At 46.9% G+C, this 285,929-nt stretch overlaps 4 protein-coding genes and 1 long non-coding RNA gene across 14 annotated transcripts; 2 read left to right on the forward strand and 3 right to left on the reverse strand.

Annotated features, from left to right (window-relative positions):
* Positions 1-3,739: 3,739 nt before the first annotated feature.
* TADA2A (transcriptional adaptor 2A) lies at positions 3,740-29,538 on the reverse strand. Of its 3 annotated transcripts, none has more exons than XM_071574803.1 (16): positions 29,344-29,538; positions 27,808-27,967; positions 26,415-26,521; positions 25,300-25,359; positions 24,596-24,687; positions 24,026-24,183; positions 22,545-22,633; positions 21,415-21,487; positions 14,867-14,930; positions 12,998-13,041; positions 12,373-12,483; positions 11,003-11,074; positions 10,245-10,377; positions 9,375-9,418; positions 7,035-7,108; positions 3,740-5,194 (listed from the first exon to the last, which is right to left on the reverse strand). In XM_071574803.1, exons 2-16 carry the CDS (start codon positions 27,830-27,832, stop codon positions 5,009-5,011), a joined length of 1,332 nt encoding a protein of 443 aa, XP_071430904.1. In that variant the 5' UTR covers positions 27,833-27,967; positions 29,344-29,538; the 3' UTR covers positions 3,740-5,008. The 3 variants fall into 3 exon arrangements, with proteins under 3 accessions (XP_071430904.1, XP_071430905.1, XP_071430906.1); XM_071574804.1 differs by having other exon boundaries at positions 29,002-29,350; XM_071574805.1 differs by lacking the exons at positions 26,415-26,521; positions 27,808-27,967; positions 29,344-29,538 and adding an exon at positions 25,873-25,915.
* Positions 29,539-31,746: 2,208 nt separating this feature from the next.
* Positions 31,747-156,364, forward strand: ACACA (acetyl-CoA carboxylase alpha). Of its 5 annotated transcripts, none has more exons than XM_071574734.1 (56): positions 31,747-31,768; positions 40,676-40,722; positions 41,836-42,088; positions 55,064-55,196; positions 55,800-55,938; positions 56,545-56,654; positions 57,086-57,167; positions 57,547-57,645; positions 58,371-58,477; positions 59,183-59,293; positions 59,500-59,709; positions 60,233-60,403; positions 62,103-62,264; positions 62,549-62,712; positions 63,494-63,644; positions 64,130-64,233; positions 64,761-64,842; positions 65,913-66,058; positions 66,712-66,862; positions 68,150-68,284; positions 68,656-68,802; positions 69,279-69,467; positions 70,042-70,142; positions 70,247-70,335; positions 72,023-72,147; positions 76,044-76,157; positions 77,653-77,766; positions 78,407-78,496; positions 78,935-79,053; positions 86,725-86,748; positions 89,436-89,579; positions 90,128-90,224; positions 91,486-91,593; positions 94,095-94,151; positions 94,456-94,500; positions 97,229-97,270; positions 97,909-98,124; positions 98,606-98,761; positions 100,686-100,889; positions 103,335-103,490; positions 104,330-104,476; positions 115,183-115,452; positions 115,903-116,000; positions 116,593-116,713; positions 117,158-117,268; positions 129,618-129,761; positions 130,428-130,548; positions 132,296-132,392; positions 134,359-134,455; positions 135,137-135,272; positions 141,150-141,327; positions 141,629-141,741; positions 149,791-149,945; positions 150,656-150,826; positions 153,561-153,697; positions 154,043-156,364. In XM_071574734.1, exons 3-56 carry the CDS (start codon positions 41,862-41,864, stop codon positions 154,167-154,169), a joined length of 7,044 nt encoding a protein of 2,347 aa, XP_071430835.1. In that variant the 5' UTR covers positions 31,747-31,768; positions 40,676-40,722; positions 41,836-41,861; the 3' UTR covers positions 154,170-156,364. The 5 variants fall into 5 exon arrangements, with proteins under 5 accessions (XP_071430835.1, XP_071430838.1, XP_071430837.1 ...); XM_071574737.1 differs by lacking the exon at positions 31,747-31,768 and adding an exon at positions 35,031-35,084; XM_071574736.1 differs by lacking the exon at positions 31,747-31,768 and adding an exon at positions 37,342-37,490.
* A 3,407-nt stretch (positions 156,365-159,771) lies between these two features.
* Positions 159,772-209,063, reverse strand: AATF (apoptosis antagonizing transcription factor). 2 transcript variants are annotated; one of them, XM_071574889.1, is made up of 12 exons: positions 208,965-209,063; positions 207,272-207,460; positions 206,199-206,633; positions 205,414-205,551; positions 190,221-190,335; positions 189,694-189,898; positions 188,525-188,689; positions 187,695-187,778; positions 177,726-177,793; positions 176,366-176,446; positions 173,189-173,260; positions 159,772-160,976 (listed from the first exon to the last, which is right to left on the reverse strand). In XM_071574889.1, exons 1-12 carry the CDS (start codon positions 209,047-209,049, stop codon positions 160,913-160,915), a joined length of 1,701 nt encoding a protein of 566 aa, XP_071430990.1. In that variant the 5' UTR covers positions 209,050-209,063; the 3' UTR covers positions 159,772-160,912. The 2 variants fall into 2 exon arrangements, with proteins under 2 accessions (XP_071430990.1, XP_071430991.1); XM_071574890.1 differs by lacking the exon at positions 159,772-160,976 and adding an exon at positions 172,349-172,393.
* Positions 209,064-214,983: 5,920 nt separating this feature from the next.
* Positions 214,984-223,768, reverse strand: LHX1 (LIM homeobox 1). Of its 3 annotated transcripts, none has more exons than XM_071574962.1 (6): positions 222,674-223,768; positions 221,072-221,298; positions 220,400-220,677; positions 219,519-219,684; positions 218,650-219,051; positions 214,984-215,070 (listed from the first exon to the last, which is right to left on the reverse strand). In XM_071574962.1, the coding sequence occupies exons 1-5, from the start codon at positions 222,841-222,843 to the stop codon at positions 218,672-218,674; spliced, it is 1,221 nt and encodes a 406-aa protein (XP_071431063.1). In that variant the 5' UTR covers positions 222,844-223,768; the 3' UTR covers positions 214,984-215,070; positions 218,650-218,671. The 3 variants fall into 3 exon arrangements, 2 of the variants coding, with proteins under 2 accessions (XP_071431063.1, XP_071431062.1); XR_011699532.1 differs by having other exon boundaries at positions 214,985-215,070; positions 218,143-219,051; XM_071574961.1 differs by lacking the exon at positions 214,984-215,070 and having other exon boundaries at positions 218,063-219,051.
* Positions 223,769-223,945: 177 nt separating this feature from the next.
* On the forward strand, positions 223,946-227,506 carry LOC139681548 (uncharacterized). Its single transcript, XR_011699535.1, has 2 exons — positions 223,946-224,051; positions 224,577-227,506. It is a non-coding gene; the product is annotated as an uncharacterized lncRNA (long non-coding RNA).
* The last annotated feature ends 58,423 nt before the right edge of the window (positions 227,507-285,929 follow it).

Genomic DNA, 285,929 nt, shown 5'->3' on the forward strand with positions numbered 1-285,929 from the left:
CTGAGGGGCTCCTGGGATATGGCTGGGAAGGTTTGTGACATTTCCAAAGCCATGGGGTGCTCTGATTCATGGGGCCAGTGGGTGAGGCGGGAAGCATTCTCGTAACCTGGGTGTGCTGCACTCAGCTGGGTTTGGCCGTGGGGAGCCACACACGTGCCAGAGGCTTAGTCACTGCTGGGGCAATCCTCATGCCCTGCCTGTGCATCCCAGGGTTCCTGCTTGCTCCTGGACACCTGGTCAGGCTGCCTGTGCCCCAAGGCCAATTTTCCCTCTGGTGGTCTGTGGGTGACCATGAGCTCAACAGGATCATGACTCCTGTGTGTTTGTTGCATTGAAGGGTCCCCTCATTGCACTGACCGGCCCCTTGATAGCAGGGGTGCAGGAATGATGTGTCGTGCAGGGACCCCATGGTGTGGGCTGGGTTTCAGCAGCTCCCTCAGTGAGACACTGGGCACAGTGGGGTGCCCGGGTGCTGTTTGGTCTTAGCAGGGTGGGGTGAGTTTCATCGGGCACTTGCCGCTGAGTCACGGGGCTGTGCAGCCGTGTGAGTGGAGCTGTGCCATGTGTGCCTCCGGCCTGGCCCACGGAGGATGCTCTGTGTCCTTCCCTGACCCCTCTCCCTGCACCCCGGGACAGACTCTGTGGCCAGACCAGGAAGCAAGGGTTGGTGAACTGACGTGGCCTGGCAGCTCAGCCTCCCCAGAAGCACTCGCTGCTCCTCCTGCCTCTCCCACCAAGGCTCCCTCCCGCCCCATCCCAGTCTGCACATCACTGCCTGCCTCCTGGGCAGCTGAGCTGGGGTCTCATCCCATCCCAGCTAACCCAGACATCCCCTGGAAGCCAAGCCTGGAGGGTGTTCTGGCAGTGCCTGCCCCTCTGGCACTGCACCCCCAGTGCCAGAGCTCCCATCCCCATCCCATTTCAGTGCTGGCGCCTGCAGATGCTGGTTCATAAAACATTGACTTTTCAGACAGGCTTTGCAAAAGAAATGAGATGCTGGTGATTTTACAGAGAGCTCAGGGGATCAAGGTGCATTTCCTGGAGCAAAGAATGATCTTTGCTTGGGGCTGTAGAGAACCTGCTATGGGGCAGAGACCCAAAATCCTGGACACCCGCGTGCTTCAAGCTGCTGCTTGACCCCACCTGTGTTCCTCATGCTTTTTCCTACTCTGTCTTACCTGTTGGGTTCCCATAGTCCTGACCCAGTGCTGCCATGGAGTGACAACACATGGCTGGGATGTGTGGGCTGGCTTGTGGTTCCCCTGTGGAAGCAGCAGCCAGATGGGGTGGGGACACAGTGGGATGGGGCTGCAGGCATTTGTGTGCATGAGGCTGCTGGTGGGTTCATGCCCTGACACTCCATCAGCTCCAGTCACAGGGAAAATGGTGGGAATGCATCCACTTTTCCCATGTCACTGTGTGTGCTTTCTCCATACTGTGTGTGCTGGTGTTTCCAGGAAGGTCACCGAGACTGTTTGTTGGAAGGGCAGAGATCACTGTGGGGCATTGCTGTGTGGTTTGGATTTTTCCCTTGTCACACCAGGATGGCAGCCCTGGGGTTTCTCACACTGTGTGTGAAAAGCTGCTGTTCCAGCGCGGTGTTTGTCTCCCAAGGAGCTGGTTTAGGTTTCACAGGCCCAACCTGATGGGAATTTGAGCAGGCACTAAAACTAGGGCTTCTTGTGCCTTTGTTATCGGTGTTATCTGCTCCGCTGGGCAGCCGTGGGGAGTGGGGGAGCCTGGTGGGAGCTCGGTGGGAGCCCCGTGCTGTGCTGGGGTGGCACGAGCCCCTGGGATCTGTTCCAGGCAGCCCCCACCTCCTGGGCTGAGTCACCAGCAGGTTGAGTGCATTTGCTGCTGGTGTGACGGCAGCTGAAAGTCCCAAAAAAACCCCAGCACTGATGCTTTAATGATAGGCGGATAACACAGCCCTGAAGAAGACTCATCCCGCACATACCTCATTAGTGGTGACTAAGCCCACGCTGGGCTGGAGCAGCCACAGCCTTCCCACATCACCCCAGCCCTGGTGTCACTAATCCTGCAGGTCCCGTGATCCCAAATTGCCCATCTCCCGCCTGTCCCCAGCCTTGTTCCATATTTAATCTTTCATGTTCACCTGAGTCTCTAATTAAGCTCAGCCATGAGCCCATGGTGTGTAGTGAGAGCTGGCGTTCCTGGAGTGCTGTGTGTGGGACCCACACAGCAGCCCACTAAAACACCCCCAGCTGAGGGTTTTCCCTTAGTTTTCCCTTTCTTTTTAATTCCTCCTCCCTGAACTAACATTAGGAAGATGTGTAACACTAACCCAAGGCAGGTCTGAATCACAGAATCATAGAATCCCGGAACGATTTGGGTTAGAAGGGACCTTAAAGCTCATCCAGTCCAATCCCCTGCCATGAGCAGGGACACCTCCCAGTAGACCAGGTGAGGTGACCTTTAGACAATAAGCAGCAAGGTTCTTAAAAAAGATATGTGTGGACTGGTTTGGGCTTTTTTCCTTTTTTTACAGTAACATCATGAATGGTGAGTTTGAGGCATCTGAAAGGAGCTTTTCCTGTGTTTCTTTTTATTGGCAGCAGCTGTCCAGGGATCTCATGTTGGGGTGAGGCAGAGCAGCATGGAAAGCCCAGGTGATGCTTCCAGAGGAGCCGCACAGTGTCAAGGGCTGGAGTAGCCACCATCCTCCCCAGACATCCCAGCTGGCTGCCTTGCCCTTAGAGTCCCCCAGTTAAACCCAACCTGGCCTGGCAGCGAACAGGGCTCTGATCTCCCAGGGGGCTGCACAGTCTGGAGAGGGGAAGAGACGGGCCTTGTAACTGGAACAGCATATCCATGGCAACCCCAACTTTTCATTAGTGTTAATTACTTACACAGTGTCAGCGCTGCGCATGGCGCTTCCCAGATAAAGACAGATCCCCCTTTCAAGCCTCTCTGAGTGACACCGAGGTGACAGCCAGCTCTGGGGAGGCTGGAGCTGGCTCTGGAATGCAGGGATGGAGACATTTTGTGAGGAGTCAGAGAGGAGCTGGGATTTAAAGGAAGGACTGGTGACGCAGCCAGGAGCTCAGGGCAGCTTTTCTTCTGAAAAACACCTCTCCAGAGTGCTGGGAAATGGCTCCAGTGTGGCCCCAGCCAGTGTTACAAGCAGATTTGTACCCCAAATCCTGCTGTTGGGGTGTCTCCAGTGGCTAATCGCTCAGCTATGGGATGGTTGTGGCTTGGTGGGATGTGTGTGGCCATGGCCATGGTGAGGGCAGGCAGCAGGTCACACTCACAGGCCTGCCTGGGTCTCTTTGGGGCACAGGGGCATCACTGAGTGGGTGGGGATGTGGCTGATCCCGGGATGGTGCCAGTGGGTCCTGGTGTATTTGGCTCCTCTACTGCTTTTGGTGCAACTCACGGCACAGGAGGCTGGGCAAAGGAAAGGCAGTTTGGCTGCTTAATGTTAAAAGACAAGTGGGAAAAACATTCCCAAGACTTTACAGCTCACTGTGTCCCTTTCTGTGGCATTCTCAGTTACACAGTCTCAATTTCTACAGACTTTAATCTTCAACATGTAGTTTATTACTGATGCTTTTCCTTAAATAGCATTATTTTCTAGCAAATGTAGTGGTCCCATTCCTACAGCCACTGTTGTGCATTTATCTCCCCTCTCCTGGCAGGAAGCTGATGGATATAGATCCAGGCAGCTGCGTGACCTTTACAGTCTCACTCAGAGTCCAGGGATGTGGATGTAAGATTGTTTCAAGTCATTCTGATTTTATTACAAACCAAAATACTTCACATTCAATGGCAGCTCAGGTCCGCAGGATAATTACTCTTGGGGAAAAAAACAACCCAAACCTAAACACCTTAAACAGGTATCGGTGTAATTGTAGTTCACTTAGGCTATTCCATGAGATCCCAAACTTGAGAGTCAACACCCACCTGCTTTGGCTGTCATGTTTCCTATGGGACATTATTCCAGCATTACACCTTAGCAGGAAGCTGTCTGACAATTTACTGTGCAATAAGCCAGACCAAGCTGCATCTGCAAAGAACCATCTTCATCATCCAATTATTGCCAAATCCAAATGTTCTGTACTGAAGTTGTACGTGGATCAGCTGGTGTGAGGGGGGGTTGTGTGTTTAGTAACTCCTTGTACCTCCTCCTTGCTTGTTGGTCAATGGGCATGTTGCTGATAATGCTGAAGGAGTAAAACCCCACAACAGGAGCTTCACGCTCTTCACTCATTAATTTTTGTGGAATAACATTGAGGTCCTGAGTGTCTTTTTATCTCTGACCCCAGAGGCTGCAGTGGCTGTAACTTCCAGCCTTCCCAAAAAGCTGAAGACTGAAACTGAGGGATTATGTGTAATTTGACAATCCCAAATGAGGGGCAAGCAGCTAAAGCTCATTGGTTTGTCCAGTGCCCTCCTGCTGGGATATGTGCTAATACCACATAAAAGTAACAACTGTTGAGGAGCCTCCCTGAGATGTCCTTTCCCATCCTTTATTCACAAGTTAAAAAGACTGGACCACTGCAAGGTCTATTTTTATACCTGGGGCACGTGCTGTCACTTTTAAAAGCTGCCACTGGTTTAGGAAGGAGCACAAGGAGGGAAGGGACTGCATCTCTATGCCTGTACTGCACAAAGTGTGACTGTCCTTATTCTTGTCACTGTCAGCATAAAAGTACCGTGATGCTCTCTGTAGTCACAGAGGTGTGAGGAATCAATGCCCATTCACGTTTCAGATTAGCTTATATGGCATGTGATCCTTTCCAGCCCTCCAGGCAGAGGAATTCTGACAACAGCAGAGTCAAAAGGAACCCAGACAAAGAAGTGTCAGCATTCATACAACTTAACAAAGCTCCCTACTTGTTTTTACAAAAAAAAAAAAAAGGCCCCGGAACGTTTTAAACAAAAGGAAATGTCCCTCATTCAACATTGGTAAAATGTTTCAGCGCTGTCAAAGTGACTTCAAAGCTTCTCCACATCTGCCTGCTCCAGCCAAAGCTGCCTGTCCTCAGGCCTTTGTGATGTATCCTTCTCTGATCAGGAAGTCATAGATTTTCCTGGTTTTGTTCACATCGATCTTGATGAGGGCTCGAGCCTGCGCCAGTCTCAGGCCTCCCTGTTTGTTGCACTCGTTCACTAAAGCAGCTTTATATTCCAAATAGGCTCCAGGGACCAACCTCACCATCTGACAGAGCTGCAAGACAAAAGGTGAAGTTAATAAACACCAACACTTGTCGTGCTCTTCCATTTCCAGATCCCTGCTGGGGGAGGAATATCAGGAGTGTTTTTCTGAAAACACTTGCACTGTGGTTTTTTGCATGAGGGAGGCACACGAGAATGGCACAAGGAGCTGTTTGGATCCACAGGTAGGGAGGGGAGGAGCTTGCTGGCTGCTGCATTCAAAAACATTCCTGACTGAAAAATAAAGGAGGAGGATGAAAGCAAGCCCTGGGCCGGCAGGAGCACAGCCATGAGTGTGTTCTGTGTGGGCGTTGCTTCTTCCAAACCCGGGGAAGCAGATGCTAGACTTGCAAGTAGCAATTGGGCCCATTGGCTGGGAGCCAGGGAGGGCATCTGGCTGCTAATCCCCTGCAGACTCAGGCTTTAATTCCTTCTACATAGGCAGCTCTGCTGGCCCCTCTGGAAGCCTGGGATGGAAGCTGTGCAGGGAGGGCATTCCGTGCATGGAAGTTTGGTAAGGAATTGCTTTCCACGGCCCCTGAGCTGTTTGGCTGCACAGCTCCTGTTTAGTTCCCAAATACCAGCTGCTGTCCTGCCCCCGATGGAGATCCCGCCTGTCTCCTCCTCTTAATAAGGAAATGCTTCATGCTCATCCCTCATTGATAGGAAATTGCACAATTCCTCAGACCTCAGACTTTCTGTCTCAGCTGACGAGGCAATCAGATTCCCCCCCCCACTAATGTCCTGTCACCATTATTTCTGTGCTGAATGGAGCCAGAAATGCCCGTTCCCTGTGGAATTGTGAGCAGATTCCCAGTGCTGTCAACTCCAGCCAAGGGAAAACACACACGGAGGGGAGAGGCTGAAATACAGCTGTGCCTCACGTGCACTGCAATCTGCCCTGGGCAATCTAAGGACAGATTAGGACTTGTATTAAAAATAATAGTAACCTTTTATTTCAATAGTTTCCCACTGAATTAGAGGACAGGCCTATGCTGGGCTGAAAAACTGTCATAAATGCACAGCAGGCCCCTTGCTGCATGTTGACCTCTCGTAGGGGCTGGAGCCCCATTTCTGTCAGCTCTGGTGATATCATCTGTACCTCTGACTGCTTCAGGTTAGTGCAAAAACTCTCTGTAAGGGACCGTGAGCTGCAATACCAGGCTGAGATAACAACCCAACCCATGGCTTACAGAAAGCCAGATCCCATTCCTTGCCACATGTGCCTATAAAAACCCTGATAAAGCAGAAATATGGAAAAACCACGAAAAGAACACTGTTATCACCTCCATGGTTCACATTAGTGAACACCCCACCACAACTGGTTGAGGTTTGACCCTGAGGCATCTATAAAAGAAACAGCTCTGCTATTCTTGGGTGTCCTGTGCAGGGCCAGGAGTTGGACTTGATGATCCTTGTGGGTCCCTTCCAGCTCAGGATGTTCTATGATCCTACAATATTCAGGTTCAGTGATCTGTTCAGTGAAGCCCTTGAGGAAATCCTCTGCCAGTTTTATAATCAGTGTTCATTAGGAAAAAAATAACCCTTCTGCTCAGCCCAGCCTCCAAATGCAGGAAGGGAGGATGTCACACTGGATATTTTAACAGCATCTAATAACACCCTGGTGCTCTGCACCTTTCTTTGCTAAATCAGCCAGTTTGCTGCAGCTCTGCTGGATGTGTGGTACAGGAAATTAAGAAGCCAACTGGAAAACCTGCATGATTTTTGTTAGCAGGGAAGAGTAGTCGGGGCCTGTAACTGAGGTGATATTCACAGACCCCCAGACATGGTGTGAGCAGCCCTGTGCTGGGAAGTCACAGTTTTACAGAGATGATCTTTCCATCTTTCCTCACCTCCTTCTCCTTCTCGTTGAGTTTCTCTGTCCCTGGCAGACCTGTGAGGTTCAGTGGTGGGGCGCTCCGTCTACCTGCAGGGGTGAGAAAGGAAACACTGAACAACTCAGAGCTGTTTGGTCGTGGCTGTTCCTGAGGTGTGTTATGGAGGCAGTTCAGTCCCTGACATAAACCCAGAGTGATCCAAGTGCTCACAGACAGGGTTATTTAGGGTTTAGCATAAAGCTGTGCTGATTGATAAAAGGTTTGATTTTGCAATGGACATAGTTAAGCTCTGTGAATGCTGCATGAGACTCTTGTGCTGTTGGATTTTGGGAGGAACTGCAAGACAGCAGCTTTTGCCAGACTGGCCCCGAGCGTGGCTCAGCTGGGCTGAGCCTCCTGACTAACCCAACTCCACCAGCACAGGGAGGGTGTGCCAGGGTGGGCAGGGCCAACCTCAGCTGTGAAACCAGGGCCTTGTAAGGATGCTGAGATTATTTATTGGTGTGATTACACAGCCAGTTTCTCTGGCATTACTGACAACTTCATGAGCCAGAGTTTTCTTTAAATGCCTTTAAATACAATGCGGGTGTTGTAAAGCAAATGCAGTTTGGAGGTTTATTTTTGTCTGTTATGATAAACAGTACTGAAAGAAATATTTATCACAAGGTCATCTGCTGTTTCTCACTTGCACTATTGTTTATAATTTCACTGGACCTTAACTGGCACAGTTTAAGCTTTCTCAAGGGCTGTCTACTTGCAGGTTTGGCTTCTTTTTCCTAATAGTATTTTTTGTAACTTCCAGAGCTCAGGACAAAGCTGGGATTATTTATTCTCTTTTTTTAAAAAGTCTCTTGCCCCTGTGCTGTGGGTTGTGTATTTAGCACTGTTACAGATAGGTCTCTATTCAAGGATTACTTCTCAGATTTAGCAAAGTGAGGAGACCTTGGGAAATGGGCAGCTCTGTTTTCCCAAGGACTGTGTTGGCAGCTGCTCCAGACCCTGCCCTGTCCAGGTCCTGCTTCTGGCACTGGGGAGTCTCTCTATCTCCTGGGCATCTGTAGGAACAGACGGGATCTGGCTGGGTGTGGGGAGTGATCAGGGAGAACTGAAGGACTGGAGAAGCTGGAGTGTGAGTCTGTGGGAGGTGTAGAGGAAGTTACTTCCCAGCACTGCTCCCTCTTCCTAAGGCCTGGAACGAGTGTGCTGTGATGAGACACAGCAGAATTTGGTTTTACTCTTTTATAAACCTAGAAAATAACACACACACACAAAAAAACCCCCCCTACATTAAAGAAACCATATTAAGGCTGCAAAGTCAAGAGCTCAAAACCTAGAAGTGAGGCATTCATTTGCCCTCTTGTATATTCAGTGTGATGCAGCCTTTAATTAGAGCCACGTGGCAGCTCTTCCGCAGCATCCCGCCGTTCCCCGGGCAGGATGTTTGCTTAATTAGCAGCTATATGGTATTTTGTTTGGGTTGTGCTCAACATGTGATGCTGCTTGTAAACACTGTGTGCTATCAGAGCTCCATAGGCAGCACAGTCCCTGTGCTCCCAGGCTCTTCCCCTTCATGGGACACTGGGTACCTGACAAAAAATGAAGTTCATTCCTCATTCCAGACCTTCAGCTGGGAGAGACTGTCCTCACTTCATGGACTCTGATACCCAAGCTATTTTCTCTCTAAAATATCAGATTTTAGCCATCACCAAATATGTTTAAAACACAGTGTGCAGTGTACTGACTCACTGCTTGGTATCCTGACCCAAATTTCCAACGCTCCTGGTAGAAATGAGGAAGAACATACAGACTCAGTGTCCACCTCTGAGAAGTTTGATTCAAGTGGTTTAACAGCATCCACATAAAAACTGGGCGTAGGGACAGAGCTAAAGCCAGTTTTCCCTGACAACATTTAACAAGCTTATAGTAAAACTTTATCTGTGTCTCATTCACTGCATGTCACCCTGTGACCTCAATGACTGGGATGGAAGTTTTTATGTTTACGAAGACTTGACTGGTCCCTGAATCTGCTCTTACTGGGTACTGAAAGAAGCTGGGGCTTTCTTAGTGGAAAAAGCCAGAATTTGTGCTTAAAGGATGTGACATTTCTTTTGTCTCCTACCTTGCTAAGGTATCTTTAGGACAGGGTTTGACTTGTCGTCAGAAAAATCTATTAATTCAGAAAACAAGTCCTACAGAATATGCAGTGGATTGAATTGCAGATTGATGTAATGGTGACTTGAGCAGGGCTTTACCATGAGGCTTGAGACTGACACTTTAGCACTTGAGAAAGAGAGTCAGAAAAAGCCTGTCAGAAAAATATTACTGGGTTTTTATCAGACATCATCTAACACTTACCTGTGGTTGAAGGAACTGGTACCGTGGGAGTCAGGCCAGAATCACTGGAAAGAAAGAAAAATTTCAAATTGTCCTTCATGTTTTTTTAAGAATAACTGCATACTTTGGCCCTGAAAGTGCTTCTTCCCAACTTCTACTAATAATACAATTCAACTTGCGTAACTCAAGCCCTGACCTGAAGTCAACAGGATTTCTAGATATTTAGTATTCCTCCACTAAAGACCATGTCTGAAACTTGTTCAAAAAACCCCAACAAATGAATGTGGAGGACACAATAATAGATTCAGTGGAGACTGACTGGGTAAATTCCCAACCATCTCCTGCACACAGGATGCATTTCCTTTACATTGCAGCTTGCTCCTTAAATCAAAGTGCTCGTGCAGGGTGACGACACATTAATAATGCTGCTACATCTAAAATAATTTGAAATATTCCAAGTGTCATCTGTGCCCTCATTAATATCCATAAAGACCTCATTTCCCTCCATGACTTCAAGAACAGTTTCTGAAACATAAAAGAGAGAAAACTGAGGGGTTTGAGCCATTATAGTCCCTTCCTTGCCTGCCCTCAACAAACACGACTGCTGTTACCTACTTTTTTGCCCTTCTGATTTTTGCAGCCTGTTCCTGCTGTAATAAATTGGGAATTAATTTGTTATTATCACACAGGCAAATGTGTTTGATGTTAATTAAATCACAGAATCCCAGACTGGTGTGGGTTGGGAGGGACCTTGAAGCTCATCTCGTTCCACCCTCTGCCATGGGCCGGGACACCTTCCACTAGACCAGGTTACTCCAAGCCCTGTCCAGCCTGGCCTGGCACACTCCCAGGGGTGGGGCAGACTCTTGGGGATGCTGTGGCAGTGCTCACATGTCTGCCTGGCGGCTGAGCCACTGCTGGCAGGCGCTGCTGTCCTGGATGTACTGCAGCACCTCCGAGAGCATCGTGCGCTTCAGCCGCTCCTCGTCCCGGCTCTTCTTCAGGTTGTCGTAGGTCCTGGCACCTGTGGCAAACACACACCATGTTCTCACCACCTGCCTCGGGCAAAATGTTCACACTGTTGTTTCCTGCTTTAGGAAATAAGTGGGAAGTCCTCTAGCTCTGGCTCAGACTCTGGTGTTCTCCCTCATGACAACTGCTTGGCATCAGAAGGGATTAGATCCCACCCTGCCCCCTCTTGTCCCCCCCTCCAATTAATTTCAGGCCAAAAACAAACGAAAAAGGCTTCCATGATCCAATTTCAGTATAAAACAGGCTGTTTCATTTCTGTGGAGGTCTTAGGCTTCTCTCCAGATATCACATGTGTTGACAGGCAGTGAAAGAATCCAGAGACAAAGCCCCGAGAACACTGTGCCATGACATATATATTTTTTCCTGAATCTTTTGCAGACTGGTGACTAGAGCAGAGCTGTGCCTGACAGTGGGATCTCCCAGCTGATGGCTCAAACCAGCTTTAAACCAGCCCAGCTGGACTGTGCATCATTGCTGAAGCCTTGTTCACTCAAACAGCCAGGCAAATGCCTTTCAGAAATAAGTGTCTTTTTATTCAACACATCCTGAATGTTGTAAAATCATCCTACCTCTCCTTGATGGATGGGATTGGGCTGAATAATGCATCAGGTACTTACTGCAGAAATTGGTGATTCCTGCTGCTCTGTATTCCTGGAGTCGCTTTATTTCCCTTCGCAGCTCAAATTCCACTGTTTGACCCCATGAGGAAGCAGGAGGGAAATCCAGAGAACAGAAGTGGGTCAGTGGGGTGGATTGGGAATGTGGCTATTTCTTATCTGCCTACACAGGTCAGCTATGAACACACAAACCACAGCAAAGGATCTCAAACTCACTGTGTCCCAATGCTCCTTGGTCACAGATTTATGTTTTCTAACATTTGTGTGCTCAGAAAAGTTATTTTCTCTTCATGCTTTGACAATCCCTTTGCCATACCCTGGACAAGACACATAATAATAATGTGGGATTTCTGGAAGGCATTTCAGTAAGTTTGAAACACTATTCCAGCCAAGCTCCTTATATATCTAATATTCTCTCAGAACTATGATTTTCATAACTGGACCTTCCAAAATATTTCACTGTAGACATCTCTTTTTCTGCAGTCTGTAAGATTAAATTATTAAACTTTTCTTTGCTCAGAGATATTTCCTGTCTGTAGCTTTTATCAGCTACCTTCCAGCATTGCTCAGTTTTTTCCAGGGAGCAAGTTTCCTTGGGAATTTGTTTCCTCCTGCTGTTCAGGAGATCTGTGTAGTGCCTGTACCTGGTTGTCAGGTTCACCTGAGGATTCGTTGTCACTACAACAACAACAAAACCAGGTTGCAGGAGCAGCACTCACATGTGGGACTCATGATTTTGCAGGTTCATGCTTTTGGTATTTCACACAGGGTGTCCTGAAAATACAGTCAACTGTGTAAAGGCTTTGTTCCTCCTAATGAGCAACAATTTTCCCAGTTTAAGTCACAGAATGAAGCAGGATGTGGTGACTCTTCTGTAATTTGCCTAAATGCAGGCTATGAGATGATTCAGGGATGGAACAATGCCTCTCCCTTAAGGTAAGGGACATAATGACCACTGCACTATGTAATTATGTGACATATAATAGTTTAACCTGTATCTTTCAAAGAATTCAGAGTTTTATGCCAGCTTCCAATCTCTCCATGCACACCTAATATAGGGATTTTTTTCTTCCTGTGATACAGAGTCCCAGTAAATAAACAGTGGTCTTTTGATAAAAAAATACTACCTTTAACACATGACCAGAATGCTCAGTCAACTGAGAACTCAAACAAAGAGCTCGGACACAGTTTAGTGGAAAAAACCACTTGCTGCTGATTTAATGTAAATCAAACCACAAATATCCTTGTTTTTCTGAGGTAGTTACAGGGGAGAGGAGGAGAAAAACAACCTTCTGCCCTCCAGGAGTGGGATATATTTAGGAAACAAGATGATGCAAGAACAGACATGCAAAAACCCTCCCACTACTCACGTGCGTGGCTCTCGATGAACTTGTCGTGCTCCACCGGCCCCAGGATCCGAGCGAAGCGTCGCATTGTCTCGTAAAGGTCCTGAACCTCCTTTGGGTATCGCCTCTCCAAAACTGGAGGGGAAAAAAGGGACACCAAAAAGGGACATGACTCACACTCTCAGGAGAAAATACATTTGTGGGACCCGAAGTCACTCCTGACCTCCCAACTGCCCAAAGCTCCAGATTCTTGGTCATTTTTGTGTCACAGCTACAAATTGCTGAGTAAGAAGCAGTAAAATTATACACCCCTTAAAATCCTAAAAGCCCAAAGGATGATATTTAAATGTTGTTTGGTCATTTTTTACTATACTGAGATGCATTTAAAGGGCCTGGATTTCACCTTCCCCCCTCTCGCTACTCAGCAGAGCCTGAAATGCTTCTGAAGAGCAATTTTGAGGCAATAACTAAAACACTGAGCTGGGAGTAGTTAGAGCCAGACGGCTGGAAACAGTTGGGGCAGGAAATCTGCTGGAATTTGGATCATCTGAATATGGTCCAGCATGAATAAACCACACTGCTGACCTGGATATGGTGAATGTGTGAAGTTTTGCCACTTTGAAGTGAAGCAGTTACACTTGATACTCACTCTGAAATTTTCTGAGGTTGATCAGGCCATGATCTCTTATAATTCTGTAAATGAGAGTAAATTGGTATTAATAAAAGCCATTAACTCCTGCACTGCCTCACAAATACAAAGACTTCAGAAGAAACTTTGATTTAGACCATCAGAGGGGTCTAAAACTAAACATGAATTAAGTTTCCATAACCCTTGAGCTGGCTGGAATGGAAACATGATGCAATGTGGCTTTAATCAGGGTAAAATTTGGATAGTGGTGTGCATTAGCCCTGATCACAAAGGGAGCTGCAATCACTCTAAGGGTTGGAAATTGCATCTTTAGGCACAGATTTCACATCTACAACATCTTATCCTTCCAAAACCAGATGTAAAGAATGTCTCATGACATGATTTTCAGCTTCAGAGAGAGACAAATGTCCCTCTGCCAGAGCAAGGGGAGAGCTGGACTGTAAATCGCATCACTGGGAGTGGAAGGAAGGACAGCTTGGATTTTAAAAAGAGCCAAATGATTTAGGTAACTCTGAGTTTGAACTGCTGCTGACAGGATCAGGGAAAGGAGCAGAGGGAAAGGCAGGTGCATGATAAATACATTTGTCCCCAGTTTCAGCAGTGCCATGTTCTCATTGCTGTGGTGACTTTGGCAAACAAGATACTACAGAGTTGGGCTGCCAAGGTCAGGCTGAGACTTGCTCTATAAAATCCATTACATTTCCTTGAGTATGTACCAAATCTTCCTGTGCCATGCAGAGACACCTTTCTGAGAGTGACCTCAGCACTTTTGTGTCATTTTCCAGATTTTGTCCCACCCTGCTGTAGAAACTTCACAAAACCTGACACTGAGTGATGTAACTGAGCCCCGTGGCATTTTCCTTTAGTTTGATGTGATTGATCATCATGGGAATTACACCACATAAACACTTTTTATTTCTGAATGATAAAGAACCAGGTCAATTCATATCCACTCTTCCCTGTCACTCAGCAGGACTTTGCTGTTTGATGAGGAGAAGGACTGGAGCAACCTTACTCCAAATCACTAATTCTTTCAGCAGGGAGTAATCCAGCAAGATATGATTTTAAATATTGAAAGAAGTACTTGAAATTTATAATAATATCTAATTTAATTAATAGATTTTAGTCATTCTAGTATGCTGTCAAATGAACTGAATAAATTATTCAGCCTCATGTCAGCAATAGAGTTATCTTCAGTGTGAAACACTAACTTAGAGACCACTAAGAATTAAAAATAATGATGCAAATATTTCTGTGGAGAAAGTGAGGGTCCAGCAATTAGTCACAGCCTGGCAGCTTCCCCCCCCCCCCCCGGGGTAGGAAATTAATGATGTGCAATCCATCAGCATTGCACAGGGAAGGAAAGAACAGAGATTTGCCTCTTTCTGTCTGGTTTCAGCTCTGGATCTGTGACAGGTTTCCCAGATTGTGTTTCAGTTTCCATTCTGCAAATGTGACCTCATAAGGTGTGTTAGAAGGTTGGTTACTTATGTAGAACTGGATTTTGGGATGAAGAGCACTGTGTATGACTTCCCTGCACTAAGAGGGACAGGAAAATAGAATTTTATAATTAATGACACATTTTAAGAGTTTAAGGAGAGTTCTGGGCTCTTGTCAGCCATGTGTGCAAATAAGTCTCAGGGTCTGTTGGTGTGTGTTTCTGGGCTGGCACCATTGATCTGAACCTGTGCAAGGAGAACCACACATCCAAGGGGAAGCCTGTCTCAAAGCTCAGGATCTTAGAAGGTCTTCCTGATGGGAATTGTCTGGAAGGATGCAATAGAAAATCAACTGTTCAGTATTAGCATGACACTGGGGACCAGAATGCATTATGAAGCAAAGGAACACCATTATTGCTTGAAAACTCACTTTTTCCTTCTCTGCCTTTCCTTTAACCTGGAATGATAGATATCTACAACTGCAATCTTCAGAGCTGCAAAATAAAAAGATTAAAGAATTCATAAGTAATCAATGTATGAGGCTGATTTTCAAGTCCTTATGTTTGTGGTAGGTTGAAATGGTCACTGCTTTGCTGTTTTAAAAATCCTTGTTTTTTAAAGCAATTCTACAGGGGCATCAACTCTAATTAGAGACTAACCTGCAGTACATGCTACCTGTGGAAGTTTTCTTTTGCTTATTCCTTCCAAATTCATTACTGTAAATACACTCATGTAACCATGAACCTGGGTAGATCCTGAAAACTCTTTTCCTTTTTGGACTGTTTTACTATCAGCATTTATTTGTTCCTTCATATATGCAACTGTTAAGTGTTTCTTCTGAAAAGAAAATTTATCAGATTTAAGGATCTGAGGTATAACCTTAGGGCAAAGAGTTCTTTGCACGGAACAAGAAACTCCAGAAAATAGACACAGTTCTGAACTGGGAAGATTCAAAGTAGCCTTTGCTACAGTTCTTAAAAACAACTAGAAGATTCCAGCTTATTAACTTCCAAACTTATCTGTCTGCCAGGAGAATAAAGAACAGTTCAGGACATTGTGGAGAAGCCCAGGAAAAAGCTGTGCTCATTAGAAATCATATCCTGTTCAAAATCAAACCCGACTGCAGGCTGGCTGATCCACTCACAAATCCTGCAGCTTCTTTTTCCTGTAACCATAAGGTTAATAAACTTTTTTTCCTGTAAATTTTTGAAAGATGACATAAAGAGACACCTATCACCTTCCCTCCCCTTGTTCTGTTAAATAACACACAAATTCTAGGTCATTTTAGCTGATTTTGTGGTGGCTTTTTTTTCCCTTTACATTAATCACTTCCCTGTGCTCTCAGAAGGAAGAGACTTAGGGCTGACAGGGGTTTAGAGGCTGTGAGACAACAACCAGCCCTTGGAGAAAGGGGAAGAGCATGTCCCCTTTCATCCCAGTACTGTGGGAACAGGGGTGGCCCAAGGGGGACAGAACCCAGAATCCAATTCTCTCTGTACTTACACAAAAAGAGCAAAACTGATAGTGGTGGTTTATTGATTGCACTCTCAAATAAATAATTAATAATGCAATTAAGAAGTGTGGTTATGTGTCTATTTTAAATATATATTTATGTGTAAGCACCAGGAAGCCTCCAGCCTCTGGGAAATTCATCTGTGCATCCCTCTGGGAAATCAAATTTCATAGAAATAGGGACAGCTGAAGCCCAAAGGCTGTGGGGACTCACTCAGAAGCCACAGTTTGGGGTGACATTTGCTGATCCCAAGGAGAAAAATCTTCAGTTTATACCAAACTATTTTATGTTACTCTCAGAGCAAAAGATTCCATATGAGATAGGAGGGGTGGTGCAATATTCCAACTTATTTTTGCAAATTTCTTGCACTTTCAAGCATTGTGGATTTTTGTACCACGGTATTTAAGTTTCCTAATTTAAGAACAAGAACAGATAGCAAATTCTCCTTCGTGCCTAAATGTGGGGACAAGAAATTGGGAATGCAGCAAGTTAAACATGAATGAAATCCATTAGGAAGGGTTGGAATTGGTGCCAATGTATTGAAAATATTTTTGTAGTTTTTAAACCCTCTGCAAGCTCAGCCAACTTGTTATTTTGTGGGGTTTGTGTGGGCAGAGCTTAATAAGTACATGCAGAAACTGCACTGGAGAACCTCTATAAATATCACAAGTAATTATGCACCTCTAACCATCATTTTGGTACTTTCACCTGAGTGCACAATATTCTAAAGAAATGATCAGCTGGGGAGGGGAAGGAACAAATGAAGGGAAAAAATGGAGCTTCTGCTCACAGAAAAATTAGTATTTGCTGCCACATGGCCTTTTGGAGGGGCTTTTGTTTTTAATAGACATATTCACACAGGACCAGGCGATTACCAAATCTGGAATGCATGAATAACTCTGACTACTACACTGTTACACACTGCATGGAAATGAGAAGGGAGATGCTGTAGGAATGAGAATGATTTGCCTGTGCAATTCCCCATGGATCCTGACAGGGAGGCAGTTGTTTGTCCTGGTAATGTGAGATAATCCAAGCTGACACCGTGTTCACAGTGTCCATGCTGGGCAGTGATAAGGCTCCTGATGCTCCGTGCAGCTCTGAAGGACCCAGGGACAGGCAGAAATTCAAGGCTCCTTTCTCCATTCCAAAAAAACCCCAAAATATTTTGGTTTTCTCCAGAGTGTGTCCAAAACAATTTCTTTGCTTTTCATTCCTCTTCAGCCTCATTTGGTCTGCAAAAAGCTTCATTGAACACTAATGATTAAGACCTTTGTTTCATTCGAGGGAACCTGCTTGGCTTGGGAGGCCCAAATAATGGGAAGAATGCAAACTAATCCCAGTAAACAGGCTGTGTGACCAGTGTGTGCCTGGGCTGGGAGAAATTTAATGGCTTCAATCCAAATTTCACCCTCCCTGGAGGAAAGCAGGACCCATGGCAAACAGTTATCTGCCTTTGGAGCATGTCAGGAACTTCCACAAAGGAATAAACATCATGTTCTGTCTCGAAGGGCACTGACGGCCTTGTAGCTTAAAATCAAATTTGCCTGCCAGTTGCAGCCTATTTCCACTCACTTCCAAACTTGTGGTTTCAGCAATTACTTTGCAGTGTTAGAAGTGAAAATCATTTACATGAGAAGGGGGAGAAAAAGCTGGGAAAAAAGATAAATTACCAACGTTCTAATTCTGCCTGATGAAAACTTGTAGTTCATGAAATATTCAAGCACTGTGGGCTGAATTAGGTTTGTAACTGGTTGGTGCTTTTGATCTGTCCATTATATTTTTGTGTAACTGCAATATGTATTTGCATTCCCTTACTGTACTGCCAGCATTGAATAAAAGAGAACAATTCCAGAATTTTATTGAAATAAGAGAGATTTCACACAATTTCTACATCTCACTAATATCAATAAGTGCCAAATGAAGCCTGTGACCTCCTGTGAGGTGGGAGGATCTGGTGAGGCAGCAGGTACAGCTTCTGTGTTCCTCATAAAAGCTGCCTGAGAGTCTTTCCACCTTGTATTAAATTGCATTTTTTGTGGGAATACCAAGAACTTGTTTAGAGTGACATAGGAAAATACAACAAAGAAAATATATGAGAGATGTATATATCATATAAAAGATATAATACATCAGAGAACAGAGATCAAGCAGCTCAGATCTAGAACTTCCAATAAAATAATTTTTAAAAAATGTTAAGAAAAGCAATGCAGAAGAAAAGGAACAAGGGGGAATTCCATTCCAATGGAAGCATCAAATATTCCTGTGTGATGTGCAACCTCGACACTGCAGAACTGATCTGTGACTTGTGAACCAAAGCAAAGAGAGGCCAAAGAAATTGTGCTGGCTGGTGTGTTCTCAGGGTCTGGGCTTGAGCAACTTTCAGAAAATGGAATACAAAAGTAGTTTTCAAAAATTAATCTTGAGCCCACTGAGGCTTAATGTATGGCAGGAAAACAAACAGGGGATTTTTCACAACCTGATCCTTGATCTCTGCTACAAACCATGTGGGTTTCTCTGGGTTATAACATGTGCTGACCCCTGTTTTACATCTTTATCTTTACACCCAGGTTGCCTCACAACCATCTCTGCCTGTCAGCTACAGAGCATAAAGGCTTCTTAAACCATTCCTGCCTTCAGAGCCACATGTTGAGCCATTTTCTGCAATTAGGTTGCAAAATATTCTGAGGCAAAGTCAGCAGCTGAGATCTTTAAAACTGCAGGACAGGGAGGATGTGGCTCTTTCCTTTTTTTTTGTATTAACTTCAGAGAAGGGAAAGATCTCATTCCAAATTTTTCAGAAAAGAATTCTATTTCTCCCCAAAATGCTTTATGTGAAAGAAAAACAGCTGGCTAGGCCCTGGGACTTCATTTTTCAGAGGCTTTCTCTCTCACATGGGCAGATCTGGGACAGCTGTGGGGAGGCAGATGCCAGACTTCCTGAGCTGAGAGATCCAAAATGCAGTTGGTCACAATCCATACCCTCTGCTGAACAGTTTCCACAGAGCAAATGCCTGACATCCCTTACTGAGCACTGAAGACTGCTGAAGGATGGACTAGAGAACATCCAATGAAATTACCAGGCAAAAGATTGGACAGACAGAGGGAAGTACTTTTTCACACATCACATAATTAAATTCTGAGCTCCTAATTCAATTGTGGAAGTCCCTGCTGCCAGATGAAGGGGGGCAGCAGTGCAGGCAGTTCTAGCAATGCTCAGCTGAGCTCCTGGAGAACAAGTCCTTGGTCTAAAGGGTCTGAACACAACCTGGGGCTCAAGGAGTCTCTGAATTAATCACGACAGGAATGCAGAGGGGACCACAAAGTTGCTGAGGGGACTGGAGCACCTCCCCTATAGAGACAGGCTGGGAGAGCTGGGGCTGTTTATCCTGGAGAAGAGAAGGTTGTGTGGAGACCTCACAACACCTTTCAGGATCTGAAGGGGCCTACAAGGAACGAGGAGAGGAACTGCAGTGATAAGACAAGGGGGAATTGAGTGCAAACTGAAAGATGGGAAATTTTGGTTAAATATATGGAAGAGATTGTTCCCTGTGAGGGTGGTGAGGTCCTGGCACAGGCTGCCCAGAGAAGCTGTGGCTGCCCCATCCCTGAAAGTGTCCAAAGCCAGAATGGACAGGGCTTGGAGCAACCTGGGATAGTGGAAGTGTCCCTGCCTATGGCAGGGGGTGCAACAAGGTGAGCTTCAAGGTCCTTTCCCACCCAAACCATTCCAGAATTCTATTATTCCATGTGGAAGATATGCCAGGAGAAGGATCTGCCTGTACTTCTCTTACATTCTCCTCCCTGTGCATCTCCCACAGGGCACTGAGGGGACACTGATTGGGACAGACCAAAGGGTTTGTTTGGCCCTGTGCAGCTTTAGGGTCTTCTGAAGGGATGAGGAATCTGATTCTTGCATTCACTGACAACTTTCACAGGAGAACAGTATGAGACACCTTAACCAGCTGAACTGTGCATGGGTGGGAGGCAGGGGTGAGGGAAATGGAAGACAGTGCTGGAAAACCTGCTGTAGTGAACATTGATCTATCAATTAATGAACAGAACTAGAAGATAATTTTGTTTTTTTTAGTTTACTGGGACCCACAATAGAACGTGGAAGCAAGAAAATGTATCCTTCAATAGTAATAAAAAGAAACAGTAGAGAGCTGGCATGATGAGTCCCTGACATGGCCTCAAGCCAGTCCCCCTTTCAATAAATGTTAAAAGGGAGCAGAGACTGACATACGATTCTCATAACCTTCCCTGAGCCAAGGGAGTTTGCATTCTTTAAAGCTCCTGCATACACTGCTAGATTTCAAACTGATTTTTTTAACATTGGCAAGACTGTCTGTACGTAACAGGATTTGTCTGTCTCCAAGGGATGCAGAGGCTTTAGCTTAGAACTGCCTGACACAGATGGGAGAATTCTGAGGCATAAACACAGGACTTTTAAACACTGTATGTACTTATAAATGTGGGGGAAAGCAGGACCTTTTCTTCTCTGTGGAGTAAAATGTCACTTTAATAATTCCTGTTATTTCATGTTATTAAAGCAGCTACATTCACAGAACTCAGAGCAGTAACTGGACTCATATCATCATCTTCACAATAAAAAGTTGTCACACAGACCTAATGCTACTCTAACTTCAGGGCATGTTTAACACATGAAAAATCACAAAGCTTAAAGCTTAAATGTGTTTCATATAGTCTTAAACTACACACCTTGCTGCCTGCATTAGTACCTGCTCTGAGATCACACAGATATTTTCTAAACCTTCTAAATACTAACTAATAATGTGACAGATCCTCCAAGAAATTAGATGTAGTAGGGAAAGGGGTATTGGCAACCCAGAAGAATCACAAGATTGTGCCTTGCTGTGATGCTCACAAACTTTATGCAGATGAACAGAGTATTTTTGAGTTGGGGAGAGAAAGTAATAACAAGGCATTGAAATTTTCTAGTTTCTAATAGGCCTGTGAGTCTGTTCAATCACACTCTGATGTACTGTTACTGTTACCTGTGTTCAAAAATTGTTACCTCAGATATTTTGTTCCTACTTAACCTTCTCTAGAGTTTATCCTGGACAGAACATAATCAGTGTCTTTCTGAAGGAGATGCCTCCTACTGATGGATACTTTCATTTCAGTCCTGTTGTACCTCACAGCTGGCTGTATTTCAGCAGTGAGGTGCATCATTCTATATACAAGTACCATTTGTACATTAGTTGGTTAAGAGCTTTTAAAGACATTTGAAAGTGAGGACCATAGAAATGCCAGTGTTTAAATCCCAGTGAGACTTAAAAAATACATTATAAAAACACAGATTAAAAAAATACATTAAAACCTCCATACATTAAAAATGTACATTCACTTTTAAAGTGTGTAGTGAAAGAAACACAATGAAAAGCTGTGTAGATACTCTGAAACATTTGTTTTCAGACAGGGGACAAAAATATGGGACTTACCATGCAAAATGTCTGAATCATCTTCTACAAAATCAATATCTCTCAAATCCCATTCAGCATAGTTGTCAAACTCCTGTTCAGAGGTGATTAACACATTGTCACTAACTAGCACTAAAATACTCATCTCAAGTTTCAGTACATGTGAAGGACTCAGAACAGAGATATTTACTCAAACACAGTGGTACAAGGTTTCATTCTTGAGCAACAAACATCACAGGGGAGCTTTGACTGGGGAATGAGTTACATGCACCCCCATGGCTGGAACTGGAGCAGGATGTTGTGACAGGACAAGGAGAATTAATCAGGCAATGTCCATGACCCCCATGTAATTGAAACCCACACACTGGGAGGGAAATTAGAATCATACAATCCCAGAATATCCTGAGTTGGAGGGGCTCCACAAGGATCATGGAGTCCAACTCCTGGCTCTGCACAGGACACCTCAACAATCCCACCCTGTCCCTGAGAGCACTGTCCAGGCACAGGGTGTGATTCCTGGGGTGGCCCTGTGGTTCACCAATCACCTTGGTGGTGATTTTGCTCAGATGTACAAACACAAGTCCCTTGTATGGCAGAATTCATTCCTGCATGGACAGGAGCAGGAACTGGGGCCTTGGGCCCTCAGCAAAAAGCACTGAAAACAGGGCAGGTCTTTCAAGTAATGTCAGGGGCAGGGTCTTGTGTGCTTCCCTGAGGGAGATGACAGTGCTGGAGCTGATCCCTTTGGCTGAGTATCTGATTCTCAGCATCCCTCTGCTTACAAAAGGGCATTCCTGGCTGGACATCTGGTGGCAGCAGCATGTCCTACAGCCTCACTGACTGTTCCCAGCTTTGCAGGCCACCAGCGCCACCTCTGGCAGCAAATCCTTAATTAATCCACAGATTTAATCACAGAATTGCAGAGTATCTCATGTTGGAAGGCACCCATAAGGATCACAGTCCAACTCCCTGCTCCTCGCAGGATAACCTTAAACTAAACCACAAGACTCAGAGCTTCACTCAGTCCTGTCCTCTCTCCTGATGTTTGTAAATGAAGAGTAAAGACCTACAAGCATGGGCAAACAGGTGTGTGTGTGCTGAGCTTGCACTCAGCAGCAGATTTAAAATAATGGGAGAAGAGTCAGCCTTACCTCAACAAAGTCAGCTCTGGCTGGCATGTACCCAGCCATATCCCTGGAGAGCAAGGAATCAAAAGTTGGCCGTGGGGGATCATCAGCAGCTGGAAAAAACAAAGGGTTTTAGTTGTTGTGTAGGGCTTGGGGTCTCTTTTTTGAAGATCTCTAAATAAATGTTTATTTTGCAGGAAAACTGGGAATAATTGGCTGAAGAAAAATACCTTGATTGGGCTTTTATTCAGAGTTATAGTCAGAAAAAGACTGAGTTCATCCAGAGAAAAATGCAGTAATTTGAGATCTTTGTAGCATTCCCAAAAGTCAAACACAAATTCAAGGTAATAAATAGGTAATAAAATGTAAACTTTGCATTTTGGAGCTGAGCATCCCCCCCATAAACCTCTGCAGATCCCTGGGGCTCAGTGTGCAGGTTCTTTTAGTTAATAGCAACAGGAGTGTTAAATCTGCCTTCTTCTGGGGGCCATTGACAGAGCTGCAATTAAAGCCAGAGAACTCCCAATTTTTACAGCACTTCCCAGCTGAGGAGCTCAGTGTTTTACAGACAATAATAGTCTGAGGCTCACAATACACTTGTGCAGGAGCTGAGCATTATATGCCCCATGCTACAGATAAAACAGGCTGAGGCACAGAGAATTTGTCTTGGCTCAGGTCACATAAAAAAATCAGTAACAGCCAGAGACAGAACCAAAATTGCCCAGTTCCCACTGTTTAGCTCTAACCACTTTACTGGGAAATTTAAACCTCCAGACACCCAGCAGTTGTGTCACCCAGAGATGCTGGGGAGCTTTAGAAAGGAACAGCTGCCAGACTGGGGGAATGCTGAAGATGTGAAATGCAAGGAAAACTGAGAATTTGTTAAATTGCTGAAATTTAGCGCAGAGTTTTTAACAGGCAGTTTTAAAGAGAGAGGTGTGAAATCAGCAGAGTTGAAAGGAGTGATTTTATCACAAATCACATCAGCAGTCAGGCCTGGGACACAGTGTCTATCTAATAGTGTACACATAATGACATACTCACAATCAGAGGAAATGTTTAAAGGCAGAAATCCTTTCTCAGTTACCTTTGCTATGCAGGGGTTGGGCAAAGAAAGTAACCACCAGCACGAGGGTGAGAATCACACTGGTATCTACCATGAGGTACATGTGGGAAGGAGCTTTGGGGTAGTTTGTCCTTTAAATGGATACAAACATCCCAGTTTCTGCTGTGGTGATTTCTGGGTGACCATGCCCTCTGGCTGTGCAGGAACTTTTGCTTTTGAGAACCCCATGTTTGTATCACACCCCTCTGTTCCCTGCCAAGGAATTAATCCAGTGTGAAGAGAACCCTCCTACTAATATTATCCAAGTCAGTTATGAGAACAAGACTGACAGCAAACAGCATGTGTGGTGCACGTCCTTCTCCAAAGCTGCTGGTTCCAGTTTTGGCAGTTTTTGCCCTTGCAGGGAAACTCCCTGAGTGTGCAGGGCAGGGATACTCACGGTGGAAAGGAATGGCTGTTTCAGTGTGCTGCACCTCCTCGGCCTGCTTCAGGTTCAGCAGGGTGGATGCAAACAGGGGGTTGTTGATGAAGTGTTTCATGTAGTGCTTCTCACACTCCTCCTTGGATTTGGTGCACATCTGGTTGGCTACATCCTGCCTGGAGTGGGGAGAGGGGGAAGATTCACATGAAGAACACAGAAATGTCCAGCTTCCTTTCTCCAGTGGGAAAAGATCATTTTGGACAAGAGAGTGATCATGTTGTGTGCAGAGAACTGCCCTGTCAGGATGAGTTCACATTTGCAGTACCAACACTGAGCCAATACATGTTTGATGCAGTGTCAGGGAGCACTTTTTGGGTGGCCACAAACAATGCAAATCATGAGACAACTACTCATGAGAACAGGATCTGGAACCCCAGCCTTCCACTTTAACCACTAAATTAGTGTCTCACCCACAATAAGTCACTGAACTTTCAATGTGCATTGGTGTATTCAACAGTGAGATCCAGGGAAATGAAAGGAAAAACTTCCTGTTATTCACTGAAATCGGCTGAGCCACTGAATTCTCACCAGTTCCCAAATCCACAGTCCATCACAGCTTCGAGGAGAGACATTTCCTCCTGAGCTGTCCAGTTGGGATCCAAGACAGGGAAATCGGATGTCTAGAGAAGAAAAAAGCAGAAAAAACTGCTGTGATCCTCTGTCATAATCCACCTCAGGAAGAGCAAAGAAGTTCTAAACCACAGAGCAAAACAGTAGATAAATCTGGTAGTTTTAAACTTTCACTGTGTCCCATGAAACCTGATGGAATAATTGCTGAATTACTTAGGGCACTGGGGTATCAACCACAGCAAATCCTGGCACTTGTTGCACCTCCCAGCTGCAATTCAACAATGTTATGTTATGAAACACAGCAAAAATTAGTGAAGACTTTAAGAATTAATAATTTTGAGGAACTAAAAAAACAAGAACAGAGAAACAGAAGCTGATTTGCATTGTTAAAGAACTGGAAGTCTAGTGAGGTGCATTGAGCTATCCAGGCTCGATAAAGAAATGCAGCTTTAAATGACTCCACTACTCCATTATCTTCCAGGAGAATATTTTAATTTGCAATCAAGGAAGATTTTGTTGGGTTTTTTTAATAGTTCTAAACCATTGAATCAAAGAATTGCATCACCTAACCTTTCAATGCAATATTAGTAAGCTAGAGTTTCACTCCTGGGAAGCTGTGAAAGCTCAGGACTGAGTAGGTATTACCCAGAAAGAATATTTACCATTATCTCATAGGTGTGATCACTTTGATGTTTCTTGTATTCAAATCCTCTGGTGAAACACTGCAGAACAAAAGATCAGCATTATGTTGGGTTCTTACTTCTGCCCTGAGAACATTTTCACTGGTCTCTTTTTGCCTTTAATGCTCTGACCACAGGGTATCCAAAATTTCCCACCTGATACATTCAATTTTTCTGATTTAATGTTAGAAATCCTGTCAAATGGTAGAATGATCTGGGTTAAAATTATGTTAATCTTTGTGTTTTGCCTGACTCTTGTCCTAAGACATAACTCCTGTGAATGCCAAATTTTTTGATACGTGTTTATGGCAAAGTCAAGCAGGTGAAAAAAAATTTGGTGTTACATTTTAAAGTTTATCATTTCAGGAAAAAGACACAGAGCATTTAATAAGTATTTAAAACACAGTTTCCCTTTAATATTGGTTCTCTGATTAAAAGCAACAGCATGGTTTGCAGCTATTTTTAACAGTTAATTTCTACTTTTTTTAAAATACAGGTAAATGAGCAAAAATACACCCAATACCCAAAATAGGGTTTTGTGTATTTTGTACATACCTGAGCACTAGACAGCTCTTTTCTAGAGGTTATTGCCAATTTTTAATCCTAATAATACAAAATTAATCAATTAATAACCAAAGTAGCAGTACTTTCTGTGGTTATCATATCACACATAACTTCAAAAGAACTGCATCTGGTCATGAACAAGTAATGCAAATATTGCAGATTTTCCTTTTCTGTTTGGGAGGGGAAAAATGTGTATGGACAGGGGAAGGGTGTTTCTGGATGGATTTTCTTCCCCGTGCCATAAAAAAATGACAGAAATGATCCTCCTCCAGACATGCAGCAGCATGTTGGGTTCCAGCCAGGCTGACTGCACATCTTTGGCTGCTGCTCAAAGATCTCCTTCACCTGCTCTTGCTTCAATTCTTCATCCTCCAAACTCCCTTTGTCGTTTCCCTGTCCCTGAGCAAATAAGTATGTTGATACAAGTTTACAGAGACCAGTTATTAATGTGTTTATGGAGAGCTTGGCACCAGGCAGGCCTTTGATGGCTTTCTCAGAGGAATGACTGCCTCTGCTTTCATGCTGGCACTCACCTGCAGGCACAGGAGGAAGGGAGGAGGCCCACACTCAGCACACTTCACATAGGGCTCCGAGAGGTAGGAGGAGCAGCCTCGGCACGGAGGTTTATCAAAAGGGTCATCTGGAGAACCAAAAGTAAACCTCATGTAACACAAGCCAGGCACTGGTTTGGCATTACCTAAATTCACTTGTGCTCAGCCCCTGGAGCTGTGGGCCCCTCCCAGCTCAGGGTATTGTAGGACTCCATGAATTTTAAGTGAATTCAACAGTGTATAATCCACTGCAGCCTTTTCCAGATATGTTAATATTCCTTGTTCGGTACGAGTTGCAACAGAGATGTTGGCACTGCATCTCTGCTAAACATGAAACACTGAGGGCTAAACCCAAACTTGTGCAACAGACCCAAAGGATAATCTTCTGTAGCAGCCTCCTGGTACAGCTCAGCAAAGCTGCACCAGCTGCCTGGTTGCATCCTGTGCTCATCCTCTGCATCCAACACCAGAGCTCAGACCTCATTTGCAGAGAATGCTGCACAGCAGCTGCACTCTCCATCCACCTGCCTTGAGTTGGACTTGCAGAGCACATTGCTGAGGCTGCAAAGGCATCAACAGGACTGTTGTAACCCATCCAAACCTCAGGCTCTGCTCAGGTTCTGAACAAGGAATGAAAGTTGTCTGCAAGTTTTTTCTTAGTTTGTTCACGGCAAAGTAGTCAAAATAAATAGTGTCAAGTTATAATGGCTTTGAACTGACAGAAAATAGGGTTAGATTTGATACTGGGAAAAAATTCTTTCCTGTGAGGGTGGGCAGCCCTGGCACATGTTGCCCAGAGAAGCTGTGGCTGCCCCATATCTGGAAGTGTCCAAGGCCAGGCTGGACAGGGCTTGGAGCAACCTGGGATAGTGGAAAGTGTCCCTGCCCATGGCAGGGGGTGAAACTGGATGAGCTTTAAGGTTCCACCCACCCCAAACCATTCCAGAATTCTATGATTATATGATTTTTCCAAGAAAATAGACCTGAACTAGCTCAACTACAAGAAGTAGGTAAAATAAAAGACGCAAATTCCCACTGAATCATTTGTGTCTTTGTGGTCTTGAGAATTTGGACAAAGAAATGATTCTGTGGACCAAATCCTGCTGGTTTCTGTCTCCTTCCCCCATGGCTGCTATGTCTTTAAACAATGGCAAACCCTTTCCATTTCATAGAATTGTTTAGGTTGACAAAGCCCGGAGACCACTGAGTCTAACCATTAACCCAGCACTGCTGTGTTCACCACTGAACCATATCCCTGAGTGCCACATTGAAAAATTTCAGGGATGGTGACCACGAAATCCCACAGCTCTGAGAAATCCTTGTACCTGCTTTTTGGTGACCAGATGTGGAAGCTTAATTATCTGCTGGAACTTACTGCTGAAGGAGGCCAGGCGCTCCATCCCTCCCCCTTGGTGCTGGTCCTGCTCCTCGGAGTAAAGCCTGTCTTGTCTAAACGTGTGAGCCTTGCCCCAACAAGTGTGTCCAAAAGGAATTCTCTCCCACAGCCCTCGCAGGTGGGGTCTTCCCAGAAGGTCCTGAACAGAAAGCAGAAGGGCTGTCACAGTCTCCAAACAGCATCTCAAGGGCTGAGGGCCTGTTTTCTGGGTATGAGAAGAAATCAAATGTGGAGAGATGGGATGTGGCATAAGGAGATGTGGAGTGACTGGGATACAATCCCAAACTGAGGACTCTGGTGGGAATGGATGTGCTGAACACAGCTATGAGCAGTGCAAGGAAGTGTTCTGCACCTCTCTGAAGCACTGGGAAGAGAAGGAGCAGATCAGGGATGGCAGGGACACAGCAGTGCAAACACCTGCCCTGCTCCTGCCAATACCATTTCCAGTGTTGGCAGTGGCAGCTTCCAGGAACAGGCCTGGAAGAGCAGGATCCACCAGCTCCTGCACAGTGAGGTCCTACACTCACTGCACTATCAGGGAATGAGCTGCTCTCTGTGTGGGATCTCTAACACATCTCACTTTTACAATGAATTGTTCAGGCTTCTCCTTATTGAAATTCTGTTTCTTTCCAGACTTTCTCACCTGTCATATCCCACTTCCACAGACCCCGCTCCCCAGTCCCCACTCATGCATATCCCACTCCCCTGATCCCACTCCCGGCTCTCCTATATCCCACTCCCCAATCCCCATATCCCAGTCCCCACTCTCCATACCTCATTTTCCCATATCCCACTGCCAACTCCCTCACATCCCACTCCCAAATCCCCACTCTCCATATTCCCATTCCCCCATATCCCACTCCCCCATCCCAATTCTCACATCCCTACTCCCCCTATCCCACTCCCCATATCCCACATTCCCATTCCATCCAGCCCTGGCTGCCCCTTCATCACCACCAGGGGGCGCCCCCGCCCCTCCCGGCCCCGCCCCCTGCGCGTTCTCGGCGCGGCCCGCGACGCTCCACGCGCAGCGCGCGCTCCCAGCGCCCCGCTCGCTGTGCCCTCGCCCCACCGGCTGCCCGGGCACGGCCCTCCCCGTTTCCCCCGCCCCGCACCGGCCGCGGCTCCCGCTCTTGGCCCCTCACGGGCCGCGCCGGGGCCGCCTCCTCTCACCTCGCTCGGGGCGGCGGGCCGGGCCCGCGCGCGCCCCGCCGTGCGCACGCGCCGGGGCCTGGCGGCGCGGGGGCGCCCCCTGGCGGGTCCCGAGCGCGCCGCAGGGCCCGCCCCGCCCCACGCGGGCTCCGAGGGCGCCGGGCCCGGCCCGGCGATACCGGCGGGTCCCTCTGCATCTCTGAGGGGGCCTCGGGGTCTCTGAGGGGCTGGGGGATCCCGCGTTAGCAGCCGAAGAGGCTGTGCCAGACGGGTGCCCCGTAGGGAAGGGCTGTCGCCACCCCCAAGGTCCCCCTCAGACGGCAGGCACACCCAGGAGGGACCCGCGCTCCGTCCCGCCAGTACCACTAAACCAGCTTTCCAGGGTTTTCTGACGATTATTCATCCTTTCAGCTTCATCCTTGCAGTTCCTGAGGTAGCAGAGGGAAATACTGGCTGATCTTCCTTGGGAAAGGGCTTTCCAGTGCCGGCCCTGATGATTCCCATTGCACCGTGGGCGACTTTCTAACCAGCCCCTCCAGGGCTTGTGGAGGGATTTGAGAAAGGTTTAACGAGTCTTGCATAAAGCCCCAAATCTCAGGAGCTATTTATCTAGTTTCTTTGTTTGAAATAGTCGTAATTGTTGTGTTAGCCTGCACAGCCCTCTTGGCACAGTGGCCCTCACACCTCATGGTGTCCCTTGTCACCTCCTTGTCGCCTTGTGCTATGCTGTGTTCCCGTGGGGACACTGCTCTGGCAGAGCCTGGGGCAATTGTAACAGCGATGGACAGTTAAAATGGGGTTTAACACTGATAGTAAGTGACTGACTGTATGTTTATGGTGCCCTGGTGCTGGCAATGTAACCGGTATTTTATGGATTTTATGGATCTCAAATACTTAGGCTTATACAAAGCTGAAAGGAGGGCAGGGTTAGATTAGGTATTAATTAGCCCAGGTTGCTCCAAGCCCTGTCCAACCTGATCTTGGACACTTCCAGGGATGGGCAGCCACAGCTTCTCTGGGCACCCTGTGCCAGGGTCTGCCCACCCTCACAGGGAAGAATTTCTTCCCAGTATCAAATCTAACTCTGCTCTCTGTCAGTTTGAAGACCTTTCCTCTTGTCCATCTATGCTGCTAGTTGGAGCTATTTAACAGCAAGAGTGAAATTACTGGAAATTATTTTCTTTTCCTTTTACCCAAGCCCCAAATGCATGTGAAAAATTACTGGAAAAAGGAATTTGTGAGAGGCAGAGTTTGGAATGCCATTTAACTATTTATTGCTTATTGCATCTAGGAGTTAAGACTCTGAGTGGTTAATGGAAGGAATCAGCATGTGGGTGTCTTCTCAGCAGCTGATTCCTGCTGTTCCCAGGAAGAGGTGAGGGAAAGGTGATGGATGTTTGCAGATAAAAAAGGTGCTCTGAGGCCTACAAGTTAATCACAGAGTCCTTGAGGGATTTCTCAAGGCTGTGGGGTGGAGAATCGGCTTTTTCTGTGTTAGACACATGGGGGCGATGGAAATCACCTTTTCCTCCAGAGCTTCGGGCTTTGAAATGCTGAATAACCACAGGTTTGTGTCCCCGAGCACAGAAGGATAAAATATTTCTGTTCAGGCACAAATAACTGCTGACATTTGAAGTGGCTGAGACTCCAGAGACTCCAGAAAACTTTTCCATAAGCACTGATATTATTTAAGTTAAGATGGTTAAGTTTAAATCGAGAGCAAATGGAGCCTTGAGGGCTTGTGTGTCAGTGTTTATTTTGTATGCCTGTTTAACTCAGATATTCATGGTGAGTAAGGATAGATTTTAGTATAAATATTTAATATTTAAAGTCTATCAGGTGGTATAAAACAGATTCTCTTTGCACTCTTCTGCAGGTTTTTTATTTCAGTGTGTTCAGCTGCTTTAGTTCAATGATTTTTTTATTTAGAATTGAAAAGCTAGGAGTAGAATTGAGAAAAAAACCCAAAAATAATATAGGAAAGGTGTGAAAAGATAAGGTAGTTTGGGAATCTCCAATAGCATGTCTGGTGTGAGGAACATTGGATCTACTCTGTGCCCAGGAGGCCTTCCTGATAAATTTACCCTCATGCACTTCACTTCAGTATCCCTTTTTTAAGCTGCATTTCAGTCCTCACTAATTTTTATGCAATTTGATCAAGGTGGAAATCCTTAGGACTGCAAAATTCAGCCTGTAAAAATACAAAAACATTGGAAGGAGAATCAGATTACAAATAATGACAAACAACTAAATGTTTATTTTTAATGTGTTTTCTCTGTACCATTACTGGATTTTCACCATCCCATCACAAGACTCACTTTCACTTCCTCATTTGTTCTGCAGCTTCTCTTCCTGGGCTGGGAATGCCAAGACTTTGCAGCCTTACAAGAGGATTTAAGGCACTTCCTGAAGCAGTGGGGACACTTGGGACCAGGAGCAGCCCATCCTATGGGTTGTGTTAGCAATGACAGCTCACTTGAAGACAATGAGGTGGTGTGTGAGTGATTATCCCTGAAAACAGGCAGATTGAGCATTGTGAAGATTAGCATTCCATTTCTAAGGTTTAAAAGCTGTAATATTTTATTTGAAACAGCTGAACTGTGATTTTGCTTTAAGAAGCAAACTCAGAGACCTTTCTCTCCTTTACTTGCCTGCCAGGGTACGAGTGGTGCCAGGCTGGATGTGTCACCGACCGCCCTCACCTGGGATGATCTGCCCTGTGTTTGCACTGGGAATGTTATCAGAGCCTGGGGAAGAGAGGTGGAACCTGAACTTGGCGTCATGAAAGGTAAAAACACTTTCCCTTTATTTATTTACTTGCATTGCTAAGGCTAAACTTCCTTATTTTGAGCAAATAGAATGGCACGTGTTCACAGTGCACGTGCTTGTCAGTCATGGAATGAGAGTAAATTACATCCTGTGTCCGGTTTCTGAGCATGATAGGAAAAGGACATGGATTTAACAACTCCTTCTCCAAAGCACAATGTGGTTATGATTCAAAATCCAATGAAACTATTGGAAAGTGTGTCTGAACTTTGTGAAGCAGTGTGTTCATATTAGAACACAACTTATGGGTGTGCAAATTTGAATCACAAGATCACTGAGGTTGGAAAAGACCTCTGGGATCATCCAGTCTAACCTGTGAGTGATCCTCACCTTGTCACCCAGACCAGGGCATTGAGTGCCACATCCAGTTGTTCCTTGGACACCTTCAGGGATGGGGACTCCACCACCATTCTGAGCAGCCCTTCCAATGTCTGAAGAAACTTGAAGATTGAACCCATTTTTACCTAATCCTTTGTAACAATTTCAGTCAAGAATTGAGGGAAATTTTGAACCCATTTCTGCCCCTTTGTAAGTCACAGCAAGACTCACCAGCTGTCCTATATATGGGATTTGATTCAGCATGGCCAACAGTCATTGCTTTGGTATTTCTCACCCTGCAATATATTCCAAATCATTTATGGTAATTGCTCTGAAATTGTAGGAGTGTCCCACCACCACCTCTTCACCATGAAGTGAGATTTTCTTGCTGGCTTCAGTGGGAAGATCAGGTGGGAAAGATAAAGCCCAAAGCTTTTACTTGCATGTGTAAAATTCAAACATGGAATATTTGGGGATCTATTCTCTACTGTATGCATAAATAACTGTCTGCCCTGTGATGTTCCAATGCCTGATCACCCCCTGAAGGAAGAACCTGTTCCTAATATCCAACCTAAACCTCTCCTGGCACAGCTCTAGCCATTCCCTTGGACCCTATCCCTGCTCACATAGAGCAGAGATTGGAGCTTCCCCTCAGGAGGAACCTGCAGACCCTGATGAGTTCTGCCTTCAGTCTCCTCTGCAGCTGAGCAAGTGCAGTGCCCTCAGTTGTTCCTCACATGCCTTCCCCTGATCCTTCACCATCTTCATAGCCCAAAAAAGCACCTTCCAAATCCATGCTGGATTTTTCAGGTTAGTGTATTTAACTTGCTCTTTCTCACGTGTTCATGTCTCTCTTTGCCCTTGAATGGGAGAGTTGCTGCAGGATTTTGTTGTGTGAAGCAATCCCTCGCCTTGCAGTGTTTGGACAGTGTTTGTACCTGGATGGATGCACTGGGCAGGGCAGACAGCCAGTGTGCAGGTGCAGGTTTTAGCACGCCTGGAGCTCTGGGAACATCAGCCAGGATGAACTCAGCACCTGTCGTAATCCACTGGTTTTGTAAGTTCTGTATGTGGTTATTATCAGTGATTTGGGACCAATCCCTCAGCAAGCCAAGCACTCCCCCTCACTTCTGCAGGAGGTGGGATTTAGGACTGGAGATGATTAACGACCTGTCTCTTTTGGCTCCTTCATAAAAATATTTAACCAGAGGAAGATTCTATATGTTAAAGACATGTTTTCACCTACAGAAATATAAATGTGTCCGTCCCCAAATTTTCTGGATTTGGTCTGGATGGATGGATGGATGGATGGATGGATGGATGGATGGATGGATGGATGGATGTAAGAACATGGTCTGTTCCCCCAGTAATTTTATTAGCTACAAAGCCCCAAATCAGATTTTCTGGCTGAGTAATTCCTGCCTGCAGCAGGCACATAACCCACCATGTGCTCCCAAGTCAGTGTAGTGTCCTGTTTGAGTACAATCTCACGCCCTCTAACCACTGCCTTGGTCTTGAAATACATCTTAAAAAGAAACTGCTTGGAGTTTGGAACTGGAGTGTGTGGCTGAGGAAACTCCCTGTTCTGTCATTGCTGCTGCTGCTGCTGCTGAGGTGTGTGTGAGCCTGAGCCTGTCTCAGAGACAGGACGGGCTCTGTCAGGAGTGTCCTCTCAAACCTGAAATCACCCTTTTTGTGAAGTGCAGAAATAACCCCCCCAAAATTAAAAATAATACAGGAAAACCCTCTTTCCCCATGAGAAGGAGCTGTGGCTGCCCCACCCCTCTAAGTGCCCTCAGTGATGGGCCCTGCCTGAAGACTGTTGGAAGAGCCCCTAAGAACTGTCTGTGCAGGCCCTTGGGCTTTTGTACCTCCCGGCACCACGGCCCCTGCAGCAGGATCAGCCTGCACAGGGGACCAGATCCAGCAGCACTGGGAATTTAACCCGTGTTACTTATTCCAATTAAATTTCAGCAACCCTGTAATGCTGCAAAGTTCAACTAAAACATAAAAGGTAAAAAAAAAAGGAAGGGTAGTTCTTTAAACCATTGTATGACTACGGCACAGGCAGCTAAAGGTCAAAAACAAGTAGGAAAGGCACTGGCAGCGCCTGGCCTGGCTTTGCCGTGTCCTTGCCACCTGTTATCAGCTCTGCCCTCCCGTCTGTGCCAAGCGAGGGGACAGGGCAGCGGCCACGTGGGGCTCTCGTGTGCAGGGACCTGGCCGGGCTGGGGTCTCCCAGCTCACAGACTCAGGATGGGTCAGGCTGGAAGGGACCACAGCGGGTCGTAGCACTTGGCACAGGATTGTGTCCAGATGGCTGTGGAATATCTCCAGGGAGGAGACTCCACACCCTTTCTGGTCTCTGTTCAGTGCTCGGTCACTGCACAGGGAAGTTCTTCCCCGTGTCCAGATGGAAACTCCTGTGCACCAGTCCCTGCCCGTGGCCTCTTGTCCCATCGCTGGGCGCTCCCAGAGCAGAGCCTGGTCCACCCTGTGACCCATCCACATGGATGGGGTCCCCTCTCAGCTGCCTCCTGTCGGGGCTGAGCAGGCCCAGCTCAGCCTTTGCTGTAGGAGATGCCCCATTCCCTGGATCGCGGGGGGCCCCGGCGTGTCCCGCGTTCCCGTCCCGCGTTCCCGTCCCGCGCAGGGAGCGCGCGGGGGGCGTGGCCGCCCCGCCCTTCGCTCAGGCCACGGGCATCGCCTCATTGGCCGCGCCTCCCGCGCGCCGCCCCATTGGTCACGCCCCCCGCCGCCTTCCGCCCCGCAGCCAATGGGAGCGCCACGGGGCGGGGCCGCAGAGGGGCGGGGCCGGAGGGGCCTGACCTGAGGTAACCCCGATCACACCACCGGGGGGCGGGCCGGGGGCGTGGCCTGCGTTGGGGGCGTGGCCAGGGGCGGGGCGGGGAGCGCCAGGCCGGGGGCCCGCGGCGCCTCCGCTGCACCGGCACCGTGAGGTGAGGGCGGGGCGGGCGTGGGGGGCGCGGGCGGGACGGGCCGGGAGCACCGCGGGCACCGCGACACCGGCGGGCGGCGCGGCGCGGGGGCTGGGGGACTTGGGCGGGGCCGGGCCCGCGCCGCGCCGCGGGAGATGGCCGGGCCATGCCGTGCCGGGCGGGCGGGACCTGGCCGGGCGCCGGGCCGGCGGGAGACGGCCGGGCCATGCCGTGCCAGGCCATGCCGTGCCTAGCCGGGCCGGCCGGTGGTGGGGGCGTGCCAGGCCAGGCCGTGCCGGGCAGAGCGGGCGGAAGATGGGGCACCGAGCCCCGCCGCCCCGGCGCCCCTCGGCCCGGTGCCGGTGCTGCTCCGCAGGTCCTGCCCGCCGGAGGAGCCGCCGGCCGGTTCTAACGCGGTTCCCCCACGTGCCCCGCGCTCCGGCCGAGTCAGGACGGGCCATGCCACTCCCAGTGCCACCCCCGGTGCCACCGGTCCCGTCGCTCGCGTGGCCGCCCCGGGCCCCTCGCACCGTGGGGATAACACGTGGGCGGTGGCGCTGCCCGGGGGGGCGAGCCCCGCAAGGAGCCCCGCACGGGGGGACCCGGAGCTGCCGGCCTGGGGCGCGGGGCATCCCTCCTCCACCTCATCTCTCTCCCAGCCCTGCGGGATTTCAGGATCCTGAAGTTTCAGGATCTCTGGGAAGAGTCTGGGGCTGGTTCTGCCTAGGGACCGAGAGCAGCTCCTGGGATGCTCAAGAGCAGTGAAGTTGTAAAAGCGGGTTTGCAGAGCAAGCCAAATGGTTCTCGCCTCCCCTTCCACGGCGTCTCTTAAATCTTCTCGAGAAAGTTTAAAATGAAAAATACCGTGTTAAAAAAAGTATCCAAAGTGTGAGTGGAGTCTGCTCTGCTTTAGCAGGCAGGAAATACTCAGCAAACTGGTTAAGTGATGCCAAATTCTCTCAAAGACTGTAGGATTTTGACAGTCTTAAGTGTTTTAGCAAACTAGGAGAACTGTAAATATAGGGGGTTATTTGGTCTCTGTGGAGGGTTAGGTTGGATATCAGGAAAAGGTTCTTCCCCAGGTGGTGGTGGGCACTGAACAGGCTCCCCAGGGCAGTAGGCACAGCCCCAAGGCTGCCAGAGCTCCAGGAGCATTTGGACAATGCTCTGAGGGATAGGGTGGGATTGTTGTGGTGTCCTGGGCAGGGCTAGGAGTTGGACTTGATTAGATATTAGGAAGAAATTCTTCCTGTGAGGGTGGTGAGGTCCTGGCACAGGTTGCCCAGAAAAGCTGTGGCTGCCCCATCCCTGGAAGTGTCCAAGGCCAGGTTGGACAGGGCTTGGAGCAACCTGGTCTAGTGGAAGGTGTCCCTGCCCATGGCAGAGGGTGGAATAGGATGATCTTTAAGATCCTTTCCCACCCAAAGCATTCCATGATTCTGTGATCCTTGTGGGTCCCTTCCAATGTTGTGGGTCCCAGAACGTTCCTCAGGATATTTTGTGATTCTGTGATTCTGTGATTTTTGGAATTGGCACAGCCTTATCTTACTGGAGGAGAGTGTATGTATATTGAGCTTTATGTATATAATGATACATGAAATGTGAAAACCAGCTACCTAGAACTTCTCACCTGTGGACAGAGATTCATGGAATCCTGGAATGTCCTGAGTTGGAAAGGACCCACAAGGATCATCAAGTCCAACTCCTGGCCCTGTACAGACACTCCAACAATCCCACCCTGCCCCTCAGAGCATTATCCCAACACTCCCTGAGCTCTGGCAGCCTTGGGGGCGTGACCTGGGGAGCCTGTTCAGTGTCGACTGCCCTCTGGGAAAAGAAGAGCCTTTTCCTGATACCCAACCCAAACCTCCCCTGGCACAGCTCCAGCTGTTCCCTGGGTCCTGTCCCTGCTCACACTGAGCAGAGACGGAGCTGCAGACCCTGATGAGCTCTGCCCTCAGTCTGCTCTTCAGCTGAGCAAACCCAGTGCCTTCAGTTGCTCCTCATATGGCCCTTCCAGACCCTTCACCATCCTTGTGTCCCTTCTTTGGATGCTCTCCAACAGCTTTGGATCCTTCTTGTACCGTGGTGCCCAAACTGCCCCAGTGGAGTGCAGTAAACATGGCATTTCATACATTGGAAGCAAAAGGGTTTTGGAGGGTGTTTAGTATGTGCTGAGGACGTTTTGGGACGGGAAGTGAAGCAATGCCCAATGATTAACCAGGAGGCACGGCTCAGGTGGAGCCGGCATTGAGCTGGATCCAGGCTGGGGCAGTCCCTGGGCACGTTAAAACGCGGCAGTGCCGGCCTGGCAGAGCCGGGCACGGAGCAGCGCCGTGGGCGTTCGGTGCTGGGGGCCCCTCTGGGTGCAGGAACCATCCCATCGCCCTCTCCCAACCTGGAAACTGCCCCCCAGCCCTGGTATAGGTGAGCACCTTGCTGATTCTTTTTGTGTGCAGGAGCAGCAACTGAGTAATGGACTCGTTACACAGGTTTCATCTGTTTTTAATTAGTTTTTACCTTTTTTGCTCTGTTGTTTGCTGTTACCTGTGTTTCTTCAGGTAGGGCCATGAGAGCACAAATCGATTTAATCATTTTGAAGTGATTTGTGTTGATCAGCAATGGCACAGATCCCTGGGCTTCAATCAGGAGACCTTTAAATACTACTAGTTTTATTCATTTCCTTTTTATATGACATACTAATATTTTAGAAATATTATTCTGATTCTTTGAAAGAACCTACAACTAAATTCCGCTGAATTATTGCTGTTCTTTTCAGTAGTGGATTTGTCATCAGAATGGGATGGTTTGGAAAAATAAGCTTTGATTTCCATTGTCCAAGTTTCATACCTGGGCATATTTTACAATGTTAAAAGTGACCCTAAAGTAAAACTATTATAGAACTTCTAAACTTACATTCTTATAAGTGCCTTTCACTGTCAAGCCAAAAATGTGACTAATGGTAGTAGCAGAGCTGTGGAGGAGTGAATGGGGGTTTGTTTCACCTCAGGCAAAACCAGTCACATCACATTTTCAGTTTGGATTGCAGAGTTTTCATTGCTTATGGTGTGAACACGATTTGGGTGTTACATGTCCCAGTACCTGCTGAGTTGGGATCTGTGGAGGTGCTGTGTGTCTTCAGAGCTCTGATGTGCTGATTTCCCCAGGAGGAGGGAGCCTGGAGAGGCTCAGGCTCTGTATAAATCCAGCTGTGATTAACCATGTTCCTGTACCTGAGCAGGCTCAGTGATGTTACCTGTCCTTGCATCCTCGCAGGATTGAGCTCTCATCTTCATCCTGCTGTAAATGACATTTTTTTTCCAGTCTCTCTGCAGAAGTTGCTGTGTTTGACAGGGTGTTGGCACCTGCAAAAGTGAGTGTAGAGGCTGTGCAGACCTGAGGATCCAGAGGATTTTTGGTTTTTAGGGTCTAGTCCAACATTATTAAGACAAACAGCACATGTGCAGTGGTTTGTGGCACACAAAATTATCTTGGTGCACAGCTGAATTCAAGGTGCTTCTTAGGAACTGTGGCAGTTGCATTTCAGAGAGCTAATACAATGTGCAGAGGTGTATAAATACATAATTTAACATACCCTTGTATTTGTACATACATTATATGCCTCTGTATTTGTATATATTAAATATTTCTCTGTATTTGTATATATAAAATATACATCTATATAAAATATAACTATATATGTGCAATATAACTATATTTGTGTGTATATATAAAATATACCCCTTTATTTGTATATATAAAATATACCTCTATAAATATAGAATATACCAGTGTCCAGTGCCCAGCCTTGCCACTTCCATTGGCAGCACTGAAATCCAAAAGTTCCAAGTGAGGAGATCTCTTACAAAGTCCATGTTTCATTTAACCCCAGACAATGCTGAAATGAATTTAAATATGAATAAGGACTCTCAGCTTGCTGAGAACAAGCTAAGCTTATCATTTCAGTGCTGATTGCAAAACCCAGTGGAACTCCTGGCTTTGGGACTGGGCTCCAAGGGGTTGGAAGTGCATTGGGAAATGAACCTGAGTGGGGTTTCATGGAGAACTGATCTCTTTGGAGCAGTTGGACAAACAAGGTGTGAGTCAAGTTGTTTGTGACAGTGGGATAGGGATGTGTGGCATTGGGTGGATGGTTTCTCATGGAATATTTGAGTGAAATGCCTCGCTGTTCCTGTTCCTTTGCTTCAAAAAAAAAAAGCCTTGAAATTTGCTTATTAATGTATTAGTTAATGAAATTAGAAAAGTTTTTTCTTCAATGAGATAGAGTTGGAGTTGGTTTGGCTGCATCCCAGACACCTCGGCGCTGGTGATTGTGCCAACAGTGAGTCTGTCTGGGTGAAAATCTTTAGGAGTGATCTGATGCCAGGATAAATATACACATAAATACTGTCTTCATGTTTATATGCACAAACATTTGATTGAAGTTTTGCATTATCTGAGCACCTCAGTTAAAGAAATGTCCTTGCATGGTTTAGTTTGCACATTACAGGTGGGTATGGAGACTTTCTGGTCATGCTTCCCCTTCTTCTCATCCCTGTCCTCAAAAAAGTTTTTTTCTAATGCTTTTAATGTCCATGTCAGATAGATATTTGTGGCTTTTCAGTTATAAAATGGTTAATGATGTCTCTGTCAAATGAAGTACCCGTGGCCACAGGGCAACGGGAGTTTGTGGGAGGAGTGATGTCAACACAGGATTTGATCTAAATAATTCAGTCAGGTACATTCATGGTAAAAGTGCATGAGCCAGTTGGATGAGTTTTTAATTCTCAGTTACTGATGGGAAGCAGGAGTGTGGTGCTTGGGGATTGCTCTGGCTGTAAGTGCTTGTCTGGGCTCTCATTAAAGCCACCATCACGTCCCATTTGTGTGATAACACGGGACAGGTTTTTGTGCCGCTCAAACCATCGTGTTCCTGTCAAGCTGATCATGCTGCATCCCTGTGCTTGGCGTAATGTCGCTGGAATTATTAGGACTAATGAGGTTTTCCCACCAGTTTAGGATGCCAGTGTGGTGTCAAAGTTAAGAGTATCAAACAGTCCATAGGGAAGTCCCTCTTGGGAGGTTGGGATTCATGCCCTCTGGTCTCCTCCTTGTCTGTATTGCTCTACCACAATTTGTTTCATGGATGAACTAGTGGGTTTTTAATGTAAAAAATGTGGTATGTCAGCAGTGTCTTCTAGCCCCCAGATTTCTAGTTATCACTGGGCTTTGCTCCTTGGGATTCAGTGAAATCAGAAATCAGACAGCAGACCACAAGTTGGCAGCGTAGTTTGACATGAGTTGGTAGCACTGGCACAACACGTTCCTTTTGGAAGCAAAGCTTGACTGACAGGTGGGATGGTCAAGTGTGTGCTGCCACCTCGGTCAGAAGTTTCCAGAAGGATGGACTGGCAGGAGGTGCCACAGCTGGACTTGGGCATTGCAGGCTCAGCACCTGAGTACTTTGTGCCTGGAGCAGAGGACCCATCTCTGCTGTACCTGTGGTTATTTCAGGGCAGTTTTGTGCTCAAAGATTCCTAGCCAGGAAAACACACACAGAATATGCTTCATAGTAATCCTGACACTTACTTCCTAATTCTTTTCTTTTCCAGTTCGTTTTGGAAGTGGATTACTGCTCAGATTGCAAGGATAACAAGAGGTTAGTGCATTTCTCATTTTCTAATGACGTGTTTCCAGCTCTGTGTAGTTGTCATATAAATGCATCAAACTCCAGCACAGCAAGGGATATCAAATCTTCATTCCCCATCCATCTTTATGCTGTGAGGGGCTCCTTTGTTTTCCACATCTGTCTTGGCTTTTTCTCAGTTGTAATTATTTTTTTAATTTTGAAGAAAATACTTTATTTCTCTGTTGGAACACTCAGACCTGTCCCTGGAAGTGTTCAAGGCCAGGTTGGACAGGGCTTGGAGTTCCCTGTGTTGAGATTCTTCCCTCTCTGTATAATGATTTTTTAATGGAAAATGGGGACCTGATCTTTCATATTTTCCTCTGACGGTTGTGAATCATGCCACTAAGTTTCAATATATTAAATATCTTTAATATATTCAATAATGGGCAGTGATGACCTGAGACCAAGAGGTTAAAGTCAGGGTGAAGTTGCAGACCCCTCTGGCTGCCAGATCAGCTCATATTCTTAAAGGAATCCTAAGAAACATGAGGTTTTCTGAAAAAACGTGAGACAATGTGTCTTGCCCCTGGCAAGGGATGGGAAAAGGGTGGTTATGGGCAATCAAATCCATCATTTGATTAATGTAATTAATGATATGTACAGTGCCACACACAGTCAGTCCCAGAGCTCAGATTCTGTTGAAAGACAAATTTTTAATCATGGGATGGTGGAGGCTGGAAGAGCCTCTGGAATCCAATCAGGTTTTACATGTCACCAGTAACTAACTGAAGAGTAACAGAAAAACAAAGCGTTTGGATTTCTAGTCATACATTTGTTGGTTTGGGATTTGGTGTGGGGTGTTTTTTGAGTTTTTTTTTTCCTCTAAGTGACTCCTGCAGCTTTGTTTAAGGTAGCAGGTTCTGCAGTGGTTCCAGTGACCAGCTCTGGAATCTCAGAGCCCTTGTGCAAACAGGAGTCACTGATCAGAGCAGAACTGTCCTTGATCCTGGACTCTCTGGGTTCAGCTCTGATGTTCCAATGTTGCATTTCCTGTGAGAATTGAACCAGAATTCCTCCTCTCTGTCCTTCAATGGCAGGAATTAAGCTCAGGTTTGGTTTTTTCCTTTCTTTTGTTGCTTGCAGTGCTGAGAGCCCAATTTGTGGGAGCCATGGATGAGTCTTCCCAAGCCAATAAATCCCTGGAGCTGAACGCTCACTCCCGCTTTATTATTGGCTCTGTGTCAGAGGATAACTCGGAAGATGAGACGAGCTCCTTGGTGAAACTTGACCTGCTGGAGGAGAAAGAGAGGTCTTTGTCACCTGTGTCTGTCTGCTCAGATTCCCTTTCAGACCTAGGACTTCCGAACACTCAGGATGGCCTGGCAAGCCATATGAGGTATGGATAAGTAGTTATCCAGTCTTTTTGCCATTCCAAAGGTAATCCAAAGATTCAGCTTTATATCCATATTTGGCTTTAGATGTTTTTGTTTTGCCAAGACATGCTACAGTGTTCTGTTTCTAAATGACCTCTTGTGTGTTTATCTGTACCAAAACTTTCAGTTTTCCATTGGTTTTAATGGAATATCTGTGCTTCAGTTCCTTAAGCACCTTCCAGACATTTCAGCTGTTGAGGGTTATGGACTTGCTTATACTGCCTGTTTTGTTCTGGCTTTCAGAAACTTGAAATGTGTTGACTGAGATGTGTAAAGTTTTCACTTGTGTCTTTTTGGGCCGTTGTTTGTTGAGACAAGGACAATATTTTGCTTATTTTGTCTTTGTGTGGAATTTGCTGCTTTGTATGTAGCCACAGAATTGGCAGTGCCCCTGGGTAGGATCAGTGACTCAATATTGGAATGTTTTTTGGTTTGAATAGAGAAGATTGTGATGGTCATAGACAAGCTTGGTCTCTTGCAACACGGTGATAAGCCAAGACTTAATGTGGTTGCTGCTGCCAGAGCTCAGGGAGGTGTTGGTCTCAGAGCTGCTCCACTCCTAAGCTCAAATGAGCTCAAATGAACTTTTGAGATTGTGGTGTTAATATTGCCTTGTCAAGAGGCCCCTTTGTTTTTAGGTGCTGCTGATTTGCGTTCCGCTAGTGGGATGTGCCTGTTGGATTTTTCCTGATATCTTTTCCTGAGATATCTTGTGCTGGTCACAGTTTCTTGGTGCCTGATCAGTCTTCCTTCACTCTTCCTGTCCCCTTCATTTGTTTCCCATGTTCCAGGAGTTTTGATGCCCAGAGTTGTTCACAGTCCTGGAGCTGAGATCGTTGCTGGGCATTGAGGAGGAGGAGCAGGAGTCCCTGAACAGTCACCACCTGAATATTGATAAAGTTATTTCACTGGGTGTAATCTTTGCAGCTGTCACTGCTAACCTGCAGCAGCTCATTGCAGTTTACTTTGCCACCTTGTCATGTTCCTGTAGAACTAGATTCTTGATTCCAAAGCATCTCCAGTCATTCCTAGTTTGATGGTAAGCTCCTAACTGATAAATTTAAAATAAAATGTTGGTGTTGGGATGGATCCTTCCCAAAGCTCAGATTCTTACCTCCCTCAGGTTTAACAGAGTTGCTCACCATCTCTGAATTCCCATTGCCCTGCAGTTGTTTCTTTGTCCTTGTTCTATTTATGAAAACATAATTTTGGATAGTGTTAAAAGACTTCCTAACATTCAAATTTATGGCAGGAGTTGGCAGTCCCCCTGTTTGCAAGCCTTTTTAGCATGCAAGAAAAGGAATTTTTACTTAGGATTTATTTGTCCTTGACATCTTCCAACTGGATATAATTTACAACCTTTTCTATCTGCTGGTTGGATGGTGATGGTTTGTTCTGGTGCCCTTCAGCCTGGAGTTCTCCCAGCAGATCCTCCCCATGATCAGAGCCAAATCTAGGAGAGCTTCCTCTTGCTTTGCTCTTTCTGCCTTTTGAAATGGTGCCATCCCATTCCAGGAACACACAGGACAGTCTGAATCCCAGTCCAGTTTTTACTGGACAGTCCCTTGCTAACTTTATTTTGTTACTTTTGAAGGAATGGTTGATTTCAGAAAGGCTTCTGGGTTTACCAACCAGTAGTAGATATTTATACAACCAGCTACTCTGTGTTCTTCTGCAGATTAAGAGATTTTATTCTCCTTTTTTTGGTGGTTTCCTTTCCACTTTTGGGAGAAGTTTCTGATATTAGCAGGCTCTTGAGGTTGGGGCAGAAGGAGGACAGTGGCCTCTTTTACAGGGTTGTCATGGTCCTACTGACAGATCTGTTCAGCCAACTGGCACTTACACAGCAGATACAAAACCTTAAAGCAAATTTACAGAGAATTACCTTTACAAAGCCTGCCAGCTGTGATGATTTGCCAGCACAAAAGGTAATTTTGAAGCAGGAAACTGTAACTATATATATTTTAGGAACAGAAGAAGTTGGATGAGCACCTAACCATGGATGTGGAAAGAAACAATAGCAGAGCAAGAAAATCAAGCAACTTCTAGGACACTGCCTGGCACCAGAGAGCCTTAGTGCAATAGGAGTGCAACCTTGAGCACCTCTGTTGTAATCTGCTTACTTTGGCAGTTGCTTTTGAGAGCACTTGACTTTGAGTTAAATTGGAGAGAAATGCCAATTCAAATAAAAAAAGTTACAGCATTATAAGCTGTTTTTCTAAGATAAACTCAGATGAGTTGAAATACTTTTCAGAATGGTTGTCCCTTTCATCAGAAGATTTCCAAACCATATTTACAGATGGAGAAACTGAGACAAAGACAACAGCAAAGACAAGTTCAACAACTTGCCTGGAGTCTCTCTGTGACAGTGAGTTCATGGAACACAGGTCGCTTTCAACTTCTTTTGGTGATCACAGAGGTACCAACCACACTTGGTAAAGTGATAGAGATGAAGTCATGGGGAGTTCTGTACAGTTTGACCAGTGGGTCACACAAGGTGCAGGTTCTTTTTGAAGAAGTTGCCAAAAATCTTTCCGTTTGCTGGTTATTTTCCCACAGAATAGAGATGGCTTGTGTTGGAGATGAGGGGCTTTGCTGCAGAGGAGTCCTTCTAAGAGACAAATCATGACCAAAATTCAGAATTTATGCGGCTGACAAAGGGTTTGTGAGGGCACCTGTCGTTCACAGGTGCTGTTGCTTCTCCCTTGCTCTTAGACCCCCTAAAAAGGGACACCACGTTGCCAGTTCATGGAGCACAGTTGTTTCAGTACCTGAGTTGTGCAGGTGTGCTGGTTTGGGCTGGAGTAGAGTTAATTTTCTTCCCAGTGGCTGATGTGGGGCTGTTCTTGGGATTTGTGATAATATTGGATGTGTTTGTTCTTGCTGAGCAGTGTGCACACAGAGCCAAGGCCTTTTCTGCTTTTTGTACTGGGGCACTGATGAGGAGCCTGGGGGGACATGGGGTGGTGGGAGGGGACATAGCCAGGACAGCTGACCCCAGCTGACCCAAGGCATATTCCAGACCATATGACATGCTCAGGATATAAAATGTGGGAAGAAGGAGGAAGGACGATACATTTGGAATGATGGTGTTCGTCTTCCCAAGGGTCTGATACACATGATGGGGCCCTGCTCTTCTGGAAGTGGTTGAACATCTGCCGACCCATGGGAAGCAGGGGATGAATTCCTCATTTGATCTGTTTGAGCATGGTCTTTGCTTTCCCTATTAAACTGTCTTTGCCTCAACTCAACGAGTTTTCCAGCTTTTACCCTTCTGATTCTCTTCCTGATCCTGCTTGTGGGGTGGGAATGAGCAGCTTTGAGGGCTTGGCTGTGGGGTTAAACCATGACAGCAGGAACTGGAATCCTTGATGAGAGCTGGAATCCTTGATGGGAGCTGGAATCCTTGCTGAGAGCCTCATCTGCTGGGGCTGGGATGTCTGATGGATGCATCCTGCCCCAGCCCTGGGTGTCTGTTCTCCACTGGAGAGAACATGCACGTGGACTGTGTGTGCCCTGCTGTCCCATCCATCACCTTCTTGATCTTGTTAAGTGTTTATGCTGTTGCTAAAGATGCTCTTGCTGGGACAGGTTGTACAATATGGGCTTTCATACCACGGGAGATCCATGAAGACCTTTGGTTGTGCCAGTTGGCCGCTGCTCTATAGGATTGGGAAAGCCACGCTCTGATAATGAACTTTAAATTGGTGTGTGGGACATCAGTGCTTACAAAAGGTGTGTGGGGAGAGTAACCACACAGGCTCGAGTGTTCTGATGCTTTTCCTCCTTGTAGTTGTGCTTTATTTAAAGAGTATCAGTAACAACAATCAGGTAAACACCCTCCTCACTCTGTAGTTCCAGCATCCAACATGGAAAACAAAGTGTCCTCGAAGAAAATACTCCACTTGTGTACAGTTTGCATCAACAAAATTTAGTCTTTGTTGAGTTTTGCACCTTTGAATAATAAAACCAAGCTTTTTTTTTTCTCTTATGTTGTCTTTTAAGATCAGAAGTTTCCATCAGCACTTCCAACCAGTCCAGCTGGGATACATTTTTCCTTGTATCAGAGTGAGCTGTTACACAGTTGCTACCCTGCTTTCTGAAGTTTTAGTGGTAGATTTAAGTAACTTCTCCATAAATACCAAGTCGAAAGTACTTTGGTCCTGTTTTGTTTAATAAATTTTTCTTGATTTTTGCTAAATAGCTTCCAAGATGGTGTCTTGTATCAAATTCTTGTTTAAAATAGAATAAAATCTGAATGTCTTCTGGTATTTGTACCTCAGGGCTCTGGTTTCATAAGCAATGACATGAGTGTACAGAGTCACCTGACAATCCACTTGTATCAGCTGAAAGCCACATTTTTGGATGTAGTTCAGCTGTTAACCCTGATATTAAGCCCACAAAGTTTAGCCCTTTGCACCCTTTTCACTGAGAGGTTTGGAGGTCTCAGTGAACAGTCTCAATAAATTATTGAGATGCTTAAGCAGAACTAATCATCTACTAAAGGAAATTTGGAAGAATGCCTCAATGTTAGCCTGGACAGTAGTAGCTGGTGTGCCCAGGCTGGCACTGGGACAGGCTGCCTGCTTAGGAACCAGCCCCAAAGTGACTGCACAGAGTCCTGAAGGTAAGAAAGGATCCTTTTGAGCTTGTTCTGAGTTGAAAAAAATTCCTTTCCAGCCCAGGGGCTTGTGGTTAGGAGGTTGCACTGTGGAGCATTGATCCTGTGAGATTGTTGGTGCTGCTGTGATTTTATCCCCAGCCCTGCAGGGAGGTACAATGTGCTGTGGTGTCTGCAGGGCTGTCGCTGCTGCCTCTGAGACTGGTCCAGTTTGGATTGGAAATCCAGGATTTCTCCTTTGCTGCACGGGTTCCTTCCCATTCCAGGCTGTGTGCCTGATCCTGGCTGTGGGTGCCTGCTGGAAACGATCCTCCTCTGGCTCTCTTTGTGCTGTCAGCTGGTGCTGCTGAGGGTTCTGTGTAGGGTGACTTGCATGGAATTGCATCCCATGGACCAGGAGCTGGTAATGGAGCTGCAATTGCATGCTGCTTGATGAGACCTTTTCCTTTGCATTCCATCAGTTGCTGTGGCCTCAGCAAATGGGGGACAGTGATGCTGCTGCACATTCCTGCAAGTTCCTGACACAGAGCTGTGGATCCTCAAGGAACCCCTGCCAACACCAAGGGTTTAGTTCCATCTTGTTCCTGCTATTGCCAGTGAGAGGAGTTGGGATTTGTGTTTTGAACATACCGTAGAATCATGGAATGGTTTGAGTTGTAATGGACCTTAAAGATTATCTCATTGCAACCCCCTGCCATGGGCAGGAACACCTTCCACTAGACCATGTTGCTCCAAGGCCTATCCAACACTTCCAGGGATGGGGCAGCCACGGCTTCTCTGGGCAACCTGTGCCAGGGCCTCCCCACCCTTACAGTGAATCTTCCTAATAATCTTGCTCTGCCTTCCTTCAGCTTAAGGCCATTAACTTCATCCACCTGGAGTGAAAAATTAATTTCCTTCTTTATCTATTGAAAGAGGAAACTTGTAAGGTGGTTTAGATTCCTGGGGCTGTGCCTGGTTGTACTAAGAACCAGTGAATTACAGCTCTTTTCTTCTCTGGAAGCTACTCTTCTTCCTGAACAAACACACTGTAAAGGTTTCTCCTCTGCATACCTGTCAGAAGTTGCATTCTTCTTATTTTGGTGTAAGGTATTTTACTCCCTTTGACCTTAGTTAACATCTCTGAATTCAGTCATTTCTTGGGAGATTTTGCAAAGATAACTTGACTGAGATACCACAGCGTGACAGTGTCTCCCACGTGCTTATTGGTACTTCTAATGGAAAGATAATGGATTTCACTTGGTCCCTATCAGAAATACTTTAGCTGCCACCCTGTATTTTGCTGAATTCCCTCACTTTTCCCCCAGATTGGGACACGTGGAATCCCCTCACAGCCTAGTGCTGGTGTCCTCAGTGACTGCAGGAAAAGCTTTCTATGAAAGTAGGAAGTATCATTAAAACTATTTTAGAAAGGGAAAGCAAATAATCTGCAGGCAAGGGACTAAGTCGGATCTCTTGACTCTGTGTAGCAGGAGCTGAAATGTGCTGTGCTGTGCTTTCCAGGCAGGAATCTCTTCCTTTAGGGAAATTTAATGTGAAACTCCCCCACCTACACCGTAATTCTGGTTTTAAAAGGTCCATTCTTGTGTTCCTGCAGATCAGATCTGTTCAACACTTGAACTTTGCCAAAGAGCACGGGGAGGGCTTCTTGCCAAGAACTCCGATGGCAGGACTATCTTGTACTGTTGTTGTTAACTTTTATGTTGGTGCCAGGGCTTGTCCTGGAGAGTGTTGGGCTGTTTCTTCTCCATGAACATGTGGAATTTTATACTTCATGAGGATGTAAAAGTAAAGCTCTCAGTATTTCAGAAACTGGAGTACAGGTATCAATTTGATTTAAACATGGCTATTTATTCAGATTTGTTTGGATTTACTGCATATTGTTTAGGGGTGAAAATTTGGTGCCACAGGTCTAAGTGGGAAGGACATGGTGAAGCAATGGGTTGTGAAAGATAAATTTGAAGAAAGAAGGAAGTGTGTAGGAGGCTGAGGCTGGTTGGGTGTGAGACTCCTGAAGCTCCGTGCAGGATACCTTGGAAGGAACAGTCAGAGGGAATGGGATGCATTGTAAAGCCTGGGGAGTGAGGTGGGTCTGATCATGGTGTATGAGACTGTGTGATCCAGAGGAGCTCGGGGAGCTTTAACTCATCAGGTGTCCTCCTGTAATAACAGCTGTGGTTGTTTTGAGACCTGCAAGGATCCAGTGATCAGGGATGTTCCTCCTGGGTATGATCCTGTTCCAAACACATCCTGCATGGCAGGTAAACTGCCAGGTGTGTGGTTTGGGAGAAAGGAATGTCTAACAAACAAGTGTTTCAGCACTTAAAACATTCACCCATTGCAGCTGTTGGCACTTGGTTATTTGGGAGGAATCCTGGTAGCTTATGCCCATTTGGGCTCTGTAAAAAATGTTTCCACTTTAAGCTAAAAACCTACCTGGATGGCTGCTGGAATTCTTTGGCATGGAATGGGAATTATTTACCAGGAAGTAGGGAGAGGGCTGGATTTGTTCTTTTTTTGCTGCATCATTTATTTAATTCTTGAAATCCTTAGGCTCAATCCCTTGACACAGCTGAGTCCAGTTTCTTTTTTTTTTAATCTTTAGGTTGAAGCCTTGGCTTTGGTAGTCTCTGCCTTCAAAACAACTGCTCTGTCTCTTTAAAATCATGGGCAAAACTGTCTCTGACAAAGTGCAGATTGCTGCCTCCAGTGCCTGTTACCTGAGGCACAGGGAACCATTTATTCCAGCTGTGGTATCCTGCATCCCTTGCTGGACAGCATTTCTGCTTACTCCTTCTCTCTGCCCTTCAGTGAAACAGGATGCAAGGGCAGAGCTAAAACTGGAGCAGATCTTAGGGAAGCTTCAGCTGCCTCAGTCTTATCACCCAGATCAAATACACGTTCACATCATATTTACAAAACATAAAGCCCAAATAGATGAGGAAAGCTGCCCTTTCCACACTCCTTCCAGGCCAGATCCAGAGGGAAATAATCCCAAATCCTTTCTCTGGGGGGTGTATGTGTGTGTGTGCTGCAGTCTGCTCGGGGCTGCCTTTCACACAAGGCAGCTCATGAATCCCTGCCTTTGGAATCGACGGCGACGTCACCCGTAGCCCTTGGCATGTGGCAGTGCTGGGATCAGTGCTGGCTCCCGGCTGCGATGTGCCTCAGGTATGTGTCTGGAAGGAATGCTCTTTCCTTGGAGGCTGGAACAGAGGAGCACGGCACAGGCTTTCCCTTTGTCTGCCAGCAGGCCCGGGCTTGGAGGAGTGGGTGGATTTCATGGGATATTTGGGTTTGAGTATTACGTGTCCGAAATGAGCTTTGGGGAGTGTGTGTGTGTTGGGTGGTAAGTCCTATATCAGTGACACATCCTTGTTGTGGAGCTTATTTTTGTAGGGATGCTGCAGCAAATCATGGCCATTGATTTCATAGCAGCAGATTTAGCTGGTAGAAGTGAATATTTTTAACCAATGCTGAAGCTGCTCCTCTAGATTTGCTCCTCCAGCAGTAATCGTGGTGGCCATTTCCTTCATAGCAGGGGATTCAGTTCGTAGAAGGTACAGGGAATATTTTTAACCAGTGCTACATGTAGGATTTGTTTCCTTGCAGCCACAATGGTCAGAAACTGGCCTGGGGGCTGTGGGTGTTTTTTTTTGGAGTAAAGCAAATATTTAGGAAACTGTTGTCACAAAATCTGAAAAATAAAATTTTATTTGACACAGTTATACTGTGTGTAGCTTTTTATCTCAAGATCAAAACCAGGAAATATAAAGGAACCACAGACTGTGCATGTATTTTGTTTTGAAAATGATGGAATATTCTATGAACTACATGAAATATGGAGTGGAGCCACTGGATGTTTGCTGGGCTTTACTGGTCTCACGCAGTGACAACCAGAAGAGAAAGTGACACAGATTTTATCTGAGTCTGTAAATTCAAGATTCCCTCTCCTTGTGATGGCTTGTCTGGAAGTGGTGAAGTGATGATTTGTGGCAACCTTTTGACAGGATGAGTCTGGAAAACCTGGGAGAGCAGGATTCCATGGCTGGAGCCAGATGTGCTGGGTGTGGGAGGCAGGACCCTGAGTTCCCTGTGGAAGGTGGGAGCAGGGATTGGTACCATCTGGGTGAGTGATGTGGCTTGAGGCTGCTCAGGATGAAGCCAGGGCTGGAAAATATTGCAGGAGAAATTGCTTTTTCTTATGTGGTTCTGTTTTAACATGAATTAAACGAGGAATTTCTGTTATGCCTCATAGTTGGGTAGTTCTTCACAGAGGAACAAATTCTGGCAGGTGAGAGGCACTGACTTACTGGGTAGATATATCATTTTGGGGTGTTTTGTTTGTTGAGCTCTGTTCTCTCCCTGAGATCTCTTGTCTCTGGTGAGATTTATTTGCAATATGAGGCTGCCCTCACTTCACAGTGTGTCACTGTCCCTGTGGCCCTCTGCATCCCTGGATGTGCCCAGAGCTCATGGCACTGCTGCTGCTCCTCACCCTGTCACCTGTCTTGGCCTCAGCCCACTGATGCTGCAGCCACCTCACCTTCAGGCCTCGAGGTTACATCCAGGTTGATGTGACACTTTGCCCCTGGATATTTGTTCCTTTTTTGAGTGATCCCCTGCTGGGTGGCTGCATTTTGCACAGGCTTTTGGGATGTGTGTGCACCAGATCAAAGCTGTGCTGTCTGGATATGGCCCTATACCAGGACAGACCCAAATGTTCTGAAAATTAAAAATTTCCAGCTGTTGTGCCTAGTTCCAGTCCAAGTTTGGTCATCAGGGTACTGCTGCAGTCACTGCCCTTGCTCATCCTGTCCCTACCCCGAAAATTTGCAATTTATATCTTGGCCTGTCCTTGATACTCCTGTGCAGGGCCAGGAGTTGAATTATGATGATCCTTGTGGTCTTCAAACTCAAGATATTCCATGATTCTGTAGTACTGAGTAAACATTCTTCCTTCTTCCGGTGATGTTATTGGACCCTGCCGTGCTGTAACACCTTGTTTGTGAGGATATTTATTCTTCCAGCACTTGGGATGATCTCATCTCCTTTTTATAGGTGGGAGACAGGCACAGAAAACATAAGTGATGTGTCCAGGGTCTCCCAGGTTCCAGCCTGGTGTCCGGAGTGATCTGTCATCTCGTGTCAGCCTCACCACTGTGTCTCTGTGCCTGTGACATTCCTGTCTGCAGCCCTGGAAACGCTTTCCCTGTCACCTCCTCACCCATTTTGAAAACCCAGACTGAATTCTCGGGGCAGGTTGGCCTTGCAGAACTCGCTGCTGAGGATGTGCTCACCTGCTCCTGGAGCAGAGTCTCTCTGGATGTTGACGGTGTGGGGAGCCATGCAGCCCCTGTTTTGGGAGCATGACCCCTGTTTTGGGAGTGTGACCCCCCTTTTAGGAGCATGACCCCTGTTCTGGGAGCGTGACCCAGGGCAGCTGCCCTGCCGTGTGTCAGTCCTGCAGGTGCCGCAGCAGGGCCGTGTGTTTAAACCTCATTACGTAACCTGTAGATCATTTTCTGTCTTTCCTGATCAGCTGCTTTCCTCCGAGTGACGACGACGGAGGCTGGTCCCCTCCGTGCCTGCTGCGTCACGGGAAGGGGCACACAGGGGTGGTGGCAGCAGGGGACAAAGGTTAAGGGATTGAGGCAATCGGGGAAGTGCCGCTGCTGGAAGGAGAAACCACGCGGGGGCAAGAGGCTCTTTGCAGCTTTTCCCTGCTGGGCTCAGAGCTGCAGAACTGGCAGAAATTAAATAGCTGCAGCTACATTAGACGAGTCATAAGCAAGCCCGAAATCTGTTAATTGCTGCACTGAGGCAGCATGGAGGATTCTGCAGAGCAGAGTCAGGAGATGAGGTACCACATGCTGCAGAGGTAAGAATTATAGATCTGGTTGTTTCCTCGGGGCTGGGCTCTGTCCTGGAGATGCATCCTGAGATTTTGGTGTTCATTTTGTCCTCTGAAAGCGTGCAGTGCCTGGAGCTCTCTGTGCATGCAGTCTGTAATAAAGATGCCAGAATGCATCTCAGCTGGGGAATCAGGGTTAGAAAAGTTTGAGATTCTGCACGAGTTCTAACCCCTGTAAGCTCTGAAGAGTAGGTGAACACTTTGAAAATTCCTCCATCACAAAATGCTGCAGCTGTGGCCGGGTGATTAATAGGGATGCCAGTCACTAACTCAGCATTTAGTCTGTTTTGTTTAGAGCTCAGTGTGTTTCTTCCTTGCTGCTCAGCTTCTTCCTCATCTTACCCAGAAAAAAAAAATCTCTTCTGTTTTGATTACAATGTACAGCCTGTGGTTATTAATAAGTAAACTTGGTGGGTTTGGTATGCTCACAAATTAAACTGGACTGTACTTCCTTACACATAAACAAGTGTTTGTGCACTGTTCTGGATGAGGAACCTCTGACTCTGTGGACATTTTACCTGTAACGGTGTCATTGTGTGTAGTAATTTCATGTTGTCAGGACAGTTCATATTGAAACATGTTCACAAATTTTGACTTCAAGATTTTTGCCTTTTTTTCTGTTTTTGTTGAGACTGCTCTCAATAACTCTGCAATGAATAAACCTGTCTCACCCCTTGGACTGTGCTCCTTCCTGGCCATGAAGATCCTGACCCCCTAAATACACAAATTTAGTAGAAATTCAACCTTAACTACACATTTCCTCCTTTTCTTTCCTGTTAACTCCTGTCCTGAGATTATTACAGGAGTGTGTGAACTTTTGCTCACAGGGACATGTTTTAAGTTCAGTGGCAATGTCTGGAAATGCAGCTTCCTGAAAGAAGGGAAAGTACAAGAGAATGAACCTCTACACACAGAGCTTGTCCTTTGCCTTTCTCTGGCTATCAGCTACCTGCGCTTCTTTGAGATAAGTTGCTGGACTGGGTGTAGTTGGTCTGACCTGATAAAGCCATTTATGTGTCCCAGAATGTCACTGGGAAACAGACATCTGTTTTTTTGCATGGTCTAAAATAATTCTTTTGTTACCTTCACTTCTCCCACTCTTGGCTTCGTGGATTGCTTCAAATTGTTGATAAAAGAAGACCCACAGGTGCTGTATGTGGCTTGGCTTCTCCTGGGGTTGGTTTTCCCTTCATGCCCTCCCTCAGCAATTCCAGTCTCTCTCTGCCACATTCCATCCCATTTCCCAGTGGAATTGCTCAATGGGAGCAGCCCTTCAGCAGCTGCTTAGGCCAGAGGTTGCTGTGGGCTCCCCATGGCTCCTGGGCACAGATGGTGCCACTGCCCACCCCTCCAGTGGCACCGACCCCTCGGGTGCTGTTGGGTTTTTCCAAAGCTCTGAGTTGGTTTATAAACACCTTCCCAAAATTCATTCCTACAGAAGTGTTCTGTGCTCCTGCCTGTGGCAGGGGTAAGATCTTCCTTGTGTTTGTGGAAAGGCAAATTGTTAGGAAAAGCAGAGTATATACAGTAAAAAGTAGGTAAATTATGGGGTGACCCAAGAGGTGAAGCTTCAGGGCCCGTAAAACAAAAAGTATCTCAGTGTTTCCCCATCATGCTGCTCTCTGGCAGCCACACAGTGTGAAGAGCAGGTCTTTGCTGTTCTGTTGAGTTTCCTCTCACAGTTTCAGCTTTGTCAACTTTACCAAATCAAAGCCAAAGGGTGATTTATCCCTGTTGTTGCTGTGGAAGTTGAAGCATAAGAACGGAAAGTGACTGTGCCATTCCCACACAAAGGCAACGGCAGAACACGGGGTTGGTCTTGGCAGACACAGAACTGGCTGTCTCTGTAGTAGAAGTAACGTGATTAATTTGTCCTCTGGCTGTCAGACCCTTTGAGGAAGATACTAAAGACTGGAGAGTGGAAAACTCTTGGAAAATGATGTCCATTGCCAGTCTGAGTCTCTTGTTTGCACCTGGAGATGTATTTGCTGTTCTTTGCAGGAGGATTTCCTGACGGAGGCTGATCTTTGTAGCTTGTTTTACCAAAGCCAGAAATCACTGTTGTTGTTTTCCATCTTCCTGGATGGATTGGAAGCAGTCTGGTGGAACTCTGGTGGTCTGCGTCGGGCAGCAATATACGATTTTTACCTATTTATATATTTGCATAGCTGGAATTTTTCCAGATAACCTGGATTTTTGAGAGGTATTTCTGAAAAGTAGTTAGGAAAGAGTCATCTGTGTAAAACTGAGGACCAGGCCATGGAGCTCTGGAGGCAAGGAGGGATTCTGCTTCTCTGCTTGGGGATTATGGTCAAGGGGAACTTGGCAAAATATTCACATATATTCTTCTGCTTGTGTACACCTGCACTGACCAGTTGTTTCTGTCTCCCACAATTTCTTCAGGCCCAGCATGTCTGGTTTGCACCTTGTCAAGCAGGGCCGGGACAGGAAGAAGGTTGATGTGCAGAGGGATTTCACCGTGGCTTCTCCAGCAGAATTTGTCACTCGTTTTGGAGGAAATAAAGTTATTGAAAAGGTGAATTACTGACCCTTTTTAGCATATTGCATTTTGTTACCCTCTCCTGAGCTATGAACTTCCCTGTCTCTAAGGCTGCAGGTATCAAATTATTAATATTCCTGAGCTTGGAAGTTGTGCTTCTGCCTGCAATCACTGTGTTTCCATTTTCTTTTATATGTGACAAATAAACATCTCATTGTTTTAGCTAAACGTGGGAGGAGAAAAAATATGAGTGAGCCAGAGCACTTCTGCTGATCCCAAAGGATTTATAGACAGATATAACAAAAGTAGACTGGAAAAACACTAAAAAATTTTTTTTAAAATACATCATTTAGTGGGTGAGATCTCTATCAGCTATGGGAAGTTTTAGCCCCTTGTTATACATATTCTCTGTGTTTCTTCTGCTCTTTAATCCAACCAAAGCATAGTACATTATAGTTATATGGAGGAGCAAGAGCTGATTTCTCGAATTAGCTGGTGGGCCATGAATTGGGTGCTGGCCAAGGAAACTGCACAGCCCAAAACTGGGTGAAGAGTCTGCAGAGAAAAAGCCGTTTTTATGATTGTTCAGTGTTTTGTGCTATTCAGACTCTGTTTCATCCCAGCTTCTAATACACTCAGGTGCTGATAGCAAATAATGGCATTGCAGCAGTGAAGTGCATGAGGTCCATCCGGCGCTGGTCCTACGAGATGTTCCGCAATGAACGGGCCATCAGATTTGTTGTCATGGTGACTCCTGAGGATCTGAAAGCAAATGCAGGTGAGTTGTAAACCCAGGGAAGGTGCACAGCCTTCTCCTGGCACTCACCTGCATGTCCACAGGGATGCAAGAAGTGAGATGTGTGTCCGCTGTGTCACAGGCAGGTCTGTCAGTAACAGGGATTTTTGGGAGGAGATAAGTACTTTCTACAGAGTCAGTCCTATCAGGGGGGCTCAGCCAGGAGAAAAGGAGGCTCAGGGGGGACCTTCTTGCTCTCTACAGCTCCCTGACAGGAGGGTGGAGCCAAGTGGGGGTCAGGACAAGAGGAAACAGCCTCAAACTGCACCAGGGGAGGTTCAGGTTCAACATCAGGAGGAATCTCTTCCTGGAAAGGGTAGTCAGGCATTGGAAGGGGCTTCCCAGGGAGATGGTGGAATCCCAATCCCTGGAGGTGTCCAAGAAATGACTAGGTGTGACATTCACTGCTCCAGACTGGGTGACAAGGTGGGGATCGGTCACAGGTTGGACTTGGTGATCTTGGAAGACTTTTCCAACCTGAGGGTTTCTGTGCTTCTGTCATACTTTCAGCCCTGTAGATTTAGGGAATTTTAGCTCAAGTACTGTTGTTAGATTTGCAACCTAAATGAGACCTACTTTGTGTTGCAGAGTATATTAAAATGGCAGATCACTACGTGCCCGTTCCAGGAGGACCCAACAACAACAACTATGCAAACGTGGAACTCATCCTTGATATTGCCAAGCGGATTCCGGTGCAGGTGAGAAATGTCAAAGTTACTTTCCAAAACAGCAATCTTCTCTCCTTCAGTGACAAGTTGTATCTGGTGAGCAAGGCAGGAAAAAGAAATTGAAATTACAAACCTGTATTAGCACCCAAAGGCAATGCATGTTGCAGTGCAGTAATCTCCCAGTATGAATATCTGCAGGAGATGGGAGGTTCCCTTTGGCCTTTCACTTCTCTGCACCCAGCTCCTCCTCAGCAGGTTGCTGCAGCCTGCTTGGGCTTGTCTAGAAGATACAAGACCAACTTTAAACGGAGCACACCGTGTGGTTCAGATGATTTGGCTTCTGAGTGTTCTGGGGCTGTTTTCAATGAGGAAAAGAAAGGCTTGTGCTTGCATGCTTCTTTTTCTGCCCACTTGCTTGTTTTCCTCCAACAAAGAGTGAATTATGTTGTTTTCTCCTGCAGGCTGTATGGGCTGGCTGGGGCCATGCATCTGAGAACCCTAAACTGCCAGAACTTTTGCACAAAAACGGGATTGCTTTCATGGGTGAGGAGATACACTGCTGATCTAATGTCTAGTCCTTATTTCAAGATGGGCAGGTTTAGTGGGACAGAAAATCCTGAGTGTAAAAGAGAGCCCTGAGGAGTGGTTGGGAAGTGCAAAATGGATAATCTGTTCTATATGGTAGTTCTTGTATGGAAGAAGGGGCAAAGTCTCCAATGCACCTTTGAATATTGAGATAAGAAATCAGAAAAGATTCCTGTTAAAACAGGTGATTTCAAAAGCTGAATGTTCCTGTTCTTATTTTAAAGATGGCTCAATTTTATGGGGAGAGTGGAGTTTTACCTAAGTTAGACTTCTGGACATTTCCCTAATGTTTCGCATTGCTCATGTCTCTCTCATGCATTGTCTTTGCTCTTTGCAGGTCCTCCAAGCCAAGCCATGTGGGCCTTAGGAGATAAAATTGCTTCTTCCATTGTGGCTCAGACTGCTGGTATTCCGACTCTTCCTTGGAGTGGCAGTGGTAAGAAGGAAGTTGCCCTGTGCTTATCAGGATTGTACTAATCTTTTTTTCCTTCAGCATGTCTATTTTTTAAGAATCTCTCTGCTCAGAAGTGTGTTCCAAGAGGTTTTCTATCTGTTCAGGGTTTCAAATTTGCCCTCCACACTATAGAGATGCCTTGGAATCAATTATATTAGTGATGGAATGAGCATGGATGGTGGCAGGAGAAATTGGGAGCGTGCAGAGGAGGACAGGTAGGAGGGATTTGCAGGAGAAGTGAGGAAACAGGGAAAAGGTTGTTTCTTGGAGTACAGCTGATGCTCATAGGCTCACCTGATACACCCAGGGCTTGGAGCAACCTGGTCTAGTGAAAGGTGTCCCTGCCCATGACAGAGGGTTGGAAAGAGACTGTCTTTAAAGTCACTTCCTACTCAAACCATTCCATGTGTAGTTTTGGAGCCCACAGCCCATATTCTGTTTCTATGGAAACTCTTTGCAGTTTCAAAACACTATAACAACCTGCTTCTCACAGGTAAATGCAGGACGATATAATGTGTTGGATGAAAAGATCTGCTCCCCAGAAATCAGGAATGTCTGTTTACATTCTGCATTCTCCCTTTTTTAAGTGCTTCCAGCCTAGTTCCTCATGGAGCTGTCACTGCTGCTTGTGTCACCCATGTCTGATGGGTGAGTTCTCACTGAGCCTGGCAGCACGAGGAGCCAAGAGGATGATGTTTGTGTTTCAGGTCTCCGAGTGGACTGGCAGGAAAATGATCTCCAGAAGCGTATCCTGAATGTTCCTCAGGAGCTCTATGAGAAAGGCTATGTGAAGGATGCGGACGATGGGCTGCGGGTGGGTATTTTGGAGGTGTTTGAGGTGTGTGCCTGCACACCTGGAGAGAGCTGGAGGTTGAATTTGCTTCTGTTGGGAGTACAAACTGGAAGTAGGCTGTAGCCTCAAAGCTGGGTCTTGGAAATTGGGAAGTGATCTTGCACATATCTTTGGGTCCAGCCTGCAGGATTAAGTGAGAATTAGCAGAAAGAGGCAAAATCTGGGACCAAGGTTGGCTTTCATTAAGGGCTATCTTCTAGTTCTTGTTTAATGCAGGAAGAAGATGTTTTTAGTAAAGATCCATGACCTCACACTTGATTTCATCTCAAGTTTCTCCTTGAGTAAGATTCCTAGAATAAGAAATGTTTCTGGCACAATACAGTATTTGGAGTTTTCCTTTGTGAAGAGGGGGGTGGAGTATGTGATGTTTTCATCTTACCCAGCTTACTAATTTTCTATATTATACAGAAGCTGTTCTGTTAGTTTGTAAATTTAGTGGCTTTGAAGCACTGACAAAGAATTTCGTGATCATATGAGAGACCAGAATTCTCTGTAGTCACAGAATCCCTGCTGTTTTTTCCAAGTACGGGCACCTTCTCAGACTGGAATATTTGGTTGCTAAACAGAGTTAGACATGGAAGCTTGGATGTGAATCAACAAGGAAATAATGATCTTTTCAACTTGATTCTGCTGCCTTTTTATACTTACCCCTGTCTTTCTGCCCAGGCTGCAGAGGAGGTTGGCTACCCTGTCATGATCAAGGCTTCTGAAGGAGGAGGAGGAAAAGGAATCAGGAAAGTTAACAATGCAGATGATTTCCCCAATCTGTTCAGACAGGTAACTTTTCCCATTGATTTGTGTTGCCTTGTTCTAAATGTTTAGATTAGGTGATTCTGAGACCACTTTATTGAAAAACTGAGATTTAGGTGGCCCAGGGGAAATAATGCAAATGTTCCTTGCTTCAGAAATGCCCTTGAGCTGGTTGTGACTGAGATGGGTGTTTACCAAAGAGGCTCTGCCTGTTTCTTGTGTCTCTGCTGTAGGTCCAGACTGAAGTCCCAGGCTCTCCCATCTTTGTGATGAGACTGGCCAAGCAGTCCCGGCACCTGGAGGTGCAGATCCTGGCAGACCAGTATGGCAATGCCATCTCCCTCTTCGGCCGGGACTGCTCCGTGCAGCGCAGGCACCAGAAGATCATTGAGGAAGCTCCTGCCTCTATCGCGACATCAACGGTGTTCGAGCACATGGAGCAGGTGAGAGCAGCTCTGCAGCTTCCCATCTCCCAGTCAGGCTCCAGGAACAGGCAGGACTTCTTATTTTTATTTTACATCACGAGACTTTCTGCATTGTTGGGTCTCTTAAAGGGACAGTGTGGAGCTGTGTGTCTTAAGCTGTTTAGTATTCACAGCAACTCACATTTCTATGCTGAACGTGTTCTGTGTCCTCACAAACAGCTGTAGAGCTCCCCTCAAAGATGTGTGCACCCCAAAAGTGGGAGAGAAGTGTGTTTGAAATGTGTTTTATATCACAAGCAAGCTGCAGGAGTTGTGTGAATTGTCTGGTGCTGAGTATTTGCTTCAGACTCTGCCTTCTGAAAATTGTTAATTAAATAAGTTGGAAATCAGAACTCCTGTGCCACAGGAGCAGGTCTTGGGCCTGTTACAAGCTTTGGGATGTTTCAGAATGCCAGCAAAAATCTAGAGTGGATGGGGAGGATGAATAGAGTAACTGAGCATGGGGCCTGGAAATTAAATCCTCTTTTTCCCCATGTGCTAGTGTGCTGTGAAGCTTGCCAAAATGGTGGGATACGTGAGTGCAGGCACCGTGGAATACCTGTACAGCCAGGATGGCAGCTTCTACTTCCTGGAGCTGAACCCCCGCCTGCAAGTGGAGCATCCCTGCACAGAGATGGTGGCTGATGTCAACCTGCCGGCAGCGCAGCTCCAGGTGAGCCAGGGGCCAAGTCCTGTGCTCCAGGTGAGCCAGGGGCCAGATCCTGTGCTCCAGGTGAGCCAGGGGCCAAGTCCTGTGCTCCAGGTGAGCCAAGGGCCAGATCCCATGCTCCAGGTGAGCCAGGGGCCAAGTCCTGTGCTCCAGGTGATCCAGGGGCCAGATCCTGTGCTCCAGGTGAGCCAGGGGCCAAGTCCTGTGCTCCAGGTGTGCCAAGGGCCTGGGTACTGTGCTCCAGGTGAGCCAAGGGCCTGGGCACTGTGCTCCAGGTGTGCCAAGGGCCAGGTCCTGTGCTCCAAGTGAGCCAGGGGCCAGGTCCTGCACTCCAGGTGTGCCAAGGGCTTGGGCACTGCACTCCAGGTGAGCCAGGGGGGCCCAGGTCCACTGCTCTTGGAGGCTTTCAGAAACGTTTTGTCTGTGGTACCCTGAAGAGAGGCTGGAGCATGAAAAACCTGTTCCACTGAAGGCTTAGTGAAACAGGGGAGGACTCTTGTCTGAGCCCGGCTGGGTTCTGGGTTGGGGCTGGATCACACACTGACATGGTACAGATCTCTAGATATTAGTGCTGATAGGAGAGAACACAAAGGGAATAGTACAGAGCTCTACAAGCCATATCCCATGGGCAGGTGGGCAATATATGACTCCCCCACATTTCCTCTTCAACAAAAATTCCCAATAATTCCAAGGCCCATTTTGGTACTTTCTCATCTGGAGCACAGCTTCTTTCAGTATCCCAAAATATTTATGCATCTCTCCTGTTGGAAAGCAAAGGCAGGTTATTTTCTAGTTATTTCTCCTGGTCATCTTTCAGGTAAAAGGAGTGTGAAGGGAAGCAAGAGAGGAATAAAACACTGAGGTGGGAAAACTGATTAAGGAAAGATGGTGGGTAAAAAAGCCTGTCTTGGCAAATTTTGGCCTTGTGTAGTTCCACTACAGGCTCTGAAACTCTTTTGTGAATGAGTTGGCTTGTGAGGCTGCAGTGCCAGTTCTGAGCAGAGCATTGCCCACTCCAGCTCCAAGGGGCAGCAGCCTCTGTACAGAGTTTCAGTGACAAAAGGAGGGAAAAAAAGAACAGACAATTGGATTTTTCATCTTTCAGCAAGTTCGACACTTGTTTAAAGTTCCTGAGAGTCACGAGGGGATCTTTCAGAGATCCTGTAGAAAGCAGTTGTTTGCTGTCCCATGTGCATCCCACTGAACTCCTGTGTGCTGCCAAGCTCCCTCCCTCTTCCCAGTCCTCTCCTTTTCCAGCAGCGAGTGAATGTCACAGTCCCCTCACACCACATTAGGGCTCTAGGTATTTTTCTGCATAATTTTTGAACTATATCTTTAAAAAACCCTAACTAATGAAAGGGACAAGTGGGACTTTGCTCCATAAGGATGCAGCCAGGAGCTGGTTCTGCAGGTTCTCTCCCAGTTTCCAGTTGCAAAATTCCAGTTCCTATAACCACTTAGGGCCCTTCTGTCTCACTGGGACCTCAGTGTATTTTTAACAGGCCTAATGCGTGCCCATCCTCAGCTGACCTGGCACTGTCAGCTCTTCCTGGAGTCTTTTAGTCAGTCAATGGAAAATACTGGCTGAAGGGCTTAAGGTGGATATTACACTGAGCTCAGTTGTCCTGGGAAATGGAAATGTTGAAGTCTGTGAGGAGAGAAGACTAGTGGTGGCTCCTTTTAATACATTTTTTCTCCTTAGATTGCCATGGGGATCCCCCTCCACAGGATCAAGGATATCAGAGTGATGTATGGTGTTTCTCCCTGGGGAGATACAACTATTGATTTTGAGAATTCAGCCCATGTCCCTAGTCCCCGTGGCCATGTCATTGCTGCACGGATCACCAGTGAGAATCCTGATGAGGTGAGGGCTTAAATTCTCTGGTTACTGATCACCATAGACTTTACACCTTGAGTCAATCCCTGCTGCTGCTCCTGAAGATTTTGGCAGCAAGTTTAAAAGATTCTTCTCTTGGCTGGTGGTTCTGCAGGCTCTGGTTAGACACACAGCCTGAGCTTATTTATGTGTATATCAACTTGAAGCACAAAGAGGTGTTCTGAGAGCCTTCAGAACTCTAATTACTTCCCTAATTCTGAATTATTTACTTTTTCCTTAGGATGTAGAGCAATGTCTGTCTGTCTTTACAGGGATTTAAGCCCAGCTCTGGTACAGTTCAGGAGCTGAATTTCCGCAGCAATAAGAATGTCTGGGGCTATTTCAGTGTTGCTGCTGCAGGAGGGCTCCATGAGTTTGCTGATTCTCAGTTTGGTCATTGCTTCTCCTGGGGAGAAAATCGTGAAGAAGCCATTTCGTAAGTAGTCAGAAGTGTGGTAGAGCCTTGGGAATTGCTTAGTTTTCTCTCTTTGATCCAAACTGCCATGGAGAAACAAGGCTCCTTACTTCTAGAAATTTTAAGAGAAGTTTCCCTGTCTTTACCTTGTTTGCCACATCATGGTCAGACTTCTCATCTTGTCTTGCTTTGCAATTCCACTATGGTGCACCTACATTTCTACACTTCTTCCTTAATTGTCTTTACTTTTTCCTGTTTGTTTCAACCCTGCCTTGCATATCTGCTACTGGGGTATGATACAGCTACCAGTGTGTGGTACAACCTCTTGAAAGTGTTCAGGTGAAAGCTTCTAACAGGAAAAACATTGCTAATTTGATATACCAATGCTTTAGGATTGTTTGTAAACCATTGAGTGTCCTGTGTGGTGTGGAATGTTGAAGCATCTGGTCATAGAACAGGCCTGTCTGACCTGTCCTCTGTGTTCTTCATCCTTCCCCCTGTTCCATTCTGGGTGGGATGGTTGTCTGTTTTGTACACCTCTGACATGTGGAGGGTGCCTGGGTGGTGATAGCAGGGGGAACTCCTGATCCCACTGAGCTGCTCTTGGTCACGCCAGCAGCAGGTTGAAGAAAACCATATTCTCTCATTCCCAAACATGTCCTACAGGGTCTTGCTCCAGGGCATGCGCTCTTCTGCTTTTCCAGCAGCTTTTCCCAGTAGCTAACAGGGAACTACCTGGAGTTGCCAGCTTGCATGTCACCATTAGTATGGGATAGATAAGAGGGTTTCCTTTCCCTTTCAGAAACATGGTGGTGGCTTTGAAGGAGCTGTCCATCCGAGGAGACTTCCGAACCACTGTGGAATACTTGATTAAACTGTTGGAAACAGAGAGCTTCCAGCAGAACCGCATCGACACGGGCTGGTTGGATCGGCTGATTGCTGAGAAAGTGCAGGTCCAGCTGCTTTCTTTGCAGGAATACAAATGGGAAAGAGGAGGGGAAGGGGTGCATGTGTGCTGATTCAAAAGGACAAGGAGTTAGGAGTGCTTAATGTCCACTTAAAGAATTTTCACTGGCCTTAATTTTTATATGTATCAAAACCCCAGGTGATCCCTGTTGGGAAAAGAGAGTCTTAAAACTGGCCAGAAAAAGCAGCTTAGTGCATGTGGGAATTAAGTGTTTTGTAGTCTGAGACAGATGATAGTAGAAATGTTGTTAGAGCCTCAAGATTTGATCCAGGAAGAAAAAGATGGAGTTTTAAGCAATTACAGAAGTAATTGCCTCTATGTAGAGTTTGCATGGCTGCAACAGCAACTTAATTTTAAAGAGATGTTGGCCATGAATCAAAAATAGAGCTGAGACTGGTGATTCTTGCTGGGTGTCCAGAATGTACTGAAGCTGAAGGAAGTGTGACTGTGTCCTGTCCCCTCTCTTTCCAGGCTGAGAGGCCCGACACCATGCTGGGAGTGGTGTGTGGAGCTCTGCACGTGGCTGACGTGAGCTTTCGAAACAGTGTCTCCAACTTCCTACACTCCCTGGAAAGGTAAAAATGCAAGTGCTCTGTAGTAATTAGTTTTGATTTACAAGTTTTCCTCAAGTCCAGCCCAGAAACACTCAGGGCTTGTTATTTGCTGACTGTTCACTGCCCCAGGAAGCGGTTTTTCCACTGGCCTGAGAAAGCTGGCAGGTGCCTGTTAATCTCCCCAAAACATGCCCTGCTGTTTGCACAGGTTGGTTTGGTTTCTGGCAGTTTTGGCAGAAGCTCCAAGAAATGGCACAGTAACATGGTGTTATTTCTGTATGTGCTGCTAGGGCAGCAATAGGGAATCTTAAATCACCCATGGGTGAATGGAAAAGAGAGGAAAGCCAGTCTGTGTAGCTGCAGGAAGAGGGGCTGACTTTGTCAAACTGATAAATGTCTTTCCTAAGAAGAGGCTCTATAAAAACCTACTCCTGTTTCTCTACTAGTGTTTCCCAATTCATTGCATGCATCTTTGAACCCATTTGGACCCCTGGTAGCCATTTGGTGGCTTGTGGAAGATCAGTGTTGTTTTGAACTTATCTTCCCAGGGGCCAAGTCCTGCCTGCTCATACCCTTCTAAACACTGTGGATGTGGAGCTCATCTATGAGGGAAAGAAGTACGTGCTGAAGGTATGATGCACAGTGTGGAAACCCACCCTTCTGCCAGAGCTGGATGTGTCTGTGTGTGCTGCTCTGGATTAGTCTTTGTAAAACATGTAATTATGGGAATTGCATCTGGATAGGGTTTATTTTCTGTACTTTAGTGGGTGAAGAAATCATTATAACCTCCTTTACAATAATACCCCATCCCGTCTTTCAATTGCAATATCTCTGTAAACATTTCAACTTCTAAGAGTAAAGAAATGTTCTGAGTAGGGTGAATTTACTTTGTTATAGGCAGAACTACCACAGGTTGACCAAAACTTTCAACTGATGTTTCTGAATATGTAGGTCTGCTCTGTGGGGTTTTTGACCCATCAGCATGACAGAATTTGTAGCAATTTCTCCCTTTACTGTTGCTTTTTCTTTGTTGCATGAAAACCTGATGTTGTGAAACCAGACATACAAAAGTTAGGAAATATTAGACTTAAAGTTGCCAGTGCAATCTTCATTAGCTTCCTTGGGAAAATCTGGGATGGTGAAGTTTTTATTGACATGATGATATGCTGTTTTTTGCAGCTGTGAGTGTTCTGCACCCCAGCACCTCCCTGGTTTTATCTTGGCACCTCTGCTTGATGAGAACTACAGGCATTGAGCAGCAGCTGAAGTTTCTTTAGGGCATTTACCCAGCTTCAAATAGGAGCTCTGGGGGAGCATTTATTGCTTTCCCTGTGGGACAATCTCTTTTATCCCACCAAATCCTCTCATCCATTATGCAGTTTTAGGACATGACTGTGACACGTATGTAGATCAGGGTGAAGAAGTGATCCATGATTGCACAATCAAACCTCTACAATCAGTGCTTAAGTGTGAAAGGATTAAATCAAGATTCATGGATAGCATTAGTTCTGGCATCTCTTGACTGCCAAATGCTTGGCTTTATGATCTCAATTTTTTTTACATGAAAAAAAGTATCTCTGTTCCGCTTCTTTAATTCCCACTATTGCAGTGCTTGGAAAACTCTGCATGTTGTGGCAACTAAGGCACTCTCAGTGCTGTATTTAGTTCCTGGGATATTTACCAGTCTTGTGGATCTGCAGGTGACCCGACAGTCTCCCAATTGCTACGTGGTGATCATGAACAGCTCCTGTGTGGAGGTGGATGTGCACAGACTGAGTGATGGGGGGCTGCTCCTCTCCTACGATGGCAGCAGCTACACCACCTACATGAAAGAAGAAGTGGACAGGTACATACTGTTGTTTAACATTTACATACAAGTCAAAGTTAGGTGTACCTGTAACTTTTTGCCTCCCAAAGATCAACTGTGAATGAACTTTTCTCCTAGGAAGAGGTTCCTGGATGTATTGTGCATGAATTTAATGGGAGAAGTTTCTTTCCCAGGAAGAGCAGATCTTGTCTACTGTTAGAAGGAAGATCTGAATGTTCACCAATGTGGGGGTCCCTATTCCTCTGCTGATTCTTTGAAAATGCCCTTTGGGATTATGAAAACCAAAAATCAGAACACAAAAATCTTTAAAATCCCTGAAACTCCACAGCTGCCTTAGAAAGAGAGACAAGATGTACTGTTTCAGTGCATTCCCTCAAAATTCCCTGCAAAGATCATAGCAGTAAGGCTGGTAAATCCCCAGGTCTGGAACATGAACCTTTACTCCCCCTGCTGGGTTCTGTTCTGGGAAAATTAACAAACTGGTCAGGCGGACAAAGAGTTTGGGTAATTTTCTGGGTTTGAAATATAGTAAAATCTCCCCCTCTCAGCTGGTTGAGGTTTTTCCTTTAGTTTTATTTTGAAGTAGAATGGGGAAAGAGAGAATGCATTTCCCTCTCCCCATGCCTTCCCCAAGGAATTCACTTGCAGGGATTTGTTCCATTCTTTCCTAGGTACCGCATCACTATTGGGAACAAGACCTGTGTGTTTGAGAAGGAGAATGATCCCTCCATCCTGCGCTCGCCTTCGGCAGGGAAGCTGATCCAGTATGTGGTGGAGGATGGGGGACACGTGTTTGCAGGCCAGTGCTTTGCAGAAATTGAGGTAAAAGAGTCTCAAAGAACTCACTTGGCTACCCAGGGAGTAGCTAGGAAGGAGGGATGTTGAATTCCTTGGACATGGGAGCTGAACATGTGGGATAATTTGTAGCATTTCCTTCCCAAATTTTGTCTGTGGTTTAGCCTGGACTAAAGCAGGAATCAGCAGTGAGAGTGATAGGGTGGGGAAGAAATTACTTAACAGCTGAAATATGAGCCTTAGTGGCTGCACACCAAGGGCTAAGCAAAATTTCTCAGCAGTGAGACCATGGTTATCATCTTGCTGTGCTTCCAAGGGAGGATGGGATCCATGTGTACCATTTTTTCCAGCTGTGGTGAAGAAAGCCTTCCACTTGTAATACAAACACAGACTTAGAAGCAGAGTTATAAGCCAGGGTTAAGTAAGAAACTAATACTTCTCTGATTATCTGATCTTTTATCAGGTTGATTGGATGAGTTAATGTGTCACTCCTCCCTTCTCCCTTGGAAGTTACTTAACTCTTACAGAGGAGGAGGATGAGCAATTTCTGGATCATAGTGAGGAAAGCACAAGGGGTTGTGTAGGAGTGCGTGGCTCAAAACAAATTTGAAGGAGGGGAAGGTGTGTGATGACGGAAGGGCAATTAAACCAGTTGGGGGCAATGTGTAGGAGAAAAATATCAAGACACTGATCCAGCTATTTGATGTAAGTGCTTTTACACTGCAACAGGGTCAGGGCTGAGAAGGAACCACCTACACAATCCCTGTGCTCCTGGTTGGGTAGAGCATAGGAAGGGTAAAGCCAAGCTGGCTCCCCATACTGAACCCTTCTGCTCCAAAGGCAGGAGCTTCCATGGTTGGTTTAAGGAAGCATTTCTGCCTGGGAAGAACTGTCTGAGAGCCCTAGAAAGTGATCCTGGTTCTCTATGCTCGAAGTGATAGTATTGCTGTAGCTTTGAGAGGTGTCTTTGGAGTGCAGCAGCTGCAGCAGTAAATTGTGTCTGCTTTGTTCATTGTGCTGAATGTGGGACTTTTCTGGGTCCCTGTTGGTTCAGGCAGTGTGGAACAGGTGACATTCCTAAGGATGACTTCCTGCTGCACTAATTTATGGCTAATTATTTCCTTCTTCCACTCACTTTAGTATCTGGATTTTGTTCCCAATGTGTGTGTGTGTAAGCCTTTGGGAAAGCCTGAATTCCAAAGGTGCTCAAGCAAGTCTATCTGTGGTGGTACACTGGCTGCTGGCTCCCAAAAGTAGAACCATTTTGGGGAGCATGGGAGCAGCTGAGTGTGTAACCTGTTTTCCTTGCTACAGGTAATGAAAATGGTGATGACGATAACAGCAGCGGAATCGGGCTGCATCCATTATGTCAAACGCCCAGGGGCAGTCCTGGATCCAGGCTGTGTGATTGCCAAGCTCCAGCTGGATGATCCCAGCAGGGTTCAGCAGGTGAGGAGTTGCAGAAAGCACAGATGTTGTTGGGTTTTTAATAGGGGAATGATGTTGAAAGTGGTAAGAGATGGTCCAGTGAACCAATTTCCCATTTGTGCATTGTACTGGAATTGTTACTTCACCATTTATTTGACTCAGATGAGGACTGGGACTCAGATTATTGTCTCTTCTCTCTGATTCAGGCTAATTCTACATTCCTGTTCTCTTCTTACCTCACTACTAAATGTGGGTGTGTGTCTCTGAACCAAGTGCATTTTCCACTCTGGGAATCCTTCGAGTTAAATCTGAGGCTCCAGTTGAGGGTACCTGGACATTGCCCCCCTGGCTGATGCCACAGAGGAGGGTCAGTGACACTGTTACTGTTCCAGGCTGAGCTGCACACGGGAACCCTGCCACAGATCCAGAGCACAGCACTCAGAGGGGAGAAACTCCATCGAATCTTCCATTATGTCCTGGATAACCTGGTCAATGTGATGAATGGATACTGCCTGCCAGAGCCCTTCTTCAGCAGCAAGGTACTGGGTGCTTCTTCTTGCAGAGCCAGAGCACAATATTCTTTCAGCTTAGGGCAGGGGTGGCCAATTTGCCTGTCACAGCCAGAGGACCCAGCGTCAGGGTAATGCTGCCCTGCTGCTGCCAGCTCAGTTGGGTTTGCTTAGACTTCCTTATAGTCAGTCTCACCAGAAAGGAAGATCTCACAGGGTCGGAACACACCTCATACATTCATGTCCTTCTGTCTTAGAGAGGTCTGGTCACAGCAGAATCACAGAATCATTTATGTTGTAAAAAATCTCTAAGACCATTGAGTCCAACCTGTGAGTGATCCCCACCTTGTCATCCAGAGCAGAGCACTGAGTGCTATGGCCAGTTGTTCCTTGAACACCTCCAGGGATGGTGACACTCAGATGGGAGAGTCCCCTTTCCTTTATTCCCTTCTTGCTGCTTATTTTCTTCTTCATGCTTGTCTTTACACTGCCTCGTCCCTCTGTAGGTGAAAGGCTGGGTGGAGCGATTGATGAAGACTCTCAGAGATCCATCTTTGCCTCTGCTGGAACTTCAGGACATCATGACCAGTGTTTCTGGACGGATCCCACCCAACGTAGAGAAGTCCATCAAGAAGGAGATGGCCCAATATGCCAGCAACATCACATCAGTCCTCTGCCAGTTTCCCAGCCAACAGGTGATCAACCACTCTTCTTTAGAGGGATAAAAACTGATTTATGTTGGGAACGATAGAAAGTTCCTTTAGATTACCTGGAGATTAATTCAGCCTGAAAGGTGTGTTTGAACTTGGGATCTTCATGATGAAAGATACTTGCCTGTGTCACTTGAGCTTAAAGGATTGTCGCCTCTGCCTGTGCTGAAGGGTATGTGTTCCCTGCTCAGTGTAGCTTTAAGCAGGCAGTTTAGAAACACTTTAATCTTATCAGTGGCCTTGTAGACATCTGTTTGTTTGCTTTTTGTCTGGTACTTGTGCCACAGTGCAGTTTGCATCTTAAAAAAGAATGATTGCAGCTAAGGGAGGCCTGACCAGCTAAGAAGATGTTGGATGATGATTTCTCCACCATATGATATTGTGCATTGATTTTTGTGTCATTGTCAGGTCATTAACTTCCTCAGCAGTTTAAGGCTTTGGCCTTTACTGAAGTCTTCTGGAGCTCTGGTGTGTCTGAAAGTTCTGAGCATCTTTGCTGACTGTTCAGCCAAATGATCCCATCCAGAGCTGGGACTGTCATATGGTTGCTCTCTTCCAGATTGCCAATATCCTGGATAGCCACGCTGCCACCCTGAACCGCAAGTCGGAGCGTGAGGTTTTCTTCATGAACACTCAGAGCATTGTGCAACTTGTGCAGAGGTGAGCCATTTCCAGGGGTGTCCTGCAACATGTGAGCTCCCCCCCAGCAGGAGAGGCAGGGCTGATGTGCTCAGTCAGGCTCACTCAATGCTGGGTTTCTGCAGGTACCGCAGTGGGATTCGGGGCCACATGAAAGCTGTGGTGATGGATCTGCTCCGTCAGTATCTGAAGGTGGAGACTCAGTTCCAGCACGGTGAGTCTCTGAGCACAACAAGGATTTAATTTCTGAAAGAGCCATACTTGGTCCCAGAAGGTCCACTTTGAGACAGTTTACTCCAACTTTATGGTGACAGTGAGCTGCATAGGCTTGTTTTCAAGGGTCTGCAGTCAGATCCTGGCTTTGGTAGAGGAGCTTCTGTCCTCTTTGAGTTTTCATGGTAAGAGTCTTCAACAAGCAAATGACAAACTCTGCCCCAGAGCTGTTCTGCTGTTTTTTCTCTGTTGGTTTATCCATTGTAATTTACATCCTGTGTCATCTTGTTCACAGTTTCCATGTCATGGTGTGATTCTGGTGGTCTCTTTTCAGTGTAGAAATGTTTCTCTTCCTTCTAACTTCAAACATAAAACTCTCATATGAGTTCATGATCCTCTAACTGAGGACTTTTGTATGACCTGGAGTAAGAAGATAGATTTGCTGAGTTATGAGCTATGTTGCCATTTATGTTCTGTTATTGAGCTCACTAAGGTTCAGCCACTCTGTGTGGTCTCTTCTTTTTCTAGATCAGAGCTGAAGCAGTTTTCCTTTCCAGACTCTGTCAGCACTGGCCCACCACTGGTGAATTCCCCTGCTTGGATATTCCACATGTAGAATCTTCATACTGAAAGCTTGATTTTAATTTCCTAATTTCTGAGCATTTGCAGGAAAAACTGGAATCAGAAAACCTATTTAAATTTACCACATAATTTAGTTCTGTCTTGCCTGTTTGTTAAGTTCTATAGTAAAAAAATGGAGTACAGTAAAAAAAAAAAGTCACTCAGTTATTTGCACCTGCTGTAAACTGCCAGGAAGCTGTTTGGGGTCCATGAGCACAAACCCCAGAGCTCAGTCTGAAGCTGAAAGATTAAATCAGTGCCTTGCACTGCTGTGTCCAGGCACAAGATGGCAATGAAGCCCTGGCTATTTCTGAGGCTCTGGCTCTTACAGGTTGTTCAGGTTCTACTATTCTTTTGTCCTGCCCCATTACCTGCACCAGCCTAATGGTACTGCAGGTTCATTTCCACTTCAATTTGTTGATAGTACAGAATGGTGCAAGGCTTTTTGCTGTTACTTTGTTCCAGTTGTCATTTGAATGAGAGTCTGAGCCCACTATTCCTCTCTGTATTGCTCACAAAGGAAGCATTTGGTGTTGGAGCTGTTTAATAAGAGTAGAATGTTTGAATTAAAGTTTGCAGTAAGTGATGGTGGGAATGGTTCTTTCCCAAAATTGATTGTGTGGACTATAGAATCATAGAATGATCTGGGATGGAAGGGCCCTTAAAGATCATCTCATTCCATCCCCCTGCCATGGGCAGGGACACCTCCCACTAGCCCAGGTTGCTCCAAGCCCCATCCAACCTGGCCTTGAACACTTCCAGGGATGGGGCAGCCACAGCTTCTCTGGGCACCCTGTGCCAGGGCCTGCCCACCCTCATAGGGAAAAATTTCTTCCTTATATCTAATTTAAATCTACTCTGTCAGTTTGAAGCCATTCCCCCAGGTCCTGTCACTCCAGGCCCTTGTAAACAATCTCCCTCCCTCTTTCTTGTTGGCTTCCCTCAGGTACCATGCAAAGGAGATTCTCAAAAAATATACATAAAAAAAATAAAGACACATTAGTAACTCGTATTCCTTGACGTAGAGGTGTGAAGACTGGTGAAAAAATGTGCATTTCTACTTGCAGGTCACTATGACAAGTGTGTCTTCACCCTTCGGGAGGAGAACAAAAGCGACATGAATGCGGTGTTGAACTACATCTTCTCACACGCCCAGGTCACCAAGAAGAACCTGCTGGTTACAATGCTCATTGTAAGTGTCTGTTGCTGCTTCTTATATGGGGAATGCTTGGAAAGGTACTGAATTGACAGCCCAAACCCACAAAAAACAAGTGATTTCTTTTTGTGGTAATAATTCTGTAGTAGCAACATTTTTGTGGTCTTTCATTGCTAAGGAAGGAAGGTGAGTGGTGGGTAGTGAATGGCATCAGCCAGCCTGTGTGGAGCCCTTGAGGGCTCTTCCTTGCTGAGCCATAGTTTGGTCTTACAGGTTTGGCAGTGATTCCTTCTCCCTGGGTATAGTCCCAGGAAGTCTTGTCTGGGATCCGCAGTGGTGTTTTTGAACTGGCTGTACTTGGGTTGCATGATGGAATCTGACAGGACTCAGTGTCACCCCAAAGCTGGTCACTCCAGATCAGGCCTTTCCCCTTGGGATGGTGTGTGGCTGTCCAGGGCCTCACAGAGGGAATGGAAATCTCCTGGGGTTTGAATTCCTCTTTGACAGACAGATTCCACCTCATAAACACAATGAATCCTCATGCCAGGACCCACCATCACCATCTCATGTTCTTTTGGCTTGTTATTCTAGAAAATCCTCAGTCCTCATTAACTTCATTCCCACTCTAATGGGTAAAACTCACGGTAAATTACATTCCCAGGAAAAATAATTAAAAAACAACAGAGTCCTGTCTCTTTTTCCTGTTTCCTATAATGTCTCAAAGAATCCTTGTCCCACATGATGCTTTGGAGCAGAATCAGAGCCCACCTTCCTCAAGGTGGGATGAATTTTGCTACAACACAATTTCTAACAGACTGGATTTGGGTATTCTGCTTTTGAAGAGACTGATTTCAATACTATCTCTCTTTTTCCCCCTCACACCTTTTCTTTCTTGCTTGCTTTATTTTACAAACATAATGTGTTCTGTTACTGCCGAAAATGTATCCAAAGTAGCCATCCACGAAATAACTCTGCAAAGCAAAAAAGTAACATAATTTTCCTAGACTGAGACTGGGTTTCTTAAATTCTCATTTGTAAGGTGGAAGGACCCTGGCATTCTTTCTTTCTGGCTCTCCTTTCCCCCCTTTTTTCCTCCCCTTTCCCTTTTTGGTGTGCAGTGTGATTGTAAGTAACGCTTGCCTTAAGAATCTCATTATTTGAACACGGAGCCATATTTCCTCTGAGAATTCTGGAGTAGCTTTGAGCCGGGGCTGTTCATTTCTCAAGTAATCATGCTGGTGTGATGGAGAGAGAAAATGGCAGCTGTTCTCAGCTCAGGCCTTCAATTTTCTTCAGAGTCCAGTCACTCAAGTGTGTAATTACACGGGGGTGCCGGCGAGGCGTTAGCCCTTGTCAAAGAGCTGGTTTGAGGCTTCGCTGCTGCCTTTGCCAATCAGAGCAGGCAAAGCCAGAGCAGCGCCAGCACCCGGCTTTATTTTGTTGTTGTCATCCTGATTATTTCTTGCTAAAATGGGACTGAAACTTTTGGTCTGGTTTGTCACCTCTGCACAGGCCATGTTGTAAAGGCAGAGCCTTGTTGGCCATCGGAGGGAGCAAGGGATGTGTGGGGAGATGGGCAGTGCAGTGAAACCTCAAAGAGCTTTCCTTTTCCCTTCTTGTCTGGTTTCTCTTCCCACCACTGTCAGTTATGTCTACTGAAGTCAAGGCCAACATCCCTGTTTGCTGGAATTTAAAACACCAGAGGTTTGGTGCACGTGGTGGAAGAACAGTTCTGGATGATCCAAGTGCTGCTGGTGACAAAGCCTTACCATGGGGTCTGTCCCGATGGGTGTCACAGGGACTCCTCCTCTGGAGTGGGAACAGGGACTCCAGGAGGGACAACGTGCCCTTGATCACCCACGGACCAGCTGGGTTTCCCTGAGTTTCAGTACATGCCATGAACCAAAAGACTGTTGTTCCTTGTCCTTCTGACTCTTCACATCTGAGGGACCCTGTGGCACGTTTGATGTCACCATGGCTGGGGTATTTTATGGGTGGCCAAGCTGTTTCTGTGGGGTGGGTTAAGTTTGTCCAAGGGCAACACCATGTCCAAGTACCTCAATGCCTCTGTGGCTGTTATTGATGTGTCCCAGGAATCCATTATTAACAAGCGGCTCCAAGGATGGTTTTAGTAATAGTGCTATGCTGCCATCATTCACCTTTTTTAGCCAGCAGGCGCTTAAGGCAGGGTGGGAACTACTTCATCCTTCATATATTTGTTGAAATATGGTGTGATTTGTTGTTGTATGTTCATTTTCTGTACTTAACTGGCTGCTCTATGCATGTCCCTGCCTTAGCAGGAAGGAATCGCTGGCAGGAGTCCCGTGTCCTATCGGATTTCTGTTACCTGGAGCAGCAACATTACAACACCCAGGAATTTGTGTTTCAAATCTGACAAAGGCAGGTCTTGAATTATTCACTCTGAATTCCCACAGTGTCCTGGAGTGAATAAATGTAGAGAACTTTCTTTGGGAGCAATCACTCTGACATTTGCTGCCCCAAGACTGGTTAGGAGGGGAGAGCAACCTAATCAGAGTTAGGAGCTTAGATTTTTTAATCAGAGAGAACTGAGTGTGTTCTGTCTCACTGAGAGATGTGTCATCGTTCCTAGAGATGCCCTTATGTTTCAGTGGGGTCAAAGAGAAAGGGATCAAGAGCAATGTGGGGGAAAAGCTCTTTAGCTTTGGAATCTCATGAGCTGTTCTTGTCAGTCAGTCTGGGACTTTTATTATTTGGGTTTGGTTTTTACTTTATTTTCCCTAGCAGGCTTATCAATCTAACCTGCTGTACAGAGGTTTCCTCTTATCCTCTCTATTTCTTGGATCTTCAAAGGGCCTTTTCTGGACTGTAGGTGTTCAAAATATCTTATAACTTTAAGGCACCAGCTCTTTCCCATGGCAAATCCCTGTTTCATCTCACATTTCCCTCCTATGATTAATTTACTAAGACAAGCTGTTAAGTGCTGCGTGGAAGGAACACATTAAAGGCTCCTAGAGGGTTTCCAACTTTGGGAGTGGGAGGAAAGAGGCTCACAAGAAGTGTTGAAGACTGTGGAATTATTCATGGAAATCAAAACTATTTTTGGAAGAAATACTGCTTGCATTTTTTTGAATGGAAGAATTGAGAAGAGTTTTGGAACAGCCTTAACACTGGAAGTTATGCCCTTCAGTTTTGTTGTTTAATCCAGCCAATTTAGACAGTAAAATTAGCTCGTGGACTTCCTCAGATCCAGGATTCCCTGGTTAGAAGAGAAATTATGGAGTCAGTCCTGTACCATGGCAGGAAATAGAGTATATTAATCATGGGCTTATTTAGCTTTGCTTAGCCTTGATAGAGAAATGACTGAATTTTTTTTTCTTGTTTTGCTGAAGCTACACAAAGCTTGTGTTTGGTTTGTGGAGTTGTGGAGATTTCTTGGGTTTGAGGTATTTTTTTAAATGGACCAGGAGATTCTCCTGGCTGTGAAAGTCTCATCACCCTGCGTAGTGAAGGTTTGCTGATCTTTGCATGTTACAGGAGGTGTTTGGCTACAATTAAATGCTCTGAATTTTGCATTGGTACTCAGGGGAACTTCTGGTACAAATTTGAAACTGGGTAGTGGGAAAAGGTTTTATTCAGTGTCCTTTGACAAGTCAACATTTCTCATGTGTTTGGATTCCAAAGCACGTGCTACAAATAGAAAAATGGGAGATGATGCCAGTCCTTCCTTTCATCTGTTGCTTTATTTGTATATGTAAAATTGTCGAAAGGCAAATACTTGTACCCTTGTCAGCAGAGAATTCTGGGATAATTGAGGTAGGGGCTCCTGGAACTGATGTGTTCCAGCACCTGAGTGTGTGTGTGTCTGTATTCCAGAGGCTTAAATTCCTTCGAGGGATGGTGTAAGATGGTTTCCCTCTGTTCTAAGCGTTTCCCATTCTGTTTATTCTCAGGACCAGCTCTGTGGCCGTGACCCCACCTTGACAGATGAGCTGATCAATATTCTGACCGAGCTGACCCAGCTCAGCAAGACGACCAATGCCAAGGTGGCCCTGCGGGCGCGGCAGGTAAGGAGTGTGTCCGGCCTGCCCAGCTGATCCCTGCTGGAGATCAGCGGCTCTGCAGCTGCTGGTCGGGTCAGTGTGTTCCTGCCTGGAGCTCACCCTTCTGTATCTCTTGGTGTTTATTTTGATTACTAGGCAAATGGGGAGAGTGGATACTGTGTGAAGTGTTTTGACAGTGAAGCTCATTAACGAGTGATTAACTGTGGTGACAGGCTAAGATTGCGGTGGATTCCCAATGACTCTTTAAGGTTAAGATATCTTCCTCTGTCCCTGCTCCTCCAAAACGTTTTGTCTGGTTCACAGAGGAGCAAATTGGGAGTAGCCCATTGTTTGTGTGACAGAGGATTTGGAAATACATGGTCACTGTGGCTCCTGATGGCTTTGTTATCTGCAGCCTGACCAGCACAGCTGCCTGGATTGTGCAGGAGCAGCCAGGACATGCTCTCCAGGTTCCTCAGCTGCCTTACAGTTGTGGATCTGTATGTGCAGAGAGAGCTAATTACCCAAGAACCAGATGTTCTTTGCAGCTGCTAAAGAATTATCACAAAAGATTACACTGGGGTTTTGGTTTCTTCCAGCTTTTGAGTTGCATTTTTTCAATTTTGTTTTAACCTGAAAATAAGTGGAAAAACTCTTGGTTCTCCCCATTCTAAGAGTCCAGTACAGAACTAATTTGAAACATGTAGCCACATGGATATTGTTGTGAGCTTCTTCTTTAACAGTTTGGTTTCCCTCTTCCTCTGTTGCAGGAAGGGGTGAGAGGGCACAGTGGTTTCATGATCATGCTGGCTCTGGAGTCTGATCACTCCTCTCATTCCACAGTCCCTATCTCCAGCTTAAAAGTCTTAAGCAGGAAAACTGACATTTTGGGGTTCTCTCCCTTTATTTCAGAGCTTGACTGTTGAAAATGAACAGGGTGTTTGAAGCTGCTCAGTGACCTTCTGTTTCCTTCAAGATTGTGTTTGTGTCCTTGAACTGTTCCATTATTGAACCTCTCCACAGCAACCGGGGATGGTGCTGCAGTCCTTGTGTTGCTCTTTCCCTTCATTTTCCCTGCAAGCTGCTTCCCTTTCCTGTCTCTGCATCCTTCATGTGGGGTATTTAATACCTGGCACTGGTGTCTATTGTCTCCCCTGCTCCAGAGCTGTGCATGGGCCTTCCCACAGCTGCTCCCTGCCAGCTCTGCTTCCCAATTAACAGCCGGCCAGGCAATCCCCAGGACTGCTCTGCACTGCTAAATCACATGCACTGATGGAACTTGATTGAAGCTGTTCCTTTCCTCCGTGGGGAATTGCCAATGATACAAACAGAGCAGATACACAAATGAGGCTGGGGAGGGAAGAGAGTCTGCAGCGTCACCCAGGTGCCACAGAATTCCCAGGAGGAAGCTGGTGTGTCCTCAGGAATGGAGCAGAGTGATTCTGCCTGGAGGTGACAGCCCCTCACAGGTCCAGCGTGGCTCCTATCACTGACAGTCCTTGTGTTTGTGGTTTTCCAGGTTCTCATTGCTTCCCACCTGCCCTCCTACGAGCTGCGTCACAACCAGGTCGAGTCCATCTTCCTCTCTGCTATCGACATGTACGGACACCAGTTCTGCATTGAGAACCTACAGGTACCTACCAGGCTCCTCTCCTTGTTCCACTGCTTTCTTCTTGCTGATCTTCACGTTTTTGTATTAAATATCACCTCCAGTCCCAAGGTGCTTGTGGCTTTAAATTGTATTGGTCTGGTTTCCAGCTTTCCTCTCTGTTTTGCTTTCGTTCCTCCACTGATACTGGAATTGCCTCATGGCAGTCTACACCCTCCTCACAGGGGACAGCAGAGCAGAGATGCTGATCTCCTCTCTGGTCACCAGGCATGAGGAAATGGAGGGAAGCTGGGCCAGGGGAAATTCAGATTGGACATTAAGAAGAGGTTCTTCACTCGAGAGGGTGATGGGGCACTGGAGCAGGCTCCCCAGGGATGTGGTCATGGCCCCAGAGCTCAAGATGCTTCTGGATCTCACTCCTCATTATGTGGTTTTAGTTTTGGTGGTCCTGTGAGACGCAGGGAGTTGGACTCAATGATCCCTATGAGTCCTTTCCAACTTTGGATATTCTATGATATAATAAAAAAAGTTCATAATCCTTGATGTACAACAGGAAAAGCTTAGAAGTCAGAACTAGTCAGGCTTGATTTTTTCCTTTTTTACCTGACCCCATTTGCAAGGGAATTCTCTCTTTTAAACCTCTGCCTAATGTGATCTCTTCCAGAAACTCATTTTATCTGAAACATCCATCTTTGACGTGCTCCCCAACTTTTTCTACCACAGTAACCAGGTGGTAAGAATGGCAGCTTTGGAGGTAAGTTTATTCCCATTGAAAAAAAAAGAGTATTTTTAATTTTTCTGTGGGTTTGGTTTGTTTTGAGCACTGTTACCCTGCAGGATCTGGAGAGCTGTAGGTTGTGTGGAACTGAGCATGCCTGGAGTCTGGCACTGAACAGCATTAATGTTCATAACTGCCTGAAATTTCAAATTCAAATTATCTGTGTGTGAAGAGGGTTAGGGTGTTGAAAGAAGAAGTAAAGTTGATGTCAGAGAATGGGATCATAATCCTGATGCTTCTGTCCTGCCAGACTGAAGCATAACTTCAAATTCTGATCAAACTCGAGTTCTATCTAGATACTCATTTGAAGGCATCTGTTTTATTTTTAATATGTTTGAAATCTCTGGTGTATTATTTGCCTTCTCCCTCTGCTTCCTTGGCGCAGTGAAGCTGATGCAGCTTCTCTCTCCCCAGGTGTATGTTCGGAGGGCCTATATTGCCTATGAGCTAAACAGCGTCCAGCACCGCCAGCTGAAGGACAACACCTGCGTGGTGGAGTTCCAGTTCATGCTGCCCACCTCCCACCCCAACAGGTCAGATCACATCTTCAGGTGCTTTTGGAGTTAGAGATTTAGGAGGGGCTCATCCTGCCTTGGCAAAGAAAATTTGCAGTAGAAAATGGCGGAAAGGGAGACCCCCATTGCCTCAAATATGCATAAATGATTTAAGATAAAACTTACATTATCTGGTTCCTTCTCCTGAGTTACTTAAAACTTCAGAAACTGGGGGTTGTCGTTTGGGCAGTTTGGATTCATTTAAATATGATACAGGTTTCATTTTATTCTGATTTTTAACTTCCACTTGGCTAGTAACTTATGTGTAGAATGTCAGTTCTGGCTGAATCCCAAGCCTTATGAAAGATACAATTCCAGACAGAATAATCAGTTACTCAGAACTTTAATACTGAACAGTCAAACAGTCTGTCCCCTTCCTACCAGCCCTTTCTAACTGTGTTGGCTCTACTGTCCCACCTGGCTTTGCTGGATAAGGTGATATCTTTTGCAGCACTTGCTTTTGAGGAGCAGACTGAGATGCATGTTTGATATAAAATGCTGGAGTGGGCATAGTTTGGTTTTCAGTCAGTATTTTGCATTTCTCATGACTGCAACTAAAAACATCAACTCTTGCTGCCCTGTCTAGACAAAGGTGGCATCTCTAGTGTATTTTAAAAAAGAAAACTAAACAAACTCAATTATCAGAACTTGCAGAATAATCAAATCATTGAATTATGGAGTGGTTTGGTTTGGAAGGCCCCTTAAGGGTCATTGTTCAGGGAACCTTCCACTAGACCAGGTTGCTACTTCAGCATCTGTTAGGTCAGTGAGTCCCTGTGTTTTTTGACTCAGGAGGGTGTTTTAGCTGATACTTTGTGTTTGACTTCCCTGGCCGCAGTGAGTCCCCGTGGCCGCCGGGTGCCACTGTTGGTCTGTGCTGCTCCAGCACCACTGCTCTTTCCCTCCTTTGTTTCCAAACATCTTTTTCCTGGTTTTATTTTTTTGAGGGGTCCAGTCTCACTTCATTGGGAATCCATCAGTACCTTTTATGAAATGGTTTTCAGAATCTGGTTTGCTGGAAATGAGTGACTGTCCCCAACCAGCCCTACCAGCCACTCCTAGTACAAATGGGACATGCATTTGGGCTCATCTGTTTCCTACATTTCTGGAATATTTGTAAATAATTACATATTATTTTTAGTACTCCTTTATAATACTCTCTCCCTCCCTCATTCTTTCTCCATTTCTTCTCTGATGGCCTCAGTTACCTTTGTTGCTTGGTAATTTTTGGCCTGCCTGTGCTGCCCACTGCTCTGTTCTGTGCACAAGCTTAATCAGGCAAGGTCAGCTCAGAGAGAACTGTTCCTGCTTCAGGAACAGCTCTTTGTCCTCAAATCTCCTCTCCCCTTACACTGAATGGACTGGGACAATGTTCTGAGCTCAGCTCTGCTCCTCACCCATCAGTAGCACTGATGGGTGACAAATGCATTGCAGTCCTTGTGCAAAGGGAAGAGGGTCCAGAGGCAGATTCACCACCCGCAGAGGCAAGTTCTGCTCCCTTGAGGTGCCTCCACCTGCCAGTGATGATTCTGACTCCTGGTGCTTGATGCAGCTTCTCACTTTCCCTCTGCTGTGGCTGTTGTGTGCCTGGGGTGAAGCACAGGGTGCACAAGGGCTGGGGGTGGCACAGGTGTGTGGATTTAAGGAGCTCTGAAGGCACCTCTGGTGTTAAACCCAGGACACAGAAATCTCAAAACTCTGACATTGTCCTGCTTAAGTCTTTTTTGTTGTTTTTGACCATGTTCTGTGTTTGTCTCGTGCTTTTCTGTATCTTCTGTAGCACAAACTTTTAGACTGAAAAGCTAAAAATTAATTCCAAGGGCAACCCCCAAAGCGAAAATATCCCCTAATGTCCCTTGAGGCTCTGCAGGGCTGGTGAACCAGGAGCAGATCCCAGAGAGCCCTTAAGAGAGCATTTACTTTTGGAGCTGGTGTTCTCTGATGCCACACATTTTTCCTCACTTTATCAGATATTTTTAAACCCTGGTCCCTTTTGTGTCAGATTTCTGTGAACCTTCGGGAGCCCAAATTTTTACTGAAACAGATATTCATAATAGCAAACTGATAATGGTTTAAATTCTAATTAAATTTATGAACTTATATTTAAATTCTTTTTTTATTGGTATTTAACCCAGCTGTGACTTTACTTAATTGTGACAAAAACAATGTCTGTGATGTGTGATCACAGCTTGGACTCAGACTTTGTGTTTTTGCCCATGGAACAATTTCCATCAGCTGCCCACAGGAAAGCTTTAAATGGAGGCAGAGAGGACAGAAAAAGTGTTAAATCTGCTGACAAAGTCACAGGAATGCAACCTGCTCCTGGTGGGGTTTGTGGGCAAAAATGTGTTTGGGGAATTATTTTTTGAAATTAGTAGAAAACATCTGATTGTAATAACCCATCCTGATCCTGATGGCAAGGGAAAGTCCTAGGGAGAAAAACAGCTTCTAATGGAAATCACAGAGGGCTTCACTGATCCAGGCAGCGTTCCTTCTGCCCAGCACAGGGCAGATGAGGAGTGCAGTGTCACCATCTGGCAGCAAATGCAGTTTGTGAGCCCTGTCCAAGCGGAGCTGCTGCAGAAATCCAATCAGGAGAAGGGGATCTCCGGGATGCCGATGGCTCCACGCTGCAAACAACTGCTGTGTGCAGAGCCCTTCCCTTGGCATAACCTGCCTCTTTGAGCCAGCCAGAGTCCTGGGGAGAAAAGATGTGAGGGAGGAATGAGCCCAGTTGGGAGCTGTTCTCTGCTTGCCTCTTGTTCTGCCTGCCCTGCTGAGATGGGAAACTAGTGGAATATTGACTGGTGTTGAGAGAGTTCAGCTGCCTTTGTGAGGGTGCCAGCCCAGGTGACAGACACTGAAAGGCCTTTCTGAGGTATTCAGCACATGAAACAGGCCTTGCCTAATCATAGCTTAAAATCTTCTGTTCAAAGAAACATTGTGTGTTGAGGAGAGGGAATTATAGTTCTTTTTCAACAAAAGTGTTTTTTTTTCTAATCCCCTCTCCTCTCTTGCTTTCCAACAGCCTTTCTTGTGTCTGAAGCTGTAAGGTTTAAATTAAACTGGGACATTGTCTGCTGTAGCCAGCTCTTGGAGCTGCTCTGCTCCCTCAGAGCATCCCATTTTCTCAAGCTCCCCCTGTTCCCCCTGCCAGGGTGGTCAGCTGCTCCCTTGATCTCTCCTTTCCCAATAATAGATGTACTGGAGGGTCAAGAGGAAAGAACTTGGAGGTGAATGTGTCCCCACAAAACAGATCCCTGTTTTCCTCTGAGATAGGTTGTTCCCTATGTCAGATACCAAGGCAGGTGCTGACAAGGTGACTTAGAAGTGCTGGAATATCTTGATTTTTGGGTATGGCAGCAATACCCCAGGGCTCTGCCTTCTGATATGTTGAGCCTCAAAGGAAACTAAAGTATAACCCAGCTTGTTTTGCTCCCTGATGCCATGGCCATGCCTTTCCAATCCATGTGGGCATTGCCCACACCTTCCCTTTGTCCCACATGCCACCCCCAGCTGGCACGCTTGGCCTTGCAATGTCCTGAGGGATCTCAGTCAGCATGTACCATTGGAAGGAAGAAGTAAGGAAGGTTTTAGCACTGCAGATAAAGACTTTAAGTTTTGATAATGGGCTTGCCTAGCTTTAAAGCAAGTTTACTTTGGAAACTTGATAAACAAGATGTCTTACACCAGCCCTCCTGGTTGCCTTTGGAGCTGAGAATACACACATTCAGCAAAAATGGATGTATAGGCAAATGCCTTGCTTAGACTTGTCTGGGTGGAATTCATTCTTGGGACTGCATCCCATTGTCCATGATGCTTACAAGAGTGGACTTCAAGCCTAGTCATTAGTTGCTTTGTATTTCATCATCATCATAGGCCTGGGCTGGAAGGGAACTTAAAGGCCATCTTGTTCCAACCCCCTGCCATGGGCAGGGACACCTTCCACTAGCCCAAGTTGCTCCAAGCCCCATCCAATGGTATTTCCATCAGTATAAATGTCTCAACTATCTTGTGCTTGGTTTTGCCCAGAATCTCTCTCTGTGCTTGTGGATGTTTGTTGACACCCTCCTTGGACTTGGATGTTGCTGATTTCAAGGCTTAAGAGTGGTACATGATCTCTCCTTTGCTGTCTCTTGATGTTTTATCATCTATGGGGTATTTTAGTTGTTCCTTTTTGTCAGCCTCTTCCTTAACTTACAGGGAGAAACCATTTGGAAGGCTGAAAGCCAGATTAAATATCCCTGTTCCCAAACAGTGCTTTTTTTAAGAACCCCAAATCTCTTACACTTAGAGCAGTGCATATGAGCTCTTTCCTACTATCATTTTACAATTATGTACTCATAATTGAATTTTTGACAAAATGGGAGCATTTTCTGTGGACTAGTTGCTACAACAGCCTCTTGCATCAGTCTTTGGATGCCAGGAGTGAACCAGCTGTGTTGCTGTGGGCTCTGACTGTACCCAGAGCCCCAGAGGGGTAACTTGTGGGGTGTCAGCTTGAGGTCCCCTCCTTGTTGTGAGAGACTCATTTGTATCGGGAGGGAGGAGGGGAAAATGATTCCAGGACACCTGTAAATCCCTGCAGCTTTGTGCTGAGGTTTGATGTTAATTAGGCAGCAGGCAGCAGTAATGTGCTGCTGTTCCCTGGGCTTGCCTGCTTCGGAAAGGGCAAAATCTTCCAGCAGAGCAAAGAACGGGCTGTGGAAGGGGCAGCAAACTGAATGGAACGATGATAATTTTATGCAAATTGGACTTCAGTAGCAGATTCAGCTTGGCTGAATCACAGAGGGAGCAGAAGAATAAGGAAAGAAAGAAGGAGAGGAAAAACCCAATCAAAATGTATGGTTTGAGGCATGTTTCACAGCCTTCTGGTTAGATTCTGCAACAGAAATGGAGAAACATAAGAGGAATGGCACTGGTCAGAGCCAGTGGAATTGCTCTTTCTCCTGTGGTACTGCTGTTAATAACTACAAGTGGGTTATTGAGCCAACCTGTGCTGATTCCGCTTTGCTGCCTCATTTCAGAAGCTCTGCCCTGCACTGGCACTGGCGCACAGCTGGAGCTCACCCGCGGTGCTTTGCATGCATGGCCATCCCTTGGGGTCAGAGCTCGTGTCTGAAACAAAAAACAGGAAAAAAGAGAAAAGGGGGGCAAGGAGAACCAAATTCAGATTTACTGGGAAGTGCAGGGAGGAGCAGGAATGGTGACAGTAGAGCTGGAACTGGTGTGGAGCAGATCCTTGGTGAGATCCCCAGTCAAGAAGTGCATTTTTGGAAGTTCAGGAGAGATGAGGAGCAGGGCTGGGGCTGGAGTGGTGAGCAGGTGAGTGAGCCTGGGGTCAGCTCCAGGGAGGTGGCTGAGGGGAGCAGGGCCAGCATTGCTGTGCCCATGTCACCCCCAGGGCTTGGTGCTGCTGGAGGGCTCTGACATGGCCCCAGCTGCACAGGCTGGCCCTGACACAGGACCCTGGAATGGTTTGGGTTGGGAGATACCTTAAAGACCATTTTGTTCCATCCCCTGCCATGGCAGGGACACCTTCCACTGCCCCAGGTTGCTCTGAGCCCCATCCAACCTGGTCTTGAACACTTCCAGGGATGGGGCAGCCACAGCTTCTCTGCCCAACCTGTGCCAGGGTCTCCCCACCCTCACAGGGAGGAATTTCTTCCTGATGTCTAACCTAAATTTCCCCTCTTTGAGCTTGACCCTATTCCCCCTTGTCCTGTCACTCCAGTTCCTGATGGAGAGTCCCTCTCCAGTTCCCCTGAAGCCCCTGGAAGGTGCTCTGAGGTCTCCACACAACCTTCTCTTCTCCAGGATGAACAGCTCCAGCTCTTCCAGCCTGTCTCCATATGGGAGATGCTCCAGTTCCCTCAGCAACTTTGTGGCCTCCCCTGGACTTGCTCCATCAGTTCCATGTCCTTCTTTAGCTGGTGTTAGGAAAACCCTCTATGCCTGTGATGACCTGTAGATACAAAGCCAGACCCACCGTGCACAGGTTGAAAACTGTCCTTGTATTTTCCCTGCCATCTCCAGCCACTTCATTTCCTGTTTTCCTCCATGCCATTCCTGCCACAGTCCCTTCAGCTCTGCACTGAGTGGCTGGAGGCAGTTCCTGGAGCATGACACCAGGGTGCCCTTTCTGAGGCTGAAATGAACATTTGTTATGCTGTTTTTTCTCTCTGTTTTTTGAAAGCATTCCAGGGACTGCTACACGAGCGTTCCTGCTGGGGGTAGGAACTGCCAGTCCTCTCCAGACTATTTTTCCAACTGAAGTAGATCACATGCAGCTTTCCCACTATTTGCCAAGCTCAAAAAATAGTCCCAGCCCCCTGAGGCCTTCTGGCCCATTCGGTCCTGACCGCAGGCTCTGCAGCACAATATCTCTCTCCACTGCCTCAAATTAAATACTTGTGGTTTTTACCATGAAAGATGTATTTTTAGGTAATTTTTTACTTTGTCCTGTATGGCTTAAGGAGATTATGGGATTTTTTTGCCTTAACCAGTAATTCACCCAGCATCCCACCTTGTAATGAATGTGACTCTGCTGTGACAAAACCGGTTTGGGACAGGACCAGAGGCAGACAAGATATTTAATACTGTGACCATGGGAATACACTGGTCATTAAATACTGAGACTTCATGCCCAGTAACTTGGGATCTTGCCTATGGTCTAGGATGTCACGAAAGTCAGTGGTTTGATCTCCTGCAGTGAAGAGGAGGGAGAATGGTCCAGTTACATGTTCCTCAAAGCTCTCCTTTCCATCCTGTCATGCTTGCTAATCTATTTGCACAATCCTCTTGTGTGCCTGGATTTTTCTTCATTTTAATCTTTACAATTTGCATGTCAGATCCCAGCAGTATTTCCATCTTGCATGGAGTAGTACCCCACCTCATGCTCTCTTGGCTGTACCTGGTGTGGGCTGGGCTGTTCTGCTGGTGTGAAAACATTCCCCTCACTCCTCTACCTTGTGTGCATCACTAAGCTGTGGTCAGCAGGCAAATACAGGGAGAGTTGGATTGATGCTATAAAAGGAATGGTAAAATTTTCTTGAAGTTCGCTCTTTTTAGCCTTAAGCTTGTTCTTTTTGGTATTGAATGCTGAAAATGCAAATTATTGCACGGTGATGTGTGCGTGTTTGCTTTATTCCTGCATTGTGGGAGCTGGTGCGTGGGCTACTGCTTAGCCTGGAGGTTTGGCAGTGAGGATTTGGCTGGTTTTCCTGAACCTGTTGCAATTTTCCTGTGTAAGATGGTAATTTTTTGCATCTCTGCTGTTTGCTGTTCTGTCAGGGAGTGCAAACTCCCTTCTGGTCTTGCTTGTGGAGCTGACTCAGTGTGTGCAAAGGGCTTGAAGTGGGGACGATAAAAGATGAGTAAGAACATGGGGTGCCTTGCAAATCCACTGTGTTTACCTGGGGTATTTTATTATTTGCATGTTTTTGCATGGTCTGGCTTGTGCCCATGGCAAGTGAAGTCGGGCAGTGGTGCCTCCTCAGGGCCCCTGATAGTGAATTCTCCCTGATAGCTGAGAAATTTGGGGTTAGTAATTTGTAAAGTTGTTGCTGGTCTGTGCATCAGCTTGATGATGGTTCTGTATTATGGCTTTCACTAACCAGTCTGTAACTAACTGTGGTTGTTTGATTACAGAGGGAACATCCCCACGCTAAACAGGTACGGTACTTGTCATCTTTTCAAATTTCAAAAGACAGACTAGAAAGAAGTAGCCTAATCCTGAATGTTTTAACATGTTTTGTTGTAGTGCCCTTCTCTTTACTTGGGAAACTCAACCATAACTCTTCTTTTTCCTTCCTTTCTCCTCTCCCTTTGTCTAAAACATGTTTTCAGCTTTTCTTTACCATTTGAAAAAAAAAATCTTTGCATGCTGCAATCTTTGAAATTAAATTTACTGGGTGACTCAGCTCATCTGCAGTATGGTGCACAACAAACTGCTGTTTTCAGGGGCTCTTGTTCCTGGATTCCCAGCTGTTGACCCTCTGGCAGGGTATCACAGTGACCCAGGCAGTTCCTCCCAGCCCAACCTGTTGCTACCCTGGTTTCTTGTCCATAGCTTAGAATTTGTTGAGGCTGTTTCACCTCCCTCACACCATAGATGAATCTACATCTCAAACAGCTGACAGCATGTTTTGTTGTGGTTTGGATGCTAATTTTTACTCCTGTGTCTCAGTTGAAAAGTATTTCTTGTTTTCAATAATACATGAAGAATGTCTGCTGTCTTTTTTGTTCAGTTCCCGTTCTGTGGTAGTTTTTGTATTAGTTGTAAGAAATGTACACCATGGCATGTCCTGAAAAATTTCTCTCTTTCAAAATGTGAATACCTATTATTTATTACTGCTTACAAGCCTATTTAGGGAAAAATAGTAAAAATGGGCTTGGAAAGCTCACTGCTCTTAATCAGAGATAAATTGAGGAAACACAGAGTGACTTAAAGCATGGAGAGCTATAAATCACACTGATGATACTTTAGGCTTCTTAACACTATCCTTGGGGCCATATCACAGTGGTTTTAGTAAGTGGAAAGAAGGAAATCTCAGTAAAGCTGGTAAGTAGCTGTGTCAGCAACGCTCAGGGAGGTCCTGGGTCCGTGTGCCTGGCCCTGCTTTTCCCACTGGGCACTGGCACCTCATCCAACACACCAGCTGAGCATCCTTTTGACTTCACAAGCTCTAAGTCACCATGTGCTGTGCTGAATCAGTTCCCTGTTTTTTTTTCCCCTCTGTTGCCTCCTGTTGTGGCAGCAGCTGGGGAGGACAGAAGTTATCCTGGTGAATGTGTTTCTCAGGCTCAGGGAGGGTGAGACGAGGGCATGTGGTGCCTGTGCCCCAGAGCTCTGCCCCGGCCAGCTCTGGGGTTGTCTCTCCTCAGAACAAGCTTGGAGGTCTCACCATGTGGCAGGGAGCTGTTGAAGTCTCTCAAAGAATTAAGATGAGTCTGTTGCAAAGCTCAGAAACTAGAAATAATTCCTGCTGAGAAGGCAAACCCCAGTTTTGGTCACTAGAGAAAGGGTGTCTAGTTAGTGGTGTGCTTTTTGCTCACTGTGTGAGAAACTTCCTCTGTTAGCCTTGACCTTTACATTATGGGTTTTTTAAACAACCCATGAAAATTACGGGATCATTTAGATTGGAAAAGACCTCCAAGATTGTCCAATCCAACCTTTGACCAATCCCCAGCTTATCAACCTGACCAAAGCACTGAGTGCCACGTCCAGTCATTTCTTGAACAGAAATAGTAATCTTGAAAATAATAATAATGGCCTAAATCTCAAAATAAAACAGTTTCACAACTGGTCTGTGCTGCAGCTGAACTGTGAGAACTCTGATTTTTAATTCATTCAGGGTCTTGCCCTCTGCCAGAAGGAATGCTGACCTTCAGAGATCAGTACTCCTGCTTGAAACAGAAGTGTCTTAGTGCCTTCCTTTGAGCTTGTGGAAATCTGTGCTGGTCCTCATTAAGTAAAGGACTGGTCCTCATTAAATAAGGGACTGGTCCTGTATGAGAGATGCTGTTCCACAGTGTATCTCAGGTATGAGCATGGCAGCAGTAACTGTGGAGCTTTGCTCATTCCCTGCTCGTTCCCTGCTCCTTGAGGTAAATATGTGACCAACTGCTTGTGTTCCTCACCTGCCAACCAAAAATTGAGTAAAATCAGTGATTAGAAGGAGTAGCAATTTTATTAAACTATGGATTAAATTAGCTGGAGGAGCACATTGATTTGGTCATTAGCTAAGGCAGGAGGCTCTGTCCTGGGCTTTGTTTAGGATAGGAATACAAATATAAGACTATGGAAAACCCCATTTTTCCCGATTCAGTGGAGGATTTTGGAGAGGTCACTGTACCACACTGCATTTGAGGAATGTAAATTATACTATGATCAGAAAAATCATGGAATCAATTAAATAATACAGCATGGTGTGCTTCAAGTTAATTTGTAAAAATTTACTAAATCTTTCAAATATCAAAGCTTAGAATTGTTGCTGTTTATCTCATAGTCCACCTGTAAAGCAAAACATACAGACAGCAGGGAAAATAAGTTCAGCTTTGCATAGTCAGAATTCATCTCAAGAAACTCCTTGAGAAATACCTGTTTTAAAAGGTTATAACATTATTTTCTAACTCTAAGTGTTCCTGTACATTGGGACAATATCCAGGTGAGGGCATTAGTGGCAGCAGAGGCACGGCAGGGACTCTGGAGGAGACAGGTCTGGTGTGCTGAGAAATCCAACAGTTATATTGGATAAACAGCCACACTGGTGGTCAAAGCACACACACAAATCTGCTTCCAGTGCTGCTCTTCCTTCCCTTGTCCCTGCTAACTGTGTTCTTGTTGGATTGCTGTTTAGAATGTCCTTCTCTTCCAACCTCAATCACTATGGGATGGTCCACGTTGCCAGTGTGAGTGATGTGCTGCTGGACAACTCCTTCACCCCCCCATGCCAACGGATGGGGGGCATGGTCTCCTTCCGCACCTTCGAGGATTTCGTCAGGTGTGTGGGGAAGGGTGAGGGTTGGTTGTGTGGCCACCTTCCTACCTGGGCCAGAATAGGACTGGACAGAGTCTTTGCTTTGTCTGGAGTCAGGTTTAAACTGGTCCTGAGCTTGTCTGCTGAGTTTCAGGAGTTTCCCGTTTGGATCCCTACATCTGTCTCCTTGAGCCAGCTGAGATTTCAGGCTGCTGTAGGAGCAGTTTGTCAGAAGGATCAGCATCCCTGACTGATTAGAGGCCATTTCCAGATGTGCTGCTTTCTTCTAACACTCCTGTTCACACAGATGTGTGTGGGGGGAGGTGTCTTTGTGCTTCCAACCTCCTGGGATAGGCAAACCCCCCAGCAGAACCCTCAGCCTGCGCCCACAAGGTGTCTGACAAATGTTGGATGATCCAGGCTGTACTTTGGTTTGGGGAATTTCCTCTTCATCTCTGAGTCCAGCCCTGCAAAGAGCTCTTTCTTATCTCTCTCCCTCAGCAGCAGGATTTTGGGGGTCAGTGCTGGATGCAGCAGTGTGTTGTGCCTAATCCTTCTCTGGTGCATTCCAGGATCTTTGATGAAGTGATGGGTTGTTTCTGCGACTCTCCCCCACAGAGCCCCACGTTCCCCGAAGCTGGCCATGCTTCCCTCTATGATGAGGACAAGGTATGGTGGTTTCTCCTCTGAAGGTTGCTCTGGGCAGGAACATGCAGGGACTGCAGGCTGGATGCTTTTCACCAGCTGGGAGCTTTCTGTATTTCTGTGTGTGATTTGTTTGCTTGTTCCACAGCAGGTGACTCAAAGTAGGTGGTCATTTTCCAACTCTGTCCAAAGACAACAGCTCAGTCTCTTACTCTCCATGTAAATTTAGTTTATAGCTTTTAGCATCAGCAGAATTACTGGATCCACAGCAGTGTAACTGAGAGTTTAGACCCACCATTAGGTGTGCAGACCTTCTCTGTGCACCAGGATGTTGAAATGCATCTTCAGCTGCCTTTGCCTTAAGTCTGACTTGCCCTGTTTTCTGTCTTACAACCTTCTCAGTCACATTACATCCTGATTCTTCCCTCTGTTCTCCCTCTTAGAACTGTTTTTAGGAGGAAGAGCTGAGTGGAACACCTTGGGTTTTGCAGTGATGTGGGGAACAGGTGCAGAGGAAGCAGGTGGTCTGTAATCTGTAGGGATAGAAGACCAGTTTCCCTCAGAGACAGAGCCGCTCCATGCTCTGTCCTGCCCCCCACAGTGGGAACACACTCTGTCCAGAAAGGGCTTGTTTTTCAGGTAATCCATTGATCCTGATGTGTTGTAAACACTGCAGCCTTGTTCCAGAATATTACTGTCCACCTTAATGTCCTCAGATCCAAGGACACCACGGTGATTTCCTGTTCATACTCCATTTTTCCCAGTTAACTACAGGATCCTAAATGCTAAATTTGTAATTTCTTGGAGCTCTAATGTAATTGATGCTTCCACATTATTTCATGTTGTTATAGGTATGAAAACTGACATTTTTTTGCCCCTACACTTTGAATTTGCTTAAGTTAATTACTTTTCTTGGTGCCAAAGTCCTCCAATGGCCTGTTGGTGCTGCATCTTGTAAAGAGATGCCCTGACCCTGTGTCCTGTCTGCAGCCAAATGAAGCTCACTGGGGTTACCCAGGTCAGAAGTGACCCTCAGATTTGCATTCTCCAGATTAATTTGCTGTTTGTGGACATTAGTTCTGACTTCTGTGAAGCTGCAGATTTATGAGGCTGCTGGGTCAAGGATTTCCCTCAGAGTTTTCCTTGTTTTACAATGTGCTCCACTGGGATCATTTTCCCCAGGGCACCTCTGCTGTAGAGCTGGATTTGGGGAGCCTCTTTTGAGAACTATCAGGTGTTACCAAGTTAACTCTTTGTTTTGGGGAATATTTCCTTTCCCTTGCAGACTGCCCGGGAGGAGCCCATCCACATCCTCAATGTTGCCATTAAAACAGACAGCGACGTCGATGACGACACTCTGGCTGCCATGTTCAGGGAGTTCACACAGAGCAAGGTGAGTTCTCTTGATTCTCTCTCTGGGTCTGTGTGACTGTGCAGGACATTCTGTCTGTTTTGGGAAAAGTCAGTATGTTCCATAAGTTTCGGGGGTTTTTGTTTGTTTTCAAAACAAACAGATGCAGCAGCAACATCCTTAATTTATGCCATGGAAAACCTTCCCACTTCTTTGACTGGCTGCACCTTTCTGAAGCCACCAGGGCATTGTTTCTCTTTCTGATTCATCAGGTCAGGACTTCTTCCCTTCAATTTTTGATAGATAAAAGACCCTAAAGGTTTTAAACACATCAGATCAGCCTTCAGAAACTATCTCCAGATGGTCTGGAAAACTGTGCTGTATCCCTTTTTGTGGGGGTAAAGTTGTTGTATGAGCAAGAGCCATGGAAAGTGACATTAAAATATTCTGTATTTCTATATCACAGTATTAATGTAATTGAAATTTATTGTCTTTGTCAGCATGCTGGAGCATCCAGTTATTATGATATTTCTTGTCCAAAGGGGAGTTGATTTGGCTTGTTTTGTTGCTCCTTCCTAAGTGTGGGATGCACTTTTGAGTCCCAAATGTTTGTGCTGGGTCAGTTGTGAGACAATCTGAGCTGGGGACAGTGTTCTTGTGTCCTCTCTGGTGTGTTCCTGCACCTGCTTTTCAGGTTAGTGTGAAGAACTCAACCAGCTTGTGGAGGAACTGGGATTCATTGTAACACCAGTGGTTATGGGAGCACTGAGGGAGCACTTTCAACTTCCCAGTGTGGGAGGTGGGAATATATCCTGCAGAAATGAGGGGTTCCAAAATGGGGTTGGCATCCATGTTGCTTCAGCAGCTTCCTGTCTCTTTAAGCAAAGAAAATAATCAAATCTAAGAATTAAAACTAGTTCTGCTTTTCATCTCCTTGATCATGCTCCAGGCGTTTTATGGGAGGGGATAAAAGGACAGAAATAAAATATCTAAAAAAATAAAAAAAAATCCAAAACCACATTAAACTATCAAATAGGTTGATCCAAATTGTCCAAATAATCTTCTAGTCCCAGCATGTTGTGTGTGGTTTTTTTAATAGAAATTAGGATCATATACTTGTAAATGACTTGTGGAGGAGATTGAGGCAGTCAGTGGAAATGGAGATTCTCCAGGTGCTGATGGCTAATCGCTCTGTAATAGCTGTGGCCTTGCTGTGAGACCCACATTATTACCATGTAATCAGAATCCTGTTGCTCTGCTGTTATTGTCTGCCACTTGTGGAATTTTAAAAGCAATAACAATTTTTGCTTTTTAAATCATGGCATTATTAAAGTTATTTTCTTCCTCTTGCCATGAATACAGTCACTGCTGCTCATTTCCAAAGGGCTTAACCTTAGTGAAACATCGCAGTCTGTGCCGAGAGGGTTAGTTTTGTTCCTGCTCGAGCTGAGTTCTTGTTTCTTTTTTGTGGTCTTTGCTTTTAAATTGGAAAAAGGAGGAGAAAGGAGAAAGTTTTAAAAAGAGCAGAATTACGAGATCTTAACACTTGAAAGGATCAGTGGTGTGGCAAATACTGACGGCAGCGCTCCTTTGAAATGGGGCTTAGTGGAGTTTGAGGAAGCAGCAACACAATGGATCTGTTTGGAAAGAATAAGTAACACCTGTCATTTATCAGCTTTGCAATATAGAACCGTGGAATCCCAGGGTGGTTTGGGTTGGAAGGGACCTTAAAGATCACCCAGTTCCACCCCCTGCTATGGGACACCTTCCACCAGCCCAGGTTGCTCCAAGCCCCATCCAGCCTGGCCTTGGACACTTCCAGGGATGGGGCAGCCACAGCTTCTGTGGGCAACCTGTGCCAGGGCCTGCCCACCCTCACAGGGAAGAGTTTCTTCCCAATATCCAGTCTAAACCTGCCCTCTGTCAGTTTAAACCCATTCCCCTTATTCTGTCCCTCTCTGCCCATATAAAAAGTCTCTCTCATTCCTTTTTATAACCCCCTGAAGGTACTGGAAGCCTGGCCCCCAAAGCCTTCTCTTCTCCCTGCTAAGAGCCTGGATCTGTCCTTTGGTCTGGGCTTCCTGTGCCTATGTCAAGTATGAACTACATGCTTCAGTGGGTTATTTCCTTTAAAACTCATTTTCCATCACTTTCCATGGTCTTGCCATGTCTACACTCTGCTCCCTTCAATAAGTTACCTTTGCAAAGAAACCCCAACTTACTCTGGCAAATGAACAAGGATATTTAATGCAAGACTTAGACAGGACTTTTCTGGATTCTTGGTTAGCCTGGCTCAGCTGGAATTCTGTACTGTTGTGGTTTAACTATTTTTCCTGCTCAGATCTAATGGATGTGGATATTTATGCTGCTGGAGGATTATTGTGGGAAATCCTTACTCTGGGAAGGCTGAGGTGGACCAGGAACTTACAGCACAGAAACAGGAGGATCTGTGGAGCTTTTCTAGTTCATGGAGGACTTTGACATGTTTTAGTCTGTTCTTTTTCTGCTAATCCAGTCACCTGATTCCATCCTTGTTTTTACAGAAATCAGTCCTGATTGATCACGGGATTCGGAGACTGACTTTCCTTGTAGCACAAAAGGTATTTTAATCTCTCTCATGATGCTCAGAACTCTTTGGTTTCTAGCTCATAATACCATTGACATCTGATGTGGTTTCTTCCCAAATTAAATGCTGTATCGACTGTGTTTTGTTCTTTCTCCACTGTTTTTGTCCTCTAAAATTTGAGATGGTTTCCATGAATTCGCTTAAGAAAATGAATTTACAATTGTAAACAATCTTGACACCTCTTGTATTCTTGGATTAATTAATTTTTGATTTTAATCCTAATTGCTAGCTGTCTTCTGCTTTTTTTTCTTCCTATGTTTGTGTGTTTCGTTTGTAAGGACTTCAGGAAACAGGTCAACTATGAGGTGGATCAGAGATTTCACGTAAGTAAAAAGGGCTCAGAGCACAGTGGTGTTCCTGCCGTGAGGCCAGGACACACGGAAGGGACTCTGGGCTTCTCAGTTGGATCTCAGCCAGGCATTTAATGCCAACATTAGTGTCAGAGTTAAGAGTTTAAGTACTTACTTTGACATCTGGCTGCAAATCCGGGTGTTGTCCCGTTGCATTCAGAGGGGCCATTCAGGTGCTGGAGTCTCTCTCGTTGCCTGGCTGAGCTCAGGGTGCCACACTAACAAAGATCCCCTGTGTTTCACTGTTGTTTTCTACTCTAAAATTCAAATATCAATGAAATCTTCCTGTTTCTTATGTAGTGTGGTGATTTATTTCAGCTTCTGGTTTTAACATACCTTAGAGGAGTAACTGAAGGGACTTGCTAAATTTCACAGAGTGCCCTGGTGAGGTGGAAAATGTTTGATGCTCTTGCTGCTGGAATTACTTCTTTCCCAGGGCCTGGGCATCAGTGAGGGCTGGTTCAAGGTGGCAATATAAGGCATTAACCAAATTTTTATCCCTCATGTGTCTACTTTGCAACTCTGGAAGATTTTAGGAGCCTTGAATAAATTCATCCTGTGCTCAACACACTTGGTTTAGGAACCTTCATGAAGGGAAAATGAGTTTGTAAGTCAGCAAATACAGTTTTTGAACCAATGTGGGTATCGCCACATGGGAATTGTTGCTCACAATACACGTAGAGATGCATCAAAGAATGACCTATGTAGGAAACTGGATTCTGTGGAGAGTTTTTAGGTCCTTAAGCAAGAAAATCCAGGCTTTAGATTTAAAAAAGTTGCAGAGAACTGAATGGATGTTTAGGGAATGAAAAATCAGAACCCTGTGGGATGGGTCAGAGTCAGAAATGAGACACAGAACAAAAGGAGTCATTCCCAAGTTTTCCTTGCCCTGCCATTAGCACAATGGAATGTAGGGCTGCTCCTGGTTCCTCAGCCTGGTGTGTCATCTGTCTGAAAAGTTTGTGGAGCACCTCTGGGATCTGCTGTGTCAGTCTTTATTACTGTCTCCTATTCTATCCCCTTTATTACTGGACCAACTATTAACTTAGCCAGGGCCTGGGCTTGGGTTTGTTTTTGTTTTAATTACAGTCTATATAATTAGTTCCCAGCATGTTGAGGTAATAGAGAGTTGCTCCAGCAAGCTTCCAATTTCCTCATCTCATTAGGTTTTTAACGTGATTATTAGTATAATAATCAACTATGATGATTTCTGTTGTAGCTTTTCACATTCTGCAGTTTGCAGGGTGTCTTGATTGGCTAATTTAGGCAAATTATTTTGATTGTCTTGATGATGGTTGGTTGATTAGAACACAGCAGGAGTATAATTCTTCTGACTAGGAAATGGAGCACTCTTTTGGATTTTGGTACCAGAGCACTGAGGATTTTTGTGTGTGTGCACATCTAATTATGATATTTGCCCACCACACTATACAGATGCCTTGGAAGCAATTACATTAGTGATGGAATGAGCATGGATGGTGGCAGGAGAAATTGGAGAGCATGCAGAGGAGGACAGGTAGTAGGGATTTGCAGGAGAAGTGAGGAAACATGGAAGAGGTTGTTTTTCAGAGTACAGCTGATACTCATAGGCCATGAGGATGTTGGGTGAGCCTGAATTTTCAGACAGGATTACTTGTGCCTGGCTTGGAAGACACAATCCAGGCAAACAGGCTGTTTTACTCATCTGAGAGTCATCATGTGAGGTTCTGGGAGCTGTTTTACATAGGGAGGGAAGGAAGATGACTGACTAGAATATTAATTTAAGCCTTAAAATCTGTGTTGCTCAGTTATGGCTTATATTATGTCCCTGAACTGCTTGTCCATCTTTCATTGGTAGTGGAATGTGAGCCAGAAATTCAGTGACTCCAGGTCAGATTCCTTCTTTTTTGGCTCAGTAAGACAGTTCTGGCAAGTTCTGTGTGTTCTCTCAGGTCACCTTTAGCATAGAGAGCTGGTGTGTTCATGCTGGTGCAAAGCATTGGCAGAAGTTCCTCCACCCAGTAAAACTGAAATTTCAGAGGAATGGATGCATTTGCTTGGATGGAACTGGAAGAACAGGTAGAAGGATGTTGTGTAGACTTTTTCTTCCTCTAAGACTTGTACAATATGCCACAAAATTGTCAAGCCCCTGCAGGGTTTTATCTGTGCAACAGAATAACAGAGAAACTGGATCAAACTGGGGGGATTTTTGTTGTGTTATTTAACACAGGAGGATAAAGTTATTTGGTTGCAACTTTTCCTTGGGAAGAAAGTATTTCCAGCAGTAATGGTATGAAGAGAGCTGGAGTATAAGACCATTGTCCTGTGTACATCTGTGTCCATAATGGAGTGTTAATATCTCTGTGTGGCTCCCAAACATTTCCACAGGAACCTTAACTGTAACAGAGCTAGAAAAATTGCCCACTGCTATCTGTACACTTCTGTGTGGTTGTCTGTTAATAATTGACAATAATAATCTAAAGCCAATCAAGTAGCCTTTGTTGCACTAGTGGAGACAGGTTTAAGCTACCTCTGCTGTCCTGAGGGTCTTCTTGAGGGTGACTTGATTTTTCACCACCTTTGTGATGTTGAAAAAGTAGCTGGTAACAACTTCTGTCACATCCTGTGCTGTGGTGCTGCCCCAGGTGTGGCCTCTGGGCACTCTGAGGGGATCAGTGCTGACTTTGGGAGGACTAACATCATTGCTTTTATTTTCAAACAGAGGGAGTTCCCAAAGTTCTTCACATTCCGTGCCCGAGATAAGGTAAGTTGTATATTAATACTTTTAACTAACTGTTGGATTTATCCTTCTTTCATGTAGCTGTTCGTTGGAAGCAGGACAGTCCTTAAAATCAGACAAACCTGCACTCTGTGAAAAAGAGGGTTTTGGGGGGGAGGGTGAGCTTATGAACTTGCTGTCTTCATAGAATTGTAGAGGCACAGAATGGTGTGGGTTGGGAGGGACCCTTAAGCTCATCCAGTTCCACCCTCTGCCATGGGCAGGGACACCTTCCACTGGACCAGGTGGCTTCAAGCCCCATCCAATCTGGTCTTGAACACTTCCAGGGATGGGGCAGCCACAGTTTCTCTGGGCAGCCTGTGCCAGGGCCTCATCACCCTCACAGAGAAGAATTTCTTCCTAATATCTAATCTAAACCCACCGTCTTTGAGTTTGACCCCATTCCCTCTTGTCCTGTCAGTCCATGCCCTTGTAAAAAGTAAAAAGTCAGTGCCAATGCCTGCTTGAGATGGGAAATTCTGGGTTGGGCTCATTTGAATTTTCAGATTTTTAATTAAGTATGAAATTTCTAAGGGGTGTTGTCTAGATCTTATCTTCATTGTTTTACCTTCTCCACCCACTCTCCTCTTTCCCACCCTTTTCTACCTGCACGATGCCTCCAGTTCGAGGAGGATCGGATTTACCGTCACCTGGAGCCGGCTCTGGCTTTCCAGCTGGAGCTGAACCGCATGCGGAACTTCGACCTCACTGCCATTCCCTGTGCCAACCACAAAATGCACCTGTACCTGGGAGCAGCCAAGGTGGAGGTGGGCACAGAGGTGACAGACTACAGGTTCTTCGTGAGGGCCATCATCAGGCACTCGGACCTGGTGACCAAGGTGAGTTTGTCACCTGTGCAAGGGCTCTTTCCAAGGCAGTGCATTAAACCCTGGGCTATTCTAGGAACCTGCAGGAGGCTTTAGATCTAGAACTGAACATGTTACATGTGTGGAGTGCTGTGGATGTGTGTCCTCCTTTTGTTGGTGGTCTCTCTGCAGAACCATCTCTTTGAAGTCTTGGTATTTCCTGTGTTTTGGGGAGATTTTTGGGAAACTTAAGTGGACAGTCAGAAATCCTTGGATTTTGAGGTGACAGTGGTTTGGCCTGTCTAGTGTTAATTTTACTGTAAGCTAAATGAGGGCACCAGTTAGCCAGGTGTGGAATCCAGGCACTGGGAGCACTGACCCTTTGATGGGGATAGATCTGCTTCAGGGTTGTGGACCCTGTTCTCCCCATCACATCCTTCTATGCTTTTCCAATCCTCTTATTTCTGGGGATTTGTGAGTAAAAAGTCAGTAATTTGTTGGCAATGTGTGGCAGGAAGCCTCCTTTGAGTACCTGCAAAACGAAGGTGAGCGCTTGCTGCTGGAAGCCATGGATGAGCTGGAGGTGGCATTTAACAACACCAACGTGCGCACGGACTGCAACCACATCTTCCTCAACTTCGTGCCCACCGTCATCATGGACCCATCAAAGGTGGGATCTCCTCCCTAGCTCTGAGCTGCTTGTTTTCCTTGGGCTTCACTTCCCAGAATGAAATGGTCTTTTGTTCATAGAATCACAGAATCCCAGACTGGTTTGGGTTGGAAGGGGCTTTAAAGCTCATCCAGTTGCGCCACTGCCATGGGCAGGGACACCTTCCACTAGACCAAGTGGCTTCAAGCCCCATTCAGCTTGGCCTTGAACACTTACCTCCAAAAGCAGAGAGAATACTTGTAATTTATCTAGTTAAGGCAAGCAATTAGTTTGTTTCACATTAGGAACCTGCTTGGTAGTGAGAAATCACAGAATCGCAGAATATACTGAGTTGGAAGGGACCCACAAGGACCATCGAGTTCAACCCATGGCCCTGCACAGACCATCCCCAACAGTCACAGAAAGAAACAGAACTTTGGGGGTTTTTTCCACTTATGAATAAATATTAAATATAAGACTTCAGAACTAGCTACTTATATTTCTAGTGGAGAAACACTGTCCTTCAAGCAGTGCAGCTCACCTCCCCTCTATCAGCTGAGGAACAGTTCTTAAAAATATGGTTTGTATTTGAAACTAAACTTGTTTCTTCACTGTGTATTTGAGATAAACAATTTTAATCAGGAACTAGCTCTAAGCACTCCTCTCTTTGTTACAAAAGTCCAGATTCCATCCAAATAAAACGTGAGAAATTTGGACCTTAAAAACAATCTGTAAATTCAACTACAGAAGTGCCTCATTTCCACTCTGATACAAAACCACAGAGATCAACATTTATAAAGAAATGAACATTAAGCTTTGGAGATGCATAAATGAAAATGTTTAGACATAAAGCATGTTTGTGGTTAGCAGAACCACCACAAAGAACAGCCCAAATAAACTGTAAAAGGTGAATTTCATTGGAAATCAACCTTCTGTTCATGGGTACCCAAAGATGAGAGTTGACCTTTCCTTAGGAGAACAACTGAAAGTTTAAAAAGATGAATTGGGTAACAAAAGAACTCTCTCTTGCTTGCTGACTTTTAAATCATGATTAAAAATTGGTGGCTTAAATCACTTTGGAATAAATCCATCCAAAATCCTTAGTACCCAGAAAGTTCAGAAGAAGCTGGGATATTCAGCTTTGGAAGTTGGGCTGCCCTCAGACACATTCCGTGACTTTTCCTTGAGCTGCTGTGGAAAAGAGAGGGTTTTTTTGAGGAACGTTAAAACCAGCCTATAAATTGGCTTCTTTTAATATGCGCTTTGCCCACAGTAGTATTTTATAAAGTTTAATGGAACAGCAAAGGGCTCAGCTCCGAGTGGTAATTGCTTTGTTGATTTAAAGCTCCGCGTGGCACGGGCGGTGAAACATGATTATTGTGCATACAAGTGCCACAGAGCTGTTGGCCAAGGATTTGGATTCCCTGGATTCCATAGTTCCCAGGTGTGAGGGAAGGCAGGGAACGGGAGGCACCTGTGCTGTGCTGGGTGTGATGTGGTGGTGGTGGTGGTGGGTTGGTGGTTGGACTTGATGATCTTCAAGGTTTTTTCCAACCATAAAAGATTATGTGGGCCATGGGGAAACAGGAGTGTGAATCCAGCACTGTCCCACCATGTCAGTGGTCCTCAGGTTGAGTTCCTGCCTGTCTTGAGGCTTAGGATGAGAAGGGACAGGCCACTAAGGTCCCCTAATATCCCTGGATATGTGCTGACGTGTGATGCTTCTGTCTCTCTTCATCACTCTGGGGTGCCCTTGGAGCAGCAGTGGGATGGAGGGGGCCCAGAGCAGTGGATGGATCCAGAAAGAATCCCAGAATCCCAGAATGATTTGGCTTGGAGAGGACCTTACAACCCATCTTGCTCCAGCCCCCATGGGCAGGAACACCTCCCAGCAATGAGGTTGATGAGTGTCTGGTGACGAAAATCCTTCTCCTGTGTTGTTTAGATCGAGGAGTCCGTGCGGTCCATGGTGATGCGCTACGGGAGCCGCCTCTGGAAGCTCCGTGTCCTCCAAGCCGAGCTGAAGATCAACATCCGTCTGACACCCACAGGGAAGGCCATTCCCATCCGGCTCTTCCTGACCAACGAATCGGGCTATTATCTGGACATCAGCCTGTACAAGGAGGTGACAGACTCCAGGACGGGACAGGTATGTCCATATGGCTTCAGGGTTGGATGAGCAGATTATCTGGGGGACACTTTGTACTTGAGGAAGCTCTTCTATGTTTTATGATGTTTTCAGGTAATCACAGAACCACAGGATATTTTGGGTTGGAAGGCACCTTAAACTGACCAGCCCCCTGCCATGGGCAGGAACACCTTGCACTAGGCCAGGTTGCTCCAAGCTCTATAATTTATTTTCAGATAATATAAAATTGTCATTCAAATTTACTAATTGAAGAAGAATATGATCTTGCAGTAGATATGAAAATGTAATCAATTAGGTGAAAGTCCAAGTTTTCTGGTTGTTTTGTGTGTGACCTCTGTCATTTGGGCAGCTGTTTTCCTCAAGAGTTTTCTTCAGAGTGCTCAAAAAAGTAATAGGAAAGGAATCACTGTTGGTGCTCATCCTGTAGATCGCAATAAAAAATATTATTAATTATACATTTCCCAGAGTAGATAGAGAAAATCTGTGAACTTGTCCTTTAAATTCTAAAGATATAGGGAATGACCTGGGTAGGATGATATAAAATTATGGAAGGTGCTTTTATATCATTTTTATGAAGCATAATGGGCTCTTTTGTAATGGTTGTGGCTGTTCTGGTATTTCTGTTTTTCATGGCACAGAATAGTGTGGTTAACTGAAATACCTACATATGCTAAAATCCATGGAGCATGGGATGCATGGGAAATATTTAAATAGAGAAATGTTTACATCTCCTTCTGTAATCATCTCTCTGCCAAGCAGGAGGAGCAGCAGAATAAATCACTTGGGCACTGTGAATGTGGAACACGAAGTGCTGAGTCACCTCTTCTCCCCCTTTTCTCCATTTAATTTTTCCAGCAAGCTGCTGGTCGAGGAGTCCATCCAGTGCTAAGATCCCAGGACAGATAATGTCAGTGTGTTCTGCCTCATTTCTGCCTTTGAGGGGAGATGAGGAAAGAAAAGAACATTTTAATAATTTCCAGCAGCTGAGCTTAACCCTTCAGTTGGGTCAGTTACTTGTGAAGGTCATGTTTCCTCCTGAACTCCGTCCCTGATGAGCTTTATTGTTTAAAGGCTGGGGAATGTGTTTGTGTGTGTTTGTGTGTATGGCTTTAGCAACTTTTCCAATATTAAATGTGATTTATTTTCCAGAATACTAAATAAGATTCTGGTAAAAAAGTATACTGAGTGGACTTAATCCAGTTAACTCTGAGCAGCTGGGAGGAAGATTTGTCTTGTAAAGCTTGAAGGTCTGAGTTTTTAGGAAACTTGGATAAATCTTCCCCCTCATGATGGAGTTTTATAGGTTCAGCTCAGTGGATTTTTAAAAAGAATTGTCTAAGTTCAAAATAACGCTTTCCCTTTAAAAAAATCAAATATTACTGATGTGCTGGGCACTTCCATGACTTCTGAAGGATGGGAAAATGGATTTTTGGTGAGAGAATTACCCTGATCTCTTGTTTCTCAGTAGTCATCAGTAGTGGTGCTCAGCATAGACTTCTCCAGTTCCCGCAGAACTGCTCTGGAGCTTCCCAGGGATTTAAGGAAAATTGGGCCCCAAGTGCACTAACAGATCCAAATATGTCCTTACAGAGTTACTGTCACAAACACTCATTACCCTGAACAAATAGTTCTCCCATTAAAGAAGTTACTTTCCCAGTTGATGTTTGTGGAGTTTGAAGAGAGCGTAAACTGCCATTTTTAATTAAAAACTATAATAGGCTTTACTGAATTTTATCCTTAGTAGAATTCTTCAGTTCATTCATGTTCAATTAGAAAAATCCTGTTAAAAACATCCTAATCATGTCCCTTCTGCCAGGACAAGCAGCATTTGGGCTGAGCTGTCCTGGTTCAGCTCTGCTCCTCCCATTTCTCTGTTGAAATACCTTCCCTTCCGAGTGGAATATATAGTGCCATGAAGCCTGGCAGTTGATAATTCATGTTGCTACTCTGGGAAAATCTTTTAAACTTACAATATCAAAACTTCAAGCCAGATGACATATGCAAGTCTTGACCCGGCTTCCTGGAGCAGCCGGCGGAGCCGCGGATACCGCGCTGTACCACTCCATAAATAACGGAGTTCTCCTCTCTGCTCCCAGCTATCACCATCCATCGGAGCAGACATGGTGTCAGGGGAAATACTGGGGAATGGGAAGCCATCTAAGTCACAGGTTTTTTCTGGGGGATGTGGCTCCGCTCGCTGTGCTCCGCCGGGATGCGGCAATAAGTCAGGGATGCCGGGATCTGCGCTGTAATGGTCCAGTGCTGTCTCCAAAGGGCAGTAATGCATGATGGAGCACAGTGTTCCAGGCTATGCCAGCAGTAACATCCTTGTAGAGAGCAGAAACAATCAGAGTGGGGGATCTGATGATTTTTGGTAAAATCTGAATCAGTTCAGTGTACGGAGCTGGTGGATTAAGCAGTAATTGCTTGTGTTTTGTCCTGCAGATCATGTTCCAGGCCTATGGGGATAAACAGGGACCACTCCATGGGATGCTGATCAACACCCCCTATGTGACCAAAGACCTGCTGCAGTCCAAGAGATTCCAGGCACAGACTTTAGGGACATCATATGTCTATGACATCCCTGAGATGTTTCGGCAGGTGAGTGTTCTTTAGGCTTTTCTAAACTTGGGTACCTGCACAGCACTTCTGTCAGTCACCACCCTGCTTGTCAGGGGAACAAGTGGCCTGAAGGGGCTTCCAGTGGCCCCCAGGGATTGTCAGCTAAGGCTTGAGTGTACGTTGAAAGAAATTAGGACTAGATACACTGCTGCTGGAGTTACATTAAGAAGTCAAACAGTAGAAGCTGAAACATAAATCATCTTCCCTTTCTTGTTGCTGTTTCCTTGTCTTTCCACCCCGTTATCTGCCCTTCCCAGAGGGTTAGACTATGCAGGGCTGGTAGTTCACGGAATCCTGGAATGATTTGGGTTGGAAGGGATCTTAAAGACCACCTTGTCCCACCCCCTGCCATGGGCAGGGATTGCTTTCCCTAGCCCAGGTTGCTCCAAGCCCTGTCCAACCTGGCCTTGAACACTTCTAGGGATGGGGTAGCCACAGCTTCCTTGGGCAACCTGTGCCAGGGCCTGCCCACCCTCACAGGAAATTTTTTTCCCCAATATCCCATCTAACCCTGCCTTCCTTTGTCTTAAGGCCCAGTTCCTGGGACAGGACAGATACAGCATTGAATGGTTAATGAGTTGTGGAATTTAGTGTGTGTCTGGTTTTCTGGGTTCCATTCTGAACCACATAACTGAAATTCTACTACTTTGGGTGAAACTGTTTCATGATTCAAATTCCAAAGTAAGCAATACCCACAGAAACCCCTCCGTCACTCTGGCAGGAGGGATATTTTGAGGTGTCCTGTTGGGAATATTGAGTTGTGGTTAAAAATACTTTCAGATGACATTCTTAAAAAGAATTTATCTTTTCATCTCTAGTCTTTGATTAAGCTCTGGAATTCCATGAATGAACATGCCTTCCTGCCAAAGGCGCCGCTGCCTTCGGACATCCTGACGTACACGGAGTTGGTGTTGGATGACCAGGGCCAGCTCGTGCACATGAACAGGCTGCCAGGAGGAAACGAGGCAAGTTGCACTTCCCTTCGTGCTCCTTCTCTTTCCATATCCCACAGCACATTGTGGTTTGGGCAGAGTTTGACAATTGTAATGGAAGTTTACCAGCCAGGCACAAAATCTATTCATTCAGCCTTTCACTGAAATCTCACTCTTGAAAATGAGATTTTTGTTTCATTAAAAATTAATACCTCCCATACAATGGGTATTTTAACCTCCGTAGTAAATGATGATTCCATTTCAAACCTGTGCCTATGCTGGTTTTCCTTCATAATTAAAAAATGCTCATTCAGCTATTCCAGGTAACTGGGGTTTAAGTAAAATACATTTTACAAGACTAAATAGAAATGTTTTCATTTGCTAAAAAAAAACGCAGAAAAAACAATATTATGCTTCCATTTTCATCTTCCCTACACAATTTGTGACAAGGTGTGTGCAACATTCCCCTCTAGAGCAGGATTTACTCAAGACTTACAAAGAGCTAATGCTGGGAATGATGGAGTTACTCCTTCAACTCAAACAGGAGGAGGCCGTGGTGTCCTGGTGGGATTTTGCTGGGATGCCTTTCCATTAGGAAGCCAAAGGTTGCAGCATTGGAATAACTGGAGAGTAAAGATAACTACTAGAAGATGTGCTTGGGTTTGTTTTTTTATTTTGTTTTTTTTTTTTAATGGGAACCAGTAAGTGAATGTTCTACAGTAATTTAAAATTTAACAATTCAAAGTGATGGTGTCATTTATTTTTTCTTGATGTCATTGAACAAGCATCAGCATTTTCCTAAATACAGAACTTAAGGTTTGCAAAAGCTCTGTTCAAAAACATAAAGTGTAGTGATGAGAGGAAACAGAGGTTTTCATCACCATTTCCTGCATGGATCTTGTCAGGGGAAGGTTTGGAATATGATGTTTGCAAATTGCACCTAATCAGCAAATGGTGACTGTGGGAGCACTGCGGTCCTATCTCTTGCTGGGCTATAGAAGAAGTGTTTTAACTGGTCTAATTAAACCTGGAATGAGCTATTCCCTGCATTCCTAGTGCAAGCTGAGGCTGCTGGGGAGGGTTATGCCATCATCTTTCTCTCTTTCCCCACTCTCATTCAGCATTTGAGTGGATGGTGGCTGGGGAAATAGCAAAGTCCCTCAGGGACGTCGCTCTGTTCTTGCTGAAATTACAAGCACAGAGCTGCCTGGGCATGAACATGTAGTGTTTACTCTGCCAGTATGAATACAAATAGTCTTATTATAAGAGATTCTGTACCCAAAGACCACCAAAAAAATTAGGAGATTTTTTTAACCCTTGCTGGACTTTGTTGGGCTCAATTTGTCAAGAAATTACATGGCTCTTGTGGTGTCTGTAGTGTTGGTGTCTAAATTATTGTAATCTGATGTAATCTATCAAATATCTTGGTGCCCAGAGGGACTGTAGAGGTTGTGAACTCCTTATCCCTGGAAGTGTTCAAGGCCAGGTTGGATGGGGTTTGGAGCAACCTGGTCTAGTGGAAGGTGTCCCTGCTCATGGCAGGGGGTGGAATGAGATGAGCTTTAAGATCCATTCCAACCCAAACCTTTCTGGGATTCTGTGAATGCAGATTCAGGCCCTGCCTCTGTGACTCTTATACCAAGGGGCTGAATCACTGGAAAGTGGGATAAACCAGGTGAAAACATGATGTTCCCTCCGTATTTTTCAGTCTGGCTGCAGGAAGTCACTTCTTGTGGAGGTGTATCATAGAACCGTAGAACAGAATCCCAGAATGGTTTGGGTTGGAAGGGACCAGGACCTGTTATCCCAGCTCTGCACAGCTGGATGAGCCACTGCAGGACCATGTGCAGCTGGAATGAGGTTGGAGGCTCCAGTATTGGATTCTGTTGGCAATACCCTGCACACAATAATACTCATTCCCGGGTGAGAGCAGACGATCTGAACAGCAGCCTGAAGGACAGATGACATTCCAGAGATCAGCAGCTGCCCAACAGGTTCACTCCTCCTGCTGCACTTGCTTTATCTGCCTGAGCTGACTTTAGGCTTTTTGTGGTTTAATTCCCTTCAGCTGAGAGAATAAATTTCCACAGATGTGGGCTGGAGTTTCTGTTCCCAAAGGTGATGGCTGTGGCGTGGAGGAGGAAGAGGCAGGTTGCTGGATAAATTCGGAACATAACGCTTTGCTTTGTTGAGGCTGTAAGTGGATCCATTCTGCTTTTTTTTGAGAATCACTCTGCATAACATCTGGGCAGAGAAACACAGTATCTTATCTGCCAGGAAGCAAAGATCCTTGGGGCAATCCATCTCTGTGGCAGTAGCTGGGATTATTGCTTAGGAAGAGGAGACATGTCACAAGGAGCAGGAGGAAATATTAATTGGTTCTGCACTTCTTCCATATGATACAGTGATGAACTGTTCTCAAAATATGGCACATTGCCTTGGCTCTCTAACCTTGGCTGAATTCAAGGAAGAGTTTTGTCCTCAGGTAGATGTATTTGCCTTGGAAAGGCCAGAAGCCTAAAAATTCTGTTAGAGATGGTGCCTAAAAAAATGAGTCCAGTGGAGTTGAGGTTTCCAAGCTTTGCAGTAGTTTGCTTGGTACCCTCAGTCAAAGATCCCACTGCTTCAGTTTGTTCCTGTCTTAGTCAGGTGGGGCTGCTTTGGGGTGTTATGAGCATAATTTAGACAAATATAATATTTAAGAGTACTTGGGTTTGTACTTGTGAATGTTATACTGTGTTATGCAGCATTGCCCCAGTTTGGGTTGGTAACCCTTGATGGCCAGTGCAGGGGATTCTGTGCCCCAGAGATCCAGAGGCAAGAGCTGTTCCAGATCAGATCCTGTGAGCTGACAACTGAAGTAGGAACTTCCCAAGTAAATGTGAGATTTTAGTTGTTATTTTTCCTTCTCCCAGCGCAAGTTGCCAATTTTCTGAATCCGGAGTCTGTGGAGAGATTGTCCATCACGTGTTTTTTAGTAAAGAGGAAATTTGTATTGAGAACTTCTGTCTGTGGTAAATGTAGCTGCTGTTGAGTGCATTTAGGTTCCTATTAACATTCTACTTGTTTTGGATCAGAGACTCAGACCCATCCATTTCCCCACTGCCAGTGGGAGCCCCACTGGGGTATCGTCTGCTCAGAGCCAGGACTTGGCTTTCCTGACAGCTACATTTCCTCTGGGTGAAAAGGGGTCAAAACACTCTTCCTTTTAAAGCATTCAGCCGAGCTGAGCGCCCTGAGTGTTTGAGCTGGCAGGGGAAATTGAGAAACCAACATAAAATCCAGGAGATTTGTGGTCAGTGTGTTCAGTGGTGTCAGCTGGAGCTACAATCCGTGCTTGGGCACAGGCAGAGCAGGAGCTCGAGGCTGAGATTCTCCCTGCAGAATCCTGGATGTTGCCTGGAGCCTTCTGCTCGTTCTGAGTCCTTCATGTCAAGCTTGTGAACTGGGTCCTCTCTCTAGTTACATCTTTTTTTGAGATGTGTGTCCTCTATTACCAATGTGACTGCTTTGACCATCCTGCTCACATTTGAGACTCCTCCAATGAGCTCCGAGTGCTCCCATAGGATTTCTGTAAGAAAGACTGAAAGTGCCACACTAAAAAGTTGAGAATGGTTTGTAAATAATTCCTAGAGCAGCAGGAACAGGAGGGAGCTGAAGACAACAGTGTTTTATCAGCAGAACCAGTCAATAGCTCCTGAGAAAGGGCTGAACAGACTCTGGGACAAATGGGGTGTAATTTATTGTACAATTCTGAGCAAATCAAGAACTAAGCACCAGAAGTGGATGCTCAATCTGACTCCAGTCTGACTCTCAAGATAGATATGGACTGTTGAAATGTCCAAAGTTTATACAGGTGGGAGGAAAAAAATCCACTTGTAGTTATTGGTGAATTTATGCATTTTACTCTAAAATGTCTTTAGGAAAAAAACCATGAATTTCATCCCACAGCTTGATACTTACCTGGGGTTATAACACAGACTATAGCATCATTTGTTAACACAAGACTTAACTTTTCTGCTAATTTAATTTTTTTATTAAGTGGAAGCCTTTTTTCACTAGTCTGTGGTGTTTCTGGCTGAGTGGGATAGAGGTGTTTGTGTGCTAATACTGGAGGAGTGGCTTTGGAAGAATGCAGCACCTTGCCCTGTTGGACAGTGTCCAGGGATGATGGGAGTCCTGCCTGTCACCTGAGCCTGTGATGGGGCTCTGTGGCTGTGCTAAAATGGAGAAATACCCAAAAGAGTCAGGAATTGGGTGAGCACAGAGCAGTGAGCAGGGCTGGAGCTCAGCAGTGAATCCAACACTGTTTAAACTGTGCTGTTGCCTCTCTGCTGGAGACATGACCTGGAAGTCGGTGACACCCTCTCCAAACCCCACTGAGGATGGCTTTGTTCCCAAGATTAGCATATTAGCTGAAATCTCAGTGTGAAAAGGTAATTCCCTCAGCCTGCTGGAGAACTCAATATATTCCTTGTCATCCTTGAGCCGGGCATTCGGATGCTTTTCTATAGCACTTTATGTATTTTGACTCCAATTTACCCTGATCCTCTGGCACCAGGAGTGCTCCAGCCGCTGATAAGACCTAACTAATCTCCAAGGACAAGGAGAAAGTGATGTAAGGAGTGCCTGCAGCAACACCCCACATTCCCCTTCATCCCTTCCCTGGTGTCCATGGAAAATGTGTCATTTTCCCCACTGGCACTAGATGTCACAGTTTTTCCTCCTCAGTAGGATCAGTAATCGGAGCTGTTTGCTGGAGCATTGGCTCCAGCACCTCTCCTGGGTAGATGGAAAGGTTTGGCCAGGTGAAATACAGGATGGCACAGGGCTCCTGGAATGTCATTCTGGCAGCTCCTTGGATTGCTGGGGGTGGAAAGGTGTCGCTAGTGACTTTTATACAAGCAAAGCTTAACTGTTGAACTGCATGTTCTGCCTTGTCACCCCGTGTTCCTGCTTTCTATGGCAGGGACAAGGAGCAACTAGAGCTGCAGATTTCTGGAAGGATTTTAAAATCTCCAAATCCAAGGCTTGCAAAAGCAGAGCTGGAAATGGTGGAGCAGAGTTTTATTCTGTATTTTGATATATATGTTTGAACACGTGTGTGTGGATCACATGGACACTGTAGTTAGGAAAGTTCTTGCCCACAGGAAAGCTCTTAATGAAGGTTGTTTGTTGCTTTCTGTAGTGTATCTTTACTCATCTGTAACTTCACCAGATGAAACTATTCCATATGAAGTTTCCAGGCCTTACAGCCTGCTTAGGGAGAAGTTATTTATTTTTTAGCTTGGAAAGCTTCATCCAAAAAGCTTTTGCTTTGGAGAAGAAGCCAGCAGTGCTGCTCACAGTGACTTTGTGTGCTTGCAGCAGGAATTTGGTGGAGAATTTGGTTTGGGTTCAACGTTGTGCCTTTTGCTGTCACTGTGAAGTTTCACACCTTCCAGCACAGGTGTGTGTGCAGTCACAACTGCTTTTACACCATCATGAATGGGTTTTTTTAAGCTTCCCTTTGGATGCTTCATGTGTCTATCATTTTCCCTGATCATGAGCTAGCCTTTTGTTGTTTTGTGTCCAGGTTTGTAATCCGAGGGCTCTTAGTGCAGGGAACCAAGGCAATGTGAATCCACATCTCCTTTAGCCCAGCAGTGCTGTGCAAAGAAATTCAGGAAAATTTCTTCATGGAAAGGGTTGCCAGGTATTGGAGTCCCCATCCCTGGAGCTGTCCAAGGAATGACTGGATGTGGCACTCAGTACTCTGATCTGGTTGACAGGGTGGAGATTGGTCACAGGCTGAACTCGATGATCTTGGAGTTTTTTTCCAACCTGAATGATCCTGTGATTCTGTGACACCTTTCACTGAGCACTTGGTCATGTCTCATCCTGGAGCTGTTCCCTCCTATCGCTCAGATCTGTGCCAACGTGCTTGGCTGCGCTGCCACGACCACGCTTGTATCGCTGAGGGACACCTTTTCCAGAGCCAAGAAGAGGATGAAGGAATCCTGGGTTTTGGCACTCCACCCTTGTCAAGGTGTGGAGTTGGAATGCCTCTGGCAAACCACGTGCATCCTGCCCTTTTCATGGGAGGTGGTTCATGCCCCAGATAAAAATTTGAAAGCTTTTGGTCATGGTTTAAGTGCAGAGAATCTCTTTTTCAGATCTGAACTTCCCAGTAACAGATTCAAATGATGAAATACCAAAAGTGCTGCATTTGCATCAGGTAAAATTCCTGGGAATGCCCTGGTTCCCTTTTGAAAATACACCTTGTCCATGGCTGTGCAGCCAAGTGATTCAGCATCCTGGGTAAGCCAAGGAATGCTGGTTTGGCTCCAGAACAGACAGAGGTTGTGAAGGGAGAATAAAGCCCATATTCCCTGATTTAGCAATGTTGGGATGTGTGTGTGCAGCAGGGAAAAGTGGGCTTTCATCAGTGTTCAGCTTCAGCATCTCCAGTGTTTGGGTGCTAAACCACCACTGCTGCTGCATTTCCTTTCTTCTTATGCCTTTGTATGATAAATACCAACTTACTCATTTTTTATATGTGTTTTTAACATGCAAAACTTTCCTTGCCATACAGATGCAACTGAATGGAACAAGACAAAATTATCAGCTGGGTTCTGAAAGTTCTGTTGTCTTACTGAAAAGTGTTGAGACCCACATTCAGGTTTTCAAATGTAAATTAATAAAATGAAGCCTGGCATAAAGTCCTGAGGCTCCGCACCATCCTGGTGTGAGAGAATAAACCTACACTGATCTCTTCTCTCTGGTGACTAATGACAGGACCTGAGGGAACAGCTGGAGTTGTGTCAGGGCAGGTTTAGATTGGATCTCAGGGAAAAGTTCTTCCCCCAGAGGGTGCTCAGGCACTGAACAGGCTCCCCAGGGCAGTGGACACAGCCTCAAGGCTGACAGAGCTCAAGGAGTGTTTGGACAATGCTCTCAGGAACAGGGTGGGATTGTTGGGGTATCTGTGCAGAGCCAGCAGTTGGACTGGGTGGTCCTTGTGGGTCCTTTCCACCTCAGGATATTCTGTGATTCTGTGATTCTGTGGTCCTGTCAGCTCTGCTTCTGCAGGAATTACAGACCCTTGTAGAAAGAGCCTGAAATGCTCCCTCTCCCAAACACCAGCACTGACTTCCCTCTCCCCAGAACCTGCTGTGCTTCCCAGATGGAGCCTGGGATCGGTTTCCTCCCCATTCCCCTCGGTGCCTGTTGTCAGCAGCTCTGGCTGCCACTGGCAGTCAATTTGGAACTGCATCAGCGTGTGTATTACTGTTCCCATCGATAGCGCAATTAATGTTGAAGTCAATTTTGGTGTTAATTTTAGGCCATGATTAGTGTTGACACTGTGTGTCAAACGAGCGGCGTTTACGAGCGCCGGGAAAAGCCGCCGTTCGTTATCGCGCCGCTTTTACTGTCTCTTAATGGTCACATTAAGGCCAAGATCTAGTGGGAGAAGGTGTGTATAAAATTATATACCTAAAACTTGGGTGTAATCTGTGTGTGCTGTGCAATTCCACGGGGCTGGGGCTATTCAGGGAGCAAATGACATGTGAGCACTGAATCCTAATCACAGTTCGGAACATCAGAAATAATGATCACTTCTGATCGGGGCTGGTGAATAATTCATCTGCTTTGATTTCCACGTGCTGCCCACTGATACTTTTCAAACCAAATGTGTTCCTACAGGAGAATAATGGTCCCACTTCTTATGGAAATACCGGGGCACAAATCATTTTGCCAACATAAAAACAGTTAAATAAGACGGGTCCTGCTTTTATTTTTTCCTCCCCCTCTCCTTCACTCCTGGGTATGCTGGGAATGGAGCCGTGGCAGGAGCAGCACTTCCAAACTGTGCTGCCTCTTAAAAGAGCCTGTTCCAAAGCCATTGCCACTCACCATCACCCACTATTGCTGCCAGTGCTTTCAGGTGATTAGCTCAGCCTGGCTAATTAACCTGGGAACTCTCCAGTTTTTGGCTTGCTGCCGTTAACTTAAAAATCTCATTATTCCTTTTTTTTTCTGAAATAGAAAGCCATCTTCCACTGCCCATAAATTTTGACTGAATCTACTTTGTTCATAGCAAAAACATCCTTAGTTGTGCAAATCCCTGTGATTTTTATTACTGGATGAATGGCACAACACAGAATGAACTGGGGAGGCAACAAGACACACGAGTTAATAGTGGTGGACTTTATTTTTTTTTTCTTAAACTGCATGTGGTTTCTCCTTATGTATTGGCTCTAAACTATTTTCAGGAGTTTGTGCCCTGGATGGATAGTTTTTTCTGTTTTACTGGTGACTATTGACCAAAGGGATTTTATTGATGTAGAGGACAAGATCTCAGGTTAGGGAACTATTCCAAGACTTCTGTTACAATTTGAATTTTCTAAACAAGAAATGCTTTTAATTTGCCTGTTTCCTATGTTGTCAAAATCATCAAGCTGCTGAAAGTGAGGAGAAACCTCTTGGTAGGTGAGACAGACTGTGGGACCAGCCCTAGGTATTTAGAGTTCCATCCCTGGTTCCTCAGCCCTGGAGTGAGAGTCACTCACCTGCCTCAGGTGGGAGCTGAGGCTGCCAGGACTGGCTGCCAGTTTGTTGTGGTTGTCGTGTGGTTTTCTGGCAGTTCTTTATGTGTTTCTATCTCCCAATTTATTGCAGTGAAGAGTATTTAGCAAAGCCAAACCCTAAGTATTTCTCCTGTTGCTCTGTCCCTCCTGGGACTGGAGCCTCCTGGGGTGGTCCTGGCTGATGGGATCAGTGTGGCTGTAAGGAGACAACCACTTAGGGAAAAAAATGCCAATTACTGTAAATTCTGTGCTATTTTGGCCAAAGTTTATGGTGTATTTTAAAGAGAATGTTACCCCATTTCCCTGTGGGTTTCTGTCAATGATTGAAGCTGGTTTTTGAAGTGGTATCAGAAAGATTTGGTAAGAGCCCATTAAAAGATTTTAGTTATGAAAAAAAAGCCTTTAAATGATGGTAAAGAACTGAACTGCAGTAGGTGCTTGGGCACAGATGGGCATCCCTTCATCCCTGATTTCTGATAGGCTAATCTTGGAGCCTTTAACTCTGGGTTTGCAGACTTTTTTAACCTGCTGTTTCTACTCACAAGCTGAGAGTGAGAACAGAGACAATACTCAGCCTCTGGCATTTCTTTTTCTGCAACAGTCAGGTCAAAAGAACAAAACTTCTTCTTTTTTTCTTCTTTTTTCACCATAAGTCTTCCATTGTCTGCCATGAAAGTCCAAGGGTGGAAGACCAAGGAACCCCTCTGGCCATGTTTGGGATCAGTTAGGCTTCTCTCCCAGCCTCTGGACTGGTTATCTGTGTGTCCCTTGGTCTCTGTGCCAGATCAACAGCTGCATCCACTTGTTTTACGGCATTACAACTTTTCCCTTTAATTTGGCAATTAATTCTGGTATTTTAGCAAAAATTAGGAATTTATGCTCCTGTTTTTGCATCTGGTGCAGAGTCTCTCTCTTCCAAACCCTGCTGTTGAATACTAAGGTGGAACTGTGAATATTCTGCAAATATTCAGAGGCAAACAAATGAATCCATTGTGATGTATCAGAGTAGCAGTGGAGGAGACCCAGACCAGGCAGAAGGTGAACTGAAACAGCCTCTCTCTTTAAGTTGCACTCTCAGCTCTGAGAAGGGGAAGTGGAAGGGAAAAATCTGCTGTAATATTTTTGGATTGCTGCCTGCTTTACTTCCAATGACCCTTTGATTAATTCCTCTGCCTCTTTATTTTTTTTAATGAGCCTATTATGGCATATCTTATTGCAGATGCTGATTGGATCTGGGCTGTGTATTGTGCCATTTTGATTTGGATTAAATGGCACAGATCTATCTGCTGCTTCTCCCCTCTCCCCCTCCCGCTTCGGTTCATCATGTTCAGAATTCCGAGTCTCGGCAATGAGAGTTTCAGCCCTCCTGATTGCAGAGGATGTGCAATCGGCTTGAGGAATGTGTACTCAGAGCTTATGATCCTTGGGCAAGCAGGGACTGGGTGATGCATGTGGCTTTCAAGGGACGCTGCTATTTCCATCTGTTAATGGCATTCCAGGCTGGCCAGCTCCCGGAGCAGCGGCACACGGCGGCTGAGGGATGGGGGATGCAGGGTACAGATGCTGCTGATCTCCAGGAGATGGGCCAGAAGAGATCATCTTGTGATTTTTAAAAGAAAAATACACAGCAGAAAGCGTTTTACTTACCCAGGCAAGCTTGGAAAGAAACTGCTGCAAAATTTGGGAAGGAAAGAGGAAAGAGCTGAAGAAATGAAAGGAAGGACAGGGGGAAAAATGAGATAATGGTGAAATAAAAAGATTATTAAACTGTTGGCAGTGTGATGAGGTTCTGGGATGGCACCTGGGAAGGCTAAGCAAGTGGTCAGGAACCTGTGCAGAAGCACATCCCTCCTCACCCTGTGAGGAAGCACATGGCTTCTGGCACAGGGAATACACACAGCTCCCTGCGAGAGGGTTGATGGCAGAATGTGTGTGGGGAGAAGGAGGGACAGTGTGTGTGTGGCGTGGGATGAGAGCAGTAGAGGATTTGCTTCAAGGAGTGTGGGAAGGATCCAGTCACAGCATGTCAGAGCTGATGTTACCTGAGTTCCCAAGGAAAATATGCCAAGTCCAAGAGACCATTTCTCCAATTGGACAGTTGGATCCCTTTCCGTCACATCTCAAAGACACACATTTATTTTTTTGTTCTTCTCTGTTCTTTGATTGCAGATTGGGATGGTGGCCTGGAAGATGACTCTGAAGACCCCAGAGTATCCAGAGGGACGGGATATCATTGTGGTTGGCAATGACATCACCTACAAAATAGGCTCTTTTGGGCCTCAGGAGGACGTGCTGTTCCAGAGGGCTTCAGAGCTCGCTCGGTCACAGGGCATCCCCCGGATCTACGTGGCTGCCAACAGCGGAGCCAGGATTGGTTTGGCTGAGGAGATTCGGCACATGTTCCATGTGGCTTGGGAAGACCCAGATAACCCCTACAAGGTAATGAGGCACAGGAATTCAGGGAAAACTCTGCAACAGCCCACAAAACAATCTTAATTTTACACCACCTCTTTTAACAGAGGTGAGGATAACATTTGCCAGGACTGTCAGGTCCAAAGTTCTCCATGGGATCTGGAACACTGGAAGTTGTGTGCCCTGCCTGTAGTAGGGGCGTGGAACAGGATGGCCTTTAAGGTCTCTTCCAACTCAAACAATTTTATGATATGATTTTAAGATCTTCCAGGCAGCAGAATGGCATCCAGAAGGAGTTAGTGCTAAATGTTGCAACATTCCTAGCTTCTCCTCCCCTCAGCTGCAGCTCCAATGTTAAGAGAGGATGTTCTTACTACTCTCTGGAATTAAATTATTCTTCTGTGAAAGTTTGTTTTCTGGAAGGACTTTTTGGGGAACAGGAAGGGAATGAGATGAATGAACTGTCTTTCCCTTCAGGGTTACAAATACTTGTACCTGACTCCTCAAGACTATAAGAAGGTCAGCGCACTGAACTCGGTTCACTGTGAACACGTGGAGGAAAATGGAGAGTCCAGGTAGGAAAGAAAAGCTTCCTGTTCATCCATGGGTCATGCATGGCATGTCCTTGTCCTCAGCTGGGACGTTCTTTGGGATCCAGGTGTGTGGAAAACCATAGCTATGTGTGGCCAGGGCATGGAACAGGAGTTGGAGGTTGTTCCATGATGCCTTGTTTGGGGCAGGACTTTGTTGTCCCCCACTGACCCCAGATCATGGCTAAGGCTTGGAAGAAGGAAGTAAAGAAAAGATAAAAGGTAAAAGCCTCCTGTAATCTCTTGTTCTCTTCTTTCTTGCCTTTGGCTGCATTCTCTTCCTTTCTTGCCCTTTTTCCTGTAATCAGCCTGTTCCTCATGTCCTGTGGGAGTTTCAGAACACTTTTCCCAGGCATTTCTCTCCCTTGGTATTCCCTCTTGCTCTGCTGCTTTGGCTGCTTGTGCAGGAGTATTCCATGGTGCTCAGGATGAGCCATGCACAGGTCCTGGCCAGGTTTTATGCATATTCCTCCTTGGAACCTTAATGATATTTAGTCACTTTTCATTTTCTTCGTAACAAACTGATTCAGCAAATCACTGGACCTTGTGACTCAAAGGCTGTCTGTGTCTCCCCCAGGTACAAGATAACGGATATTATTGGAAAGGAAGATGGACTTGGAGTAGAGAACCTCAGAGGATCTGGCATGATTGCTGGAGAATCATCTTTAGCCTATGAAAGTGTTGTCACCATCAGCCTGGTAATCCCTCACTGCTTTCTATTCTTCAAGTGTATTGTCTGTTTCAGCTAAAAATCCTGCAATGATATCCCAAAGATCCTTCTGGTATCAGCCTTCTGGTTGATGGAAATGGGCTCCTGAAGGCTTTGAGCAATGCTCCTGTCACCAGTACAGGCCTGGGTCCCTTTCAGATTCAGTTTAAAACACTTTAGTCACGTGGCTTTATGTTTGCTCAGTCTGAATGCTGCTTCTTCTCTTTTTTTTTTTATATGAAATACATGTATGTTCAGATCCTGTGTTTTCCAAAATAACAGATTCTGGAGTTTTGCAGTGAGAGCAGATCTTACAGCCTTGTTGCACAAACACACCTGATTTTATCTTAATGTTGGAGTCAATAGGTTGGGGCTGTGTGGAAAGACAGAAACCAATGGCATTGCTTTTTGTATTTGCTTTATTTTTTTTAAGGTTACATGTCGGGCAATCGGGATTGGGGCTTACATTGTCCGGTTGGGACAGAGGACCATCCAGGTGGAGAACTCTCACATCATCCTGACTGGCTGTGGAGCCCTCAACAAAGTAAGTCTTTGCATTTCAGTCTTCAGAGCTCTGTGAATGGAGCTGGGGTTTCTCATGGAATCTCAGGATGGTTTGGGTTGGAAGGGACTTTGAAGATCCAGTTCCACTCCCTGCCATGGGCAGGGACACCTTCCACTAGACCAGTCTGCTCCAAGTCTTGTCCAACTTCCAACCAGGCTTTGGGCACTTCCATGGATGGAGCAGCCACAGCTTCTCTGGGCAACAACTCTGGGTTTCAGTGAGTTCTTCTGGAGCCCCAAGGAGCTGCCACCACCCTGGATTGCCTTGGTCCCTTTTGCTTCTCCCTTCTTGGGCTCCTCCTGATCAAGCAGAACCAGCTCAGGGCTGGGAAACTTTCATACCTTTGCAGTTGTTGATTCTTTCCTTTCTGCTCACAGAGCAAATTCTCCTTCCATGTCCCTGTTTCTGTTGACAAGAACATCGTATTGCCAGACAGAGACGCAATTCCAGACATCCTGGCTGGAGATTGGCAGGGACCTGGGCAGAACTGCATATTTAAGGGCTGTGAGCAGGAGCCAGGTGAAGGGGAAGGAGAAGCTGCTTTTACCAGAGGTTTTATGCACAGATTGAATGACAGCAGTGGAGGAGCCCAGAGGTTGGGCAGTATCATCTTCCATACACTGAGTGCTGTGAGAGAGGCAACAGGGCTGTTCCCAATGTCTGGAAGTGCATGTTTCAAAATTTGGTGGGCCAGAATCACCTGAACTTCCAGCCATCCACAGCATTGTTAATTCTAGGGAGGACTGAAGCCTGAGGAGTGTGTGGATGGTGATTTTCCTGCTGGAAATCTTGGCTGTTGGGGCAGGAGGAATAATTGGGACTGTTATAAAGGAAACTTTACAGCTTTGCTACGAAAGTGGCTCTTTTTTCCACTCTGAAGGCAGATTTTCTTGCTTGCTGCCCCAAGCCCATTAATCCCACAGCCTCCAGCTCCTTGTCTGGTGCAGCCCTGGCTCCCAGCCCACTCTGCTCCCATCCCTCTCCCTGAGGGCTTTGTTTCCGTGGAGTTGGGACTGTATGGTGTGAGTGCCCTTCCCCATCGAGCAGCTTTGTTCTCAGGCACTCTCAGCACCTGGGGTGGTTGTGCTCCATGGCAAGCTGTGTTTCCAGGAGTGCCTGCCTGACAATGGGAGATAAAAGGAAAATAGGCTCTTGTTGAATTATTCCCCTGAATAAAGGGGGCTCTGCAGAAAATGAAGCATTGATCCTATCAACTCGAGGCTGCAGCACCCTCAGTTAGATCTCTTACACACATCACATGCACCTGCATCAATGGGAGGAAAAGAGGCATTTGAAGATCCAGCATTTAAAAAGAAATTGAGCCAGTTTAGTGCTTGCTGAAGTGCAGTAAGTTGCCTGGTTCCAGCTGTCACTTGCTGGGGATCGGGGCCCTGCAGAGTTCCCCAGATGGCAGGGCCAGGCTGTTCAGTCTCCTCCTCTTTTGAGGTTTAACTGCACTCCCTACCCATGGAGTCAGTGCTTGTTTTCATAGGACTCGATTAATCTCACTAAGTTTTAGGCACTTAAAAATTAAGAATATAGACTAAATTAAGCATCTGACATCTGTCAGCAGGCATAGGCAGAAGGAGGTGCTTTCTGGGGGTGATTTATCCCATTCCAAGAATTTCAGTGGGCTGAATAATCCCATGTGTCTTTTTTCCTCTCTGCTCTGTTGGAAAGACATGTATGTTTATGTTAGCCCTGAACCTCTAGCTGCCTAAAAGTGTAGGATCATCCTATCCAGTTTTCCCAGCAAGACCCAACAATGGTTACCTGTCCTTGAATAGTGAGAGCCTGGGAATCCTCAGTCATTCCTGGGTATGTTTGATGTATCTGCTGGTTGATGTGATCTTCATTTTTCAGTGCCTGCAGTTCTGGTCAGGGCTTCCTGAAGGGATTCAGCTGTAATTGTGTCCCAGAAGTGTGTCTGGAGTAGGGAACTGGTGTCCAGGGCTAACCTGAAATGTCCAAGCTCAGTCTGGCTGATGCTCAGGAGGGTGTGAAGCAGGTAGTGAATCCATTGGCAACCTCCTGCCATGAGGTCTGGATTGATTGCCAATGTACCCTCTGTCCTCTGTAAACTCTTGAACACTTGTCCCTTGGATTTAGGTGGCCAGTTTGAATTTTTGGGGGCCAGAGGTCAGGTCATGCCAGCCAGGGGCCAGTTAGGCCAAGTCTTCCCTTGTAAGAATGCAGAGGCTGGTTGAGTGTGACACATGATGTGTTCTTGTTTATTCCATAGGACTCCAGAAGGGCAAACCTATTGTGGTTGTTCTCTGTGTGAGTCTTGGTGCTGCTCATTCCCTTGAGTGCATGGGGAGAGCCTTGTGCAGCACAGTCAATGCTGACAGGGGCTTGAGGGGATATCAGGGCTGGAACAAAGAAAAGTAAATGGAAACTGCCTCCTTTAACTCTTCCCAGAGACAATTTTTGTATTGCTGATGTTTAAATCCTGTCTTTCTAGAGGATGCTGGACAAAGCTTGCACGTAGTCTTGTGGCTGCACACACATCTTCAAAATGTCTCCTCTCTGCCAGAGGAGAATGTGCAGCACAGAAGTGTTTCTGCTGCGATGGAGACAATTGGGCTTTCAGAGAGCAGGCAGGGTTTTCTGGGAAGTTGTTTAATTTTTTTTCCCTTTGAAATGCTGGGTTCTTTCTAATGTGCAAGGAGAGTAGAGGTGGACGGTGACAAACATTCTGTACCAGCACAGCCATTGGTGGTCTTGTTCATTATCATTATGTAAAACCAGCCTGAGGGTTTAGGTGTAGAGGGAAAGGTCCAGCTGCCACAGCCAGAGGGTGACCTATAACTTAGATGATGAGCTCAAGGTCAGTATAATTTTGAGCTGAGGCTAATGTTTGGTTCTAGGGGTGGACTCACATGCTGGCTGTTCCTCCACTGGTGTCACTGCTTTGTGAGTGGAGAGGGACATCCCAGGGAGACACCTGATACCAGGCAGGTTTGAGGATTCTCCAGCCCCATCGCCTGTCAGAGGTGACAAGAAATGGCAGGAGAGCTGTGCAGGGTTTCCTTCTGCTCCTGACTGAGCTGTCTTTGTTTGTACTCTGGACCGACAGCCACGGGAAGGACCTGGGAAAAGGTGTGATGCTCCATGGTGGGGACCATGCCCTGCATGAGGGGTTGTGTTTGAGCTGAACCCCTTTTGTCTCCCCACTGCATTTCAGCAGGGGGTGGAGGGGTGGAAATGACATTTCATTCCTCTCGGTGAGTGTGTGCGTGCCTGTGCCGAGCCCGCTGACCCCCCTGAAAATTGAAATAATGATAATGCGCGTCTCCTGACTGCATCAAAGTATCAGCACATCAAAAGCCAGGAGGCATGAAATGCAAATGATAAAGTGAAAGCAGATGGATTGTGCATGATCGCCTGATGCCCAATGAATTTTAAAAGATGCTGGTTCACATGGGGAGAGGGGCTGAAATAAACACGTTATCCCTGCAATTTTTTTTTTTTTTTGTTCTTGCTGCTCACTCCTGACAATATTTTTTCACACTTCAACGAGCAGCCACTCCATCTCCCTCCCTCCCTTCCCTCTCTTTCTCTCCCTCTCTCTCTGTCGCTGTCTACCTCACACACGTCTCGGGTCATGTCGCCGCAGCTCCGGTGGAAATAATAAGATATAAACCACGAGGTTGTTATTTGCATAGAAATAGCATGGAGCCCCAGGCAGCATGGGAGAAGGACACAGAGATCATTTGTCTAAAATTTTAATGAAAACTTTTGCTGAGGCAGAGATTTTTATTTTTTTTAAACTTCCCCTGCCTCCCTCTTCTTCCACCCCTGAACCTTCCTCTTCCTCCTCCCTCAACTCCCTTCCCTCGTCATAACCTGAGCATGGGGTGGTTTCATACATGGCGTGCTCTGCCCTGCACAAACACCTTCATTTCCATGGGTTTTCTTTTTAATAGAAGTAAGACTGAAGAGCCCAGTGCTCCCAGTTCTTGCCTTGCTTATGTGGTTCAACCTTCCATGGCTACATTCCATTTTAGTCCTCCCAAGGATGTTCCCGAGTCTGTTGCTGACCTATTTTTAATCAGTTTGCTCCTCCCTGTCTTTTGTCTTTAAAAGAAATCCCGTCTTTGAGCTGTTGTGTTAATGGAAACAAACAGTGGCTTTCAGTCAGGTTTTCCCTGCAGATATGTGTTCTAGGCTTTTCTTAAGGGAAGAGGTTTAGCAGAGATTTTCAGGAGTTGTTGGATACACAACAGTTTGTTGTGTAGATGTTCAGGCTGGAAGCTCAGACAGTTCATTCTGTGAGTGGTGATGAAGAGCTGTCCCACACACTGCACAACAGGATGTCTAAAATGGTCATTCCTTCTGGAGGTGATGGGAATTCTCAGCAGCAGCAGATTGTTCTTTTTCCTTTCCCTCCTGTTTAGCTTTATTTTCCCCCAAACCCTCCAGTCCTGACTTGCCTCAATGATGCATCAGGCCCTCAGCCTGTGCTGGCCCCATGGCTCCCACTGGTTTATCCAGAACATACAAGGATGATCTGGATAAATCCCACTTGGAGTCTGTGTCCATGCAGGGAAAGGGGCAGTGAAGATGAGGGGTCAGAAACCACCAAAATATGAAACATTCATAGCGTAGTTCATCACTTTGTGTTTCATTTCCCAGCCTGCAACCAACCACATGCCTGGTGGTGAGCTGACATTTTTGACCAGGTCAAAAGGACCTAAAAGTTCCCTGCTTGGTCATGAAACCTCAGTTTAGCTGCATTTGCAATGTGTTGTGAGCTCATCAGTTGGAAAGGACCTGCCAGCAGCGGTGTGCTGGCAGTTTGGGTAACCCCGTCCTCAGGATTTCTTCCTGAGGAAGTTTTTGCCTTTGGAATTATCTTAATTTAATGATGTGTCTGCTTGTATAAGCTGTTCTAGGCCTGGAATTGCTCAGGAGCCAGTTTTCCAGGGGAGCAATGCACTGTTTCTGGCACTGTGCATTGGGATTATTTTTGGAGGGAGGAAACATTCCTAAAGAGCACCTTTAAGAGGGTGTCAATGAGGTGAACTGGTCAGTGCAAACTCAATGACCTGCTAATATGTAAATATGTAAGAATCTTCTCACCCTGGTCCCAGCACTTGTCCAGTGACCTTTCCTGAGCACATCTTTCATGGCTGCAGACCCTGCTGGTGCGTGGTGGAGATATTGACATGATGGGTGCCATGCCATGTCAGGACAGCGTAGTGTAGGTGTCAATCACCTGAGGATGGACAGTCCCTGAGGACTTGTTGATACAACAGACCATAATTGCTGCAAGATGATTTTGACAATCTGCATTTAAACCCCAACAACCCCTTTGCACAAGGCCAGAAAAGAATATCTTTGTATTTTAAATTCAGTTCTGACTCTCAAAGCAGAGCTGGGATCAGCATGGCTGATTTGGGGAGATTTATCATAGAACCATAAAATCCCAGAAGGTTTGGGTTGAAAGGGACCTTAAAATTAATCTCTTCCCATGTCCTACCATAGGCAGGGACACCCTCCACTAGACCAGCTTGCTCCAAGGCCTGTCCAACCTGGCCTTGAACACTTCCAGGGATGGGGCAGCCACAGCTTCTCTGGGCAACCTGTGTCAGGACCTCACCACCCTCACAGGGAAGAACTTCTTTGCAATATCCCATCCAACCCTGCCCTCTGTCAGTGTGAAGCTGTTCCCCCTTGTCCTGGCACTCCAGGCCCTTGTAAATAGTCTCTCCCCATCTTTCTTGGGCTCCCTTCAGTTATGGGGAAACCACAATTAGATTACTCTGAAGCTTCTCTTCTCCAGGTTGACCTATTCCAATTCTCTCAGCCAAAATGCCAGTTTTCCCAGCCTGGATCAGTCTCAGTTCATCAATATTTGGCAATAGGAAGAGAGCAGAATTCATTTCTTTTCCTGCCAGTGAGAGGCTTTGGCTGCTTTGGGGTGTTCTGGTTGGTGGCACTCCTGGTGACACAAAGGTCCTTGCTCTGTGTAGAGCAATGGATGTGTGCAGGTGGATGTGAGCAGGATGGATGTGAGCAGGATGAATGCCTGGACTTCAGACAAACAACCACCAACCTCCATTTCTACCTTTTCTTTTTAATTGCCTTTCTTTAAGTGGTGATATTTGTGTATTGTTCCCATTAGAGACAATTTACGTTCCAGGCTTGGCATTATCAGTCCCTTGGTGTTTGCTTAGGGAAGAAAGTCTAATAGATTTCTGTTGACTTTTTTTATTCTCCCTCCTTCTATCATTTTTAATACAGATCTTGATCAGTTTATCTGTGTGGAGGGGGGCTGTGTGTGTATTTATTCCTGCTAAAGAGGAGCTGAGCTTTGTGGCCCATATTCTGTCCAACTCTCTTCCCAGGGAAACTCCTATATATTCCAAATGCTACATATATTTACTGCAACCAGGACTAATCCCAGACCCTGGTGATCCTGCAGGGTATGTTGTTACTGGAGCATTAACTCTGGTTCCACTGGAGCTGAACTTTGCAAACATATCCCAGAATAACTGGTCCTGACCACCTCTCTTGGGGTGTCACCAGGAGGGTGTTGGGGTGACCTGCTGGGGGGTCTTTTCTGCAGTGGATATGGAGCAATTACCCGGAATTCTGAACACATGATGAGAACTAGAGGAACAGCATTGGAGAATTGTCACATTTCTCACAATTAAGCCTAAAGCCACACTGAAAAATGAACAGTTTCACTGTCCTGGTGAAAGAGGTCCCTGCACTGCAGGCTGTGCCCTGGGGGTCTCTGAATAACAGGGTGCAGTTGGAGTCCAGAAGCTGACCAAGATCTCTAAGTTGGAGACCACCATTAATATTGTTTATGGGGTTCATGTCCAGATTAGGGAACCCCTGACTGAGACAGGTGGGATTTATGGGTGTTTGCACCATGTAGAATAGGGGCTGTAATTTTAGTTTGCAAAGTATATTGAGTCCTTTTGATTTACCACTGACTGATGGAGTGACCTTGAGCAAAACATGCCATCTCCCTACGCCAGGAGGGGAGAGCAGGGCAGGAAGGTTTTGACAAGACATTTTTCATTTGAAAATGCCAGTTCACTGAAACTGGAACTCTTCAGGAAAAAAGTATCAGTTTGGATGAATTTCTTATTTGGGATTTTTTTGGTTGAATGAAAAGTTGTTTGTTTTTTATTTCCTAACTTACTCTTCTTCCCAAATTATTTTTTATTTCTAATACCTACAACAAATATTTCAGAGGTCAGAAGCAACCATCGGATACTAGTTCAGATCTCAAGGTTGCAAAATTGTATTTTCTGTTGCAATTCAGAAATTTTCCAAGATCCTCATCAATTAACATAAGATGGAGAAACCTTCCTACCAATAATATGTTGTGCTGCCAGCTGCAAACAGAGAGAATGTCTCTCCTGTCTGTGACCAGCTGTGGAGCCCTGATCCCTCTGTATCCATGAGGAGCGTTGGGATCTCCAGGCAGGAGTGTGCAGAAAGGAGCTGCAATTCCATGTCCACCTGGATGCCTCTTCCCCTGCTCCCGCCGAGGTGAAGTGCAATTGCTTTTTTTGCCCTTCCCACTCTGATATCACCAAATTAAAGCAGGGAAAGACTCCACCAGCAAGGCCTGCCTCTGGATTTGCAGTCAGGAGCCATCCCCAATAACCATCAGGCTGTCAGCTCCCCCCACCTCCCACCTCCCCCATCACTCACCAAAGGGAAAAAAGAGCCGGAGCCACAGCTTGAAATATATCATGCAATAGTGTATCATGAATTTCTTGTGAATCACATTGGTGAAGCAGGTTTATTTATTTCCAAGACTCTAAATCAATACAAAGTAGGTCTCTTAGTTCTGAAGCTGGGATGGAGTGGGAAAAAATGAGCCCATTGTACTCTTAAAACTTTGGGGAAAGGAGATGACAGCTATATAATTCCATTTACCAGGCACTAGGGGCTTTAATGTGAAGGTGACAGGGAGCTCTTTGTGCATTTAGAGCACCATATCTTCTAAATAAAAGATCTGTAGACTTGATAGTGGAGTATAGCTCTGACTTTAATAATCTCCAAGCATTAGACCGAGCCAATCTGTTCCCAAGTCAGAAGGGTCCCCCACTGAACGCTCGTAAATTAGAAGTGCAGGGACTGCACAGATTCCTGGATTAGGAATGCAGGAAGGGCCGTGTGTCTCCAGGCAGAGAGGAGCTATCTGTGCTCCCACTGCCTTGCAGAGAGCTGGATTCAGGAAGGGATCTGTGCTGGAGCATCCCACCTCAGCTTTGCTCTGCTTTTCCCTGTTCCTGCTGTTTTCCCCTCTAATGACACGATCCGTGTGGGGGAAGAGCCGAGTGCTGGAAATGAGCACTGAGATCTGGTGAGGCTTGACTGCACATAATAGCAGTCAGGTTTGAAGTTCCTACATTGTGTTCCTACATTTTTTCTGATGAGACATTCATTCCCATCATTTCTGCCTGTTTATGAAAAATAGGCTATTTATAGGACATGCATGTGCCTCTTCTGCTTCGCGTTCCTGGCAGATGATATAAATTGTGGGATGGGAATTGGAATTATTGAAATTATTCGGATAAAAATCTGGCACTTATATTTGATATAAACACATGATATGCTCAGAATAATAACAGCACTTATGTTGCATAATGATTCCCATTCAAGCCCTCTGCTGTCATTTTTTTAGCTCCTTCATCCTGGATGAAACAGATGAGCCAACCCAGCCCTTGGCCAGCCCAGCTTTGCAGGGAATGTCCCAACTCACCAGCAGTTCAGATTCTCAAAGGAGAAAGCAGCTGGTCAGGATAGGTTGGAGTGCCAGAAAATTATTACTATGCACATGAAATGTCTATAAACCTGTTGAGAACTGTATTTTGGAGGCTGAAAAGGCTGCTAAAATCCTGGCTCTGCTCTATATGTTCCAAAAGATCTGAAATAACAAGAAATGTGGTTTCTTAATGGGTTTTTGGAGGATGAGAAGAACTAAGTTTTAGCAATACTGCCTGGGTATTTTGGAATATTTTTTAACTCTTCTCACAGGGAACAAAGGAAACGGCCTCAAGCTGTCTCAGAGCAGGTTCAGGTTGGACATCTGGAGGAATTTCTTCATGGAGAGGGTGGTCAGGAATTGGAAGGAGCTGCCCAGGGTGGTGGTGGAGTCCCCACCCCGGGAGGTGTTTAAGGAATGACTGGACGTGGCACTCAGTGCTCTGGGCTGGGTGACAGGATGGTGATCAGGCACAGGTTGGACTTGACCCTGGAGGGATTTTCCAACCTCAGTGATTCTGTGATTCTGTGCAGTGCATGGTAGCAAAGATAGCATTGATGGGATGAGAGGAAACAGCCTCAAATTGTGCCAGGAAAGGTTTAGATTGGGTATTAGGATAAATTTAATCACAGATAGGGTTGTCAAGCTCTGGAACAGGCTGCCCAGGACAGTGGTGGAGTCAGCATCCCTGGAAGAGTTCAAAAAACACGTGGGTGTTACACCTGGGGATGTGGTTTAGTGTTGAACATGGGGGTGGTCTAAGCTGACAGTTGGACTTGGTGATCTGAGAGGCCCTTTTGAACTTTTATGATTCTGTGATATCTGGAAAATGGGGTGTGTCCCTGCAATCATGAGCTGAGCTTTTGCACTGGCAGTTCAGCACCAGCATTCCTTGCTGCCCACGGCCTGATGTCCCATCCTTTGTGGACACAGAGCAGGAGGACACGTGGTGTCCTGTGTATCCCATTAAATGGCTGCTTTCTGTGCTCTGGAAAGTCTGTCTTCAGGAGTCTCCACTCAGGACTTCTCCAGTGGGTTCCCATTTACCCTTGGCTGCTTTCTTGTGGAAACATTTACACAGCAATATGCATTGCACCGTTTAAGATTGTTAATTGGAGATTGAATTACTTGTCAGCCTTTAAAAATGGAGCCCTGTGAGGCGGTGTGGGGGGTTGGCAGGGCCGAGGGGATGAGCGATCACGCTCATTTTTCCCGAGCCGGGTGCTCCCTGTCCCTGAGCTGCCTGCTCCTTCCATGGGCTAAGCCTCTGCTTCCTGCTCCAGCCGGCAGCTCCGTGTGGGAAATGAGCTGGCAGGATCTCTGTCTCCCTGAGAAGATGGAACAGCACATATGTGGAAGCAGATTGGGGTTCCAGCATCCCTGGAAAACATCTTTTGTGGCCTTCCAGTACCTCAAGGGAGCCTACAAGAAAGATGGAGAGGGACTTTTTGCAAGAGCCTGGACTGACAGGACAAGGGGGAATGGCTTCACGTTGCCCAAAGGCAGGGCTAGGTAGGATATTGGGGAGAAATTCTTCCCAGTGAGTGTGATCAGGCCCTGGCACAGGATGCCCAGAGAAGCTGTGGCAGCCCCATCCCTGAAAGTGTCCAAGGCCAGGCTGGATGGGGCTTGGAGCAACGTGGGCTAGTGGAAGGTGTCCCTGCCCATGGCAGGGCAGTTGGAATGAGGTGAGCTTCGAAGTCCCTTCCCACCCAGACCATTGTGGGATTCCATGATTTTTTTGACCTCCCTGAGTGCCCAGTACCTGCCCTGGGGATGGAGCATCTCGTTCTGCATTTGGGCTGTGCCCCCTTCCCTGCTCCCTCTCGCTACCCACGCGGGGCTCTCCTGTGTACATCCATGTCACAAACACTCCTCAGCACAGCCTTCTGTGGAGCTGGGGACCTGCTGTCTCTGCTGACAGCCCTGACAGGTAAATACAGCCCTGGCTCTGCCGTGCAGGGGGTTTTCACGTGCACAGTCCTGCACTCCTCTGGAATGGCTGCAGCACTTGGGAGAAGGAGCTGCATATTTATCTTGATCTCCAAAAAGGGATTTAAAGGCAAGAGCAGGCGGTATATTAGGCTGTTTCATTGCCTGTCAGCAGTGCTAAACCTGAGCTGTCTACAGTGTCTCCAGATAAGCAGTAGCAGAGCCCCATTTTGCATGTACATACGTTTGCATTAGTTCAGAGAGGAGGAGTTAAAACCCTCTTTATTTTTATTTTCCTCTGTGGAAAGCATTTAGCTAGGCTTGTGCCTGGCACCTGGAGGCCTGGGCTTTCCTTATCCTTGAACCTAAATCTATGCTGCTGTCTTTTCTACCACAGCTTTGCATGGCACTTATTTTGTTAGAGGAAGATCAGGGTGTTTGAGCTCAGAAGGGAGACCCAGGAACATTCCAGTGCTGAACCACTGTGCTTACATTTTATTCTACATTTTTGGGACTAGTTGTGTAACTTCTGTGCCTCGGTTTCTTCTGTACATAAACCTTGACTGACATCTGCCTGCTCTTCTCTCTCCAAAATGAGCTGTGCTGGGTGTTTGGTGGGGGAGGCCAGGCTGTTTGTGTGTGTTTGAGGGGTTTTTTAAGATCCAAATGAAGCAGGTGTGTAATGTCCTCTGTCTGTTAGAAAGACTCAACCCATAAAAATAACAAACGGCGTGTATTTGCTGGAATGTCAAAGTTATGAGTTTATTTTGTAATGATGTGCTCCTGCCTTCATGAGGTAAACTGGCCGTGGCAGAGGTGTTATTAGTAATATGGAGTCAGTGGAGCAGAAAGCCGAGTGACCGAGAGATCAGTGTATCAGTCAGGGAGAGGGCAAATGGGAAGAGACAGCAGGAGAATGAGAAAAGAGCCGCGGTGCCCAGGCTCAGATTAGAGATGGAGCTGTGCAAGAGAATGAGAAGCCACAGCCTTGTTCTGTCCAGCCTCTTGAAGCAGCTGCTGGGGCTTTGTCTGCTGCATCCACCTGTTTTTTAACCCGAACCCCTACCCTGCCAGTTGTCTTGGAGCAATTTGGAATTAGTGAGTTGAACTGGGCTCAGCACCCAGAGGTTTGGTCATATATTGGCTCTGTTGCTTCTTGGGGAAAAGCAAGGGGTAAAACTGCCCCCTGCCTCAGTTTCCCTACTTCTATCATTCCCCTTGAGGGTAGTAGAATCCCAGTATGGTTTGGGTTGGAAGGAATCCTAAAGATCTGGTTTCAACCCCCTGCCATGGGCAGGGGCACTTTCCACTATCCCAGGTTTCTCCAGCGTGGCCTTGGACTCTTCCAGGGAGGTGCAGCCACAGCTTCTGTGGGCAACATGTGCCAGGGCCTGACCACCCTCACAGGGAAGAATTTCTTCCCAATATCTGAATGTAACCCTTCTCTCTATTTGCTAAGGATCACTATCCATTCTGATCACTAGAAACTGGTGTCCATAATCTCTTACCTGGACACAGGGCTTGGGAAGGTCTGTTGTGAGCAGTTTGCTCCATCCTTTTCATGCTCAAGTGATCATGAGACGCTGCAGGAATGTGTTTGTGTGTCTGTCCTTAGCCAACACCTCACTGATGGTTTTCCCATTTTCCTTTCACAAGGTGCTTGGTCGGGAGGTTTACACCTCCAACAACCAGCTGGGCGGGATCCAGATCATGCACAACAACGGGGTGACACATGACACCGTCTGTGATGACTTTGAAGGAGTCTACATCATCCTGCAGTGGCTTTCCTACATGCCAAAGGTAATTTCTGGCTCTGCAGAGGTTCAAGGTGTCACTACCTCTTTGTTTTTATGGTGTCCAACAAGGTGGATTAGGCTGGTGGTTGAGGCTGTTGAGTGTTATGGAATTAAGTAAATAAAGTAGGTTTTGTCTTAAAATGCTGCAGGAATATGGGGCAGCCTAGAACTGCCTGGGGTACCTTCACATCACCCCCCTGGCTGCTGCCCACTGGACTTCCTGCCAGCAGTGGGTTGTCTCTGACTAAAATGACTCGAAAAGTGCCCTCTGAGGCAATAATTTACAGTTGATGTTTACATGTGAGCTGCTCTGCAGGCTGGAAGGGAAGGGAACAACACCAACACACAGGTGACCTTCCTGTGGCAAAGAGGGCACGGAATGAGGCAGGAGCCCTGGTCACCTGTCAAGGATTAAATTGCAACCCCTCTCTGGTCTGGCTGGGCCAGAAGTTCAGGAGCAAGTGAAGTACAGTGTGTGCCAGAGGATGCCAAAGGCAGCTTTGAGAGGGGATGGAGCACCTTGGAAGTCTCTTCAGGTGTTGACAAGGCTCTGGGATCCCACTGGTCTCCGGGGTGTGCAATGGGGGGATGAGAAACCTGACCACGTCCTTTGGAGCTGGGGTTTGGTTTGGGAGACTCACTTCCTTCAGTATTTTTCTTTTTCCCTTAGAATGTATACAGCCCTGTGCCTATCCTCAAAGCCAAGGATCCTATAGACAGACCCATTGACTTTGTGCCCACCAAGGCTCCCTACGATCCTCGCTGGATGCTGGCTGGGCGCCCCAATCCGAGTACGTCCGTCTGTGTGGCCAGCACGTGCAGCAGCACACCTTCTCTCAATACTGTTTGTCAAGGCTTTATGTCTTCAATCCAAATGTATTTCAGAGTTCATAGAACAATTAGTTCTAAACCATTTGAATATAATTCATAAATATTTATATATAATAATATTTATGAAGAATATCTAAAAATAGGATGTAAATTCCAAGTGCTCGAGGACACCTACAATTACTTTTGTGAGTTATATAGTTCCTTAGAATAGTTGCTTTTATAGATTTTTTAATGATTTAGAGGAAAATCCATACACAAAGGGGCTGTATGGTGAAGGAATCGCAGTATTCCTGCAGATCTTGGGGAATTTTTGTATTGGCACCACTGCAAACCATTGAACCCTCACTGGGGTTGTGCAGCCTGTTTAGGTACAAGCTGCAAACTGAGTGACCATTACTCCTGCTGTTATTAATGAGTTTGGGGGGCTAAAATGAGATTTGTGATAAACTAAGTTTTCTGGTTTTGGATAATATTTTTTCATCATCTCTCAAGTAATTCATCCAGCTGTCTGAGCGCTGCTAACGCCGGCTCCCAAATCGAGTGACTTCAGATTTTAATTTAGTGGAAGCGTTAAGGAAAGCAGATGATTCCCTGTGATAAGTTAAAGCAGATATCTCCTAGGTGAAAAGTTAAAGCCATTTATTAGAGGAGATATTGCCGTGATATTCTTCAAACTGACGCCCGACACGAGGCCAGAATCTAAACGATCAGCTTTGGGCTTGCGATAAAGAGATAATTTTGAAATGGATGGTCACATTTTACAGGGGGGCCACAGAGGCAAGGAATGTAGAACACAGTAATTACAAGTTTGGTCTTGATAAAACACTCTCCATCCTGTTTAAGTCAGCAGAGGTTACCGTGCTTGGATCTCCACTTTTTAATTGGTTTTGGACTTGGATTTGCAGAAGCAGAGGTGCTTGTTCAGATTAAAAAGTTGCTCAGGAACTGTGTGCTGAGGGGTGAAGCTGGGAGGGATTTGGGGGCTTTTTGGGGACTTTTTTGTGGGTTGTTTCTTTTGCTGCGCTTCCCAAAGCCAGTGTAAAGCAAAAGTTGCTCAGGAACTGTGTGCTGAGGGGTGAAGCTGGGAGGGATTTGGGGGCTTTTTGGGGACTTTTTTGTGGGTTGTTTCTTTTGCTGCGCTTCCCAAAGCCAGTGTAAAGCAAGTGCCCCCAGAGTGTTGTGTTTTCTGTGATTGTATCTGAGTTCTAAAGTACCATCAAAATTTTCAGATTTAGTTCCTGAATTTCTTCAACATTCCTTCTTTAAAGGAAAGATCAGGTGGAATGGGGAGAAAAAATGAGAGATAAGTTTTAAAATAGAAATAGGTGTTTTGGAAAACATCTTTAATGACTCTACTGCCTTTTGACAAATGTTTGTAGTCTTGACAAAACCAGTGTTATTTATTTAAAAGCATGGGAAGTCCCTCTGCTACCTGAACCCCATCGTTTAACAATAAATGATGCTTTTGCTGATAAATTGCTGTCTTTATGCAGACTAGGAAATGAAATAAAACATGATGGCTGAAGGCAGACAAATGCTCAGCTGTCTAACGTTCCCTTGTATTGTCATCTATTTTAAAATAAATAAATAAGGAGCCAGTGCCACATTCTCCAGTTGGCATTTTCAAGCAAGCTTCAGTTGCTGCTTTGATATTCTCTTTTCTTTTTTCTCTTCTCTGATATTTCCCTTTTTTTCCTTTTCCTTTAGATCAGAAAGGCCAGTGGCTGAGTGGGTTCTTCGACAAAGATTCGTTCATGGAGATCATGCAGCCCTGGGCACAGACAGTCGTGGTTGGGAGAGCAAGGTGCGTTCTGAGAGCTGTCTTAGACAGCTGTAGAAATCAAGTTTTGGTTATGCTTTGCATGTCTCTAGAACACAACATTTATATGATTATTTATTTATTTATATATATGTATCTATATTTATTTAATGGAAGGTGTCCCTGCCCACAATGGGGGATTGGAACGAGATGATCTTTAAGATTCCTTCCAACCCACACCATTCCATGATATTGTAATTCTATGATTTAAAGGCCAGGGGCTAGAAATCAATGTTCTGGCAAAGCCAGAAGCTCCTCTATCCAGGCCCATGCTCAGTTTCACTTGCAGTTCCTTTCTTCTGACAAATTCCAAGTGGCTTTGGACTCTCACACAGCAGGGATATATAACACAAATGAAACAGACTCCTTTCAAAAGCAGTGGCACTTTGAAAAAAAACCAAATATGAATGTATTCTTCTGGGATTTTTACTGTAAGTGCTGCCAAAACTCATCTCTTGTATGTATGTTTGGAATATGTGTGCTGTTGGCTGTAAATTGTCTTTTATTATTCTATGGCAACTTGTCCAGGGACACACTATAAAACAAGATGTAGCATCTTCATGTGCTGGCCTGATAAAATTTATATGAAGTATTATGGAAAACAGAAGTTGTTTTGAGCTGTTTTCAAGTTCAATAAATAACTGTAATACTTGGATAAAGATGTTCTTTATTAGGTCACATGGGCCCTAATATAGAAGTTATAAGTTACCGATTTAAGACGGCTTCTGCAATTACGGGGTTCCAGCAGACTCTTAATCATAGGGAATGGGAATATTTCCAGCCCCTCAGTGCACATGGGCCTTGTCTCTTCCCTGGCTGTCCGTGTGTCATCCAGCTTGGGGTGGTTGGGGAGGGAGTGTGAGCTCTGCTGGGACTCCGTCCTGGGAGTGTGGAGTTGTCATCAGCAGCACAATGGCTTTTGTGGGAAGGGGTGGTTGGATTCTGGGGGGAGCAGAGCAGAGCTGAGCACCCTCCTTGGTGCCTGCACTCCCTGCCCATCCCTCTGTCTGTGCACCCTTCCCACCTGGCAGCCACCTGCAGCAGAGGGTGTGGGGAGAAGGCAGATGGAAAAACCCAAACATTTTACTCATCACTCACCCCAATGTCTTGGGAGAGGCAGTTTTTGTAAGAAGTGGAGGGCTGGGGTGGGTGAGGCACCAGCACTGCTTGGATGTGCTGCCTGTGGGTGCATTTCATCAATGGAGAGCTGATGGGTGAGAGCAGGGCTTGGGAAGTCTTGTGACCTGGTGGTTATTTTTTGGCTCTGGGGAGACCTTTGAGCCCCTTCCAGTACTTGAAGGGACTGCAGGAAAGCTGGAGAGGGACTTTGGACAAGGGCCTGGAGTGACAGGGTGAGGGAAAATGACCTTAAGACGAAAAGGGTAGATTTAGATTGGATTGTTGTGGAGGAAATTCCTCTCTATGAGGGTGGTCAGGCCCTGGCACAGGTTGCCCAGAAAAGCTGTGGCTGCCCCATCCCTAGAAGTGTCCAAGGCCAGGCTGGATAAACTTGGAGCAACCTGGTCTAATGGAAGTTATTGCTGACCATGGAGGGGGTGAAACTGGGTGATCTTTAAGGTCTCTTCCAACCCAAACCATCCTGTGAGTCTTTGGTTTTTTCATGATCAGGACCATCAGTACCAAAATCTGGGTAGTTGCAGGTGAAGGGCAGTGGAGACCTAGATGTGTCATTCAAAATTTGGGTTTGGTTTATTCTATTTAATTTTTAGTGAGAAATGTGCCCATTTTCAGAACTGAATTTTGCTTTGAGAACTGTGACTTCTCTGACAATTCTTCAGCCACTTGTCTCAACTGTTCCAAAGGCCAGAATGCTTCTCCCACTGTTTGATGTGTTATTTCTCTCTCTTGGGTATTTTGATGCAAAATGGGAAAGCTATCTAGTTGTGTAAGAGTAGAAATAGGAATTTTGATTTGTCTCCCTTGTTTCCAGGCTGGGAGGAATACCTGTAGGAGTAGTTGCCGTAGAAACAAGAACGGTGGAGCTCAGCATTCCTGCTGATCCTGCAAACCTGGACTCGGAGGCCAAGGTGGGTTGAACATGTGCTCTGTTCCTTGTTTGTCCTCTGCAAATGTCTCTATGGAAGAAGCACTTGTTTGGATGGGATTTTTCCCCCCAAAAATGTGGCACAAATGTATAGCCATTGCCTGGTGAGATAGGAATGCCTGGCAGCTGCTGGGATGGTGCCTGGACCCTTGTGTTGGCCATTCCTACAGGAGACACATTCCCCAGCAGTCCTGCTTCCCTTGGGACTCTGGTGAGGTGCAGGGACAAGGGCCCAGGAGATGTGACAAGCGAAAATCCCTTTCCTGCTCTCTTACTGTGACCAGAGGGTTTCAAGGCCTTCCTGCTCTGACATTTTGCTTTTCCTCTGCCTGATTTCACAGCTCTGGCCCTGCCTCATCCCTTGTCCTATTCTCTTTCCATGTCCTTTTCTTTCTCTTCTTCTTCCCCTCCTTACAGCAGCCATAGTGTCAGGCTTTCCATACCATCTCTATTCTTAAATGAGTGGGAATGCTCCTGTTGATGTTGATGGCAAAAGGATTGTCCCAGTTTTTCCATGGCCAAGTCGATCCTGTGCATTCCACATGCTGCATCCCTTGTTGTTTGTCCCACATTGCAGCTCCTGTTGGTTATATTTCTATGGCTTTATGCCAACTCTTACATTAATGTGTTCCAAGGTCTATCAGTGGATTTTCCTTCCCGACAGATAATCCAGCAGGCTGGTCAGGTGTGGTTCCCTGACTCTGCATTCAAAACTGCTGAGGCGATCAAGGACTTCAACAGGGAAGGGCTGCCCTTGATGGTCTTTGCCAACTGGAGAGGCTTCTCTGGTGGAATGAAAGGTAACCAGAACTTTGGATCCTCTTTGGTGTGTCCTGGAGAATGGTTTGTCTTGAGTGCTCAGGGCACCAGACAGTGCTGCTTTAAATTTTGTGAAGTGCCAGGAGTGTGTAACTGCTCCTGTAAAATTTAAAGAAGTAGAAGATTAGGGCCTCTTAACCTGTGTGTGGCAGTTCATAAACACAGGGGAGGAGTTACAGGTGCACTGACATGGTGAAAGTTCCTGATCTGGAAGGCTCACAGGGTGACAGAGGCTGTTGGGTTCTGCTGTCTCATTAGAAGGACACAAAGCAAAGCCTTTGATTCGGCAGATGCAAAGATGGGAGTTGGCAAAAGGTGGCAAAATTATTTCCTCTGGAAAATACCCATTACCTTTCAGGATGGGTTCTGCTCCATGTGCTGCTACTTTCTCCCTTCAAGACTTGCTTTCTCAACCACACAACTTACTGACAGGTTGTTGATGTAATTTTACCTTATTTGTTTACCTTATTTAGTCCTTAAGTATTATTTTGCCTTAAAATGTAAGATCTGGCTTTGCCAGTGCCCTTTTCTGCATTCCTCAGAAACTGAGTTTAGCTCTGGAGTTGGGACCAGAAGCCCAAGGTGGAAGAGGCAGCACAAGAATGTTAATATTTGTATTACACATCCCAAGTTACTCCACCCCAGCTGGAAGGAGGAGGAGGAGGGAAGGACAGAGCCATTGCAGTTGGCACCTTACTCTGTGCATTTTCCTGTCTCTTGTTTGCTGGTGGTGTCTCCTGATACTCTCTGGGTCCCTTGGGGAGTTGTTTGCAGTTTTGGTTTCAGTGCTGGCTGGGGATTATGCAGGGAGGGAAAATAAACAATTATGCCACCCCTCAGTGCACACAAACACACTGCCAGGAGCCGACTGCACTGTGGGTAAAATGACTCCAAAATTGTGTGTAATGAGTAGGAAAAGATTAGAGACAGCTCTTGCTATGCTGAAAATTGACATTAGTGGAGGGGGAGAAAAAAAAAAAGAGGGAAAAAATAAACCCCCTCTTTCCTAGTCGACCTAGGAGGTCTAATTCCTGCCGTAAAATAAATAAATAATGCCATAAATAACGGCGGCTCGTGGTGCTGGTGGTGGTGGTGGTGGTTTCCCCAATGAGCTCTCTCTGGCTAGAAGGCTCTTCAGCATAATGCAAAATTAAATTATAAAAAACTGGCTTGAATATTTAGATGGAGGAGCCATTTGGCAGGGGTTTATTTAGGCGAACCGGCGGTGACCCACGACGGGGGGACATCAAGCGTGAAATTCACTGGAAATTAGCACCAGGGTCTTGGGCTCGGCAGGAATGGTTTGATAGGATGCAAATCCCCACGACATTAAACCGCCGCGCCGCGTGTGCTGCAGGGTCACTCGCAGTTGGGGTTTCGTGTTTTACTTATTATTTTTGCCTGGGACAGGTTATAAATAACAATAAAAATAAAAAAATAAAAAGGAAATTCGGTGGAATGAAAAGGCTGGTTGAAATCTCGGATTCCCTGAATGGTGGTGGGGTTTGTGTGTAATGGGTTTATGAGGGGCACGGTGTGTCTCAGCCAATATTGCCTGGTGTTTACCTTCAGGTCCCATCTGATAATCCAGCCAAGCTGATGAGATCCGTTCCAGCTTCAGAGGTTCAGGGCATGTTGCCCGGCATGATGGAGATGCACGAAGCTGTCTGCAGCCTTCCCAGCACGTGTGCTGCTTTGAGGGCCAATATTTACACACACAGTGTGATGATAACAGCTTCCAGCAGATTTGGGGTCTGTATGGGGTGGGCACCGATGCTCAGAGCAGCAGAGAACAGGACAGAGCTCTGGGAGCATTCTCTGCCCTCTTGCAAAGCCAACACTGCTCTGCTGGGCACTTCTGCAGCATGTCTGTCGTGCAAGTGGCTTATTATGGAATCCCAGGCTGGTTTGGTTTGGAAGGGACCTTAAAAAGAATCTCATTCCATCTCCCTGCCATGGGCAAAGACACCTTCCACTAGACCAGGTTGTTCAAATTATGCTGTGGGTTAAATGAAATTTGGTCCAGAAACATTTAATTTTAATCTTTCCAGTCTCAACAAGCAAATCCTTTCATAGAACCATCATAGAATCCCAGAATGGGTTGGGTTGGGTTGGGTTGGATTGGGTTGGGAGGGACCTTAGAGCCCATCCACTTCCACCCCCTGCCATGGCCAGGGACACCTTCCAGCAGACCAGGTTGCTCCAAGCCCTGTCCAACCTCACCTTGGACACTTCCAGGGATGGGGCAGCCACAGATTCTGTAGGCAACCTGTGCCAGGGCCTCACCACCCTCACAGGGAAAAATTTCTTCCCACTATCCCATCTAACTGTGCCCTCTGTCAGTGTGAATCCATTCTCCCTTGTTCTGTCACTACATACTCTTGCAAAATGTCCCCCTCCAGCAGTTCTTTGCAAGAACAATTGTACAAACAGCCTGTTCCTAAAACATTCATGGTGTTCTTGGCTGCATGATGATGATGGAAGTGTTTGGGGTTTGCTTTAAACACAGTAATTGTGTTAGTTACAGTATTAAGAGTTTACAGAGTCTGCTCCCTCACAAGGCACTGGAGCACAGGGCACTGGGCACTGCAGACCACTTAACACCTGCAGCAGGTAAAGTTGGTGCTCTGTTTTCCTTTGTAAGAGTGGAGGAGCAAAACTCCCAAGAAGAGGCAGTTGTCCCAGTACAGCAAATATTTTGTAGTTTCACACTCAAATACAGTATTGTATCAGGGAAATTATGTGTTCTGGTTATCAGGTGTGGGCACCACTGGCATGTGTCTTGGGTTGTCTTTGCAGGATTTACATGATCTTTATCAACTGTATGTATATTTTACCTCTTCAAAATAGACATTCTTTGAGTCTCCACCCAGAGTAACAGCTCTGATGATGCGAAGCAATAAACCCTGCAGAAGAGCAGGAATCCTCCCATAGACTGTGGGCACTGGAGTCACCTTGGCTCGTGTCTGGAGCCCAGCAGGTCCCCTGGCCTGGGGCTGTGTGTGGCACCATGGTGGTGGCAGTGAGATTGATCACTCTTCTTCACTTGAGCAACGTTTGACCTCGTTAGTGGAAGTAATTGCTGTAAGAGAAGGGCAGGTCCTCCCCAGCAGAGTTCACAGCCAGGTCTGGGAGCATCAAGGTGCATCTCCAGCCTGAGGTGCAGCACCAGCTCCACTGCCCTCAGTGGGAGGGATGAGTGTGCAAGGGAACCCAGCACTTGATGTAAATCTGTATTTAAACAGTGACCTAAGGCTGCTGGGACATTCCAGGACGATGAAATGCTGCATTGCAGGGTTCCAAAAGGACTTAACTGTGTACAGAACCACAGTGTGGTGAAGTTCATCCTCCTGCATGGCTCTGAAAGGCTGATCCTGAGAGATCTGTAGGCACAAAAGTATTTCCCTTACCCACCTGATGGCATCTGGTAAATAAAATACTTTCTTGATGCCACCTGATAAACCTGAAGGAGATTTGGAGCTCTGAGAAAGCCCTGAGTTCCCCCAAATTTCTCTGCTCCTCCTCCCTCTGTCCTGTTCAAACAAGTAGTGCTGCTCTTTTCTGCACTTCACCTGAGTAAAATATATACCCATGGCAGGGGTGAAAAATGTATTGCTAATTACACAATTATTTTATTATGTAGCACTAGTAAAAAATGTCTAGTAAAGAATTAATTCAGTTAAAATAATTTGAATCAAGCAATTATTTTCTTAACACTGGAATTAGTTGAAAGTACTTCAAGTGGTTTATTACTAGCACTACATAATAAAATAATTGTATAATTAGTAATAAATTTGTCACCCCTTTTGAGTCCTTTTCTTTGCTCAGGACAAAGGGAAAGGTTAGAGTTTTGTTTGGTTTTTAGTCCCCACTGTCTCTGCCAGGATTTATATTTATTCCCAATTAGAGGGAATAAATTGTTCTTCTCTTTGTCAGAATTTGATATCTCTTAAATAACATGAAATTTCTTTTCTTGGGTACTTGGACAATGACCTTGGGAATGAAGTGGAGAGATCACATCAGTGCTAATATATACACACACACACACACATACTCACCACACATACTTTATAGACCCTTGCACACTTGTTAGTGTGTATATATTTATCTATACATATTTATACAATATAAAAGAGTATGTGTTCCCCAAAGAGTTAAATGCTTAATTATGTTCATGGTAATTCTCAACACTGAAGTGAGAGTTAAATTACCTTGGCTGGAGTCTCTTTCTTCCCTAGAAATACTGATTTTCTGAAGTGATAGAAGGTTTTTAGATGAATAAAAGTCTCAGTCTTTTCCAATTGTTTATTACAGCAGGTACATAAATGCAGCTCTTTATTTTTCCTGCTCTCTGCACTGGTATTTTAATGCCCAGAAAAAGTTAGGCAAACTGGGAGGGTCCAAGCAAAGAAGCAGAATGATGAAGGGGTTTGGAATAGTGTCCTAGGAGAGATGAGGGATGAATTTCTGTAGTGGCTAAGGGAAAAAACCCTCTGAAAAGCCTCCTGCTATTTGTAATGAGCCTGAAGGACTGGAGAGATTATGTAGGGTGGTACAAGGGGTAGTAACATAAAATTAATGGGGAAGGAGGGGAAGTTTGGCTGAGCACTGAGGAAAATCTCATCTATTTGGCTGTGGAAATGCCCCTGAAGAAGCAGTAGATTTATTGTGTGGGATTTCTAAATGGAAGCTTTCAAAAGCACTGGGGAAGAACAGTCCTCTGTGAACAAAGAGATGGACTAGATGATCCTAATAACTATTTTTCATTTCTTGTATATTTGATTTAATACTTCTATATATAATTATATGTAACAAAATATATATATTGAAGAGTGCCTGTTTCCATTACAAACTGTATCCATTAGAAACTATATCATCTCATAGAAATCCTTTTGCCTTCCCTTTCTCTCTTTTATTTAAAACACCTTTGGGGCTGATATTTTCAATGTACTGTCTTTACACAGTGGAGTTGTTCTTATTAATTTTGAGCAAAATGCCTTAAACAAATTTTAATGGAAGAAGAGCAGAATGCTGCTTCCCATCCCTCCCCACACACATTTTTATGAAGATCTGGAAAAGCTCTGTTGCTGTCAGAAGCATTTCATGCACATTACATGAGTTGTGGGAGAGGTGCAGGGTGGTGAGTCTGAAATTGGGCAGCTGTGCATGTGTTGAGGACAGAAATACCTGGCCTGACCTCCTGAACTGCAGGAATGCTCATTGGATTGTCTGGGAATCAGGGATGGATCATCTCCAGGACACCTGGTGTTGAGGGGCTGGTGTGAGCTGAGGACCTGCAACCCTGTGAGTGGATCTGGTTTTATGGGAAGTCACCAGACTGGATTTCCAGAGTGGAGGTCCCATGTCAGTGAGCAGGAATGGTGTGGGAACATCCTGCAGGCTGGAGAGGGACTTTTCACAAGGGCTTGTAGTGATAGGATGGGGGGAATGGCCTTAAACTGAAGGAGGGTAAATTTAGATTTGATATTAAGAAGAAATTCCTTATTATAAGGGTGGTGAGGCTGTGGCACAGATTGCCCAGAGAGGAACCCATCCCTGGAAGTATTCAGTGCCAGATTGGGTGGGTCCTGGAGCAACCTGGTCTAGTGGAAGTTGTCCCTGCCATGGCAGGGTTGGGCTTTAAGGTCCCTTCCAACCTAAACCATTCCATGGTTCTGTGATTCTGTCGTCTCCTTTCTCAGTCCATCTTGCCCAGCTCCAGATAACAACAGATGGAATTGTTGCAGGGATAGGAAAAACTGAATACTGGGCTTTTTCCCCCGTGTGACCCAGCGTGGCAGGGCTGGAGCACCGACCGACGTTCTCGCTTCAGGCTCTGTGTCCTTTTATTTTTCCAGACATGTATGACCAGGTGCTCAAGTTCGGTGCCTACATCGTGGATGGCCTGAGGGAGTATCGGCAGCCCGTGCTCATCTACATCCCACCCCAGGGGGAGCTCCGAGGGGGCTCCTGGGTGGTGATTGACCCCACCATCAACCCGCGCCACATGGAGATGTACGCGGACCGGGAGAGCAGGTATGAGCCCCTCCTCCCTGGCACCTCCTGCTCTAGGGCAGGGTTGCCTCAAAAGCTCAAAGCTACTTGTGTCACTTTGTTACTGAGGGGCTGGACCTTCCCAGGTGTGATTCACGTGGAGCCTGGTGGGTGTTTTTGGTGTGGATAAACCACAGCTAAGGGTCTTCTTGTTCTCTCTTGTTTTATCTCTCTTACCCATTCTCTTACTTTCCACACACTCTGTAGCTCACACCGAACCATTCCCTTTTGTGTTTTCCCTTGTCTGATGACCTGAAATTTTCTCTCTTCCATCACGGTGCAGAGGAGGGATCCTGGAGCCAGAGGGAACGGTGGAGATCCGATTCCGGCAGAAGGACCTGGTGAAGACGATGCGGAGAGTGGACCCCGTGTACATCCGCCTGACCGAGCGCCTTGGTATGTCAGGGGGGCTGGGGGGTGGGAGAGACCCCAAAAAGGGGCACTGAGGCGCCGGATCAAATTCCTGGTTTTTATTTACTGGTATCCAAGTTGGGAAGAAACCAGATGAGACCAGCTACGTGTGAGGAGATTTGTGTGTTTAGCATTCGTAGGGTATGGGTAAATAGTGTCTTTTTGTACTGATTTTTTTATTGTATTTTATTGATTGGATCTCACTACAGACCCTTACTACAAATGGTTGAGTCCAGTTTCCTTCCCAGCAATTGCTCAGCTCACTAAAACCTTGGTAGGCCAAACCTCCCCCTGGTGTCATTTTGCATAACTAAGAATTTGGCTGAAAACATTTTGGGCTGCTGAACTATCAGTGGGTGTCTGAGGTAGTTTACAGCAATGATGCCTGTGTGCTCTTCAGTTCCCAGGAGATCAGAGCTGTTCTCCACCTCCCTGTGAGCAGGGGGTGCTGTGCAGTGCTCGGTGCTGGCCTGGCACGGCGTGTGCTGTGTTATTGCCGTGCCTTTCACTCCGAGTGATCCCAGCGCCTGGTGTACACTCAACAGCCCAAAATACAGACTGTGCAGCAAAATGCACTTAATATCAGATATGTCCTCTCTCAGGGGAATAGGCTCTTTAAATAGTTCTTTACTAGCTCTTACTGTAAGAGTATAATCTTACAGAGCCTCCTTTTACCTCCAAAATTGACTACATTTCAGTGGTGGGAGAAGTGTGTGGCGTGGGTATGGTTTGAATTTATAAAGCCTTTTGGGATCCTTCAGGAGGAAAAGTGTTCTGCAAATGACTGATAAATCCTGGCTATTGCTGCAGTTACATTTTATTATTTGGCTTTTTTTTAATTTATGGCAGGGCAACAATTTGTATACAAAACAGCCCTTCTGATACACTTCAGGAAGAGAATAATACTGGTGAAGGGTGAGGGGGTGCTGGGATCAGAGGCCTGGCTGCAAAGCAAGTTTTACCAGTGGCTTTGATTCCATCCAAGATACTTTCTTTCTTTTTTAATGATGGTATTTTGCCTCTTTGTTTGCTCTCCCGGTGCTGACTGCATTCTGGGCAAGAAGCAGGTTAGCAAATTGAGTTTTGCAGAGCAGCACAAGGCAGGAGTTTTATCTGAGTTCTAATCTTGCTCATGTACATGATATGTTACTGTGTGAGAGAGGACACAGATACCCCATAGATGGATGTGTTCAGTCCGTGTCTGCTGGTGGGCAGCTGATTGAAGGGGACCTAATTGTGCCCTTCCAGTACCTGGAGGGAGCCAACAGGAAACATGAGGAGAGACTGTTTGCAAGGATTTGGAGTGACAGGACAAGCAGGAATGGCTTCACACTGACAGGGAGTAGGTTTAAATTGAATATTAAGAAAAATTCTTCCCTGTGAGGGTGGTGAGGCCCTGGCAGAGGTTCCCCAGAGAGGTTGTAGCTGCTCCATCCTTGGGAGTGTCCAAGGCCAGATTGGACAGGCCTTGGAGCAACCTGGGATAGTGGAGGGTGTCCCTGCCTATGGCAGGGTGTTGGACTAGATGATATTACAGGTCCCTTCCAACCCAAACCATTCTATGAATCTATGACCTAAACCCCAGTTCTAATGTTTGCAGCTGCAGCAAGGAGGTTCTTTTTCCAAAACCTCACTTTTGACCTCTGCCAGACTTGACAGTGTCCCTTAAGGAAAAAAAGGACACCATGACTACCCCAAATGGTGGGGTCTAGTGCAGGATCCCAACAAAAGCTCCCTGTAGGTGTGTCAGTGGAGTTCCTCGGGCAGGCAGGACCCACAGCTGCCCCTCCTGAAGGTCTGTCCACACCTCTGTGTCTGACACGGGACAGCGCGAGTCTCTGGGGACGGAGAAATCAGATGTGTGGTCATGGCAGGGAATGTGCTGAGCAGTCAGCTCGGGCTGTGCAGATAAATGGCCCTACACAGCAGCACTGCTGCTGGGAGTGTTTCCCTTCACCTCACCGGCTGTGCCGACCAAGCCACTGCCTCCAAAGAGAGCCTGTCGTTGCCGGATGGATCCGTTCCCAGGAGCGGAATCTGTGGACAAAGGCAACTGCTGGAGTGTGTAAATCCTGAAGGGGTGGAGGGAGGGGGAGCAGCAGAGCATCACCCTCATCACTTCCCTAATTCGCTGTCCTGTTCACTGCTGGGAGGCCCCTCTGAGGATCCGACACCTGTGTGGGTATAGGACCCCTTGAATCCCCCGGTGGGACCACCAGCATCCTCGGAAAAAACACAGGGAGAAAGACGGGACAGTTTTCTGCCAACACTCTCAAAAAGCCAATGCCATGTGAGGAGGCAGGAGCCTGTTCAGGTTTTTTTCCCTCTTCCTCTACAGGGTAATTACTCCCAGCAAACTCCATACACTTTAATTAAAATGACTGCAACACAAGAGCAAGTCACTTACAACTGTACATACCGAGAGCTCTAAAAGCTTCAGTCACTGATAAGCATCTCCCTGAGATGGATCGTAATTGCTCCCAGCATCGGGTGATCATTGCTGTTGTTTTGCCACTAATTCCAGACCCAAGCAGGAAAGCTAAGATTGCAGGACACACTGAATTGCATAATTTTTTTCCTTTTTTTTTTTTTTTTTTTGCTGGTTTTCTTTCTGGCCAATTTAAAATTTGTCAAAGTCGGTCTTCTTCTGGATCACTGCCCTTTGATATTTCGCGCACTCCATTTGCCACAAACAAGCCGCAGGGCCGCAGTTCATGCTGACTCCAGCAGAAGCAGAGAAAGCTCCATTTATCTTACACTGCCTGCTGAATTCTTACTCATTAGCTGGGGGTTCACTGCCTCTCTTTAACCCCTGAGTGGCTGTCATCCCTCCCGGAGCTGCTGGAGAGCGGGAGAAGGGAGATGCTCTTCGACGTGCGCAGGCGGTGGTGGCTCGGTTGGGAGACGCCGGGGTTGGACTTGGCAGTTGGGGAGTGGGAGAGCAGGGAAGGCTGGCAGATATTGAATAATTTGACATAAATCTGTTCATTATCAATTCTCCAGCACGATTGCTGAAATGTTTATTAGCCCCGTGGTTTATTAAAGTGTCACTCAGAGTTGGGCTCTTACAACCGGTGCGGAGCAAAGGGCAGGGAGAGAGAGGATGGCCCTTATCCTGCCCTAGAGCACATTCCCGCATGGAGTACGTGTGTGAGGAGGACAGGGATCACCCAGAAATGCAGGAATGATGCTGACTGTGAGCCTAGGGCCAGAGTTAAAAATACAGAGATTCGATTTTATTTATTTAGTACAATTAGACTAAAACATGTTAGGAATGGAAGGAAAATCAGTGTTGTCACGCAGCTTCTGGGCAGGGTGTCAGAGTAATGGGTGCAAAAACTGAGTGGAATATGAATTAAAGGAATGGCAAAATGGCTCCAGGTAGAGCAAAGACTGGACATTGCATTTCCATGTTTCTCCTACCAGGTATTTATCTCGTTGGAAAAGGGCAGCATGCGCTCACCTGATACATGTTGGAATAGTGTGAATATCGTCCTTGGCTGATCCTGGGAAGTGTTGCCTGTGTGCTGGAATCCATCTCTAATTTTATTTATTCAATGCATTTAATTTCCTCTGACCAGTCACTCTGTGCTGCTGGCTCCTGGTTTGGTTCACACTTTATTTGGCTAAAGAGCATCCAAAACTGTTCTTCTATTACCAAATAATGAGTGAACACTCAACACTGAACACTCAACTCCACTTCAGCACGGCAGTTTCCCTCTGAAATAAACATTTTGGGGTGCAGAACCAGACTGACCCAGCTGGTGACCCACCTGGTGAAGACTTTGCTATGACTGGGGACATCCCTGACACAGCCTTGTTCCTTGAGTGGCCAAAAACTTCCATCCTGTGCCCTGCCTCATTCCAAGTTTTAGCTTGGGAAGTCAGATTGGAGCTCTGAAGTTCAGTAATTCTATTCTGGGGGTGTGTGTTTGCTCAGTGTTGTAATTAATCAAAATGCCTGTTGTTTTCTTCAGCAAGAACTAAAAGAAATGCTGCTGTTGCAGTTCCCTCTCTCATGGAGTCTTGGACAAACGCAGTCAGGTTGTAACTTTATTTTTTAGGCAATGCTGATTTCAGTAACTGCTTCCATATGTGAGTGCTGCTGCATTTAAATTGGTGTTAATTCACAATTCTGAGGCTCAAAGAGCAAGTACTGCTTTCTGTCAGCTCCTCCATGGCAATTGGTGTCTGGGATATCCTCCCAGGAGGGCTGTAGATAGGAATTTTTTGGAATTACATCCATGCCACACTTCACCTGTTTGGATTTGAGACCTCAGGAGCAAAGAGGGAGAAAGGACAGGTGTGGGACATCACACTGTGCTGCTGTACAAGGATATTTCAAGCCTGTGCCATGAGCATGTGTGACCTTCACTGGCTGTTCATGCTGCACCTTTATAACATAAATCCTGCTGAATATTTAGTGAAGCAATTACAAGCCATCTCATTTAAAGAAACAAGAGACAATCCAAAAATGCCTGTCTCTCTGGGGACGTGAGTGGCTGTGATGACCTTCCCTCTCCTCTCTGGAGGGGCTCCCTCCGGCTGCAGCGGGAACGTGTTGCCTGGGCAGCCTCTGCTGCCTTTGCTGGATTTCATAGACTCCCAGACTGGTTTGGGTTGGAAGGGACCTTAAAGATCATCTTATTCCAGCCCCCTGCCATGGGCAGGGACACCTTCCACTAGACCAGTTGCTCCAAGCCCCATCCAATGTGGCCTTGAACACTTCCAGGGATGGGGCAGCCACAGCTTCTCTGGGCAACCTGTGCCAGGGCCTGATCACCCTCACAGGGAAGAAAAACTTATGTCTGGCAAGAGTTTTGCCAAAGGTAGAGGAAAAGAAGGTGAGATTCAGGTAAAGTCTGGATGAAGGCACCAAGGAGGGGTCACACCTGGTCTCTGCAGAGACAGGTTGGGCTTTGCCCAGGTCTTTGAGTGCTTGTTTGAGGAAGAGGCAGGAAAATGGGCAAGAAGTGCTTGGCTGTGCTGAGGGTGAGGGAGAGAATCCCAGACTGAAACAGTTTAGGGACCATAAACCACCACATGGGTTCAGCAGCTCCCTGACTCTCTGCAGTCAGGGAGAACCTCCACTAACATTCCTTGAAGTCACCTTGTCCATCCTGTTAAACTGGTCATATTTAAAAGCTCCACTCTGCTCTTAAAGGTTGTGGGAAGTTGTGATCCATGGGCCTGCCGAGCCCTCTCCATGGGGCAGGGATTGATGAGGGCAGCCTGTGCTGGCCAGTCCAGGACACTGCCCTGCCATGGCACAGATATGGAGGGACATGTGGGGACTCTGCTTCCCTCCCAGGAGGATTTTGATTAATGGGACGCAAATCAAAATAGTTTAGGTGTTGCTTTCCCTGCTGTGGTGCTTTCCCTTAACTTCTGGAGTCTGAATTGATCTGTGGTATCAGCAGAGGTCTCTCTCTGGATTTATTGCGGTGGCTTTTCCATTTGTCAGCACGGGGAGAGCGACTCCTCCTCAGCCTTCCTCCCCCATTCCCAGGCTGTAAAGCATCCTGGGGTGGCCCTGTGGCAGTGACCAGGATGTGCATCCAGCAGGAGGCTAAAAGAGCTTCCTTGGACAACCGTGGTGTTGGGGGGTACTGAGAGCCCCCATCTGAGGTTTGAGGACTCTTTATGAGTTGTAGGACATGGAAGAGAGTTCATAACCCCAAAATCCAGGCTGTGGCAGCTGGATGGGGAGCTTGGAGTCACCCCATGGGGCGATGGCAGGGAGGAGGCGATGGGGACAGGCAGGCACAAGCCTCCAGCTTCATCCAAGAAGCATTTGGGAATACTTCAGGTTAAATCCATCCCATGTGGCTGCATTTAGGAACATTTTAGGTTGTATGTTTCCCTTGTGTGATTTTAAACCAGGTTTTGTTAGTTTAAGTGGGTGTGTTTGTGCAGAGGGTTTTGGTGAGCCCTTGTCCATTGCTCTTGGACTCTCTAATTGTTCTGGGGACCCCAAGTTGCCATTTACCCAGGGCGTTTTTCAACTTGTTTTGCTACTGAATAAAAGAGGAGAGAAAAGACAGTTCTGTAGAACAAAGAGGTCTTGGTGTTCCACCACCCTGGCCAGGCTTTGGAGGTGTTGGGAGCAGAATGAAGATGTCACCTGGCCTCTTCCAATCATTCCTGCAGCTGGGATGATCCCGGCACTATCTGTAGAGACAGCCGTGGAGGCTGCAGAGCAAACTGCATCCAAGATAAATGTGACATTTTATGGCACTTCCAGAGCTGCCTTGGTGAGTGTCCTGTGCTGCCTGCCAAGTTGGGAAGGTCACACATGTTCTTTCTTCCTTTAAATTGCCATTGTGTCCCACCTGCATGCCAGGCTCACTCCTCTTGGAATGTGGCTGTCTCAGAGCGCTGCTTCTTTTGTTTCCCTATTGATTAGCAGCCAATCCATACCTAGAGGTCTATAATGTTCCTATGATTTAAACTTGAACAGTTTCATTAACTGTCAAGTACCTTTAGAGCAAAGGAATCCCATATTTTAACTCCCCTCTCCTTGCCAGGCTAAGATTTGTGGAAAGAGACTTCTTTTTTTTTCCTTACCCCAAGAAATAAATAAATAAACCTCCAGCTTTCTGTAAAACCCTGAGGCCTCAAGATCTGACTAGGAAAGAAAGAAAACCATTCCCAGATATTTAATTGTACAGGGGGCTTACGGGATTGATCGAGAGCTTAGCTTTTTACAATAGTCCAGTGAATAAGAAATGCTCCTGACAAACGATCGATGATGGGATAATCACTCTTTATCCCCCCTCCTCATTGTTACCTTCTTTCTTCTAGGAGAACAGGGTTCAGAAGTCAAAAATCTTTATAGACGCTGCTTTTAAATTAAGCAGAAAATAGACATTGACATATTTGTTAATCTCACCTAAATCATTACTGGGCCTGGCTGGGTGGACTCGGCGCCACGAGGGTGGCGGGGGCCGAATTCACCAGCGGTGCTGCCTTAAGTGCATGTATTGCCATTAAAACCAGGGAGCCTGGGAGTTTAACGTGTATAAATATAGATAATTTTTTATTCTGAAGGTTATAAGGGGAGCTTCTCTTAATTAAAACCTTCTTACTTGCGTTTGAAAGGTTGGGAACATTTATATTGGTAGGCACATAAAAACATTCCTTCTCTGGAAAGGATTGTTATCTGGGTGGCCTGGGGCTTGGAAAAAAACTATATATGTGTGTGTTTGAGCAAGAGACTGGGGTGCTCAGGCCACTGGGGTGCTCATCCCTTTGGACCAGCAGCTGTGGCTCATGGATGAGCCACAGATGTGCATGGAAAGATGCAGTGGCATCCCCCAGCTTCCCCCAGCATGCTGTCTCAGCATCCAAGTGTGGTTTAGAGGCTTCCTGAGGACAGACTGATACCTGGTCTTCATGCTTTAGCCTGTGATGGACTTTTCTTGCATGAATTTGTCTGATCACTTCTGTGAGCCCACTTGGGTCTGGTGACAGCGAGCTCTGCCATTTGATTTTGCACTGTGTGAAGGTGTTTCCTCTTCCTGGGGTTTTTGTGAAGCTTCTGCCCAGTGGTTTAATCTGGACTTGTTGTGTTGGGATTGCTCTGGCTTTCTGCTGTGATTCCAGAGCCCCTGGAGTGGGCTCCAGCAGGAACCAGCCTAAAGGAGAACTTGAAATTGTGGAGGTGGTTGTACATCCTCTGTGTTTCTTGCTAAATGAACTGCGTGTTGGGACATTATTCTTTTTTAGGAGTAAGTCCCGCAAATGTCACTTAATTGATGGCTCAGATCATTGGCATTTAAATGGAATAGAATTTCCATGGTGAAAACACCCTCAAAGCTCTTGCCTGAATATCCATGGCAGGAAATCTGGGGTGGAACAGTGGGATTTGACTCGGACTCTGCTGGGCATTGCTGGGAGCAATGTCTGGTGTCTGTCCTGGCTGAGTGTTGTCTGGAACAGAAGGACTGTCCCACCCTCCCTGAGGGCTGCCTGGAGCTGCCCCCCTGCCCGCCCTGTGCTTCCCCAGGGGTGTGAGTGTGGCTGTGGTTGCAGGTACCCCCGAGCTGAGCCCTGCAGACCGGAAGGAGCTGGAGGCCAAGCTGAAGGAGCGGGAGGAGTTCCTGCTGCCCATGTACCAGCAGGTGGCCGTGCAGTTCGCGGACCTGCACGACACGCCCGGGCGGATGCAGGAGAAAGGGGCCATAACTGTGAGTATCCAGAGCCTCCCTGGGGATGGGGTTGGAGGGTTTGGCACATGGAAAAAGACAGTGTCCAATGGTACCAGCTGCTGCTGGAGGAAGCCTGTGGGCCCACAAACAATCCTCAGGACTGTTGCCACCCTCTCCACTGTTTGCTGGTCTCAGAACATTGTGTGTTCCAGCACCTGAACCTGGTCCGTGCCCATGTGAGACCCCACACTCCTGGGGTTCACCAGTAGCTTGACCCTGGCCAGTGAGACTTTTGTGGTCCCTCCCCCTTGGATGTGAGTGTCCCAGACGAGGCTGGGCTTCTCATTTGGGAAGCTCCATCTCTTTTTGCATAAGGAAGCAGGTTTGTGGGAGACAAAGGGGGCTTGAGGTGTTCAAGGCCAGGGTGGATGGGGCTTGGAGCAACTTGGGCTAGTGGAAGCCCTCCAGATGAGGTGAGCTTTAAGGACCTTTCCAACCCAAACCATTCTGGCACTCAATGACTCTGTGCAGTTCCTGGTGACCAAATGGTATGACAGGATGGAAGCCCTCAGGATGGAAGCCCTCAAAACTCAGACATGGGAGTCTCCATATTTCTCTTATGCCAGGGGTATAACCAAGTACAGAGCAAGTCCAATCCTGTTTTTGCCTTTGAGAATAAGATGTATTTATCTCACTGTGTAAATATTGTCCCTCACTCATTTCCCCTTCTCCACTTGTGTCTTGGGCAGGACATTCTAGACTGGAAAACTTCCCGTACGTTCTTCTACTGGAGGCTGAGGCGGCTGCTCCTGGAGGACACGGTGAAGCAGAAGATCCACGATGCCAACCCCGAGCTGACGGATGGGCAGATCCAGGCCATGCTGAGACGCTGGTTTGTGGAAGCTGAAGGGACAGTGAAGGTAAATGAGGAGCAGTTTCACCAAGGCCTTAGTCCTTCCTGGGCTCGGGTTCAGGGAAGTTGTCCCACCTGTCCTGCAGAGCAGCCCATGGCCACACTGTCGCCCTTCCCAGGCCTGCCATCACCTTCCTTCCCTCTGGAACTTGGTGATGGTGAGAACAGACCACAGGGACTGTGAGGATTTCTTTTTTAATTATGTTCAACGTGCAATTTCTGAAGGGCAATCTGTGGAGCTGCTTTTGGGTTGGTTTTGTCACAAGCCTCCAGTCTCAGTTCTATTTTATATTTATTTTATATTTTATTTATTTTATTTTTTATTTGTTTAATTTTTATTTTTATTTTTTATTATATTTTTATTTTATTTTATTATATTTTATTTAATTGTATTGTTTTAATTCTATATTTTTCTGTTTCATTTTTTATTCTGTTTTATTTTATTCCATTTTTAAAGTCCCAAACACTCAGGGGTTCCAGAGAAGGGGGGAATGTTCTCTGGAGGGCAGCAGCCTTTCCAAGGTACTGTCTGAGCATCTCCAAAAGCGGGCAGCTCGTTAGCTAATACATTACACCAATCAAGGAGAGTTATCTTAAGCCACAATTAATCTGCTCCCTGGCATATGTTGATAGGGAAGCATCATGCTGTTTCTTAATTAAAAGCAAACGGATTAAAAATGATTAATAAGAGTATTAAATATTCTCCTAAACTAAAAGCTTTGGGATTCTTGGGTAAATGGAGCTTTACGCAGGTCTGTGACTGTATCGCAGCTTCCTGGGTTGGTTTTTTTTTCCCCCTTCCCTGGAACCTTCCTTTGTATGCAGGGAATGTTGCTGCATGGCAGGGGCAGAGGCAGGGAGTGAAACCTGACAGGTTTAAAATAATAATAAGGCAAAACAATGAAATAAGCAAAATCTTGAAGTGACATCACTAGTTTGAGACAATCATAATGGTCAAGAAAATAAAATAATCCTGTTTTTTCTTGAAGTGTGTCAGGGCCTGGGGTGGGCTCTGCACGTAGGGCAGGAAGGAATCCTTCCCTGTGAGGGTAGGCAGGCCCTGGCACAGGTTGCCCAGAGAAGCTGTGGCTGCCCCATCCCTGGGAGTGTCCAAGGCCAGGTTGGACAGGGCTTGGAGCAACCTGGGATAGTGGGAGGTGTCCCTGCCCATGGCAGGGGGTGGAACTGGATAATCTTTAAGGTTCCTTTCAACCCAAACCATTCCAGGATTCCTCACAGCTCTCACCTGTGAGTTTAACAACCACCCTCAGCAGCACCAGGAAGGAGTTGATCCTGGGAGTCCCAGGGGAGAGGGAGACAATTTACTGAACTTGGGAAATTATTAATTAAATATATAAATGAAGGGTGGGCAGTGAGGAGGTGCTTGGGTGAGGCTGAGGGAGCTGGGGGTGCTCAGCTTGGAGAAAAGGAGGCTCAGGGGGGATTTTCTCTCTCTCTGCAACTCCTTGACAAGGAGGGTGGAGCTGGAAGGTGGTCAGGCTCTGATCCCAGGGAACAAGGGGCAGGACAAGAGGAAATGGCCTCAAGCTGTGCCAGAGGAGGCTGAGGTTGGATATTGGGACAATTTCTTTACAGAAAGGATGCTCAGGCTGGGTTGAGCTTGCTCAAAAAGGGGCTGCTTAGGGCAGTGGTGGAGTCCCTGTCCCTGGAGGGATCTAAAAGATGTGGCACTTGGGGACATGGGTCAGTGGTGGCCTTGACAGTGCGGGGGAGTGGTTGGGCTCGATGATCTTAGAGGCTTTTGCAGCCTGAGTGATTCTGTGATTCCATGATTCTGTGGCCCCTGGTGCAGCAGTGGGTGCTCAGCCCCAGGGCTGTGGGGGTCTGCACTGGAGCCAGGGGGGTGCCAGGGGGCTCAGGGGGTGCCAGGAAGGTGCCACTGCACGCAGCTCATTGTCATTCTGACTTTGACTTGGTTAGTGATAACAGGGAAGGATAGTGCACCTTTAAATGAGGAGCTTTGTGTTTAATTACCCAAATAAAATGACATAAATATGAATGAGTGCTAATGGCAGTACTTGCTTTTCCGGAAACCATTAACAAAACGATTCTTAAATGATTTGTAAAGAAAATGAGAGGAGAGGAGAGGAGCGAGAAGGCTATTAGGGGCTCACACACTCCTGAATTATTACGTAGTCAACTATCTAGCAAATATCAGGTGAAATGATCTTGCAAAAGGCAAAAAGGGGGTTGTTGCTGAGGGTTTCAAGCACCCCGACCTGCTCTGCCATGCTCACACCTGCTCAAGGGACTAGATCGGGTCTCCTGTGATTGCTGGGGGACACCAACATGGGGTTATAGTTCGAAGGTGATGGAGACTCCTGGGCCCCATGGTGGTTTAGCACTGGGAGAAGCCCCAAATCAGCTGCATCTCAGGGTCAGCTGTGTCCCACCAGAATTTGGACAGCTGATCCCCAGGGAAACTGGGATTTATCTGGGACAGTTCCTGGGATTGATGCAGCTCGTTTGGGCAGCACTGGCTGAGGAACCACCTCCTTTGCTCTTTGCTGTCACATTTATGGTAGAAGATGCAAAACAAAAAAAATGTTGAGACTTTTGCTAATTATTAGTTGTGTTTATGGAAGCCCCACTTGCAGGGAATCCCCAGCCAGACGTGTCACCCACAGCTGCCAACAGGTTACATTTGGGGATTGGTGTGTGGGGAGCGGGTGGGGGTGGCCAGGGCTGGGACACAGGCTGATGCTGTGGGATTTTGGCAGGCATACCTGTGGGACAGCAACAAGGACCTGGTGGAGTGGCTGGAGAAGCAGCTGACGGAGGAGGAGGGGGTTCGCTCGGTCGTGGAGGAGAACATCAAATACATCTCAAGGGACTATGTCCTCAAGCAGATCCGGAGGTGAGCGCTGCCCTGGGAACAGGGATGTGAGAAATCACCTGAGAGGGGGAATGTGGGTGCCCTTGGCGGTGCTGCTGGTGGGATCAGGGCTCACTCCAGAGCTCCTGCCCTGCCTGTGTCCCGGGATCCACACACCGGCCTCTCGGGATTCCAGTCCCCATGTGTGTCTGAGCCTGTGGAGTGGCCCCAGGGAGCTCAGGCAGGCAGAGGTCGGCTCTCACAGCTCACCCAGTGCTGTGTCCAGTCTCCCACAGCCCCACATTTCAGCTCCCCTGGCCTGATGGAAGCTGTCAGACACTCTGATGGTGCTGGGGCTGCCGCCACTCACCTCTCTCCTCTCTCCAGCCTGGTGCAGGCCAATCCGGAGGTTGCCATGGATTCCATAGTGCACATGACCCAGCATATATCACCCACCCAGCGAGCCGAGGTCGTGCGGATCCTCTCCACAATGGACTCTCCTTCTTCAACGTAAAGAGCATCGATTTCCCACACTCCCCCTGCCCGGTACCGTGGAGGAGAAACCCAGGAGCTCAGAACTGCCCTTTGTGTGCTCGGCTGTGCCCGCTGTACCACGACGGGGAGGCTCAGGGAAACACTACAGAAGGGACAGGTTTCTTTTTTCAAATCAGGCTGACCAGAGGAAGTGTGTCCTTTGGCCAGGGACATGAGGAAAATGTATAAACACAAGCGCCTGCGGAACTGAATCACAGCTGTCCTATTGTACCTTATTTATTGAACAGAGCGGGACTGGAGCGACGCGTCCGGGCGCCGTCGGCTCTGCCGGGCGATGAAGGTGCTCCGGTACCGTGAGGCCTTGGCATGGCAGAGCAGGGGCTGTTCAGTGACCTCCCCGTGCCCCTGCCTGCCTCTCCTCCCACCCCAGCTCCGCGCTGACAAGTGCCAATGTCACCCCTGTCACCCGGGTGGGCTCTGCCTTGGGAGCGGGTGGGAGCCCCTCCAGGCAGCCCCTGGGCTCTGTCAGTGGTGATTTATGTGTCACATGTCTGTCTTGTTTCTTCAGTAGCAGAAAACCAGCCTTTAGCTGGTGTGGCCAGGGCTGTCCCTGTGCCCCCAGGAGGCTCCCAGGCTTCCCAGGGCTGCAAAGGTGGCAGGATAGGATTTTGGGGGCTGAATCCCCACTCACTTTGCCTTTGTGCCCAATTCCTTTAGAACAGGTCAATGAACTGCGTGAAGGGCCCTTCTGGGAGGAGGTAAACGAAGAGACCAAAGTGCAGCTGCTCAGCATTTCTGCTCTCCCTTCCCTGCTTGTTCTGAGGGATAAGATGTGGCAGCCCCACTGTGGGTATACTTGGTTAAGTGCTCATCCCTTTTCTATGAGTAGCAGGATATAGATCCAGCCAGCCAGGCTGAGGGGGAGAAAGGTCAGAGCCAATTTCCCCAGTGGGGTTAGAACTGCAAAAGGAAATCTCAGTCTAAGGATCTGAGGAGTTTTTCTCCATCTCCCCGCTCTGCTCTGGAGCTTGAAAGGAGCTGCCTGCACTGGGCTGGCCCTGGTGCAGGCTGGGGAGGGAAAGGCTGTTACCTGGGAAGGTGGAAATGTAAAAAAAAGTTAGTTGGGATAATTTCATTCCCATTGGTCAAGAATAACTGTTTGTGTGGCAGGTGAGTGCAGTGCTGGGGTGGCAGCAGCCCGTGGTCCCCCAGGCTGACCCAGCCCAGGTCCCCAGCTTCTTTCTATGCTTTTTTTATGTCCATGGGGCTCCTGATCATAATAAAAGCTCAGAGAAGCTGGAACTCTGGAGGGAAGCACAGTCCTTCCCTAATGCCTGTTACAGAACTTGGACTGGGCAGTACCAGGCTTGCACCAATGATGGTCTTGGAAGAATTTCAGATTTCCTTTAGTACAGCAGGAATTGAAGGGCTGTTTTTATGAGAGAATTAATCAATGACGCTGCCAGTGCCTCTCACCTCTCCTTGTTTCCTTCTGAAGTGCAATGCAGCCCTTCTGCCTGTGGGGCCAGTGACTGGAGGTGCCACACCAGGGGTCACAGCTCCCCTGCCCGTGGCCAGGGAGCTCAGCCACCTGAAGGACTTGATTTTTCTTAATAGTTAAGAATCCTAATTTGATTTAAAGACTATTTTTTTTCCACTAGAGCCCCCTGAACAAGCCCCAAAGATGCTTTTGCTTATGCCAAGGTGGGCTGCAGCAGGACACACGGACAGAGAATGTCTCAGCCAGGCAGGACCACTTGGGGGACGACTCAAGGGACTCCTCCTCCCTGTCACCAGGATTTCCTAGGGGATGAGGTCACCAGTCAGTCCCTTATCCAGGACACCTGCAGGTGGAATGGGAAGTGTCCCAGTGTCTGCTGCTCCAACCCCTTTGGAGCTGCTCTGCCAAAGCCTCGTGCACAGCAGCCCCCCCTGTTTCAGTGTTGCAGCACTGGGTCAGGCTCCACTAAATCTGGGAATAAAGCAGCTCCAAAAATCCAGATGTTGGGTAACATCAGTGCTGGGCTGATATCAGGGTCCATCACCAGCCCTGGGAGTCCTGGGGGGGGTCTGGACCTGCCAGAGGACTGTCACCTGTGCTGTCCCCAGATGGGCGAGGCAGGGCAGGGAATCCCCCCTTGGTATATACGGTTCTCGCTGGTGCTGAAGTATTTCACTTACCTCAAATTCTTTTAATAAAAAGAATGAATTACAGCTCTGTTGCCAGGAGTGGATTCTGTCACCCCTGTCCTGGGCACCCTGGGGGAGCTGTGCTTTCCTTGGGGCAAGAACAGGGAATTTTGTGTGGGAACCCTCAAGGTCTGGTGGGAGGATGGAGTCAAAAACACCTCGAGGTCTGGCCTGTCCCCCTCACCTGAGCTCTTGGGCAGGTCCTGTTCCTCCTCCATGATTTATTGTCATCTTTACCATCACAGTGACTGGGACAAACAGGGAAAACCAGGCCCTGGCAGCTGATGCTGAGGTGGTGGGAGGGCTGTTACGTGGGCAGGGACAGTTGGACTCGAGGATCTTAAAGATCTTTTCCAACCTCAATCATTCTGTGACCTGCTCAGCAGGAGCCCACAGGAAAAGACCCACCAGGACGCTTAGCCCAAGGGTCTTCCCTGGGAACTTGCTCAACAAACACCTTTTGGAAGGTCCCCACATTAAGGGTGAGATGTTAAATTTGTCCATGTGAGCAAACACAGCTCCAGCAGTTTATTTTTCATGCATTTCTCAAACCAGAATCCTGCTAGTTAAATAGGGGGTGGTGAGGGGACAGACCCTACTGAACTCCAGAATCACATTTAAAACTCTTTAGCCTAAAATATCTACATATTAAAATGCCAAGAAAAGACGGACTAGAGCTGTAAGCTCTCCAAAGCCCAAGATCAAAGTGCCATCATCTTTTAATGTAAACCTTTTGTTGCATCAACAGTCTTAAGAGGGATGAGAGACATCAAAATAAAAACTGAGACAAACTGCGGCTTTGTAGCTGTTTTTTGTTTTAGTCTCTTCTCTCAATTTGGGCCATGAAATAGGTCAGCTCCATTACTGATCAGCCTTCCCACAAATATTTAAAACAAATTGAATTGCACACCCAATACCCATCACAATTACGCCAGGCACAATAACTAAATTAGCAATTCAACAAAATAATTGGAAATGCGATTCTCTCCATTCCAGAGCCTCCCCTGGGGGCTTGGCCGATCTATGGGGGGAAAACTCTGCTTTACTAATTCTGCAGCTAATTAGAGACACACTTGTAAATGAAGTTGTTTGTCTGAAAGTTGAAATTCTTCGCCGTGGCGGGTTGGGGGGAGAGGATTAACACAACCCTCTGTCCCTCCCTCCGCACACCCCAAGCCCCAAAACGGCTCCGAGTGGCTGCACAATGTTTTGCTAAGGTGTAGTGCCCATTTGTGGAGGTACTAATTAGCAGCTGTATCATGAATTAATAAAGAATTAATATTCTTTGAGGGGGAAAGGGGGAGATAACTCACTTGCTGTTAATTGGCAGCATTAGGGAAAGTTGGTGGAAATTGTCCTGGTTTAATCTGGACCTTGCTGTGTCAGACACTTGCCCTGGAGCTTCCAGGAACTGGGAGAGATGAGCCAGATGGGGGATACTGGTAATGCCCAGTGCAGCTTCCTCCTGTGTACATGTACCCCCTGCCCGTCCTGCTGTCCCCAGGCTCTGGGAGGTGCCACTGCTGGCCACGGGCACATCCCTGGCTCTGATGGGTTGTTCCTTAGGGATTCCACAGGCTGCATTTTTTCCTGCAGCATATTCAAATCCAGGCACGGGCCCATTTTCCTGCCAGGAATCAAGGGCTGCTCTTATGAGCAAGGTCAGAGCTGAAACGGGGCCTCATCTGCTGGCCCAGGTTCTCCCCGTGTAGCCACGACCCAGGTGGTGGTGGGGGGACAGGGGGAACAGGCTGCTTAAACACTGATAAGTGAATTCAAAAGCGTGCTTAGTGGGGCTTGGGCTCTTATCTCCTCAAACAATACTGACGAGAAGTTATCACATTTAAAGTGGTTCATATTACCCTTTTAACATTACAGCCAGAATGAAAATAGAAAAAACATGGAGTGCCCTGGTGCTACAGCTGTAGAGGACACAGGAGTCAAACGGGAAGGGGGTGGCACAGCTCCAGCCACAAAGACCCTGGAGAACCTGCCAGCACAGCAAAACCTGAGCAGGGCAGGGACATGGGGCTTTAACCCCCTTCATTTGGGCACTGACAGCACAAACAGCCCAACAACAACCCACCAACACCAACGCTGGAAGTGGCTGATTTACTCCCCATGATGACTCTGAGTTGTGGTTACTAAACCATGAGATTTTAATCATGTTGAGGGGCACAGGGCTCTGCTGCTGCTCAGATCAGTGCAGGGACAGATCATCAGGCCAGAGGTGCTGGGACACCGTGGGGTCACAGAATCCTGACTTTTGTTGGGGAGCTGGCATTGATAGCGAGTGGATGGAGGGGACAGGACGTGACACTGCCAGGGTTTTCCATGGGAGATGGTCACACATAGAGACCCAACATCTGGGGAGGCCCCTCTGTGCTGGAGCAGCCCAGTGATAGCCCATGCTGAGCTAAAGGAACCTGCTCACCAGCAAACGTGGGGCTGATCCCCTGGTACAGGTGACTGGAAAATCAGCCCTTCCCTGTGCCCATGGACCTTTGGCCCTTCTCCCCACAGCCCTGAGCGGTGCTTTGCCTGTGATCAGCAGCATTGTGGGGCTCTGCTGTAGGCAAGGTCGTTAGTGGGATTCTGAAATCCCAGCGAGGAGCCAATAGTGACATTTAGTGTGTTTCCACCTGGACCAGAGAGCTGGGAGGGGATGGAGAAATCGATGCCTTTCCTCGGAGCTGCAGCTCTGCCCTGCTGCAAGTGAGCAGAGAGATTTATTCATCCATGAGACGCGTGTTTTCCACCCAAAGTCAATACTCACCTTGGCACTTGCTCTCTGCAGCCAAGGCAAACGTGACATGTTTCCACAGGGCAGGGAGGGAGCTGAGCCCAGCACCAGTGAGGAACTGGGAGAGGAGCAGCTTTTTTTGTCCTGTGTTTAACCCAGGATTTCACACGCCACTGTGTTCAAGCCAAACCTGCAGCTGAGCGGGTTCCCCCTCGCTGTGCTGGACTCTCTGCTCTGTTACCACACTGAGCCACACTGAGCTGGGAAGCCACTTACTGGGAACAGATGACTAAAGGGAGACTAAATCTGTAATGATGAGGTGCAAAAAGGATTAATTAATATCAGGTCTGCAGACAGCTCTGGGGACACAGAGAAGTGCAAAAATTCGGCTACGGAGAGTCTGCTAAGGGAAAAGAGGGATAAAACTGTGGAGCAACACATTCCATTCCAAGCAGAGGCAGGACTGGGGGAGCAGCACAGCAGGAATGGAGGGACAGGGGGAATATTCACTGTGAGGAGATACAAGGTGGGGTCACTGTTGCTGCACCCTGGGGCTCACCCTCAGGGGCAGCACAGGACATGAAATGGGCTTCCCTCCCTGCCATCCAACCCGTTACAGGCTTAAAAACTGATGTTTTTATTTAATAAAAAAAATAATGAAAAAGGAAAATTAAGTCATCCACTCCAAAGTTGGTAAAAGCTGTAAGTAATGCAGAGAAATAAGCTCCCAGATCCCTTGTCTTGCTGTGAAGTTGAGGCCCGGGGCAGTCTGGCTGCTTCACTCCCCCTCTGTGAAAGGGCACACCAGTGTGGGGCTGTTCCTGCACTGATCACACCGGGACAACCAGTTTACAAACCATTTTAATTAGATACCCCAAAACAGCACCCAGGGACAGGGCAGCTCTGTGGGACAAACCAGGGCCATTACACACAGATCTGCAGGTGTTTTTCACATGAGAAAACCCCTGTTTGGGACTGATCAGGACAGAATTCCAAAATTCCCCTTACAGGATCTGATATCCCGCTTCTGACCTTTGGATATAAAACCCCACCAACCCCTCCCTCATGTGAGTCATGTCTGTCCAGTTTCACATTATGCTGACATCCTCCAGCACGGTGTCATGGCCGTGGTGAAGACAGAAAGGCTCAGTCACGACCAGCTGAAAGAACTGCAGGATCAATGCTGGGCTGGAAAATTCGCCAGGATCTTCCTACAGCAGCAACATCCCAACATACCCCTGTGCTGTGGTCAGCAAATGTCCCTGTGTTCATTCAACAACTGGAATGTGCACCAGGAGCTCTGGAGTCTGCAAGGGAGAGCACCTCTTCTCTGTTTTAAGGCCTTCATAATTATGTAAATGATATTTAAATCCTCTTGACTCGGTGAAAAATAAAGTCACTCATTCCCAATATGCAGCCAACAACCAGAACAGGATGTTTAACCCCCCCCAAACCCCAAATCAAAACCTGTAAGGGTTTAACACAACCCTGAGGGACCACATGGGGGGCTGGTGGTCCCTGCCAGGCTGGATTGTCACTCCCCCCCAGAACTGTGCCTGTATTGCAAAATCAGGTCAGGAATTTAAAAGGAATAGTTAAAAATGAATTGTCTTTGGGAGGCAGCACTTACAGCTGGAAAGAGGGGGAGTTTATCCAGGGTGTCCATGTCCCCACTCCTCCCAGGTTTGATGTTCCTTCAGTGAGGATTTTAGGGACAGACCAGAGGCTGGAGAGACCTTGCTCTGCTCCTGAGGGACCAGCAGGACCAGCAGCTGCCAAGCTGAGGGGATTCTGAGAGCCAAATGGATGTTGGGAGCCAGGGCCTGATCCTAATTCTGCTCCAGCACTTCACCATTCGTGATTTTTCCAAACAGAGAACGATAAAGCTCCGTCCTGGGGAAAGAAAAGGAAGGTGGAGAAGGAAAAGTTACTTTTCAAGGTCAAAATGGAAGAAAGAGGCTGCCACAAACCCTCCACTCCAAATGAAAAGGCCTCATGTAATTAAAAATGCATTCAACAATCTTTATTAATAAATACAGAGGAGGGAAACTTGTGTAAGACCAATCCCAGGCAGTACAGAAATATGCAAATATCTCAGTGTGGCTGGATATCATATCTCCAGAGAATGAGGGCTTCCATAAGTTTGCCCTTTACAGACAGGCTCTTCAAGTAAGAAAACAAGATTGGATATTTTAATAGGATGTACGAGGCCATGGAGCCGTAAGGAGGATTCAATCACAGCCTACGTGGGACTGTAATTTGGTTTTCATACATTTTCTTGGACAGTACTTGAAAAACAATGAAAATGACCCAGCAACAGGATTCCAATTAATATCCCACGTGTGGCAATTCTGATAACAGGAGCAAATTTCCCTTTTAAAAAAAAAGTGGGTTGGTGTTATCTTTAATTTTAGACCCAGAGTAACCTGAGCTGGGGGAAAGGAGGGATTCTTATAAATCAGGTATTTCTGGATACTGAGGGAAAAGCACAGGGAGAGCCTTATTTTCTATAAATGCATTTTCTGAAGCAGCAGCCTGTTGTCAGAGGCTGCACACACTGATGGGGTGTTGGTGACATGGAGGGTGGGATTTTCCTTTCCAAGAACAGTAACAACCCCAGGGTAATGAGTGAGGACCAGGTGATCCCATTGCCTCCCACCTTCCTCACACCACCCTGAAGGCATTTTGAAAAATCCAAAGGAGATTTGTCCCCTAACAGGTTCCCCCCTCCAGTTTCTTTAAGCCCTTCTCCCTTACACATTCACTCATGTTTTACACCCCCAGCAATGGAAGGAAGTCCAAAAACAATGTGAACAGTCTGGGGAACCCCAAAGAAACCACCCAAAGACAGTAAGAGCTTCTGTGTTTGCCCCATGAACAGGCAAAACCCCAAAATGCTGTTCCTTTGCAGCCTGCCTTGGCCTTTCCCACTGGGGGAGAACCCAGGAGAAGAATCCCTCAGGTTTGTGTCCTCATTTTTGTGGGTTTGATACTCTCCTGTGGATACAGGAGTTCAGGGATCGATGCTGAATTTGCTCCAATCCCACAGATTTTAAATAAACAGCCATTTTTCAGGCAAGTAAAGCCTGGGGAGATTTCAAGCAAGGATTTGTCTTTGCTGGCAGAGGAATGTTTGCCAGCAGTGACAGGCTGTGACAGGGACAGCCCAGGTTCTGGGGGGCACAGAGGGTTCCCCAGAACCTCCATGGCCTCATCCTCCAGCACAGCAGCCTCTGATAGAGCAAAAATCCAAGTGGAACTGTTCAGAACAGACAGACACCCTGGCAGTGACAGGAGGAGGGATATCAGGTAACCCCACCACCTCCAAAACAGAACAAACATTTCACCCTGAAACATAAAATAATAAAATAACCCAACCTTTTTTCCCCCCTCTTCTCATCACCCAGGCTCCCTTTCTTTTACAGCCTCTCCCCTCAGCAGGATTTAACCATGCAGAGAGTAAAACTCATCAATCCTCCAGGTTTAACCTTGTCTCTGTTTCAATTCACCAGGGTAAGTGCAGATTTTAATACTTTCAGTCCCCTTAAGGCTATGCATAATGAACTTGGATTTTGGTTAAAAAAATATAAAATTTCTCTCCTCCACCCACAGATATTAAACATCAGACCTGAGCCACTGAGTTGAAACACCCCACTGGAAGTGTGTCACCTGCAGCTGGAGGAAAGGTGACTTGAGCACAAAGAGGTTCTGGAGGCAGCATGTGCTGAGGAATAACCTGTGCAGGTAATTAACAGCACTCACACCTCAGGTAGAGAGTGTGGAAGAAGCAGGTCGATACAGGGGTCTTCCTTGAATTAAAATTTAACTTACCCTTTATTGCAACCTACAAAAGCAAGTAATGAGCACTAACATTTTTATTTCTTTTAAACTGTCATTTAGGCTGTAGAGGGGATAATTACCTATTTCCACTGTAGTAAGGTTTTATCACCCTTAGTGAGGCATTTTCTAATTTAATATTTTTACTGTATTATCATAAAACCTGTTTCTGGAAAAAATGATCACGAACCACAGAGCCATTTGCCATAAAACATGTGTGTGTAAGTACCTTGGCTTAATTATTTATGCATTTCTTCTGAGCTGGTTCCAGAGCCAGGGGACAGCACAGGCACTGTCACCTCCCTACCACGAAAACTGGGGGGCTCAGGTCAACAATATGGTTTTAAAATATGAAATAAAAGGAACAGCTACTCCAGGTGGTGAGCCTGGTGTGTCAAATGCCCAGTGGGCTTTTCCCCCCTCCAGATCCAGGTAGTGCCACTACACACATTTTACAGGCAAAATCCTTGCAACAGAGAGCAAGGAAACACACACAGAGTGAGTATTGACAGCAACAGCACATTTCATAAATCTCTACGAATCTTCAAAATATAAATCACAAAGACCCTTCACAGATCCCCAGGAAGGTTCTTTGCCCACCTGCATTAGCACCAAATGTACAAACCAAACATGTACCTGCATGTGGGAACAGCCAATGTTGTTCTATTCTGTGCAATTATAGTCATGTTACTTCTTTTTGCTAAATATAGTTCTGTGAACTGCTAGAACAATATTCAGGGGAAAATTCAGTTTCTGGTGTGATTTCTTTAAAAATTATTATTAAAATAGCAATAGTGCTTGAGCCACTGCTGTGCTCTTCTAGTAAAAATACCCTCCAACCAATTTCTCTGCCTTTTCCCATGTACCTTTTACTTCTTCTCTTCCTCTACCCAAAAAGAAGGTAATTTAGAATATGCCACAAGCAGTACTGAAATGACTACACAACCCATTCCTACTGCCATCCTCCACTGGGAACTATGAATTTTTAATTCACAAAAACTGGAAAAAGATAGAACATGAACACCCAGGAAGAAAGGGAGAATGAAAAATGGAAAACACATGACTGTTGATGAAAACTGAAGTTGGCTGATTGTTTCTTTGTAAAACTTTTTGTCTGTACCCTAAGAAGTGATTTGTCCAGTGGTGTGAAATTCAGATTACTCAGTGCCCAGCAAGCAGAGCAGGTACCAGGAAGAGAAAATAAAGCTGAAGTATTTTATTTCTTAATTAAAAAAAAAATTCTACTTAAGAAAATGAAATAAAAGGAACAGTTACTCCATGTGCTGTGGTAAATACCCAGTGGACTTTACCCCCCTCTAAACCCCAGGTATTGCTACTACACACACTCTACAGGCAAAAGGAAAGAGACCAGGAAGACAGAACAAGCTGAACCCATTTATTTCTCATGTCTAATGAAAGGTTAACCCAGTCTTAATTTCTAGTCAAACCCCAAACCAGCCGGGCCGTGGGGTTTGGCTCTGCATTCCCGTCCCTTTCAGCAGCGACAAACCCGCGGGGTGGTGGGTGATGTGGAGCTCCCAGAGGCAGATCCCAACACCCCAGATGTGTCCGTGTGTCCAGGGCCCCGTGTCCGGGTGGAGCAGGAGGCAGCCCCACGAGATGGCACTCACTCGCTTCCCAAGCCCGGCGCGCGGCTCCCGCTGTAAATCCCGCGGCTCCCACCGCCCTGCCCGGCGCTCCAAGGGGCTCACAAAGGGCTCCTGCAATTCCCTCCCGCTCAGGCAGGTCAGGATCGGGCCCCCTGAGCTGCTTCAAATGCTTTTAGCCCCACGGCTTTGAGTTATGAAAGGTGACATGTGGCCTCTGGTTTGTCTCCTGAGAGCAGGCACAAGATTTATAAATATTTCAGAAAGCTGGTTCTTGCCCTAAACAAAGGGACTCTGCACATTTTGAGAGGCTGGATCTGGGAGTGGGGGACAGCAGAGAGATGTAGGGCTGGTGCTCAAACACAACCAATACCCTGAGATCAGCTCAGTTGGTTAAAACTTGGTTGTAATAATGCCAAGGTCATGAGTTCAACCCCCTGTATGGGCCATTGACTTAAGAGTTGGACTCGATGATCCTTGTGGGTCCTTTCCAACTCAGAATAGTCTGTGATTCTGTGATTTGGGGCTCATCCTTGCTGTCCCTGTCACCAACCCTGTCACACCAGCACCAGCCTTGAGCTTGGGACAGGATTAATGGAGCAGAGATGGACCTCTCTTGTCCCTCCTTTGGCCCCAGCTGCATTTTCATAGGAGCTTTTAGAGCACAAAGCATAAAAGATGGGGGTAAATGGCTGGAGAAGCAGCAAAACACAGGGATGTGCAAGCAAGTCAAATTTGCTCCACTGGCGTGTGTTCCAGCAGCAGGAATTTCCCCAAATGGCGACTTCTCTGTCAGTTTTTGGACGGATATTTGAGCAGAGCAGACTCTGTGATGCTGCATGGAAAGTGCCCTGTGCAGGAGTGCATGAGGGGACCATTCTTTGTGTCCCTTAACACCCCATATTCCTGGGATGATTTCCCTCTTTCACAGCTTGCCTGTTTTATAACAGATTTGATGCAGGAGAAGACAAATTGTCTCACAAAGGAAAGATGACAAATCATCTCGCAGCCCTTAACAGGTTATTTTTTTTTTCCTTTAAAAAGGAAATTTCCATAACAGAGGTGTCTGTCTTCTTACAGGGATGTCAGACATCAAATGTTGGGACACGATGATTCCAGCCCATCCACGCTGGGTCACAGAGACCACTTCCCACTGCCAGCTAAAAACATACACAACTCCTTGTGCAAACATCAGCCCTTCTGACAGCTGTGGTTAAAGCAACTCCAGGTGTTGAACTGCACCTCCATGGGGTGATGCCAAAGGCCAAGTCAAAGGTTGGGGGGATTTTAAATAAAACAAACAAAATGAGACACAAAGGGCAGAAATTTCAAGGCCAGGTTGGATGGAGCTCTGGGCAACCTGGTCTATGGGAGGTGTCCCTGTCCATGGCAGGGGGTGGAATGAGAGAAGCTTTAGGGTCCCCTCCAACCCAAACCATTCTGGGATTCTGTGATCCAGAAGTCAGAGTGCCTTGGCATCAAGCCAAGCAGGTTTAGTTTCACAGGACAACACAACAAATTTTTCCTCCAGCTTCAGGCTCTGCCCACCTAGCACGAGGTTCCAGCTCAGGTGTGCAGCTGGTTATGCAGCACCTCCCAAACAAGCCCATATGTCTCCCTTGAGGGGGTCCCTGAAGTACCAGGGGGCTCTTCCAGCAGCCCCAGAGCCCAGGCAGGAAAGTCCCCTCCCACCCACAGCCTTGTGCCAGAAACACCCCAAATTCCCCAGCACATCAGAGCACTCTGTGCTGCACACTCTGAGTGCCCTCCACGTTCATACTCTCTCCCTTTGTCTCCTGAAACAAAGCCAAAGCAGGACAACCTTTCTTCCAGACTGTGCCTGAATAAACTTAGAATCATTTTTCTCACAGCAACACCAAGGTTTGTGCTGTGCAGCACAGAAGCCACTGGTTTAGTTGTTCCAGAAAGAAGGGCTTTGCTTCCTCTCAGGAATTCTGTCGTGTTGAAGGTACTGGATTGACAATCGCAGAGCCCAAATTCCTCCGTTAATCCAGTCTCATGGTGTTTTAATATCCAAAGTACAAAGTAAGTGAAGTTAAAGGCTGGTATCTCACCAACCTTTTTTTTTTTATTTTTTTTTTATTAAACTCTTATGTCATATAAGTAAATTAATCTTTTAATACCAGGATTTCCTACAACGTACCCCCCTCTGCTTGCAGACACACACTGTGATAAAGCAACTGCACTGAAGTGAGAATGCTGATTGGGAAAATACACATTGTCCTGGCTGAAGCCAAGGGAAATGCTCTAATCCAGCCTCTCTGGATAATCTGTGTGCTAATTCAGCCTCCCAGCAGGCTTGTGCAAGAGCAAGAGTGGGCTGGATGCTCTTCTGCCACACATGACCTGAGGCCAACAGGACTGTGGAGTCAGAGAATTCATTTCTTGCACTTGTCTGTGGGATTTCAGGAAGTGATTCCTGCCCTGAACCCAGTTCTGCTGCATTAAGTCTGCATGTTCAAAGTCAAACACAAAATTGTGACCATATGTTAGAAAAAGAAAAAACTGTGTGAAGGAAATGCCACGTGGCCAATCCTACAATGCTGGGCAGGACACAGGAGCTGCAAGGAGGGATCCAGGATGCAGACATGCAGATGCCAGGGATTCCTACAAACCAGGGACAAAAAGGTCACTTCCGCCACAGGCCAACAAGTGATGTGGCTGAACTCACCCCACAAGGTGTATGATCAGTGCTGCCCAAAGGCAGGGACCAGTTCTCTAACTGGGAGCAAACACAGCATGGAAAGGTCTCAGAAGAGCAGGAGAAATTTCCTCAGCTCCCAGAAAGGCCTCATGTTACGGTGACACTGCTTGGTTTGACACAATCCCATCAGGGCCATCTTCCCTCTAATTTGGCTCAGAAAAGATGCAAATTCCTCCTCCCTAATGACGATCCCTTTGCAGAGGTATAAAGCCACCTGTATCATATCTGATATATTCTCCCCACCCCCCCCCAGTTATAAATCCCTGCTCTGGAATTCCAGCATGCACTTGGGAACACGTCTCTTTTGTCCTGCCTGACTTTCCTGCAGAAAAGGCTCCTCTTGCTCCCGTTCTGCACTGGGTGCCATGTTTAATGATGATGTATGGGTGTCCTTTTCCTCGGCGGTGCTGTGGGGAGGGGGTCAAACATGTGACACCGCCAGCATGTGTATCAACAGCAAATTATAAACCGTGTCAATCCAAGTTAATGCAAAGCTGTAATCCTCTTTAACAAGAGATCAAATCAGTGCCATGAGTTATGTTCATTCTGTAATCTGATAAGAAATAGAGTGAGCCTCTAATAAAAGAGTAATGAGAGCCCTTAATGATGCTGTTAAAAGGTAGCGCCAGTTAAAATATTGCTGTTGTTCCAGCTGATTAGATCATTGTTGCATATTTGCACAATCTTGTTTTACCTGTCAGAATAACCTGAGTCATCTTGGGAGATAAAAGGTGTTTGGACCAAACAACTGTGTCCTTAAAGGATGTCTCTCCTGCAAGTTACTGTCCTCCAGAGGTGAAATTCAGATGTTCATCAAACTCCACAGTAATTTGATATTAGACCTTGTTTTACAGTGTCTGTGTTTAGTCTCTGTTCCTCACACACACAGACACAGTGCAGAGATCTGAAGATCTGTATATTGCAGCTGACAGGCAGAGAGAATAAAACCCAAATCCACACACAGCTCTGCCCAGAAACACAGACATTACCTGACCTTGCCACAGCAAGGCTGTACATCAGATCCACTTCGGCACGTACTGCAAACACCTCACTTGAAGCAGACCTGGAGAACTCAGTGGGAATGTTGAGCCTCAGCTTGTCCATAAATACATCTACCTGGCACAGGAGCTTTCTCCAGTGCACAAATGTCTGATCTTCTTAAACATGAGGCTGTTTGGAGCTGGGCCAGCTGAAGGTGACTGGACGGAAGGTCTGGGTTCAACCTCAGCTGTAGCCTAGACCTTCTGCATCCTCTTTGTCAGTTCTCTGATGCTCTTGCCTCAAGGGTTTCTGGACCCAAAAGCCTTTGGAGATATGGGCTATCATCTCTCTGTGCCTCAGTTCCAAGGGTTAAGCCAGAGGAGACTGGCCTGTTCCCAGCTCTGCTGCACAAGATGGCACTAAGGATGTGAAGCTCCCCACGCCATGACGATGGGAAAAACGTGTTCCAAGGCAAGTCCAAGAAGTGGCACACACATGATGCCACCATCAAACCCAGGAGAAATCACAACCAACCCTGTTCTAACCCTGAATAATCCCTGCCCAAGGCAGCTCCCCTTTCCTCTGGACAACCACCATACCACACTTACAGTTTTGCCTTCAGGTCCTTTGTCTTAGGTCAGGCCATTTACATAGCAATGACCTTGGACCAATTAGAAAAACCTTGGCCCAAGAGGACAATAAATGTGTTAAAGTCTATAAACATGTACCCCAAGATAACCATAAAAATCACTTTCCAGTGTATGCTTTAAAATACTGCCAAAGAGGGGTTAAAACAGAGGAGGGTTGGAGGCCACCAGTGTCTCACACATTACACCATAATATATGTGAGCACGAGGTCAAACAGCCAGGCCCATGCCTAGGGTGCATGGAAAACTGGCAAGGGGAAGATTAATTGCCTCCAGCAATGCTATTATTCCAACCAGAAGCAAGAATAAGAAAGAAAGTGGCAGTGATGTTGACAAAGGCAGTCACTTGGCTTGCACGTTCCTCTTCTCGAACTCAGGCTGTAAAACAATTCTGGAGTGGCTGTTTATCCCCTTCTCTTCCCAGTGCTCAGGCTGCTTTCTCCCCACACACATTTCTTTGGAGTCCTGGACATCCCACAGCTACCAGCACACAGGGAAATCCTCCACTCCAGGAGTGCCAGCAGTTCACTGCACTATTTTAAAGTCTCTCTGCACAGCCACGGCAGTGCAAAATGGCTCAAATGCAGAGGAGAATCAGGCCCCAAATGTATTCCCAGGCTGCATTAACTAACTAAATATAGAGAAAACAGCAAAGTATTGCAGTGATCCACAGATTTGTGCCTTCAAAAGCAAAGCAAGGCAACAGTCAGAGACTGTTTTTGCCCCAGTGAGGACTGGGGAGCCAAGGAAGAACCAGGACTACAGCCCCACTCACCCCCCAGACTTTACACCACCCCAAGACATGCCCCTCCACATCTGCACACACATATTTATTTACTGGCCTTTTCCTGCTGTCTGCCAGCCACTGTAGCCACGGGTAGAACTTAACAGGAATGTTCTGCCAACTCTGTACATCCATTTTATATACAGCTCACTGACACTGGGAAATTTCTCCCACTACAACACAGAGCGCCCCATTGTTCAGATGTGTATTTATTTTGGGGTCATGCCTTTTAAGTGCATGACTAGAAAAAACCCCAAAGTGGCTCAGAGCACAATCATGTCTCTGTGAAGTGTATACTTGCATTTTCAATCTAGTAATTCACACTTGCAAACAATAAAATTACCTTCTGTCACAAAGGAAAGCTGTTATCATTGCTGCTTCCCTCTCAAGTGTACAGGCCTGGTCTTTTCTTTTTGATTCACCTGCAGATGTTGAATTCTTCTTGCCCTCTCTGGTACAGATGTGTGTCTGATGGCTCATGCCAAGAGTAGGGGTATTTTAAGCAGAACTGTGAAGTGACCCCTAGAGTGTGGCTCTGATGTTCAAAAAATGAGTGATAGCAGCAGGTATCTTCATTTTGTGAGACCTGAACCAAAACGCCTATTGAGGCCTAATTTTTCAGGTACATATTCTGAACATGTTTTATGTCTGCATGCAAACAGAAATGGTGTAAACTGGGGAGGAAGCTGACAAGTAACACTCAAGTTTTCACAAGAATTCTCACCCAGATGTGCAAGGGCTGCTGCAATGAGGAAGCACAAATTTGTTCCCAAAGCCCACATGGAACAGCACAAGAACTAACAGGCCTAAATTACAGCAGAGGGAAATTTAAGCTCAACATTAGGCCTAAAGCTGCAGAGAACTGCTAAAGGAAGACAGTGATGTCTGTGATAAGCATGTTCTTAGTGCTGCAGGTAACCAACAGGCATTTTGGCAACAGAGAGAAAAGCTTAGCCTTCTATTTTTGTGTCTGAAACAAAAGCTTTCCTATGTATGTTGAAAAATTAAATACTACTAAAATTACTATTACTAAACCACTGTTTTTACAGCCCTGTTTCACCAGCAGCTCTCTGTGGCACAGAGGAATCAGAACACAGAGCAACCTGCTCAAGGTCACCCACAAAGCCACTGGCAGAGCAAGAAACAGAACCTGCCCAGCCTGATTCCATCCCTGCCCCATCCACATCCAGGGCTCCTGATCTTGGCAGAGTGGGATCCAGCTGCCCACACGGCATGACCCTCAGGCACACTTGCTGTGTGACACATCAGCACATCTAACCCAGCACAGGAGCTCAGTGCCTGCAATGCCATTAGCAGAGAGCATGGAAAGCCTCCAAAGTGACTCATAAACTTAATGTCAGGACTAAATTCCCGCAGTCAGACAATGAGCAGCAGCTGCTGCTGCCACCAACACTCGGTGACACACACGAGCGATGCAATAACCTGCTCAACGTGGGGCAAAACACCAGGAGACATTCCCAGGAAACCAAATGTCAACCACTCTGTCCCCACACAAAGAAATGAGTGGTCAGAGTGTAACACAGATTAGCTGGACCTGCTCCTGGGGGTCAGGCAGCCCCCAGGCCGAGCTGGGGGGGCGGAGGTGCCTCCCCAGGAGTGGGGGGATGAGGGTGATGAGGATGGCAGACAAGGATGGCAGATGAAGGGGAGCTGAGGCCCGAGAAGGCCATAGCTCAGAATGACTCCCCTGTCCCAGCTGTTCGATGCACTCCACGTTTGCTTTGACTTGCTGGAGGATTTTGGCTCACAGAGCACATTTTCTATGCAACTTTTGGAACACGAGTGAGTGCAGTGGGCTGTGAAGGAGGAGGCAATGTCACCTCTGGGGACAGCAAACAGAGTGTAACTCCTGTATTATCAGTCTCACCCTTTTTTTTCACCTTTCTCTCACTCATATACCCCATGTGAGCCAGGCTTGCCTCAATTCTGGGGACAGAGCAGGGGTCTGCAGCCTGCCCAGCCTGCAGGAGAGAGCAGTAGGTACTACAGCCAAATATAACAGACACCCCAATCTCATCTGAAATTCCCAAAGCATAAGTAATAACCAGTCAACTGGACATAATACTGAAAATATTACAGTCACACATATTATTAATGAAAATGGTACAAACTGGTTCTTCCTGTAACACTTCTGCCACCTGCTAATTACCCTCAGACAAAAAGATGTGGGGAACAAGCAGCACATCCCAGAATCATTCCTACAGGATGGTTTGACTCTGCTAGGAATGTGTATCTATCCTGTCCCATGTTTAGTTTGGGATATCCAAAGCAGCAAAGACACTAATTCCATACAAGCAAGGAGGTCCCTGCTGGCTGGGAAGTACAGAGAGCTGCCAGCTCAGGCCCTGCAGGTCAGAAACAAAAGTACCCTTGATTTTTTTGCCAAACAAAGTGTGCACATCTAATCTCACAGTGCTCAAACCACTTCTGCCTCTCTCTTCCTACAATCCAGGTAAGGGGTGGCAGAACTGAGCACTTTATGTGGCTGAAAGAACAGCTTTCACCCTACAGATGCAAGACATTTATTTTTGTGGTGAGAGGATCTAAAAAATGTTAAAAATCAGAGCAGTTGGCTTTTCTCTCACTTGCAAAAAAAGAAAAAAAAAGTAAAGAAACTCTGAGAAAGCTGCATGATGAAACAGCACAGGTCTTATACACAAAACATCCAAGTCCCAGCTTACTTCTCATCCAGGAGTCTGTGCAATCTCCTAAAAGGCAGCAGCCAAAGAACAGCAGGTATTTGGTTTCCATTTCGCCAACAGACAAATGACATCTCTCCCTCACAAAGCACAAACATGTTCCACAACCCAGGGGAAAGATGTTTCTCAAGTTTTCTACATCCATTCACTGGAAAAATTATTCCACCTCCTTCCCACAAACAGGTCAGCATTTCGAGATGTGGTTTAAAAACGTAACGCTGAAGAAATGTGGGTGGATATGTAGAAGAGCTGTTTAGTAACTTTGCACAAAACTTTACTGATACTTTCTTTACTAAATAGCACATTAAATCATTCTAGTCTTTCAATAAAATCCTTCACAGAAAGAACATTTAGGTCTTGAGTGAATCTTGACAGAATTATTCCAATTATTAACTAATCTAAGAAAATGCACATTAGCCAGAATTTAGAAGTTGCCATTTCTGTTGAAAGACAAGTTCTAAAAGACAAGTTTTGATTACACCTGAAGACACCAGGTGACTTAGTCGTCTATTTCCAAATGAATTCCACCAAACTGGAATATTTCAAAGTCAGAGGACTTTTACAAACAGGAATCAAAATGCAGGTACAAAGATTTATGAAAACTTCTTGTTTAGTATCACGGTAATTAGAGAATGAAAGCTCAGCCAGACTGCCAGGACAGATGTGACCAAGACACCCAGGCTATGATGCCAGTGACAAATGGAGAACTGATAAGAAGAAATGGAGGGGGTGACAGCCTGAAGAACAGGTCAATATCACGCTGTCATGAAGCCATTTGAGAAACATAATTAATCTATTACTTACCTGGCATCATCATTCATTGTGCAGTGGTCAATAGGTGCCATGAAGCTCACCAGCTTGCTATGCACATGATACCTGAGGAGTGCAGGAAATAAGGAGGCAGCACATTAGTAACTATTAATGAAAAGGAAATGTTGCTGCTTGACTAGAAACACTCCAGCCCCTGAAAGGCAAAGCACTGGCTTTCCTGGGGGCTGACTCCTAATGACTCACTAGTTGTAGCTGGCAATTCCTCCTCCCTTCCCTCTTCCTTTCTTACAACATAGACACAAGAATAATCAGATGATACAATGAACTGAACAGCAAGTAAATCCTTTTTTATCCTGGTGAAGAAGAGGACAGACAGGATCCATTAATTGCGTACGAGTCCCTAATCAGGCTCCCAGACAGACAACCCTGAGAAGTCAGAGAAACACACACTCCTTTCCAGCCTTCCATTCAGCTGGCATCTTAATCACCTTCTGGAATTTGTGCCCAGAGCCCACTGCAGGCAGCAGGAGCGTCAGAGCATCAGACCTTCTCCAGCATCCATCTGCCACCACTTCTTCCTTGCTCTGTGGTATGTAGGGCCCCAAAGGATATCAAAATCCCACTCTGTAGCCATGACCATAGTTGGAAAAATCTACCCTGAATAACTTGCAAATGGAGCATGTAAAAACAAGCAGAGAAGGAGACAGGAAAAGGCCTGTGCAAAGATGACTTGGGGCATATTCTCATCATCAAAATACTTCTGCAAGCTGTTCTGCACCTCCAGATACAGGATCTCCTTCCCACTTTCCACACTGCAGTGAATTTCATAATTTCATGCCTTGTTTTCAAGGGAGCCAACATCAAATTTAACAGAGTACTGAAAATCTCTGAATAAAAAGGTGGCTTCAAACCCTGTGTCTGAGGGCAGGGGATTCCAAACCAAGGCACTGGTGTGCACTACCTGCCTACCCCAGCCTGAAAGGTTTCATCCCAGCTGCTGCTATTTTTAGAGCTTGACAAATAGCAGGCAAAAGGATTCACTAGCATTTGCCCAGAATCACCTTTCCACTCTGTCACCTCTGCACTCCCTTTTGTTTGCTTATGCAGGAACATTCCCTCGAGGGGATTTTTAGCTCACAAGCCCATTTCAGATCGGCTCTTCAGGCACAGCACACACTCACCCTCACACAAGGGATTCTCTGCACAACCAACTCTTTGTCACTGGTAATCGAAGGAACTGCCCTGGCCTGATGCTGCAGTGATGGAGTCAGGGGACAGATACAGCTGGGCAGGGCTGGAGGTGCCACAAGCAAGAGGGCAACAGCCTGGGCTCTGAAACAGCTCCCTGACAAGACACTACCATGGACTCACACAGACCAAGGCTTACACTGACACAGTCTGGCAAAGGGACCTGGCAATTCAGGGAAACTCTGACATGAGCTGTTTGTCCATATCTAATTACTGTCTAATTACAGACTTTAAAAACCCCAGTCTAACAGACATAAAATATTTCATTTCATTCACAGAAATGTTGCAGCAGCACAGGACCAGAAATCACTGACATGAAAAATAGGTGTGCAAAATTCACTCCCTCAGATCTGCCTCAGGAAAGGGCACGTCTTATGTGGGCTAGAAGAGTTTTAGGCACCAGGTTTCTTAAGCCTGACTGGGAGTTTCTGGATGAGCTCATTTTTGTTCTTAACACCCAAACTTCCCTGTCTGTGAAGAGGACAGGTACTCATGTCAAGTGGCAGACTTCTTTTGAAAGCACTTGAAGCTCCTCAGCCCCTACAATAAACCAGAACATTTGATCCAAACATGCTGTAATATTGAAGCTTTGCTAAAAAGAATGGATAAATGAGACAGATGAAATTTAGTATTAAATACTTTGCCCTCCAAGATCTCAAAGTCCTTCATGAAAGCAAATTTAAGCATTGCTATCCCAATTTTAGAGAAGGAGAAAAAGAACAGAGGACAAGGGCTCTTCTTGGGGTGACACCAAGTTTCTCAATGGAAGAATCAACTATTTAAAAACACACATTTTGGCTCTACTGGCCTATTGGAGCTTAACTGCAGGTTAATCCTGACCACAGACAATGAGATTTTTTTCTTTTGTTGATATTTTCCCTGCAGGGTCAGTGCAATTTTTATTTCAAGAAGCAAAAAAAGGCCCCTAAGATGTAAGAGGCAATTGGTTTGGTGAGATGGCTGCTCTCCCAGGAATGCTGAACACACACACTGCACACAAGGAGAGACTTCCCATTACTCCTGGAGGTTTACGAGTCTGCCTCAGTTGTGTGATGTTGTCAGTAGTTTTGACTGAATCATGAATATATCCAATTATGTGTGATGCTGACAGAAAAGAATATTGATAGTCAATAATTATGGGCTTTTCAGGCCAACAAAGTAGCTCTTCCCTCTTTCAATAAATTATCGTATGACATCTATCTTAAAAATTGCTATGCCAGGCCTGACCCAGACTGACTCCACTGACTTTCTATCAGATGCCATCTAAACTCAGGATTTATAGTTTACTCACAAAAGGATGGTTAATATTGCAGATTTTTCAGGAAGCAGAGCAGCTTTTCAGCATCCTCCCTGCCACAAACACCTCCCCCACCACAAATCATGCAGTCATGCTAAACTCAGGGAGACTGAGAGATCTGCTCTGCAAAGGGGGAAAACTCGGCTCTCCAGGCTGCTTCCCTTTCCACAGGGAAGATTCTTCCACTGGCAACACAACCCTAATTACTGATCCAAGAGTGAAGTGCACTGAAGCTGAAGAAAGCTGTGATGTGACTTACCAACAAAGAGAGGTTAGACATCAAACTCCAACTAGCAGTCAGTGGGAAATAGAGATCTACCTGAGGCAGTTCTGCACATCTTCCCTGAGCTGCTGTTCATGTTTTAGTCAGTGAAACATAAATGGCACAAGGGCTGTTGATTGGCTTTCACTGGAAATTACAGCCCCCAAATCGCTCAGGGATGTTTGAACACCTCTCTGGTGTTTTCTGAGACCAAACACTCTTGCCAGGGCTGATCAGGGCAACCAAGCCCTTATTCCAGGCCCAAAGAACATGAGGACTCCCCAGTGGATGTCCCAGAGCAAGAAATCTTGCCCTAGAAGTCATGCATCAGCACCCAGAGCCAATCCACTGCTGTCAGACTTTAATTGGCAAAATCAAAACCTGTGTTTGCTTTGCCACCCACCGGATTCTCCTTCCTTTACTGGCTTTCCTGTCCACTTTCTTCTTTATTTTGCTCCGCAGCTTCTGGATGGCCAACCATTGCCTGAGGAATGGGAAACAACAGGTACACAACCTTTAGAGCCACTAAACACCACCAAGCATTGCCTGAGGAATGGAAAGCAACAGGTACACAACTTTGAGAGCCACTAAACACCCCCAGAAACACTGTCTGATCCCCAACTCTGTTGAAGGCTCCACTTCTCAAACAGAACTTCTGTAAGTCAAGGAGTTTCCAGCAAAGAAAAACTTCTCCTAGTAATAAATATTTTTTTTTTACTAAAAGAAGCGTCATCTTACCTGATTTATACAATGAAAACTCAACATCAGGGAAAAAATCTAGCAAAATCCAATTACTGCAATCTTAGTATAATCTTAATTACTGTAATCTATTTTATTGTAAAGTCAGATAAATGTACAATGTAATCACCACTTAAATGCAATTTTGTCTATATCATGTTAAATTATAGTGAATGGCTTTCCATAATATTTCAGACTTACACAAAATAAATTTGACACGTTGCACTAAAATTTGGGTAATATTTTACAAGGAGAAAAGTTGTTTCACCATCACAAAGTTACCTGATGCATTTTCTTCCTTCCTGTTCCAGGGCAGAGCCCAGTTCCAACATTCCCAGCTTTCCTTTGCTTTTACACTTTTCTAAATTAGAGCCTCTAGTTAACTAAATATACACTGCTCATTAAGTGGCATTTGGAAGGTTCTTTATTTTCTAACTCTAGAATTAAAAAGACAAGTAAGAGCTTCCCTGCATGGAATGACAGTTTACTTTGCAAACAGGAAACATGCCCTGACATAGTTTAACTGTACAGCATCTTTTCTTACAGCAGATATATAGTATATATAGGCATTGCTTTAACTGATGCCACAACAGAAGGTTTGTTCCTCTAAAGCAACAAAAAACCAGAGTTCATAAAGAGAAAATCCAAATTCCAGCAGTGGGCAGGCACTTTTGTGCCTTTTTGGATTTCCTTGGTGCTGCAGGAACCTCTGAGAGACAGAAATACCTGGAACAGGCCTTTCCAAGTGGGAAGTAACTCCAGGGAATCACACACAAACCAGGGCACAGCTTGAAATTCAGACTGCATGATCCATAACTAGGAATGTGCTACAGAGGATGAGCTTCCTGACTAATGTCACACAGTTTTAATAATTTCTTAAGCAATTTCTTACACCCAGATGCTTTTGCCAGATTAACTCAATATTTTTCCCTCTACAATGAACTGGGCTGGAAGCCCACAGGTCATTTTGCTGGAATGCAGTGCTGGGATGAAGCCAGTGATGTTACAGACAACTTCCTACTTACCTGCCCATTGCTACCTGGTCATTGGGGTCCACTGAAGTGGTTTTACGCTCTATCAGTTCTCGGAGGAGCTGGAAGAAAGACAAATCCCATTTAAAGCACAGCAAAGACATGTTAATGCAAACAGGTCCACAGGTTTCTCAGAAGAATTAAGAATTAGCTGCCAAGTTCCCAGGGAACCTATGCCTCATTTTTGAAAGTCCCTAGAAAATCTCAAGCTAAGAACCCAGGCTTTTTAACATTTCCTCTGCACAAAGAGTTTTCCAAGGGAAAAAGTCAATGGCTATGCTAAAAGTTTGAGTAACTGTGTATCATCTTTGTCTTCCAAAAATGTCCACACAGAGTATGTGATTGGGGCATTACACAGAAGGCCACTACAAGGAGTTTCTGTACATAATTTCAGATGGATCTAGGAGTAGTTTAGTCTTCCCTTCAACACACCATGGTTTATTTAGGTGAAATGTAGCATCATGTCATTCATCTGAAGAGACTCTAAAAGGTTATGCAGTGAGAGGGACACAGTTTAGCAGCACTGTGGTCCAAGCACAAAAAGCCCCACGTGGCTAAATCAAACTAATAAGCCTAAGCAATGGCAAAGGACTGGGATTCTCAGGACAAAGCCTCCTCTGGGACTGTCAGAAGGGCCAGTGTTGGGAAACTGCTGGCCCCTGGAGCCCAGAGCTGGACAATCCCACAGTGGGCAAAGAGCTGACAAGGTTGGGGGATGTGAGCAGCTGAGCCTCAGCTTGTGTTTCAGTGGCTGGTTCTGTTCCTTGGGCTTTGCAAGGATGAAAAAGGCCTGGATGTTCACAGGTTGTTGTGTACACAACTCCCACATGCAGGAGATGTAACCCAGGCAGATCTGCAGAAATGCTGGGCCTCACAGGTCTCACCCCACACTTGGTTTGGGGAGGGCAGGGGGAAACTGTCCCCAGCTGAAGTCAAGCCCTGCTGGGCAGTAACACTCACTCTGAGAAACAGCACAGCAAAATTATTTTATAGCTAGAGCAGGAATGCTCAAGCAGGCTTTTCTATTTCTTTTCGTATCCTGAGGGCTGGGGTTTGTTCTTTTTGCTTCCTGCAGCCAAAGAATATTGTGAACAGCCTTTCTGGGTACTGGAGTGGTGCTGTATGGTTATCACCACTCACTGGAAATTGTACATGCTGTGCCTTGGGTATCAGCCAGGATATTAACACCAAGAACAGAAATAAACCCTCCAAAACTGAGGGGAACAGACTGCTATGGAGATGTCACCACTGCACCAACCAGTGAAGTTACTGCCCCAGCAGAGAAGCACCTGAAACAGCCCCACCTGGAAATCAGAGTCCAGGCAATTCCACAAAGACAGCAGGGAAGAAAGTATACAGGATGCTTTTCTTCCACCCTATACTTTCTTCCCCTTCAGGGCATACATCACATTACCAAAAAAAAGAGTGATTCAAACATAATTAAAAACCTGCCATTACCTTTTTTTCCCTATTTGCTTATTTTTGGAGATCATTACTGCAGCAATTACATTAAAAATTTCCAGGAGAGAGGCCACTGGTTTATTATCACTAGAAAACAGCAAGCTACTTCTCTGTCCTGTTTATCTGATTGATTCCCAACATCTTTCTGGCACACAATCTATCAGTTTATCTCTCCCACTTCATCACAGTCACTTCTGGCAGCTAAATACAAGATCCAAATCCAGTGTTACACAGACATACGACACAGTAAACCTGTGTAACACTGCCACTCTGTAAACAGCTGCCCTTAAGGCTAAGCAGAAATGGGATCTTGGTTTCTAGTCAATATTCTGTCAAAAGCAAGGTGGGAGGGAGGGTTGGAACAGCAGTGAGAAGTGGTGCAGTGAGGTTTTAGTGGTTTCTTCCTGTTCCAGCAATAAGGTGTGTTTACTGTCTCCTCTTATCTTGTTCCTTGGCATGAGGCACAGAGAAAACAGCTGAGCAGCAATGGCAGAGAAGGCACAGGAAGATGGTCATGCACAGACATCCTACACTCCCAGAGAACTGAGCACATTTCCAGCAGGACTTGCTCTTCCTGGTCGCCCAGGAATCCACAGACTGGGAGACCAAGGAGTGCCACCAAGCTCTTACAACTATGTCCACACTGGTCAGAACAATGGCTTCAAACACAGTAGGGTTAGACTGAATATTAGGAAGGAATTTTCCCCTGTCAGGGTGGTCAGGCCCTGGCACAGATTGCCCAGAGAAGCTGTGGCTGCCCCATCCCTGGAAGTGTCCAAGGCCAGGATGGAGCAACCTGGTCTAGTTGGAAAGTGTCCCTGCCCATGGATGGTCTTTAAAGTCCCTTCCAAACCAAACCATTCTGTGACTCTAAGATGCATTTTTGGGGCAGGTTTTGTACTGGTTTTGTCAACCTTGGCACTGACAAGGTCTTCCAGTGTTCCAAATGTTCTTCCACAGCAGTGTCAACTGCAGGACTGAGGACACTGCTGGGAAGAGCAGAGGGAGACAAAGATGAGGGAGAAGTAAAAGAAAGCAGGAACAAGCGGGAAATTAGGAAATAGAAAGAAAAGCTCGAATCATCTTGTTACATCTAAATAGCTAAGTCTTGGAGCTAAAGTTATAAATCATGCTAACAATGGTTACTAAAATAAAAGTGGATGTAGCCAGAGGCTACCACTGAAAAAGTCAGTCCAAGCCTGCCTCGCTGCCTTTGGTCTTTAAGGATTTGATTAGTTTTCCGCTTTCTAGTTCACAGTCTTGCATTCAGCCCCTGCTCCAGAGCCAGCCAGGGCTCAGGATACAGAGTGAATGATAAATTCATTTACTGAATAAAGCTACACTGTTTTCCCAGCACAAGACTTAAAACACTTCCGAAGCTGTAATATTTCATTAAGCTTGGCGATTCTGGTTAAAATTTATTAGTCAAAACAGAAAACTCTCATCAGACCCCATATATTCCATTAGGAGTGATATATGGTGTCTCCCCGTGTCTAATTATTAACTAGGAAGTGTAAGTAAATCACTATCAGTATTAAGCCCTGATGTGTGAAGACAGAGTCTGAGTTAGGCAATTTTGGCATCAAAAGGCTTTGACTTGTAACAGATCCTTTTCTGCTTTCCCTCCTTCACATCTTCCCTGAACTTCAAAACCCTCAGCTCAGTCTCCCATGGAAGTAAACACAACTGCAATGAAGCACAGCCACGTCCTGCAGCTCAACCACCAACTCTGAGCTGCTCCTTATGAAAGCTGGAACCAGAAGGACAAATTATTTGGGCAACAGGGAGTTACTAATCCCAGATGGATTTTCTTTGGGAGGAAGCATTGATGTTTGCCAGGAGAGCTCCTCATGTGCCTGATTCTTACTCCATGGAGTTTGGATAATAAAACCATCCCAATCACTCCCTAGGCAAACCCAGGGACTGCCAACCACACAAGGAAAGAAAAGCACATGGAGATGGTGTGGTTTGCCCAGACTCACAGACTGTGAGCTGACTCTGCCTTCGGTGTCCTGAGCACCCAGAGCTGACAATCCACAGCTACTCACAAAGAGCAGAGGAATTTCCACAGAACATGCCAAGGAAGAGCTTCCACAGCCATCAGTATTCACCTGCCTTGGCTGCCCACAAAGCCAAAATCCACAGCGGAGTCATGAAGTGCTTCCTGAAGAATTTACCTTAAAGGGCTCCCTCTCCAAGCCAGTTAAAGAGATGCACACAAAGTATATTGCACAAAATTAGTGGGATTTAGAAATGCCATCAGGGTGTTGTTCAAGGGTAATAGAGATTCATTTCTCATTTTAGAGGTCAATTTTCATTTTAGAGGTTAGGTCTCATTTTCATGCACTATCTGTCAGTGTTTCTAACACTACAGTCACTGACCTTTCTGATTTGCAGACCCTTAAGAATTTCCAGTTGAGACAAAGAGCAAAGGATGACTTGAAATCAGCCTCCTGACAAAAGGCTCACTTGTCTTAGACCTTACAGAGAAAACCAAATTAAAAAAAAAGTCCATCTATAGTACATCATAGGAAACGGTTGAGTTTACAAATCTTAAGATACAAAACTGGAACAAAAGGAAGGATTTTTCTCTGATGTTATTATAACCTTCAGAAAAGCCAGTAAAGGCACGGGTCACTTGTGCCACACTGCATCAAAGGGACCTGCTCTGTCTTGCAGGAGGCACTGGTGCCTTTGAATTCCCAGAGTCAGGTGTGCCCAGAGGTGATCACAGTCTGCCAGGGGCCCTGAGTCAGTAATGCCAAACAGGTCTGGCAATGCTCATCTTAAAACAGCTGCACACACTGGAAAAGGAGCCTCAGACTGTTCCTGCCAGAGCAGTCATTTGCTGGAAGCAACAGAAACAGATTCCACTGTCCATGGATTCTGAAACAGTGAGAGAAATGGGAGAAACCCAGACTTCAGATTCAACAGCAGCTGCTTATTAACTTTACTGGAACACTCTGTCACTCCTAAAAAAACATTCACTTTATTAGTGAGGAATTCTAAAATATTTGCAAATGGTTATGTGGAGTTTTCTACCTAAATGTGTGTTTGTTACCAGAGACAGTGAACACACCATTATTGTTATGTGCAGGTCTTTTTCAACAGTTTAAAAAGCAGGTTTTTTAACAAAATTACTGTAGAAAATAAAAAGAGAAAAGCTAAGTACAACTTGTCAAGTCCAAGAAAAGCAGTGAATCCACACCCTCAAATGCTTTTCCTCTCTCCTGGTGAAAATGCAAAGTCACTCCTGAACAGAAAATTGTCAAAGCTGTATTTTTATCAATGCATTTTCAATACTTTCCAATCCAACTTTTTTCTGTTTCAGTCTTGAAGAGACACAGTGAATCACATGAATTTTTCCTGCAACAACAGCATAAATCATAGAGGTTGCTTCTAGCCCAGGACTCACTCAGCAAACATTTTGCACTCAGTTCTGCCTGGATGTACAAACAAGCTGTTCCTTTTCCCCTTTCAAGCTCCCACTCAGTAGCAGCATAACACCATTTGGATTTTTACCAGCACCAGAGAAAATTTAAGATTGCAGCTCAAATATTGTTTTGAAATGCTTTTTAAAATTTATTTTTCAGGAATCTATTTATAAAAACTTAATTTGCACAATGAAATCACTGGACAGTCTCTTTTTAAAAACCATTTCATTCAAATTCAGATTTGTGTAAGATGCACAGACTTGCCTATTTTCTAATAACCCATTAAGAGAAGTTCCAAATCAAGCTTTAAAACGTGTTATTAACCATCTACCCAGCCATTTGAAAGATACATGCCTGTGATAAGAGTATTGTATTGCCATTAACCTGTGGGATGGTTCGAGACATCTCTTATTCACACAAAACTCTAAATGCATCTAATTAAAGCCACAAGATCAGCTGTCCATATTAATCACTCACCGGTTTAATTAAGGTAAACCAGCTTGTCACAAAGCCAGTCTTCTCTCTATTCTTCACCATTATCGACTTTTAATAGTTCACTGAATTAGTAATTACTTGTTTATGGCATTATCAAATTCCTGGGAGAGGAATGGGCCCTGGAAACTGCTTGAGACATAAAGAGAAATTTACCCCATCAGGTAAAGTTTTCTAAAGAGCCATACAGTGGGATTTAAAGAGTGATACAGTGGGATTTAAAGAGCTACACGGTGGGATTTAGGCATGAGTAGGACTCAGAAGAGAAACAAATTGAGCTGGAAGTATCTTACGATGTTCTGACGGGCAGGTTTATCTTGTGTGACTCAGATTAAAGCTGGTGGAACCTTCTAGTAGAAGGTGTCCCTGCTCATGGCAGGGGATTGGAAATAGATGGTCCTTAAGATCCCTTCCAACCCAAATCAGTCTGTGATTCTGAACACTAAGATAAGGAAAAGGAAATTAGTGAGATTTCTTGCTCTGTTGTAAAAGTTGTAACTGTCACACTGAGTGGGCAAGAGTGGGCAGGGACATGCACAGCCACTCCACAGGGACAGCCATAAAGCAAGACACCAGTCCTACAACCAACCAGCATTTCCTACAGGATCAGCTCCTTCCCTAAGCAGTCATGGTGTAGCCAAGGACAGGAGTAAGTCCCTTCCCTGCTCTTCACACATGTGAACCTTGAGGGTGAATCCCAGGCGGTCACAGTTATGTCACCGTAAGACAGTGTGGAGGGATGACATTCCTCCCCAGCCACTGGCATTCCTGCTTGGCAAACTGCTGCCATCCCTCTTTGTAGTCTTTAGTGTCTCCTTGGATGTTCCCCACCCACTCTGGCCTCTCTCAGCCTCTGAAGTTGTGGTGACCACAGACAAGACTGGTGACCGTGGGTTGTTATAAAACACAGTGATGTACAACATAACCAAAATCAGGGGAGGAGGGAGCAGGAGAGCAGAGAAAAAAAGGAATTATGTATATTCCCAATTCTCCTTAGGCATACCTGCTGCCATCAATGATGAACATTTGTTCTGGGAAGAGCTGCTACCAGTGGAACACTTAGCATATGAACACTAAGCTAATTCCTGTTGGAAATAAAGCAATTTCCACTCTCTCCTTTACCAGAAGAGTATTTCAACCTAATAATAAAATCTCCACTGTAGCATGTCAGACCAGCAGCTCCCTGGTAGCAGGGTGGAATTTTAAGTCTTAATGCTGCAATATCAGCTGTAATGAATTCTATGTAAATATGACTTCTAAAAATAAAAAGCCTTTTTCTTCCCTTAAAACCATGTATGAAGGAGAATTTAAAAGAAAGGGAACTGGGCTCTAGCCTCACTGCTGGCAGTGATGAGGATCCTTCTGAAACAGTTGAACTACTCCCACTCAGTGCAACTCAAATAAAAATATTTCATTTGCATTATTCAGCTCTGCTTTCCATCACCATTCAACATGGGCACCACAATTGTAACTGCTCATAAAACAAGTGGAGAATAGGAGGAAGGTGGGATGAACAGGCAGAAGAGAGTTAAATCCTGAATCATCACAAAATTCCGCCAGATCTACCTGCTGAATTCTACAGAATACCAAGACCTGGACCAGAAAACTGTTTTTCCACAAGAAAAACAGATTCATTACAGAGTTCTGTATTATAATCTATTACAAAACAGTACAACTACTTATTCTGTTATCATTAACTTGTGCACATTCATCAGATCTTTTTCATTTTTACTTGCCTAATTTCACACTGACAGACAGAGGAAGTTGGTTTCCAATGTTCCTCTTTATCTGAATGTCTACCTTTTAAGCAGTAATCAAAATAAATTAATAACTATAAAATGTTCTTTAGAAAAATGAAAGTGATACGAAAAAAAAAGAGTCTGGATGTAAATTTAAATAGGAAGAAAAGAGCAGGTATTGGGATGGCCCCTGCAATCAGTGTAATGCACAGGGGTCAGGGGCTGGGAGCACCCTCCACGCTGCTGCTGAGCACTCCTGAAGAACCAGCTCCCTTCCTGCATGTTATTTATATCCACACATGCAATCACACACACACACAAAAGCCCTGCACAGTTATGACCCACGTGAAAGCAAAGCCATTCAGGGCCTTGTCAGCTCTATTGTGCTGCACTCTCCCCTCTCTGAATGCAACGCTCAGCTCCAGCTTAGCGCCCTGACAAATAAAGGAAAGCACTTTATGAATCCAATTTAATTGGGAGGTGACAGAAAACACACAGCCATTTTCTTCAGTCTTATCACTGGATTGGCCTCAGCCCCAATCTCTGCCAAATCCCACTGAACACAGGACATTAACCAGGTCAGTGGAACAGGTGCCGTGTGGCGGCTGGCGCGGGGCTGTATCCCTACAATCACCGGGAATCTGCACGGATAATCTCTCCCAGGAAGCATACTGGGGATGGCAGGAGAGGAGAAGGGTGGAAGGGAGGCAGAGAGGAAGAGAAGGAGGAAGGGATATAAAAAAAGCCAAGCAAGAAAGGAAAATGAATGTGTAGCTGCCTGGCGGCTCAGCAGATGTCTGTGCGTGATGTACGAGGCCGGGATAAGCTGTCGGAGCGCGCTGCCAAGGACTGGGAAGTGATTAAAGCCTGCACCAGGCTAAGCACCATATTTAGAGTCTATGGGGTTCCCAAAGTTGCACCCATCCCTCGCTGTGCTGCCAGATGTTGCTGGCTGGTCCTGCTCCTATTCAGGAGCAGTTGGTACGGCAAGGAGTGCAATCTGGAATGCCTCCAGAGTGCCGCGCATTAGAGCTGTGTCACCCATCCTTCACCTCTGCCGAGTGCTGAAACAACTCCAATTTGCTGCCACTTCCCTCTTGGGAAATGGCCAAGATACAGTTGTGCCTGGCAGACCCATTTGTTTTACTCAGGTGATTCTCTTCCCTCAATGACCTCTATTAGTTTAAGTTTTAATTTAGATTAACCCCAGCACCCCAATTAACCAGCCAGGGGAAAAGCTAAGCTGGGACTAGTCATATTTCTGAAATCACGATTTATCGAAGTTAAAGTTATTAGGAGGAAAGACTGGGCCATTCATCTATTCCTATTTTTCTTTTAAAAATTTAACATTTCATGGCCAATAAGCACCTTTTCTGCACAGGTCCACAGATTGTCAATCTCAGCTATTTCTCCTTGACCACTCCATGATTTTGCTATACTGACTTAATTTGTTTTGTGTTCTTAGGGCCCACCTGGCCCCAAAGTTGTCCACTTGGCCCACAAATTCCACCTCAGCCTTATCTCACAGATTTGGCCCCTTCAAACTCTGGTGACAACAAGACAGGCACTCTCTGATCACCATTAAGAGCCTACACAGAGGGCTTGGCATCCTCGCCTGCCCAAGAGATGCTGCTCGATCCGCAGCAATGGAGATGCTCTTACAATAAATACAGAGCCTGGAGAGGAGCTATAGTTTGGAATGCAATCCTGGACCTGAGGAGGCTGCCCTGAGACCACTCACACATATTAAATATTCAAATTGTCCTAATTCTGCATCAGGAGAAGTCTATTGTAAAATTTTCTTGGGACATCTACAGCAGTAGTGTTGGAAGTCTGTTGAAAACTTTTCTGGTGGGCAAAAAAAAGGCAACACTAAAGTTCACTGTATTTCCTATTGGTACAACACAGACAAGAATTATCAATTTAATACACCTTTTTACTTTTAGTCCTGGTTCTGTACATGAAACCCCAAATTTTGAAATTATTCAAATGCTCCTGGTTAAGTCAGTTACCAGAGCACAGTCACATGCCAACAGCTCTATTCCACTCCCCTTAAACTTTACTAGACACTCTAATAACTATTCAGATCAAAAATTTCTGCCTTAGTAATGATATAATGATATTTATCTAGTCCTGAAGTTCAAGCTCTCTGTGGATCATCAAAGCAGACCAAGGTTTTCATACCTCGGGGAAGGAATTAAAGTGACATATTCCTCAATATATGACAGTTTCCATTTTACACAAAGCTGGCACTGTCTTTATTAAATAAACTACAAACACAAGGTTTCTGTGCACTGGGTGCAGATTCCTTGTTTCTAAGAATTTTGCAAATAAAAAGAACGACTGGCCTGAATCCAAGCTGGAATGGCTCCAAGAGAAGTGCCAGAGGAGCACGTTTCCCATTCAGCAGGTAGGTGAGATGATTTAGGCTGAGACAGGAGTAACTCCGGGGCTGCTGAGGGTCTGCCAGGATTGTTTTTCATTATGGGACTCTGCCCACAGAGAACAGTCACCTTCAGGGAATTCAGGGATTTTTCCCTTGTGTGGCAATGCCCAGGAGGGAGAACAGGCACAGACTCACCTGCAGCCCTGACACCCCCAGTGCAGCAGGGCCAGGGAGGGCAGCAAGTTTACACCCACAATGCAAGTTTGAGCTCACACAGCCCTACAACAAATCCTGAGAGCAAAGTCCCCTGAGGTATCTACAGGGATTTGGGATGTTAAAACAGCTGAGTTTCACAGGTAAAAGAAATATAGAGCACAGAACCAACTGCATTACCTCTCTAAGTATTAAAAACCAACTGGAGGCATAACTCCACACATTTACCATCACCTACCTGGTGATAAAAGTCATCATCATCAAATATCTCCTCATCTATGTCCTTCAGGTGTCTGTTGGAATCTGATGGAGGGAGGACTTCCTGGAAGCACAAAGGAAATACTGAAAGCTTATATGTGCATATTTCTGTTCCTAACTCCAACAACATTGTGTGCAGCAGCTTGTAAACACACTTGATGATATGAAGGAATGGAGAAAAACTCCCAACATAACAAGCTTTTAAGGACTAGGAATACATTTAAAGGTAAGGCAGAAATGCTGCCAATGCCAAAACAGATTTATGATACCTTTACTGGGAAATAAATAGGACTGTGCAAAGTCTTTCTGGCAAAATACTACAGATATTTTTAATGTAATGGCAAAAATACATCTTGCAAGTGCAGTAATTCTACCTGATCTCTCAGAATTGAGTATTTATTCATTCTTAAATACTAAATTAATAATGGACTTACCACTAATGTATTCTGTAGGTTATATGCAGTATGATTTTGGAAGTGACATTCTGGGTTAAAGACTCTAAACTGCCAAGTAAAAACCAAGTTTTGCATCCACTACCTCAAAAAGCAGATTTAGTAGGCATCACTTCCTCCAGTACAGGAGGGGCACAAACTGTCAAAAACTGGGACAGGAGATAATGCAAACACCAGAAAACTGGAACTGAAATGCCTGCATCTTTTTCTTAGACATCACACTACAGGAATCAACACTCAGGTATCCCCCTCATAAATCTCTCACAAACAAGAACATTACCTGCTAAAGGCTCAAGCTAATTGTTTTGCAGAGTTTCACTGCAGCTACAGGATGAGTCAAGAAACAAAGCAGCCTTACCGAGTTCTCAGGCACAGGTTGAGGGGCTGGCTGAGGCTCCTGCTCCTGCTTCCCCAGCACTGTGTACACGGAGCGCTTGGTCTGGGTGCGCCGGAGCAATCTCTCCTTGTCCATCAGAATATGATCAATCTGAGTCAAGATTGAACGCTCAAAGGCACCGAAACCCTGCAACAACATTAACCAGTGTCAGATAATGCAGAAAGCTTTTCCTCAAGGCAGCAATGTTCCCCTATCTTTCCATGTCAGTGGATAAGCAGACAGCATTCCATGAGGAGGGGGTTTGGGTTTCGTTGCAGGGATTTCTGTTAGGATTTTTTATTTGTTTCTCTCTCGCTTTCCCTTCCCAACCTGAGGCAACTCAATGCTTGGCTTAATAAAATGCCTTTGCTGTTCTGGTTCAGATTAACTTCTCAATGACTAATACTAACTCAGAGATGTGAGGAGACCCTGGATCTCTGAGTGAAATGATTACCCATTGTATGAAACATACACTCTATGGAGGAGGAGAGCCACAAAAGGCCCTAGTTCTGTTAGAAACCATAAACAGCTTGGAGATCAGCAACACTGGCATTTTCATGGAGCTTATTTGCTGCTGGAGACTGTGATGAGATGTCTGGTTGAGAGAACACCAACACTATCCAAGAATTTTTCCTCAATCTTAGGAAAATGTTTGTCCCTGAAAATGTTATTTCTGCTCATCTGGTCAAAACAAAAGAGAAGTTTATGCCTTTGAAATTTGAGGGCTGATCCTCTTTCCAAACTCCTTTACAGTTGGGGAATAGTGTGTCCTTGTGTATTTAGTTCTTGCTGTTTTAACTTGCAGCTTAACTTGGAACATCCATGATACAAAACTTCGAAATAAACTCAGAATCACAGAATCATGGAATAGTTTGGGTTGGAAGGGACCTTAAAGCTCATCTCATTCCACCCCCCTGTTGCAGCATTGCAAGCACGTTGCTCCAAGTCCCATCCAACCTGGCCTGGAACATGTCTCTCTCTGGGCAACCTGTGCCAGGGACTCACCACCCTCACAGAGAAGACTTTCTTCCATATATCTAAATTACACAAATACATCAAAATTATACTAAATCTTCCCTCTTTCAGTTTGAACTTGTTCCCCAAATCTCTGCCAAACAAAAGCATGTCAGCACACACAAACCAAGCCTTGCCTTTCCCATTTTGCCAGTTGCCAGCTTTGTCTTGTCGTGCCATTTTTGCAGGATGCTGTTCCGATAGGCCCTGAAGTCTGCGTGGCGCTTGGCCAGGAACTCGGGGTACTCCTCCAACTTCAGCTTCCGTTTGGGGAGGCTCCTCCTCTTCTCCTGGGCCTTATCCACCTGCTCCTCATCGCTACTGCTTGGGATTTCATCATCACTAGAACAACAGGATGAACACCCACAGTTCTCTAAGGCAACCTGTGAATTCTCAGTGGCCCCTCCAATACCAGCTTTTTGCACACCATGGTGGCATTTTTGGCACAAGACCCACAGTTTAGTCCCTTCTCTATTACCAGAAAAATTACATAACAGTCTTTCCATGAGGCAGAAGGAATATAAATCATTTGTCAGGAGTATCTGTCCCCTAGACACAGTAGCAACTGAGAGAACAGGTCAGGAAGGCTGTGTATTGTCCTGTTTGCCAGAGACTAAAAGGATTCAGAAAGATTCAGGAAATTATTGTCTCTTTTTGTATTTACCTCTCAGGTTTTGCTGGCTTTCCATCAACCAGGTGCCTCGTGGCTGGGTACTCATAAAGCAGCTCATCCTGAAGTTCCACCAGTACTTTCAGCAAGGCCTCCAGAGTTTTACAACCTGCAGAACAAGAGACACAAGTGACAATTTCTTGCTTCTGGTGAACACTCAGCTTTGCAGTGTTTAGTTTTTCATCTTGAATCAGAATTTCTGCTACAGCCACTGCATGTCCCATTAACTGTTTGACTCCAATCAGTTAGAGATGTGGCTTTATCTTCAAACTGATTTATAGCAGTTAATGTCAAAGATCCCCACACTGGGGGAGAACACTTCTTTCCCAAGAAGGGAGGAAAGGAGGCAGAACTGCCTTCTAAACATCTGCCTGGCTGCACATTGGGAGTGTACAGATCTAATGTTTCATCCACAAACATTCCCACTGCAGAGCCTGAAGGATTAACATCCTAAAGATGCAACACACATGTGACAACAATCTTTTTGCTGACTCAGTCTTTTCTGTGTTAAGTTCTACAGCAAAGGACAGACTCATGTGTATATTATGATGCAACATGAGGGAATATATATATATTTGTACAGGCCTTCTAAATTGACCTCTGACTTTCCCTTCTTGTACCTAATGTACGTGTTGCAAGAAGAAAAACCAAACCTCAACCTCTTGCAGGGCTCTGACCAGCACTGTGTGCACCAGGCAGGAGAAATTAGACTGTAAATAAAATTAAATGTAGCAAGATCTGAACTATGGGGGAAACTTAAACCATGACCTGGCAAGCTTAATGAGAAGATTCTGACCAGAAAAGCAGAAATGCAGGCCTAGAGAACTTCAGAAAGAGAGAAAGGGAAGAAAAGATTGGGGTGGAGAGGTGTAAAATGATGAATACATGGTGTAAAGGTGAGTTTTACAGGGATGAGCAGTTGCACTCCAGGGTGTTCAGACACAAATCCTGAATGCAGATCTGATGCTGTGTATCGAAAAACTTTTGCAGCTGACAGTTCTCCTGTATCCACACAGATGCAGAGAAAACAACGTCTGTTCCAATGACTGTATGTTCTCCAAGGACACAGAGTTGCAGCTGACCATGGGACAGGTTAAATGCCTGGTGTCACAGCATCTGTTCTTTAAAAATAGTTCTTCTGTGGCAACCAACAAGCCTCCCTGCAGAACTGTGCAATAGAAAACAAGTGTTTGCCTGGGCCTACACAAACTCTCCCTTTGCACATTGCCACACATCAATCACAGGGGCAGCTCTCCCAGGTACAACACTTGGCACACTCATACCCAAAAACCTAAACTGAACTTACTCTGCCTGACAGAGCACGTGGATTTGTGTGGAGGGCAGGAGGTGGAACTTGCCCAGAGCTCCCCCTGGTACTCCTGTGCCATGAAAGCAATGAGGCTGCTCTGCATAACTCCCAAACCTCTTTCTTTGTATTTGGCACAAAAGAATTGAGAGAACTTTTCACCACTTGATTTTTTCCTTTATTTCTTTTTTTTAATGGGGGACAGAGATCATGGGTAGAGTGAACAGCAAATCTTCCTCAGCCAGACAGAGACAGTGCAAGCAGAAATCAGCCCAGACACTCAGAGGTCTCAATCTCCTGCGTGTTACCACTGTGATATTGCTCAGTTGTCACCATCTTGAGATAAATTATGACCTGACCTCAGTAACAGGAATGTCAAGGAGAAGATGCTTTAAGATTTTTGTTGCAGATCAGCTGTTGGATTCATCCTCCCCGAGCCCAGGGTTCATTATAGATACCTTCTGACAACTCCTCTATATAAACCTATTAACGGATTAGGTTTGCTGCACTTGTAAATCAGACGTGTGTTAGCATCAAAACAATTCTACAAGACAAACAGACAAAAGCCCTTAAAAAATGCATTTGTTGTACGTGTCTGCAGCTAAAGCATCACTTGCAAAAGCAAAGTGCCCCCACCCCAGCCTGAGTGCACAGCTTACACCAGCAAAATCCTTCCCACTGCCTGCAACACAGCGAAATGTCCCCAGAGCTTCAGAAACTGTTTATTTTCTCCCCGCTGCCTCTCCTCCAGCAGCAGTGCTAATGCACCCCAGGCAGCTTTGATCCTGGCAATTACAACTGGAGTAGCACTCCAGCTCTTCTGGGGTATAGCAGGGCCATGGCAAGCAGGCAAGGAAATAAAGACAGGCTCAAGCTCCCCCAGGCTATGAGATATGGACCCCAACAGAAGTGGGGATGGGAGCAATTTTATTTGGAGTGAAGGGGATGGAGAGGGCAGGGAAGACAATGACAGTGCGTCTAACCAGGTGGGAGGGCTAATTATTCCAGGCAGTGGCTTCATCACGAGCCTCTTACAGCTCGGTAATTTCCGTGTTTTCAGTTCTTGTGTATTTAATAGCATTATTGGATGTCATTCTCATTGTTCCTGTTGGCTGCTTAAGTGTGCTGTAAACTCAACTTCAGAAGCCACGTGTCACCCTCCCCTGCTCCCTTCCCATCCAGCCCTGCCCCATCCATTTCATGTTTAATTCCAGAAGGAACTGTTTTCTTCCCAGTCTCCTCTTCATCATCTTTTCCCTCTAGTGCCCTTGTCTGCCTTTACACCACCTGCTTTGGGGAAGAGTCTGAACCCATTTGTGAATGAAGGCAGCACAAAACAGAACTGTTTTATGGATGTAAACTGTGTCATTTTGAAAGGCAGCTGGACACTGATCCTCCTGCTCTCCTACCTCCCCCCCAGTACAATTGCTGTAATACTGCTCCTTGTCTGAAACACACAATTAAACAGAAAACAGCCACAAACACTGAGCTTTCAAACACTCCAGTACATTAAGGCAACCAACTCACAGCTTTCACATGTGATAACCATCAGGTCTGTCCCTCCTGCTCTGTTCACAGAACAAAGCCAGTGATACCTCTCAGGGACAGGCAATGCCAGCCCTGGCCATGAAGCAGGGATGTCCCACTGCTGTGACCTGTGTCAGGCCTTGGGCAGTCCCTGATGGCTGTGTTTGTAAAGCTCTCAGGACCAAGAAGGTATCGACACAAAACAGTCAAGGATGAAACAATGCTGTTAACTCTATGACCATCCTCCACTACTCCTTTCTGATCCTGATGCCAACAGCTTATTCCTGCTGCCCTGTCCAGCACAGTGCCTGGGACAGCGCCAGTGACTGCAAGCACAGCACTGCAAAAGCAGATGGAAATTGTGGGATGTAAAACTCTCACAATCCAACTTTGCTGGCATAGTTCACCATAGTAGGTAACTCTCCCACCCCTCCACTCCTACCCTGTCCTGGCAGCTTTGCTGCATCCCTTATCATCTGCTCTCCAATGTGCTGGGGTAAATATTCCACCCTTTATATCGACACCAGTGTCACAACTGACACTTTTCACACTGGTTGATAGATCATCAGTGAGCAAGATCTCAAAACTATCTCCTTTTCCAGCAGTTACTTCTGCAGATCCAACCTGTGGTTTTTGAGGACAGGTGACTCAGTACTGCCCTATAAACTATGGGTGCTGATCCTTTTATGGCATCTGAAATCCCCCCAGATAACTCAAACTCTGTGTGCAGAGGAGCCCAACCAACCCCAGGACAACACACAATCCCTCCTTCCATCAAACTTTTCCTAAAGCTGCCCTTGGGAAAGAAAGAAGGATGGTGAGTAGGATCCACCTGCAGCTGCCCCCAGAACACAACAAACACAGTTTGAACATAACTTCCAGTTTAAATGGGACTCAGAGTGTTTGTGATGAGACACTAACTTGTAAGAGTCACTTTTAAGAGTCCTCAGGAGCCCCTTCACTTTGTGTACAGGAGTGAAAAAGTTGTTGCAGATCCAGCAGACAGCATATCAATCCACCAAGAAAGCTGGGAGCCAGCACCAGTAAATCAATGTGTGCCTTTCTGTTAATACTCCCTCTTACGTTCTCATTTTATACATCCCTCCACCCAGCCAGGAAGTAGCCCTGGAGTATTTAGCTCCATTCATGGATAGCACTGCCATGTATCAAAGTGTCAGGAGACCCACTAGAGATGAAATCTGTCCTGCTGCTCTCAAACCACAGAAAATCAATTTTGTCAATGCCAGTGGTTACGGACAATCTTGGCCGTGCTGGTGGCACCCCCTCAGATGGGGGGGCTTCTGGTGGCAGGGGACTGACCCCCAGGTGCTCCCCCATCCAACCCTCTCTGCAAGCAGAGCCCTGGAAACACACACAGTGCCATGTGGGGACTGGTTGACAGGATGGCTTCAGTGCTCATCCATGCCCCTAGTCCAGCATTCCCACAGCTTCCTGCACAGGAAAAGATCTGCACTCCTTTCCATGACCTCTAAAAATGGGGTCTCATTTCATCTTCCCAGGCAGCCACAGACAGCAGCAGCTGGTGCAGAGCCATGGGGAGCTTGGAGTCCATGGAAAAGAGCCGGAGCCTCAAGGCCAGGCTTTCCAAGGTATTCACAGAGCCAAGCCCTGGGATTCCAAAAACCACTCCACATTAGGCACATTCCCCCACCCTCCCCAACCCTGGCACATCCATCCGGGAGGTCTGGAGTGCGATGGGTCAGGGAGGAAACTCTAAAACTGGGGCAAAGCTCCCCAGATTTCCACTGCATGTGGCACCTTGCAGGGCACTGCTGGAGCAATGCTTCCCACACACCGGGCTCTGCTCTGCACATGCCATATCCAAACACACACAAGAACATCCTTCCCAGGATGTACCAGTAGGAACCACTGCCCACACAGCACTTGGCTCGACTTCAGAGCCCACACCAATGCTGGAAAATTAACTACTTTTTCCCCTCAATTAAATCTGAGGATCTGGCATCACAGGAATATCACCAGCATGCAAGCTTTTCATTTTCCATGTACCTCCACAGGCTGTGGAAGTGCTCACACAAAAAAGCTGAAGCAAAGCTGGTGTTGGAACAACGGGATGCAGAGCAAAAGCTGAGCTGTGAAATACTGGGAGTGTTCCCCCTGCCACCATGGAGAATCCTCGTGTCCCCATGGAGAGTCACTCTGTCCCCACGGAGCATCCCTGTGTCCCCACAGAGCATTCCTGTGTCCCCACAGAGAGTCACTCTGTCCCCACAGAGCATCCCTGTGTCCCCATGGAGAGTCAATCTGTCCCCACGGAGCATCCCTGTGTCCCCATGGAGAGTCCCTGTGTCCCCACGGAGCGTTCCTGTGTCCCCGTGGAGCATCCCTGTGTCCCCACGGAGCGTTCCTGTGTCCCTGTGGAGCATCCCTGTGTCCCCACCGCACAGAGCGGGCGAACCCGCTCCGGTCACATTATGCAAATGGCAGCGAGGAGAGGAATTCAACCTCTTTTATTTTAATAGCTGCACATAATGAAAAGTATCTTTATCAGGTACATGCATTTATCCCAGCATTCAGATGAAGAGGGGGAATTTTCACTCCTTTCAAAGGACTGCAGGACAGGAGTTAAACTCCAGGTCAAAATGGCCCTCGATCCGCTGGCCTCAGAACAATACTTCTCATTCAAATCCACCAGCCAGCCACTTGCACTAGTCATCCCCAGCAATTAATCCCCCACGAAACACGTTTGATTAAATCTTTTCAAGCAAATCCTTTGCTTTGCTTTTGTTAGTTCACTTCTTGTCAACATCTATTAAAATATGCCTTTAATTCTCCCACAATCTTAAAAAACACCGATTCCACTGTCTTCAACTTTAATCAACTGTATGGCCGGCATTTTTCATTTCATAATAATGTGCTGTTTGGAATTCAAGAGGCAGGCTCAACATCAATCATTCGGCAAGAATTTTTCCACTGCAATAAATATGCAAATGAGGAAAGCCAGTCAGTCGTATTTCAGGCCCGACTTGCTAGTGTTTTAAAAAAGACACAAATTTATTAATTGCCGTTGGCCAGCGGAATCCTATTACTTTGGGCATTGATTACAAAGCTGTGTGAGTGATTATTGTGCAACTCGCAGGCTATCCAGGCATGAGGAAAAATTATTAAAGCAAGGCAGAGATTATCAACTCGGAATAACAATAAGCCTTAACATTTTAGGCCTCTAACTTCTTCAACAAAGAATTACGCCGGAGCTCCAGTGTATCATAATTCTGAAGTCTGTCAGTATTACTTTTGGAGCTTGCTCTATATTCCCACGTTCCCAGCCAGGAAAAGGCAGGGGAATTCCTCCAGGTATCACATCTTAGACATGGGGCTTTGGACAACAGCTTGGCTGGAGTTCCCGCTGGGTGATGAGCAGCAGGAGGAACAACCTGGGGCAGGCAGGGCTGTCCCCAGCTCCAGCTTTGCAGCCCTGCATGTCCTGGGGCCCCCAGACCAAGACGGCACAGAAAGAAAAGGCTATTGCTGAGCCTCAGACAGAAGCCACAAGAGACAGCCCAGACTAAATGATAGGCTGGAGGTGATTTTTTAGAGGTGGTGCAGTTATATGTACATTTCTCACAGACTTCAGCTCCATCCTAGCACAGGGCACCTGTAAATCTGTCCAAATTTAGGAAAATATGGGAGCAACATTCCCTCCACACTTCCCAAAACACTGAGTTTGTGGAATTTTATCAAACGACAGTAGGAAAAAGGCCCTTTGCTGCTGATTGCAAAGGTCTGCTCCACACCAAGGCCCAATTTGCTGGTTCCATTGGAATGCAAATGATGCAAAAGCCTTTGCAGAGGGGAAAATTATATTCCTTCAGCACAAAGGAGCCAAAGCTGCACCCCCCCTTCACACCAGCAGTTCAGCTGAGTCCCAAAGAGTTACAGAACAGCCTCAATTTAGCCCTTTCACTCCAATATTGCTGCATCTGACAGGAAGGACAACAGGATCAGACATAGATGAGTTTGCTAAAAGTAAAGAAAATAACTAGATGCAACAACAGAATAAAGGCTGGGTATTCAGGGGTTTTATTAGAGGGGGCTGGAGGAGGGGGGGAAGCTGAGAAGGGAGAGAAAGAGAAACACTTCCATGAAGTTCATGCTCTGCTGATTCCCCTCAACCATCATCTTTTGATATCAGCCCAAAGCAGGGAGGGGATGGGGCTGGTAAAATGAGATTTATAAAAACTGATGTTTTACATTACTGTAAATGCAAAGAGGCTGACAGCACACATTCCCTGCCTCTGCCAGGCTGGAATCCCCAAGCACATGGGCAAGAAGCAGAAAGGAAGAGGAAATGTGAAATTTCATAGTTATCTGTATATTAAGGCCAGAAGGGAACATTAGCCCATCTAGACTGACCTCTCCATGTAATACCAGGCCATTAATTATATTTATCATGACAAGCACTGAGTTTCCATCTCAAGGTAACCAATTGCCAATTAATCCGAGTTAGCTGACATTTGCACATGCTTGTCTGGATGCTTTTCAAGCCTTTGTTTCCCTGCATCTTGTTTGTGCTGTATACAGACTAACATGCACAAATATTTAGCTAAATTCAATTTAATTAGCTATTCATCTTGAGAAACTCGAGTGTAGGCAAACCTGTCTGATTAAGTGTGGTGTGATCCCACTGTCTAGAGTTCAGGTGTATCAGGTCACCCACTAGGGATTATCCCACCATTTTTTCTCTAGCATTTAAGGCAGCTTTCAAATAAACCTTAAACAACATCAGTGTCCAACACACATGGCTATGGAGATCACCTATAAAATGGGAGTACTTATTTTACCACTCCTATACCAGAGGAGATGATTCTGCTCAAAAATAAATACCACCAGCTAAAAGCTTTGCCACTCTGTGAGGAAGGGAAGAGTTTTTTTCTGAAAACAGCTCAAACCTGCACATTAAACAAATATCCTGCATTTCTCCACTACCTCCCACACAGAATTTCTGAATAATTCACAGACAGGAATGACAAGCCACAAAATACTTTCCTGGTACCTCTCACAGTCCAAATTCTGCACATACACAAAACATTATAAACTCCACAACCTAAACATTCACACAACAACCACAGAGCTCCAAACTCGAGTCCTTTTCCTTTTTGTAAAGCCTCTGACTTCATTTCTCTTCCCTCTCACTAGAGCTGGCACCTCCACTGAATAGCCCAGGAGTCCTTACCCAAAGCTCTCCACACTGTAGGATCATTGCAACAGAATCTGGAAAAAAGGGTCTGATTCATTCACTTATTTCAGTGGAGAGTAGAGTCTTCATTAATGTCAACAGGCTTTGGCTCAATCCAAAAAGAGCTGAATAGATTCTTCATTAGATCAGAGAGGAAAGGTGAAATTTGGGCACACCTGCATCCACAGCCATTTAAATCACATTCAACCCTGCATGAATTGACAAGCTCGATATTTCCTATATTCATAAAGTGTCCAGGCTAATACAATTCAATTAAAATGAACTACCAGTTTTAAGTGGGCTAGATCTGATCACAATAATTTACACTCAGGCTTGAAACCCAGTTCTGCTGTCACACATTTGTGCAGGCTCCCAGTAAAATCTTCAAAGCAAGAATATATTTAAGTCCATGATCTTGCCTAGCACCAATTAATCCTGTAACTGCTCTGTGCCTCTGGAAACTGTGTAATCTGCCTGTGCCTCAGTTCCTCCCCCTCCCTGTGACACCCACCCTGCTCTGTATTAATGCATTAACATATCCAGATGTAGGTACGGATATATTTTAGTTTTAAAAGAGATCCAGGAACAGAGATGATAAGAAAATTATGAGGGAATTAATTACTGGCAGCTGATTCCTGCAAACTTCTCTGAAAAATTCCAAGCCTGTGTCAATAAAGCACTTTTCATCAGGCAGCTTTTCTCTAACCAGGTGTGTCCAACAACAGTTGGGTACAGGTGAGGGGTGAGGCAGAGGAGAGACAGGGATGCTTTGCCAGGCACATCCTCCAGAAGTGGAACAGGGTCCCTGGAAATTAAAACAGGCTTGCTTTTATTAAAAGTTAGTCAGTGCTTAATCATTTTCTTCAACATGACCTACTTGCACATTGTATAGATTGTAAATATATTTTTTTAAAGATTGGGGTTAACAGAACCTGACAAAAATCCTCTATTAAACAGTGAGAACACACAAACAAACACTGAACAGACACTAAATAGAATCTATCCCTCTGTCTTAAACCTCCACTAAATATTGCAGAACCAGCCCAGAAGAAAATGAAGATATTCAGTGTGAAGCACTCATATGGAAAGGTTTAATATGCAAGAATGTAAAACCAGAGAACACATGGCATCCTTGGAGGTCTCCTGCTGGCAATGAATGTAAGTGGGATTCTTAATCACAGCCCTAAGAGGCCTTGTCCACAAATGTGCTGCTTAGTCACAAGCCACAGGTATTTGTCACGGGAGCAGTTAAACCAACCTGCCATCCCAGGGCCCAACACAGGGAATTATTGCCCAGGTCCAGGGAGCTCCAGGTGGGAGCACAGTCCTGTCCCAGCACACTCCCTGCAAAGGCACCTATTTCCACTCCAGAACCAGCCATTTCTGGCTCAGTCAAAGCTTTAGGAACAAAAATTCAACAACTCCTTCGTTTCTCAAAAGGCCACAAACATCTGGCCATGGCAGCCCCTGCCAAATCCTGCAGAGCTTTCCAAGTGCTCCTTTTAGCTCTTCTTTTCAATAAAACATCATGAAACAGCAACTGCTGGCTGCACCTGAGACACGGTGACATCTTAAGGAAATAACTTATAGAATCACAGATTGGGTTGGGTTGGGAGGGACTTAAAGCTCATCTTGTTCCATCCCTTGCCATGGGCAAGGATACCTTCCACCAGACCAGGTTGCTCCAAACCCCTCCAGCCTGGCCTTGGACACTACAAGTTATCCAGTAACTGATTCTGAGTTGAACAAACTGGCTGCAGTAAACTCTGAACAGTAAGTTACTGCAAACTGTACATGTAGTTCACACTCCCTTCCCTTGTTTCATTTTTCTTCATCTTTCCTTTGTGCTTTCTTCACCTCACCCCATTCCAAACACACAGTGAAGCACTAAAAGCTGCACATGCCCTGATGTCCCACAGTCCAAACTCAGGATGGAGAAGGAAAGGCAGGACTGGGAACCACTTTGAGAAAAACATGCACAGATGTCAGCAGAATTCAGCAGCTGTATAAATTTTGGGTGTAGCAGCAGCAGCCAAGGCTCTGTGCTGCAGGTTGAGGCTGCTGCCAGGCAGAGCTCACTGCTGCTGCTCCATTAATCCATTAATAATCCAAGCAGGTTTGGGGATAATGGCCTTGCAAGCACGTGGAGCATTGCATTTGATTTTTTTTTATCTGATTCACTTTATTCAGGTTTATTTTCTTATTGATCACAAACCTTTGTGTAACTTTGCCACAGCTCTACAAAGTGTAAATAACAGTTAATATTTGTTGACCCTTCTTTTTGCCCCTTCACTGAGCAAATCCATCCTCACAGACCCTGCATATCCACCTTTTACCAAAACCACTATTTTCCCCATTTCTCTTGAAATTATCTCAAGCTTATGCTGAGGAATAGAAATGTGGGATTCTGGTATTTTCTCTTAATCCACTGACAGATGGAGTCAGAGCCAAAAAAACCCAAACAACCCCACAAAAATTCAGCAAGCAGTTTACATTTCAGGACCTTCTGAACTCTTAGGAAGTAAAAGCATATACTTAAAAAAACATACACAACTCCCTGTCCCTTCAAAGTCCTGCAATTTCCATGAGCTCTTTGCCTTCTGCAAGATCCTCACCTGGGTTTCTGTACATTTTTAATTCATCCTCCCAACTATTAAGTGAAAATAGCACAATATACTATTTAAAAGCTCAAATTCCCAACTTTTTTGTGGAGCATAAAGTATTAGTCACTGAAACATTCCCAGTTTAGTATTTTTAACCCTACTTATAAAGAAAAAGCAATTAAAACAGCAAGAACAGAGCTACATGCCCATATTAGGAAGCCCAGGGCTTTTGTGGATGGAGAAATTAAAATTTTTAAAGCTCTTACTGCCCCCTTGCCCCTCGATTATTGGTGGTGTTTTGTCACTATCAAGATTTAACACAACAAGCCTCAAACACTGGAACTGTTTAATTCCTGACACTGGATGTGGCTTCACTTCCACCTCTTCTTTGGCACTTTCTTGCCCTTGAGGTAATTTTTGGTGACATTTTCATGAGATCCACTTCTAACCTTCCTGTCCTTTGCAAACACACAGTGAAATATGAATGGCAGGCGTGCAATCTGTGCAGAGACACAGCCCAGAAACTTGCACCTTGCACTCCTTTTCTATGTAAATAATGCAAGGATCCTGCAGGAACATGCCAGGGATTGGAATTTTTAATTAATGGGTCTCTTTAATGTGCAAATCAGGAGCAGATTGCAAATTCTGACTTGCATTGATTATGAAAAACATTAATTGAACGTGCAAGACCCCAAACAGAGGCGACATCTCAAGCCCTGGACTAGACTGGAAGATACAGTGCAGGAGAATACAAATATATCTTGGAGAAACAGCCACTCCAGGCAGCAGCACCTTGGAATCCTGAGCTGGGGGAGTTCATGTGTGCAGGGCATTAAACCTTGGACATTTGTGATGCATTCAGAGCTCAGCCACTCTGATTTCAGCACTGAAAACCATCCAGACTTTCTCCACGGGTGCAAAACAGGAATAAACATGAGCTCCATGACCACACTTTGGTCTCCAATTTGTATGTAAAAAGGGTGACAGAAAAAATCTGGAATATAATTAAAGATTAAAAAAAAAAGGGAAATAAAAAGTAAGACAGGGCAAACAAAGCAATGCTGTCTCTTTAAAGAGAAATTCATCCTATATAAATTATGGCCATAAACTTTTCCTGCAGTGCAGCCTAATTAATTCTTGTTCTATACACAAAGGGAAATGCTGGGTGACAAATGGGTGTGAAGCCTGAAAGCTGCCAGGTCTGCAAAACATTTTCTACTTCAATTTATAACCAATTTTGCAGTAAATCATCTACCAGAACCTGAGATCTCAGGAATCTAAGACTGTCCAAAGCACATTGCAATATTAAAAAAAAATCATAGAAGTTACAAAAAATAATAAATTAAACACTCAAGGTTTTGTAACCTCCAATCTCAAAACCTGGAAAACGAGCATGACCTTGCCATTTTCACTTAGACTTGGCTTTAAACCTGCAAATGGATGGAGCATTGCTGTCTACTCTTTAACACAATCATACTAAAGCCTCTGGGTAATTTCTCCATCACAACAGGGTTGTCTTAAGTGGGAGACACCAAAGAGGCAAATATACAAAAGACAATTTTCCAACTCAAAAAATTCACATGAGAGTGCTGGGAGCCAGGAACTCTGAGCTCCTGCCTTCAGCATCCTACAGTGTTTACCCAGAGTCTGCAATTTTGGCACCAACTCATTTGTGCAACTTGAACACCACATCATTTCCTCCTGTTCAATGAAAAGGATGAAAGCATGCCAAGTTTATTTTGTGGATTTGGAAAGAAGTGCCAAGGCTTCCCTGCAAGGAGAGCATCATCCAGTCCAAAACAGTGTCAATGTCATGAGTATCCCAAATCCTGCCCACGACTGAAGCACATCACATACAATGAACCACCTCAACATTCAGCATTTACAGAGTCCTGTCTTCACCTCATCTTTAAACTTTCTCATGCAGAATTCTTCCATTTTTTCCTGTCTGGGGAATGAGATCCTATCCATAAGTTGGTAATCAACTGGGATGAGAACTCTTGAGTCCAGAAATGTTTACTCAGCCCACAAAACATTGGTCAGAAAGGAGTAAAAAAGCTTCTTTTTACAGAAGCCACTAAAGCACTTGATCAGCTAAAAATTAAGACTTTTACTGGAAGCTGAATTACAGTGAGATTTTTTCCCCTCATTAATCAAGGTGCATCAAATCATGAACTTTAAATATATTAAGATGTATCTTTTCAGAAAGGACTTTGTTTGACCTCCTGAAGTTCCAGGTCACTCTGTGACTGAAGATGTGGCCCAGCTCAGACTGCTCAGGGGGTAAAGCTGAGCTGTGATCAGACACAAACCTCTCTCAGGGCCCGGCACAGCAAAGTGAGGGAGAAAAGGGTCTGTGCCACATATCACCAACTATATCCCTACAGTTTTCATACATAAATTGACTCCTTATTACAGGCACTTTGTAACTTCTGGAAAAAGCACAATTGCAGGCAGTGGAAGCTGCACTGGACAACAGTGTAGCTCCTCAAATTTACTATTTATTGTAACCTGCCTTATTGCACAACTACAGATTTTATTTTAAAAAATAGAAATAAAAAATGGAGTATAATTTTGGTCCCTTAGAGAAAACAGGAAAACACTAGACAAGTGTAAGTAAAAGTAGAATATTCCTCAATTTATTACTTCCAGCCTGTCTGAGCACTTCCTGTGCTAACTTTGCCCACTCCAGTTCTATTTTCTTTTTGTCTTCACAGATGAAATACAGAACACAAACTGAAGCTTTGAGGAATATCAGAGTGAACTCCTACAACTTCCCTGCCCAGATTATGAGAAGAAGGTGAGGAGGGAACCACTGAGATGTTATTAATGTGGATTTTCCCTCAGAGCTCTGGACAGCCAAAGGATTAGCCTCTACTGCACTGTGGACATTACACTCCATGCTCTTGGATGTATTTTGCTTATGGGAAATATCAAAATGTCAACCATTGTTTCTGTTAAAGGTCTTTAATGATGTTGCATTTTAGCCCTGTAATGAAACACGAAGCTGGTGCAGTTTGTAATGCATCTCATTAAAGGCATTAATAACGTGTGTTTCACTGAAAGGTCAGCACAGGAGTGGTGGGACTTTGCCTTTTTGTCCTTAATCACTTCAGTCAAAGCAGCAGAGACAACTTTAAAATAGCAAGTGTCTCACCTGTTATAACTCCAGACAAGCTGATTACCTGCCACGTTCTGGGCAGGATTAAGCCAAGAGATCACTGACAAAAGTTGCCGTAGGAGCAACATTCAGGGTCATGGTCAATGATGGTGAAAGCTCCTAATTCAGTTTTAAGATGGTTAATGCCAGCTCAGGCCAAAATTTCTCAACCTGGTGTGGCTGAAGGGATGGAGAACCAGAGCAAACCTGAGGGTTCAGGTGATGTCTGACACCCCTGATGTGCAGGTCAAAAGGCCGTGGACACCATTACAGTGTCTCCTACCAACTGCATTACCATAAAGGGCTTCTTGGGATCTTCCACAGGATCTGAGGAGCAGAAACTCTGGAGACTGAGCAGCACCTCAGGATTGGGAAAGCAGAAATAGAAGTGAAAGGGATAACCAAAATGGAAAGCTTTCAAAGGCTACTGGGCTTATCATTACTATTCAAAATCACTGAAAGAATATCCTATGAAGTGCATTAATTTCTGAGTAGTGAGATTAGGAAACAGAAGAATCTCTGTATAAACATTGTCATCACTACATGTTTTGCCAGAAAACAAAAAACATGCCATGGAGAAATGGGACACCAACTGATACCTGCAGGATTTTTATTTTATCCCTAAGGATAACATAACTATCTCCCCATGCACTTATCTTAAGGCCAGTAAAAGAGGTGTCCCATTCAAAATAGTAAATAAACCCACAACACACTGAAGCAAGTACTTTGCACTCATTAACTGGAGCCTGCACATTATTATTTCATATTGGAGAATCTACTACAAATCTCATCAGATCCGTGTCATTAATAGTGATTCTCAGGAATATACAGATGAAGTAGCTCCAACCTGGAAAGACATTTGCTGCTGATCTACTGCACACCCTCTCTCCAATGGGCTGCATTACTCCTGGTTGGGGCACATTTTTGCATTTACTGACCCAGCACAGAACTGGGACGAGGCATCCTGGACAAAGCATCCCAACTCTACACTGATCTGCAGTAATCAGAACAGCATGAAAGTTAAATTTGGAAAACAAACTTCAATTCCCAGTAGAAATATAAACCAGAGATAGCAGCAAGACCTGAGCTGAGGCTCACCAACATGATGTAAGCAATGATAGGCCACCAGCAGAGACCAACCAGGCACACACAAATGTGGGTGATGGAAGACCATTTCTTTGTCTGGGATGGAAAAGAGGTTTTGGGTTCTGTTTGCACAGTACCTCACTAGTGATTAAGGCAATAAAAACCAACAGCCAACACTACAGCCACATACAACTCAAAGCCTTCACTTTCCCATTAATGCCTCCCCACACAGCAAAACACACTGGCTGCAGCAGAGTCTAACCAAAGGAGAAAGGTTAAAGGATTCTTACAGTTCTCCACAGCGTTGTCAAACTGCTGTCCACCCTCCTCTCTGAACCTCGGGTAGGTGTCTGGCTGGGGGAGCCTGTTGGCCGTCACCAGCGCCTTCTGCATCTTGATCCTCCCTTCCATGAGCTGATCCCACAGTGCTTCAGGGCAGAAAGGAAATGAAACAATTCTTTAGGAAGCCAAAGCACCTTTCCCTGTGAAGGACTTCACAGCACAGCCCCTCTCCTTTGGGCTGCATTAGTCCTTGTTAGGGCAAACCTTTGCATGCACTGAGACCCGGCACAAAATTGGTACCACCGGGTGTCTGTGGGCAAAGCACGATCCTGTGATCCCAACTACAACTGGGATCCACAAGAACAAACCATCCCTTTGCTTTACTGTTTAAAAGGACAGTTTGCAAATGTAGCTTTGACAGTTTAACAGGACAGACAGGATGAAATTCCATTCAGTGTTACATTTGATAAAGAAACAAAGTGATACCAGCACCACGGCACAGCACCACCAGTGCAGGAAGTCCCCCCACACTGACACCACCAGTACATTCAGCACTGGTTCAATTAAGCCAGTGGATAAATACACTTCACAACATGAGCTTCTGCAGCAGCAGTGACACCAGCTTGCACAGCAGACTTGGCAGAACATTTGCTAATGTCTGGGGCTGCTGTAGCATGCACATGCAGTGTGCCAACAGCTTGTTAACATGCTCAGGGGCTTCCTAACATGGCTGGTTTCTACAGTGCCAGCAAGGTGACAGGCTTGGCAAAACACAGAGCAAACATGCACAAACCTAGCTGGTTCCTCACAGCTTTTCCCTTCTCTACTTCTTCAGAATCTTGTCTTTTGGAGAATGTCATCACCCCTCCATCATCTTCGCTGTCTTTGGTTTCCTTTGCATCATCGTGGTTTTCACTCCCATAATCCTCCTCCTCACTTCCTTCTTCCATGTTGGCATCTTCATCATCATCTTCACCATCTTCATCATCTTCATCTTCCCCTTCACTGCTCCCTGCATCGTCCATCCCCTCTGTAAATTTCTCAAAGTCTGTGATATTCTGGAAGCTGAACTTCGATGCCTTGTCCTTGACAGAGAGATCTGTCTCTTCATCATCATCCCAATCATCCTCCTGGTCACTTTTGGGCTTCTCTTTTGCTTTAGTGCCTTCACTGTCATCCTCTTCTGAACCTTCACTGCCACTGTACCAGTCATCTAATGCTTCTTCAGCTAATAATTAAAAGAAAAAAGTAATTTACTTGTCAGAAAAACATGTCACTTTGCAGTATTCATCAGCAATGATGGTTATCTGAGCTCCAGTTTTACCTGTGTGTGATGTTTCTTTTTGGGCTAAATAAAGGAAACGAGAGTCACACAAAGGTCTCTGCTCACACTTTCTGCAGCCAGTGATTAGCAGATCCATGGCTTAGCCTTCCCATCAAACAATGCCATGATAAGGAAACGAGGTGTCAGAATTTTTATAAATATTTTAAAATACACATATTTAAAAGAAGAATCTGAATAAACTTGCAGTCCCTGAAATATACTGGATTAAAAACGGGAGCTGTTTCTTTTCCCCCACACACCATGTTCAGTCAGTGCACTGAACCTCACCTTACCTTAGTCTTTCTCATTCCTCAACCTGTGGAACTGACCTTCTCTCTGGAATTTCCCCTTCCCCCAGGCCAAAAAATACAGCCTGAATTTCAGGAAGGCACTTCAATGTGTCCAACTTAATTGCACCTGTTCCTTGCCCTGTAACAGTGCCCTAATGTTTGTCATCTGATTTGAGAAGGCACTGGCTCAGTTTCATGCCAACATCACATTTTGTGTAGTCTAGTAAAAAAGGGAAAAAAGGGATTTCTTACCAGATCCTTCTTCAGACAGAGCATCTCCCCAGAGCTCTTCTTGCAAAGCTTTGCGAGATGTGGCTTTTCCACTGTACCTTTTATCAGCCTCCAAGAGAGAGGCTGAAGCTCTTTTCCTTATGTTACCAACAGGCAAAATGTCATCTGTGGTTTCATCCTCAAATTTGTCAATTACTTTAGCAACAGTAGCTGTGGGGAAAAAAAAAAGGGAAGGAGTGACTAAACTGAACTGAATTCCAGACTAGAAGAACCAGCTACAGGAAGGAGCCACGGGAAACTCCTCATGATCCAGAAACAACAATATACTGCACAGGTGAGCTGGATGGGAACAAGGCCTCATGTAGGAGGCTGGTTTTGAGGCTTTGTGAGTTCCAGGAAAGCCAGCACAGAAATTTCCTGCAAAGGAGAAAAAGGTTCCTGGAGAATGAAAGGCAGAGACAAAGCCTCACAGCTGAGTTTTGTGAGGATCAGCACCAGTCCTGCCTAGGAAATACTGAGTAAAGTAACACTTCAGATCCAGCAGAAGAGATAAAACAGCTCCAGGGCATTTTCCAGAAGACATGCTGTGATTCCTCTGTGATAACCTGCCAGATTGACCTTTGCAGGAGAAAGAGAAATGTTACATTATGTGACCAATTTCAACCCCTTCTAAGAACCCTGGACATCTCCATGAACAGGTTTGGTACCACTGGGCTCCCCTGCAATGCACAGATTGATGTTTATTAACAAACACCAAAAAATCTCGTTGAATTCCCTTGGTTTTTTAATGACCATCACTTACATTCACACTTTCCTGGTTCCTCTTTATTTTAGGATCAAACATGAAGCACTGGACAAACTCAGCCTATCCAAGCTCTTTCATGGATCCAGGAGTGTCCTGAGAACAGTCCTTCAGGTGGAGGACTCTGCAAAGCTGGAATGCCTTTACTCTCTCAATGCTTACAGATTAAAAGAGAATGCACTTTGGCCTATTGCTATACATGTGAGCCACAAAAAAACCCATAAAACATTTTAGAAAAGCTCAACAGAAGAAAAATATCCCTGTGGTTATTACCCTCCTTCACGCCCATCTTCTCCAGGACACAGAACAGCCCAGAGAACACATCACCCCGTCCTCCCTCCGCTTTCATTCATGTGCAAGACACCCTGTACGCCAAATTACAGGGTTAGCTTTGTTCAAGCAATCGAGCATCCAAATCGCTGAGTGCTCTTAATGTGTGTTTGGAAATGTTAATGTCTCGCACAGGCTGTTTGCTTGAGGCAAGGGGGGAGCTAAAAAACCCTCTCGCTCATAACCGAAGCAACAAAATCGCATCTAAATAGAGTCACTACAGCTACGAGAGGATAACAAGAGCGGCAGGGGCAGAACGGCCCGTGGGACTCGGGCGATCTCCCGGAATTTTCAGTCTTGGCACCACTGCAGTGCGAAGTTTCGCCCAGAGAAGCTGTGGCTGCCCCACCCCTGAAGTGTAACCCCGAGGGAGCCCCGATTCTGAGGTAATCCCGCCGCGGGGCACAGCTCGGGGGGCTGAGGGGACCCGACCCGGCGCCCAGCCCGGCCCGGCCCGATCCCCGCACACGCCGCCGCGGCGCCACGTGCGGCCGGTCTGGCTCCGGCAGCGCCCGGCCCGCCCCCGTCGGCCCCCGCCCGCCTCCGGCCGCGGTGCCCGACCCTCTCCCGAGCCTTCCACACCTTCCTCCGCGTCGTCCTCGGGGTCGCGCAGGGCGGGACGGGGGTCGAGCAGCTCCTGCAGCTGCTGCGCCAAGGGCGCCGCCATCTTGGGGGGGGAGCGCGGGGCGGGGCCTGAGGCGGGGCCTGGGGGCGGGGTCTGAGGGGACAGGCCGGGCCGGCCGCCCCTGGGTCCCATCGCCCGCCGGCCCGGGCACCGCGGCGGGGCTGCTGCGTCCCAGCCGGGGACACAGGGGGGTCCCGCGGGGTTCCAGGCCTGAACCATCGGGGGTTCCGGCAGGGTCCCAACAGGAAATTATCGGGTGGTCCCGCAGGGTTCCAGACCTGAGCCATCGGGGGATCCCTCAGAGTCCCAACAGGGAATGACCGAGGGGTCCCGCAGGGTTCCATCCTGGAATGATCGGAGGGTCCCAGCCAGGAATGATCGGGGGATCCCGCAGGGTCCCAGCCAGGAATGATCGAGGTGTCCCGCAGGGTCCCAGTCGGGGACATTTGGGAGTCCCGCAGGGTTCCAGCCTGGAATGATCGGGGGGTCCCGTAGAGTCCCACTAGGGAATGATTGGAGGGTCCGGCCGGCTTACATTCCAGAGCCAGCCCAGCGAATCCTCCCTTGCCTGGCAGGGCCCGGGGGGGATGCACGGGCAGAGGTGACAGTGACAAATAGCGATACCCTCCTCCGAACCCTCCCGAGCGCCCCTGCCCGCTCCTTGCGCCGTCATTGGCAGGTAAATAATGGTACTTGTGTACATCGCGGTGTGAGAACTGGGGTCTTACAGTACCAGGATAAAGGCAGGATAATAGCAAAGTCCTATTAAATAATGCAAAATGTGACTATTATTGCTTTAAGTCAATACCGTGCTTTTTTAGCCTCAGCTAAAAGCTGTGTAGAATGAAAACAGTTATTTTCTTGCTCTGTATGTTTAATGTCTTTGGCCTCTGCTGAAGCCTGGACCCTTCCTACAGCAGCAAGAGCCAAAAGCTGGGGTTTCTGCTCAGCCCCCAGTCCCTGCATACAGATGTCAGATTCACACCAGAGTTACACCAGGGTTACACAAACCACAGTGAGTCCAGTAATTTTGGCTCCTGGAGGCAAACTCTGGCCTAGGAACAGCAGCCAAGCAATGCAGAAATGATTTGTGGGGAGTGTTAACACGGACAGGTTCTCCTGGGTTTGCCCACTGACAGCCTCTCCTGCCACTTTCTGGGATGAGGCGGCCCCAAAACACAAGGAATTGCCTGGGGTTGGGGAATGGCAATAGAGGTCGGCATGTATCTTGTTACAAGGGAGCAGAGACCCAAATCAGCATCTCAAATCCGAGTTGCAGTTGTAGGTCTGAACTTCAGACCCCAAAATGAGCAGCTTCAGGGGATCAGCACCAGGATTTGGGCTTTCGACAACCAGTGCTGGGATTTCACCTGCAAAGGACCAGCAGTGAACTTGAGCAGGCTGATGCTGATCCCCTTCAGGTCTACACGAGACTCTTCCCTGCTCCTTTTCTGCCTTTAAGTGCTCTAAAAATGAGCGCAGAGTTGATTTGTGCTGCGGAGAGACGCGGGCAGAGCGTGGTGCTGGGATGCAGCTGGATCCATCCCGTCCCGTAGCGCGGCTCATGCGGGCGCTTCTCCTACAGAGGGCAGAGGAATATCAGTAATTCCCATCGCCTCCAGCCTGGGCTCCCACCAGCTCCGGGGAAACCTGGGAGGCACAGAGAGGGAAACGGCTGGAAAAACCCAAACATCTTCCCCCGTTCTGAGTCCCCCTGGGACCCTCCCTACGAAACCCGGTGATATTGGGTACCGTGAAGACAATATACAGCTCAATGTATATAAAACCAATGTTTACTGAAAACACGCATTTTCATAGCAAAAAAACCCCAAACAAAACCAACCTTGAACGACTCAACAGCATAAAATCCAACTTCATTGTGTAGTTTGTATTTATTTTATCATGGCACGATTGATGGCTCTAATGCTCTGCATAATCCAGGATGTGGGGGTGGCTGTCACTCCAGCAACATGAAATTAAGCAATGATTTTTTTATTTTTATTAAGACATGGTTTTCTAAAAAAGGAAACTTATAAACCAGGAGATATGCACAGCATGTCTTCTCTGGCTTTGCTTCTAGGTTTGCTTTTTTTTTCACTTTGAGTTTGTCTGTATTTTGCTTCCAGCTGCCATCACAAACAAAGGGAGGAGCCTGGAGAAATAAATCCATGGAAAATTAAGTAGCAGAAACAAGTGCTTACCTGTGCAGTTACTTAGGAGTAACTAACTACTCAGACAGCCAAAGGACTAGTGCCAAGACTCCCCTGCATAATTGCATTTTCAAACCTCTGTGCTCTCAGAGTGAAAAAGGGATGTTCTCTACCCTCACAAATAATGAATAGCCCTGTTAATGAAGGGAGAGAGGCTTTTAGTGATGGTTAAATAAAACATACCCAATAGAATTAATAAAAAATACACAGTGAGTTGCATTAGTTCTTTGGAGTAAAAAATGAGCTTCTTGAAGTCACAGCGTTTTTGCCACTTGGGCCAACGTGATCAGGATTTCACCCACTGAGACTAATGGGACAATTGCTCTGCATAAATCCCCAGTCCAGCAATGCATTAAAATCCACGTGGGTACAACTGCAAACTCGAGGGGTCTTGCCAGAGCTTATAGACCTGCCCCTTTTCTGTCCTGAATCCATCAGTTACAACCACAGAAAAGAGAAAGCATGACCAGATGTATATGGGGGAACCCCCAGGTGCTGGAACATGCCTGGGATACTCCAACTCCCCTCCCAACAGCCACAGGATCTGGTAATTCACAATTTTGGATAAGGAGACACAGTCAATATAAAGCCACATCAAACAGAAAGCGCAGTGTATGAAAGTCATGGATTGTTAAAATATTTCACCCACAGAGTCGCCTTCTTTGCTGTTTGTTCTCTCTCTTCTGCCTTTCACTTAGCAGGGTAATTAAATCACACTCTGGGCTCAGTTTTAATTTCTGGTTCACATGCCCCCAAACCATGCTGCCGTGCCTGGGACTCATAATCATGTGGGGGAATATTTATACAAAAAATATATCAATACATTTTAATTTAAGACACTCATGAAAGCCTTTTTATGCCTCACTGTCAGTTCTGTAAAACCCTCGGCCTGTTTATAAACTCTAAACAGGAGCATCAACCTCACTGACATAATTTCTTTGGCATTTTCCCTCTTAATTTTGCTTTTTATTTACATGCTTGTTTGCTAAAATGGAAATAACACCCTAAACATAGAACAGATAAATAAATGAATGTGGCACAGTCTGTGCTATAGAAAGGACTTTCAATTTCTCCCGCTCGGAGCCTTTTGCTGCCGCGTGTCCGTGGAGCTCGTCAGCTTTTGGGAAACTGTCAGATTAGATGGAAGCCTTGGCAGGGAATGACCGTGTCATCCTCCCGTGTCTGTATAATTACAGGTTAGTAATACCAATCCATTTGCAGAGCCGTTTCTTTACTGAAATACATAAATGAAGAGCCGTGTTGGAAATGGGAAGCCACTGAGACACCACCGAGGGACTCGCTGGGGACTCACCCGGGTGAGGGGCAGGGTGGGAGCTGGGGGGCTGCAGACACCCATCTGTGACAGCATTCCCAGCAGGATCCACGGGAATTACCCGCCCCAGAGTCACCTCTGATGAATTTAATTGCATTGCTCTATCAACGTTAGAATTTGACCCACATACAGAGGGCTCTGTGCTGGCCAAAAATAGCAACCAGCCAGGGCTGAGCTTACCTTTCCAACACTTGGGCTAGAAAATGTCATTTTCCAAACTGACCTTTTTCATTTCAGTCGTGCTAGTTCATTTAAAAATTTCTTTGTAAATCAGCAACACAATTTATCAGAAAAAAAAAAAAGAAAAAAGAAAAAAAGAAGAAAAATAAATCAGGAAGAAGCAGAAAAGAGCACACACAAGCCCATCACTAAAACAAATTACATAACAGGAAATTTAGATTATGTACATAAAAAACTCTCCTTATAAATATTTATTACTATTTTTCTTCTGCCGTTTTATTTACTTGAGTACTTCTGATATTTCTAACCCATCACTCATTCAAAAATCACAATTGTTTTAAAGATTTAATCAACTCTTAATGGTTCTTACATAGAAAAATAGAAGGAATAGAGTGTATCTGAAGGGATCTACAGCCTAAAGATGCTTCCAACAGATAAGAAATTTAAAGGCCACCCAGAGACAAGTTAAAAACTAGATGAGAACTGGTTTTAGATGGAGTAAAGAATCTAATTTTCAAGCAGGAAGAACATTCCCATGCAGGCCCTACATGTGCTCTTCCTGAGCACAGACATGCCAGCACACAGATGTTCTGGAGATGCCAAGCACAAGCAAATGTGCAAAGCAGCATCTCCCATGGGCTTCACTCCCCAAAATTCACCACAACCCCTTGGAATTCCTCTCTCTCCAGCTCTACCAAAGCCAGGGGGGATTTTTCAGCCCATGTTTACAGTGTGTGCTCAGTGAGGATTCCCACACCCTACAAAGACCTTCCAACAAAATCACGCCAGACCAGTCCTGCAAACTTGGGCTCCTTGGAGAGCAGAGCCAAGGATTTAATTCCAGTAGTCTCTGTAAAGGGGCAGGTGCTGCAGGAAGTAATAAAGCTTGTAATAAAACCAAGCAGGAAAAGTATCCCTAATCCTTGCAGTCGCCAAACCCACGCTCTGAACAGTGCACTGAACATCCCCAAGGCAGAGCTGTGCCTGAATTTGATGCCAGCCTGTAACAGAAGGTGTAAGAGAGCCCAGTCATGCCCCTCGTCCTGGGAACATCACACAGAAGGCCAAGGGATGCTCCAAGACTGGAACCATGAGAGGCCAATAAAACCAACAACCTGCATCCATCCAGGGATCCCGACAGGAAGAACATTGCAGAGATACCAGTCCCTGAGAGCTCCCCACCATTGCAGTCCCAGCAACCCCAAGGACACACATTTAGAAATCTGGAGGCCACCTCACAGTAAGGCCACATTTACTCTTCAATTTCTGCATCACAATTCCGCATTTAATGAATGAAAAACTCTCCAGGCAACACCAAACTCCACTTTCCAAGCACCACCCCATGTTCTGTAGCTAAACCACCAAAAATACTATTGACAAATAAACAAAGATGGCAATCCCAGAAGGAATTATAATCAAACCATATTTTAATGGTCCCATTCATTTCATTTATAACTTCATGGGTGTTTTGTTGGCATGAGGAATACTGAGTGTACCAATGCCATGGCAGACAGAAAAGACCTTCTACAACCTGTTCCAGCATCACAGTTCCCTGTTCCCTGCTCACCAGAATATGTATCAATTGTTGAACCTTAATAGATATGAATTTATTTACTGGGATAGTAACAGAAAGGCGGATTGCAAATGCTTCAATTTCATATTTTAAGAACATGCAAAACTTAAAGGCAACACACTTGTTCAAGGAAAAAAATCCAGACTATGGCTCCTTTTGCCATTCTTACAGGATACTGCAACATCCACCACTTTCTAGGATGGCAAAAGTATGTAAATCACCACTGGTATTTTAAAATTATATTTATTTATTGATTTGTATTGTGTACCCATCACTCAGCATCTGGGTACACATATTAAAAGAGTATATATACATCATTCATCTACAAATCACAATTTAAGTACATTCTTCCTCCTGGGATACAGACCTTTCCAAATATCATTCCATCCCCAAGAAAAGGCCTGAGCTAATGGATCCCAGCAGGGCCTGGAGAGGAGGGGAATGGGTAGAGAGGAGCATTGGTGGTGACAGTGTGGGAAAGTTTGGGCCACGAGCAGGAGTTTGGCTGCTGGAAACTCACAGCATTTCATAGACACTTCTATTAACCTTCAAAGAATCTCCTTCCCATAGATTAGCTCAATATGGATAATACTCACACCATGTGCCTTGAACCTTTTCCCAGTGACGGGTACGTGTCTGACACGTGGCTTTGCACAAGTCTTCAGCCTGGCACGTCTAAAGCCCGAGTTCCCTGGTCCGTGCCGGACCCCAAGGATGCCATCCCAGCCCCGCTGAGCAGTCAGAACAGCCAGGGTGTAACGTCACCTCTGCTGGGACACAGCAACAAGGTCATGGAAACCACCAGCAGCCGAGGAAGGAAAGATCAAAAGAGAGCAGTTACTTCAGAAGACGCTCGAGGCGTTGCGCTGCACACTCGGAGAGCCACGCGTGGCACATCCACGTTCCTGCACTTAAAACCAGCCACACACACACAGAACCCACCCCAGCAGCAGGAATTCCTCGAGGCCCTCCTGCCACAGCCCTCCATTCACCACGGAACGCCGCCGGAGTCAATGGAAATGCTCTTGTAAACAAGGACTTACAAGAACCCAACGTGACAATGATTTCAAAAGGAGTTTTGACTGTGCAATTGTTGCTGGATTAGGGTCTTCAGAAACACTGAGCTTGCCCTGAAGAGCACAGAATTCCAATCTGCAAAGGGCCGGGGCCTCCGGAGTGGAGCCCGGGGAGCACCGAGGGACACGCTCAGCCTTAGGCAGGGGAAAAGCTCCTGGGCTGCTCCAAACAAGGGCAAAGCCCCTCGGGAAGGGATGGGAGCACTGACAAAAAGACAGGCTCTCTCCTCCCTTTTAGAGCCACTGACCTAAAGTGAACTGTATCACATCACTGCCTAAATAAACACGGGATAAACTGTACAAAGATATCGTTACCAAATTAAAGAAAAAAAACAACAAACAACAAAACCCTCCAATCACTTGGCAGACCTGTTTTGTACAAACCAATCCTATTTGGTGAAATTCTCATTTAAAATAATTGATTCAACAATAAACCAGCAGCCTAGACCAGAAGCACAAACAGCAGTATTTGTCTTGCCCAGATAAGTAGAAGTTTGGAATAAATAAATCACCCATTCCTTTGCTTATAAAAATGCAAACCAGAGCAACAAAACATGGTACAAAAGACAAATAAATGAGTTAGACACAGAGTCCAGGAGTTTAAGAAGTCTCCCCTGTATTTAATAAACCATGAATTATTTTTTTAGAAACACTAACAGATCCCTTGCAGATAGTTTTTATCTTTATACTATTATTATATAAGACATTTTGTGTTTAAAGTGAACTATTGCTTCATCTAGTTGGCCCCTCTGCTGGGCATAGAAATCAGGTAGTGAACAAAATCAAAAATCACCATTGAATATTACAAACATACAACTTTAAAGCATTTTGAGGTTTGTTTTTTTCCCCCCAGTCCAAAGAGAGAAATAAAGGAATCGCTGGGAATGTCAAGTCTGGGGTTTAGTGTAAAATTCTGTGTCTACATAAAATAAAAAAGAAGCCTGAGCCGTGATTAGTTGAGAGCAGAAGGAAAAGATGCAATTACAGATCATCCCATTCCATCAGCTCAGCAGGTGGAAAACATTTAAACCAGTGACTTTTCAGAACCAAACCTGATTCTTTGTTTCTAACACAGGTCAAAGTCCTCTCGGAATAAGTGAGACTTTCTTTTGAAGAACTAAATATTTAGGATTCTGCAATGATTTATAATTAAAACATGAAATCTGGCTTTTCACAAGTCTCCAGAATTTTTTTGTTTCATTTCTCTCCAAGAAAATGAGTCTGTATGTAGTGCAAAGCAAAATATACTCCCCACTGCCCTTTAGAGAACTTCAGAAAGACCAAACACTATTAAACAATTGACTTTGTCTCAGCTCTAAAAAAAAAAAGAATCAAAATTACTTTCAGGACATCGAGGTTATGTTGTGTTCAAACTATCCAATTAGGAAAAAACCCCAAATTATCTTTGGAGAATTACTAAAAACGGATCAATGAGAAATCATATCTTTGCAAGCATTTTACATTTACAACACATTTTTTATGTATAAAATAAGCATTTCGAATGTTTTCTCTTAGCACAGACCACGAATAACTAAAGATATTTAATAATTTGGTTCGTTTCCAATTTTAAAATTTAATGTGCAGCACAACAGGGTATTTGGACTTCAACAACTGAGCCTGGAGATGGAAAGAAAGGCTGGAGCTGCCTCTGGCCGCTCTCTGCATCGACACCAGGGTTTAGATTTCTACCAAAGCAAAAGAGCTCTACAGGATTATCAGCAGAGTGGATCATTCTCTCTCAGGGCTATTTTACTCCAGAGAATCAATTTCAAAAATTGCTTAAAACATCGAATGAAACACGAGTTATCTAAACATCAGATTTTCTAATTTTATTAAAAACGCACAAATTTTATCCAACATGTTTTCTTTCATACAGTGAATGGTCTAATATGCACTGGAGGTCACACAAGCTTAGGTTTATTAGAACAATAAAAGACATATGAGAAATTTAATATATAAAGAAAAAAGTAGCAGCTGTTGACTGCATATTTGACCATAAAATTTAAATATTTTGGACTTTTATTTTAAAGACACAAAAATAAAACCTGTGTGGGTCTATATAAGTCATATTAACAATTCCATGAATGTTCAACAGGACTAAAAATTAGCAAAGATGTTTGCTTGTCTTTTTTTTTTCTTTTTTTTTAAACCTTGTAACACTTTTTAAACACCTTCTCGGGTTGCTGGTGCAAAGCACCTTACAGTATTTGTGCTATATATTTACTTTATTTGGCAACTGTCTGGGTTTTGTGGATTTTTTTTTTCTTTGCCTTCTGTAAACAACACCTTTTACAAACTAGCACAGTGAACCACAAGCCCTGCAATCTGTTAGAACATCTACAGAAAAGAAAATGAACTATTTTGGTTGGTTGCTCAAAATCTTTTGCTTTTGAACAAGAGGTTTTTCTAAAACAGGATTTATTAGTAAAACATTGAGCTCCTGAATTTAACATTAGACGTAAACAGTTGACTGTTTTTAGTTCAATAGAGTCTTTTTGTTTAGCTTTTCTCTCTCTGTGAAGGTAGAATACTTTTTGTTTGTTTGTTTGTTTTTTCAAGTCATTTTCGTTAGAGGTCTGGGTGGTGACCTTTGCTATGATGAGGAGGTTTTGTACGTGTAGCTTTGTGAAGGTAGAAGAGTTGGTGCTGAGGGCTTAATATTTAGTATTTGCTATTTTTGGAAAAAAAAAAAAAAGAAAAGAAAAGAAAAACCAAACCAAAACAGAAAAGAAAAAAAGAAAGGAAAAATAAAAGTTGTCCCACCTGATCGTCAGCAGGCTGAAATGGCTGAAGCTAAAAAGAGTTTCTTGTTGTCGAACTTTCTGAGAGACAAAAATGAACAAACAGATTCATAATGCCAGAACCATCCTTAACCGGGAACGCTATAGAGTTCTTGAAGCTTTTTTCCCCCTTTTCTTTGACCTTTCCTTCATTCAATTATTAATTTCTTATTTTTTAAACGAGAAGTTTCTAAGGATTGTGGCTCTTAGGATGACATCCAACAGGGTAATCAAACTTACGCCATCCTACGGTATGGCAGCACTTTACTGTACAGCTTCCCCAGTTTCTTTGTCAATGGTACAAAAAAGTCCCCTCGCTTGTTTGATACAACCATAACATGGAGATTGTCCTGGTCTAGAGCAAAGCTTGCCTTGGAGCGATTGGATTCAGTTCGTTCCCAAGGTAATATTGTCTTAGGGCAGGAGAGATGTTATATTAATTCATTTCTGTACACCATAACAATAAGCAGACTAGATGATCATCACTTACTTAGACCCAGTTTGTTTTAAAGCTACCACACAGCTGCTTCGTTCATTTCTGGTGGGTGGGACAAGTGATTGCCGTAGTTAGCACCACCGTTGACGGATATCGACGAAAATGGGGGGCTGGGGCCAAAAACTTCTGCGGACATGGAGTGCAAGGACCCGGGCAGGTTGGGTTCGGGGCTGGGCGAGTCTCCCGGGGGGTGCGACATGATGTCAGTGAAGCGCTGAGCCTCACTGGAGGGGTGATGTCCGGGCAGGGGGTGGTCCATGGCCCCCAGCGGGGTGCCCGACGGCCCCGAGGAGGGCACGAAGGGGAGATCCACGGGGGTCTGCGCTTGAGACGAAGGCGGTCCTTGCGGAAAGAAATCGTAATTGCTTCCAGGGCCGTAATACTCGCTCTGATAATCTGGCGGACAAGGAGAGACAGACGGAAGGTAACAGGCGGGTACCCGAGTGGGAACGACATGTGAGCGCTCCCACGGCGGCGCGGCTGGGGGGCTCGGGGTGTCACCCACGAACCCGAGGGGGAAACGTGTTACCAGGCTGGCCGGGCTCCGGCAGCCCTGGGATGCCCTTCCCGCAGAGCAGCGGGGGCACCCCGAAAACACCAGGGGAACGCCGGGGAAACGCCGGCAGCGCCGCGGCAGCCACCCCCGTGTGCGGGGAGTCCCGTAACAGGAGATGGATGGAGGGTAAACCGGGCGGGACGGCCCCGGTGCAGAGGGACGGCCCCGGGACGGCCCCAGGGCTGCGGGGCAGCTCTGCCCGGAGCCGAGTCAGGCGCTCGGCATGTCCCCGCGGGTGTCCGCGCATCCCGGCACGGGGTGTCTGCGGGCGCACGGAGAGGGACCGTGGGGGCAGCGCGTTACCCACCTCCGTAGAAGGAGAAGGGCCCGTTGGGGATGAGTTCCCCGGGCTCCAGCCGGTCCACCAGCGGCCGCATCCTGCGCGGGCTGCGGAAGAAGGCGTGTCGCCGGGCGCCCAGCGCGCTCAGCTGCTTCATCCGCCTCTCCTTGGAGCGCCGGTTCTGGAACCAGACCTGGGCGGGCGGCGGGAGAGGCGCCGGTCACGGAAGCCGCGGATTCGGGGATCCCGCTGACGGGAGCCCAGGACGCGCCGCCGCCCCGCGCCCTCGTTCCCCTCCGTCCCCATCCTCATCCCTATTCTCATCCCAGGGCCGCGCATTTCCCCTTTCCCGGTCTCTTTTGCCCGGTGCGCCCGAAGCCCCGCTCCTTCTCGTTCCAAACGGGGCCGAACCCACGCGTGACGGCGGCCCCGCTCCCCGCCGGCTGCAGGTCAAGAATGATTGAGTTAATTCTTATTACCCTGACAAGATTACTGCTAATTACCCTCACACTGAGCCTCTCCAATCTAACCTCGTCTTTAATGGTCCTTTAACCCCCCATTACCCCATCGCTGCGAGTTTATAAACCTTTTAATATTCCAGCGCATTGTCATTCTTATTTACCCATTAACCCCTCACATTTCTGGTTATTAATTTCGAAACTATTTTCATCTTCTTTAGGACTTTCGAGAAGAAACCCGCTGCTCTGTCCCCGCCGACCGGCCGTGGCCGGGAAGTACCGGGAAGCTGTCGGGTCGCCTCGGTAATAACGATTTAAAAGGTCGGCGGGTTTTCCCCCGGCCCCGCAGTTCGGGGGATGCCGGGCACCGGTCACTCCTCGCCCTCGCATTCCCAGAGTCGCGTTCCCGCATCCCCCGGAGCCGTGCCCGGTGCCCGGAGGCGGCGGTACCTGGATGACCCGCATGTTGAGGCCGGTCTCCTGTGCCAGCTGCTCCCTGATGTGCCGGGTGGGTTTTGGGGTGGCCGCGAAGGCGGCTTTCAGAGTCTCTAGCTGTTTGGCTTTGATGGTGGTGCGGGGTCCCCGCCGCTTGGCCCCCAGGTTCTGGTCGTCGTTTTCGTTGCTGCCCGTCTCCTTGTCGGACACATTGGCGCTTTCCGAGTCCTTGGCGTCGTCCTGGGAGGGGTCTTGAGAGTCGGGGGACAGGCTGGGGTCACTGCCGGTGGTGGCTGGGGGAGAGCAAACCGGGTCATGCTCAGCCAGGAACGGCCGAGGGGGAAATACTGACCGTGAGGAACAGGCCACGGTACGACCCGAGAGACGAGAGGAGAGGGGTGAGGAAAAAGAAGGGAGAGGAGAAAGGGGAGAAGAAAAAAAAAAAGGGAGAGACAAGGTATACAAGAAAGAAGGGAAATGAAAAGAAGCGGAGAGGAGAAAGGACGGGAGTAAGACGGGAGAGGAGAAGGGAGAAAGGAAAGGAAAAAAGAAGAAAGAAGGCAAAGAAGAAAGAAAGGAGAGGATAGGAGGAAAAAGAGGAAAAAGGAAAGGACAGGAGAAAACAGAGGAGCATTTCGTCCCAAGGAGCAGCCGGGGCTGAGTGCATCCCTGGCCACGCTCCCTCACCTGAATGCAGGCTGTTTTCTTTGGCAGTATTGCTGTTATTTAGGTAATCTTCTTTGCAGACAAACTTGTTCTCGTCTATGATGTAGAGCTCCTCGCCGGTGGAGAGTTGCTTGTTACACATCATACACGTAAAACAGTTCAAGTGGAACACTTTGCTCCGCGCCCTGCGGACCAGGTCGCTGGGGGAGATGCCCTGGGCACAGCCCGCGCACTTGGTCCCGAAACACCTGCGGAGACAGGCCGGGCAGGGGGTCAGCAGCGCCCGTCGAGCCGCAGGGCCCGCGCCCCTCACCGCGGCCTCCGTTTGCCCCGCTCGGCCACGCATAAATGGAATTAAATAAAATACAACCTCCCTGCAGAGCGCTTTCTCTTCCCAACGAGTGAATACCCGATATTGCATCTTTTAAAATTAAAAATCAAACCCGGTCTGGGCAGGAGCGCAAGGCTGTGGGATTGTTGAACCTTGAGGCTACGCTGCCTGGAGTGTCCTCTGCACCCCTACACTGCATTAACGACGCTCTAATAAACATTATGCAGAAATTCCATACGTTCTGAACGTTCTACCGGTCCCGGACGCGCTCCGGCAGGAGGAGCCGCCGGTGAGGACAAGGCCGGTGCGGGGACCAGAGGACAGCGGGGCCGGACCCGCAGCGGGCCCGGGGGCCTCCAGCACCCCGCTCAGCCCCGCGGGGACCTCGGGACCGGGGCAGGACCCGGCCCATTCTCTCGGAGGAGCAATGGAGCTCGGGGCAGTGCTGGTTCCCGTGCCCGGGAAGAAGCGGCTACGGGGCTCAGGGCAGCGCTCCGCCGCGCCGGGCCGCGCCTTGTGCGGGTGTGCGGCGGGGGCTCCGTGGCCACTCCGTCCCTGCGCCGGTCCTTGTCCTTATCGCCGGTGTGCGGCGGCGGGGCCGGGCCGGACAGCGGCACCGGCGGCCGCTCCGAGCCCAGGATTGATCCCAGAGCCACAGCGGGCCGGGATGCGCGGGGGAAGAGACGGAGAGCGAGCGTCGGTACCCGCTGCCCTCTCCAACCATCCAGCGGCAAAAGGTCGTTGCCCTCCGGGGCGGCCTGGGCTCGGCTGGACCGGAGGCGCTGGGCCCGCGGAGCGCTCGCAACGGGCCTTCCCCGGCGGCATCGGGCCCGGAGTGCGGGGAACGACGTCGGGCTCCGCTCTGGGCAGCGCCGCGCTCACGGCCGCGGAAAACCCCAGCAGGGTGACCCCCACCCCCAGCACCGGGCCCGGGACGGCCTCCGTACACCCCCCGCCACGGGCCCGGCCCGCACCGTCCCCGCACAGCTCCGCCAGTCGATAGTTCAGAAGGAACTTTGGGGAACTCGAGCTCGGCCAGTGCCCGCGGAAAGCGGCCCGTCACCGACACGCAGGGCCCGACGGGCGCTTCCCGAGGCCTTAACCCCTCCTGCCCGCGCCCCCGGTCACCGGGAGAAATAACAGCGGTTTGAGATGTTCGCGCGCCACGGAAAGGGGAGAGACGCTTGTGGGTCCCGCTGGCAACGGGGGGAAACAGAGAAAATAAACTGAAAAAATGGAGATGAAAAACGGATGGAGAGGAGCGGCAGGGCCAGGCGGAGGCCGGTACTTACCGAAAGAAGTCGTTTTTGCAGTAAAGCTTGCCTTCTCGAGAAAAGCATTTCTCTGTCAAATTGCATTTACATTCACAGCACTGAACACATTTCACATGCCAAGCCCTGTCCAGTACATTCAACAAAAACCGGTCCAAGATCGGCCTTTTGCAGCCTGCACAGTGAACCATTGTCTTTGGTTAGTTCTGAGGGGGGCAGCGGTTTCCCAGGTGTCAAGAAAAAAAAATAAAAACAACAATTTTTTTTTCAAAAAGACGACAACACTGGAGTAGGTTTGTTTTTTGTTTCGTTTTTCTTTCTCTCTCGGTTTTTTTTGTGTATGTGTTTGTTTTAAAAACCTTGCAGAAGTGAAGGAGGAGAAAAGAAAGGGAGGAAGAAGAAAAATCTTCGTTCGAGTGTCCTATGAGGGCTACCCAGGAGAACCCCTCACTGCCCAGCGCTTCGACACAGCCGCAGGATCCCGGCCGTTACCAACCACATGGATAATAATAATAATAATAATAGTAACAATAAAACAATAACGGCTATAAAGATAGGCGCTCAGAAAAAATAAAAATTAAAAAATAAAAATAAAACCGCCAAAAAGCGAGCGTGATGAGTTTTTCTCAGGTCTGAGGTAGAGCAGTCAGGAGTCAAAGTGCTTTTCCCAAAGAGAAATCAAAGGAGAAAAAATATAATAACAATAATAATAGCAATAATAATAATAAATAACGAGCCGGGACATGGAGAGGCGGCTGCGGTCAAACGGGCTGTGGCTTCTGCCTCGGCGACATCGCCCTGCGCGTCCTGACGCGGGGATGGGGACACGCGGGGACGGGGACACGCTCCACCGCTCCTCGCTCCGCCGCTCGCTCTCGTTCTCTCCCTCTCCCTCGACGTCTCGGCGGCACCGTCGCGTCTGGCTCCGTCCGTCCGTCCGTCTGTCAATCCGTCAGTCAGTCCTACCTACCCCCGCGCATCGCTACCCGCGGCGTCCGCCCGTGTCCCCGCCGAGCCGGCGCGGCGTGTCATGGCCCGGCGATGGCGGTGCCGGTGCGGAGGGCCCGGGGCGGGCGGGCCGGGCGGAGGGCGCGGGGCAGAGGGGCGGCCCCGCCGTCCGGCCGCGCAGGGGCTCTGCATGATCCCGGCGCCGCCGCCGCCGCAGCCTTATGGACCGCGCGCCCACGTCACCGCCCGCCCCGGCCAATCGCCGCCGTCGCCGCCGCCCCCCCGCGCCCGCCGCGCCGCCGCCGGACGGGGCGTCCGCGCCCCTTTATAGAGCCGCCGGGGCGCCGCCGCCGCCTCCGCCCGCGCCGCGCCGGCCGGCCCGCCGACCGACCGACACACCGACCGACGGACGCACCGACAGCCGGCCCGGCCCCCGCAGCCCGCTGCAGCGGTAGGTGTGTCGGCCCGCGGACGTGGGGGCGGTGGGTACGAGGAGACGGGGCCGCTCGATGGGGTCTGGCACCCCCACAGGGTCACGGGTCCGTTGTAGGGACCCTGCGTACGGTACCCGCCTCTGGCCGGCGGAGCAGCTCGGTGGGGAGCGGCGGCAAACGAGATTCCAGTTTAGCGGGGATTCCCCCACCGCAAATTGCGGGGCTCGAGGGCGCGGTGTGTCCCGAGATGCGCAGAATTCAGGAGAACCCCGCGGCGGGCCGCCTTTCCCGGGAGGAGCGGTGTGGTGGGGCCGGGGCCGCGACCGGTGCGCTCCGACGGGGCCACGCCGGAGGGGAGGGGGCGGCGGGCCCGGGGCCGCCGGGCCGCCAAGGACAGAGCGAAGGCGTCGTCACTTCGCGGTGGTTCCGTTATCAGCGCTCGCAATGCCCGTACAGGGAGCACCGGCCGCCAGGGTGGACCTTTTTTGAGGGGGGAGGGGGGTGATGGTTTAAATAAAATTTAATTCGCTTTTACCTTCCAGGGCCCGGTCGGTACCGGGGCGGTGCGGAGGGACGAGGTTTCAGTTTCCTTTGCGGTTCGCTGCCCGGCGGGAGCCACAGCTCCGGGGAGGTGTCACCGCCGGGCCCCGGGCCCCGCCAGCCCCGGAGCCCTCCCGTCACCGTTCCCGGGGGCCGGTTGAGCCGCTGCCGGGGAATTAGGAGGGGAGAAGCAGATTGAACGGGCCCGAGTGTGCCCGGGGTTACACACACGGCTGACAGCCGGGGCTAGCCGAGGGATTTGGCCGAGGCCCGACCCGGAGCCCGCAGCATCCCCCCCGGCACCCTCCGCCGGCGCCCTCTTCCTCGTCCTTGAGGAAGGGGAAAAAGTGAGAGAGGGAGAAATTAGAAGATAAAAAGGAAAAGGAAAGCAGGAGAGTCCGCTCCGCGCCCTACCCGCCGCTTCGCGCAGGGGGCAGCCGGGACCGGCGAAGATGCGGAGCCTGCCCGGGCCGGGAGAGCCAGTTCACGGGGCTGTCCCCGGGCCGAGACATCGCCTCCGAGCTCCTGCGGGTGCTTAAAAGCCCAGGGGCTGCGTCCGCGATATCATCTTTCCGCCCCTCGCAGGTCCCCCTGTCTGGCCATCCCCGCCCCGTCGGGGCGCGCACCGGGCGCGCAGGGCTCCCCCCGCCCAGCTGTTGGGTCGCTTTGCCGCCGCTCTCGGGGATCAATAGAGCCCTGGGCTCCCCCCGCACATGGGCCGCTTCTCATGCGGAGCCGCGGGGCCGGGGCGGGCGGGCGGCCCCGCTCCGCCGCCCGGGAAGGCGACAGCTGCGGGCAGCCGTCAGGGGAGCGCAACCCTTGGCTGCGGCCCCCGGTGACATGTGTCGGTGGGGATGAATGAGGGGAAGGAGATGAGCATCTCGTGTCCATCAAGCACCAGTTTTTCACAGCGATTTTTTTTCTTCTTTCCCAGGCGTTAGCGCAAGCATCTGGTTCTCCCCTGCTCCCCGGGGGGCACAGACCGCTGCCCACCCCCTACCTCCACCTCCCCGGGGGGCCGGGGTATCCCTGCAGTGCTACGGTTAACGCGGGTCTCTGCCCGCCCCCCCTCCCCCCCCCCAACACACGCAAATTCCCTAAAACTCCGCTCGGGAGAGGCAGCAGCGCAGACCGAGGGAGGCTGCTCCCCCTTCCTCCTCACCCCCCCAGTCGGGACCCCGACCCAGAACAGGCATTTGAGAGGCGAAAGTGCCCGCGCTTGTTTCCAGCAGGATCCGAAAATCAAACCCCACCATTTCCAGGCTCCTTTGGATCTCCTCTGCCCAAGGGACATTCGTGTCCCGGCGTGGAGCACCCGCGAGAGCCCGAAAGGTGAAAGAAAAAATCCCCCACAGTTCCCTCCTAGGGCCGGGCATCTAAGACGGACTGGATTTTTTTTTCACTGTATTTCGCAATTCGTCCTGGTCAGTTCCCTGCCGGGTCTGAGCCCACAGCCTGGGGCGGGACAGAACCCACCCGTACTCAGTGGGGAGCCGGCCGGGATGTTCCAGAGCAACCCCGCCCGGCCTCGGTGAGGGACATCAGAAGAGTAAAAAAAAAAAGAGAGAAAAGAGAGAAATTAAAAGATGTTTTTAAAAGAGGAAAATTTAAAAGTTAGGAGGAGGAAAAAAAGGAAAAGAAAAATGAAGGAAATTAATACAGAAAAAAAAATTTTAAAAAGACAGTGAAAGTAAGAGAGTAAAAAAATACAACAAAGAAAAAAAAGAGTGAAAATATGAGTGAAAAAAAAAAAACAAACAAAAAACCCAAACTCAAATTCATTTTAGATCTAATACAGAAGGGTGGAAAAAAGTCTCTTTCAGGCGAGTTTAAATTTACATTTTATTGGTGTCGTTCCCGTCTTTTTAGTTAAACATCACCCTGTTTATCAACCCCCTTTCCCCACCGCTGCGCTCAGTAATGGGATTTCTCTCTCCTTTACGGGGCACCGGTGCCGTACGAACACCGGATCCCGCTCGCCGGGGAGCACCGCGGTGCGTTGCGGGGCATCCCTGCATCCCCAGCTGCTCCCTCCCTCCGAGCCGAGCAAAAACTTCCCTGCCACGCGCTCGCAGATACTTTCCACCATGTCCACCATTCCCCGTCAGCATTAACTTTTCCCTCTTCCCCTATTTATTTTTAATTTCATTTTGGGGTTTTTCCCTCCTTTTTAACCTTTCGCAACGACCGCGTACGGGATCGGGGGTCATCCCGGGCTTTGAGCGACCGTCGGAGCCGGTGACCGGCAGCATCCCCGACGTGGGGGGAGGCAGGGGGAGGCCCGGAGTTCCCGTTCCGACTCTCCGCATGCCGGTGAAGCGCTGCCCGGGCTGGCGGGGGTTGCTCAGAGACGCCGTCACGCTCCCCTCTGGGAGCGATCAGAGAGACCCCAGACACCCCGGGCAGCGCTGTGGGGGGACAGCCCGTGGAGAAGGTGGGGGTCACATCTCTCACCCTCCTCCTCAGCATTTTCCCCCGCAGAAAGAGCGCCTCCGCCTGATTAAATATATATGCGGTTAATGCACTATCCAAATATTGAAGTTAAGATGTAATTAAGCCTGTAGAACATCCCCGCACAATAAACCCCATGGCTGGACAGGATCCGTAGCCAGGTTTGTTTTAAAAGAGCTTGAAAAAAAAAAGGAAGAAGAAAAAGATCTTTAAATTATGTATTAGAGGGTCCCAGTTTATCCTGCCACACTCGGGTCGATGCTGAGGGTAAACACCACACTGTCCCCCACTGGCTCCGCTCGCCTTTCCCTGTCCCTTTATTTCTTTTCTATTTATTTTTTTTTCTTATTTATTTTCTTGTCACCCTCCCCCGTGATTAGCCCTCTCGAGTTTCTTTCCACGTCGCTAAATGTTGTCGCTTACACTCCAAGCTCATGCATTGTTTATAGGAAATATAGTTAATAAATAATTACAAATCCGAGGTGTGCGGCTCTGCCTCTGACTGACGGGGGAGTGACCGGGAAGGGGCCGGCGGTGGCCGAGGGGGGACTCCGAGCTCGGCCGGGAGCGGGGCCCGGCGGGGCAGAGTGAGGGGCTGCGGGGCGAGCCCGGCGGGGGGTGCGGGTGTGTGAGAGCTGAGCGGGATCCTTCACGTTGTTAAAGGGCGGATAAAAGACGAATAAAAGAGAAAAGAAAGAAAAGTGAAGAGGTAGCGGGGGCGGGGGGGGGGGGCTATAAAAAAAGAGGGTGAAACAAACCCCTGGAGGATGCACCGTTCCCGGCTCATCCATCTTCATTGTCTCCGTGTGTGCAAAAGCAACTCCAGTCTAAGGAAAAGCCACTATCAAAGCCATGGCTTTATTTTATATCCTATAGATCAGGAGGGAGGCAAAGCTTTATTTTCGCCCAGAGACAGATATTTTATTTCTCTCTTACGGTTTTATGTGTGAGAGATGTCAAAAAGGTAAAATAGATTGCTAATGCATAGGCAAAACGAAGCTGTTTTGGCATGCTCTGTGTCAGGAGGGCTCCCAGGGAGCGCGGGCTGGGGATTTAGGGCTGATGGGGGACTCGGGGGGATTCTGCTAAAACATCTCTCTCCATAAATCCAGCCGCATGGTCAGCGCGAGCGGGAGAAGGAGTTTTAAAGGGGAAGAGTTGGAGCGTGGTGGAGCGGAGCGGGGACTCCCGCGACCCTCGGCCTCGCTGCCCCCGGTCCGCCCCGTCCCGTCGGGGCTCCGGGGGTTCGCATTGGTTGTTCCCATCGCTTCTCCCGGCGGAGCTGCGGCGCTGGGGACCCCTCGGAACCGCTGCTGGCAGCACAAAGCGCTCCCGGCTCATCCCGCCAGGCTAAGGCGCGCCCCCGGCACCCCCCAAAACCACCTCCTCATTTTTTCTCCCCAAACAAGCACCCGCTTCGCGACCATCGGTCTAAGCCCCGGAGCGACGGCTGCTCAGCATCTGCCTCCCCGACCCCAACAGCGGATCTGCACGGACCTTTTCCAAAGTTAAAATATATCTCCCCAAGCTGCAACAATTTTCATACTTTTTGACCTCGGGGATTTACTTAGCACGTTAAGTTCAAGGCTCAGAAGCCCAGGGCTATTACTCATTTAGGCACTCCCAGCACCAACACTTTTCACCACATATTTTATCATTTGACTTCCTGGCTTAAATTCATGTTATGGCAAATAATGGATGGTAATACTTTCCCCCTTCCCCATGTTAATTGTCTTGTCTGACAGCCTCCGCATTTGAAGTGATTTAAAGCAAACAAGGTTGCAACGAGAACAGAAGACAAACCAGTACAAAACCTCTGCGGGAGCCCTGTGGCTCCCGCTCTTCCCTTCCAGGTTGGGGGCTGGATCCAGAGCACAGCAAAGCCCACCCCAAAAGCGTCACCCAGCTCCTGCTGCGGTCACTGCCATGCTAAGGCTGCTTCTCCCCAGTGCCTCCCAGCCCCTGGGGTGGCATGAGGGGGTCTCAGCCCTGCCTTGGGCCCCTCTGGCTTTGCTGCCCAATATATTGCTTCCTTGAGGTGGCTGGAATGGGAAATCAAACCAGAGCGCTATTTGCAAATTAAAAAAAGCAAGGTGTAGTTGATTAGCAAATTAATTATTTCAGTACCCCCAGGATTATATTGTTTTTCTAAGTTCCGGGGGCCTGTGTAATTTACTAATTTCACAGTCGCTGAACTTCCCTGGGAGTGAGAGTCAATCTCACCCACCTCTCTGACACGTAGACGGGATTCTGCGTGGAGGCAGCGGCTCTGTCAGCAGTGTCAGAGGGAAGAGGGTGCCCAGATCTTTCCCTCTGCTCCTACCACTGACCTGCTGCGTGACCCTGGTCAAATTCTTTGTTTTTATTCTTTCTGAGATGGACAGTGCCTTCCTTCCCAACAGGAGCAGCTCTTCCTGCTTAGAAAGGAGTAACCACAGAGGCTTTCCTCTACCCAACACTCTCACTGGCTTCCTGTATTCATATGGAAAAAGGACTGCTGCATTGCTTGTCCTTCACAAGTAGTTGTAGAAGAGAACTCCCAATGTAAAAGGGTTTTTGTCATGATCAGAATGTTGGTTTTTGGTGTCTGACATTGCTGTCACACAGAGTGTTTGGGAAAAATAACTGAAATCCAAACAAACAGGACTATGCCAAAAAAATGCAGGGATAATATGCCTGTAGGGCTGGGAAATCAGCGCTGCCCTCTGCCTACCTACCACAGATGCAGTAGCAGTGCTTTGTTCAGAGTGATAAAAAAGCATCACCTGGACCAGGTACCACAGCACTACAAGCTTCCCCTGCCTGGTGAGACAATGAATCCAGAGCTCCTGGCTGTGTTTATATCTGTCTACTTAGTCCTGACTCCTGACTAATCTTATATATATAGATTCTGTAATTTGTTACTATATAATATCCTATTTATATAGGTTTCTCTTTTAAGGGTTTTGAGAGGCCACAGAGCTCTTCCTTTTCCCCACTTTATTGGCCACACACAAGACCAGTGTGTGCAGTTTGAGCCCAACAAAGTTCCTGACTCCTTGGTGCCTCCAGCCCAGCACAAAATTTTGTCTGCCAGGGCCAAGTGGGCAAGAACCAAGTAAGAGACAGCCATGGCATGGGAGCCTGTGGCTCCAAGTGCTCACCCCGGCATGCCCTGGGAGTGCAGAGGGAACCAAAGAGGTCACCGCTCGCTCCAGGCAGGGCTCGTTAGTGCTGCACTACCTGAGGAACCTGAGCTGCTAATTGAGCATCACCACTCTGTTGTCATCAAACTGGTGCACTGCAATGAGATGTGGCCAAACACATTGTTTTATAAAAAAATGCACGTTTAAATTCCTTGTTTCCTTCCTCTCCTCTGTGAACCATGCTCCAAATTTGGCTGACACACACACAGCCCAGCTCAGCTCAACAGTGAGGATGTGGCACACACAGCCACAATGCCATTACTCTGAAATGCATCAATATACTGTGTCCGAGGTAAAAACGATAGACAATTTTGGTTTAGAATGTGAAATTTTACTAGTTCCAGATAATTTTCCCAGGACAAACCAGGGGTTGAGCTGCATTGCCATGAGGGTCCTGCCTGCCAGTGCTCTGCTGTCCCCTGCTGTGCTTCAGGACAAGCCCCATGCAGGTCAGAGCCACCCACTGGCACTACCAAGGACCAACCCTCCATGCTCAGAAGCTCACTTTAAAAAACACATATTGTTCTAAAAATCCTCCTTCAGTATTACTGTGGCTGTTATTTCACCCAGGGCTGGTGATCCCTGCCAGGGTCGCTGTGCAGGTGAGGCAGTGCAGGACGGCATAGCGGGGAAGCAGCTTCTTGAGGGCCAGCCAGAGATGGGCACACCCCAAATCTCCCAACTCCCTCTTGGATTCACTTCATCCTCCAGATTCCATTACCTCTCAGCTCCTTTTTTCACTGTGTTCCTTGGTGGGTGGGGTGAAAAACAACCCTCTAGACTGTCTGTGTTGGTATCCCCAGGGCTGGACATGACTCCAGAGCCTGGCACAGGGGGCTGTCTCACTCCACAGGGCAACATCTACACTGGCAATGCAGCCCCACAGCAGCATTTTTGTTCCAAAGTGGCAAAAGCATCACATAAAAGGCTGCTCACACCTGGCTTTGTCACGCCCTGGTCTGAATCAGCCCTTTTCCTGTTGGATGGTATCAATGTGCAGTTGTGTGCTGAACTCCTGGCAGCCGGCTGGGAACATCCCGCACTGCAGCCGCTCCCGTCAGCTGCTCCCAGAAACACACACGGGGCCACAGCTCCAGCCTGGCTCATCAGCCAGCTGGGAGCCACCTCCTGCTCCCCTCCTTACCCACGGCCTTTCTTAAGTCGTCACTGAGTTTGTCACTCAGGAGTTACAGGGGATTGAGAGCTCTGTGTCAGCCTGGTCCTGGTGTGATCCTCTCATCTCTCTCTATTCACAGGTCAAGGCGGCTCCGGAGTCAGAGGCCGAGGCTTCCACCCCCAAACCAGCGTAACCAAGAAGGCACTGGAGATTTTTCCTTACAAACAAGTAAACCTTGTTCCAAATGCAGAGTCCCTTATTTATCCACGCTTCCTTTGGGAGCAACCCCAAGTCCAAGTGAACAGATTCATGAAGTATCTTTCCCCTGCCTGTGAAATGTCACCATTTTCACTGAAACCAGGGGGCTGTTCTGAGCTGGTGATGTTGTGTAGGTATGAAAACAGAAACTCTTCGAGATGTTCAGACTAGGAAACTGAGTCTGCAGAATTCCCTACCAATGTAGGTTTTTTCAGTCATTGAAATAAAATTTACATTGCCGTAATTAGTTAATATTTGTAAAGCCTCTCAGATTGCAGAATAAATGACTAAAAGAAATTCTCGTGGTTATTAGATAAATGTGTTAATAATAACTGCAATGGCTGGTGAGTAGATGTTGCTCCTAATGATGTACAATTTATTTCCTTAAGGGTGTGCTAATAAACAAAACTAATTTTTAGAATCTCGTGTATTTATTCCACATATGCCCTCAGATCAAATAAATTTCTCTCCCCACAGCATGGCCTTCCTCTCCTCCCTCTCTAAAATCTCTCATTAACTCTTACTCTGCTGTTGATTACAGGGACATGCACTTCTCCCTGCACGGCACACCTGACAATAAACCCTGTTGCCCTTGGGTGTGGCCTGATATCCTGCTGCCACCATAGGGACATCCCAAAGGGTCACTTAACCTCTGTGATGGAGTGTGGGCCCTTGTCCTTATCCCAGCCTGGGCTTTGCAGGGAGTCCCTGGATGGATCTCGGAGTCATGGATCACCTGTGTACTCTACAACCAAACTAAACACACACTAAATGCTATGTCCCTATTATCAGTCCTCTTGTAAAACCAGAGAAGCTGCTCCAAAGCTCATGAGGGGAAGTGTCTCTTTCCCTTCAGGGATCAGCCCCCAGCTCTCCCAGCAGCTCCATCCCCGTGGTGTCTGTGCACAAGGTGAGGAGCAGCACAGAGCGGCGCTGGGCTCTGTGCCGATGGAGCTCTGCGCAGAATCAATCCCTGCTCACTGCTCTTCCCTCGCGTGTCTTTGCACAACATCAATAGGGTGTTAATTCAAAACAAATCTTTTCTGCATACCTGCAGGAGATTATGTCCCTGCCCCGGGAAGTACAGGGAAAAAAGGTTCCCTTCTCACCTCTGACCACAGCCTGGACAAGCAGATGCAGAGGGCAGAGTCCTCTGGCGCTGCAGGGTCGCTCTGGTGTTTGAGGAATGGTTTAGGGTTGTGCGTGCTCTGGAAAGAAGATTTCCTTCTGCTGCTTTTAAAACCCCCCATTAATATTCTACAGGGCTGGTGCTTCATGCAGGAGGGAAATGCCATTTCCAAATACCGATGGCCGTTCTCATTCCCTTATTTGAATTCAAGTGCTTTCATACACCAGATACTCACTTGTTTAGCTTTTAAAATGACCAGGGAAAAGCTTTTTCCAGTGGCAATACTTAAACTGGATCACTGCACATGGACAGGGACAGTCAGATTTGGGGTCTTGATGCCACCCAGGACACCAGGGTGGGATTTGGGGTGACTTCTGCATTGCTGCAGAGCCCTGGGAGGTGAGTGTGCACCACCTTCACTCTCCAGAGGAAAAGCAAGTGGCGGTAGACACCAATAAAGCATCCTGACCCTTCAGTTTTTTGTAGAAATCCCTATCTTGGACACTCCAGGGTCAGGCCAGGGCTGTGCCTGGTGCTTGATGCCCAGCTGGACAAGTGCTGTCCCCAGATGGACACATCAGCAGAACAAAGCTGCTACTCACACAGGCTGTAATAATCCATGAGTGCTTCAAATTCAGAGAGAGAGAACAAGGAGGAAAATGTTTGAAAAGAGCAGTTTTCAAATTTTAGAATTAGCAGAAAATCCCCTTTTCCTTGGGGATCCCCCTGTGAGGTCCAGCTCATGCCAAGGAAGGGTGAGAGGCTGGGCCAGGCAGGTGCACCCTGAAGCTGAAACCCCCTGGGGCTGGATCCACCTTCAGAGCCCAGGGTAGGACAGAGGGAAAATCACATGTATCTTGAAAATATGTGATTTTCTTATTACTCCCAGAATCAGGAAATCCACATTACTCCTAGAATCAGGAAATGCACCTTCAGAGGTGTGTGCCCAGCTCCCTGTGGGATCTATCCAGGTGAAGGTCTCTGGGCAGGGAACAAATTCCAAGATAAAGAATAGAAATAATCTACAGCAGGAAGCCACATGAAAAACTGCTCATCTTTCACTGCTTTAATATGTTGCTGCTTTTTTTGTGTGTCTAAAAATCAACTAAACTCCTGAGTTGACATGAAAACAAAAAAAATACAGTTAAAACAACTCTGAAATGGTCATATAACCAAAATATATGCATTAGATGTTAAACCTTCTATCAGAGAGCACAGCTGGAATTTTTTTTATAAATCTGCAAAATATAATTAAATTGGTGATGGCAAAAAAAAAAAAGAAAAAAAAAAGAGAGCCCAGTCCAAACCCTTATAAGGATATTTCAGCCATGCTGAGGTTCCTTTTCCATAAATGTTAAGCAGACATCTGTAAACATAATTGGAATTTACTGCACACGTGAATAACTGCATATAAATTAGCCTGTATCGTTGGGGTTTAAGAAAGAGCTGCAGGTCCCCCCCCTTGTCGATAAGACAGTGGCGTTCCCGGCACACATCCCAGCTCAATTCCAAATGTCAATTTGCTACATTTTAATTTTTTTTTCCCTGGCTCTTGCCTTGTTACATTTATCATAAAGCCTCTATAGATGAGACATTCTGCTGAATTTTGTACGTTCCCAGGTTTGTTTACCAGACTGATAGTCATTCTTTTGGAAAATGCAGAGTGGTATTGTCAGGGATTGCTTAATATTAATGATGGAGACCTGGGCATTGGAGAGAGCTGAATGAGCACAACTTCATTTCACCATTTCTCATTTTTCCCCATATTTTTTCTCCCTTCTTTTCCTTTTCTTTGCCTTGTCCTTTGTTATGGGCAGGACTGTGCAAGGCCTGGAGTCCTCTGGCCCTAAATCTGCAGGGACCTGGGGTCAGATCCTGTTTTTCCATTGATCAAGTCAAGGATCAAGAACATTTGATCAAGTTAATGGAAAAACATTCAGCTTCTATGGCTCAGGATCAAGCTTTTAAGTACCTGCTTAACTTTATGCCCAGAGGCTGGAAAGCCCTAGTTAAGCCACAGTGAAACCCATGCACTGTGATGGAGGTTCCTGTTCCTCTTCATGTCCTTCTCCAACCTCCTGTCCCCATCCAGGTCCAATAAAAAGTTGGGAATCCCACACTGGGAGCACAGGGAAGAGCATGAGGGGCACGGTGAATTTGCAAAGCCTTTGTTGAGTGCAGCATGAAGAAAGGTGTCCAGGTACACATAATTCAGCTAAAAGAAGGATTATTTCAGGTTTGTATGGAGTCAGTCAGGAGCAGGATTGACACAAAGCCACATTGTGTAACAGCCCTATTTTCTGTGGATTTAGTGAAAACAAAGGGTTGTGCCCATTCCCAGTGACACACTGACACCCGGTTTAAACCAGCTCAGTCTTGAGCCCTGAATTTACAGGAGCAAATTCAACCAACCCCACCAGTTTGAAGCAAATATTAGGAGTTGGACTTGATGATCCTTGTGGGGCTCTTCCAACTCGGGATGCTTCTATGACCCTACAAAATATGAGCCTGAAACCCACCAGTCTGAGGTGCCAAAGTGCCTTTGGAGGATGGACCCACACACTCCCAGGCTGGGGAAAGACCACATGGCACAGCAGAGAGGGGCAAAGCCAAGAAGAAAAATCCTTCCTGCCCTGGAATAAACCCCTGGATAAGGCTACAACCTTGATACTAGACCTGTTGAATTCCAGGGAAAACTGGACACAGATGCCTCTGCATTGGGTGCTTCAGGCTGATGGATCCAAGGAGCTGTTTGAGGGAGCTGAATGGGTGTCACACACAGATGGCCACCGGCCAAAGGTGACCATCAGCCCAGGTGGGCAGAGGACAACCCTGTGCCCGGTGGAAGGCGATGGTCCTGCATTCATCCCCCACCCTTGCTTTGGCATGATAGGAGGTGTTCCAAGAGTTCTTTGGGATAACGGCCCTATCCCTCGTGCCAACAGGGTAACGGGGTGATTTATCCCATTGTCACTCTTCAAAGGCGCAGTTGTTTACCATCCATCTCTCTCCATAAGCTCTGTTTGTTTGGAGGGGGCCGCAGGAAGCCCAGGACTGTGACCCCCCCGCCCCGCGACCGCCGCCGTTCTCACCTTGACTCGGCACTGCCCGGCCCCGTCGCGGGGATCCCGCGGCTTTCCAAGGGATGCGCTCGGGAACGTGTGAGCAGGGAGGGCTGACCTGAATTTAACCTTTCTCCAAGCCCCACATATGCTGGGGAGGGGAGGTGAGAGATGTGGCAGCCTGGCCAGAGCCGGCGACAAACTGCCGGTGGTTTTGGGGATGAAGGAGATGACATGGGGGGTGGGAAGTGCCACAAGCACATCCCAGCAGGACCTGCCAGCAGAGCTGCCTCTGGGCTCAGTGGGGCTTTGAGCCTCAGTATCACTTAATAATGAAGGTGTTGTACCTTGCTTCTCCTTAGCAAAAAAAGAGAGGGAAGGAGAAAGCAAAAATAAGCTATAATGAAACAAAAAATGGCACTCTCATGGTGCCAGCACTGCTCCACCCTCTCCTCATCCATCTGATGAAGTGCCAAATGGATGGAAGTGCCAGGGAAGTCTAGGAAAGACATTTGGGAGGTGCAAGAGGTCTCTTCTCCCAGATAACAGGCAATGGGACAAGAGGAAACAGCCTCATGTTGCACCAGAAGAGGTTTAGGTTGGAAATTAGGAAAAATTTCTTCACTGAAAGGGTGGTCAGGCTCTGGAATGGGCTGTCAGGGCAGTGGGGGAGTCACCATCCCTGGAATTGTTCAGAAAAATGGGTAGATGTGCTGTCTGGGGACATGGTTTAGTGATGGCCTTGGCAGTGTTGGGGAATGGTTGGATTCCATGATCTCAGAGGGCTTTCCCAACCTTAATGATTCCACAGTTCTGTGAGGGACAGGATCCTGCCCCACACCTCCCTGCCTGCACCTCACATGCCTGTGTGGCCATGGCTGGTGGTCACCCCTGGGCCTCCCTGATCACCCTCTTGTGGCACAACACACAATTATAATTCAAAACTATCAACTAGGAATTTTTTCCAGGTCATTCCAATTTCTTTCAAATGTGCCTATTTGATTTTAGAGTCAAAGAGATTTTCTCTCTCTCAAGTTGTTTTCACTTAAAATAATAATAAAAAAAGAAGTCCTGGAGTACCAGACAGAATAATAAGCAGACTCACTATTTAGTCACAGAATGACCTGAAATTTCTCCAAGGAAAAATATTTTTCACTGAAAAATACTGGAAAAATCCATATGAAAGTTTTTCCTTGACATTTTCTTGGTTTAGAGGAAACAGGAGAGCAATTTTTCCCCACCACTTTCACAGTTTGTTATTTTTTCTTCCCTCTCTCTACTGATACCCAAGAGTTTCCTCCAGGATGGCCCATTATACTGCAAGAAAAAAGGATGAACAAGGCATTGGGAACCACAGGGACATGAGGCTGAGCCAGAAACCAAAATCTGAGTCTGCCAGTTGCTTTTGTCTGGGTTTTTCATGCCCTCCTGCCAACCAAGCATTGTGCCAAGGGGTCTGTCACATCTAAATACAAGGAATTATCTATTACAATGCTTCAATACTTATTGCATAGATTTAGCCTTAAATGCTTTCTAAATCATAGCAGAAATAATGGTCTTCCAACTGAGAGTCACTCACAACAATCAACCAACAGGAAGTCAAGACTGTAATTTAAAGGATATATTAAAAAGAGCACTCAGGGCTCCCTGCCCTCCCTTTGCACCCCCAGAACACCTCTTGGATACACCTGCTGTTACCATTTCCCAAACCAAGCAAAACCCAAGGCACATCATCCCCAGGATGAAGACACCTCAAGGATCACATGGGTAGGACTTCACCAAGAGCCTTCTCCTGGTGAGGGCTGGGGGTCTGCAGCCCAGTCCCAGACTGAGATCACCAGTCCTTTCCAAGCTCAGTTCTCACACCAGAACATGGTATTCCAGTATTTATGAAGCCTCCTTTCAATAATTATCACGCTGTTACATTGGTGAGTTTCTTGACAAGTTATTAAATCATAATTTCTAATTTAAATGCCAGCTTTTGGCGTGCATGCCTGCTCAGGATAAGCTCATTTTCATTTTTATTAAACATCACCTATTAAACACAAGGAGAATTTTCTTCAGAATAACAGAAAACACCACAGGTACCTTATTTCCCTGCTCATGTTGTAATGGTTTCAAATAATTCCCCAAACACACAACCACAACTAGGGAATTATGTGGTTAGATGAGGGCTGAGGGCTGTAAAGACACTTGTCTGGATGAGCAGGTGCTGGTTGGCACCTTCCCTGGGGTTATTTTCCTTGCCAGACCCTGGAAGTGGCAAACCCCAGAGCTCCAGGCTCTGCATCATGCCAGGAAGCACCTCCACCTTCCAAAACCAAGGAGGGCTCACATCAAACAAAGAGAAGCTCAGGATGGCTGAGCTGGACATCAGTATCCAAAGCACTCAACTTCCAGAGACATTTTGGGGGCTCCTGGCATGGCAGTCACACCTCAGTGCCACCTTGATCTTGGCTTTTCAAGCAGATGGTCAATTAATTATGCTTGTTTGGTATTTATAGAGCCTGGCCTGGGCTCAGTGTCCAAACTGTGTCCCCCACACTGCAGCCAGCTCTGTTCCACCCACGGTTACCCTTCCCATCCCATGGGATTCACAGGGTGAGGGGCTGTGTGCCCACAGAACCCAGTACCAAGTTGGCAGTGTAGGGCACAACCATGCAAAATGAGACCAGATGGCTGTTTTCATCTGAAAATGGAAAGTAAAAGAAAAAGAAGAACTTCAGTGCAAGAAATGTGGGTGAGAGGATGTTTAAGAACATTCCTTAGGATGGAGGGTCGTGTTTCCAGCTTGGTCTCTCTCTCTGATATGGATTTTGTGCTAAGATCCTGCCCTACTTTGGAGCTGGTGGGAAAAGAAATTACCCATTTCCCCCAAATGATTTCCATCTCCAGACTGTACATTCTCTGTGATCAGACTGATTAGTTAAATAAATCATCCTTACCTGAAGATAATCCATTTACACTTTTTAATTAAACACAATTATGACAATTTGTTCTGCCGCCTGCCAGGCTGCCTGTGCAATCCAAGCTGAGGGCAGGAAACTTTTGTGGATGTGTTTGCCTGAAGGCCAAAATAAGGAGCAGAAAAGTGCCAAAAGCACCACTTTTGATGATGGAGCTGAAGACAGTTCAGGATAAAATACCAAGGGGAGATTGGGGAACTAGTTGAGATGATGGGTGACCTGTGGGACAGCCGTGGGCTTCTCCTCAGCCACGTCTGCACTGGAGCATCTGGTTGAGTCCCTCCACACTCCCAGTGGGCACAGAAGGAGCTCAATTTTGGGGCTGCATATCCCCCTCCCCAGTGCAAGGCCATGACTGGGTGTAAATACCCAGATGGGAGTTTTCTTAAAATGGTGCCGTGTTCTTTTCACAGCCCAACAGGACAAAAAAGCATGTCCTGTTTACCCTGCCAAGGGCTTTTGCTCAGATCAACTTTCCTTCAACTTGTTTGCCTAGAATGAGAGACAAAATTAGACATAACGAGACAGCTTAAATAGATGTTAGAGACCTTCCAGGTATTTAAGAGCCCTCTGCAGACCCTTTCCTCTCCCTGTGCCACTGCACACTCAAGTTCAACTGCAAGCGAGTACAGCAGACTATGTGCTGTTTGTTTTGGGTTCAATGGCATCTCATTTACACGTGTTAATTGCAACTAATTGGCACTAATTGGATGAACAGGAAACCCTCTGGGAGCACTCATACCTTTAATTTGTAGTAAATATCATTAATTAACATATGCTAATTAGAGCCAATTAACATTGATTAAGGGTTGCCAGCTACTTGGAAAGTACAACTATCCATGTTGCATTAAGTCAGCACAAAATATGATGCATGTTTTAAGGATAACACAAGAGGCAGCATCTGGGCTTGTGCTCTCCTGCTGGCTGGCTGGACACCTTCTGGGAATGATGGGAATACTGGGCTCCCACACCACTCACACCTCTTGCAGCCCAAACACAGCAAGGGGAACAGTGTCCCACCCACTACACACTGTGCCAGGAACCCACAGATGTGGGAGGAGAGAAAATGCAGCCTGCAAGTGTTCAAAAAAGCAGCAGATGTGGCACTTGGTGAAATGGTTTAGTGGGTATGGTGGGATTTGGTCAAAGATTAGATGCAATGACCTTGGAGGTCTTTCCCAAACTCAATGATTTTATGATTCCAAAATGAGCTGTTGCTACCCAGAGTGTGCAAAACCCAATATTTGTGGCTCCAGGGATGTTTGGCACCTCCTGGCAGGCAGGTCTGTGGAAGGGGGTCTCTGGCCTTTGGAACAAAATTTAAACCATCACTTCTTCTGCCTGTCACCCCAATTTATTGTGGGACTCAAGCCCAGTGCATCCCACCACGCTGGCCCAGCCTGAGAGTATGAGGCAGAACAGTGAATTTTTCATCTGGGTGAAGGGAAAGGGTCTGGTTCTGACCAGCATGACCACGGACAGGGCCTGTACCACATTTCTGTGAGCTGCAAGGAGAACCAAGGCAGTGCTGCTCCCACAGAAAATCACTTCCTTGCCATGGAAAGCCCCGAGTGAGTTCCCAGGGGAGGTTTCCACAAGTCTGGGCTTGGCAAAACTCCCAGAGAGTTCAGCCCAAATACCTGTACAGCCACTGAACTGGGTCCTGGCTCTGCACAGCCCTCAGGGAGGGCAGGTGTGACAACAGCCTGAAGCCACTGTACCTTACACCAGGACTTCTGTGGAACAGCTGTTGGATCCAGAGAATGTGGGTCATTGCATTCCCATGGTCTGCTCTGCACGGCTCAGCCCTGCTCCCGGCCAAACAGATTTACCCAAGGAAACCTGGAGGTGTCACAGAACACAGCAAACTGCCTGAGGGGTAAAATCCTGCTGCTCCTACGTCAGCTGAGTTTGGGATATGGATACCTTGCAGCCTGGAGCCAGGGATGAAGCTCTGTGCTGGCTCCCAGGGAAGGAATACCAATGTCAGCAGGCATGGCAAAGATATCCCATAACACAGCACACATCAAGCCCCACTGCCAGTGGTGTTGGAGCCAGCACATGCCCCAAATCCCCCTGCAGATCCCCTGGGATGTCAGTGGACACTGCCAGGCTTCAGGAAATGCCGGTGCAGGGGGTCCTTCCCACACAGGCCACTCTGCCAATTAACAAGGAAACAAAAATAAGACAGCACTTGATAATGGCATTTTCCCAAAGAATGGGTCCTTCATGGCCCTACCTTTGCTCCCAGGGATTGCCAGTGGGCTGCCATGACAGCCTCCAACCCCATACATCCTAGGGAATAGTGGAAATAGGGGATTTGTCTCCTCTGACAGTGGAGGGGAGCAACCTGGGAGTGTCCACACATGGCCGAGGCAGTCACAGGAGGCTGAAGTTCAAATACCTCTCATTCCCCTAAAGCTTTTGCACTCAAATTATCACTGACTTGTTGACTCTGCTGTTTACCATTTTCTCCTCTGATAAAACAACTGCTGATCAGTTTGTGTAGAAGGATGGAGAAGTGAAGTGCTTAATCCCAACAAACACCTGGGAGGAGACACAGTTTGGGCTGAAACCGGATCTGTTTCCCAATTTACATGTTTCTAAAAGGATTAGCTTTTTACAGGGAGAAAACAGAGGCCAGGGTTGAGACACTGCAGGGATAAGATGCCCCGTGAATTCCCTGAATTTTGTTGTTTGTCTCAAACTGTGATTTGTTGGCAGAGTGGGAAGCACGAGGTGCCGGCGGAAGAGTTTTGTGGTGACGTGTCTATGTGCTTTCCATTCCCAGCTCCTACAAACACTGATTGTACAGGATGGGAACACACAATTAGCTTTGCCTGTAATTGCAATCTGACCCTATAATTTGAGGACTATAATTAAAACATCATTTGAGGCCCCTTTCCACTGAGTATTTTCACTACTTACATCACAAACTGCCATAACAGAGGGTAAAGGATGAAAAAGGGATGGAGAAAGATGCTGCAGCCCAAATCCTGTTGCTCAAGTCTGTACCCAAAGTCCTGAGAGATTCCAACCCCCAGCCAGGAGTAGCAAAGTCATGAGAAAAGTGTTATCACCCAAACCCCTCTGTTTGTCCCAAAGGCCACCACAGCAGGGATGGAAGGATTGATGGTTGTGCTTCTTCCAAGCCTCTGAAAGTTGTGCTTTTCCCAGGACAGACACAGAGGTGCAAGCTCCAGTGAAGCCATGGATTGATTGATGAAGCCTCACCTTTCCTGGGAGAAAGTTTCCCCTGCACCCTACACTGACACTTCCTAATTGCTGGACATGGCATTTGGAAATGTTAAAATCCCTGTTCCTGGCCTGGACATGGAGCAGGACCAGCACAGAGCCCTGGGGAAAAGCCAGGACTGAGTGTCTAAAAATGGGCTGTAAAATTTCAGACAACTTCAATCAGGGAGATATCTGAAAACCCAAAAATGTATTTTTTATGAGTTTAATAAAAATATTTGTTGGAGGGAAGCGTCACTGAAACATCTAAAGCAGAATCAGAAGTCTGATAAGCTAAAAATGTCAACAAAATACATACTATATACATACAAGTATATATATTAATACACATGGACACAACCTGCCTCTCTGTGAGGATATGCTCAATAATACAATTGCAGTTCCACCTCTAATTACAGTGATCCAGCGACCCAGGACTCCTAACCAGGGCTTTAAAACTGACTTTACAGTATTTAGGAAGTGTTGTCAATAGTGTTTACAGTGAAATAATCACTGAAGTGATTTTAATTTATTTTCATTAATGATAATCTTATCAACCAATTAATTAAATCCAAATAGGGGACGCGACATTGTTTGGTGGTTACACCCCAGTAAGCAAACAAGAAGAATAATCACATTTCCAGCAAGACAAAGCAGCAGCCAGGGACGACCTGGGACACCGGAGCTGCTCCAGGTGTGTCCTTCCAAAGGGTTGGATGTTTTTGGGATTCTGGCTACCTGTTGCTCCCTTTCACCCCATCCCCTCCTGACCAGTCACTGTACAGCCCAATAAACCCACCCAGCACACACTTGCCTGCAGCAACAAGGTCTTTTTTTCCTCTTAGAACTCCCCCAAACATGAAAAACTTCACTCAAACACCCCCACGGCACAGGCTCATTGTGACTTCTCACTCCTTACCCATTCACTGACCATGGTGGAGGTGATCAGATTTGTACCAATGTGGTAGGAGAAATTCAGGATTATTTGACCATGGGGATTCCTTGGTGAAAGGAAACAAGTTGGGTGAATGACTTAAATGCTCATAAATTCAACACCTCTTTCTGTTTTATGACAGCCTCAGCATCCACCCGCCAATAGACCCCCCTTCAGCAAACATTATGCATGGGATTTATTACAGATGTATCCTATTTACTGGGGTTTGTGATGATATATGGTCTCTCTCCATCATCTGAGCAGTAAAGTATATTGTTCTGACCCTTCCACTCCTTCCATTTGCCTAAGACTCCAGCCACTTGATATTTTTCCAGTTCTGACATTTCAAACATGCAATGCCATATGTATTGCCACTTTCAGGTAATTATCACGTAAAATTAGGCTAGTCTTGTACATGAAACTAGCAATTAGCCAAGGATTGAAGGTCAAAGAGATCTCATTTATAGAGTCTCTAACAAAATGTTAAGTGTAAATGTGTGTCAGATGGTCCAGGATGCCAGATTATATGGGGTCATGACAACGGGTCTGAAGTGTCATCAAGCACGATGTAACCAGTCTGTTGGGCACAGCAGTACAATCTGGGACTTATCTCTCTCAGCCTTATCAGAACCTGAGCTAAATCTAGGACACAGCCTTAGAGGAGTTTCTGCAAAACCAGGAAAATGACTCGCAGCCCATTGTTTCCCTGGGAGGATTCTGAAAGGAGCTGCCCTTTATTACAGCGTGTGGTATGTGACAAAGCCATCCCTGTCCTCCCAGGAGGTGAGTACCCACGCCAGAGCAGGACCTTGTTGATCCCACTGGGATGAGGTCAGGTCTCGCCCCAGCCATGCATAAGGAAGGGCAGTGAGGGCTGCTGTGCCATGAGGAGGTGAGTGGGATGTGCCAGTGCTGGCTCCTGCCCCGGGGCTGTGCCATGGCCCCTGACACTCTGTGCCACTTTCCCCATCAGGCTGTGCAGTGTTCCCTGAAGGGATCTGCCACACTCCCTGTTGGGCTCTGTCCTGATGGATGCCTTGGGACTTTAGATCCCCCTCCAGCTCCAAAGGGGCTCTTTCAGGAACAAATCATCTACAGGGACCATCCCATCAATTTTTAATGCCATCACAGCGGGGTCATCCAGCAGGCCCAAAGGCATTTGAGACCTTAATCAGGTGCTGATTTGTTCAGCCCTTGGGAAATCCCAGCCTGGGGGTTTTTGTGGATGCAAGGCCTCATCCTGCACCTCTAGGGGAGGCAGGGCAAAGCTCCTGGGCACACTGGAGTGCTGGACCCAGACCTTCCGTGCCATCCCCATAAGCCCATGAGGGTTTCTGCTCCTTCCCTGGGGCCAGTGAAGGTCCTTTCTGAGCAAAGAAGTCAGGGATGCTTTCATATAAATGCATCTTCTATCCACCTTCTCTATGTGTTTATGGCTGGAATCTCGCCCAGACCTGATCCCTCTATCTTTCCCTTCCCAATATAATACTATTCCCCTTTCCAAATGCACTTGGGTGAAGAGAGACAGAGCACAAAAGCCAGGCCAGTGGCAGAGGCTGTGCCAGGGCTGTGGCTGAAGGAGATCTTCTGCTTTTCTGACAAGGAAAGGAACTGCACCCCAATCAGGTGTTCAAAAAGCCTCTTTGCATAATTTTGCTTATTCTCACCTGTATAACATTTATCCTTTCTTCCTGTCACTCAAAAAGGAGAGAAATGACAAAAAAAAAGTCTTTTCTTCAACAACCCAAATGCTTTCAAGTGGGATATATCCTCTGTCAGCCCTGCCAGCTACTCCAGATTCTTGCTGTGCATCATCCCCTCCCTGGAATTAAGTCCCCATCCCCACTACAAGCAATGTTTTCCCAACACTGGGAAGCGGCAGATGTCTTTCACACCTCCCCTGCCAAAAGCAGACGAAGCAGAGGGCTCACAGCATTTCCCTTCTAAGTTTTCCTCCCCGTCTCTCCCCCATCCCTCCGTTCCCCCCCGCTCCCTGAATGCCATCGCCTCCTCTGCTTTTCCTCCCCTCTGCCGCTCCGGTTTCCAGCCCGCGTCCCTCCCGGCTCTGTGCGCTGACTACCAATGATGCTCCAGCCCTGCTCTGTATTCCGGCTGGAGGCAGAGGTGGGGACACGCCATCCCGCTCCGCTCGCCGCCGCTTCTGCTCCCGCACAGACACCGCCGACAGGCCCATTCCAGCGGAATATGGCGCCAGCGCTTTGCTAATTGCAAATGAAGGAAGCACAGGCTCGGTGCAGGGCCACGGCAGAGCCGGGGGCTCTCCCTGTCCTGCAGCAAAGGCAAAGGGAGCACCGATGGATGCTCCTTGTGCTGACAGCGGAGCTGACGGTGCTGTCGCAGATTCACCCTCTGGTTTGCATCCAGACCCAGACCCAGACTCGAACCCAATCCCAGACCCGTCCCCACTGGCCAAGCCACGTTGAAGAACAGCCTCAAACTCCCTCGGCTCTTTCCCCGCGACAGCCCCGGCTCGTCACCTCCCTTTTCCTCCTGGAAGCCCAGGTCGTAGCGGCACTTAGCTAAATTATATAACTGCAAACAAAGTGTGACAGCTTTATTCGTAATTATACTGCATTTAAAGGAACAAGATGAGCTTAATGAGTTAATAAAGTGGCTGCCTGTCAAAGCAGGGGCTGCTTTGCATCGGCGCCCGGCGGGTCCCGCTCATGCATATGGAGGGTGCCCGGGGCGCCCCCGGCCATGGCAACGCGCAGGTAGCAGCCCCCGGCCAGCTGCCCCCGTCCCAGAAGACTTGTATGAAGTGAAGACTTGTGAGAAGGGAGCATTTTGTCTCCGCACACTTGACAAAACAAAGACAACTCACTCCTCTGGTTTCATGCCACATTTTTTATTCATAAACAAGCTGTTGGCTGTAAAGACATGATAAAACTCGAGCTCAGAGGAGGCTGGCGAACATTTGAATGCAAATCCTCAGCTGCTACAAATCCGTCCTATTATTCAGCCGATTTTTTTTTCTGCCCCCCCCTCATTTTTGTCTTATGCTAAGCTAGGCAGGATCCCAACCAGAGATATGTGATAAACTCTGGTCAATGCAAAGAAAGGCACCGGCATAAAAATTCAAAGGCTGGCTGGGAGAGGGGAGGCAGGCGGGCTCGGCGGGCTCGGGAGCGGGAACAAAGGCCACCCTGCTGCCGGGGGCTCTCCCAAGGTTTAGCTCTACATGCACAGTATTGCTGCTTGTGATCTTTTTTCACCTTTTTTTGCCCTGACCAGGTAGCTTGTTCCCAGAGGGGATGATTGGGCAAAACTTGGCTGGCAGAGTGCAAGGAGGGCAACCCAGCTGTTGCACCAGTATGGAAAAGGCCTGGTCAGAGGCAAACAGGGGATGGGAACGAGATGTTCTTTAAGGTCCCTTCCAACCCAAACCATTCTGTGATTCTGTGAAAATCAGGAGCTCCCAGCCCCAAGCAACAGGAATATCTCATGGGGAAAAAGCCCCCAAACCAAAACCCAGATAAAACCCACAATACAGACTGCTTTTATGAAATAGGAAAGGAACAGTCATTTAATATTTTCCATTTTCATCCCCGACTTTTCAGTGATGCCCAAATGTTATAACACCCTGTGCATATGCAAACTCCCAAGCAAGGGATGAGACTCTTTGGCTGCACTTCTGAAGAAAATCAAGTTTCAGGTTAGCAACAAGGCAGATGCTGAGTAGGGAAGAACTGGCCAAGTCAACCACGGGGTGCCCAGGACCACAGTCTGTAACTTAAACCCAGCTCTGCCAGTGCCCCAAGAGCCTGATCCCCACTGGTTTATATCCAGAGTTCAGCTCTGGAGCTTAATCTTGCTTTTAGGCTGGACCTGACATGGTTCCTGAGGAGCTCCCTCCCCTTGTACACATTTGTGCAAGTCTTCTGATGCTGCAGCCCCCTGTTTTCTCAGTGATCAGGGGGTGACAGCTCTGCTTCCCACTGACCCTGCTGGGGTGGGAATGGCTTGTGGCCTTGAGCCTAAACACGCTTCACCAGTAGCACACCCAAGCTTTGCCCTTGGCCATAATAGAGGGAATTTCCTCGGGGAGAAGAAAAAAAACAGTGGAGAGGAGGAGATACAGTTCAGAGAGATGAATTTTGCATGACAATTGGGAAATAAAGAAACCAAAAGTTAGTGGGAATTCATTTGCATGAGAACACAAATGGGAAAAAACAAAGGCAGATTATTTTGTGCAGCCTCTATCTAATAAATTATTTTGAGAAGAAAATGCCCCAGAGGTCGAGATTGTGAGCAGGAAGGCTGGGGGTCACTCGGGGCTGTGGGTTTGCTGCTCTGGATCTTGACTGATAGAGACATTTGCATTTCTGGGGTAGTTCTGCAGCATAGAGAAATCTGCTATCAAGGCCTTACAGGACACCCCGAATCCTCCACAGAAGCAATGCAAGAAATCATTAAGCCCAATCCCTTTTCCTGCCTGCTAAACAAACAGAAGTGATGCCATATCCCCAGCTGTGCTTCCAGAAACACCAAACAACAACTGATTTAATTTTCAGTGACACCTAAAGCATGGTCTGCAGTCAGGGTGTCCTGGTGCAGAATATATTTGCTGCCAACATGGGAAGAGGGAGTTCCTGAACTGTAGCTGAAATCACAGCCAGGCAAAGCACTCCCAGGAAACAAGGCACCCAGCAAAAAACACCTTTCATTCTCTAAGGCAAATTAAAAGGCAAAAATTTGGGGGTTTATGAATGCACTCATTATTCTTAAGCATTCAAACAGTTCTTAGTGAGCGCAGGTTGCCCAATGGGCAGGCTGGGAATTGAACCTCCTGACATGACCATTGCTCACACAGGGGCTGGTGCCTCAGGAAGGTGTGTTTTCCCCCTTGCTGGTGGACAAGACAAACCCTTCCTGTGCCAACAGTGATGTGCAAATGCCCTCCAAGCACCTATGGGTGGGGTCCTGCATGAACAAACCCTGTTCCCCCATCTGTGAAGGCAAAAATCCCACTGATGTGATTGTTGGTGGAAAACGCAAAGCAGTGTGTGAGTGGGGTCATCTTGAAAAATGAAGGAAGAGGAGAAGAAAATACTGGTGGATGTTTCTGCCAGCTCCAGCATAGCTGGAAGAAGCCTCAGGGCAGGACATGCTTAGATGTGTGTTTAGTCTTCAGCCTGTGTCAAACCACAGCTTTGACCCCTCTGTGTTCCCCTTCCTGGATTTCTAAAGATGCCTCTTATATAAACCATCTTCAACCCTACCAACCTGGCTGGGGACTGGTTCCTGCAGATGCCCAGGGCAGGCACCAGGAGGGGAGTGAAGTGATGGCACTGTCCCAGCTGAGCATGGGCTCCTGCTCCCTCCCCACCACTTTGGGCAAGGCCCAGGTTGTTCCTGGCATTTGCGATCCGATCAATGCAGAGCCCCTGGTTGTGGACAAGAGGAGAGACTTAATTCTAATCTGTATTGACTGCTCAGTGCTTTGGCTGCCAATTTGCATCATGGACTTGTCTTAAACAATGATGTGGGCCTGGCAGGTTCTCTCACAGTAATCCATACCAGCAGGGCAGGATCTTGTTAAGGCCCATACATACAAAATGCACATTTAACTGCTGAAAAGATACTGAGGTGCATCTGCCTCAATATTTATCCACCTTCATCTGTAATCTGCTCAGACCCCAAAAATGCTTTCAGTGTTCAGCAGCAGAAAGAGGCCACTTTATGCAGTGGGGAGAATTTCCACAAGTTTTTATTCTAAAATGTTTTGTCATGGTACCTCATGTCCAAAGAGCAGGTTGGTGAAGGTGGATGGTGAGGAGGGAGGAAAGTCCAAGGGAGTAAAGTCCATCTCCTGCCTCCTCCAGCACTGGAAGTTCCAGTTTACTGAACACCCACAGCTTTTGTTTCTTTTAAAGCTGAAAACTTATGATTGAGAAAAAAGTATCTCCCTGTATTTTGGGCAAAGCTCTTTGGAATTTCCCCTATTTCCACTTCCATTTCCCCCCATGTTTGTAGCAGCTCTGGACACAGCATCCTCCCTGTGACTGCACAGTGTCTGGACTGGGTGTCAGGGCATGTGCAGTGACATGGTCACTGTGCCATGGTCACTGTGCCATGGTCACTGTGCCGTGGTCTACCCTGAGAGTCCCCATGGGGGACTGGTGGGGAGTGCCCCAGATTTGTCTCGTCATGGCACCCCCAGACCCACCTCCAGCCGTTGCTGAGCTGGAGGAAGGTTCTGATGAGCAGGGCCAGGTCAAAGTCAGAGCCCCATCGAGTGCAGTCCCGACTCCCAACGCACAGAGCGTGGCACAGCTGAGGCTCTGGGTTAAACTCTGAGCTGACAGAGCTGTCACTGAGCTCCAAAGCCTGGCCTGAGCCTGTGCTTCCACAGATTTTGATAATGCAGCGTGTCAGCAGCTGTGGAGATGGAGTGATTAGTCTGGGGACATGGACACTTGTCTACTCTTCAGTTAAGCTTTGCCACTGCCTGCCTGCCTGTCAGTAGAGGTTTAGGGCTGTGATGAGGAGCAAACGTGCATGTGAGTGTGAACACCACTGTGTGTGAGTGTGCACCTCCACGTGTGAGTGTGCACCTCCTGGTGCTGGCCCCAGAACAGCTTTGGCTTCCCCACATTTGGGTGACAATTTACAGCCACCCGTGACCCCACCACAGCACTGCCAAACTCTCTGTCCAGCCAGTGCTGCCTGGACCATGACTGTGTCCATAAATGTGATTTATAGGCAGCCACTGGGGAAGACACTGCCTTACATCCACTCATGGTACCAGATGGACTGTCTGCTACTACAGCACTGGCTTGGTGGCAGTTGGGTGACCAGGGCAGTGCCACCTCCCTTGGCTGCCTTTCTAGATAGTTAGATGGGGCCTGTCAAGAGTAGCCTGAGTTTTATAAATAGGTTTCTGCACTTGGGTATTTAAAAATACAAAGCATTCAGCTGCATGAGAAAGATGGGTCTGAGGAGAAAAAGACGGTTTATGAGAGAATAAATCAACAAAACCCCACTTTGATGCTGTCCTGGTGACACTGGGACAGCAGGACAAGTGAGGAGCTGGAACACAGCCATCCCTCCCTGCACAGGATGGCAGACCTAAGAAATACAAATATGTAAAATAATGTTTTCCCCAGCTACCGTTTTCATACTCCAGCGTAGAGAAATGGCCTGCTCATCCAGCAACCGTAGAAAATCTCAATTTCCCACATAAAAATATTAGTGGCTGGCTTAAAATATTAACATGTGGATCGCATTGCCCTCAGAAGCTGTGGGATCGGAGTTTAGCATCAGCAGTTAGACACAGATATGGAATTAAAAATGTAAGCAGTGGCTTTTCAGGCCTTATTATGGCAGCGGGGAGGCCCCGCAGGATGGACGGCAGGAGGGAGGGAGGCAGGAGCAGGGCACAGGGCTGGGACTGTCCTCTCCCACTGCCACTCTCCAGGCTGAGCAGAGCTGCCCTGAATCAGGGGGTCCCACTCAATGCCCTCAAGGTCACCCTCCATCCTCCACCAGGCAAGCCAGGTTGGAGTTGAGCACGACAAGCCATTTTGGGGTGGTGGGAGTTTATGGTAAAGTTATACAAGGATAGGGGTGGAGGGCATGGCCAGGCTGGTGGGATGCTCTCTCAGTCTGGTCAGAGGGGATGGGGATCCCCAGGACAACCCCAGGATTCCAGGGCTCTGCCCCTGGGCATGTCCCACATGTCCCCATCCCTCCTGCTGCAGCACCCAGGGGTGACACCCTGCAATTTAGTCTGGCTCTGAGGACGTACCCAGATTTGGTCTGTGCCAAGGTCTGGGTTCAGTCTGGGGGTCAGCAGACATCCCCCTGTGCCCCCAGGACATCCTGTCCTGCTGCCGTGGGGCAAGGGCTGCATCCATCCCTCTGCCATCCCACAGGGACCCAGCCTGGGACCTGACAAGGCCTCTAGGGGCTACTGTAATACAAATAATGAAGAATTACAATGATATTGAAGTGCTCAACGACACATATTCCACCAGCTCTGCACATAACAACACATGTAAAACCACGTCCTGAGTAGAGACCCTGTTCCCTGAAGGTTTGGGTCCCACGATCGTGCCAGTGCCAGCACGGTGGGCTCCCAAGCATGGCCACTGCTGAGCTGCCCAGGGAAGTTGGGAAGAGGAGAGTTTGGCAGAAGGTTAGTGTTAGAAACAAAAAAACTGGACTAAATTATTATTCCACCCATAGCCTTCACAAGGAAAATAGAAGCAGCAGATTGAGGCCTGTTTTCATATTTGATAGGGAAGCAGATAAATGGCAGGCAGCTTGCTCTGATAAGGCCTTGCTCTGGGCATAACCTCTCTCTCTGAAAGCCTCTTACTATGCATAGAGTCAGGCTATCTGTGCAGCTGCACCTTGACACAAATATATCTGCACCCAAGATGAACCAATTCCCCCAGAAATTACAGGAGTGGGATTGCATCTGGTGAAGGGGCCACAGCCACCGCTTTGCCACCTTCTTTTTTTAACAATACTTTTTTCCCCCCAAGTAGCTTCTCACACAAACATTTTTGCCTTATTCTCCCTTCTCTCCTTGCATCACTCCACCTCCTGTGCCAGTCATGAGCAGAGAGCAACGGGGATGCAGAGCCTGGGGCCTGGAGGGTGGGCGCTCCCTTCCAACCCAGGGCTGGCACCCACCTCAGCACAGCTTTGCAGGAAAAAGGGATTTAACCCTCCAGCATCATGTCATGCTTGGAAACATTCCTTATTTTGGGGGGACAGCAGCTCAGGTGACATCAAGGTAACCTGCAAGTTCCCAGGCACGATGTTGTACAATAGCAGTGTGCCCACCACCCCACCTTGGGTCCTCCAGTGCTTCCCAAACTCCCTCCCTGTGCCACTGAGGCCAAGTCCCCTCCTTTTTCATGGGACTGACTCTTACCTACCAAAGTACTTTGGGAAATGGGGTCCCAAGGCATCAGAAACAGATTATTAGAAACAGGTTTTCCAATGGTCCCATGCAAAACAGAGGCCATTCCCATTGGAATACAATGACAATGGTGAGTCACCTTAACATCCTCTGTGTCCCTGACAGCTTCCCTCTGCTGCACTTTATGTGCCAGAACAAATGTGTCCTGGTAAATATGACCTGTAGTGGGGAAGGAAAGCTGGGCCAGGGCTGAGGGACTGGAGGATCAGGAATTGCAAGGCAGGAAAGGCTCCTTCCCTCAGCAAAGCCTCCACACCAGCACAAGAAGAAATATCCTGAGCACTGCCAGTTCCCCAAGGAGACAGAGGAAGCCAAAGGAAAAGTTAGTTACAAAGATTTGGGAGGAAATTAGCAGAGATATCTGTGGAAATGGCCATAGTAAGTGAGTATTGAGGAGTTTATAACCAAAACCATTTTCATCCCCAACCCTTAATGTCCTTGCCTTGATGCCAATACCACTTTTTTTTTTTTTTTTTTGAACCAGAAGGGATTGTAAATGAGTTTTCCAGTTGCACGGCCACTTTAAAGACTTTATCCTAATGTTCTGTTTTGCAGTGACATGAGCTCCATCATCATAAGAAGAACAAATCAGCAATTAGTCTGCGAGAGGCATTGCCACGGAGGTAGAACAGCCCCCAGTCAGAGGGAGAGGGAATCCTTTACAATGAAAGGCCCCCAGGAGAGTTGGGACCCGGCCCTCATGACGATGATTGATGCTGGCACTGCAGAGATGCACCACACCTCCCCAGAAAATTAAAAGCCTATTTGGTACGGTACTAACAACACATCACATTGATATTGTCTCATTACCCATCAGCACAGGGTCCTCATCTTCCCATTTGCACGGTATCAGGGGGAAACCCCCACAGGACAAGCACTTTTCCCCCTTTCTCCTCATCCATCCCAGAACATGCTTGGAAAAACTGAAAGTGAAGGTTGGGCAGATTAAAGCCCTGATATACTTCCTTTTACATAATAATAATAATTATTATTATTATTATAAACATTCAGATTTAGGTATCACCTAAAAGCAGAGGGTCTGCAGGGCTGGACAGTGCCCATGCACAGCCCTGATCCCAGAGCATGCCCTCTCCCAGCTTGGCACAGGGCGATGCCAACTCTGCAGCTTCAGATCAGAGCTGGCTGTGCCAGTGCCAACGCTGAGCACCACATGCCCAAGCCCTCTCAGGGATTTGCATGTGGCCATATGAAGGATCTGTGTGAGCAGGGAGTTGGCTCGTGCTGCAGACAGAGCTGGGGGGAGTGAAGCAGGAGCGCTCGGGGCAGGGGCGTGGGGAGGGATCTGCAAGGGAGGCAGATTTATCTGAGCACTGCAGTTGTCAAGGTGCAACCAGCCCCACTGCCAACTGTGAAGGGCCGTTGGTAGAAAAGTGAAATATTAGAGCTTCAGGGTTTCCCTGCCCCCACTGCTTCCAAACTGGCATCTGTTCCGTATTGGGTTGGAGCAGCAGATGCCTGGTTGCAGCTAATGACAGCAGTAGTCTGTTAACAGATGCCACGGATCCAGCAACAGCCTTTGTCTGATCCAAACACCAAGTGCTGCAAAGGTAGCTGGGCCAAGGCCTTTTCCTCCCCGGCTGGGTCCGAGCTGGAGCTGCAGGCTCACTCCTGTGCCCTCCCCAGGTGCCAGAAGGGACACAGCTCTTGGGGCTGACTGACTGGAGCATATAAACCTGCTCATCCCACTCAGAGCATGGACAGGGCCATGGTCCAGACAAACATCCCTCTTTCCTGCACAGGCATTGTGTTGGGTGCTACACCTGACACTCACATGCCCCTCTTCTCATTTTCCCTGCCTGGTTCCCACTGGAGCTCCTTCCAGGAAGCTGCTGGCAGCCAGCCCTGCACAGACAGGAGTGTGCAGGAGTCACAGCTGTGCTGGTTTTATCCTGCTCCAGCTCTCCCTGTCCCACCCAGTACACCCAGTCTGGCTGCTGGTACATCCCTGCATGGCTTATCCTGCTCGTGCTGCCGTGGTCAGGGTGGCATCTCCACCACCTTTGTCCTGCCAGGGAGGCTCTGCTGCCCTCAGCACAACAGCAGAAGGAATGTCCATTTCTGCACATGATGTTTAAGAACAGGGACTTCACTAAAGCATCCCTATAGCACCAGAAGCCATCCTCCCTCTGCTGTAGCTTGTTAATTGAATTCCTGATGATGAACAGGAAGGCTCCCATTGCTCAAACTGAGAAGCTGAGGCAGAAATAACCCCTTTCATCCACTCACTACCAAGCTACCTTTCTCTTCTCCAAACTTGTAGTTCCCTGGACTTATCACCCTGCCACACTAGGTAGGCAAGGACAATACTGGGAAGAATCAAATGAAGAGTTTTTAACTAACACACAGGAGCCTAAAGGATAATTAAATGACAAGACTTATCAGCCCCCATGGGGCATTTCTTTTGTATAACAGATTAAAAAATGTTTCCTTTCCCAAGGAAAAACAGTGGCTGATCTACCTTTTGCTGAATCTATTAGACAACTCAGCTGAAACAAGCTTCACATTTTTTAATTCGACCAGCTGATCCAATCCCCTCCTTTTGATTTCCCCAGATGGCAGGAGCAGCTGGAATGGAAAATCCTTCCCCGACAGCACTGCAACATCACCTGGCCATCGACAGATCCATGTGCCCGGAGCTTCATCTGGGCCGAGCATGGAGGGAAGCAGGGAAGGGGATGATGTCAACGGTTCAAAATGTTTTCATCTTCAGCCATCAAGCAGATAAACCAACCACCCTCTTGCATTTTCATCCTGGCGAGGCTTTAAACAACACTGGTATATGCTACAGCAGTGACACACTCATAGGTGCAAATTGGTGGCAAGGAGCTCATGCACTTGGGTTGTACTGAACAAAGTTGGACCAGAAACAGAAATCCAAATGTCTCTGCTGAAAGTTTTTCTATGGCAATATAGTTCTGGGTTTTTTGGTTCTGTTTTGGGGGGGCTTGGGGGGTTTGTTTGTTTGTTTTTTTCTTTTAGTAAAAGGATACACTTTCTGCAGAGCATTTGCATTTAATTCTTTCTGTAAAGAAGCCCAGACACGAGACCAAGGAGCCTGGCCCCTTCCTGGCCCTGCCGGCCCCTCGGACTGGGATGATTAAAGAAAAAAATAAAACAGTGTTGATGTTTTCCATGGCAAAGGGGACACTTTGGCTTGCCTGATGGAGCTGGTGCTGCTGCCTGGGTGCTGCTTTGCCCCCCATCACCCATCACCACATATGCAATCAACTGTTTACTCGGCATCAGCTATAAATGTGCATTTAATTGGGCACCTTTGCTCCCTCTCCCCCCTCCCCTTCTCTGACGGCCATCTGAATGCGAGGGGGAACAGCCTCCGATTCATCCACCACCACCCTGGGGTCCCCCCTCCCCTCTCGCCGGGACCCACAAAGGAGAGGTCGCTCCCATGTCAAGTGGGGTGTGGAGACCAGCTGAGGAGCTCGGGAGCTGAATTGTGCCAATTTGTGCAGCCAGCACCCGCTGACAAAACTCCCGATCGGGAGGCATGAGCCGGCATATGGTGCCTCACTCAAGGGCCTGTCATTCAGGGGACCGGCAAGTGATGGCTCTCTCACCCTCCCTTTATGGCCTTTCTGCTCCCTCCCGCGGGGGTGAGGAGGGGCCGGGGAGGAGGAGAGAGGCACGGCAGCCCCTCTGCCCCCCGCTCCATCTGCACCCCGAGCCAGCCGAGCGTGGACACTCTTTCTTTATCCCATTCCCCTCCTCTGACGTTCCCCGACGGCCCAGGGAATGAACCGCTCCTGTCCTTGCAGGGATGTGTGTTCGGGCTCAATTTCATGCTGGTTAATTCCCAAAACCTGCCTGTGTTGTGTGGCTGTGACCATCCCTGGCTGGCCTTCGCCTTCCATTCTCCTTGATTCCTGAAGCCCTTTCCCAGCTCGTAGGCAGCCCACCCTTTAGCCAGGGCTTGTTCCTGTCCTCAAAGCTGCCCTTTTACAAGCAGAAAAGCTGTTGGCATGAAAGAACTACGAAGAGCCACCACTTAAAACCCCTTTCAGGAGCAGAAGGTTTTCAGCTCTCAAAGAAAGAGTTTTTTTGTTCTGCCTTTGATGTTTCTTGGGTCTGGGACTCTCCACTCCTTTCTCCTCAATTCCGAGCAGGCAGATATAATCACCCTCCTCCTTCCCTGCCTCTATTCATCGGTGCCTTTAAAATAAGGTAACAACACAATCCCCAATTTGGGAACCGACCTCAAATTAGTGCCTGCACTGCTTTAGCTGTGGAGATTTAATCAGATAGTTAAGCCTCCGTTTTGTGAGAGGCTGAAGCCCTTCATGGGGGTTTGGAAGCTGGTCAGAAGGGGGTGGGAGGGGGGCTGGACAGCTCCAGGCATGTCCTACTGCAGATCCAGCATCCCAGGCTTTGATGTTCCTGCTTTTCCCCACCTGAGATCCCACCGTTGGGAAGAGTCACGTCTCTCTGTGAGGGATGTGATTTGCCAAGTGTCCTGTGCCACCTCCTCAGTGTCAGGTAACCCTCTCGCACCCCAGTCCCCATCAACATCACCATCCACTCCTGCCCCGTGTCACAACATGCATGGGAGAAGGATTGGAGTTGGAACACTGGTAGGGAACTGCACAGACCTGATTCCCACCCCTCACTTCTAGCAGGTATTTAATTCCCTGGACAGCTTGCATCATCCCACCAACAGCCCCTTGAAGGGCAAATCCCTTCCTGCCATGGAATAGAACAGCCCCATGCAGGGCAAACCAGCGGGGAGCTCTTTATGTAGGTGAAAAAAATGGTTATTAATGTGCTGCCCCTTGCTGCCCTTCCTCTCCTCTGCCAGGCCCTGCCTGCCCACCACTGTCAAGGCAGGAGCTGCCAGGGGATGAGGACAGAGTTCATTAGAGCATCCCAGTGCCACAGACGGCCGTCCAGCACCTTCCCACTGGGAATGCCCATGGCTCTCTGTGCACTGCAATGTGCCATGGCTAGTGATGGTTTGGGAACCCCTGCTCTTGGAGGAGCAGGAGTGGGCAGGCAGAGGCCCTGCACAGAGCAGCACAGCACGGAGTGTCCCCGCAGCTGCTGCGGCAGTTGGGGGAACAAACCTTTAGAGACACCGTCTGTCGGCGGCTCCGGGGACATTGTCTCAGACCCCAGCACACTCCACCCCTTTCTCTGCCCTTCCCAGCACATCTCTCCAGCCACCCCCTCGCTCTGATTTAATTACAGCGTGCTCAGCCCCACTGTGCCCAGCCTGCAGTGTGGGAAAGGACACGGTGCATGGAATGGCACGTCACTGAACTCCCAGAGAATCTTTGGGACCAACTTCCCACTTGTTTTCCAGGAAAGTTGGCCCCTGGGTGCTGTGTTACACTGGTGTGCCCATGCAGCACTCCCCAGGTGCCTGCCAGCTCTGGAGGTGAGATTCCAGCCACACTCCCAGCCTCATCTCCCACCGCTTCCCTGGACATCCACAGCCTGATTTCCCTGAAGTTGCTCAGTCCGCATTGAATGGAAGCGGCTTTAATGTCAGAGGCAGATGGGCACCTCACAAAGGCCCCTCACCTCTCCAAGCTGGTCTGTCCACATGCCTGATTAAATCCTAATACAGAAGTTAGAATTGATACAGTGGCTCTGGGGTGATTCAATTAGTGCAGCAGGCATGGAGAAAACAGCACAAAGAGATGTGGTAGTTAGAAAGTCATTTTCTTTTGATCATTATAGCATCTCACACGTGGAAGCAGAAAATTATAGGCTCATGCGTCTTTGCTTAATATCCTCTGGGGCCAGATTTGTCGTAACATTGAAGTTAGCTGTCAGAATTGACAAAATCATGTGGTGTTGATGAATTTACAGTGCTGCTCTTAAAAGCCGAAGCAGGATTCAGGAAATGTCTGCCAGACAAATGTATTCAACTTCTATAAAATCACCTTTCCCTCCCTCCCTGCCCCCTCCCTTGGCTGCAATCCCTCCCAGCCTTTGTGGTGCCTCTGCTGCCGGTACAGATGCCAGGCTGGGACGGGCGCCAGCTGACTTTGCATTGCCTGTGCCCATGTGCTGCCTTCCTCCTCGGGGTACCACAGCCTGGGACACCTCTCAGTGCACCTGTGCCCTAAATGCCCAGCAAGCAAATAGCTCAAACACATCAAACTCTTTAAATGGTGGAATAAGCACCTTGTTTTTAGTTCCCAAAGCAAGTTTGGTGCCGGAGAGTGGCAGGCAGTGATTCTCACTCAAGCTCCAGCTGTCACCACACAGCAGCTGTGGCACAAAATGCAGCAGTTGCAGCACCTCACACACCTGGTATGAGGAGCACAGCCCTGGCCAGGGATGCTGTGGCACAAACACACACTAAAATCAGCCACAGGTGTGTTCAACAGGTGACTTGGAGGAAGGGGACCCTTGTGATCGTGTGGCTGATGTGTCCCCCACATCAGGGAGGACTGTTCGTCCTGCCTGTCCCATTGGTTGGTAAAGAGATTTAGAGGCAGAGGCTTTGGTCTGGTGCCTGTGCACCACTGGGTGATGGTGTAGGGAAACAAGCAGTAGAAATGTGTAATTGCAGCTGATAAAAGGACATTTCTATTGGCAATGGGCCTGGTGGGCTGCTGTGTTCTGTAGGAGGGCACTGGCTCCATCAGAACAAGCTGTTCTCTCCTTTGGTAGAGAAATCACAGATAAATGTTTGTTCCTGGTGGCCCCCACGTCCCCACTGCAGGGCAGCAAAGGAGTGATCTCTTTGCCAAACCTCACCGTCAGACTGTGGGTTCTTGGGAAGGAGGGTGCCACTCCCTCTACATTTTGTAATAACAAAACAAAATTATCAGCTGGTGGGGCTCACCCAAGTGCCCTGAGCAGTGCTCTGGCACAGTGGAGAAGCCAGTCCCTCCATCTCCACGGGGGTCTGCTTGAAGCAGTTGCAGCAGTCTGCTGTCGCCCTTAGCCCACCTCCCACAGCACTCAAAATTTCCCAGGTGCTGTTTGGATTCTGGATTTATCTACCAAGCCCCTGATCCCAAATGCCATCGTAGCATCTCCCACCATCTCTTCTGCCATTGTCCCACTAGATGTGGACTATCTCCTTCCAGAGTCAAGCAATGCTTATCCCCAAACACACTCCAAGTTACTGGTGCTGCACATAACACTAAAGCAACAAGCCACAGACATGGGAATATACTTTTTCCAGGCCATATTTTCCTGCCCTGCCCTGGAGAGGTGGAAAGGTTCAAAGGTCTGCTGCCTCTTGCCTGGAGAATCCCTCTTTCCATAAGATCCTCAATGCCACAAAAGCAGGACCGAAGCATTCTAATCACTTCCCGCGCCGCGGGAGCTCCTCTAGCTCATTAACTGAGCTGTGCTCATTGTTTTGCCCTTGCTTAAGCAGCTACAATATTTCTCCTGTATTTAACACAAACTCCATCTCAGCTGCTCTCTGTACACATGTACATGCACTGAGGATCACAAATCTGGATGGCAGATTTTTTTTGTTTTGGAGAACAGATAGATATTTTGGGTGTGGAAAGATGGAAATGTTGCTTTCTCCTCACACCAGCCAGAAAGGAGAAGCCAAACCACGCCAAAGCAAAAAGCATGTGCAGGGCCCAGCCTGCTCGTTCTCAGCCAATGTGACACTGATGAAGCCAATAGTGCTGGTTTCTGGCACAGCGTGTCCCAGGATGGACCTGCCTCCCATGGGAAAACCACTCTTGCTATTTAATTCTGGTGGGAGAGGGTTACACACTGCTCCAACACCAGGAAAGGCACGTGGATGTCCCTCTGGCCTTCCCCTTTCATCTCTTTGTGTCCATCCTTCCTCTGCAGAAGGATATTCCTAGTTAAGTTCAACATGCTTGATTTGAATTCTTTAAAAAATATTTCTAATCAAGAGGTGAACTTGTGAAGGATTTTTTTTAGGTTGGCATCCGTAAAAAAATGCTATTTCTAACCAACATCTATGTTTTTTGGGGAGTGAGTTTTATACAGTTTGTTCATCTTGAGGAATCTCTTTACCTTCTATTCTTCCATCTCTGTCTGGTCTTCAAGATATGCTAATCAGTGTGTAAGTATATCCTTTCAAATAATTATCATACATTATACTCTACTCATCTCTGTATAATTTCCTCATATGCATAATCGTATTTGACTTCCTTATGAATGTAAAAACCATCTTACCTTGGGCAAGTTAATCTTCATTGATTGAATATCAAATTCATTTGAATGTGTTAGCAAAGCCTTCCCTCTCCCTCCTGAACAGGAGAAAACGGAAGAGAAATACCCATTTCCTATCCTGCTGCTGAAGAATTTGTGTTTGTTTGGTCTTTATTTCTCATTTTGTTCTTTAAGTCCCTTTTTGCTGCCCCACTTCTCTCTGTGTTTCTTTAAAAAAAAATTTAAAAGGAGAAAACCCAAAAAACAACAATGCCTGCCTTATTTTCAGAAGAAAAACGATTCTTTCTCTGTGCTTCTGAGAAGAATAATTAAGGAACCACAGAACCTCGATAATAACTAACTTCAAAAGGGTGAAAAGCAAAGCCAAAAGTCCTCAAAATGAAACACAATCCCTTCAGGAAATGCCGGTGTGGGAAATTAGTCTTTCTTCTTAAAACTGTTTGTGGGCTTTGATAGAAACAAACCTCACACACAACCCCCTGGCTCCTCCTCTGTGCATCCCACCAGCACACAGGCACCAACCTGAGGGTGGAGGGTGCCAAGGAAGGTGGGACTGACCCTGACTCTGCTCCTCCTCTCCACCAGATCTACAACCTCCTGAAAATCTGCCCACACACCCCTCTATGGGGCTGGATATGAGGCTACCTGGGCTTTTCTGCCCATGAGATAGACCAGTGACATCCCAGCCCCAGAAGAAACTCCTTGCTTTCAACAGGGATAGGTTTATCACCTGCAAAATGTGGAGGAGATAACTGTTAAATAACTTGAGTATGCAACTCCTGATGGAGCCTTGGGGCAGGAATGACACAGGGAACTGCCAGAACTGCCCCTCTCTGGGACAGGGATGCTGCCCACATCACATGGATAACTTGTCCTCCAAGCCAACTGCTCTGCTGCTGTCCCCAAATCCTAGGCTATGAAACACTCTCAGCTGAATTTAAAATTTCTCAAAGTTTTGTTTTGGGTTTTAAAAGCAAAGTCAAGACAATAACAAAGCAAAAATTCATGAATCCAAATAACATTAAAATCTCCCCCAGATTAGGCTTCTTGCTGGCCTCAGCTGGAGCGGACGCCAGTAAATCAGCACTGGGGAAATGCCCTGGTGATATTTTCTTATCCAGCTTTTAGGAAACAAATGATATTATCAGTTAAAATGTAATGTTATATATACGGCAGAGTTCTGCCAGACTCCTGGCATGGGGGAGCAGCCCAGCACTGCTCCACTGGCTGTCCCAGAATTGGTCACCAGCCTGACCCGTGGTGTCTCTACTGTGGAGCTGAGAAGGTGGTGGGTGGGTGCAGCCCTGGATAGCCACGATCACCTTCCTTTCAGCACTGTTTTCCTTCTTCATACACAATAATTAGTGATTTGCTACTCTTGAACACCAGCTGAGACACTGTGAACCCCCTTCTCCAAAGGCAGCAGGACATCACCCCCAGGGCCGTGCCCAGGAACGAGACCGAGCTCAGCCTGAAGCCCAAACAGCAATGCCCATGCAGATGGAATCCTGCAGAGCCCTTCTGGCTCTGCTGAGAGGCCTGCCTGCAGCCAGCCCCCCAGTACCTCCCTGAGGCTGCCCCAGTGCCAGCCCTCTGCCATGCCCACTGCCAGCCAAGCCTCTCTGGGCTGTGCTGGGCACGCGGGTGCCTCGCGGAGCCACACAACACACCGGGCACTTCTCTGTGGCTTCCAGACATCCGACAGCTCGGTTGGAGCTACCGCTACGAGTGGGCTGACGGATGTCCGGAAATCCAGGCACTGGGCCAAAGTCCACAAATTCTGGCTGGGCAAAACTTCCAGGCTGGGAAACCTGGACATATGGGAGCCCCCATCCGTGCCGTTGTGAGCCCTGAGCCAGGAGGGTGGCAGGACCAGGTTGGTCAGGACAGCACTGGATGGCCAAGCCTGTGTCTATTTTCAGCTCTGTTTGTACCAGGAGGGAAATGTGTGTTATGTGGTGTAAAAGGGGAAAGCTGTTTTGGGGATTGGTGGAGAAGACACCAGTGCAGCCTGCAGACAAGATTATATTATGATTCATCAAGTTACTGAACTGTACACTGTTAACACTAAAATTTTCAGAACAGGCATGACCAGTTTGTGTGATGGGAGTTTGGTTCTTCATTAGAATGGGCTAATCCCTTACAAAACATACCTTTTTTTCCTTTTTCCTTTTTTAATTTCTCTGCCTCAGTGAGGTATTTTGCTCTATAGCTCTGGCAAACCTTCCTGCACAGCTCTCAGGCTCCTTCCCCAGCTTGGATCAACCTTTGAACAAAGTGAGGACCTGACCCAGCAAACCCCAGGGTGAGCAGTGTGCCATAGCAATCTCTTGGAGGCCAACAAGATGATGTTTCAAGGCTCTTTGCTGCCACAGAAGTCCCAGAAGAACAAGGGTCATCAAAAGGCAGGAAAGTATGACAAGGCTGCTGTTTGAGAGATGGGGACAGCTGCTGACAAAATGTTGGGACATCTTCCTCCCTTTACACCAATACTGAAGTCAGCCCTGTCCTTTCTGAAATGACAACTCCTTACTAAGCAGGTCACAGCACAGATCCCTGAGTGTGCTTTATTCTCAAGGTATCCATAATGTTGAAGTAGGTGAAACCACATCATCCCACTCTCTATCCCAGACTCCTCAAGTCCTGAGGGACAATAATTTGCATGGACGGCTGGGATGAGGCGTTTCCCTGAAGTCCTTCCACAAACTTCCCCCACTCTGCACATATGGACAGAGGGGCACAACTGGCCAGTCTGGCCGAGGTCCCTTGGGAAGGTGACCAGGGGTACTGGGGACAGGGAGTCGTTTTGCCACATGGATCATCTATCAGGCCCTGGACAACACCTTTCAATGGGGATTTAATGATGATGAGCAGCAGACCCCTTCCTGCTTTTACGTCACCCCTGGGAGGCTGCGGAGAGACAGCCTTTCATGGCCAGCCTGCACTTTCCCTGACCCTTGAACCTCGGGGCTGGCACTTTTATGGGGATGAAGCGACACAGTTCCTGTAACCTGCCTCGGGGGCCCTGAAAAATTAGACTGAATCAAAGCAGAAAATGAGTTTTCATTTATCTTGTGATGATGCACGAGGTTACATGAAAGACAAATAGCTGCTTCTGACTCTTCCTTTATCATTGTCACTGCAATTAATAGGCTGTGGCCTTCGTTACTGTGTTAGTACTAAAGAGACCACGGGCCCCAGGGGACATTAACGAGAAGAGAAAAGCAGTCCAAGCTCCTAAAAGTTCTGTCATGTTACGATATGCTAACCTGGTTCTTTCTAACTTGCTGCTGAAGTGCTGGTGACTCAGTCAGATGAGCAGAGCAATGACGTTGCCAGAGCTGATCTGCCACCTCCATCAGCGGTGCCACCACTCCCCATGGCTGGGTGTGAGGGATGAGTGGCAGGGAAGGGCCAGGGAACATGGATGAGGGCTTTGTGAGGGCCTTCAGTGGCCACCCTGTGCTGTGGTGGTTGTCCCTAGTTTGGGTGGTGCCCAGCTAGCCTCTAGGTCAACATTTGAGTTGTATCCACCCACTGGGTTGGTGGCACTTCACTGGAATGGACAGGACTTGGAGCAACTTGGTCTAGAGGAATGTGTCCCTGCCCATGGCAGGGGACTGGAAAGAAATGATCTTTGAGGTCCCTTCCAACCCAAACCATTTTACAATTCAAGTTTCCTTGTCAGACCCAGCAGCTGTCCCCAAGACAGGACTATTTTCATGGCTCATGTGGCTCCTTGCTAAGCAGGTCACAGCACAGATGTGTCCTGAGTGTGTTTTACTCTTAAAGTATTGATGACCTCAAAGTAGGTAAACACTGCATCATCCTAGTCTTTATTCCAATACCCCCATGTCCTTGGAAACAATAATTTTGGGTCATTTTTGAGCTTTCCAAGCTTGTTGCAGACCATGCCTTGCTCCTCCATCTCAGCAGCAGAGCCACCTCCACTGCATCTCTTACCAGGGCCTGCACATCCTCTCTGCTTACAACTGCATCCCCACCATCCAATCCCTATCCTGACTGAGCCAAGAAAAAAAGTCAAAGTTATTCTGACCATCAATTATATGGGACAGGGAGTCATCAGTCACCTGGGCCTCGTGCACCACCACAGATCTTTTCCCACCCCATAAAAGCAGAGGAGCTGTGTGTGTGTGGCTTTGGCCGTGTGCTGGGGGTGATGCTGCAGCTGAGAGCCAGATTCAGGGAACACAGCCAGGCCTGACCTCCTCACCAGCCTGGTGCTGCTGAGCCCTGTGGGATTTATTCTGCCATCTGCCTGGGTTTTAGACTGTGTGGCTCCAAGTGCCCAGAAACAGCTCCGATTTTCCCATTGCCTTTGTCCTCCCACCACCAAGGACAAAGATCCTGAGGTGTTTCCAACTCTCCTGTCCCACCAAACACCTCCAGGTGCAGCAGTAAAAGGAAGGAGTGCAGACACAGTGACACCAGAGACCAGCACCATGGGGGACCTGCTCACAGATTCCCACACCACCAAGAAGCCTGTCTGGGGTCTCAAAAACACCCCAGCTTTCCTTTTACTTGTTTTTCCAAGCATCCTTTGCTCAGGCCTGGAACAGGGCCCAGCATTACAGACTCAGCCCTCCACAGCACACCCGAGATGCAGACCCTGCTCTGAAATCTGCTGAGCAGCTCCCATAGGACCAGCCTTCATACCTAATTTTGGCTCCCTTCAGCTGCTGGGATCAGGCTCTGGGAGCTGAACTGGGACCAGTGAGAACCAGCAATCCCACCTGGAGGGAGTTACAAAGCCGAGGAAGATGATGGGGTTCAGTGTTCAGATTTCTCTGCCTTCAATTTGAGACTACAACATGTTCAAAACTCTTTATACATATTAGACACAAACTTGGTTCTATAATTAGGAGCTTAATTAAATCTACCTCAAATTTTCTGAAGACTTTGTGGGCTCATGCTTACATTAATTTAGGGGTTTCCCATTCAAAATTAACTCTGCCTTGCAAGCTGGTTTTGACCTTCATTAATTTTTGGTGCTAAAACACTTCTGAAGTGTTTGGCACAGCCTATTCTTATGTGATTGTGGCACTATTCTCTTTAATTGGTGCTTTTTGAGGTTAATTGAAAAGGAATCCATGATTGGGAAATCAAAACTAAGAGAATTTTGTAGGGATTAAAGTTGTTCTAAAACAGCAGTGAGAAAAATATTTATCTGGGAAAAAGGAATTTGCATGGTAGTGATGAACTTCCAGTCAGTGGCTGGGCCAGACTGGGAAGATGCTGTGGGTATAAAGGCTCATTTTAATCTAAATGCAGTTAACATGCTCAGAGTCATTTGGGATAAATGGGATACTTAAGGACACATGATGGCTAATCTCTGCTATGACATTTGTGGAGGAGGAGGAGGAATAATTTAGATGGAGGGTATTGTGCTGTTCACCCTCTCTGCCATCCTAAGTGCACCTAATTGTCAGGAGGACAGTGGGCACATTGGTGGCACCTCCCGACCAAGGGTCCCAAGGCACCTTGCCAATTTTCTCCAGCTCCTCTACAGAGGTACTACTGACCCCATTTTTCAGACAGGGAACTGAGGCACAGAGTCGTCCAAGAGAGCTGTGGGATGTCTCTGAATCCGAGGTCATGCTCCTTTTGCACTGGTTGGCAGGAGAGCCAAAGGGGTAGGAAAAGCAGGAGAGAGCAGCTGGGCATCTCACTTACTGCCAGTGACATGCACATACAGCCCCTGCTATTCACCTGCCCTCCCACCACAGTCAGAAGTATTTACAGGGCTGAGGGATGCTCAGTCAAGTATTGCTTTTGTTTCTAAACTTAGAGACGTTTTTTACACATTCGATGCAGATTCTGGGCTTCACACCTCTTGTCCTGTTGAGGCTCTTTCAAGCACTGATTTCTTGATCTGCACTTGAAACACATCATGAATTATCAGCAGAATCAAGAAAGCCAGAAGATTTGCAGCTGATTTTTCAGGGCTTTTGTTCAGCACAGACTTGGCAAAGCCCCTGCTCTGAGTGCTACTGCTCCCAGTGCCCCCGCCAGAGCAGTAGTATCAATAGACAGATATTCATTATTTCAATCATTGGAGCACGAGTTTGGGGGAACCACAAGGCTGTATGAGAGTGACAACATCACTGCTTCCCGAGTGCTGACCCCTCTGAACTCCAAAGCAAAACTCCCCTTGGCTCCATGGAGCCAGGATTTCGCCCCTAGATGGCTCTAGGATATAAGTTGTTCCAGGCTATGCTGAAGGATGATTTGCAAATCTCTGTTCCCAGTTTGTATCACAGCAGTACCTGAGGGTCTGGGTATTTCCTCCAGGCTCTGGAGGTGCTATGTGTGTCTGTCCTAGAGCACCTGCACAGTCTGTGCCCTCAGTGATGTCACAGAGTGATGTCCCTTTGCAGGGCACAGACTCCTGGCAGTGTGAAACATGCTGGAGACCACAGAAGAGCCTCAGAAGACTGGCAAGCACCTATATGTGTGAAAGCTGCTCTCCTGCATCCAAGACAACCCCTCCTTTGGTTCCTGGAAATGAAACACCCCAGCTCTGATATGCTGCTGGTGCCTGAAACAGCAGGGCTGGATAGGGAATGTGGGATTCAGAGCAATCACATCACTACATTATTTTGGAGGGACAGGAGATGTATAAGGAAAAGTGGCAGATCCCAGGCAGGGAGAGTAAAAGGGAAAGAGGCAACTTAGGGAAAGCAGAAAGGCAATAGCTCTTCCCTCCTGCTCTGCTATTGAAGCTTTCTCCTCCTACTTGTAATTAAAATCCAAATGATCTGGCCAGGCCGCCCCTGCCCACAGAGACACATTGCCCATTTCCGCCCCAGAGATGAAAAGTTTAACCACCTTTAATGGAGAGGGGAGAAAGCGTTGCCATACACACTCGATCACATATTTATGGTGCTTGAAAAAAGATCAATAGCAGCTATATGCAAGGGTCTATAAATTTAATGTAGCATGATCATTTAGTATCAGTTGTTTCTTAGATTAATAACATTGGGACGGGTTGCAGTCCTGAAACATAATGAAGTAATGCTGACTGCTTACACACACTGAGTTGTGTCCGTCACCCTGTCCCTTTACTAGATGCTGCCTCAGGCAGTGAAAGGGGCTCACCTGCCCAGGTGCCTGTGCCCCCCTGGGTACCCTGCCCAGAGCTGGCAGCACCCACCGCTGCTGACTGCACTTCCTTGGGTGATAACGTGCACAAAAAACAAAGGAGAGGGAGGAAACTGTGCCTTGAAGATGTTCCCAGTCCAAGTGTCACAGTGTTGGGATGAAGCGCTCCAAGCTGAGCACCTCCTCCTCCAGCTGGTTGAAGGCAGAAGTGCTCAGCATCCCCCTGCTTGCGCTGAACCATCCCTGCCTGTCTCCACAGGCTGCCCTGGGGCCAAGGACTGGCTCTTCTTAGTGACCACAATATGTTACGGTTCAGTGGAAGGACCTTAAACTTACAGACAAGGACAAGGCAGTAAAAGATGAAGCACCTGAACCCCCCATTTCCAGATTACTAGACCCCAGGTGTGTGCTAGGGAGCAGTTAAATTTCATCATTACCCTTTCTTCTATGGTATTTTTTATAGTCCCTTTTACTACTGGCACTAAAGGTGCCGGACGCATCCCGGGAGCTGAGAGGACATCACTCGTCAACCTGACTGCTTGCTGATATAAAAAATGACAAGTCCTGGCTTAATCTTTCTGATAACTGTGTTCTGCATGGCCCATCCATCTCCATGGAGGAGTTTTGGTGAAGCCGGAAGACAAGAACATCACAGCATTTAAGAATGAAAAATTAAGTGCCCTTTTTGAGCACAGCATGGAGCTTATTACCGCAGAAGTGTTCGCCTGCTACTCCTCAGGTTGTGTGCATGTGCCTGCACTTGTCTGGAGGGAAGCGCCGGCCCTTAGCCTTTAATAATTTGGCTGGAAACAGGAAAACAGAAAAAAAAATCAGAGACACTGACCAACTGATTCAAGAGACCTTCAAATCCAGAGCCCTCTGACTTCAAAGCAGTGAAATGCAGGGATGTATTTCACAACACTCCTGCTTACAGACTTCCAAGTCACTGCTGGGGCTTTGTGGCCCATTGTGAGAGTCTTACAAGTTTCCTAAAGCTTCAGCTTCTGGATTCAGGGGAAAATAAGAAAATTTTACATATATATATATATATATATATATATATATATATACACACACATACACACTATATGTATATACACACACTACATATATACACACTATATATACAGTCTATCTATACACACACACACACACAGACACACATAGGTATATATAACCAGTGGTCATGGAGGAAAGTTTTAAAAGCTGAGTCTCAAAACCATAAAGCCAATGCAGAAAAGCCCCTAAAATTATTGCTTTTCTAGCATCACTTTTCTTCATTCTGCAAGTTGGCACTGCTAAATTTTAACCCAGTGTCCCTGAGATCTGGGGCAAACAGCTGTCCACACTCAGCTCTTGTTCACTTGAAGATTTTTAAAAATAAAGCCATTGGCCACAGATAATATTGTATTAGAAATTAGGCTCTTTTCATTAATTTTGTGCTTCTCTGCTTGGCTGCAGTGCAGCACTTCCAGGGAGCAGGTGGAGATCCTCAGCCCCAGAGGCAGGACGGCTCCCCCCATCCCTCTGTCCCTCCACAGATGTTGCAGCTTCATGTGAACTGGCAGCATAGCAAATTGTAATTTAATTAACTCTTAAGCATTCCTGTAATCCAGGCTGACAGGGCTCCCCCAGCCCTTTGGTTCAGGAGTCCTGTCTCCATTGTGTCTTTTGGCAGGGCCAGGGGATTTTTTGAGGAGCCAAAGTTGATTGAGTTGTCTTGGAAGGACAACCTGAAGTGAAATTCTTACTCTGGAGAACAGGATCCCACCAGTCTCCAGCTATGACTGGACATCAACTCACTCTGGTTTTAAAAAGCCCAGAGTGGCTTGTTTTGAGTACTTATTGTTAATTTTAAACACTCAATTGAAAATGACTTGGGAATGCAAAAAGAGGCAGAAGGATGGTCTCGGAGAAGGTCTTGGCACAGGCAGGCACAAAGCTGTAGGAACCACCTCCAGGGAGAGGGGAAGGGGCTTTTCAACAGAAGTTCCTAAATCCATGACTTTTCTGTGCAAGTGAGCAGATGAAGAGCAAATCTGCCCCAGCAGAGAGATGGTTGCCCAACGGTATTAGAACTACCCCAAGCCCTTCCCCACATGTGGCTCTTATGGCTGGAGGAAGAGGGGTTTGGGTGCTACTCCACAGGCAGAGCTGGGCTGATGCTGAGTGTCCCTGATTGCCCTGAGCCTCAGCTCTCCCTCAGCCACAGAAAGTCCAGGACACTGCCCTCAGCTCCAGGCTTTGCAAGGTGAACACACCAGCAAGGAGCTGCCGCAGCACAGACACCACAGAGAAACCGAGACAAGCTCTTGGCCTCGCAGGATGTGGGTCAGAGTGCCAGAAATCAAAGTCTCCACTGCCTGTTTCAGGCACCTAATCAGGAACTGCCCTCCTGGGTCATTTGAAATGGCTCTTTGAATCCTTCTCCTCCAGCCCTGAGGTGTTCCTTCAAGCAAGACAGCTCTCATGGGCTTTAGTGGGGAAAGGGCAGTCAGTGCTAAAACAATTCACAAGGGAGAGGTGGAAATTTTCCATTGAAACCTACTTTTCATGGAAAATTGGGTTTGCAACAAAATGAAAGCGAGTGCTTTTTCTTTTCCTGCTGTTTTGATTTTTCATCAGAAAATTAAAGAGAACACTGTCACAGTTTCTTTCCCAATTTTTTTTCTTTTCAGCTTCTTTTGGCCAAAGGGTATAAAAGATATTTTGGGTCCCTCCCACAGTTTTTCAGGTTTTACATTTTCAGCTTCCTGATGCAAACCTGGGATTCTGTGTGGGGAATTCAAACAACAAACTGAGCTCTTCTTGGCTCTCTGCAGCCCTCTTGTCCAGGGCATGGACACACTGCTGTTTTCACCCTTAGCAGCTACATTGCTTTCCTTAGGATTTATGTGGATTGGGGGTTTCCTGATTCTCCTAGTCCTTCCACTGAAGCCATTTGCCACAATACATGTCCCAGACATTACCTCCATTTCCTCCCCTGCAGTATTTTGCACCATGAATAGGACTCCTGTGGCACCCTCGTCCAGCACAAAGATGCTGGGCTGCGATCACAGGGCCACGATAAATAACAACACAACGTCTGGCACATCCAGTCCCAATGGGAAAGCAGGTCTGCTCCTTCCTCTGATGGAAAAGCAGTTCTGCTCCTTGCACCACTGAAGACAGAAAATGACAAATGCCATCCCAGCACCCTTAGGAGAAAGGGGTGCAGGGCTCAGCCTGGCCTGACACAGGTCACAGTGCTCACCCAGAGTTCATGCATGGCAAATCTCACAGAGCAAATCTACCAACTCTTATCAACATTGGAGCAGTGGGACCTTATAACTGTACATGCCTTGTCTGAGTGCTTGAAGCATCCTCAATGAAAATTGCTAAATAAATTTTACCAATTAAAGCACACAATTCCCTCCATTCTACCTGTCACTAAAGAAAGTTTCATTTATGAAATGCATTAATCGTTAGATCTCCAAAGCCCCATAAAACCTGTGAATCCTGCCTGGTGTATAATCTTCTAATCTCCTCCTCCTTAATCTGCTCACTATGGAAACCCCTGTCATTAGGAAACAAATGGCTTTGTGGGCTGCCTTATTATTTGCAAGGCAAGATGTAAAAGAGGGCGAAGCTGATCGGGGAGGACAGTATAAATTACTGTGGTGTTTACCTCGGTCATGTAAAAGAGCTAAACTGTGACTGGTAATAAAATAGCAATCCCGTTATCAGAGAAAAGTTTTAAAACCAGATTAAGGGGGATGGTGTTTGCGTTGTTATCGTGCCTGCCCCTTCCTGCCAGGGTGTTTATCAGGTAAGTGACTCCAGGCAGAGATGGTGCGTGTTCATTTGTTATCAATTCTCTGTTGCTCTGTGAGAAGTGAAGCCACAGGTTAATGAAAGTGTCCCCTGTCTCTGGCTGCTGGGGTGGCACTGGGAATGCTGCCATCCCCCCAGGGTGCCCAGCTGGGGCAGTCCCAGTGCCCCAACACTTGCAAGGATGGTGACACAGCCTGTCCCCTGTCACTTGAGTGCAATTCCTCCAAATCACTGTCGATGGCTGTGCCCGAACTGGGAACCAACGTGACCAGTGCTTGCACACAGTCTTTGGTACTCCACTTCTGTGGCCAAACCACATCCTTCACAAGCCATCCTGTGCTCAGTGCATGAAACACACCTGCCCATGCCCAAATGCCAGCTGTTACCATAAGCATTTTGGTCCCTGTCCACTTTTCCCCATCCAAGTGATCAGATTTTCTTAATCAAAAATTGTGGGAGAAAGAAGAGAGATCTGGTGCATGTTGGAGGAGGCAAAGCAGGTCAGGGAGAACCCTGTGCTCTGTGTGGCAGGACACTGAGGGTGGCAGAAGTCCCATCTCAGTCAGGAGAACCGATCACTCTTAATCCAACATGGAACAATGCAAATTGGGCACTGTCCTGCATCATGCTGAACTAAGAGTGATGAGAGGAACAGGAGTGGTGACAACAGCAGAGCAACTAGAGATAAAATCTCCCTGAAAATACCCCCAGGGCTCAGCACTGAGCAAATACCCGGTTTTTTTTAACTTGGAGGATGTACCAAGTCTGAACTATGAAATGTTGGAACCCTTTTATGAAGTCAAGGAGGGCTGCAGGATGCAAAGGTTGGAAAACCCCTGGGTTTGGTCACGAGTGAATGAGCCAGTTCTGGGTGAGGGGCAGTAGCCCTGGAGGGAACTGGGCACTGCAGATCTGAGGGGGAACTGCTGAACAGCTGCTTTCTCTGGAGCCATTCCCAGCACTGACCTTTGGCTCAGCCAGCGTAGCACCCACTGCTGCTGAAACCTCATCCATCAGTGACCCTGAGGAGGAGGAGACACAGGCGAGAGGGAACCAGGGAAAAAAAGTAACATGAAATAAGAAGGGAATTAGAAAAGCAGGGACCCCAATTCTAAATGTGCTGACGGTGCTGTGCTGTAATTAATAAGCACCAAATCTGACAGGGATTCGTACAGTGCAGGGAAGAGCACCTCATTAATCAAAGCCCAAGGTGTTGAGATGCCAAACAGGAGGACCTGCCAAACACAGGCAGGGAGTGGAAGGTCCTCCAGAGTGAGAGCTGTGGCTGCAGCATGTCCTCCAAATCAGGTACAAAACATCATTAAAAACACTAAAATATGACGCACAAACTAAAAACCATGAACAGTTTGAAGCACAAAGTTCTGGAGGATCCCAGCAGCTTTGTCACGCCTGCAAGAGACGGGCACAATGCAGTCCTTCTGTGCCAAACAGCATCCCATGTGTTACCAGAAACTTCTGGCAAGTCAGAGTTCCATCATCCATATCAGAAGATGCCAAATGCTGGGGTCAGTTAAGCAGCACAGAGGGAGTTATGGTCCAGCCTCCAGCACTGCTGTACATGGGGGGCTTGGGCTTGCTGGGGATCAGTGAGCACACCCTGCAGAGCAGCTCAGGGCCAGGCTGGCTGGTCACTGAGCAATGAAATGAGAACAAAGCAAAGCTTGTAGAGAGGACTAACCATCACCCACACCCATTTGTGCTTTCTCATTTCAGTGCAGCCTTCTTCCTCTTCCCTCTGTTCCTCTCCATCCTGATATTTCAATTTATCATCCCTCTGAGGGTGCCTTCTCACTAGCTGAGCTTGTTTCACTCATGTACCCACCTAGATCTCTTGGACAACTTTTGATTTTTCGCCTTGTTTATCTGCTAACATAGTGTAATTTAAAGAACAAAAAAGGACTATTCATTTTTTGAGAGAAGAACAGAGGCTTGCCAGCTATTTAGCTAAGCCGTCTTTGATAGAAAACTTGAGCAGGCAATCATCAGTAAACCCAGTATTTGCAAAATGGAAATAAATGAGAATCGTGTCTGCAAGCCCAGCACGTCCATCTCCGCTTGCTTTGTATTGTCTTTGTGCCAACTGACTGCAAACACTGTTATCCAGATCTATGTTTGAGAATGCTGGATGGGGTCTCCAGTCCCAGCCATCACCATTGCTTACTGGGAAGAACTGGGAAGGCCATTTTGCATCCTGACTAGCCTGGAAAACACCAATATCCACCTCCCCAGCTGATGAAGGAATCACCTGATGAAAAGTTGAACACACAGAAGGGGTTTCCCACCCTCATCCATCCATCCATCCATCCATCCATCCATCCATCCATCCATCCATCCATCCATCCACAGCAGCACTATAGGAATGTTCCTTATAAATATAGATTCATAAACGCAAGAGCAACAGCAACAACAACAACAACAACATATTAATGCCTCTAGTTGCTTATTCACAGTCAATGGTTATGTTTTCCTTCAAGCAAGTCATTAAACTTGTTAGCTCCTGGTTAGACACTAATTTTCCTTTTCAGAGAAGCGATGTGTTAGGAATTATGTTAATGAAGTATAAATCAAATCCATGCTTAAGTCAAGAGGCTGATGTCATCTAAACATACCTTATGTATCAACAGCAATATAATTTCATAGGTCTAATCCATCAGCAGACAGGCTGGTCAGCAACTTCATTAAAAATAGATAATTAATGTCCACTAATAATCTCTTGCCTTGATTTTGTTGTTCTTAAAAAAAAAAGAGAAAAACTCCACATTTTTAGGCAGTTTTAATTGGCATATTTTAGAGGAGGTAATTGTTGAACATTAATTTGCTATCAATCAGGAGTGCAGTTGAAGCAGTTATTTATCTCTCTACCTGATCATGCTGAAAAGCTGGAAGGGGAAGAGCAAACAGCAACAGGAGGCTGCTGGGAATGTGAGCTGTCGATAACTGCGCTGGAAAATGAGGAATTCCCGGGGTAACGGTGACACTACTTAGATATGAATGGTGCTTCCAACGTAAAATATGGAGATAACCAAGCAACAAATAGGTCATTTCTTGTAGCACTTCACCGGCAGAGAGTATTTGTGCAGCACGAACACCATCTGTTTGCTGTAACCTCGGCGATTTGGGGTATTTATTGGTACTTGCCATTGTCCCAGGACCTCTCTGGAGAGGATGGTTTGATCTGAAGTGCTTCCTCACTTGGTGTGTGAGAGAGATGAGAGAGCTGGTTATCAGCGGGGATGGGGCATCGATCAACTGGATGGTGGTGCTTTGGTCCAGGAAAGAGAATAGAAAAGGGAAAGAGAGAAAAGGGGAAAAGAAGAAAAAAAATAAAAATCTCTCTCTCATTTGAGCTCTCCATCATCCAAAAAATATAAGACACAGAAGATGCTTTGGCTATACCACACTGAAAAATGTCATACCCTGTCTATAACCATGCCAGGCCTCAGCCAAGAAATGTTGGCATATTCAGACCTGAAATGCCACCAAAGTGATGCTGGGGATGGATTTGGGTGACTTTGCAGCCCCCATTTCCACAGAGAAAAAATAAAGATAAGTTCTCCCTTAAAAGCAATACTAATAAAAGGAAAAAACTGTAAGAGAGACAAAATTTGTGCTTAAAAGCAAAACCACAAGGGAACAAGAGGATGGGCTAGGCATAGGGTAAAGGGACAAGGATGACTTCTTAAAGAATTTAAGTTGTAATTAAGCAAATAGGAGAGGAGAGGCACTGAGGTGAGTTTTGTTAGCACACCTCCTGTCCATCCCACTGCTTTGGGAAAGCATCCCTCCCTCCCGACTTCTCCTCATTATTATTATTTGTGCATGGTGCTCCATAGAGCAGCTCATAACTCACCCTGTTTATGATAAAGCAGAGTAGTTGTTTTTGGAGACAGGCACTTTGGTATTCCACGGCCCCAGAGGCTGTGCCGTGGTGTGCTCCCTCCTCCACTCACTACTTAACGTGCCAATTTTTTCCTCCCCTTTCTCGAGTGTGCCTGAAGGAAATTTATTGCAGCAGGCGACTGCTATGGGCAAATACTAATAAAATGCTGTTTTGCTGCAATTTGTTTAATTGGCCACAGAAGAGAAGCCTTGCATGTTAGATCCAGCTTCTGACACCTCCTGCCCAGTCCACAGATGTTCTCACCATGAAGCACTCACATCTCCGTGTTTATGGTGGAGAGAAAACAAACCCCTACTATTAAATCTTTACTATTGCAGCAGATCTGATTTGATTTAACATGCATATTTACTGTGGCAGGCTGCTGGCAACCTTTCTGATTTATTCAGCCAAAGGTACCACTTAACATCCACTCTCCCCTCCTCACCACCTTGCAGATGTTCCTTCCCATCCCAGTCCTGTAACAAACCCCACGGATGTGCCTTGCCTGCAGGGCAGCAAAAAGGGAGGCAGAGACACAGCTCTGAAACATGAGCTAGTGGTCATCTTGGAGATATTATTCTTTATGGCAAATACAGATTTTATGGCACCAGCTCAACAATGAGGGTCAGGAGTGGGGCTTTGCCCCAACTTGCTCCCTGCTCCAGGGACGAGCTGTTTGAATCTTGACCCTTGGTTTGCAGGGAACTGTGGTTATCAGAGAGGTCCCAGGGAGCCTGATTTGTATTTTCACAGTGCTTTGGGATCCTTGGGTGAAATTGCTGATCAATGCATTTGAGCAGTTTTCTATTACTGAAGAGAAAAGGACTCCCAGAATATGAATTCCTAGATTTGTACTGAGATGCAATTTGCACAGCTCTGCATGGGATGGTGGTAACTCAGATGCCAAAACAGACCACTCAGTTATTTCATACCAGTTTTTCAAAATCACAGTATGTCTTTACTAGGTTGAATTCAGATTTGGGGGGCAGAGATATGTTTCGGTTTCACCCCAGATTTGCAGAGCAGTAAAAGATTTAAAGCAGCAAAGGGAGCTGCCCTGCCATCCACAGCCTTTGTATGTTCATAGGGTTTGTGTTAAGAAAAGGAGCTCAGAAAAAATATTTAGGAGATTTTTGGTGCTATAAATCCACCCTTTCCCCCATGTTTTTATGGCAGGAACTGAGCCCATCTCTAGCACACAGGTCTTCTGCACTGGGCAATGATCCAGGTGAAAAAGGACGTTCAGGCTGAGATGTCCTAAACAGTGATTTGTACACACTGAGAATATTACAGCTCCCCTAGGATTTTCCCTGATACTCATTAAGTTTCCTCTTTGTCACATATTTCAGAGATTTTAGGTGTGGGAGCTATAAGTCACATTTACACTGACTTAAAACCTGAGCCATGGGGAGCAGGATTTGTCCTGTCACCTCACGCTTAGGTCACACTGAAGGAAAGGGAAAGCGAGGGAGAGGGGAGAGACAGGCCATGGTGACCACCCCTATCTCTTCCTCTGATGCTTCTTGATGGTCTTAAAGGTCTTTTCCAACCTCAAATGTTCCATAATAATTCTATTCTTGAGCATGAAGCTGGAACATGGTTGTTTGCCAGGGATGGTAGGGGTGTAAGCAAAGCAGCTCTGGTTGGACTAGTGATGGGATAGATGGATTTTACACTGACTTCAGGTGAGACCAGTTCTAACTGCAGGGAAAGATGCCACAAGCAGGGACAGAAGGCCTTCTGGAAGCTTAGATGGTTCTGAGGACTGGGAAGAGATGGTGGGATCCAGCATTTCCCAACCACAGCTTAACATCTGTGATTGGCGCTGGATTGAAAATCTCTCCTTTTACACAGAGCAGGGGCTTTATGAACCCCAGGATCGTGGATCTCTTCCTTCCCTGTGGCTCTCCAGGGGAGAACAGGGAGTGACAGTGGCTCCAGGTGATGGAGATGCCCATTACTTCCTGTGGGTGCAGGAGCACAGTCAGCTGTGCTGGGCAGGGAACAGCAGCATCCCAAACATCACAGCCAAACTGAGCCTGGTAACAGTCACCAGCTAACTGGGAACTGTGGGAGTTCACCAGTGAGGTGAGTCTGCAAGTTGCTGGCTCTCCTGTCCAGGCTGAGACAGTGGAGCCTTTGCTGGGGAGGTGAGAGGAGGGACCTTGCAGAGCACAAGCAGGAGCTGCCTGGGGTGATCCCATGGGATTGGCAGATTCAGGGGAATCGCATCCATACCCCTCCAGCCCTCAGTACACAACACCTTTCCCTGCATAGATTATTCCCTTTACACATCCAGCTCTTATCTGAAGGCAGAGAATGCCAAGCATTACCCCTGGGTCTATCAGATCAGCTCCTCCAGTCTTTTATCTTCACCTATTGAGGAGATTAAAACAGTGCCAAGCTCAGGGAAGCCCCCCAGCAGGCAGAGGTGCTGATTGCCACAGGAGGCTGACGCTGTGCTAATTCTCACATGACTTTTTCCTAACAAAAATATCCAAATGGGTCTCTTTGTCATGGGTAAATAGGCAGGACATCTCCAGTGCTGGCTGGGGTAGTACTGAGCCACCGGCCACCACAGTGATGTGGAATGGACAGTACCTTTTCTGCGTGGTTTTTATCCAGATGGATCATTTTGGGAATCTTGGAGAGGAACCTCACTGCCTGGCTGGTTTACCTTGCTCTCCCAGGAGAGGGACCATGCAAGGATGCAGAGCTTGCTTTGAGCAGTGCCAGTGGCACTGAGCTCTGGAGGGCACAGCTGTCACACCCAGGGATGGCAGCCAGGCTGGCACGGGATCCTGTGGCTGGGAGGGACCCCCAATCTGGGGGTCTGTGGTCCTGCCGTTGCACAGACTGAGGGTCAAACACCCCACACTGCTGTATCTTGTCTTGCTCGGGAAAGATTCCAAAAGCCTGGCTGTCTGGCTGAACTCCTCCAAACTGCTTCAGTTCAAAAACTGGGGCAGAAAAACCTCACAAAAAGAAACTTTCAGAAATTTCCTGACTCCAACGAGGCCAGAAGTACTGGGACAGCAGGTTTCGCTCACGCCGCTCCCGACTCCTGCGCGCTGTCGTCTGCCAGTCTCGCCCTGTCTCCCTCAGGTAGCTCTGAAAATGGGTTGAACGCGCTTCTTGGGCCCGAAGCAATATTTCACAGCTCTTATTCCAATCTCTGGAGTTCACTCAATTTATACTTATTGTGTCTTGCTCCTCTCTGTGCTGCTTGTAGGAACCCCAGAGCTGTTGCTCACTCCAAGGAATTAATAATACTCAGCACTGGAACAGTTTAAATTATTTGGGTTTATTCTATGCAAATTGAGGCTACTGGAAGTGCAGGCAGGATCCTGCCTACAGTCCTGCCTGCACTGGGAGATTGATCCCTGTCAAGCAACCTGGTGGGAGGGAACAGAGGAGAGGAAGTTTTGACAAGAGCAGAGTGACAGGACAAGGGGGAATGGCTTCAAACTGACAAAAAGGTTTAGATTGGATATTAGGACTAAATTCTGCCCTATGATAGTGGTGAAGAACTAGCACAGGTTTCCCAGAGAAGCTGCCTCATCCCTGGAAGTGTTCAAGGCCAGGTTGGACAGGGCTTGGAGCAACCTGAGATAATGGAAAGTGTCCCTGCCCATAGCAGGGAGTGGAACAAGATGAACTTTAAGGTCCTTCCAACCCAAACCATTCTCTGATTCTGTGACCCCTTCCCAGGAGCTGGGACAGCTGAGAGAGCTGCCTGCATCTCTCCAACCATCATTTCTTGGCACTTGTGCCCTCGGGCACAGCTCCAGCCAAACTTGAGGCTGGGCACGGTGCCACAGTGACAGACGGCCCCAAGTGCAAGAGCTCAGAGCTGCAGCATGGCCTGGAGGCACCAACTTTGCAGGGCTTGGAAGGCCATTTCCAGGCATGGACTCCCAGCACAACTCCACTGGGAGCTGTGAGCAGAGCTGGGCTGCACCTATGGTGATGGAGAATAGAATTAATGCAGCTCCATAAAGTAGTGTAAACCATCCATGTGCCTCAGCACGGAGCTTTGCTTGCTCCAGCTGGGGCTGTGAAGGTGCCTGGAGGGAAGGAAGATGCTGCTGGAGCCTTGAGCCTGTGGGGAGGGAGAATCCCGAGCCCCAAACACAGTGCCCATGCCCAGCTGTAGGAAAAGGCCCTGCCTTCTTTAACAGTGCACATAATATCCTTTCCAAAGGTTTCCTGAGGTTACTCGTGTATTAAGTTAAGCTAACCAATTTACAATGCAAATGTTACACAGCTTACAAAGGGTAAATGAGTTGTATGTTGAAGGAGATAGGCTTTACCCAGACAAAAGTGGAACAGACCTGTGGCAAACTGCAATTAATGACCTGAACACATCTTCCAGAATGAAAAATTCATCGAGTCCTCTAAGGATATATAGCCCAAGCAGAAGAAATTATTCACCACCTTCTACATATCCAAAGTGTCACCAAGCCTATTTATCTGGCAAATAAAGTACTTCCCTTCAGCCTTAATATTTCTGCTGCTGTATGGCCCAGAAGTTCTGCGATTTTTTTGAAAGGAGATTTCACAAAGAAAGTGCAGTTTTAGGGAAGCTGAGAGCAAGTCAATTGTTGGGAGAAGGAAGATTGAGGTAAAACAAGGAATTCCCCCTGCAGTAAGAAGAGGGCATGGGGGTAACAGCAGCTGGTTCCCAGCTCTGGTTTTCTTAGAGACTTTGCAGGCAAGGAAAAAATCCTGACAAGACATTTTGTGCCAGCATCTTCTGTCCAGGTAGAAAAGGAAAAGATCTTGTCTTTTGTCAAATCAAAGTGAGTAGTAGCAATAGGTTTCTTTCAGGCACATCAGGATGGGTATCTAAATTTGAGACCCCAACACAAGCTGGTCACCAGATAAAATTCCAACTGTGACACTGAGGAAGATGATTCCTAGTCCAACCACGTGCAAAGGGGAGATAAAACCTAACTGTCCCGTTGGAGATGGCACTGTTGGTTTCATTAATGCATGTAAAGCACTTTTGTGGTCCCCTGGTGGGTTGGGAAGTGTTGTTATAAAACTGGGACTAAATCTGAGATATTCTGCTCCTTGCCTGTAATGGGAATGAACAGAGGAACTGCTCAGCAGACCCTCTATGGTTCAAGTGATTCTGTATTTCTTTGTGTTTTACTACCCCATCACTTGTGCATAAACAAAGGGAAAAGGAACTATGGAGGCCAGAATTCATTTTAAACAAAAAGTTTACTTTTACCATAAACATCAATGGTAAATTTTTGCCCTGAATGGGGCTGGGGAAGCTCTTGGGGAAGGGGGGCAGAGCTGCCACAGTTCCCAGCCCTGGCACAGGGACAGTCCAGACAGGCACTTGCTGCCAGACAGGTGGCCATCCTAATTTTAGTATTCTCCCTTCCTGGTGTGCCTGTGAGCCCAAACAGCCCTTCCAACAGCACAGCTCTTCCCAGCACCCAAATCCCAGTGCTGGGGATGGAGCAGCCAGCAGCCCTTTGCAGGACCCATCCATCTCCCTCACCCTGGGCATCTACGACGGGCTAAGCTGGTCAGGACCCACACCATCTAAGGGAAAGGGATTTAGGGGAATTAAGGTAAGGAGATTGGAAAGCAGGATGTTTCCAAATCGCTTCAGCTGATGCTTCTCCTCCAGTAAACTGGGGTATGAACACCAGGGAGCATCTCTGGCAGGGTGAGCCCAGTGTGGGCACCATCACCCTCCAGCCCTGGCTCTGCTCAGGGCACAGAGGAGACGGCAGCAAGTGCTGCCCTTCTGCTTCTGTTTGCTGAACAAAACCAACGCTGTAACTCCCAGCTAACTGGTTAAGCAGCACTCATCATGCCTAATTTACAAAAGAAGGGGCATATTTCAAAATATTTATTCTGCCTTTCCCAGTTGGATTGGCATAAGCATGTGGAAATCTTCGAGGAATCAAACAACTGTTAATCACCTCAAGCTATTCCGGGCTGAGTTTGCTGTGTAAGCTGCCGCCCTCTGTTTACACATAAGAAGCAATGACTCAAAGAATCCTATAGAGACGGGTTTTTTCCTCCTTTTTAACGATAAGGTCTGGCCAAACGGCTTAAATGGCCCAGCTATTTAGTATTGGAGCTGCACCTTCTCGCCTCCCTCTCACCCTGTAATATCCACATTTGTATTCAGCTGGCGAGTGCCGGTGGGATGGGAAGGGGAGGGAGAGGCCGTGGTTTTGCAGCCCACCCGCCTCGCTGAGCTGCTGGCCCAGTGCTGGCTTGGGGCCAGAGGGGCACGGATGGCCCTGATGGGAACGGGTGAACAAGGGCTGGGTTGGACATTGCCAGTGGCCTGAGCAGCATCCCGGCCAGCAAATCCCAAACCCACAGCAAAACTACCCTCTAAAACACACCAGAAGTGGCATTTCAAGACCCAGGGGAAGAAGCAGTATCTCAGCTGTGTGGTGTGGACCTGCTCTCCTTTCTTGCTTTCCAGGCTGCTGTCACCCATGCCCTCAGCACTCCTGTGCCTCAGCACCCGGCTCTGTCGACCCCAAATCCTTCAGCTCCACCTCAAACATAAGCCTGGCCCACACTATTGCCAGTCCCCTGTGCAGCCTCTGGACAAGAAATCCAGCACCCACCACGTTCAGTGCTTTTCCAATTAAACCAAGCTCCAGCCTCTTCAAAAGCAAAGCAAACCCACCAGTGCCCCTCTCTCCCCTTCCCTTTCATCCTCCTGCCAGCCAGCCGCTGTGGGGAGCATGCGCCGGGCTCTCCTTCACGCCGTGGCACTGGTGCTGAATGCTGATGAGAAATTCTTGGTCCAACCCCAGGCACTCATTTTCAAGTAATTAACTTGGCACCACCACAGCACACAGCAGATCCGACTTTCCTGACCAGGAGATAACTGAATTAAAAGGCCAGGTGTGGGATTATTTATGGCCAAACTTGCCTCTTCCCCACTCCCGTTTTTAAATCAGGAATTATAATTTTATCTGGACTCTCTGTCTTCCCACCCACCCTGGAGGCTGAGATGTTTCTTTGTTGGGGAGCACAGCACAGGGGCAGCTGCAGGGGGGAGCAGCACAGGGGTGCTGGAGGAGACCCCAAGGGTGTCCCATACCTGATATGCCCCCTGTCCCCATTGGTACGGCAGTTTGAGGGACAGCTGAGGTTTTTCACCATTCCTCTTGCTTTGGTATGCTGTACATGACATCACCTACTATCAGTATGTCTTATTCCTGAAGCCATGTGGAATGAGTGAACTCCCTGCCTCTACCCAAAGTTCTTGGCTGTTCAGCTGGAGTCAAAGCTCCTGTTTGCTGCCCCAAAAAGCCCTGGTACTGTCCTCCATTCTCCTTCCCAGCAAACCCTTACCTGGATGTGCAGAGATCTGTGAGTAGAGGGAAAGGAGAATGTTGTGGTGCAGAAGGAAGATGGTGTGTTGGGAAAAGCCATGGGATAGAGAACCAGCCCCTGGCTGCTCCCTCCACATGCCATGCAAAGGCTGCCGTGACGCTGCTGCTCCTTGGGCTATGCTGGCAAATTATTTGACTGCAACCTTGGGATTTCAATATAAAAACCCCAGCCCAAATGGATGGAACAAAAAGAGGTGACAGACATGGATCTCCTGCTCATGACCGCACCACTGCCCATGGCTCCCAGCGCCAGAATCACTCCTAACGATGTTCCAGCAGGAATTTCTGAGAAAGACAAGCTGAGGTTCTATTTTATACCAACGTCTGACTTCTCATGCCAGAACCCACAGCCATCTGTGCACATACACCTCTGCAGGCCTGCCAGGAATGACAACAGGAAAGGTGAAACAATTCCCCGAGGGCAGCAGTGGGGGAAAGACCTGAAATTCTGCCTTTGCTCAGCCACTGGCACTTCGCTCCTTGCTAAGCAGCTGCTGAGAATGGAGTCTGGGGTGTGCTGCTTTGGGGCAGAAGTGGGGAAATCCAGCCTCCAAGGGAGCCTGACCACACTGGTGTCCAGCAGGCACACAGATGAGTGGGATAAGGATGGGAGGAAGCCATGCCTGCTCCCAGGGATGTTCACAGAGGAGAGGAGAGCTGTGGCTGTGAGGCTCAAGAAGGAATCTGCCGAGCAGTGACATATGAGGATAATGAGTGTTGACATATGAAGATACAGCCAAAGTGAAAGCTACATCCTATTCAGCTTTTAATTTGGATGCTCATAGAGTGGATTCTGAAGCCCTGTTTCATCACAGCTCTTAAAACAGATCTGACTTACAGGAAACAACCTGATGTGAAACTGCATTACTTATAAACTTGACTTGAACACCAGCATTCGCTTCCCTTGACAGCCGCCCTGCAACATCCCATGGCATGGCTGAATGGACCATGAAAAGGCATCCTAGCTTGGGAAACCCACTTATTTTTCCCATGGGAAACCATGACATGCTTGTCTAAGTCACATAGCTTGGGGTCAGATCCAGAAAACAGAAGTGCATGCTGCTAAACCTTCCAGAGTCTATCCCAGCATCGCAGCAAGAGCCACTTGGAGCAGAGCTGGCATGGAAACCCCAGCTGCAAACTTGCTCTGGGCCAGCATCAGTCTGGGGACTTTCTGAGCCTCGATCTGAGTGGAAATGTCAGGGCATAGTAGCTGCTGTCCCTGCCTCCCATGGGGACAGCCTGGGACAGGAGGTGCCTTGGTGCCCTCTGCTCTCCCTGGGGCAGTACCTGGCAGTGCCACTCAGCATCTCCCCTCCTGGCCTGCCCCAGGTTTTACTCTCCCACTTTGCTCCTGGCCAGTCTTCCTGGTACTGAACTAAATTGGGGAAGGGCAGCTAAAGGTTTGCTACCTGCAGCTCCTGCTAATCGCATCCCAGATTCCCCCCGGGCAGAAACATCAACCAGAATAAAATAACAACAAGGACAACAATCACACGTTACTATTTTCATCTCTGCTTTGGCTTTCTTCTTTTTAAAAAGTAATTCCTGACTTGCAGTGCTGGAGAGGCCCCTGTGATCCTCGGGTAATGGCCTGCCCTCTATGCAGAGTGGAATAGAGTTAGAATGAACGCTCCAGAAACCCTGACAGCCCGTTTAACAAGGTGTCTAACATCCCATTTCCTCTGCACTTCCTCTCTCCTTAATCCTTTTATGCGAAACTCACTCAGGAGTAAGCACGTGTGAAATTGAGGACTCTCTAATACACATTGCTCGACACAGGCTCACTGAAATGGAGTGTCTCAGCCTTGTTCCGTCAAACAGTGCCAAGAGGAAGCCGACGTTAATCAAAGAGTCTTTTCCATGTGTCCAGGGCCTTGTGCACCCGCAGAGCAAATAAACAGCTTTCCGCTGCCACCGCTTCCCCAACACTCTCATCTTCTGAAAGCTCCGGATTCGACAAGGCAGTTCGGAGGAACAGGAGGGATGAAAATGGAGAGAGGCAAAGGACAGGGCACACCCAGCTCCCGACGGCTCCTGCGTTGGGCAGGGGGTGAAGGGGTCACCAAGTTTTGATTTTGTGCATAACATTTGTTGGCAGCACGAAGCAGCATCATGGGCTGCTCCGAGCCCTGGAGGTGCTGGATGAGGAGCTGGGCACCCACAGCTCTGGGAGAGCCCTGGAGCTTCCCAGGGCAGGAACAGTGTGGGGCAGCAGCCCGGGCTGGATGCAGGGACAAAACACACACCTTGGGAGAATAACATAAAGGGTTGGATTCAGCTTGGAGCAACTCAGATCTCCCAAAACTCAGACTGAGCCTGCTCCAAGGATTATTCCTGTGTTTCCCATGAGTTCTGAGCTCCAAGCAGCCCAGCTGCAAGGTTTGATGGCAGCAGTGCTGGAAGTCATAGAATCACAGGCTTGGAAAGGACCTTAAAGATCATCTGGTTCCACCTCCCTGCCATGGGCAGGGACACCTTCCACCCAAAGCAAAGCTTGTCAGTCTCACATAACCACAGCTGCTGGTCCTGGCTGGCCCTACCAACACCAAGGAAGTTTATGGGGACCTTGGGATTTGTCACAGAGCAGCCCAAAGATACATAAAAATTCCCACAGGGAGGCCAAGCCCCTTGCATGGGGCTCTGTGTGTTACGCGGCACCTCAGCACAAAAGAGTCACACAATTATTTTTGCTGGTTTCAGAAGTCTGAGGATCTCAAAAAATGTATTCACTTTTATATGCCATGTCTAGTGGAAGTTGTCCCTGCCCATGGAAGAGGTGTTGGAACTAGATGATCTTTAAGGTCCCTTCCAACCCAAATCATTCCATGTTTCTATGATATATTCATTATAATCAGTCCCATTCTACAGTTGAAAAATGCTTATAATTTTACTCAGCAGCTTGGATTTTTCATCAGAGAGTCTTTTCTTTATTAGAGAAGGGAAACTGAACACCAGATAAATTCCCAGGAAATACACTAGTTATGTGCATTTTTTTAATCCCAAGCCACATCCACCTGAGAGTTGTGCAATTCACTCCTTAAGACCAGGTCCAGCTTATATCAGGGGAATAATATGCTGCAATTTCAGGCAGACAGACTTGATCCAATAGGTCTATTATCTCCCCCCGTTACTATGATCCTGTCCTAATTAGGATCTCACACAGACCAGATACACCAGAAGTCAATGACAACTTCATTTATCCAAGGGCTTCGGTCTAGAAAAGCTGTCTGGTGTTTTTAACTCACCATCAAGTAGGTATTGATTTGGTGAAGTCAGGAAATGATACTTCATTTATGTGCTTTAGCCTGGAATTTGGGGTGCACATTCCCACTCACTGGGTGGCCCCAGGATATGAGGGCTGAGCTGGGTCTGCAGTTTGGAGGGTGAGCAGTGAAAACACCTCATTTCCCCCTTACTCTGTCCAACAGACTTTCTGAGGGTTAAAATTCACGGTCAATCAACAAACATTTGGATCAATAAGGGTTGCAGGGGAGTGATTTGCATCACTGCTCTCAAACCTCTGCTGGAAGAGGAGCCTGGAAAGCACATGATGGATGCACAATATTGGGGTTGTATGGAAAGATGGAGAATCCCTCTAATTGCACGGTGGAATGCAGATTACAGACCCAGAGATGATGAGCAGTGCTAAACCCAGCGCCTCAAAATAAATAAA

The sequence above is a fragment of the Pithys albifrons genome, chromosome 21, assembly GCF_047495875.1.
Source record: "Pithys albifrons albifrons isolate INPA30051 chromosome 21, PitAlb_v1, whole genome shotgun sequence".
Lineage (NCBI taxonomy): Eukaryota > Metazoa > Chordata > Aves > Passeriformes > Thamnophilidae > Pithys > Pithys albifrons.

What these genes read in the sequence shown, in the direction of transcription:
- TADA2A (XM_071574803.1), bottom strand. Translation starts at nt 27,832, where the DNA reads ATGGAGCGCCTGGCCTCCTTCAGCA. An exon ending in GACTGTGGATTTGGGAACTG is followed by an intron (nt 24,184 to 24,595) that starts GTGAGAATTCAG and finishes TCCCCACTCCAG; the next exon opens with GCAGGATGTAGCCAACCAGA. An exon ending in AGGAATCACCAATTTCTGCA is followed by an intron (nt 10,378 to 11,002) that starts GTAAGTACCTGA and finishes TGTTTGCCACAG; the next exon opens with GTGCCAGGACCTACGACAAC.
- ACACA (XM_071574734.1), top strand. Translation starts at nt 41,862, where the DNA reads ATGGATGAGTCTTCCCAAGCCAATAAATCCCTGGAGCTGAACGCTCAC. An exon ending in AAACGGGATTGCTTTCATGG is followed by an intron (nt 57,168 to 57,546) that starts GTGAGGAGATAC and finishes TGCTCTTTGCAG; the next exon opens with GTCCTCCAAGCCAAGCCATG. An exon ending in GTCGTGGTTGGGAGAGCAAG is followed by an intron (nt 132,393 to 134,358) that starts GTGCGTTCTGAG and finishes CCTTGTTTCCAG; the next exon opens with GCTGGGAGGAATACCTGTAG.
- AATF (XM_071574889.1), bottom strand. Translation starts at nt 209,049, where the DNA reads ATGGCGGCGCCCTTGGCGCAGCAGCTGCAGGAGCTGCTCGACCCCCGT. An exon ending in TGACAACGCTGTGGAGAACT is followed by an intron (nt 190,336 to 205,413) that starts GTAAGAATCCTT and finishes CTTGTTCTGCAG; the next exon opens with GTTGTAAAACTCTGGAGGCC. An exon ending in AGTAAAGGAAGGAGAATCCG is followed by an intron (nt 173,261 to 176,365) that starts GTGGGTGGCAAA and finishes TGCACTCCTCAG; the next exon opens with GTATCATGTGCATAGCAAGC.
- LHX1 (XM_071574962.1), bottom strand. Translation starts at nt 222,843, where the DNA reads ATGGTTCACTGTGCAGGCTGCAAAAGGCCGATCTTGGACCGGTTTTTG. An exon ending in TCAACATGCGGGTCATCCAG is followed by an intron (nt 219,685 to 220,399) that starts GTACCGCCGCCT and finishes CCGCCCGCCCAG; the next exon opens with GTCTGGTTCCAGAACCGGCG. An exon ending in GCCCTTCTCCTTCTACGGAG is followed by an intron (nt 219,052 to 219,518) that starts GTGGGTAACGCG and finishes CTTGTCCGCCAG; the next exon opens with ATTATCAGAGCGAGTATTAC.